The sequence below is a fragment of the Myotis myotis genome, unplaced genomic scaffold (assembly GCF_014108235.1).
Source record: "Myotis myotis isolate mMyoMyo1 unplaced genomic scaffold, mMyoMyo1.p scaffold_m19_p_3, whole genome shotgun sequence".
Classification (NCBI taxonomy): Eukaryota; Metazoa; Chordata; class Mammalia; order Chiroptera; family Vespertilionidae; genus Myotis; species Myotis myotis.
This window is the reverse complement of record NW_023416335.1, coordinates 186,277,744-186,555,049: the sequence shown is the minus strand read 5'-3', so window position 1 is coordinate 186,555,049 and position 277,306 is coordinate 186,277,744. Positions and strand designations below refer to the sequence as shown.

Here is a 277,306-nt window from a genome sequence, read left to right as displayed (position 1 = left end):
ATGTAGAGGCTTTGAAGTATGCTGATCCTGGCTGGGAGAAGAGACGAGGAATGAATACATGAAGAGAAGCCATATATTATAGCATGCATTTATTCTTAGAGCATTCTACAAAAACCTGGGGAAACAGTGGCCTAATATTAACTAGTTTTCCACTCCAACCAAAAAACCTTTGTAAGGATTGGATTACATCGACCTGCCAGGACAAGACAAGATAAAAACATGCAGATTTTGAACTAGGAGAGTTTTCAAAAGAGAGAGGGACAGAGAGGCAGGTTGTATTAAAGCTAAAATACAGAAGCAAGAATCTGGGACCCAGATACAAATTAATTCAAAAGCTGCTAGAGCTGCCCTTGCCGGTTTTGCTCCGTGGGTAGAGCGAGCGTCGGCCTGCGGACTGAAGGGTCCTGAGTTCTATTCCGACCAAGGGCATATGCCCAGGTTGTGGGCTCGATCCCCAATGTGGGGCATGCAGGAGGCAGCCAATCAATGATTCTCTCATCATTGATGTTTCTATCTCTCTCCCTCTCCCTTTCTCTCGGAAATCAATAAAAATATATATATTTTTAAAAAAGTTGCTAGAGATGAGTCCATCTGTGATGCTTGTTCATTTCAGGAATTCCATCCTCTTTTCTACCTCCTCCCAGATGCCCAAGTCCACCATGCTCTCAGCTACAATATATCTTGAGTCTGTGTTTTCTGAGCAGAATGCCTGCATGGCTCATCTCCATTTGTCTTCCTTCCCTCACTTACACCCCCATCAAATATACCTGGCTGATGTCTCAATTTCTTAGTTCCTGGCTCAGCGGCAGAGCAATTTGGTAAATTAATTCCTGCCAGTTGTTAATTGGGACAATGGCATCGTGGATAAGATAAGGAACAGCATAGGTTGGAATCTAGGCTTGGCCACTTAGTAGCTGTGTTTCTGGGCAACAGGTTGTTAAAATCTGTAAAATGATGAAAATAATGCCTGTTTTATAATATTCTTGTAAGGACTGCATTAGGTAAGTCATGAAATGGATTTCTGGATGGCGATCAAAATTTATTTTTGGGGGGGGTAGAAGTGGGAGATAACACTTAAAGTTGCTAATAATTTCCTATTTCTGGAGACATTTGTGGGGCAGGTTCCTTCCTTTCTAGGAAGAACTACTTGAGAGGCCTTTTGAGTTATTGGAAACCTAGGCATTGTCTTAGGGAAATCATATAAAGGGAGGAGTTCAATTATTTGTTTATTTTTTATTGTCAATAGCCTGAGTCCTTAGGGAATATAAAGTTTGTCTCCCTATAGATCTCTTTGCATCCATGAATTTAAAATGGAAGTAAAAGGAGCCTTCAGGGAAGAATGGCATTATGAACCAGACCTCTTTCCTTTTGAAATTCAAAGTTACAGAACCTGACTGATTATTGGGTTGACCTCACAGAGGTCATAAGCTGCAAAGGCAAGTTAGGATCATGAGACTCTTAAGAGGAAACACGAGAAGGAATGAGAAAGTCTGAACTGACTGTCTGACCTCAAAACCAGCACCTCAGTTGTGAACTAGGGGTGCTGCTTCAGGCACACGAGGTGCTAAATTCCAGAAGACTGGGAATGAGGCAAGAGCTGGGAAATCTCAAATAGTGAGATTAGGGGTCCTAACCTTGGGGAGCTGGCTGTAGGCTGGCAAAGCAGTGGAATTGGGCAGGTATGGTTAAAGCTGGCTTTACAGCATCCAAAATTCCACGGGAATATTTTGAATGTAAACTGGAAGCAATTTCTTGTCACCTAGCTCTTATAGTTGGCAGAGAAGTTGGGAATATTTCCCAACCTGGGTTCCTCTAGAAAGAGAATAGAGTAGGAGTCTTCGTTCAACTTGGGGAATTATCCATCTCTTTGATCATTTGTGTCAGGTATATGGTGCATATAATGGAATCTGAGTACCACTCACAAGTTTATAAAGGTAAAGGAAAAGATGGGGGACCACGAGATCAGGGTGTTATCAAAAGAACTCTAGTTACCAACTTAGGACAAGGCCTCACAGGGTAGCATTACCTTTAGACTTTATAATAAACCAGGTCTGGGTCTCAGGTTTCAGTTTGCAGAATCGATTGAGCTCAGCTGACTCACATTACTCAAACTCACACGATATTGAAGTTCATACATCAGGCTGACAAGTTTTAATGATGTACATCAATTTCTTATGACCAGAAGTTTGGGTTCCCCATTAGATCACTCTATTTCTTGTGTATCTAGAGAGCAAAATAACATTCTTTAGTATTCTAAAGAATATGAAATTGGCAAAAGGGAACGTTTCACCTGGAGTAGATGATGGCAAATTGTACTTAGTTTATTTTCATTCTTAGTTATGTTTTTACATTATCTTCTTAATAAATTGAGAAATATGTACCAGCTGTGCATATGCAATGGGAGGGATTTCTCTGTATATTTAAAATGCACCGATACTCAGAAAAGAGAACCAGCTTCTCTTCTTCTCTTCTTTACTCTCTTCTGTTCTCTTTCCCTGGAGAAGATACAATAAATTTGATATTACGTTGCAATCAGATTCTATACCCAGTTTGGCGTTAAAATACTTTTCAAAATCCTATCTTGATCCAGGTATAGACAATCTCTTGGTTACTTATCACATCCATTATTTACTACTGCAGATTTCACTAGCTTAACTTGCAGAAGGTGAATATATTTCCCTTATTCCCAAGCTTCCCATGGGACATTTCAGTGCTGCTTCCCTATGTAGGAGCCTTGTTATTGTCACTCCGCGATATAAAGGTTGGGGTACCAACTTTAGCATGGTTACCTTTCTGTGGCATATTTAACTAGGCATGCCTTTTATTATGCAGGGACACTGCTAACACAGGATGGACTCATTTAAGAAAATACCCGCACATTTAAATAATCGTTAAATCTATAAAGTAATATGAGAGTTGTGCATGCTGCCAATACAGTGTTTAGAGTGCCCATCCCTCCCCCCTGTATTGGAGTCAGGGAGGCCCTGTCCAGAACCTTGGCCTACCTTGCTGCCTACAGCTCTCACACAGTTATAATCCTGGATCTCCAGTGTTAAAAAAGAAATGACAGGCCAAACATGGAGTCAGATATACTAAGTCCCACATCACCAAACCAAGGCTTAATACCTAACTTGATTACAGTTTCAGCCTCCCCCAGGAATACAATCTTAAACCAGTCGATCTGAAATTAACTGGTCAGCACCAATGAGGTCATCTGCCCGATAGACCCCTGCCATCCCCAAAGGAAAGGGGACTTTGGCACAATCGATCTGTTTTTCGCTAATATAACTTCCTCGTCCTGTTGCCTTCTGCCTATAAAAGTCTTCTGTTTTGTACAGCTCCATGGAGCTCCTTTCTGTTTGTTAGATGGGATGCTGTCCTGCTCATGAACCACTGAATAAAGTAAGATCTCTAAAATTTACTCTGTTGAATTTTGTTTTTTAACACCCACTTTCAAGAAGTACTTTTGAAATTTGGCTTTCATTATTATTGAAACATTCTGTAGGGAATGACCTTTAGTCTTAGGAGACTAGGGCACTTTATTTCCATGAAGCTTTCACAGTTATGAGGAGGGAGATTTTCCACGGTTCCTTTCATTGCATGGTGAGGGAGGCTATTCAGGGATGGAAAATTCTCTAGCAATTTTGCTGGAATGAGAAGAGTTTGGGATTTGGGTGCCTCCTGGAAGACACTGGCCATTACTAATCTAAATCTTCACTTTATGGTGAAGTGACCTTCACTGTAGAGCTACTTCTTAAGTTATAGAAGTGTCCTCAAGTTTATATGGTTAAAAACCATTACAAGATTTTCCTATTAATATGCTGTGACAACATGCTTAGGTTACTTCAGGATCTATCTTACTCGTGAAGGTAATAACAAGGATTAATTAACAGCAAGAACAGAATACGGAACAATTTAATTTTGAGTTTTCATTTCTGCATTAGATAAACTTCATAAAGTTTTTAACAGTTGTTTCTACATTTTGATATAAAACAGCAGACTTAAAATCTAAAACACAGATAACAATTAGATGAAAATAATTGCCTGTTTCTTTTAACCATGGACACTTTCTTGCTCCACAGAGAAGAGAAATCTTAGGATAGATGAACTTATACACATACTTGAATTAATTTATGTGTCCTAACTGGGAGGCAGATATGCATTGTCCTCATTTTAAAGGTAAGGAATAAAAATAAGTGATTTGTCTCTTGTGCCAAGCATATCAGGATGAGCAAGCCAGGAGATGAGTTTATATAAAGTTGTCACTGAGATATATTACTTTTATTATAATGCTATAAACTTCCAGGTGATTGATAACCTCAGACTGTAACAACCAGATTATCAACCTCACATTGCCAATATGAGTAAAAACAATCATCTCTAACATTTGGATAGCACTTTCATGAGAGTGTTATTTCTTTTACTCTACATTAGCTTCATTTTAGAGATAAAGAAGGTGAGGCCCAAAGAGTTTCTTATCTAAATACACCAAGTGAATAATGTTAAAAAAAAGAAAACAAAGGCCAAATTGAGTCACTTTTGCTAAGTCATATCACCAAACTAAAACTTAATAACTGCTCCAATCCAGGCAGGCAATACCCTTTAAAACAGATGCCAATAGGGAGGCTGGGTGCAAATGGCCAGCTGGCAGGAATGGCATGGATATAAACTCTCTTTTCTACCCCAGACCTCCTGAACTGGAGAAGTACTGAGCCGCCATATAAAGAGGACCCTTTGAGGATGGAAAGTCTCTTTGCCTCTATCTTCACCTCCCATAACTCAGCTTGGTTAGACCTCCAGCAAATGCCGAATACTCTCCTTACTGCCAAAGAGTGGTGGATGGGTTTAGAAAGAGCTAGAGGAGAGGCTAGTGACCTACACAATGAAAATCCTCAAGACTTGATTAGAGCTGAAGCTTCTGTGGCCAGGAATGTTAATGACTGCGATTTACCAAAACTTGAACATTAAAAAGAATGTATCCTTGCCAGGTTAAGGAAGAAAGTACCTAAACAAAAGAATTTCAGTAAAGTTTAAATGTTCCAACCACCAGCAGAGGAAAATCCATCAGAATTCTTGGAGCAGATTTGCAAGGGCTACTACTGTCAGTGCACTGACCCGGATCCTGATGCTTCCGAAAACTTAAAGGTCATTAACATGACCTTTATAACAGACTGCTTCAGATATTCAGAGGAAATTCCAAATAGTTGAGGAAGCTTATGCGATGCCTACATCACAACTAGTAGAACTTGCTTTCACAATCTTCAATAACCAGGCTTCCAAAAAAGGAAAGAGACAAATAAAACTACACGCCCAAATGCTGGCTACCACAAGAAAGCCAAGATAACAAGATACTAGGAAACAAGATAACAAGAAACTAGGTAAATAACAACCCCATTCCCTGCACCTAAATGGTCCAACTTCAGAGGATGCCCAAAGTTAAGCCCCAAACAATGTGCCTATTGCAAACAAGGACATTCTAAAAAAAATTGCCTGATCCTAAGTCAGAATCTAGCCAGAAACTCCTTCCACATCATCCACATGGTGCTCAGGGTTACCCTAGCAGTGGAAAACAGATTAATTATCTTCTTCATCAAAACAACAGTCACTTACTCTGTGTTAAAGACCTGATTGCCAAAACTATCTCATGAAAGTATGTTAATGTGGGTTTCAGGAAAACCCCAACAACTGCCATTCCTCCAAAGTTTGGACTGTGAAATGGGGAAAATGTACCTGAGACACAGCTTTCTTTATGTGCCCACGTTCCCCATCTGCTCCTGGGATGAGATTTACTGGCCAAATTGAACACAAAAGTAATCTTTGCCCCTGGCCAAACAGACATTAAAGTTCTTCCAGAAGACGCTTGTGCTCTACAGGTAGCCCTATGCAACTCTAGGAATAAAATAAGCTCTACTGAAATCCCAGGTATAATCTTGAGGGCAGTATCTCCTGAGGTATGGGCCCAAGGCAGGCCAGGACAGGCCAAGATCACTGCCCCAGTGCAAATCTGGGTACCGGGGAAAAAAACATTATTCCTTATTTGAAACAATATCCTCTAAAAGATCAAGCAAAAAAAAAGGATTTCGGCCCTTGATAACTGCATTTCTAAACTACAGCGTATTTGTCCCTGCCCCTCTCTGTACAACACTCCCACTCTCCTGGTATAGAAGCCAGGTACTAACCCTGGTGAGTCACAGATATAGTGTATCTTTCCACCTGTCCCTTGTGCTCTATAATGTGCCAATAGACCCAGATACATTGGACATGAGGACAGTGGTAACTTCTGAAAAAATCAACTCATCAACTACACAAGACAGCTGGTGATGTTTAGGGGACAGGGATTGAAATCAAGTATTCCAGAAGTTCAGGGAAATGGGCAGGCTGAATCCCAATGGAGAGGCCAAGAGGTGAGCCTGAGAAAGAACACAAATCAGAGTTGCCTGAGGCAGGAAAGGAAGGAGGAGTATGTTGTTGGGACCAAATTCTGTGTATTTAGGGACAGAGTCCATAGACTATATTCAATAGAAGAGGGTAAGGAGTAGGTAAGAGGGGTCATTAGCAAAGGCTACAGTGAATCACAAAAGAGCAGTTGTGGCACAGAAGGTGTGCTGACTGACAGATGCTGCCTTAATGGGGTAACTCAATGCTTCCCTTGAGAGCCTTCTCTGGGGCTGTCTATTCTAGTCTGAAAGAGGAGAGTATTTTCAGTCTCCTGAATGGAACTAGTGAAATGAGAAACCTCTTTATAATTCCAATGAAATTGGAAGGGGAAGAAATGGATCTTATTTTTCTTAGTAGAAAAATTCTCATCTAGGCAAAGACTCATTTTTGTTGATTGAATATCTTAATAATATGATTAGATAAGAGCTGAGACTCGCTTAAAAGTAACAATGGGTTGCTGATCAGTTGCTCTTTAAGGAGAGTGGGTCCAGTTACCCTGAGTAGTTCTTGAAGTGAGGTGGAATCTGAATTTTGGGGGACACTTGTGAATAATTTATAGATTTATAGGAAAAAATATCAAGAAAGTAATACTATCGGTGGGAACACCTATTGGCTAAAGAATCATTCTTAGAGAAAAAAGTCTAATGAAGATTATTATTAAGTTGTTTGCTTTGAGGTAGGTATGCAATATAAATTCACTCCTTTATTTTATCATTTGAAATCTGCATTGCTCCTTAAGGCTTCTGTGAAATGCCTTTGAATTTGGAGCATATGACCAAGTATTGAGTCATAATTAAAGTTGGTACAGGAAAAACTATAGATTATTCATATGGAAAGCCATATATGGGTTACAATATTAATAATAGGTGCTATTTAGTAATACTATAACTAATGCTTTATTTATCTTATCTTACTGAATTTAATCTTTATACCAATGATATGTTTAGTGTATAGATATAGCTTTAATTGCCTTGGCCTTGAATTGACACATATTACTTCTTCTCATCTTCCATTGGCAATAATTTGTTTCATGGTAAAACTAGATATTTGGGGAGCTGGGGAATGCAGTATCTGGATGGACAGTCTCTTCCAGAAATACTTTGTACTTTGAAAGACAGAACATACATTTGATAGACAGTCAGCCATACTAGTCATTTAAGCCAGGTAGATAGTATTCCTGTTATACAGGTGAGAAAACTGCAATTTAGAGAAATTGAATGACTTCCTTAATGCCACACAAATAGAAGCAGAAGAACCTGTTCCATGCTAGGTATTTCTCTAGAGGCTTAATGCGTATGATTTAATTTAAATACAAGGCAAAGATTCTTTAAGTGAAATGACTTAGATGAAATAAAGTTAAGCTGCAACTCAACTAACAAAATTAAAAGAGAGCAGAAGTCATTAAAAGGAATAAATAACCTCTTTATATAGTGATAAGGAATGAATTCCAAGATAAGTTATTGAATAGAAAAGAAAGAACATATTGATATAATAAAAATTGTATATTATAATGTCTTTAGATACACACATACTCATGCATGCATAGACTACCTCTGGAAGGAGAATGTATAAGCTGCTGGTACCACTGTTTCTTTTGGGGAAGGGAAGTGAAGGCTTGGAGAGGTATTTACCTTTCATTATCTACCCATTTATACCATTAGACTGTTTTATTTTACACCTATTGCAAATTTTAAATTTAAGTAAAACTACAAAAAGTGATCAGAAGTAACCCATTGAGAATTGGTTATCTTTCTCCAGGTTGGAGAGTACTCTTTAGTGCTGATCTCCTACCCACACCCTTGGCTTTGGTGTAGCCTGGAAGTATACCATTCCTGACTCACTTTGACTTGAAACTGTAGTGTCTCCTGGTAACCTTAGGGGACACTGACCCTGGTTCCATTGCCAATAAACAACTCTTTGGCATGGTTCTGCTTCCCTGTTTCCTGGCAATTGAACCGTCCAGGTGGGCTAAGCACCAACCAAATTCCCTTCAAATGTGCTGCTTGTGCTTAGATCTACTCTCTTGAGACTGAAAGTCTAGCCAGGCTTTCTGGATGACTGGCTCCAGTGTGGCACACGTGTAGACATAAACTGAGATGAACAACTAGCAAATGAGTAACTTAAGAACAAAGGATAATGATGATTCAAATGTGAATTCCATGATTATGAATTTTAAAGAAAACAGGAATCACTTTTTCCTTTTCGTGTTTATCATGGCAAATCATTTGTGACTTTTATGCCAGTTATGTAGATGGGTCAAGCTTTACTGTGACCAGAACTGATTCTCACAAACATGGAAGCAGGTGCAAACAACTTAAAAAAATAGACTTGAATGGAAATAATTACTTTATATGGTCATATAAGAAGGCATATCTTTATGCCCAAAAGCACCTTTTCTACTTGGCAAAATTCTAATTACCATTGCTCAGAGAGAGAGAGAGCTGACCATTGCTCAGAGAGAGAGAGAGTTGATCAGTTAGTTGAAATGCCTAGATTCCAGTGTTTGAAGTTGTTTGTACTAGAGTTTAGAAAATGCTAAAAATTATATTTTAGTCCAAAATTGCCTCACAGACAATAATTGTTGTTCAAGTGATGCATGAAATATTGTTCAAGTCCTCTGGTCTTACTTTCGAGTCCTTTTTCAGGGAGAAACTGCAATGAAATAAATCTAAAAATTAACTCTAATGCTACCCGCTAAATCTCCCTTTAAAATTATGTACACAATTGTTGTTTCCACCAGAAGTTAAAATAATTTGAACTACAAAGTCAAAACAAAAATTATAATTAAAAGCTCTTTAGAGCACAGAATGTATTAGGATAAGTTCTGTTACCATAGTTAGCTAAATATTAATAAAAGAAAAGAAGTGAAAGAAGTCGGACATTCTTGAATCTAATGGGTGGGGGAGCATGAACCTGTCTGCTTGCTCCATCAAGGATTAACACCCCTCCCTTCCCTGCTCTGGTACTGTATGTGGGGAGGAGCAGGGGGAGGTTAGCACATGCAATAGATGTCAAGATGCTGCACCATAAAAGCCTGTCAGTCTAACCTGGGAAAAAGATCATGGGCTAGGAGGTGAACCCAATGCAAGCCCTCCAAAGCTTGGGAAGTTGATTGGTTATTTTGAAAAAACTCCTGGTTAAAAACCCAGGGAAGCAAAGAAGTTCCCCCTACCCAGCCCCTCACCCCATGACCCACACTCACCTTGTTCCCTCCCAGCCCAGGAATACCTGGCAATGCCAGACCATGTGGGCTACAAAAGGACTAAGCTTTAATATGAAGCAGAAACTCTAGACACTAGCCTTTGTCTTGGCCTTTCTGAAAACATGGTTAGACTTTTTCTATGGAGGGATGGAGGAAGATGGGAAATTGAAAACCCAGGAGGGAAACTTTGATTTGTATCACAAATAAATCACCTTGCCTCACCATAATCCCTCTTGCATGAGTCTATGAAATGTTTTCTTTGCCACCCTGTGGAAGAACCTAATTTCCACTGACAACAGTTATAGCCCATTTCTTAACCAGAACATGATGCTCTGCTTGGAATGCAGAAGAAGAAATATTAATTTGACTTTTCATACATTTTTGAATTCTTCACGTTGTTTGGGATATGGTACTGTGGACAAAAAAAGGAGGTGCTGTAATAAATCTAGTTGAAAGTAACCTCACAAGATGAGCTGATCATAAATTTCTAACTGGACAGGTCATGGTGGGTAATCATGCCCCAGGCATATAATTCTTTAGTAGAAGATTTATCTTTGCCTTAAACAAGCTCTGTTCATTGTGTCTGTGCATCTAGGTTAACACACTCTGAAATTCCTCTTTTTCAGACCCCTTGGAAGCAGTAACCACCCTCAAGAGAGCACATAATCTTATTATCTCCACTATAATCCAATCCCCACCTTGCTTTCTCCCACCTTCATGTAATCTTCCTTATGTTGCCTCCTTAACATCCAATCCATAAAAAAAACTGCAAACTGTAATTCTGGGAAGCATTTTTCTCAGTCTGTTGAGACCTTGCTTCCAGGCCTGTCTTCTCTTTGGTTCAGATAGACTCTTGTAAAAACATTCTACAGTTTGGATATTCTTATATCAACAATACATGTTATGTACACTCTTTAATTTATTTATATGTGCAATCATGCCAGACAAACATTTTAAAGACCATTTCTTTTAAATATATTTGAACAGTAAGAAATGTCAGTATACAATATGCTTATTCTACTTCTGCATAGGAATGGATGTCTCAGCTTAGATGTCAAGTTTTCCAAAACCAAATAAAAGAGCCATTCACTATGGTTTAGTGTTTAGATATAAGAGTTGATTCAGGTTGTTTTCCTGAGCAGGATACAAGGGTGATGTCTTTCCCAGGTCCTTGTCTGGATGAGTTCAAAAAATGAAGCCAAAGACAAAAGGTGGTAGATGAAAAGGGTGGAAATTTATTGGAAACAAATACATACTCCCACGTAGCAAGGGAGTCCCAAGGGGGTAACCCACTGAGCTCCTTTTTGCTAAGGTGTATAAAGGCTGTAGTTCTTTGTTTCTTCATACTGCCTTCTAATTGATCACTCTTGCAGAGTATCAGCTTCAAAGCCCAAACCCCATGTGGTGCCCCTCTCATTCTCTTCCCCTTCAGTGGTAGAATTCTCTGTCTCCTGTGAAAATCTGTTTTCCTCTTTCTCCCATCTGTTGGCATTTCTCTATCCTCTGTGAAAATTTGTTTCCTTTTTCTCCCCATACTCTGTGGCTTTTCCCTATCTTCTGCGGATGGATGTCTTCCTCTCCCCTTATCTTGTGGCACCTTTCTATTCTCTGAATGTATGCCCTCTGGCAGCACCAAGCCCTCACCTATGCAGTCCTCCCTCATGGACCCTCTTTATTCCTAAAACTCCCTAAAACTGCCAATATTACCCCTAAAACTCCTTTCAGAGTGAAAATGAATTTTAGCTGCTTTACTAATTTTTTTTTTGGTTGATCTATTATTTGGTTGTTTTTATTTTAATTTCATTTTTGTCTTTTTGTTTAAATTCTTCTTGTCCTACAAAACTTTGAAACTGAAATGTGCTCCCAGAAGCCTTCTGTTGGTTAGACTTTTTTTATTGATCAAATGAAATAAAAGCAATCCTCTATAATAAAAGCCTAGGTGGCATTGTGCAACGCCCTTGCACGACATTGTCACAAGATGGCCTCCACGGCCTCATCACAAGATGGCTACCACAAGATGATTGCCCTCATGTCATCACAAGATGGCCGCCACAATATGGCTGCCCTCACATCGTCACAAAGATGACTGCCACAAGATGGCTGCCACAAGATGGTTGCCACAAGATGGCTGACAGGGGAGGCCAGTTGTGGGCGGTCAGGCCAGCAGGGAAGGGCAGTTGGGGACAATCAGGCAGAAGCATTTAGGGGCAATCAGGCAGGCAGGCAAGCGGTTAGGAGCCAGCAGTCCCAGATTGTGAGAGGGATATCCAACTGCCGCTTTAGGCCCAATCCCACACCAGCAGTCGGACATCCCCCAAGGGGTCCCAGTTTGGAGAGGGTGCAGGCTGGGCTGAGGGACACCCTCTCCTGTACACGAATTTTGTGCACCAGGCCTCTAGTTTACATATACTAAAAGATCATTTCATTATATTTGGGTTCACCCTATATACCAACATTAACTAATGTAGTTACGTTTATCAAGGAATAATATAAAAGTTTGCAAAAGCAAACTTCAAGGTAGAGAAGGATCTAGATGGCAACTCCCCCTTTTACTCTTTAGAGTGATGTGATGCTATTTTTTTCATCTCTGTCTTCATTAGCTATTCTAGGAACTTAAATGGGCCCCTCTTTTTTTGTGTGTCTCCCTTCCTAAATTTTCTCCAAAACTTAAACACTATGTCTGTACAGATGATGCCTACATCTACATAACACTACAAGAACTCTGAAGTTGCCAGGCCCCAGAGGCTGAGAACAACACAATACATTGCAAGGAGCTCCACACCCTAGCTAGAAGGTTAAGCCACCTGGGGCAGTCAAGCTGGGGGGCTGTGAAATCAGCACTACCAGCATTTGGCCATCACCTGCCTTCCATAAAGGAAGGCAGCGGATCTATGGAAGCTTGCAGCAGCCAATAGTATGGGTTACAGGTTTCTTTGGAGGAAATTGTCAGTGTGTGATAGATTATTCCCTTGTTCTCCACTCAGCTATTAGGGTCGGGGACACTCCCCTGTCATTTTAAACCATTTGAGCCAGGGTCTGTAAGAACCATTTAGTGTTTAGCTAAACAACTTCAGAAAAACACAAGGGCTAGTATTATACCCTCTTGAAGGACACATAAAGAGCTCTAGAGATGCCGAAACCGGTTTGGCTCAGTGGATAGAGCGTCGGCCTGCGGACTGAGAGGTCCCAGGTTCGATTCCGGTCAAGGGCATGTACATGGGTTGCGGGCATATCCCCAGTAGGAGATGTGCAGGAGGCAGCTGATCGATGATTCTCTCTCATCGATGTTTCTAACTCTCTATCTCTCTCCTTTCCTCTCTGTAAAAAATCAATAAAATATATTTAAAAAAAAAAAAAAAGAGCTCTAGAGACTGCGAGAAGAAAAGGTTGTGGTAGGGTAGTTGTTTTGCAGGGATCAGAAGACCAACTGCATTTAGAGACCACATGGGGAAAAGACTGCAGGCTCCTCTGCACAACAGGAGAAGGCTCCTTAAATGTCATGGCAAGATGACCGTGAGAGCAGATAGCTCGTGAAGTCCACATCTGACACCTAGAAAACATACATCAGAGTAAAGAGGTATGCTTTCCAGGTGTCAAAGGTAGGCTTCATGAGTTGTCTTAAAACAGGTCCTTCTCAGGAGGACTTCCTGCTGTGACTGAGGTGACCTCTTTAAGAAATGGCTCAGAGTACACCGCTGTTCACTTTCGCCTACCCAGAGAGCACCGATGATACGTTTCAATCATACCAATTATATTTCCTTTGTTCCCAAGCCCTTTAGAATCCTTCAGAGACACAGAACAGTCATAAGTTACTGGGAGAGTTGAGGGCAGGCCCCACTCAACAGAGGCTCAGAGTCCAAATATGGGACAGATGGGGGAGAGCAGAGATATCAAATTGGATGACTATCTAGAACCTTAATAGTTTGAAAACTATAGATAATTTTTATGTTGCCTGATACTGATCTGAAAAAAACACACCCTATGAGACTTCCCCATTCAGGAGGAGGAAAAGACCAATTCAACAGAAAGCAGTTAAACGACACAGGCTGAGGCAAGTATAAAGCTGTTTTCTACTGTTATCCAAGTGAATGCAGATCTTTCCAAATAATGGTTACTGTTTTATGATGTACTGGAGATAAAGATGCCTGAACTCTAGAATTCAGTATCTAGCTGGACACATGACATCTACATTCGATGCCTTGTAGGCATCTCCATCTGAGCAGGTCTAAGCCTTGACTACAGCACCTCAGCACTGATCAGATTCTTCCTCCAGCCTTTCTCACCTCTTTACAAGGTATCATCACCCAACCCCTCTCCCAAGCCAGACAACCAAGAGGGATCCCTCCCTTCCACCATGCCTATCTAATACTTCAGCAAGTCCTGTTGATTCTATCTGCAAAATACACAACAGATCCATTCTCATATCCCCATAACTATGTTTATAACTCTTGTTCAGGACACAATCATCTTTCACCCAGACTATATGGAAATAATGCCCTAACTGGCCCCTCCACATCCATGGTAGCCCTTTCTCAGCCATTCATCATAGCAGCCACAGCAATTAATTATGTAACCATTTTATGACGGTGTCTCAACTCCTATTGTCTAAATATAGAGCAGGTCTTCCTTTAGTTGCTGAGCCACTCTTTCCTTTTAGGTAGCATCTTCCTGGGCAATATCTCAGCCTGATTCCCCGTTTTCAGTCCCTTTATATCACTTTATGTGATTTCAGCTTCTAAGACTGAATCATGTTCATTTAAATACTCTCATCCCATCCCCAGTGCAGCTCTTCTCCCCACCCCATCAGCCCACATGGCAGGTGTGGTTCACGTGGCGCTGAGTGGAGAGCCTCTTGATTTCCTCCACTCTTTCCTCTGGATCTGAGGTAAAGCGAAGAGACAAGGGGGACAGAGTGCTTACTTCTCTGACTACCTCTGCAGCCACAGACCTCTCCTTGTTTGCATGGTAACCGATGTCCTATTGTCTGTGAGCTGCAGGGGCCAGGTGGCAGCTCTCTCCTGGGCACTGGCAGTCCCTTGTCACATTCAGCCATGTCTGCCAGCTGTCACCTGCTGCAGCAGCCCCACACAGTATTCGTCTGGCACACATGCCTCTTGTGCCACACCCAAGCCCTGACAAGCCTACAATCCCATCCTTTCTCCAAACCTCTAGTGCCTCTACAGGGAGCTATGAGATCCAAGTTCCTCCCATCTCAGAAACTGAAACCTATGGGGGTGTGTGGAGGCTCTCATGTGCTCTTCCCTATTCAGGGGTCCTCAAACATTTTAAACAGGGGGCCAGCTCACTGTCCCTCAGACCGTTGGAGGGCCGGACTATAGTTTAAAAAAAAAACAAACTATGAACAAATTCCTATGCACACTGCACATATCTTATTTTGAAGTAAAAAAACAAAATGGGAACAAATACAATATTTGTATTTGCATGTGGCCTGCGGGCCGTAGTTTGAGGACCCCTGCTCTAATTCATCATACCCTTATTTCCCAGCACAGGGCAAACACTGGCGAAGCTCCCATTTAACCATGTCCACATTGCCAGGCTCTCCTTGCACCTGCTTCCCGGCCCCTAATACATTCTGATGCTTGTACAGGAAGGATGAAGACAAGAATATGGAGGTTATACAATACCCACCTTGCCAGGTGCCAAGGGTCTTTGAAATCAGTTCTGACCCCAGTCTTCCTAGGAGTTACTATACTAGTATGCAAACTAATGCCTTTTCGACAGAAGCTAGTTTATTTAAGTTTCTATCACTTAGAAACCAGAAAATAGTGTCCCTACTACATTTAATGTGCAGGGATCTAAACAAATGCAAACGGAGAGCCCAGGGCCAAGTATAAGAGCAAACTCAGCAGGGGCGCTTTCTGTTCTCATAGGTGGCTTTGTGGGTGCCCCACTTATTATATTTGGCTTGCTTTGTTCTGCTTGCTTTAGTGAGTGTTTGAATAGTACAGTGCTACTAAGAGCATGGTCAACGAGAGAATAAGTACAGACACTGATAGTAAACATTTAGAATTAAGAGCAATTTGACATGTAATCAGTGAATTCTTCTTGCTTAAAAAGGAAGAGGCTTGCTTTGTGTTTTCTTTATATTTATTCATTTTTATTGTTTTCTCAAAAGTAGCAGGCTGTGGTGTGGGAAAGAGAGAGGGGAGAATAGGAGGGGAGGGAACAGATGGGGAGGGGGAAGGTGAAAGCAGGGAGAGGGGGAAGAGCAGAGGAAGAGTGTAAGAATTGTATATATTATATATATATTATATATTCTCTTTAAACTGCCTGAAATTTATTATATGAACTGGTGGAGGATAAAATAAGCACATAAACCCTCAGCTCCACCACTTTGATTCTCTTAGCTGGTGATTTGCTCTCCCGCCCACTGATGTTCTCTTTCCCGTGCCATCCAGCTCCATGCACCTACTCCTTCCCCACCTACCTGGCCAATTTCCTCATCACCGTTCTGCCAACCATTACTGCTTTCAATTGTGTTGCTTCAAATACTATTTGAACTAAAATGAACATATATATGGTTCCTAAATGACAACGCTCTCATGTCCCAGAATGAATCATGATCTTCCATACCATTTTCATGCACTATTGACCTGTGCCTACATTTCTTTATAGTTTATAATAAAATTTCATTCCCATTTTTTCATGTCAAACACTTCACAGGTTATATAAGATCCCTTTCCTTTAAAAATTGTTCAAAAAGATTAGTGAATTAGCTTGCATTACAAAAAAGCAATCACTAAGAGAAACAAAGGAAAAAATGTTTTGGTGTTACACATTTTTCTGAGCGCAATCTGTTAGGAATTCTCTTTCTCATTCAAAAATAAAGATAAGTAAATTGAAATCAGTTGGGTTTATCTCAGTGTGAATGGAGTGGTCTAATACATACTGACAAGGAAATGCTTTGTTAAGGATGAACTCAAGGTTTGCCTTTCAACCACATTTGACTGTTGGTCAGTGTTAGTTTGGAGTTTGTTTTCCCTTCCCCATGGAGGAAGTATATTAATTTATCTGTCAACAAGATAATAAAACAAGACTCAGGAACATTTGGGTCCTTATATTTGTATTTCTTGTCCACTTTGTTAAAGATTTGATTGAAATAAAAGTATAGAAAATAGAGAATGTATTTGGAATTTTACAAATTAAGAATTAATTTTTATTCTCTTACTAGAGGCCCAGTGCACAAAATTCATGTGTGTGGGGGGGGGGGAGGGGTCCCTCAGCCCAGCCTGCACTCTCTCACAATCCAGGACTGCTGTCTCCCAACTGCTCGTCTGCCTGCTTGCCTTATTGCCCCTAACTGCTTCTGCCTGCCAGCCTGATCGACACCTAACTGCTCCCCTACCAGCCCAATTGCCCCTAACTGCCCTCCTCTGCTGGCCCGATTGTTCCTAACTGCCCTCCCCTGCAGGCCTGATAGCCCCCAACTGCTCTCCCCTGCAGGCCATCTTGTGTCCACATGGGGGCGGCCATCTTGTGTGTTGGAGTGATGGCCAATTTGCATATTACCTCTTTATTAGATAGTATTCAGTTTAGTATACAGAGATATAGCACAGTAAAACTATGAATACTTAATATAGTTGAAAGATTCTAGAAATCAGGAATGATAGAGACAGCAGTGCAAAAGGAGCATATGAGCAAAGAGAGATTGTGTGTGTGTGTGTGTGTGTGTGTGTGTGTGTAGTAGAAGACAAAGGAGGAGAGAGAGAAGTGATAGGAGGAAGAGGAACTCTACAGAGAGAGACAGCTCACAATTTTCCCCAAAAGATTTAGAGATGTTGAAACATTCTTTATTTCCTCATCCTCTAATTTTACAACATTTTTCATTTTCTCCTCTTCCTCCTTGCCCGCCACTGGACACAAAAACTCCCTGTGACTTTTCATTCCCTCCCTTGTGCTCACATTCTATCTCCTGGGAATCCTTCCTTTTCTTCTCCAATGCCTCACAACCTCGAGAAAAAAAAAGAATAAGAATAGGAAGAAGAAAAAAAAATAAGAAGGAGGAGGAGGAGGACGAGGAGAAGAGGAGGAGAAAAAAACTTAAAAAAAAACCCTATAGTAAAGGTTACTGTGAGGGGATTAACAAAATCACAACAGGCTTTGAGTCAAATATTATTTCTTAGAGAGCCCAGAACTGGCCTATAGGGTATTCCTTTTACCTCAAAATCTCACCAAACATTTCTAGAACGTCTAATATATTGGACTCATGCCATGTTCTTCCTCTCTCTACCTTGTGCCATTTGATCTTGCCCTGCTTACAAGCTAGTAGTTTATAACTGAACCAGTGGAAACTGTATAAGGCCAGTCAATTTTGTGCTTTATAAAAGCCTAGGCTCGCCCTTACCGGTTTGGCTCAGTGGATAGAGCATAGGCCTGCAGACTGAAGGGTCCCAGGTTCGATTCCAGTCAAGGGCATGTACCTTGGTTGCAGGCACATGCCCAGTAGGGGGTGTGCAGGAGGCAAATGATCGGTGTTTCTCTCTCATCGATGTTTCTAACTCTCTATCCCTCTCCCTTTCTCTCTGTAAAAAATCAATAAAATATATTTTAAGAAATAAACTAAAATAAATAAAATAAAACCTAGGCTCATTAAAGATATTAATATGTGCTTTCAGAATGTGGAGCGAAGGAGAAGTTTCTTTGCTAGAATAAAGCAAGCGGGGGGTGAGATGAAACCCAGAGTCTCCCCAAGGTGGAAAGAGGATAGAGCACAGAAAGCAAGAGGAACTGGGGACCCACTGCTTTTGGTGTGTCTTAGGCCCTGGAGCTTTGCACCTAACAAGACCCCATGCTGCACCCTGTAAAGGAGCACCAGGGCTCTGGACTTCAAACAATGGGCTTCTGAACAGGAACCAGTGCAGATCTCATACTGGAAGTGCCTTTTTAAATATTTGCTGTGTATGAAGCCGGGGACCTTTGCACACCCGGGAGGACTGTTCGGGGTTTAATGAGAGCGATTGGTGTCATGGGAGCTTAGAGCAGATTTAAATTAATTTCAGGAAAAGAGGAAGAGTGACACTGCCTGTGCATGGAACTCACACACACTCTGGCAGTACTGTGACTATAAAGAGCTACATATAACAGGGAAGTACATAATTACACAATGTATGTATATACTTATGTATGGAATATAGAATCAACATAAACGTTCCATCTGTGGGTTGCACGTGGACATTAGGAACCCTTTCAAGCACACGCGTCTCCCTTTAAGTGTCATGAATATCACTCCTGGGACAGGAATTCTTCCTGAACTTGCATGCCGGACTTCTGATACCCACTCTCCTAGCTCTCCAACTACTTAGAAGCTGAGGAGAGCTTTTTGATGTCAGCTCTCTGATCCCATTCAGAGTGCAATTCCCTTGAAATGTTTCTGCCTTGGTGCTCTGGGTAGACTACAAGTCTGTGTGACATTGTGAGCTCTACCTCACATCTCAGCACCTGGGAACCTCTAGGTTCATAGCCGGCCCTCAGCATGTATGGCTCTCCAATTCTTTACTCTCCTTATTTAGGGGTGTGTGTGTGTGTGTGTGTGTGTGTGTGTGTGTCTATTAGGAAATAATTCCATTCATTTTTCTATAGCATTATTGTTTATCATTTTTAAACATTTTCCTTGTGTTACTGAACCCCATTGTTCCAGGAGACTATTGCTTCCTCTCCATGTGCTGGAGGACAGCAACACATAAACTTAGCCAGCAATTCCACTTGGCGGCTTGATAAACTCTCATAAATGCCTTGTTTGCAGCACAAGAACATAAATGCATATTTACATGCAATATGCATCTCTGGCAAATATCCCTTCCATATCTGAGGGCCATTAATTTGGACTTAACTAGTTTCCTGTAAAAATAAATTGCATGGGGCCAAGGAAGAATATTATGTGTTTGAATAAATTCCTCTGCCGGCTATGAACATTAAATTAAATTTATATGCTAGTTATGACAATAATGGGCCTTTGGATGATCCTACACCACAAACATCAACTGAAATGAGGTCCCCAGTTGTCACTGAGAAAATCAAAAGGATCTTGTTTGAGGAGTAAATATGTGATTATGGTGATTATGTGTGAATGGTGATTATATTCTTCAATAAAGAAAACATGCTGGGATTTACAGCTCTCCTCTGAGAATCAATCAGTGAATTAACACATATTGAACACCCACAGGGTTCCTGGAGCTGAACACACAAACTACTTCAACAACCTGAAAAACATCAGCTAGTGGACTGAGATGTACGGTGAATCCAGCTGAGCGTGGCCCCAAGCAGAACCATTAAGCAGGCGTAATGTATTCTCACCATGGATAGCACCTGCACTGTGCCTTCTAAGAGAGTTTGGACCAGAAGTCGGATTCTGTTTTCAGCTCTGTCACCTTCTAGCTGCATAATAATATCCAAGACACTTCACCTTCCTGAGGTTTAATGCTATAATTATGAAGTGGAAAATACAGAGTTTCAAAGGAAAAAAAGAAGTGAGAAATTGCTTTGAAGATTATTAAACACTCTACACATAGAATATTCTCTGCTTCATTTTTTCTCAAGATTTCCCCAAGGCATTGTTTTCTTCCAAGTCCTCTCTCAATGACGTCCATGCTGCTAGATCAAAACCATGGCCAGCCCTCAGGATGCAAAACAACCAGCAGCACTACTCCATCTTCCTTGAAACACTCTCTTCATTTGGCTTCCAGAACACACATTGTTATTTCTCTCCCTAAATCTCTGGCCATATTTTCTCTGGTGGGTCTTCTCCGTCTCCCTAATTTTTATCCTTAGAGCAACCATGGCTTGAGTTCTTAGACCTTTTCTCTTCTCTACACTTGTTTTCTTCTTCCTACACTCATCTAGTGTCCTGAATTTTAGGGTTATCTCCATTCTGATTATTCCCACAGCAGTCTAGACCTCCTTTGCAGACGCTAGACTTTTATATTCTACTTAGAGCTCCACTGGGATATCTTATAAAGCTAAAAAAATAATATGTTCAACACCTAATTGCTCATCTTTTTCCTTACACTTTCTCCACCCACAACCTTCCCTATCTCAGTTGATTGCAACTCCATCTTTCCATTTGCACTAGATGAAATTCTAGTCATGCTTGACTTCTCTCCTTAGGCCCTATCGCCAATTCGTCTGTCCCATATCCCACAGCAAGTCCTGTTGGCACTGCCTTCAAAACCTATCTACTGACAACCACATCAATCATCATCACTCTGGTATAAACCATCATCCTCTCTCTCCTTAAATTATTTTCCTAGCCTTCTAGCCATTCCCTCTGACCCTGCACAGCTTATTCTCAATAAAGCACTCAGAACAATCCCTTAAAAGGTACTGCAGATCATGTCACTTGTTTGTCAAAACTCTCCAATGTCTTTCCATCTAAATAGGGTAAAATCCAAAGCCCTTACAGTAAACTTCAAGATTTTGCAGGACCTATTACACACACACACACACACACACACACACACACACACACACACACCCTTGGGGTACAGCAATACCAAAACATACAAGCATGTATTTCTTCAAAGCACAAACACTCTATGCCGAAACCGGTTTGGCTCAGTGGATAGAGCGTCGGCCTGTGGACTGAAGGGTCCCGGGTTCGATTCCGGTCAAGGGCATGTACCTGGGTTGCGGGCATATCCCCAGTAGGAGATGTGCAGGAGGCAGCTGATTGATGTTTCTCTCTCATCGATGTTTCTAACTCTCTATCTCTCTCCCTTCCTCTCTGTAAAATATCAATAAAATATATTTAAAAAAAAAATAAAGCACAAACACTCTAATGCGTTGATAACTGATTTTTAAAAAAGTAATTACCAAACATATTAAGTGACAGGTCATATTAAAAAAAAAACAAAACAAAAAACACAGAAGAAGGAATCAGGAGTAAGGCAGTTTGCAATTTACAAAGAGTTAGGGAATGTCTCACTGAGAAAGTGAAATTTGAGCAAGTACTTGAAATAGCTGAAGAAGTGAGTCATGTCTATATTGGGAAATAGTACCCAGAGCAATGAGAACAATGCCTGGCAGAAAATAGACAGACGATGAATTTTTAAATAGATTTTAAATGAATGAATGAATAAATGAGTTTTGTTATTACTGAACCTGTCTATAAAATTAGCCCTAATCATTTTCAATTTTAGGGAAGAAAAAGCATGTTAAGAGAAATGATTCCTACTGTAGATGACTCTACACCAGTGACGGCGAACCTTTTGAGCTCGGCGTGTCAGCATTTTGAAAAACCCTAACTTAACTCTGGTGCCGTGTCACATATAGAAATGTTTTGATATTTGCAACCATAGTAAGACAAAGACTTATATTTTTGATATTTATTTTATATATTTAAATGCCATTTAACAAAGAAAAATCAACCAAAAAAATGAGTTCGCCTGTCACCTCTGACACGCATGTCATAGGTTCGCCATCACTGCTCTACACTGATTACTGGTGCCTAGACTTACGTATTAAACTGAATTCAGCTAGCATGTCAGTTTGGAGGACTCGGACAAAGGGAAAATTCATACATATTTGTGAGCTCTTTTCCATGGCCCTCACTGGGAGCTCATGAGGAAGATTTGAGGGCAGACAGAAAACTGGAGCAAACTCCCCCGCGTAGGGGTGCAGTCATTGAGCAGGTGCCTGGTTGGTTGCTGCTGGAATCAAGCACAAAGCATCACCCACGTCTCTGGGGTCCTCTGTCTCATGAAGCAAATCTAAGCCTCTGGGGTGGGAGAAAACCCTTTCATTCCTGGCATGGGAAGAGATCCTTGCATTCTTAAGCCCTTGTTTTAATATTGCAAGGTTTACATAATGCAAAGGCTATATTTCTAGGAATCTTAAATGCCAATTTTTTTCATGCATATTACTTTGCTCTTTGGAGCTCTAAGGATAATTTTTTAAATTTTGGTGTTAAATTTTCCTCTTAAAGTAGCAAGAAATCAGACAAAAATTTGCCAGGGAACCACCAGAGGAGGAGAGAGTCACAGCCGTCAGATGAGACAATCAATTTCTCTTCAAGCCACCCAGTTTGCGAAACTTTGTTACAACAGCTCTGCCAAACAAATATCCCTTCCATATCTGAGGGCCATTATTGTGGTCAATAAACCTAGGAAACTGTGATCAAACCAGTAGTTAGAAAAATTAAAATAATAATGATCTATTTCTACACACCAATTACATCTGCAATAGTACAATACCACCAGTTATGATGAGAATGCAGAGCAATAGAAGTTATCATCAATACTGCTGACAAACACTTTCAAATGGTTTGGAACAAGTTGATATCATCCCATTAAGGTTCACTCCTTAATCCAGCGATTCCACTCTTAGATATATAACATAGGAGTTAATCAGTGCATGTAATGATGTCTAGGCAACAGGATACATATGGAAGAATGTGTAATAAGAAGCAAAATGAAAAACAAAGTAGATGTACATAAAGTAAATAGAACAATCAGGGTATATTCATACAATGAAATACCCTGCAGCGATGAAAAGAAATAAACGAAAGCCACATATTCCAAACATCATTCAAAAAATCTCATAGGCATGGTCCTCCAGGTGCTTGACTCTTAATTACTTATTAAACTGAGTGTAAAAATTATGTGTTTTATTCTACTTAGTTACATTTCACAATAAAACATCATTTTTTTTTCATTTGGGGGAAGTTTCATTCCATGGCTTCATTCTTTAGTCAGAAATGAGTCACTTGCCCACCCCAAACTGAGTCTGAGAGGGTAAAAATACGATGACAATGAGATTCAGTTTAAGGAGAAAGAAGAAGGCAGGTAAGGAGTTAGCAGTGTCTGGTGCACATGTGCTGGCCGTCATTTAAAATTCTGGAGCGCAATTATAGTTTGAAAGGTATGTGCACAAATGAAAGCCAAGTATTTCATCTGGTGGTCAACGAAAAATAAAGGTCTGTCTCAAAACCTGAAGTAGACATTTACTATGTTGAGCTTCCTGAGAATTATTATGTCAATGATTAACTCGGTTCTGAAAGATTTTCAGAAGAAAGTGTGCCTACTTTAAAACTAATCCCTGGGAGACAGATGTAGACTATCCTGCTTTGTGGGCTTAGTTTATTCCCCAATTTGGCCTAGTGCCCTGGGGGACAGCAGCCCTGAAGCATTTTCAGACTGCTGAAATCCTGATACAATGGGCGTGTCTGCTGCAGGATTTGTCATTGAATTTTCATCCCTTGCCCACCCTTTCTCTAAGTCCCAGAGGTTTTTGGTGATTCAACTTCAGTGGGTTGTCAAGGCCAACAATACCCTGCTCCCTAATATCATCTAAGGGTGGCTTTGGGGAAGTGGAGAGAGACAAAGGGGAAGTTGGCTACCTGGGGCTCCTTGGAGAACTGTGCCTTTTTGGATATTTTCTTTGGAGTGTGGTAGAGAAGTAGAGATGCTAGAAGCTGTATCTTTTCATTGTGAAGCAGCAAGCATAAGGACCAAAGCAAGCAAACCAAAGATTGTGGAGCAGAAACTTAAACCAAACCCTGATCCCTATCAACACTGCAGCATTAGCTTGGGACTGCCTACCTCTGGGCTCCTGGCATCACAAACCACCAATTGTATTAGATCTCCAAAATCATTTTTCACTTTGTCTACAGGGAGATAAACAGAAACCATTGTTGTAGGGCACTAGAACCTATGTCTTATAAATCACTGACCAACAATCATTTGAAATTTGACTTAAAATCAGTAACATACCTGGATGAAAGATGATAACTTCAAAAGTAACTGAAATAAACTCTTAGTGGACAACGAGGGCATTGACTGATTCTAATCTCTGACAGTGTCTGATACTTTGGGTTCAGAAAAAATTCTCTGGTACTTTTGGTCATGTGGGCAAATAGACAACATGAAGATAAACGCAGAAGTGAAGTGAAAGAGAAATTTGTGTGACTGTCACCATATTCCATAACCAACTGCTAAGACTAGATGTCTGGCACAATTTTGATCAAAGGCTCAAACCTGCATATCTTGACTCTAGTGTCAAATGTCAAGAACTTGATTTGAAACAAAGGTACTTTCCTTACTGTAGGATAAGAGGAAGTTCCAGCCTTACCTGGTTTGCCTCAGTGGATAGTGTTGGCCTGCAGACTGAAGAGTCCCGGGTTCGATTCTGGTCAAGGGCACGTACTGGTTACAGGCCCCTCCCCAGCCTGGGCCTTGGTGGGGGTGCATGCAGTAGGCAACCAGTCAATGTGTTTCTCTCACATTGATGTTTCTCTCTGTCTTTTCCTCTCTCTTCCACTCTTTCTAAAAATCAATGGAAAAAATATCCTTGGGTGAGGTTTCTAAAAAAAAAAAAAAAAAAAAAAGGAGAAAGTTCCAGGTTGGTGTCAATGAAATTATTATAAAGTAGGGGTGAGTGAGAGGCATAAATTCTGAAAGAGAAAAGAGATGTAACACCAGCCCAAGGAAGAAGTTCTGAATTCCATCAGCACACCTTGGGCCTCATATGTGGTAGGAGGATATCACATAATAATTACAGAAAAGGATTGTAAGCCCAAGGACTTGGAAATACCCTTTGAATGTAAGGGATCCATTACTTTGGGGGGGAAGGCTCTGGGTTGCAATCATATAAATTTAAATAACTAGTTAATTTCAGAGAAGAAGACAAAATTTTAGAAAGTTTGTGCTCACTGACAGTCAAAAATGTGATCATGCAAAAGAGCCCACAGCAACATCGCTGGCTCAGCCGAAGTAACAGGGAGTCACAATGCTGTGTGTGTGTGGTCTGGGTCTCAAGCTATTTGAAATGCTTAGAAGAATTTGTGCTACTACATTAGTAAGTCTGTTTTATTTTATTTATAAGTTCAGTGCTTAGTAAGATGTTGTTAGATCTATATTTGGGTATTTCTAATAAATTCTGTATGCTTAGGCAATTAAACATTTGTGATAATTTAGATGTATTAAAATCGTCATTGTAGCATGTCCAAAGCATTTTGATTAAATATTTAATAATGTTAGATGTTTGAAAAAGAATTTGATCTGAAAGCACTTTTCCCCCAAATTCCTACATATTAAAAGTAAACTAAGATCTATAAGATAAACAAAGTCTTAAGAAAATTTAATTTTCAAATGCTAAGTTTAATAAAAGAAATACTGACTAAAACCCAAGTATTAGACTTTCTGTTCTTGCACAAAGTCCCCACCTCCATTACGCCAGTATTTTTCTTCCTCTAGCTCAGGCTAACTTGGGCCAAGTCCCACAAACAAAGGAATTCTATTCTAAGTAGATAGGCACAAATCTTTGAAACAATATCTATGCCAATGCCTGCATTTGTAGTGCCACCTAGTGTTAAAGAAGGATAAGAACATTTTCATAAGTCAAACAAGGGTGGGGACACGAAACCCATTTTAATGACACTATTATCAATCTTTAAGTGCTTTAGGCATGAAACTTATGGAAATAATGATGATGAAAGCCTTTTTCTCCCCTGAAGTTTTATGGAATTTTGTTTCCCTTTTTTTTTTTTTTTTCAATATTCCCAGAGCACATTCATTCATATTACTGAATATATATATCTTGTCTTTGGGGAGTTAGGAAAATTTCTGTCTTCAAAAAGCTTGTGTTCTAGTGGCATGCTTATTTCTGTCATTGTATTTATCATGGTTGGTTCATGTTGGAATCATTTATATATGTCCACTTCTCCTACTGCCTATAGAGAAGAATTTCTCCAAAGTGTTTCATTACTAAAAGGCTTTGCAGAGTCAGTGTTCAAAGTGCATAGGAAATGAGATGCGAAAAAAAAGGTTAAGTATAATTTATGAATCAATTAATGTTATAGTTTTAATGAGCTGCTTTTCTCTTTTTTTGTTTTTTTTCTCAACAATTACTGTTTGTCTATTCTACGGTGGAAATCACCCTGTTATATACTTTCTGACTAGATTAAGATAAAGACATTTTTCTACTTTGGTATGAGAATGAGCATCATTTTTCTACTTTGGTATGAGCATCATTCTGTGCTCATAAAAGAGAATTTTTAAGTCTTTAATTTTAAAAATAATTTGTTGTTAATTCAACTTTTCTACTACATTGTCTTCCTTAATTGATCAAATGTAAGGTATCAGGTGAGAGAAAGCATTCAGGTGCTATGTGTATCAAGCTTCATCTTCCACAAGCATTACATCCTACTTTTCAGAAATGTGACTGAAGGATCTCAGATGTGTGTAAAACTTATCAAAAGAAGGTATAGTCTTGGGGTTTTTTTAAGGATAATTAACACATGTGGCCTGGGGTAGAAATAAAGAGACAGATTTTTTTACTCATTTTTTTTTTAGCTCAAGAGTCCTGATATCATATTTTTCATTTTAAAGAATCTCACTTGCCAGTCTTGAAAGTATGAAAAATCTCAACTAGATTCACAGTAAAGAAGCTGGTCTGTGTAATTTTTACGTATTTGCAGCTCATGCAAGTATAATGCAAAAAACACTTTATGCTGTTTTGACTCCCCAAATAATGCCTGCATCCTAACCCCTGGAATCGGTGAATATGTTATATTATATGCAAAGAAGAAATAAGATTGTTTATCAATTGATCTTATTTATCTGGGTGGGCCCAATGCAATCACAAGTGTCCTTAACAGAGGAAGAGAGAATTGGAAGAGAGAACCAGAGAAGCGGCAGCATGAGAAAGACTCAGCGTGCATTTGCTGGCTTTGGAAATGGAGGAAGAGGGCTGGGAGAGAGGGTAGCCTCTAAACGCTAGAAAACACAGGAAAACAGATTTCTCCAAGAGCCTTCAGAAAAGAATGCAGCCCTGCTAACACCTTGTTGTTAGCCAGTGAGACTCTGCCAGACTTGTAATGAAAACTGCAAGATAATAAATCTGTATTGCCACTAGGTCTGTGGTAATTTGTTATAGCAGCAGTACAAAACTAACACATACCTGGACCCTCCCACCATAGAATGATGTACACTTTGTTATAAGTACATTCTTTTGGATGGTAATATTTCTATGCTGGTATTAGAATTAGACTGGAATGGTCAAATAGGAATCCGGGTACTGCTACTTAATCCAGACATTTGATAGCAATATCTGGAGGAGCCCTTAATGTGGGATTTGGTAGCATAAAAGTAGTGATGTATTGAGAATGAGAAAGATCAAACATATACACATACTAGTATAACTTACGTCTCAGTGCTGTAAGCTTCATTTCCTTTAAAGTGCTTCATTAATAAAAGGCTTTGCATAGAGTCAGTATTTTTTAAAAAATGCATGTACAATTAAATAGGTGTGTAAAAAAATGTTGAGCATAATCTAGTGAGGTTTTGAAATAAATTGTTCACTCCTGACATCAGAAATGAGTAAGAATATAATGTACCAGAGAGAAGATCTCAGTCAGTTGTTTACCAATCTGCGTTTGTTTTTTGTTTGGTTTTGTTTTTTGCCTTTGAATTCTAAGCGGTACTGAATTTTCTCCAGGTTTCCTGTGGTTCTCATCTGGTCTGTGTTGCAATACCATTTTCTTGTGCCAGAACCTTTATCACAATTTGTAAAAGATTCTCAGTATGTAAAATTTTAATTGCTTCAGACTTTATCATCAACAGTTTTATAGACTTTGCTCTGGAAAATGCGAACCTCTTGCTTTGCCTGTTACTTCAGAAAGGCTTTACCTTCATCTCTCTCGGTGCTTTAGCTCTGTTCTGACTTCTCATCTTTGTGCTTGAGTTCTGTGTCCATGTGCGCTCATGATGAAGTTGGGAGAACCAAGTTAAATCCTTCAATGTAATGTCAGGTCATGAGCATAATCTTGACTTCTGTTTTCTCATGCCTGGGAACTTTCTGATGTCCCCCAAGTGTGCAGGGTCTTAAACTATCCCTTTATATGCAAAGCCTCTTTCTGTAATTCACCATTTGAAATATTTCCCTAGGTTATAGTTAATAAATAAGATTATATTATATTCATTAGTATTAATATGGGTACTGTGGATGGAGAAGGAAAGGTTTTCAGACTTGCCAATGGTCCTATGCATTGAAAGAAGTTGGATACTAAGTTCTTCCATGCTGCTCACCAGCTCTTGAGTAGGAAAAGGTATGGAGATTTCGCTCTCTAGTAGGAGCTGTGACTTCTCTGGCAGGAGGAAGAGTGATGATAATGATAAAATAGTCCCATGTGTTTGCCTTCACTGAGCTTAACATAGATAACTGTCTCTCCTCTGCTGCTATCATATTTTATGTAATCAGTTTCTTTACTCCAGAAAAGTAACTCTAAATTAATAATTTTGAGTGGGGCTTTGGATTCAAGATGGCAGTGGATGCTGTCTCCTAAAGCAGTGCTTTCCAAACTTTTATGCACATACAGATGACAAAATGCATAGTCTGCTTCAGTAGGCTACGGGTGGGTCTTAAGAGTCTGCCTTCATCTGGAGACAGGTGGTCAGCAAACTTCAGCCTGCAGGCCAATGGCAGCCCAGGTTTCCTTGGTTGTCATTTGGCCTGTGTTGCAATACCATTTTGACCTATGGCTGCTTTCAAGCTACAACGGCACAGTGGAGTAGCCTGGCCAAACCCATATGGCCTGCAAAGCCCTAAATATTTACTGTCTGGCCTTTAATAGTAAAAGATGTCCAATCCCTATCCTGAAGCATGGGCTGTCAACCTTATCTGCATGTTACAATCACCCAAGGAGTTTTTAAAAATCCAAATGCCTGAGTCACACTCCAGGTCAGCTCAGAATTTCAGGGGTAGGACCAGGCATCATTTTAGAAAAATTATATTTGAAAAAAATCTCAAGAAAGTTAAGAGATACTGTTCTAGCACAAGGGTTCTCAAATATCGGTGAACACAAGAATCACCTGACCTGACTTACAAATGCAGAGTCCAGGGCCACATTCCCAGAGAGTAGGGTCCAACAGGTCTGGCCTGGGGCCTGGGAACCACATAGACACGCCAGTGCTCTTGACACAGGGACCCCAGGACCTCACTTCAGAAGTGACAGAGTACATCCAATGTCATAGACTCTCTTTCTTGAAAGTTCTGCACCAACTCAGGTGTTTACGGAATTATGAGTCATTCGAGTGAGTCACTATAATGAAGTACAACCAGTCCCAACTGGACTTCCTACCAAGAGCACAAGATAGGTTTCCCTGGCAACCTGATTGTGCCTAACCTCTGAGTGTCATTACTGCTATAAACTGCCAAAGAAAATGTCCACAAGTTTCCCCAGAACAACTCCTAATCTCCGTGATTGCGTTTAAGAGTTGGCTTTTATAAGTGTGGGAAAGAGACGTGAATAGCTGGTACTGAATAATTCGAATCCCCTTTTGATCCCTCTAACCCGGTTTTGGGTTGTTTGAAAGATTAGCAGGATAAACAGCTCATTTTCACTTAAGCATAATACTTAAAAGGTAATAACAACCCAATTTCTAGAATATCAGCAAAGCGAACCAAATCTCTAATCAAATGATAGCAAATGGACACGAGAGCCGCTGGATTTCCAGGGAACCTGGTAACCATGCACTGCTCACTAGCAGGGATCAAATCAATGGTTCCTGCGCCCCCTCCATGTTCTACATTTGCAGGGGGTGGCAGTGGCTTTTCAAAGCCGCAGGGAGGTTCCCGTAAACCCGGCTCTCACATCTACTGAGACCCAAGAGATCCAAGAGCGTTGTTTTATCGAGTTTTCTGCAGTCTTGCTGAAGAATCACCATCTAAGCACTCCTTTATCTTTCGTTTACCTCATGTCTGCTGTAGGTCTGTTAGGATCCTGGGTGGTGTTTGTGTTTAGAAATGTTTCAGTTGAAAGTGCAACCAGACAAAAGGAAGGAAAGCACATTCGAGAAATTGATTGTTTCCTTTTGTGTCCTAAGATTCAAAGAAAATAAAATACATCACATGCTTCTGGGTGGGGGAAAGCTACTGTACACCTTCAGGCAAGTACATGGAGTAAAGATCTAGTCTTCCACAGGTCAAATATATTTTTGGAAAAAGTAAAGTACTTTTTATTTTTTTCAGAGTAGTTGCTGATCCTCAAAGGAAGAAAACAAGCTATTATGCTCTGTGTAATGGTAAAGAATGATTAGAAAGCAGGCAGTTTACTAGTATGTCAACTTGCTGTTCCCTGCTCCCAGCTTTAGAATTCAGGGAATTAACAGATGCCATGTCTCGGTTGGCCACAAGATGGCAGGATTTCAGCACATTTCCGCAGGAGGATGGCATCCTCTCCCTATCAGAGTTAATGGATGGTAGTGATTTCTGCCTGATTCTCTCAAGAGCTTTCACACTCTCATTCATGAACTACAAATATGGTTCATGAACTTATATATTACTAGAGGCCCAGTGCACAAAAATTTGTGCACTGGAGGGGGGCGGGTCCCTCAGCCCAGCTTGCCCCCTATCACATACTGGGAGCCCTAGGGGATGTCCTACTACCTGCTCCCTGCTCCCCTTGGGGAGTGGGCTTAAGCTACAGTCTCGCCTCCCTTTGTGGGAGTCAACTGGGCTGATCAGGGGAAGGCACCAGCCCCATCACCGCACTGTTGCAGCCACTGCCAGTCACGGCAGCCACCAAGGTGTTTTCATCAACACGGACTCCAGTCCCTTTACCATGAAAAAATGACAACTTTCTTTAGGCATTTTCAAGAAGTGTCTTTCATAGGATATGACCTTTCTCTCCTTTCTTTCTCTTTTCTTTCTCTTTTTTCTTTTCTCTTTTCTTTTTTCTTTTCTTTTCTTTTCTTTTCTCTTTTCTTTTTTCTTTTCTTTTCTTTTCTTTTCTTTTTTCTTCTCCTCTCTTCTCTTTTCTTTCTTTCTTTCTTTCTTTCTTTCTTGCTTTCTTTCTTTCTTTCTTTCTTTCTTTCTTTCTTTCTTTTTCTTCTTTCTTTTCTTTCTTTCTTTTTCTTTCTCTCCTTCCTTCCTTCCTTCCTTCCTCCCTCCCTCCCTCCCTCCCTCCCTCCCTCCCTTCCTTCCTTCCTTCCTTCCTTTCTTCTTCTTTCTCCTCACCTGAGGATATGTTTCCATTGATTTTTAGAGAATGTGGAAGAGAAAGGGAAAGACAGAGAGAAACATCAAAGTCAGAGGAACACTTTGATTGGTTGCCTCCTGCATGAGCCCTGACCTGGGCCCGGGCCAGGGAGGAACCTGCAACCTAGGTACATGCCCTTGGTCAGAATTGAACCCAGAATCTGCGCTGGGCAGGCCGAGGCATTATCCACTGAGCCAAACCAGCTGGGCAGGATATGATATTTCTTAACCCTCCAGCAGCAAACCTTCTTTTTTTTCTCCAGGAGTGTGGTGAAAAAACCCTAGATCACCTATTTGGACTCTCATTACCCAAGTTACTAAGAATATTACCAGTGGCATACAGGGAGCTTAACCAATCAGCAGTCAGAAAAGGTGTTTCCTCTGTAGTTCACACCAATTGCTGGCTTGGCCCCTGCCCGGGCCTAACGCCTCTGGCGAGTCACTAGCCCTGGGCTGGGGCACCCCCAGCTCCCCGCCGCTGCCGCCATCAACAATCGCTGGCTGGCTCCTCCCTGGCCCAAGCCTAAAGCCTCTGGCTGAGGTGTTAGGCCTGGGCCGCCCCCCTCCTCCCCATGCTCCCCGCCGTCACTGCCATCAACGATCACTGGCTGGCTCCACCCAGGTTCCCCGCCGCAGTCGCCATCAAGGATCGCTTGCTGGCTCCGCCCTGGCCCAGGCCTAAAGTCTCAGCCTGTGCTTGGGGCTGACATATGCAAATTAGATGCCATCTTTGCTGGCGATTAATTTGCATATCTCGCTGATTAGCCAATGGGAAGGGTAGTGAGGTTATGGTTAATTACCATGTTTCTCTATTATTAGATAAGATAGTTTTAAAATATCAAGAGTCAGCCATGCACATAAAATAGTTGGCATCCACAAATAGAAAGGGCTCTAGTTTTATTGTCTCTCTCAACTCTCTCATTGGATGAAGTCTGGGGAACCACCTGGATGCTGTGTCCCTTGCTAAGGCTTCCTCAGAAGGGGCAAGCAATGCTGCCGCTGTGGACACAACTTTTGCAGCTTCACAGGACAAGTGGGGAGAAGAGAAGGGAGGCAAACTTTGACAGTAACAATGAAGAAAAAAATGGGAGAGGGGAGAGTGTTTGCACTTGGGGTGCATGAAGGGTGGACAAAGAAGTGGGTTTGGCTCTCCCACCTTTATTCACTCACTTATCCATCTACTATTTATTCCCAACTTTGATTTTCCAGACAGTGTGATATTCCCTACAACAAGGCCTGGCTCTACCCTGAAAGAGCTAGTCCATTAGACTATATCTAGTAATACAGAGAAAAAGAAAATCTCCACTTGACAACTGGATTAAAACAAGACAAAAACTACAGAACAAATGGGAAAGACACTGGCCACATGGCAAGCAGGAATAGAGAGGGCAGCAGGCAGGGATTAACAAGGAAGAAAATGGAACTAAAATGAAGGATTGGTAAATGGAGTCACCCTGGGGAGCTGGGAGTTTAGCATTTGTAATCCAATTGGGAGCCAGTGTGAGGAGAACACTGACACTGGACTAAACAAAAACAAAATAAAAAACAATCACCACCACAACTAAGCACTTGGGTTTTGACGGTTACTCCAGGATTGACTAACTGTGTGACCTTGAACAATCAGTCAAATCTTTAAAACCCCAATGTTCTCATCTGTACAATGGAACCTGCAATGACTAACTCAGGAAGTAAGACTATTAAAAGTGTGCCCGGCCGGTGTGTCTCAGGGGCTGAGTGTCGACCTATGAACCAGGAGGTCACGGTTCAATTCCTGGTTAGGGCACATGCCTGGGTGGCAGGCTTGATCCCCAGTAGGGGCCATGCAGGAGGGAGCTGATTAATGATTCTCTCTCATCGTTGATACTTATCTCTCTCTCTCCCTCTCCCTTCCTCTCTGAAATCAATAAAAAAATATATATTAAAAAAGAATATGAAAGGTGAGGCATCAACGAGTGTGCCTGGCATACAGCTGTTTATTGCAGAGTATCAGGCACTTTACTGCTCTGTCAAGTGCTTTATAAATATCAGCAGGAAATAAGGAGGGCAAGGGACCCCAATGCCGGGCACACACACAAGACTTTTTTCCTCAGGCCCCAGCTCTTCCTCAGGACTATAGTGAGAGTAACAGGGACATCCTGGGCTCAGCGATTCTAAGAAAGACAGAAACATTCCATGGAAATACGCTGTTTGTTTGCTTGTTTTACCAACATAACATAAATGCATGCTGCCTGTGATATGCAGAGAGTTTAATCCAAAATCTCATGCCCCTTTTCCAATAGTAATCATACGATAGTCTTAGTTGTATTCTTCCCACTTTTAGGCTGTGTGTGTGTGTGTGTGTGTGTGTGTGTATGTCATATATATATATATAAAATCCCCATATATCTGTGAATATAACTCAGATACTGACTGTCTCCAAGTTAATACCCCTTCTCTTCACCTTTCTAACCTGGGAGCTAAATGCAGCCTTTTTCAATAGTCTACACAATAATTCAAGGTTATTAATAATAAAACTTGCTGATACTTGATCAGCATTCTTCTATATACTCAGAACTATTTCTAGTCATTTGTATGCATAGTAGCAACAATCTACTATGAAGTAGGTTATTCCCATTTTATAGATCATCATTTGGAGGCATAGGAAAGGAAGTAAATTGCTCAAGGTGACAGCCAATGTGTCGTTGCCAAAATACAATGAGTCTGGCTCCAGAGTCAATGCTGTTAGTCACTTAACTGTATAACGTGTGTCCGACAGGAAGTAGTGTGTGCAGGCTTGGTTGTCAGGGACCCAACTCAGCTGTCACTGACCTCAGGAGCCACATGTTCTCACTCCCAGTAGAGCTTCGGCTGATCCCGGCGAGCACGGAGCTCCTGTTCTGCTCTAAATTAGGCAGCTGGGCCAAAAGGAGATACGGAGCATCCATTAAGAGCAAAGCGAGGCTAAGTGAAATATGTCAGGCAGAGAAAGACAAACACCACGTGATTTCACTTACATGTGGAATCTAAAAAACAAAATAAGTGAATAAACAAAACAAAACAAAAACAACAAATAGATACATAGAACAAACTGATGGTCACCAGATGCAAGGGGGGTTGGTGGGATGGATGAAAAGGTAAAGGGATTAAGAAGTACAAATTGCCAGTTATAAATATAGTCATGGTGATGAAAAGCACAGCATAGGTACTATAGTCAATAATATTGTAGTAACTATGTATGGTGCCAAGTGGGTACTAGTCCTATGGGCGGGGGTGGGGGTGGGGTGGGGTGGGGGGAAACCACTTTATAAGTTATATGAATGTCTAACCACTATGTTGTACATCTGAAACTAATATAATGTTGTATGACAACTGTAATTTAAAAAAATGGTTAAGTAAAAATAAAGAACAAAGCGAAGCAGTCTACTGAGCAAGGCATGGCATGGAGGGAAAACTGGAAGGAAAAAGAAGCTAAAAGGAGAAGAATGAATGAGTGCAGAGGATTATTGCCAGGAACCTGGCCCAGCTGAGAGCCTCTGAGGTGAGCATGCCAAACCTTGCAGCTCCAAGCTTAATGCCCAGAATAGCTGCAAGGAGGCACGCTGCCAGCGAGTCACTTATTACAGCCAGAGCTTGGAGCACTTCATCAGATGCATCCGGTTTGTGTTCAGGAGCTATGAGGTGGAAATAGGCGGTCAATTGCAATGAATTGGCATGCCCTGAAGTGAGCCAGCCATTGCCGGAAGCCAGGTCTCTTGAAAGTTGAAACCTAATCTTTCTTTCCTCGAAGTGGCTGTCACACATCTAATTGGTTCTGAACATTTTATCCCTATATAACAGACTCACAAACGAAGAGGATATATTTCTTTCTTAGGATGACTCAACAGAAGTTCAGAGTATAAGCTAGCAGGACCACATCTAGAGAGCACTCAGGCTGGGTGCTCATCGGACAAGCCAGTCCCCTACTTATGGCATGTTACAATATGCCTGGTCATCCGATGCCAGCACACCAGGGAGGCTGGCACAGGAACCATGGCGCCAGTACGGGGAGGGTCAAGATGACCCTGAGAATTCAGGAGCTTCCTTTTGTAATGATGTGTTGTTATGTTACCAGTTGGCTTCAAGATCTATCTGGACTGCAATTTATCAATCGGTTATGTCAATGAACTCTGGGCGTTTACTGTTGCCTTGAGTATTTTTTTCTCCTGAGTAAGATTGACTGGCAGAGGCTCCCAGTGTCCCCTGCAGATTCCTCTTACCAGGCCTGGGAGCCTAAGGCCCAATTTCTGTGACTGTTGACTTCTTCTCCAGAAGACAGCCACCTCACCAGGAGAGGCCTGGGATGTTACCATGTTCCCCAAGTGACCTATGACAGACTGGGGTGGGGTTGCAACAGCTCAGTCTCCTTGCCTCTGGGCAGGACAACTCTTATGTTGTATCTACACACCAATATTCCCTGTGGGATCAGCCTGAAGTTAGGATTCTCCAAAACCATGGTTTTGCCTAGCTTCTCTTCCCACCCTGTCCTGTTCCCCATTCTCTCCTATAGGTTTTTTCCTGAAAGCATCCATCAGTAAGTCACCTGTACAAAAACCCCTGCCTCAGGATCTGTGTCTTGGAACTCAGCCTAAAACATCATGTAAGATCTTTGTCAACAAAGACTACAAGTTATACACATGACACTGTAATATTTCTCAAAGCTTAGCTATTCACATACCACCTGTATTATTTTGCCATATTTGCATATTACTCATGCAACTCTTTACCTAACAGTTGTTTTTAAGTAGTTTTCAAACTAACTCTTTAAAAAAACAACACACTGACCTTGGCCTCTAAAAATATTTCTGAAGCTATGATTAAAGTGCTAATGAAGCTCTAACCAGTTTGGCTCACTGGATAGAGCGTTGGCCTGTGGACTGAAGGGTCCCAGGTTCGATTCCGGTCAAAGGCATGTACCTTAGTTGTGGGCACATCCCCAATGGGGGTGTGCAGGAGGCAGCTGATCAATGTTTCTCTCTCATCGATGTTTCTAACTCTCTGTCCCCCTCCCTTCCTCTCTGTAAAAAATCAATAATATGTATTTTTAAAAAATGCTAATGAAAACATTAATACACAGGAAAGTACATGTAGTCATCTAAATATCATCCCATCAACCACCATGTATGACATGCACATAGACCACATCTTTAACAACATGATAACATGAGATGTGTGCTCCTCTCTGATTTGAAAACCCTGTGTTTATTGCTTTATAGTGTTACTGCAGAGCTGTGTCCACATTGGATGTGGAATAAATACCTGTTGATTTTTAAAATTCAATAAACATCTTTTATTTCCTCCTAACCTCTGATCTTGCCAATAGTCCTATGGGAGATTTTCATGACATGAAGTAAAAAGAGGAAAGGAATATCAATTTTTTTGAAAGCAGAAAGAATTTTAAAATCCTTTGATACTTCCATTCTACCTTTCATGTTTGGGTTTTCCTGGATCCCTCTGACATCATGCTCTTGTCGCATAGGAACATCTCGCATCATAGGATTAAATTAAAGTTCAGTGCAGGGAAAGGAGAGCTTCCAGAAACTCCTACTGCTAGGATGATTGTCTGACATCATGAAGTGCAGGTGCTTTTCTCCGAGGAGGAGGACGCATCGGTGACCATCTGCTCAAGTGACTGAGCAGCGCAATGCAGACTCTTGAGATAGTCAGCCTTTCCCTCTGAGCTGTGGCCATGCAGTCAGAGTGTGTGCTTGAGTCCCGATCCTCACAGGTGGAGGCTGATGTTAAGACAGTCATGCACCATGGGCCACTTTATCACAGGTGTGGGGGCCAAAGTCATACAGACAACACAGGGCCTGCCAGGGTGGCTCTTCCTCCTGACTTCTCCCATCATGACAGCATTGACTTTGTTTTGTTTTTTGAGATAAACAAAGTATTTCCATGTGGAAGGTGATAAGCCAATTCTCAGCAAAATACTTTTGGGGTCGAAATCTTCCATCTTATCTCTAGCTATTGGTCTTTCTGTACCATTCATCCTTCACACATTCCAGCAGAAACAATCTAGTACTGAGGAGATGGAAGCCCAAGGTCCATTATATCTTGAAAAGCAAGCTTTGTACAATAGCAAATGTTGCCAAAATCATACATGTTAATCCTAATGGCATAAGTTTAAAATTAGAGACTGAGAAAAAGTAGCACCTACTGGCTAAGAGAAAGAGTGCAGGCTGGGTAAACAAGTTGTCACTTAATTGGACCTTCAAATTCTTCCCAAAATTAAAAAACAACTATTTTAATATATGACTTGATGTTTTTCTCCATCAGTGTGTGTATCACTGAATGATAAAGTCTGCTCACAGCCAAACATGAGCTCCATCAATATATCAGTTAATCTTTGGTTGTGGGTTTTCCTGGTGCAAGAAAGTATATCATCTTGGTTGTATCCTGACTTTTCATCTGGAAGTGGCAAGGAGTGTTCTTTTATAAGGGATTTGTTTGTATTTCCCAGTAGTTTCATAAGTTTAAATAGTTCAGTATGATCCCAGTATCTGTTCATTTCCAGAAATGTCCTCAGTATTAAAGGTTCAGTCCTAGGTAGATTTCTTTTTTTTCTTGCAGGCTCTTAATTGTATTAGTGACTTGAATGGTTCCTCTTTGCTTCCATCACTCAATAGCTATGGCCTTGGGAATCCAATTTTCTCCTTTCTTGTAGCCAGGTAAGCACCACAGCCTAAAGCCAAACCAATCTCTGGGTTGTGGGATGGATGTGGGTTAAAATACAAGAAAGTTTAATTGTATATTTAAAATTTTATGCTTCTATGCTAGATTAGGTCATTGTTATTGAATTTATTGGGGTGACATTGGTCAATAAAATTATTATTATTAGGTTTCAGGGGTACAATTCTATAATACCTCATCTGTATATTGTATTGTGTTCACCACTCCAAATCAATTCTTCTTCCATCACCATTTATCCCTCCTTTACATTTTTCTTTCCCTCATGCCTCCTTCCCTCTGGCAATCACCATTGTCTAGAGAACCATGAGATTTTCTTTGCTTAATCCCTTTACCCTTCTCACCAGCACCCAACCCCTTTACTAACAAGTCCTATATGGGTAGATACAGGTGTCCTAATGAGCTCTGTACCTAAGACAGGCCTGTATCACACGTGGTCACTGAGGCATTCTGGGGGAAGAGTGTGAGTTCTAAGTGCAGAGGAGATGACAGTGGTGGTGTCATGGCAGAGACTGCATGCCATCCTATAAAAAAAAACTTGGCCTAAACATAACACCAAAAATTCATAGGCAAACATCAAAAACTGGCAGACACTTCTGTTCCTAATTAGAGCTCTTTATTAAACCCATCCAGGGGCAGAAACAATGAGGATGTAATCAGATATGACACAAGGGAAGTTAAAATCATTCAAAATTACCCAGGCTATTTGAATCTCATATTAGGTGTGTTTTCTGCCTTGAAATGTTAGCTAATGAGAATGTGGAACCATCACAATGAGTAAGACATTTGGAGTTTAAGCATCCAGAAAAAATGCAGGCAAACCTTTACAATTTTTTCCACTGATGTTTTGAGCCGCAGGAAACCCAGTTCACTGTTCTTTTCAGTGATAACAAGTGACTCTCGATAATATGCTATCCATAAGACATGTTTCCCAAAATACACAGACTTAGTCAGTTCCTTCAAGGTAAAGGTGAGATTTTAACAAAGAGTGAGCACCTACCTGCTTTTAGAAAGAACTTGTCATGCAGAGCACATTTTGGGAACTGCTATTGGCTAATGTTTGTACCATTATGCAATTTTGCTGCTGAAAATGATGTGTGTCATCTATAAAAACTCTCATACCTGCACACTTAAAAATTTGACCACAGACTTATTTAAGCCCTTCTAAACATTTCTAAATAAATAGTTTTGATGGGTTTTGAATCACTTTTTAAAATATAAAAATGCAAAATATTTCCACTTATTGTCAGGAACAATGGTTGGCATCTGGGAAGACAGATGTACAGTAGTTACATTTCAAAAAAAAGACTATTGTGTAGTTGGTGGATGGAGTAGAAAAATCAATATCATAATATAATAAACATGGACAACTATGTACTTCACTTATTTAGATCTATATATATTTGAAGGTTTCTTTTTCAAGATGTGACAGCCATTCAAATCTGTTTGCAAAGTCAAATGAATTTAGGGTCTTTTACTTCTGCCAAAGATTAAGTAATAGTAACCACATTTACCCTCCAGCCTGAAATTATCTGTTAAAAAATAGGTACAATAAATCAAACAATGGTTTTCAAAGCACTGGAATTCAGGCTTAAAGAGCAGTGATTCATGACAAATGGGAAATGAGAAAAGCCCATAACTGTTCCAGCAGGCTGCCTTCAGTTTCCTGTCAGCAGTTCAAGGAGAAAGGCCAGGTGGAGCCCCGAGGACTCCTGAGTTGAGGGCAGAAGCTGAGCTGAGAGCTTGGGAAGATGGAAGTTGCTAGCATTTGCAGGACCAAGCACCAGAAGAAAGGAGCCCTGCAAAACAAGAGAACCCCAGGTATCTGCAGAGGACAGGTCCTCAAGTGGTCAGCAGAACATTACAGTGCATTCACGTGAGGAAAATACCCGACCCCTGGAAAAAACACCTGAAAAGACTAGAAAGAACAATAGTTAATGCTCACACGAGTGGGGGTTGGCCCGCAAGGCTCCCCAAAGCCCTTGTAAATTCCTAAGTGATAAGAGCACTAGGACCATTTTTTGTTCTCTTCTGGGAGTGGAGGTTTGGGGAGGGGGGGTTGTTACCATTGAACTTGCCTGTCTGGCTGGTGCAGAAGACAGATTCTGGGATAATGACTGTGAATTACTGCAAACTTAATCAGGAGGTGATGCTAATCACAACTGTGTTTAGAACATTGTATCTTTATTAGAGAAATTGAGCACGGCTTTTGGCTCCTAGTATGCAGCTATTCTGAATATGGAAATATCTTTTCTGTCTGTAGGGCTTTTACCCAATAACCATTTGTAAACTTAAAAAAAAAATGTTATTCAATGCTCTGATATCCTATCCAACATCACAGGATACCTTTATGGCCTGGAAAACGCAGCAATAGACTCTTCCTACAGTTCAGGGGTGTTGCATGTATCCCATCACCCAGAAAAACCAAGCAGTAGAATTGTCCGATGAGTACACATATGGCACCAGCTGACATACTGCTCCTTAGATGTTGGCAGGCTGTCTAGTGGAATATGGTATGTCTTCAACCAAGCAATAAATAATATATGGAACTATTTACACAAATCTATCAAAAATTGAGGTTATGCAGAGTCCCAACAAGTTAGCTGGCCCTTCACCAGGATTGGCTGCTGGCTCCTGCCCCACTGCGGAGAGCCCGAATTGCCAACCACGTGACGTCAAAGCTGAATCCCTTAATGGCACCATCATTCATGTTCTGGCCATGCTACCTGGTGGCAGGTTGATTACACTGGAACCCTCCCAACCTGGTGGTCAGGGTCAGTACTTTGTCTTCTGGGAGTGGCTGCCTTTTCTCTAATCCAAATGTTCTCCATCATTATTTTCTTTTTATATCATTTCCAGCCTATTCTCTATTCTGTGCAGGACGTGCGTTTTCTTTCATGCTGAGGTGAAGCAGGAAGGAATGTGCTTGACTCCCATTGGTGGAAAGGGTTGCCTCCTCATTGGAGATCAAGCCGAAAATCGATCCACTTCAGTTGTATCCTGTGTATTCTGTGTGTCATGTCGTGTGTATTCTCATTATCTGGCTTCCTAGCAATGGTATTCAAACAAATAGGCATCAATATTACAGGTAAAAATTACAGTAAAGATATGACAGATTAAAGTGTAGGTTATTTTTTCTGGAATTTTATATTTTATGGCAGTTAACTTAAAATTTTGTAATTTGCCGTGATTTCTTTTTCTCATTCTAAATATATATGTACTTTCACACATAATTTTGTATTTTCTATTTTAAATTCTTTTTCTTTAAAAAAGTCCCCCAAATCTTATAAGCTTTGGGGCCTTGGACCTACCTCTGGGCTCTGAGCTTGCTTAGTGTCAGGAGACAGGGTCATTTCTTCGTCACCAACACACACTGCCAGGCCATCACCATATAAAGGGCCCAGGATGGTCACTCAGTTCTATTGTTAAGATGACTTGGGAATTTGATTTAGTTGCTTCTAGAGCAGTGGTTCCCAACCTTTTTTGGGCCATGCCCCATCTAAGCATCTCTAAAATCCTGATGCACCCTCCCCCCATGACATATATTCTTATTATTCAAAAGATGAACTCCTATTCACATGGAGGAAGCCTAACAGGGCATTAACTTGGTCTAAACAAACTTCCAAAGAACGTGTCATCCATGAAAGAGAAAAATAAAAGAACATAAGGACAGCTGAAGTACTGAGGAAGAAAACACTAAGAAATTGTTAAAAAAATAATAATATGAAGTGATATGAAAAAATAGCAAATAAAATTTCAAAACATATAATAGAGAACTGAAATGCATAAATGTATCACAATATATATTTATATACTGTATATGAGGCCCCTAGAACCATAAGCAATGCAAAAAATGCACTCTTAATAACTCATTCTTGAATTGCCCCCCCTTAAAAATCAAATTGCCCCCCTGTGGGGCGTGTGCCCCATGCTGGGAACTACTGTTCTAAGGGATCAGAAATAAAATTGCTCACATCTGAGCTTCCAGGACCCACAACGTCCCCAAGCGCTGAGGTATGATACATCACCCACAAATAAAATTGAGTCTATTTCAATATCCTGACTAGAACAACACAGAAGGATTTTTAAATACTTAATTTATTTTTGAAGAAAACTTGGCTGCCTTACACCTGTTTCTCAACTGCAAACATGCTTTTAGTCCTCAGCACCAATTTTCTGAAATCTTTTGTTAATTATTTGGTAACATTTCACATAAAATAAGGAGATACCAAAGCACTTTCAATTCTCTCCAATATGGTTTGAGGGTAGACATAAATGAATAACTTTCTCTTTGTGAGGGAATAAATTATCGTGCTCTGAGATTTAAAATATCAGAAAGGATGAGTACCAAAAAAATGCCCTAGAGTAAAAATGTGTGCTTGTTTGAATCAGAAATAATATAAAAGGTGCTTTATTCTGTATGTTTCAGAGTCAAATCATGTATAGATTGTGTGTGTGTGTGTGTGTGTGTGTGTGTGTGTAAAAGAAAATGACCAAGAAACGTTTCTTGTTTTCCTACCATCATCATCTCTGTATTAACCGTGAGAGGTTTAATGGAGACATCTTCTTGGCTCCATTATTCTGATACAGATGTCATTAACTTCTCTCAGACATATTTTTAATTGCTGTTAGTTTCTACTGAAATTCATAATCCTGAGGGAAAGTTGAACTCACTCAAGGATCTTTTTGGCTTTATTGCAGAATACTAAGCAGCATAAATGGCTGATACTGACATAATTAATAATACTGCAGGCAAAGAAATATATTCCAAGGGACTGGCAAAGAATTAAATTATTACATATTATGCAGAACAACATATATTTTCTAAGTTATTGCCACTCCAGTGTCATATTCTGCAGCAAGAGTTGTTTTTTTTTCCAAAACATGGACAGAGAATTACAACTCAAAAATTCAGTCACCGTTATACTTGTATTTTGTCATAACTGCTGCAGTACAATTAACCAACTAAAGGTCATGGCATTTTCTTAGTACTGTGGAACTAGTCTGAGGAATTTTTTTCTTTTTTTTAAAAAAAAAAAGTTTTCATTGATTTCAGAAAGGAAGGGAGAGAGACAGAGACATCAACGATCACAGAGAATCATTGATTGGCTGCCTCTTGCATGCCCCCTACTGGGGATCAAGCTCACAACCTGAGCATGTGTCCTTAACCAGAATCGAACCTGGGACCCTTCAATATGCAGGCTGATGCTCCCACTGAGTCAAACCGGCTAGGCCTGAGGAACATTTTTCTACAAATGTTTATTCTGATAAAATATATATGCCTAAGCTTTTAAAATCTCTTTCAAATGCATTAATTCTGTTTCCATTTATATCCCCAATATTTCCATATGATTAGTAATTCATCCATTCATTTGAAAATTAATCTGTAATCTTACCAATATTTTATAATTGGTGGCCTTTCTGCATATTACTATTTAGTGTGAAATTTTTATATACTATAAAGCAAATGGGTTCATTAAACATATTCTCAATGTAAATTCTTTTCCAGCATTGTAAAAGTATGAAAGAATAAATGTGAAAACTTCCTTCTTTATCCATTCTGTGAGTTATACTGCTTTCCATATGGGTTGCTTTTGTGGGGGTCAAAAAATAATTTTCCTCCTGTCTTTCTAAATTATTTTGCCTAAGCTGAAAATCAAATTAAACTGAGGCAGGTTAACAGAACAAAGTGTCCAAAATTAATGATGGATGTACATGCAGGGGTCCCATCTATATATATAAAAAGCCAGCTACTGAAATGGCCAGAACAACCAGAGACCAGAACACCAGGCCCCTCGCCCAAGCTGGCCCACCCTCCAGGGAGCGGTTAGGGATTCCCCTAGGGCCCAGTGGTCGGCAAACCGCGGCTCGAAAACCACATGCGGCTCTTTGGCCCCTTGAGTGTGGCTCTTCCACAAAATAGCACGTGCGGGCACGCACATACAGTGCGATTGAAACTTGGTGGCCTATGCGCAGAAGTCAGTATTTTGTGGCTTGCGAGCTGCAGTTTGCCGACCACTGCCTAGGCAATGCGATAGGGTGCAAGTTTGATGGGGAAAGTGGAAGAAATACAGGAGAAGGACTTAAGGGTCCGCGGGGTTGGGGTGGTCGGCTGGAGGAGGTGTGGAGTGTGCTGAGGAAGGAGGAGGAAGATCCGATTGGAAACCGGCTCAGCACAGTACCTTTCTCATTGCGAACCAGGACGGCGCCAGCCGTGGCCTGAATGGGCGGTTGTCTCATGAGTGCGCCTGGGGCCGACATGTCCGTGGCAGCAGCAGTTCTCCTGAAACTTCACTGATTCCAAATAGGAAACAGCTACCAACCTCAGAGAACAGAAAAATCCTCTCCAACTAGAGGCCCTGGACTCCCAACCCGACTGAAGGAAACACCACTGAAGGAGGAGCTAGAAAAACCGGAAGCATGCGATCAGAGGATTGTGGGATTGATGAGGACGCCTGGGCGCCTAGAGGATTGTGGGATTGAGGGGGACGCCTGGGTGACCAGAGGATTGTGGGATTGTGGGATTGTGGAGGAGCCTGGGCGCCTAGAGGATTGTGGGATTGTGGAGGATGCCTGGGCGACCAGAGGATTGTGGGATTGTGGAGGACGCCTGGGCGACCAGAGGATTGTGGGATTGTGGAGGACGCCTGGGCGCCTAGCGCTAGAACGTGAGCCTGTAATTGGGCATGTGCATAGTCAGCCCTATAGTCCTCAGTTTCGCAGTATTTGGACGTGACTTCTGGCGGGAAGTTATTTCTATTGAGGTTTGCTGTTCCCTTGCAGCCAGGAAGATCGGAATTAAAGGTTTTGTCTGTTACCTTGGTTTGAAGTGAAGGACAAGAGCCCCCAGTAGGACCAGCTCTACGAGGAGTACACACGCACCTCCCAGGAACTGCAGGTGAAGCGCACCACAATCCAAGCCTTCAATGAAACCATCAAGATCTTCGAAGAGCAGGGCCAGACTCAAGAGAAGGCCAGCCAGGAGTATCTGGAGCACTTGGTGTGAGGGCAATGACAAAGAGATGCAGAGGATCCCCGAGAGCCGCACAAAACTGGAACAGGAGCTGCGGACACAGGCCTTGGACAACCGTGAGATCGATCAGCACATGAACAGCCTGAAGCCAGACCTCATGCATCTGCACAAGATCCGAGACCAGTACCTGGTATGGCTCACCCAGAAAGGCGCCCGGCAGAAGAAAATCAACCAGTGGTTGGGAATCAAAAATGAGACTGAAGGCCAGTACGCACTGATGGAGGATGAGGATGACCTCCCCCATCTTGAGGAAGGAACCTGGTATGTGGGCAAGATCAACCGCGCACGCAGGCTGAGGAAATGCTGACCGGCAAGTGGGATGTACCTTCCTCATCCGTGAGAGCAGCCAGCGGGGCTGCTATGCCTGCTCTGAGGTGGTGGACGGCGATACCCAGCACTGTGTCATCTACCGCCCAGCCACTGGCTTGGGTTTTGCGGAGCCCTACAACCTGAATGGGTCTCCGAAGGAGCTGGTGCTGCATTACCAGCACACCTCCCTCCTGCAGCACAACGATGCACTTATTGTCACACTGGCACATCCCGTGAGAGCCCCGGGCCCCAGGCCCCCCTCCTACAACCCGCTGACTCATACAGAGCAGGACTCCATCTTTCTGTCTATCTGTCTGTCTCCCTTCTTTGTGAATCTTTCTCTGTCTCAATCGCTCTCTTGCTTTCTCTGAGTCTCTCTCTTCCTGTCACTCTTTCTATCCCCATCTCTGTCCTCTCTGTCACTCTTAGTCTCTGTACCTCTAAGTCTCTGTTAGAGGAGCTTACCTCCTCCACCCCATGTCCCCTGTCCCCACTGGGCACTGCCCTCCCTGGCTCTGGCTGCCCCCACCAGTTCTTACAGTTCCTCTAAGCTCCCCCTGCCTGGACCTTCCATGTTTACAAAGGCCCCTGGGGTGCTCAGCCCCAGCCTGGTGCCCTGATTTTTAAGCAATAGACCTGGGTCAGGGCAGGAAGAAACTTTGCTGGGCCACTTCCAAGAACCTCAGCTGTGACATTTGGGGTCAGACCGTGCGGGTCTGCCCCACAGACCCAACTTCCCCTCCAAACCCTTAAGTGAAACCCACACTGGTTACCCCCATATGGAGCTGCTGCCCAGAGCCCTCCTCCCCCAAAAGCAAAATTGTTAAAAATAACCCCAAGAGCTGGGCCCTCTCTGACCCAGCCTTCTCAGGAACCGAGGCTGCTGCAGGTACTGCTGGGCCAGCCCAGAGGCACCGCTGCCCACAGCACCTCCGCTCGATGCAGTTTCTAGGCTTCCCCTTGATCATGTTCTGATTTTGTTTCCTTGACTGTAAACCCATCTTCTCCTCTTTTGGGACAAGAATCCAGGTTTTCTATGCTGCCATGGACCCCCACCCCCCCCACACACACACACCTGTCCAGCTAGGCTGGAGGGTGGATTTTATATGGTACATAATACTGATGTGGATATAAAACATTGAACTCAAAAAAAAAAAGAAAGAAAGAAAAATGGGATCATGACGAATAAGAAACTTTGGAGACGGTGAAGGGCAGTTTGTCCAGACTGTTGAAAGCTAAGAATTAGAGTTTAATTGGGATAGAAATCCTGCTAATAGCATCTGATGCCTGAATTCTGAGCACTCTACTTTTAGGTTTTCAAGTTCAAGTTTTTGGAGGCTGCCTATTAAAACATTCCTGGTTGGAAAGTGTTTGTATAGAAGCCCATAAGTATTAAGTATTTGCTATGTTTACCATGCTTAGCTCTCTGTAAGGAATATGGAATAATGTTAAACGCTTCATGGTCTCAAGAAGCTTGCCTTTTAAAATAAAAAATAAAGGAGAAATATAAATATTAAAAATAAAAAAAGAAGAAGCTTGAGTTTTAGGGGTGAAATCAGGCAGCTAGGCGAGTGGTTAGGGGCGATCAGGCAGGCAGGTGAGCAGTTAGCAGCCAGCAGTCCTGGATTGTGAGCGGGATGTCCAGCTGCCGGTTTAGGCCTGATCTGCGGGATTGGGCCTAAACCGGCAGTCAGACATCCCCCAAAAGGTCCCGGATTGTGAGAGGGTGCAGGCTGAGCTGAAGGACCCCCCCCCCCCGCCTTGCATGAATTTTGTGTACCAGGCCTCTAGTAAGAATATAAGACCCAAGGGTGCACATTGGGAGGTTCAGCTTTATATGTCATTCTGAACCAAAAAAGGGGTTGTGGGTTTGGGATTTCAAAAGGCAGGAAGGCGATTCATATGCAAATGAAAAAGCAAATATTTGGTAAATAAAAGTTTGTTGAGTTATTTTTAACAATGGGACACAGTGAGAACTTTGAACATATAGACCTTGCTAGGTTCCACTCTGTCAAATGCTAGTTTATAATAAACTATAGTTGTCTGATGAATCTTTCTTCCTGGCACAGGTCCTCCATTTAAATTCCTTTTAGTTGAGTAAAGGGGGCAAGTCAGCGGTTCTTTCTGAGTTTTTAAAAATAACCAGGTTAGCCTGACCAGCAGGCTCAGTGGTTGAGCATAGACCTATGAACCAGGAGGTCACAGTTCGATTCCAGTCAGGGCACATGCCTGGGTTGTGAGCTCAATCCCCAGTAGGGGGTGTGCAGAAGGCAGCTGATCAATGATTATCTCTCATCATTGATGTTTCTATCTCTCTCTCTCTCTCCCTTCATCTCTGAAATCAATGAAAATATATTTAAAAAACAAAACAAAACAGGTTAATATAGTCAATATCCCAAAGAGGCATATTTTCCATGTCAAACTCTGCTCTCCTTCTCCCTCTGTAATCCTATATAATAAAAGCCTAATATGCAAATTGACCAAATGGCTGGTCGCTGTGACACGCACTGACCACCAGGGGGCAGATGCTTAATGCAGGAGCTGCCCCCAGACTGCAGGCTCTAGGCCAGCCAAGGCGGGTGCCAGCAGAAGCCCCCTGATTGACCCACTGGCCGCCCCAGAGATTGGCCCTGATCGCCGGCCATGTCTAAAGACCCTACCCATGCACGAATTTTGTGCACCGGGCCGCTAGTCTATTATAAGCAACACTGCTGAGACCATTTCTTTCTATCTACCTTGTGGAGGGTCTTTAGGATAGATACATAGATGTAAATTAGCTGAGGCAAAGAGCATGAATAGTTCATATTTTGATTAATTCCTTGAAATGACCCCTACATTTATTCTACACCCAGTATTTTATGGAGGTTTTTTTACACCCTTAGAAACACTAGATGATATAATTTAAATTAATGAAATATATAATATATACCCAATACATGCATTATAATTGGCATTTTCCTGATTACCAAAGAGGTTGACCATATTATCATTTTTTGTTTATTTTGTTTTTGTGGGTTATAGCTTAGTATTTACCAAATTAGAAATTTAAACAGCTTGAATTATAAAATACTCATTTGTTAATTCATTTAAAAACAGTAAATCTAATACATATTAATGTAAATAACATGTCTAAAAAAAATAATGGTTTTAAAACAAAAAATAGTGAAAATGTGGCATTGTTTCATATTTTTGCATATCATTTTTATGTTCGATTTAATATAAATTGCCTGAATTAGTATTACTATTTCTTCATTTTATCTATTGAAACATGTTGTTTTGGTTAAAATGTATGAAGAAAATTCAGCCCCATACAGATATGTTCTTAGATAAGGGAGGAATCATTAATACCCTTTTTACTTACTTTTATTTTTTCCATTATCGTTTATCCCCTCTATGCCTGCTTCACCTCCCCCCTCCCCATTCTAATCACCACACTGTTGTCTATGCCCATGAGTTCTCTCTCTCTTGTTTTTTCTTTTTTGCTCAATCTCTCCACCCCTCCAGTACCTTCTCCCCTCACCCCCAACCTCCCTGAGCTGTCTGCCTGCTCTCTATCTATAGTGTGAGTCAGTCTCTATTTTCCTTGGTTCAGTTTGTTCATTAAAATCCACATATGAGTAAAATCATATGTTAATTCTTTCTCTGACTGGCTTATTTCACTTAATATAATGTTCTCTAGGTCCATGCATGCTTTCGCAAAGGGTAAATTCTTCCTTTACCCTTTTTTATCCACTCATTTGCTGATGGACACTTGGGTTGCTTCCAAATAATCGTAAATTTTTCTTTGCTAATATACCAAAACTTGACAACCTATAGTATTTTAAAGGTTAGTGATAATGTGGAAGCTGAAACTGTATAAATGTACTTTCATACTCTATGGCATTAACTATATGGACCCATCCTGTATTTTTTATTAATTCTTATCCTTGCATGCTTTTGTAATATTTTTCATTGGTTATTTAGAACATATTGGTTCTTGTGGATCTTCCAAATATGAAATATATCTTTATATAGCAGAAAAAGTTAATATCTTTTAATATCACTAATATCACCAGAGATCTTTAAATATTAAAAAGCTGTCCAGCTCATAGTGGCAAAATTCCATTATTTTGGGTGGTGGTGGAACTTGAAAAGCTTATTCCAGTTTTCCCTTATTTATACTTTTAATGGCAATAGGATCTATAGTGATATTCCTATTTTATTACTAATATTGGTTAATTTTCTTCTCTTCCAGGTATCTATGTTTATGCAAACCTGATTCTTGGCTCTCTGCTCTGTTCCACTAGTCCAGTGGTTCTCAACCTTCTGGCCCTTTAAATACAGTTCCTCTTGTTGTGACCCAGCCATAAAATTATTTTCGTTGCTACTTCATAACTGTAATGTTGCTACTGTTATGAATCGTAATGTAAATATCTGATATGCAGGATGGCCTTAGATGACCCCTGTGAAAGGGTCATTCGACCGCCAAAGGGGTTGCGACCCACAGGTTGAGAAACGCTGCACTAGTCTATTTGTTTATATCTGTTCCAATCACATACTTTCTTAACTCTTGTAGCCTTGCAAGTATTTTATAATATCTGCTAAGAAGTGTCCTCTACTTTTTCTTCCTTCCACTTTCTCTTCTTTTTCTCTTTCTTTTTTCTTTTTATTATTTCCCCTTCCTCCTCTTTTCTTCTTCTTACAGTAGTTTGCCAATGGTTGGTTATATGATTCTTTTATTTTATTTTATTGATTTTTTACAGAGAGGAAGGGAGAGGGATAGAGAGTTAGAAACATCAATGAGCGAGAAACATCAATCAGCTGCTTTCTGCATAACCCCCACTGGGGATGTGCCTGCAACCAAGGTACATTCCCTTGACTGGAATCGAACCTAGGACCCTTCAGTCCGCAGGCTGACGCTCTATCCACTGAGCCAAACCGTCAGGGCTGGTTATATGATTCTCCATAAAAATTTAGATATAATGTTTCAAGTTATACACACACTCTCCAAAAGAAGACAATAGCAGAAGAGATGACCAAGAGAAATGAATACATATGTCCACAGGGATTTGTACAATAATATTCAAAGCATCTTTCTTCATAGACAGCCAAACACTGAAAATAACCCAAATGTCCATCAACTACAGAATAAATAAATATGTCAAGGCAGAGTCATAAAATGAAATTTACTAGTACTACTAAGTACTACAAAAGAACAAACTACTGTTATACACAGCAATATAGGTGAAACTTAAAAACATTATTTGGAAAAAGTAGCCACTTATAGGACGAGAGAAATCAAAACAGTGGTTGCCACTAAGGAGGCAGGTGAGGCATTTAAATGCAAAAGCGCAAAGGGGAAATGATTAGGGTGTTGGAGATTTTTTCATATATTGACTACAATGGTGGTTACCTATGTGTTAAAACCCACAAAATTGTATCCTCAAGATCTGAGCAATTTGTTCATTGTAAATTGCTCATTAATCAAAAGTGCAATCCACTTCTATATAAATTCATGGGTTCAGAAATCATAATGAAAACTACAAATTATTTTGAACTTGGTAATATCACAACTTGTGTGACAGCTGAATTAGAGGAAAACTTATAACGTAGAAAAATACTAGAAAATTAAATATTGCATTTGTTTTCAAACAAGTTAGTTCTTTATTTTTTCCAACAAAATGTAGGATTCATGAACTATAGTTTATTTTTAATTTTCAATGTCTTTGTCTTTATTCATTTTATCTTACTCTATTTTACAAAGGTATGCTCTTTTATTATTCATTTCAAAAAACCACCTGGCTTCCTAAGTTATGCTATTATTATATGACTTTTATATGTAACTAGAGGGCCAGTGCACGAAATTCGTGCACTCGTGGGGGTAGTCCCTCAGTCCGGCCTGCGCCTTCTCACAGTCCGGGAGCCCCCTGATTGATTGCCCTGACAGTCGGTGGCCTGGACCTCCCTCTGCGGGGCAATCATGGGGTGATGGCGGGGCCCCCAATCAATTGCATCGCACCTGCCTTGGCTGGCCTGGGCCAGTGGGTGTCATAGCATGGTTGTCTGGATGGTCGTTCCATTGTTCGGCTGTTCAGTTGATTTGCATATTATGCTTTTATTATATAGATTTTAGGAGCTTTTTGTTTTATGTTTGCTTCTCTGTTGCTGTCTTCTTTCAACTTTCCTTGGTTTTGTTTTATTTTATGTTTGATAACCTTTGAAGTTACTCATTTATTTTTAAGTGTGTGCAACACCCAAATACAGACCAGCAAATTTCAGGTCATTTGTTATCTTCCACACTTGAGAGGGTAGATGTAACTTTCATGAACAATTCATGGAAAGTTTTATGTGTAGTTATTGATCTCTCAGCATTCCTAAGTATGTCTTTCTCACCAAGTGCAAGTAATGACATTTAAAAATGCTTGTTTCTGGGCGTCAAGCATGGATCTGCAGTCTCTGAGGCAGAAATTTTCTATATTAATAATTTCTAAACTCCATTGCCAGAAGCATGAGGCTTCTAACTACTTCTTAGCAGCTTTGGGGCTTTCTCAGCGCCTGGCATATGCTTGAGATTTTCTGTGAGTAGGCAAATGTTCCTCATGTTGATTTGGATCTTTACTTTTACTCTCTGCTCCAGTTCCATTTTGTGACTCAGTAAACAGGAGGTAATTTCACGCTTTATGAAAACTTGGAGTGATTGTGAATATTTTGCTTTTAAGAAATGGAAATGTAGATTGTTTAGTGGCTGCTGTTATTGATATTATGCCACACTGTAATTTAATGTCAACCTTGGCATTTTAAAGTGCCATGGTTAAAGGGAAGATTAAGAAGGGCCACGCATTACCAAAGCAAATGAGTCACTTTCACTGAGTCTTTGTCAACAGAGCCACCTAATTTGTGAGGCCCAGGGAGTCTAGGAATTGTCTGGAAATAAATTTTCTGAAGCTCCTTCTAAACATTTTTATTATTTTGAGAGAGAGAGAGAGAGAGAGAGAGAGAGAGAGAGAGAGAGACCGATCATTTTACTGTTCCTCTTGTGTACCCATTCATTGGTTGATTCTTGTTGATTCTTGTTTTTTGTTTGTTTGTTTGTTTGTTTGTTTGTTTGTTTTTTAAATACAATGGGATATTTTCCCATTGGATTTAGAGAGAGTGGAAGAGAGAGGGAAAGACAGGGAGAAACATTAATGTGAGAGAAACAAATAGATTGGTTGCCTCCTGCACAAGCTCCGACCAGGGCCTGGGCCCAGGCGGTGGGTAGCCTGCAACCGAGGTGCATGCCCTTGAGCAGAATCAAATTTGGGGCCTTTTGGTCCACAGGCTGATGCTCTATCCACTGAACCAAACTGGCTGGGGCTGTTGATTCTTGTATGTGCCCTGATCGGGGACTGAACCCACAACCTTGGCATATCAGGACAAGGCTCCAACCAACTGAGCTACCTAGCCAGGGCTGAAGCTCTTTTTTAAATGTTTACCTCACCTTGCAGTAATCATCTGAAAAATGACAATAAGTAACACTGAGGGTTTATATTTAAGCAAATGAAAATTACAAGGACTCTTAATATCCAGGATAAGTCAGTGTATCTAGTTTAGGATTGAAAGCCCAATAGTAGTTGATATGAATCATGGAGATCTACAAGAATTATTAGCTCCAAGAGTAAAGCAGTGAGATTCCCAGGACATCTTTCAGATTGTCAAGGTCATTGCCAAAGGACCCCATGACTCAAATCTTTAATTGACTTCTTTTTTAAAAAAAATCTTTATTGTTGGAAGTATTACATATGTCCCCCCTCCCATTTCCCTCTCCCACTCCCCTCCCCTCTAAGCCTTCACCACCCTATTGTCTGTGTCTATGGATTATGCATATATGCGTATGAGTTCATTGGTTGATCTCTTCCCCCTTCCACCAGCCCCTGCCTTCCCTCTGAGGTTTGACAGTTTGTTCAATGTTTCTATTTATCTGGGTCTATTTTTGTTCATCAATTTATGTTGTTCATTAGATTCCACATATGAGTGAGATCATGTGGTGCTTATCTTTCTCTGACTTAATTGACTTCTTAAACTCAAAGTAGCTTATTTGTCTTTATAAAATCTTCACATATACTAATAGTGAAAAAGTTTAAAATCACTTTTTCTAACCAAGTTTCTGAACATTAAATTTTGCTAACATTGAATTGGTTAAAAAACAGAGTAGAGGCATATATATTTGATTTTTGCATATCTATTTCCAACTCTCTAAAAATAATTTTAACACTTGCTTTCTGCTAAAAAGTCCAAATGAGAGTTTTTTTAAAAAAAACAGAATATAAAAATAATAAAACTAACAATAGCCAGAGGACCCAGCCAGAAATACTTGATATGTAGTAGACACTTAATACTTTCTGAATAAAATAACAAATGAATGAGTGAGAGATTTTTGTCTAATTAAGGATTAGGTAAATATAAAATAAATACTAAGTCAAATGAGACTGAAAACACTATTGATAAAATGTTGAATAAAGCATACATACAAATAGGGAGTTTCATTTTGATACTTATCTATATGTACATATTCAGATTGCTCCATTAAGTCAGATTATGACATTTACTTTGTAAACTGATTATACTATCATAGAGCTATTAAAAAGAAGCTCTCCACAGATTTATGTCCAAGCAGACAATTTGTCTTCATCCTAATAGAGAGGCAGAAGGAGGATTTTCTCTTTATCTGTTTCTAGAGAGCCTATTGCTGTTTTCTGTGAAGCCAGAAGATGAAAATCAGAGTAATTCTCAGTTCTTAGATATTTTTATCTTTTGTATCTACACTCTCCATTGGTGAGCTCAGACAGTTTCCATTTTAAATACCATTTTATGCACTGAAGATACCTAAATGTATTACTCCAATCCTTAGTGGAATAACCTTATTTCCAGAATGATTTGTTTAATTCCTATTCAATAGCTCTACTTAAGTGTATAGTAAAAATTCAAAATTAACATGTCTAAAATTGAGCACTGATTCACCCCTCAAAACCTGCACCACCTTTAGTCTTTCTTTTATTCCAAATAATGGCAAGATCATTCTTCCTGTCTAGGCCAAAAATCTGCGTGTCGTCTTGATTCCTCTGTTACTCATTTGTCAAATTCATATCTAGTTCATGAGCAAATCTTGTTTTCCTTCCTAAAAAAAACCTACCTAGACTCTCAGATTTCTCAGCACCTCCGTTGCACATTTTTTCTTGCCTGTTTTATCCAGTATTCTTCCAATGGTCTTTTATACAATGGTCTTCTAACCTTACATCCAAGAGTATACTCCAACATAGAAACATTGCCTCCTCTGCTCAAGACTCTACACTGGTTCCCTGTCTCTCAAATTAAAAGCCAAAGTCTTTACAATGATCTCCATTATCCTACATAATCTTCTTCGAATACCCCCATCTCGTACTGCCCATACTACCAATGTCCCTTACATGTTCCATTCCAAACACATTGTTCTTCTTGCTGTTACTTAAATATCAGGGACATCACTGCTTCCTAGGTTTTGTTCCCTTTGCTTAAATGCATGTCTGGATTCTAAGCACTAGAACATAATCTTACACAAAAGAAGTGTACAATATGTATCTGTCAAATAATTTAATGAGTTATAATTCAAGATTAATGTTAATTGAATATGTTTTATCAAAAGGACAGATTTTTAAATTGTTCAGATAGTACCAGAAAATGTAAGAACATGCTCAACGATTAATGAGGTCCTTTAAAAAATGACTCAGAAGCAACATTGAAGAGGCTTATATACTAGTACTCTAAATGGCAGCAATTAAACACTAATAACACCAAATGCTGGCAAAGATGTGGAGTAACAAGAACACTTATTCATTGCAGGAGGAATGCAGAGTGGTATAACCACTTGGAAGACAGTTTCTTATAAAGGTAAAATACTTTTACCCCATGATTCAGCAATTGGGTTGATACTTATGTTCACACAAGGACCCTCACATGACTGTTTAGAGCAGCTTTATTTCACGCTTTGTGACTATTAGACAAGTGCTAGGCTGGGCTTGGGAGCCGAGGGATGAGGGTGATCTACCACTGAACATCGTGGAGTTCAGGGAGACCATGTATGTAGAAGTGAAGCAAACCAAGCAGATAAACAAAATGAGTGACAGTGTTGGTGCCAGCATGTGGTTGGAGTACTGTCTAGGGTGGCTCTTGGGTGATAGCAAGTAGTTAAGGACTCAAACTCTGAGCATGTTCAGATCTTCACAGATCTTGATGTTCTCCTGCATTCATTTGCTTTCTTTCTCAATCCAGCTATCATTTCAATTCTGCTTTTATTAGAACCTTTAATCCCTTGATCTTTTCGTTTTTATATTCCACTTTACTAAAGAATGTACTCAGACCAGTTTTTCTGAAGGATTCAGTTCTGATCATATCACTCCTCTGTTTCAAACAGTTTAGTAGCCCCTGTTCCCTTTCCTTGGCCTTTGATGTCAATCTCCTGGTCTAAATATACTTTTCAATTTTAAGATCATGGTCTAAAGAGGATTGCAAATGAAGGCTCCTTCCATCTTATGGTTCTTCACTTCTCTAGGTCCTTAGAGTTCTCTCTATTCAGGATGAGAAAAAGAGAGTGAGGATTATATATCAAGGCTTTTATGAACCAGGCCTGGAAGTACCCATCACTTTTGTCACAATTCCTGGGCCATGACTCAGACTTATCTCAACACTTAACTGCAAGAGAAATGGAAATGGAGTATACCTGTGTGCTGCCCGGAAGAAGAAACAGATGTGGCTATTAGTGAGCAAAGGACTTTGTGCATGTCAATCTTATTACTTCAACTTCTCTAACTGTACTCTTATTTTAGAGCATGCCCTGAGCTTTCCAGCTTCCAGAATTTTTACATATGTAAGTTCTCTGTCCTTCCCTGATTGCTTTTAGCATTTGTTTCTATCTTTGCTTCTACTTACTATATTTTATCTTGTTTGTAGTTCTTTTAGCATACCATCTTTTCAACTAGGTTGCAAGCTCCCGGAGGTCAACATCTGTATCTTATCTGAGCTGTGCCCAGCATGGCAAGAATGGAAAAATATATGGCTGGTGAGTGACTCAATGAACCATCCATGTAGATATCTCAGCTAACAGGAGACAAAAGGGGAGTTAAGCAATTTCATGAGCTTAATTCTGAGATTTTGTCACAAGATAATATGGGAGAGGCAATCACATAATCAGAAAGCTGAAATTTGTCTTAAAATACTGTTATTGTTAAGCACCTTTAAACACTCTTAAAATGCTGAAACTCATGTATATAAACATAAAGCAATATTGTCTTTTTAAAAAACAAGTTTTTAAAAGATTGGGTGTTTTTTGTCCATACTTAATTCTTACCTGGAATTAATATTTTAATTTTTTAAATTGAAAAACAGTAAAATTTGTCCTTTTTATGGTAAAATTTGATGAGTTTGGGCAAATGTATATGTCACATAATGAACAATCAGGTCAAGATTTAGTACATTTCCATCACTCTGAAAGTCCCTTTATGGTCAATCCTTCCATCTTTCCAGCCCTTGACAACCGTTAATCTACTTTTCTCCCCTATAGTTGTCATTTCTGAAATGACACATAAATAACATCTTACAGTGGGTTGCTTTTTGAATCTGACTTCTCTTCACTTAGCATAATGTATTTGAGATTCATTCATGTTGTTCCATGTATCAGATCACTTATTTTCTTTCCTGAATAATATTCTATTGATTTTATATGCCATGGTTTGTTCATCCATTCAAAAGTTGAAGGGTTGCTTAATTTTGAGTAAAATTATCATCCTAATAAAAATAATTTTCTCTTTCGTGTTTCTCTTCTGATCATTCACCAATCTTAGAGGCTGCACAAGGTTCCCCAGGATAATTCTTGTGCAGATATGGGTAACTTTTTGCCCACTAAAGAAAGTAGGAGTATACTTGAAATAGAGTTTGATTTCCCATCTTGAAAAAATAAAACCAAAACATTAATATAAATATTTCATATTTTGATATTTGATAGTATAATTATCATTGAAAATTATACTACACTACTTATTTAACCAATGCTTTCTGAGGACCTACTTTATTCCTGGAAATGACTTCAGTGCTCTGGAGAAAATGGCAATCAAGTACTCGACATAATTCCTATGCTCGTAGAATTAACAATCTAATGAATGAGATACTCATTAAGCAAACAGTGATAAAAATAACATATCAATAATAAAAATACTGGATGGGCTTTGAAACCTTAAACTATGGGGATAGAGTGCGAAAGTAAAATTTGAGCAGAGATCAGATGAAAAAGAGGAGAGGAGCTTTTCAGGCAGAGAGGACAACATGTATCTCAGTGTTAGGAGGAAACATGTTATGCATGAGTTTTAGAAATTCAGAGAGCAAAGGAGATGAAGGTGTGGCAAGAGACCTGAGAAGCAGATAAGGGATAGCTGACCTTGTGGCCCATGCAGAGGATTTTGTCACCATCCTAGAAATGTTTGGAAACCATTGGTTGGATTTATGTAAAAGAGTCAGAGTGATCAGATTTGAGTTTCAATAACTGGTTCCAACTGGCTGCAAATGGAAATACTTCCCTATCATGCTTCAGGGAGAAGTAGAAGGGACCATAGGGGCTGCAGGTAGACTCTTGCAATTAAGAAGGTTACAAACAGTTCAACAAAAAGTCATGGTAATTTTGAACAACATGAATGAAGGTGGTTGGGATGCAGGGGTGGGCAAACTTTTTGTCTCGAGAGCCACAATGGGTTCTTAAACTGGACCCGGAGGGCCGGAACAAAAGCATGGATGGAGTGTTTGTGTGAACTAATACATGTTAACACTGCTGCTGGTGAAGGAGCGGAGGGGAGAGCAAGAGAACCCTCCGCTCTTTCAGCTCCGCGGGCCGGATAGAACAGCCGAACGGGCCAGATCCGGCCCGCGGGCCGTAGTTTGCCCATGGCTGGATAGAGAGAAGTGAATTGATATAAGAAATATTTTTGAGGTAAAATGACAGGAATTAGAACCACTTTGAAATGGTGCCATTGGGGGTGGGGAGAAGGAGACTGCAAGTATGCCTCAGTTTGGTGTTGGCACATTTACGGAGATAGGGAATTATGGGGGAATTTTTATGAGTTCAGTTGTAGACCTTTAAAGTTCAACCTGTTTTAAACGTTGAAAGGGAGAGTCAACTGTGCTGTTAGTTTTATGGGTCTGCATGGGTCAAAGAGTAATAGCTACACTATAAGTGTATCTAGAAACGTACAGCTTCCCAATTATGCGTGTTCTTCATGTCCCTTCACAAAGCGGATATTCTTCTCTAGGACACTGAAATCTCTCCCAAGAACCTTCGTGTTTTCTTAAACAATTTTACTCTAGATTGTTCTGCTAAGACAGTTAATAACACCAATCTATCATTGGTATCCTCTTGCCCTCCTCAGACTGTAGACTTCTTCACCGCCTCTCTCATAGAGTAGAGAATATTATTAACTTTGTAATTCTTAGCATGAAAATTGATTTAGTGTGATTGATTTGAAGTGAAATTGTCACTGCAAAGTTATTATGCCTACTCATAGAATCCTTCGCTTTTAAGGCCATGCAGTATGGTTTCTCCAGTACCTGAAATCACCATGAAAATTTTTCCATAATTATACATTTGCAACCGGTTTTTGTTTTGTTAATCCTCACCTGAGGATATTTTTTTCCATTGATTTTTAGAGAGAGTAGAAGGGAGGGAAGGGAAGAAAGAGATAAAGAGAAACATCAATAGGAGAGAGACACATTGATTGTTTGCATCCCACATGTACCCTGATGGGGGCTGGGGATCTACTGGGGAAGGGAATCCATTGGGGCCAGGGATCAAACCTGCAGCCCATGTGTGTGTCCTTGATCAAGGGAACTGACCCCGCAACTCATTGGTGCACAGGCCTATTCCCTAATCACTGAGAAACACCGGACAGGTCTGCAGCCACTTTTTAAGTGACACATATGTAGACTCTGTTTGTCACACATGATAGATAGTAAATGTTGCATTACATCTTTAATTTGAAGGGAAGTAAAGAAGAAAAGGGAGGATCAGCAGGCACCATTTTCACTGAGCAAACAATCTGTCTTGCTTTATTGACATATCATGTACAAGTTCTAGTCATGCTTTTTTTTTTCAGGCTAAAGTGAACCCTCTCATGCAGGATGAGGATGCTTTAAATTATAATTAGTCAAGAAACCTAGTTATGAAGAACAGCTAGGTGAGTAGATGATAACAATGTCTGTAATCGTTCAGAAAAAAATATTATAAAAGTCCATTAGCCAATGCATCACACATAAACAAGCTTTGAAATAAAACTGCATGATGTAGGGGTGTTTAATGTATTTTTTTAAAATTAGGAAAAGCAAAGGACATGTGAACAATACACAGTAATCCTAGTATATAACTGACTGCTAGAGGGAATAGTATCTAAAAATGCCAAGCTGCCTCCTTATTTTAGGATCGTTCATTCATTCCATAGCCTGCAGTTTGTGTCCACTGATAAGTATCTGCTCAGGCTTGCCTATTCTTTTAAGCAGATGACTTTCGTCATAAAACTATGCCCTGTGTTACAGTATTTTTATTTGATTTTCCTTAAGACTATGTAAGAGTCAAGTTAAAAAAAAGTTAGATCCCTCAATAGGCATTATTTAGGAGGGAAAAAAAAGAGGCAATGGGAAATGAGTATGTATCCATGTAAAAGCAAATATGACCTTCTGTAGGAAATGTCACTGTTTCTCAAGTGTGACAAGAATAATATATCTTGGCAGTTGAAACATGCTATTCACCTGAGGCCTGTCAATCATCCTGATTTTGAAAGACAGGATTTATGAATTGTCAACACGTCTTTTAGGCGAGAACCCAGTGTTCATCAAGAGCAAAACTAAAGCAAATGTTCAAATAAATGGAAAGTCGAAACACTGCCTGGTCATTCTACACATAATCTAGAGTTCATGTGTGATCATAATTGTAGCATGTGAGATATGGGTGACAAACTACATGGCTATTACTGTGCTTCTCAAGTGGATCAATGGCTTGTGTTTTTCCTGCGATCCATATAAAGCAAAGCATTTGTCATTGGGCAACCCCTATAAATGCAACTCTCTAATACTGCAAGCGCTGACAGCCTTGTAGGCGATTTCAGCAGGGAAGCCAGGACTAAACATACTGAACTACATTAGAGTTGGTCCCTGGAGGACAGAATTCAGCCTCATTGGCAAGGGCACTGGAAGAGTTCCATTTGACTCCTCATTAAACCTCTCCTAGGGACTGAAGCTCTGGCTCCGTGGCTGCTACTGCTCCTCTTTCTACAGGAGAGCTAGTGTGAACGACACAGGCATATTCGTTTTCAGATATTTAGGCAGTTGTTGCTTTGCCTAACAAAAATAAAGCCTCCTACAGATTTTTAAAACGATCTTCCAGCCTCTTGATCATTAAAAACCTTATTATTATTTCCAGAGGAAATAGCTTTATTTCAGCTTGTGAGGATTCATGTTAAACGCCTGTCTTAGGACATATACAATAAAAGGTTCTGCTTTTCTGCATTTATCTGTTCTCTGAGAAACAGCATTCTGAGGAAAATACATTGAGTGGCCAGATTATTATGACCACCCCATCAGTACTTCATTGACACTTCCAAAATACTGAATATTGAAAACTTCCTAAGCAAATACTCTCAAGGTTTTATTATTATTATTATTATTTGCATTATTTGCATATTTGCATATTTGCATTATTTTATTATTATTATTATTTGCATAACTAATTCACTTCATTGTACTGATACATAATAATCTGGCCACTCAGTATAGTTGGTGATAACAACCTCAGCCTTCTTTACCTACCAGAATTGCTGGGATAATGAAATCAGAACAAACATTTTGAAGCAGTTGGTGAAGCACACATTATTACGTGCACTGCCAATGCCTGTTCTTATTGATTTGGAATCTTGAAAATAGCATAGCACGGTTTAGCATACTTTGGAAGTACTGCATTGGAAATGCTGATGATACAGCATTTGCATTCCTCTGGGAGTCTCTCCTAGGAAGATTCACAAGACTGTTTCTGTTTTAAGTGCAATAAAAACAAACAAAACTATTTTGTCTAGCAAGAGCTGTGTAAAATACCTTACGATGGAGAGAAAATTTTCTGTGGTTATGAAATAATACCTACAGTCTTTGGCCATCTAATCACAGTGGTACTTAATGGAGTATTAATAATGCAAATTAATGAAGAATGCTTTACTGCTTACTGTTTACTGTTCATGTTTCCCCAAAGTGCTCCATATGTACATGTGTATAAAGGCATAAGAAGCTAAGCAAATTCTGAAAGAAGTGATGAAGAAAAAATAGAAAGACAACATAGCAAAATATAATCATATAAAAATATGCATCACGGTGAAAGTTCTTTTTGCATTTACAAGATAAATGGTATCCAAGGGTGGCCCTTGAAATTTACAAGAACTCCTGATTCCAAATGGAAAATGTGTATAATTGTGCTATATACTTCTTGGTGAGTGTGGGATGGAGAGTAGGAGAGTGTTGAAATGGGATAGGGAGAATGGAAGAGAAAAGGGTTGTATTTTCTCTCTCTCTCTCTCTCTCTCTCTCTCTCTCTCTCTCTCTCTCTCTCACACACACACACACACACACACACACACACACACACACACACCATGCACTCACTCCATAGCTAGTCACAACCACCACTCCCTTTCAGGAGTTATTACTGGTCCTTTATAACCACGACTGAGAGCAGATGTGGGGAGGTTGAGAGGGGCCTGGGATCTGGTCAGGAGTTGGTCCAGAGAAGTCAGAAACCGCACACAACTCCCACATCTGAGACTGTGGAAGGGGTTGGGGCGGAGCCTGGCGAGGGGCTGTCCAGCGATTAGAGGCAGCGGGCGGACCCTGCTGGGAGGGCTGGGAGGCTGCTGTCACTTTACGAATCCGCAGCCCAGAGAATATTGCCGCTGCCGGAGAGCCTGGCGAGCCGGGACAGGGTCCCCGCCTCTCGCTCGCCACGCGGACCCGCGCCTCCTCTGGCAGCGGCGGCGGTGGCGGCAGAGCCTCACCCACTCCCATCCCCACCCTCTCCATCCTTCGCTGCTAAAGAACAGCCGCGCCTGGCACGTTCCTGGAGGACCGCGGGTGCGATACCGGGAAGAGAGCCGCCGCGGAGAGACCGGAAAGGCAGCATGCGCCCTCCGGGAGCTGCCTCGGCGCCCAAGGTCTGAAGCTGCAGCCCCAGTTCGCCATTGTGAGCCGCCACCGGGGCTCCCGCCGGCACGACCGCCCCTCTGGGTCCCCGTCCGCGCCGCGATGGGGCACCTGCCCGCGAGCACCCGCGGCGGCCGCCGCCTCCTGCCTCTGCTCGGGCTCTTTGTGCTGCTCAAGGTAGGGAGCCCCGCACCCCGCCCTCGGTCCAGCCGGCGCCCGAGCTCGGCTCCCGGCTCTGCGGCCACGGACCTGGGCGCCCCGGGACACGAGGGCCGCGCGGCTGGGAGCGCAGGCTGTGCAGCGGGGCGCATGCTTTGTTGTCCTGGCGGGTGCGCGTGCCCCGCGCTCTTAGGGGACGTGGTGGGAGAAGGGGGAAGTTTGCTCTCTCCAGCTTTCAACCTTTGTGCTCTTTTACCCACCTCACAGGTGGGCTTGTTGGATAATGCTTCCTCTGGCAAAGTGAGGCCACTTTCCCTTCTTCTGGCCGCTACGTGCTGCGCCCCGATGCTGCCTAACCTTCCCGCCTCCCCCAGCGGAGTGCGAGCCTGCTTTGTCTTAATTTACCTTTTGCCGGGATTACACCGGGGGCGGGCGCTGAGCTCCTCGGCTGCCCGAAGGCTGCTGGGGGTGGGTCAGGAGAATGGTTTTCTTTGGAAAAAGAGTGTCAGCTTGACACTGGAGAGGACTCCTCGCTCCCTGAGAAAACCCTTTACAAAGTCTCCAGACTTTCCCCACTGTATGTATAGAGAATGACACCTCTACATTCCAATGGCAGAAAAATCGGTGTAATTTACTTTCTCGTGTTGTCTTTGGAATATCCTACTCCAGGGTTATACTTTGAGGAAAAGAAGAGGGCTGCTTAAAAAAAAAAAAAAAAAATCGAGTTTGACAACTATACTGTACATAAAAATTTAGACATTTTAGCTAGATGTTTTCTTGGAAAGTGGTGTGAAGTTATGAGGTAATTGTCTACCACTTGTGTCTTCGGTAGGGCTACTTCAGTGTTGTCCTGAGTCATTCCTGTCCATTCTCCCCAAAGCAAACTATGTCTGCTGGTCACGGGGAGCTATTCTTTCAGCACCACAAGCTATCTTCCTCAGAAATGGATGAGACATTGATGGATGCAAATATTTTCTTATCAAAGCGTCACTTCTTGCTGACATGCGCCATTGACTATGAATGCTTGACAAGGAGACTGCGGAGCAGGACCAATGGGTTGAAAACAGTGTCACTTCTAAATATTCCATATTTTCATTTATCTTAATGGAAAAATAGTTTCAGGGAGAAACAGCAACAGAGTGCATAGGGAAGATTCTAAATTACATTTACTATGTTTTCACATTGTTCTTAAGTTTAAATAATAATTTTACTTAGAATCTGGTTAATAATAATCTCACTAATACGGTTTCACTCCAGGGGTAACTCTATGCGCACACACCACAATGTATTAGAGTTAAGTTTCCTATTAATTTTTCTATCTGTCAAATTCTGTCATGACTCTTCGTATATGCAACACTTGTCATGCATCCGAAGTGAGAGATGGAGTCAACACACATTTTACTAAGTAACAGCTAAGACTTACACACATGACACCTGGTCCACATCCAACCTTTGGCACAGCTGCAGGTTTTTATTTGAATTCTCTGTAATGGGGGCAGAACCCCAGAAATGGGAGAGGGCATAGGGTGCTGCAATTAAAATCTAAAATATGTGGCAAAAGTTCAAATAAAAACTTGATATATTGGAGTGAGGAAATGGTCAATGATAACATAATGGCACCCTCAGTGACTGGGATAGAGGCTCGCCTTGTGCCATACAGTAGCTGCACTTCTGCACATATGCAGATTGATGGCAGTTATGGTAAACGTCATCACATAGTAAATACACTGATGGAGCTTGTCGTTTAAGTAAATGTTGTGATGGGACAAACAATTTTGTAAAGCTCTGCCCTTCATTTTATGTAAATGCAGTGTTTTATGTCACCTGAATACAAAGTACACCAGAGGAAGGATAACTCTGTGCCAGTCTGACATATACTGAATACACCCTATGTGCCAGTCAGCCTGATATATACTGAATACACACTATGTGCCAGACAGTCTTCCAGGCATTTCACATTTGCTATTTTATTTAATCCTATCCTATCTAATAATAGACAAAAATGGTAATTGACCATAGTTCACTACGCCTCCAATTGGCTAATCAGCACAATATGCAAATTAGCCACCAACAAAGATGGCGACTAATTTGCATACTGCAGGCAGGGCGGGACAGCGGGAGCCTCCATCTGGGCCCTGTGTGCAGCCCTGGGTGGTGGGGCTTAGGCGGTGCTAAGCCCCACCCCCTAGCCAGGACCCCCGTGTGCCGCCTAAGCCCTGCCCCCATCCAGGATCCCCATGTGCTGCCTAAGCCCTGTGCTGCCTAAACCCTGCCTCCAGCCAGGACACCATGGCGACTAGAGAGCTGGAAAGTGCTGCCCACAGGGAACACCCAGCAAGGCCTGACCCCGGGTACCCTGGTGATCCAGCAATCGGTGAGCAGGAAAGTGTGGTCTGTAGGCAACACCCAGCAAGGCCTGCTCTTGGGTCATCATGGCGATCCCAGAGCAGGAAAGGGCAGCCTGCAGGCAATCCCCATGTGTGCCTGCTCCTGGGTGGCCGTGGAGATCCATGAGCAGGGAAGCATGGCCTGCAGGCAGCACCTCACCCTGGCCACAGCTCAAGGAAGAGTACAACACACAGTGGAGGCCAGGAGCCTGAGAGATCAACAGAGAGGGGCGGCTGAGCCAAGCCTCCACAGTGTGGCTGGGGCAGGCCCCCATCAGACACACACACACACACACACACACACACACACACACACAGCCTACTCTGAGCCTCCAATGTGGCTGGGGGCAGACCCCCAGCAGGGACACACACACACACACACACACACACACACACACACACAGGACGCCTGCTCCGAGCCTCTGCTGCCAGACTGTGGCTGTCAATAGGACATCCACTCAGGGCTCCTGGACTGAGGGGCAGTCTGGGCTGAGGGAACCCCACCCCCCAGTGCATGAATTTTGTGCACCGGGCCTCTAGTTTTATTATATTTGACAAGAGATGTTCAAAGTGGCAAGTTGGGCATCTAGGGTTATGCTTCTACATTTAAGGAATAGTATATTACATGGTAAATTGGGTACATAGTATAATTTCTTTACAATTTGGAGAAACTTTTGCATTTAAGGTCCTAAATATATGTCATTAAAATAAGTTTAATATGCCGGTGGTGACAGGAACATGAAGAAAAATGCGATTATTAAATGCCATGTTGTCAATTGAATCTCAATGATAAGATCTAAAAAGGTCTATGTGTGGTAAGAAACAAACCATCCCCCCACCCCACTCCCAAATCTCTGTAGATCTCTAATGTCAATAAGTCTTTCACTTCCCAATTTGAAGTATCCTCATATAAAAATGAAAATCTCTAAAAACCACAGAGAAACTCAAGTATGAGGCTTGTGATAGGTTTATCTGTTTCACAAATTAAGTGGTAGTAAAATCTGAATATTTGAATCAGCTATAACCAATTTCATTGAGGTAGTCCAAGCATGCCTGGCCATGATGTCTTTGTCCATCATTCCTTATCCATGGCTTAGTGATGTACACATTTAATCAGGCACCTCATATCATCTAAACCAGTGGTTCTCAGCCTTCCTAATGCCATGACCCTTTAATACATACAGTTCCTCATGTTGCGGTGACCCCCAATTTCATTGTTACAAATTGAACATAATTAAAGCATAGTGATTAATCACAAAAACAATATGTAATTTACATGTGTTTTCCGATGGTTTTAGGTGACCCCTGTGAAGGGGTTGTGACCCACAGGTTGAGAACTGCTGAACCAACCACTGTATATTATAAGGTGAATATCTGCATTATCGGTGTTGCATAAGCACAATGCTGTTTATAAAAATATTAAATTTATGTCAATATTGATAGTATATATAAAAATAAAAAGCAAAAGACTTTGCTTATCAAATATACTGGGAGCCTACCAATCTTAAAATCTTCTACCCACATACAAATGCAAATGGAGTATTTATCTGCTGAGTCTCCCTCTTATGCATCTTCCCATAATTCCCCTTGAAGACAATGTAACTTCTGTCATCTATTATATCTTTACTAAACCTTTCTCTGATAATTGTTTCCTATATCAGTTCACTCTGTATTGGGATTTTGTCAAGTAAGATGAAAATGGTAGACTATGACATCAGAGGAATGTAAATTCTGCCTTCCCTGAAATGATGCTCATTAGTAGTCAACTGGAATGTTTCCCTAAACTCATGGGCTTGGCATGAATCCTTCTTTCTTTCTTAACCTCCTTTCTATATTTCTTTCCATTTCTGCTCTCACCTGACTTATAGCCAAAGAACATCAAATTTGAAAAGAAGGCCTTAATTATATTCTCTGAAAGAGGTTTATGTTTAGCATTATAATGTTTGCCATAGCACTCCTATTCAGGAGTAATATCCGCCTCCCAAGGTCTGTCTGCCTTTCTTCACTTCCATATGACCTCCTCTCTCCTTTTCTTTTTCTCCCTTACACAACTCTCTCTCTCTCACACACACACACACTTTTACATTCCTCATTGAAGGTTCATCTGCAATACTAGAGGCCTGGTGCATGAAATTGGTGCACTGGAGGAAGGGTCCCTCAGCCTGGCCTGTGCCATCTCGCAGTCCAAGATCCCTTGGGGGATGTCTGGGACCCCTCACTCCTCACCACCCTCTTGCTCACTGCTTTTTACCCCTGGGCTCGCTGTTCCTTAGCGCTGCCATGGAGGCAGGAGAGGCACCCACCACCGCTGCTGCGTTTGCCAGCTGTGACCCCAGCTTCTGGTTGAGCAGCACTCCTCCTGTGGGAGCACACTGACCACCAGGGGGCAGCTCCTGTGTTGAGTGTCTGCCCCCTGGTGGTCAGTATGTGTCATAGTGACTGGTCGTTCTGCTGAAATGGTCACTTAGGCTTTTATTATATAGACTAGAGGCCCAGTGCACAAAATTTGTACACTGGGGGGTGTCCCTCAGCCCAGCCTGCACCGCTCCAATATGGGACCCCTCGGGGGATGTCCGACTGCTGGTGTGGGATCGGGCCTAAACCGGCAGTCGGACATCGTTCTCACAATCCAGGACTGCTGGCTCCCAACCGCTCACCTGCCTGCCTGATCAGCCCCTAACTGCTTCTGCCTTCCAGCCTGATCACCCCCTAACTACTCCCCTGCCAGCCTGATCGATGCCTAACTCCTCCCCTGCTGGTCCAATTGCCCCCAACTGCCCTCCCCTGCCAGCCCAATTGCCCCTAACTACCCTCCCCTGCAGGCCTGGTTTCCCCCAACTGCCCTCCCTTGTCAGCCTGGTTGCCCCTAACTGCCCTCCCCTGCAGGCCTGGTCCCCCCTCAACTGCCCTCTCTTGCCAGCCATCTTGTGGCAGCCATCTTGTGACCACATGGGGGCAGCCATCTTGTGCGAGGGTGTGATGGTCAATTTGCATATTATCTCTTTATTATATAGGATTGGTACATGAACCATAATCTTTTCATCTTTCCAGAGCAGCCTAGACCATCCTCATAGGAACAAAGTTTGCTCCTCTGACACTGATTCCTTTGATAAATGTTGCTTCCAACCTTTTAGAGAAACCCTGTACATGTGACATCCCCAATAAGTTGGAGAAGATTCATTGGGCTGGGCTTCCATAAGGGATTGGTGGTAATAGTTTTCACTGTGCACATCCACTTGCTTTTGCTCTTTGTTGTGTGAAAGATTATTATTTTATGGAAGAATAGAACATTCACTCTATACCTCAGCCTCATTTTGGTCAATAAAAATATAAATCTATATACATGAATTACACCTATTTTAAATGTAGCACTATATCTAGCATCTAAATATACAACTAAAGTTATTTAAACTTATAAGCACATTGACTCTTGAGGGTGTGCAAAGAATATTTGGTGTTAAATACAGTTGTTGTGTCTAAACCATTGTGATTGACAGCTGTTTGCCAAAATAGAAGGCCTAGCAGCAACTTAACAGCAATGACCATGTACCAGTATATACTGGTTTTCATTTTCTTTCTAAGTTAATGCCTTTAGGTACATACTTCCAGTGGTGTTGCATTTTCAGAAGCATAGCCCCAATGCAATGATGAACTTTACTGGAAAGCACTTAATGTATTCACTTAATTACTCCAAATATGTTGTGAATATTTTTGAAATAAAGAAATTTCCTTTGTAAGTTTTTATCTTCTACTGTACTTAATATGTGATATTAGGCAATAACAGAGGCTTAATAAAGAGGATTTGAATTTTGACAGTCAGTTTCTGACCTGCAACTTCAGGCAATACTCATATACGCAGGTAATATTCTTGCTTCCTCTTCTATTTTATCCCTCTTTTATGACTACTACCAACCACAACTGGCAAAGATTTCTGCATTACTTTAGTAGAGATCCCTTTAATTTTTTTGCCTGAACTTGACCCTTAAGAGATCAGACCTTTTTTACACCCTGGTCTTAGTTATCTGTATGAGTGGTGTTTAATCCAAGGGCATAGCCTTAAATAATTCATCTATGGTGGCCTTAGAGAGCCACTGTACCACCTCTTTCAGCTTAAATAAATGTGAGAGACTTCTTTGCACACTTGGGTCATTGATTTGAGGTTACTGTAGCAAAAATAGAAATTAGTAAGAGGGTGAATGTGGGGGGATGAGGTGGGAGGCAGAACACAAAGTTCTTGTCCTCTTCTCTCCTGGTGCTTTTGGCTCTAGCAGGTTCCATATTATTCCAGCAGAGGGAAAAAGGGAAAAGAGCAGTGAGCCAAGATGGGGGCTTGAGGAGCACCAACATTTAACAAGAAGTCTATAAAGATGAAGAAGAAACAGCCTGAGAGGTACACAGGGAAAGCAGAATCAAGGAAACCCAGAATTCAAGTGGGAGGGATTGGCCAGCAACCTCAGACACAACAGAAGGGTCTTGTAAACTAAGGTCTGGAAAGTATTGTTGGGTTGGGAACTAGGTAGACTGTTGGACTCTGTGGAGCTTGGGAGCAGTAGCATGCTCCTGGGAGTGGAAGAGTAAGCTGGTTGCTTATTTGTTAAGAGCATAAGCAGCAGGTTGGAGAGACCCGATTTCATCTCAGCTCCCGGCTGTGCCACTTACCAGCAGCAGGATGTGGGGAAGAGTTATTTCAACTCTCAGGGGCCCCTTTGACAATCTGTTACATATTTATCTCAGAGGATTATTGTCAGGAATACGTGGTATAATAACCATAAAGTACTTTAAACAGTGTCTAGAATACAGTAAGCACTCAGTAAGTGTTACATACAAAAATAAAAAGAGGAAAAAGAAATAGGACAGTAAAAATTGCCAACGCAAAATCAGTAAGTAGAACAATAAAAATGTGTATAGAGCATCATCTTCCAAAATGTGCAATGTCAGCGGGTGTTATTGAAAACAAACACTTCTGTAATGGCATGAATCAGGGCAATAATCTGTTTAACTCTGTTTAAACTAGTATTATTTTATTATTATTTTTGTACCAGGATTTCTCAGAATGTTTAGTATGTTAATATGCATTTTGTCTTCCAAAAGAGAACTATGATAGCAATTCCCAAGTTTGACTGTTGCATCATTTTTCTAAAAGTGATTCATGGAAATAGTGAATATACTCTAAGAAGCAATGCCTATACTTGTACACCAAGTATATTTTTATTTATCTCTCTCTTTTTAAAAATGAGAAGTATAACCTTAATGGTAAGGAAAAAATAGCAGCAAGATGAATTATAATTTAAATTTCAGAATCAGAAGAAGTTGCATGGAGGAGAGCAACTATTCCCAACTTTCTTATCAAGGACTAATATTCAGGAAACTCCTTTGTAAGAAAAAATGCACATATTCTCCTTATTTTATGGATTGTGCTACTTGTTTTGATCATTGTACATACTAGTACAAAATATTTCTTTGGATTTTGACTATTAAAGAGATGGAAAATTCATTTTAACACTATTTTCCAATATTGTCCTATCTAATAAAGAGGGAATATGCAAATTGACCCTCACGTCATCACAAAGATGGCAGCGCCCATCACCACGAGATGGCGCCCAGTCCCCTCAGCCCCGCCGGAGTCACCCAGTCTTTTTAACCCCACTGGGGGCGGGGGAGAGCAGCAGGCACATGGTGCGGCCAGACCCGCCCTCAGTCCCCCAGCCAACCAGGGCTGCCGGAGGCTCAGGTAACCAGGGCCGGCCAAGGCTTGCACTTCTGGCAGTGGCAGCAGCAGAGGTGTGATGGGGGCGTCGCCTTCCCCTGATTGCCGGGTTGCCTCCTGCCCCTGAGGGCTCCTGGACTGTGAGAGGGGGCAGGCCAGGCTGAGGGACCCCTCTCCAGTGCATGAATTTTCATGCACCGGGCCTCTAGTCTTAATATATAACAAGAGAACAATATATTTTGTTCAGTATAATTATTTCATTGAATCATAAAACTATACTTTTAAAAAAATCATCTAGTTCAAAACTTAAGCTGGTAGTTAGACCTTGTCTGTAATATTAACTGCCAATTGGTCTAACATGGTGAAATTACTAACAGTTGAGAGTTGGCTGCTCCATTCATGGACAACTGTTTTGCTATTTGATTTGGTCTTGACACAAACCATCTGGTTGTAGCTTTCACACATTATTTGTATCTCCATTTCATGTTAGGAGATACTATGCTGTAATAGTTCCTGCTTTCTTCAATGTTAAGAATAACTGCTTTGCCAACAGGCCTGACAGGTTATAAAGATCAAATGTGAAAAGGTTGTCATCTCACTGTCCTGTCTTCAAATTTCCATCACACCACTTTCAGCTGTTTGCACCAGCCCACGTTTTCTGCCTATCACCCTTTCTTCTCTTTCTTGGCTATAATAGCTACTTGAGGATAGGACTGTCTCATTCTACCCAAGGTATTACATTATTTTATGCTAATCTATAGCCACAGTCTGCTACTGTACTGGTAAAATGAGGGAGTTTGGGTTAGTTGTCATTTTTTTCTGTGCCTTTAATTTTGTGTTTATTGATAAATCCATATTTGCTTTACAACCAAAAATAGGGGGGAAATTGTGATCAGATTATTTATAAACTCATATATATGGCTAAAATGAAGTCCCTTCCTCCACGAATTTATGATAAGGAGAAGTGTATCTGGATAATATAAAGATAACATTAATAATCTATGATTAATAAATTATTTTTCTTAAGTGTAATAATTTTTTAAAATATCAATCAAAATTTTCAGAAATCTTTAAGAACACATCTTATAAATTTCTCTTTCTGTCTCAGAGTTAAGCTCATTGTCATACATCATCCTTTCTCTCAGATAAACTAGGAATTTCCTTTTTAAGTCAAGTTGGTGATCCATAAACTAGATATACTAGTAATATTACCTTGATAGTGTGCTGAAAACTAAAGTATAATCATAAAAATAGGAGTGTTCTTGCCAAATGCCACAAAGTGTAAGCATATATTGTATATGTGCAGTGCCAACACTATTACCATAAGAAATACCTCATTATTGGATGTACTTAAAATTCTTAGATTTTATCTAGAAAGAAAAATTGGTTTCTAAAATTTTTGAATGTTAAGTTGATTAAGGTGAATAATAAAATGCCAAGGGAATTATATATTGTCTGTAATGTATTATTCAACAGTAAGCCATTTGGTCCTCCCTTAATGGGTTATAGACAAAGCCTGGTTAGTATGAAGTGCAGCAATGCAATATAGTTATTCATATATATATATATATATATATACACTAGAGGCCCGGTACACAAAAATTTGTGCACTCGGGGGGGAGGGGGGGTCCCTCAGCCCGGCCTGTGCCCTCTCGCAGTCTGGGACCCCTCGGGAGATAACGACCTGCTGGCTTAGGCCTGCTCCCGGGTGGCAGAGGGCAGGCCCAATCCCTAGGTGCAGCCCTTGGTCGGGCTCAGAGCCGGGCCGATTGGGGAGTTGGGGCGCCACCCCCTCTCACACACATAGCAGGGTGGATCAGGGGGTTGGGGCGCCACACCCTGTCACACTCAGGACAGGGCCGATGGGGAGGTTATGGCTCTACCCCGTCACACACAGAGCAGGGCCCATGGGGGGCGGTTGGGGCGTCACCCTCTATCACCCACAGAGCAGGGCCGATCAGGGGGTTGGGGCGCCGCCACTGTCACACTCAGGGCAGGGCCGATGGGGAAGTTATGGCTCTACTCCATCACACACAGAGCAGGGTCCGCGGGGGGGGGGGGGGGGGGGGAGGGGGGTTGGGGCGCCGCACCCTGTCACACACAGAGCAGGGCTGATCAGGGGGTTGGAGCGCCGCAGCCTGCCACACACACAGAGCCACAGGGCAATCAGGGCATTTGGGCACTGCCCCCTGTCACGCTGATCCGGGTGCCGGGAGGCCTCACGGCTCCGCTGATCCTGGTGCTGGGAGGCATATTACCCTTTTACTATATAGGATAGAGGCCTGGTGCATGGGTGGGGGCCGGCTGGTTTGCCCTGAAGGGTGTCCTGAATCAGGGTGGGGGGTCTCCACCGGGGTGCCTGGCCAGTCTGGGTGAGGGGATGATGGCTGTTTGCAGCTGGTCACACACCCTTCAGGGTGGGGGTCCCCACTGGGGTGCCTGGCCAGTCTGGGTGAGGGGCTGAGGGCTGTTTTCAGGCTGGCGGGTGACTGAAGCTCCCAACCACTCCTTTTTTTCTTTTTTTTGTTTATTCTGGGCCAGCTTTAACTCTGGGGCTCCAGCTCTTAGGCCTCTGCTGCTGAAAGCAGGTTTCTGGCCTTTGTTTACCTTCTGTATTTGAAACAATGTTGCGATCCTGCTGGCTGAAGCCCGGAAACTAAAATAGGTTTCTGGGGTTTTGTTTAGCTTCTATATTTGTAACATAGTTGCTTAGAGTTGCAGCTCAGAGGCCGGCAGCGGCAGGCAGGGAACGTTGGAGTCCTCCGTCACTGAAGCAAGCAAGCCTCATGTTCACTTCCAGCTGCCTGGCTGCCGGCCGCCATCTTGGCTGGCAGTTAATTTGCATATTGCCCTGATTAGCCAATGGGAAGGGTAGTGGTCGTACGCTAATTACCATGCTTCTCTTTTATTAGATAGGATATATATATATATATATATGATTTAGCTGAGTTTATTTTGCACCATCCTAGAGAATTTCTTTTACAATTTTCCCTAAGTTATACTTTTTAATTAGTCTCTCAGAAATGACTATAGGCCCCCCTGAAACTAGTTAGATATTTGGGATTTGTAATATGGAAATTCTGGTACTGTCAAAACTGCTAAAATGATTGCAAAGACTTAGATTTAAATACCATGCACTTTATTCTAAAAGTTTAGGTAATAAGTTGTTTCTTTTTAATTAGCTAAAACTGTTGAATCTGCTAAAAATCATCCACTCTTTATAAGTGTTCTAGGCTGCTTTCTTTAATTCACTTTTTTGTATTCAGTTGATCTTAGAACAACATGGGGGTTGAGGCACTGACCCCCTGTCAAAAATCCATGTATAACTTTGACTACCCAATAATTTTATTAATTTCCATCCATCTGTTGATTGGAAGACTTGATACATAAATATTTAATTAACACATATTTTTATGTTATATGTTTTATATACTGGATTCTTATAATAAAGAAGATAAGCAAAAGAAAATGTTAAGAATTGTAAGGAAGAGAAACTGCAATTTATTTTTAAAATTTGCTTGTAAGTGGACCCACTCAGTTCAAACCCATGTTCACAGGCCAACTGTATTTGCAACTGTAAAGAAAAGATAGCTGTCTTTAAAGTCCATTTTCATCTAATTGCTGCAACATCTTTTTATTTTATTTTTTGAAGATTAATTGAGAACCTAATGAGATCTTTTTATTGAAATTCTTGTTGCTATGCAGAGGCCTTCAATTAGTGTTTTTACTATGTGGTTTCTTGTGGTAGTGAAGTAGGGAGTTCTTAAACTGACATTTTGCCTCAATCAGACATGCATCATCATACAGAGGTGTTTAATGAAAATTTATTGAGAATTAGAAAACCAATACATATTCACTGTGGAAAATGTATAAAATACAGCAGGCAGCAGCAGAAGAAAGTATAAATGCCTATACATTTCATTCCGAAATAGCTACCATTTGGGGATTTATCATTCCAAATTTTTCCTATGACTGTGTATCTGAGTGTATATGTAAAAAGGGGAAAAGACAGTAGCGAACTGCCTTACTATTTTAACTTGCTCTTTTCACTTAAATATATTATGATAATTTTTTCAAGACATGGACATTTTTAGTCTTCTGCAATTTAGGACATTAAGCCATAGGTCTGTGGGTAAAATTAATCCAACTCCTAATTGTATTTGCATCAGTTAAGACATGGATGATCATATATATTGATAATAATTATGAAGTATTGAGGATTATAACCTATATATGTGCCTTTCATTAGTGTGACGGTTAATTACAGAGAAAATCTTCAGATGCTTTATTGACAGGCATTTGTTTCCTATTTATTCACAGCTAAATTCTATGTAAAAAGAAACTTAAGAATAAAGGATTTCAAGGCAGAAAGATAGAGGATTGAATTCTGGCTATGCTCCTTGCTAGCTGCGTGGCATTAGGCAATGTACTGATCTTTTCAAAGAAGGCACAAATGACAGTGGCTGCCCAGGTCACCATTTCTCCAATGGTAAAGTCTACCATCTTCTCCACTGCCCGCTATCCTTTGAGAAAATATCCTCCTTTTTGATTCACATAGTTTATAAAAGGGATACCATCCTCCTACTTGACCTCAATGCCCTGGACAGAGTGGTTAGTCAAAGGATGAACTGTGACCCAAGCTAAGCTCATTTGGGGCCTGCATCTCACTGATCACTGTCTTTGAGATTGGCATGTGATCTAAGCCAATTTATCTTTAAGGAATTTAGGATCTTTAGGAATTTATCCTTGCAATTGTTTTCAAATTGGCAATGGTGGGGCAGTCCTCTCTTCCAGTCGCACTAAGACATGAGTTTGGAAGTTGTCCCCAGTCATAAATCTGACTCACAAGAAAAAAAACTTTTTTTCTAGCAGAAAAAGAGGAGGTAGGAACAATAGAGACTTACATTGCAAGAAGACTGTCACATTTCTCAGACCCTAGGGTAACTTCACAGGTACTTGGACTACAAAACAGCCATCTACCAAAATTCAATTCAATTTATCATAGCTGAGAAAGCATATTAGCAATCCTTGGAATCTTTAAGTAATCTGAATCAGAGTGATTATATAATTTATCAAACCAGCCAGAGCACTTCCAAGAGTGAGAGATCATTATGCCAGCCAACAGACACCAATCGATCTATTCTGAAAAAACAGGGCAGATGGTTACTCTTTCTTGAATATACTAACACACGTTTAATGCAGTATGCAGTCACTAGCTCTTCATCCATCTCACCTATCTCTGAGAACCTCTGCCTCAAACAAGAGGAATTAGCTATATAGAATGAATTGTAATTATCTTCATCAAAACTAAAACCTGTGCAGGAATGTTCATACCAGCTTTGTTTGTACCAGCCAAACACCGAAAATAACCAAAATGCCCTTCAATAAGTGAATGGGTAAACAAACTGACACTTCCATACCATGCAGTATTACTCAGCAATGAAAATGAATGAACTATTGATATACACCGCAGCTTGACTGAACTTCAGGAAAATTAGGCTGAGTGAAAAAAGCCAATATCAAGAGGTTGATTACTGTACGGTTTCATTTAAGAAACATCCTTGAAACAACAAATTTATGGAGATGGAGAACAAATTCATGGTTGCCAAGGATTAGAAATTGGGTGGGGGAGATGAGGAGGTATGCATGGTGATAGAGGGATAGCATGAAGTAGCTTTGTGACAATGGAACAGTTGTGTATCTTGATCATGGGGGTAGTTACATGAAGTTATATATGTGATAGAGGTATATAGAACTACACACAAAGGAGCACATAGATAACTAGTGAAATCTGAGTAAGTTCTATGGATTGTACCCATGTCAACTTTGTAGCTGGGATATTTCCTGGTTTGGGGTATTTTCTTCTTTTGATATGCAATATGTCACCATTGGGAAGGCAGGGTGAAGGGTGCATGGAACTTCCTATAAATGTATAATTACCTCAAAAATGTTTAAAAACTTCTTTTGAGTGCCTGACCCTCTGCTAAGTATTCTGACTGATTGACAGATATAGCTTCTTTCTTGAGGACTGTCTCTAAAAGGCAATAATTACTCCTGCAGGGAAAGTAAAGCTATGTAAGCAAATGTGGAAAATACACAAGAACCTCAATAAAACACCATTAGCTGCAAACTCAAATGCATTATGAGGAAGGTTACATATTGAACTATAGTCTTAATGAGATTTATCTACTGAGTTCTGGAAATGACTAAATATTAAGGCATTGCCATTTATATTTCCCATAACACCAGTGTTAAAGACAACATTTTAATGACTTTTCAGAGAATCAGTTAAAAATGAAGTCATGGAAATTACCATTGTGGGAGGTAAGGACAAAATACTATATTGATTGATGAAATAATGTCATTTTTCCATTCTTTTAGCAATTATTAAGTAACATCTGGGAATAATATAAATAAATTAGAATGAAATATAAAGTTTAAGACAAGCTCAAAGACTTGAGTAAAAGGAGAGATATAAGTGGAAGATATATGAAGGTGAATAGATATTTAAATCTTCCAACCAGTCAATCATCAAACATGTATCAAACTGGACATGGAAGGAAGGCACTGCTTCCATCATTTTTAAGAGAATAAGACAAAGTATGCCATCAGGAAGTCTGTAATATAGGGGAAAATATAAGCATGCAGCAAGTTAAAGGACAATATATGATCCTACATAATAAAGAGGGAATATGCTAATTTGTCCATTACAGTGTCTGAGTAACAACCAATTTGCACACTGACAGACAAGCAAGTGCGTGAGCAGCAGGGGGACTTGCGTGAGGCTCACTGGAGTCCTCTTTTTGTCCTGGGTGCACGCGCCCCATGGGAGAGCACTCTGCCTGGGGACGCCACCAACCCCCCCCCACTGAAGGGGTGACACCCGCACAGCAGAAGGCCGGTTCTCTGGGTGTGGTTGGCAGAAGGGGCCGGGCATGACAACAGAGAGTGCACAGGCAACCCTCGCACCACAGGGAAGCCACCAGGGCTTTCTCCAGCCACCCATTCATTCATCTTCCCAGTCCGACCCAGATGGGAGCTCACATCCTGGGCAGAGTGCCCCGAGGACAAGCCAGGCCCAACTGTGCCTGTGAATTCTGGAAGGGAGCTGAGGGAGAGCCACTGGAGGAGTGGGAGCGGGCATGCCAGCACTCAACACTCAATGGGAGAAAAGCCTCGCACGCGCATGAATGTACATGCGCGCCCGCTCATGACGCAGCCGTCCCCGTCCCGAGATGGACGCAGGCCCCGGCGGGCTGGACCCTCCCCCAACTCAGAGTGGGGAGGCACAGGCCACAGTAGGCAAGACACAGCTATGTCGTTGCTCGGCCCCTCAAAGCCGGTGGGAGAGGGGCCCGAGTGCCCAAACAGAGGCAGCTACAGGTCCCAGAGAGGAAAGCAGTCAGTAGTAAGGATGAAAAGCATAGAATTTTTAATTAGCCTGTAAAAAGAGCAAAAGAGTGAGGGAGGAGGGGGGAAGATGAGGAAGAAGGTGCCGGGGTCCAACCCCAGCAGGTCCAGGGGTCCCCAAAGGTGTGGACAGAGTCGGTGAAGAAGGAGGGACACGGAGACAGCGTTCCGTTGATCAGCAGCCTAGCCAGGATCTCTAGCCAGGATCTCCAGCCAAGTTCTGGTCTGGATCTCCAGAGAGGTTCTGCTCTGGATCTCCAGCGAAGTTCTGGTTCGGATCTCCAGCCAGGTTCTGTATCCATGTTGTCTTGCTAGGTTCTCCAGCCAGGTTCTCCAGGTTCTCCAGCCAGGTTCAGTCACCAGGTTATAGTCAGGTTCTCTTGCCAATTTCTGTAGTCAGGTTCAGTCCAGGATCCTTTGCCATGTTCTCTCGCTAGGTTCTGTCTCTAGGTTCTGAGGCCAGTTTCTGTCCAGGATCTTTTGCCATGTTCTCTCCAGTGAAGTTCTTCTGTCTCTAGAGAACGTTCTGTGTAGGTTCTGTGCCTAGGTTCTGTCTCTCCTGGTTCTGTATTCTAAGTTCTGTGTGCCAATTTCTGTAGTCAGGTTCAGTCCAGGATCTTTTGCCATGTTCTCTCAATCTAAGTTCTGTGTTCTAAGTTCTGTGTTCTAAGTTCTGTGTTCTAAGTTCTGTCTCTTGCTGTCTTATTACATCTGTATTTATACCAGTTGATTCAATCCTATCAATCTCTATTACAAAGGTTAGGGCGTTTCTTATCTTCATTCCAGGGAGTAAAGATTATGTAGTTTAAGCATGATTGTTCATAGTTAAAGTGATTAATTACCTGCCTGGCACTTAGTTAAGAGGTTTTATTCCCTCCCTAACTTCAGGGGAAAATCCCTACCTGGGGAAACAAACTTTCTCAGAGAGGAGACCTTGGTTAAAACACATAGTGCCAAGAAGGTGAGCAAACATATTAAGAACAATATGCCATATATGCCAGGTCCCTTGAAACAGCAAGGATGGACTGGCTCCCGGCAAGAAGGGAAGGAGGGAGGGAAGAACTTTATAAAGGAGTCAGCAGAGAGCGGAGTTAAAGAGGGAAAGAGGATGTGTGAGTGAACTGTAGGAGCTACAATGAAAATCAAGTATAGTTGTGTACTGGGGACAGATTTTAAAAGTAGGAGTCAGAAAAGAAAAAAGATAAATGATAGTGAATAATTAAGCACATAGATAGATATTAAAACAGTGGAAGAAGTAGAGAAGAGTGTATGGGAAAGGTAGGATGAGAGAGAAAGAGGGAGGGAAGAAAAGTTTTAAAGGGGAGCTGGTAGAGTTTAAAAGGAGAATGGGAAGAAGGAAGAATGGGGCAGGGAGCAAAGCAGGTCCGAGGGAGGAAGTGAAGAAAAAAATTAAGGTGGGAAGGAAGGGAAAGGGGAGGGATGGGAGGGGTAAAAGTAAAGGAAAGAAGGAATGTGGGGAGGGAGGGTAGGAGAAAGATGGAAAGAAGGGTGATGAACAGAAGTAGGAAATAAGGAGGAAAGAAAAGTTTATAAATGATGAGTCAGTAGGAAAAAGTGTTACATAAAGGAGAGAGAAAAATTGTGTGAGAGGGAGAAGTCAATAAGGAAGTCAAATACAATTGTGTGTGAAGGAGATAAGACTTTAAAAAAGTTAATAGGGGTGACCAGGCCAGCAGGGGAGGGCAGTTAGGGGGATCAGGCTGGCAGGCAGAGTAGTTAGGGCAGGCAGGCAGAGTAGTTAGGGCAGGCAGGCAGGTGAGCAGTTAGAAGCCAGAGGTCCCAGATTGCAAGAGGGATGTCCAACTGTCAGTTTAGGCCCTATCCCGCAGGGGCTCCTGCATTGGAGAGGATACAGGTTGGGCTGAGGCACCCTTCCCCCTGCACAAATTTCATGCATGGGGCCTCTAGTTTAATAATATCGGAGAAGACTGAAGTAGTAATATTTTAATTTGCGAATGAATGAGACAGGCAACTATAGTCAGTGAACTGCTCTTACATCATAAGGGAGAGCACTTACGCTTGAAGAAGCACTGTTTTTATGAAGGAAGACACATTTCTATCTGAATCTTGTCTGGTGGAGTTCAGATGGATGGACTAAGTTAAGAAAAGCATTTCAGACTAGAGGAATAGAAGATTAAAAGTAAGAATGTGAGAAACTGTAAGTCATGTTTAAGAGGCGTGAGTAAAACTGAGAGGATGGGCTTGGTTCCTGAGGAGGATGCCTGGTCGGAAGTGAGATGGAAAAGGTTGCTTTGCCCAGACGTGAGCTTCTATTCATAACCTCCTCTTTAACAGTGCTGCAAAGGCAAGCATTCAAATGAGCTTTAGCTCAGCAGTGGTGTGCAGGAAAAAAATTATCACACCTCACTTTAGCTTTAATTGCTTTTATAATTCTGAATTTGCTGCTAAATGCAAATGCTTAATTCTAAGTATGTGTGCTCTGTCTTAATTAGATAAAATAATCCTTTGTTGCTTGGGTAGTTTAGTAAATTAGTCCCTAGATTTCAACTCCCCTGGATCATGTTGTTTATGCATGGATCTCTATGCACTCTTAGAGAGAAATGAAAAAATAAATGGATATTTTTCAGAGACAAGTTGTAACTGTCAGTGTACTTTCAAATTTATATCTGCCACATGTAACTAAAAAGTTGCCATGTCTATTACAGTAATTACAATTCACACATATATGCCTCATCCTTGTAGAATTTCTTCTACAGTTTTACACTTTATTTAAAAATACAAGTAAAAATGACTGTTTTGCTAGCCAAAACTTAAGAGAAGATCTAAACTGGTCTGTTATATACATAAATATCCTACCAAATCAGCAATCAAGGTTCTACCAATAGTGCCATCTACACTAATAAAAGAGAAAAATGGTAATTGGCATACGGCGATACCGTTTTCATTGGCTAATCAGGGCTATATGCAAATTAACTGCCAACTAAGATTGGCAGTTAACTGCCAACAAGATGGTGGCTAATTTGCATATGTAGGCACAATGCAGGGAGGCGAAAGGGAAAGCAGGAAGAAGCCCCCTGCCACTGACAGTGATCGGAAACCCAGGGGGGATCTAAGAGCTGGGGGGCCTGCCCCCCAGCCATGATCGGAGAATCAGGCGCCTTTGCCGCCCTGGCCAGTGATAGCAGGAAGTAGGGGTGGAGCCAGCGAAGGGAGCTGGGCACGGTCGAAGCTGGCAGTCCCAGGAGCTAGGGGTCCCTTGCCTGGGCCTAAAGCGAAGCCCATGATCGCGGCGCCCCCCACTGCCACTGCAGGTCCCTGCTGCCCGGGCCGGACGCCTAGGCCAGAGGCATTAGGCCTGGGCAGGGGCAGAGCCTGCAACCGCGGGGAGCTGGGGGTCCCCTGCCCAGGCCTGACACCTCTGCTGGAGGCCTCAGGCCTGGTCAAGGGGCCGATCCGGTGATTGGTGATCGGAGGGTGATGAGGGTCAACTCCTCTGGCCGAGGCATCAGGCCTGGGTGGGGGGCAAAGCCGGGGATTGGGGGGATATGATGGTCCCCTTGCCCAGGCCTGAAGCCTGGGTCAGAGGCGTCAGGCTTGGGCAGGGGGTGGAGCAAGCGATCAGAGGGAGATGGGGGTCCCCTGTCCAGGCATGATTCCTGGGCCAGAGGCCTCAGGCCTGGGCGGGGGCCAGAGCCAGTGATCGGGGGGAGATGGGGGTCCCCTGTCCAAGCCTGACACCTCTGGCGGAGGCGTCAGGCCTGGGCAAGGGGCCGATCAGGTGATCGGAGGGTGATGGGGGTCAACGCCTGAGGGCTCCCAGTATGTGAGAGGGGTCAGGCTGGGCTGAGGGACACTCCCCCCCCCCACTCAGTGCACGAATTTCGTGCACCGGGCCCCTAGTATTTTTATATAAGACTAGAGGCCAAGTGCACGAAATTCGTGCATGGGTAGGGTCCCTAGGCCTGGCCAATCTGTGGGGCGATCAGGGGGGACCCCGCTGACACCCACTTGGCTGACCTGGCGCCTGTGGGTTGGGGGCAGCTCCTGCATTGAGCATCTTCTTCCTGGTGGTCAGTGCACGTCATAGCGACCAATTGTTCTGTCAGTCATTCTGCCGGTCTTTCTACCGTCTGGTCAATTTGCATATTAGGCTTTTATTATATAGGATATGTCCCAAAGGGAACAAACTGTACAGTTATCTTAGGCAGAAATGAGAAGAGAATTCTTCCAAACTTTGCTGCCTTACTGGAGATGATGGTGAGGACACTACCATTTACTGTGTGCCTGCTGTTTATTGGGGACTGTCTCAGAGACTTTACACACATGAACTTACTTTGTTCTTATATACTCCTGTGTATCATTATCATCATTTCAAAATGGGGGAAGCTGAGTTTCAGAGAGGCCCTGAAGGAGTTAGGAATGAAACTCTGGTCGTTTGACACAGCTTCTATTTCCCCATTCCCTACCTCACAATGTCTACCTCTTCCTCTTCCTCTGGAAACATCCTGCCACACAGCAGACTGAATCAGTTTCTAACTCCTTGGTGGGGACTGTCATTTGGACAGAAACAAAGTACAGGTTACTCCTGGGGACAGTTAGCTCTTGCTTGTCCAAAATCTTTCTTGCAGTTTCTCTTTTCTGTCAATCTGTCAGTCATACAGTCCCAGATCCAAGCCTGCTGACTGTCACAAGATTCCTATAAATTCACAAGTGTCAGGCTTAGACCTTTGGTCCTCACCTTCTTCAGTTTAATGGACCGGGGGCTGTAGCATTTTGTTAGATAAGTGCACAGAGCTGAGTGTAATGTCATGTCCTAACATGGATAAACTGTATGTCAATTTTTGTGCATCCAGAGCTTTTATAGTCAATGACGTAAGTACCCAGGAAGATTTTGCCCTGGCTTCAGAAGCCTGAATGAGATTCCGTGGCTTGCTGGCTTTACGGGACTTTTGCATTTCAGACATGCCTTTCCCTCCATGAAAGATACCACCTGGACAGAAAACAATTTTAACACTAATGTCTTCCTTTTGATTGCATTAGATTTGCAAATTTAAACAGATTAATGGTAGTGTTCTGTGTTCCTCTCAGCTCTTCTGTTTAATACTCTTATCTGACAAAGTGTAAATAGAAGACATAATGAATTACTCACGACTTGCATGTCAAGTTGCATAAAAAATTATATCCTCAAGAGGCCCATTATTACATATCTGACTGTTCTGTGAAATTAGTTTTGCAAAGAAAAAGCATATCTGAAGATAACAGTTGTATTTGTTTTCCTTTTTTAATTTAATTTATTGGAGTATTTGCAAAAAGATGCGAAAGAACAACATTAACTGTTAACACAATTTTAAGGAGCTTATATCATTTGCTTGAGGGAATATTATTTTTCTTTTTTTTTCTGTTTGATCATGAGATACTACACTCTGTAGAGATGCTTCTGCAGAAGGAAGGCCTCAGAATGTGACTATTATCTCTTTAAGACATGTCTTGCTGAGAAAGTTATTAACAAAGCACACTATGCCATACCATCTCCCCCATAAACTGTCTCAACCTTGAGCTGGGAAGTGTACTACTATGACTGAAAAAAACAAGGAATGATTGTTCAGCCATTTCTTCTGTCTGATCTGTCTAGAGTTGATCTGAATGAAATGAGGTCTCTGCTTGCACTGGAGAGCTCAGCATTTCATATTTAGCTCTCAATCTGTTTCATGGTAATTTTTGAAGAAACAGACAGCTCATGACTAAATGTGCTGTACTATTATTAAAGGTGTGTTGTCTTTGTAGGTTTCTATCACTTTGAAGCAAACTGACAGCTGGGAAGAATTTTTGAATGAGCATATTTTCTAAGTTTTAAATAGATATTTTATAAAATGTAGTATATGCCTCAGGTTAGAGAAAACCAAGTACCTGATGAAAAAAAAAAATGATGTTAGAGTTATCAATGAAATGAGACAGCCTAGAGGAAAGACTACCTGCCCACAGTGGCTTAGGCACTTCACCTTCCTAGAAAAATGAGAATCATAATCACTTCTGCTTCATGGGAATACTGTGCAGTCCAAATGAGATAATCTGTGAAAGCTCTCTGTAAACTGTAAAGCACAATTTAAATACATGACACTACCTTATTCAAAATGATTGCATTCCTTTGTTTCATTTGCTTTGGTATAGAGGTGGTTTCTTTCTCCACATTTACCTGTATCTGTCCCTGTGTGTAATGTCACAGAGGGATTTAATTAATACTGCAGTACATACTCTAAATTTAAAAACAGTAAAGTCTGACCTATCACAGCTTGCTTATGGGACTAGGATGATTTAATATATAATATTTAATGTCAATATCTAATGACAAAATATTTTCAGCTCAGCTCCACCTCTGGCCTACCAATCAGATCATTCCCATAAAAAATAATGTTCACCCAATTTCATGAATATAATTCTGTCAGGCATTATATTCATACAGTATTTATGCCTATGATCACTTAAGTTATTTCATAAGTTATTTTCAACCATAATTCATTTATTTTTTCAATGAACATTTATGGAACAAATATATATCACTGTGCTGATCATTCACTGTTTTCTGAGTTTCACTCATCTGTGGGTACAAATGTGTACATATTTACAGTAATAACTCTAATTATAGAGCAATTGACCCCATCTGTACATTAGGCACCAACCTTATTCCCATAGACCTCCTTCCACAGAAGTGTTATAAAACTTAGAGATATGCAAATAAATCAATGAAAATAACAGCAATTTCTTTCTCCCAACTCAATAACTTAAGATTAATAAAACACCTATTAAAAGAGGTGAAAACATGCTCAGTGAAACAAACCAGAGAAAGACAAGTTTCACATCATCTCACTTATATGTAGAATTTAATGAAGAAAATAAACTGTTGAACAAAACAGATCCAGAGACATTCACATACGAATCAGAGGGAAAGGGGGTGGGATTAACCAAATAAATTCTATGCATATATGCATAGCCCATGGACAGACAATAGTGCAGGGAAGGCCTGGGAAGGGGACATCTGTAATACTGTACTTTCAACAATGAAGATTTTTTTTAAAAAGAGGTAAAAGCAAATGTGGTATATAATATTGAAATGATTCCATATTATAATTAAAACTTTTATTTGTGGTCTTTCAGATCATTAAAATGTATATAATATTTCCTTAACAATGTTTCCAAAATGCTATATAAAAAATGGGGTTTAAGTTTGTGATTTCATAGCTCTTTTCATATGCTGATCTCAGTTCAATATCAAGTCTCTCTCTTTCACAAACCATCTGGGAGATTGACAAGTTGCATCTCACCAGATGGCCTCCCATACCAATCTCTCACTTCCATGGCACCATACCTCCATGATAAATCCTGGAATGCTTTGCTACAATGTTTCTACTTAGGAAGAATGCCACAGTTCATGGCATGAAAATTAATAGTTGCCCACTTCATCCCCCAAGATTGAAATCGGATATGGTTGCCATTGGGTGCTAAACTCTTTTGGAGCACAGAGAAATTAAGCAATTTCCAGCTGTGCACACCCACCAGCCTCCTACCATCCCATCTTTCTATAATTTCTCTTCTTACTCCATCCTTCCTCTCCACTCTTGGTCTATAGTTTTATTATTTACACTTTATATAGAGAAAGTCCTTTCTTCCTCTCTTTTTACTAGTACTCACATATAATCATTGAGGAATATACATTAACACACCAGAAAAGAACTACACAGGTTTGAATTCTGTGTGGGAGATAATATCTTCCTGCCTCTAATATGCAGCTTGATTATATCTTGTAACAAGAAATGTAATTGCCTGTGTCAATTATTTTCTAGAGTAACCACATATTTAAAAGTGATTGCCTGTGAAGAGGCTCTTAAGTCCCTTCTGCCTTCCGTCTTTATAAATATTTGGGAGGCACTAGAGAAGTCACAAAGGACAGGGGCATGGAAAGGACTCTTAATTTTTTTTTCAGTTTAGAGAGCAAATCTGACCTGAATATCTTCTCCTATTCCTTTTCCCTTCTTATCCACTCTGAACCCCTCTCATACATTTTAGCAATTATCCCAGCCATTTTGTGTTTAAAAACAAAGTATGCATTCACAAATATGACAGGTCTCATTTCTCCGGGGCCTACAGCATCTTTCTTTGAACATACTGGATTGTAGCTTCTAGATTTTTGCTTTCTTTTATCTCTCTTGACTTTCAGGCTTCAGTGCCTCAGTATTCTCTGATAAACATATAAAGCCCCCATATCCTCAAACCCCTATTTTGACTATCAAACCTAAGTACCTGCTATGTTGTTCTTCTCATTCAACAGTAATTTACTGTCATAAATGTGCCACCACCATAAGAACAAGCCGTAGCACATGGAGCTTTGCCTCCAGAAATTCTATTTCTAATTTCCTTTTTACTTAAGTTTTCAAAATGCTATTTGTGTGCTCTTTTATTTCTCCATTACCTCCCCAACTTGGATAGGATAACAGTGTGCCTGCCTCATTGTTATATGTGGAGGCTTACTTCTCATTCTCTCAGATGCGAAGCCACAGGAAGTTGTCCACCGTTTGGCGGAAGCAGAAGGAGTTTGAGAGCACAACCTCTGCTCAACCCAATCTGGTGTTGATCACAGACAAGCCTAATGCTTCTACTGACTTTGTAGACTAGAAGGACATTAGCCAATCTTTCCCAACAATCCTGCATGTTCTAATTTTTTTGTATAAAAAAGAGAAACGTGATGATCAATGAAAGAGTAATCTCTTGATATAGAAAGAACAGATTTGTTCAGGCATAGGGATGGGGAATGGCCAACTAATTAATTTAGTCAAAGGATAAAGGAATGGAGCGAGATAAAACCTGTCATCTCATTTTCCTGTTTAAAACACGTCACTGGCTTTCCTTGGTCCTTTGGATAAAATTCTTCATTGGCTGAAAAGTCTTTCCTGATTTGGTTTTTGACTACTTCTTTAGTATCATTTCTTCCCCATTCTTCACGTTTTGTACTGTGGTCATTCTGAACTTTCCTTAGTGCCTCAAACCTGACACTCATTCTCACCACCCTCCAGTCCTTTGTATATGCCATTCTCTATGCCTCAAAAATTCCTTTCTCCTACACTCTTCCCCTAACATACAAGTGTGTAATCATCCTCCAGGTCTCAGCTAAGATGACTTTGTATCTACAAATGCATTCCTGACTCTCTCTCCTTCCAAACAGGCAGAAATGCATACATTTTCCCCTTCTCCCTAGAGCTTCTTCCCATTCCATGCCTATATATCCATCTGGAAAAGTCATATTTATTCTTTCAGGTACCTAAAATATGCCAGGCACTTTTGATAGGCAGAATAATGGTCCCGCAAAGATGCCTGCACTCTAACCTAGGAATAAGTTACCTTATATGACAATTGAGACTGTGCAAATGTTATTAAGGTTGAAGAATTTACGAGAGCAGCAATATCCTGGAATTTCCAGTGGGGTTCAACCTAATCACATGAGTCCTTAAAACTAGGAGAAGAAGGTAGAAGAACAATCAATCAGGACACAGTAAGAGAGACTCTGCCATTGCTGGTTTTGAAGGTGAAGGAATGGGCACAAGTCAAGATACTCAAGCAGACTCTAGAATCCAAGAATAGTCCTCAGCTGACAGCCAGCAAAGACATGCAATCCTCAATCCTGTAACTGCAGAGAACTGAACTCTGCCAACAACTTGAATGAGCAAAGAGATTCTCTCCTAAAGTCTCCAGAAAGAAAACCCTGCCAACACCTGGTTTTAGCCCAGTGAGATACACACCAGATTTCTGACCTATAGAATTGCAAGGCAATACATGCGTATTCTTTTAAATTTGTTATGGCAGCAATGGAAAACTAATGCAGCATTAGAATACACTCTTGGGAGATAACAATAATTAAAACATACTTTAATTATAGTATTCCTTCAAAGCATATTTGAAGGCCACAGAATAGTCTGGTCAGGAGAACAACTTTATGGGCAAATACTGTAATGTCAGTGCAGTGCAACTAAATCTATAATATAAATATATATGTTTCATACTTAAAAAAACCACGAAGGAGTTAAGGAAGGAGTCAAATAACTCTATTTGGAGTGAGATCAGAGAAAGTTTCAGAGAAGAGGCAATTTTAAGATGACAAATGCTAGCTTTCCAATTGGGTGGCTGGATAAATGGGCAGTGCACCAGTTGGTAAAATGTTGGGCTAAGAAGTGGTGCTGTTGGAGATGAAGCAAATAGATGGGTAAGTGACACAAGGACTTATTTATTGTACAAAATATTTTTGGGTGAATAATGTGAAAGGGTTTGCAGTTTAGAAAGTTTACTCTAGCCACCATATGCAGCCTAAAGAATAAAGAAGAGGCAGGACTTTATTTGAGGAGACCGCTACAATATTCTTAGTAAGAAAGGAAGAAGTCTCTGCTTCAGAATAGATATCATTGCTTAGAAATGTGTTATGTGTCAGCAAGAATACCAATGCTTTATACATCTAATCTAATTTAATTCCTATTAATCAGCTCTGTAAAGTAGATGTCCTCTCCATTTCAGAGATTTAAAAAACAAAGCTTAGACACATGTGCCCTCCAAAAACATGTGCCCACTCCCCAAGGAGGTAACAAAAATGTGACTGAAACCAGGAGTTAGTGGGATTAAAACCTGCGCTGGAATCCATCTGCATGGGAGGAGGGTAGAATGGAGAAATTCAATAGGTGAAATCAACGGGGCTCAGACTGATTAGATGTGGTAACAGGGAAAAGAGAGAAGCGAAGGCATACTATCAGTGTTCTGACTTGGATTATTAGATTAAAGCTGTTAGATAATGAGGCCACAGTAGACATTTTCTGGATCAGGGACAGGGTAAGATAAAAGTTACATTTTGGGTAAATTCAAAGTATGAATGGGCTATCCAAGTAGAGATGTCCAGAAGCCAGTGTGTCTGAAGTTCAGAACGAGGACATGGATGGAAGATGAAAGCTACTTATATGTAACTTTCCTCAACTAGGACATTGTTTATAAAAATCTAGGAGAAATCTCTTATTTCTAGGGCATAGTGTATGAGCTTATTCTTAACTCTGATCTGAAAAATATTCTCATCTGAGGCTAGAAGATGTCCCAGCTTAACATCAATATGCTGAATTCCAGACTGGGGCTGCTGGTGGAAAGGCAGATGACCTCAGGGTCTCAGACTGGACCCATGTGTCCTGCCTGCTGGGGCCAGAGCCCTGTTCCCATGGAAGACTCTCTGTGCCATGCAGCTCTGATGCATTGGCAGCCAGCGTGAATTTAAGCACTTTGCTTCAGATAACTTTGCCACCCCTTAGTGAACATACCAACTTCCCATCCCAACCCCCAGTTAACTGCCTATCAGTCAACTGGCAGATTGACAGCTCAGCCAAGGGAACAGTGAAGCCTGGTTTTACAAAGAACTGTCAAACCTGGCTTGAGTTTGCTAGTAGAAAACGAGAGACATTTAAGGTAAATACTGCTTCATATCCCTGATCAAAATCTTTTAAATGAAATAGTTGCCATCAAATACTCTGGTGTCAAATTTCTTGAAACTGCCCAGTTACTTTATTAGAGGGAGAAGCAGCCACGAACTGCAAAAGACTACCTCTGTTGTACCAGACACACAAGAAGAGATTTTCACCATTGCAGAGCTATTTATACACAGCCAGCTTCTGTCCTCAGTTAACATACACACACAACTCCCATTGATTTCAATGGAGACTCCAGGCATGTGGCTGAGAACAAAACTTGGCCCGCTCCGCCACGAGGCTTGGCACTCTTTTGCTCACTCTGACAACTTCAAACGTGGGCCCATTAGCATATGAGCTTTTAGGGAAGAATTCTTGATTCCTTCCCTCCCCTCCCCACACACATTTTTATTATCGTGGCCGTGCCATACAAAATGGAAACCTGAGGATCGGTTCCTTGCATAGAATAAACTTTGGGAGGGACTTGAAGAAACTGAGACTTTCCAAGTTTCGGGGTTCAGAAACTTGACAAAATAGTTTCATGAAAGTGCTGTAGTCCCCAGGTTACAGGCTGAGAGTCTGACTTCACAGCCACCCTGGAAATATAAATAAATAAATAAATAAATAAATAAATAAATAAATAAATAAATAACTTTGCACCCATAAAATTCTCAAGTCCAACATTTAGATTGCAGAAGACACATTTCGGTAAATATTTGAAGCCTGCCATGAATATGTACCTTCAATACTTTCATATAGGAATTGTTCCTTCTCTAGTCCAGGTGACCTGGGGCTGCTCTCACCAAGACTCCTGCCTCTGTGATAAGGTTACATCATGTCCAGGCCAGGCAATTGAGGTATCCAATCCCTTAGACACAAAAAACTGATCCAGAGGTGGGCATAGGAACCAAGGAAAGATAATCAGTGCATGCCATTTCAAAGGTTACAGGGGAAACAGAGGCGCCTGAGATCAGACAATGAAAAAATACAGTGCTGGGGTCCGACCCCAGCAGGTCCAGGGGTTCCCAAAGGTGTGGACGGAGTCGGCGAAGAAGGAATAATACGGAGACAGTGTTCAGTTGATCAGCAGCCTAGCCAGGATCTCCAGCCAAGTTCTGGTCTGGATCTCCAGAGAGGTTCTGCTTAGGATCTCCAGAGAAGTTCTGGTTAGGATCTCTAGCCAGGTTCTGTATCCATGTTGTCTTGCTAGGTTCTCCAGGTTCTCCAGCCAGGTTCTGTAGCCATGTTCCCTCGCTAGGTTCTCCAGCCAGGTTCAGTCCAGGTTCTCCAGCCAGGTTCAGTCACCAGGTTCTAGTCAGGTTCTCTTGCCAATTTCTGTAGTCAGGTTCAGTCCAGGATCTTTTGCCATGTTCTCTCCAGCGAAGTTCTTCTGTCTGTAGGTTCTGTCTTCTTAGTTCTGTGTTCTAAGCTCTGTATTCTAAGTTCTGACTTGCTGTCTTGTTACATCTGTATTTATACCAGTTGATTCAATCCTATCAATCTCTATTACAAAGGTTAGGGCGTTTCTTATCTCCATTCCAGGGAGTAAAGATTATGTAGCTTAAGCATGATTGTTTGTAGTTAAAGTGATTAATTACCCGCCTGGCACTTAGTTGAGGGGTTTTATTCCCTCCCTAACTTCAGGGGAAAATCCCTACCTGAGGAAACAACCTTTCTCAGAGAGGAGACCTTGGTTAAAACACATAGTGCCAAGAAGGTGAGCAAACATATTAAGAACAGTATACCATATATGCCAGGTCCTTTGAAACAGCAAGGATGGACCGGCTCCCGGCAATACAGAACATTTCCCTCTTTGGGAACAGTTTTCTACCACTTAGAGAAAACTTGACAACAAATACTGAAGCCAACAGAGAGGAAAGTCAGGATATTAAAGTGAAGACATTGTTTAATGATATCCTGTAAGTCCCTGGATCCTGTCATGCCTTATGGGATTTTCCCAATATGAAAGAAAATCCATCCCTTGTATTCGTAAGCTGGTTTGAATTGAGTCTCTATAACTTAAAACCTATAGAGATTTTACAAAATCTCTTTTTCCATCCCGTGCAAACATTTGTATTCTACCAGTTCTATACATTCTGAAACTTTTCTAAAAAATACTGGTAACCTCAGGGGGAACATGTCACCTACACATTACTGTTCATGAGCTGCACATTGAAGAGAAGGAAAGCATGCAGCTGTCTCCACCTCTTTGTTCCATAGGGAAAAGGAAGCCAGAGGAGGTCGCTCTCCATGGATGTGCTTTGAGGAACCATCTCATTGTCTTGGCTCTTGGATCCTGCCCAGTGAGCACCCTGATGGGGTGTAAGCGCAGCAGGTAGCCCTGGTAATGGATCTGGCACTATGGAGAGTTATTACAGGGCTCACTCTGCTAGATCAGCTACCAGCATCACATCAGTTTGCCCCAAATTATTTGAGTGCCATTGTTAGAGAGAGTTAGGAACTGCTCATTGATAGCTACTATTTTCAGAGAAGGAAGGTGGGGGTGGGATTTTCAGAAATGTCAAAACCCAGAGGGACGCTGTGCTGCTCAGACCAACCTAAAGATAGAGGAAATGTGATTCAGCCTTCATACACATGAACGGGAAGAAGCGCTTTCAAAAACAGGTTTAGTTACCTTCATTCAGCAAACAATAGATACACGTTAATAGTTTCTCTGGGAGGTAGATTCCATCAGTCACCCAGAAAATATAGTTAGGAATAAATTTCTATTATCTACTTCCTGAGAAATGTGATGGTTAAAGATATTGTTTGCTTTCAGCGTGGCTTGACTTCCGTCATGATTATCAACATGCTTTTTCTAACATGTAATAACTAATTTTCCAGATATTCACCTTAATGTGTTACACGCCATTGACTGACTCCCAGTGACTGTATGAGTGAATGATGTCCACATGTCCTTCCTCAGCAGCCCCGCTCAGCTCCTGTAGACTCATGCCTGTGGCTTATTCTACACAGTCTCCCTCTTTTTCTGCTGCCTTCTATTTTTTCCAGCATTATTGTCTTTTCCAAAGAAACCTGCCTTTTCATGATGTGCCTAAAATAGGACAGCTTCAGTTTAGCACTTCTATTTATATGCAGATTACAGTATCCATTAGACCTAGAACACTCACTACACACACACACACACACACACACACACACACACACACACACACACGCACCATAAAGCTAAAAACGGTTAAAGTTTAACTAGTTTTACTCATCTAAGAGAATTGCAAGCATTGAGTTACTGTAGTGGTAAAAATAAAGCTCATTTTCTTCCATTTTAAAGTGTGATTTATTTATTACTACTACTAATAATAAGGGGGCCGCTTAAAGAGGACTTGCTATAAGCACCTTACATACCCAATCTTACTGAATACTCACAATAGCCCTATGAGACAAGTAAATTGACCTCCATTTTGCAAACGAGAAAAACAAGCTTCAGAGATATGAAGTACCCAAGCAAAGAGGATAAACTCCAACCAAAGCCCGTTCTCATAACCACTGAGTAAATTTCAGTACATTCTTGTATATATTTTTAAAATATACTTTTATTGATTCTAGAGAGGAAGGGAGAGGGAGAGAGATGGAAACATCAATGATGATAGAGAATCATTGATCAGCTGCCTCCTGCATGTCCCACACTGGGGATTGAGCCTGCAACCTGGGCATGTGCCCTGACCCCGAATGGAACCATGACCTCCTGGTTCATAGGTTAACACTCAACCACCAAGCCACATCAGCCAGGCAATTGTATATTTTAATGGAAATTTATTAAAGGATATCTAAAGACCAAAATTCTCTAAGCATGGCCATTTCTCTGCTCTATACATTTCCCCCCAATGCACTTTCCTTTAGTCTAAGTTGATCTTCTCAATTTTATTATTTTTTTAAAATTCTCAGTAGTGAAGAAATTTAGGAGAGGGAGGATGAAGGGAGAGAGATACGAAGAGAGAAGCACACAGATGAATATGGATTTAGAAATGAAGCAACTCTGAATCATGTTGGAGGCATTTCTCTGCTTCCTTCCAGCGCTGTCATCAGAGAGGGGCCTTCCTTAGGTTGGGTTGAGTATCTGTCCCGCAGTTCTCACTGCTTTTCTCCCAACTCCCTTTTCCTACTATGAACTGAAGACAGTGACCAAAAAGAATCTTTCTCATTATTAGTCACAGCTCCTTTTGGGTTTGAAGTAATAAATTATAACTATCCTCTCTGTCTTCCCCTGATTTCCATGTTTATCTCACGGTCTTAGGCGAATAACTCAGCTGCCAATCTCCCTTCTCTGCCCAGGAAGAGCCCAGTTCTTCCCGAGCAATTTTAGTTCCCACAATTAAGAAAACACTTTCAGGGGAGAGGGCTGGAGGGCTGAGTAAAAAAAGTGCAGAAATTAAGAAGTAGAAACTCACCTCAGCTGGTATGGCTCCTTTGGTTGGGCGTTGTCCAGTGCAACAAAAGTTAGCTGGTTTGATCCCCAGTCACAGCACATGCCCGGGTTGCAGGCTCGATCCCCAGTAGGTGGCATGCAGGAGGCAGCCGATGGAGGTTCTGCTCTCACATGGACGTTCCTCTCTGTCTCCTTCTCCCTTCCTCTTTCTCTCTCTCTCTAAAAAAAGTACATGTTAGGAGTTACAGAATAGTCATGGGGATGTAAAGGACAGCATAGGGAATATAGTCAAATCCTATATAATAAAGAGCTAATATGCTAATTAGACCAAACAGCAGAACGGCCATCCAGACGACCTTCCGGACAACCGTCCAGATGACCTTCCAGAGGAAGCCGAGGCTGCAAGGACCAGCCAAGGCTGTGAGGGGCTGCGAGGGGTTGCAAGGGCTGGCTGAGGCTGCAAGGGGCTGTGAGGGCTGGCCCGGGCTGTGAGAGGCTGCAAGGGCTGAGCCCCTTGCACAGATTTCATGCATCAGGCCTCTAGCACTGTAATAACTATGCATGGTGTCAGATAGGTACAAGATTCATTGGGGTGATCACTTCCTAAGTATATAAATGTCTAATATGGGTTGTGCACCTGAAACAAATATAATATTGTGCCTCAACTGTTAATTTAAAAAAATAAATTAAAAATTAATTTTAAAAGGAAGATCAAAAGAAAGAAAACAAAACTCTTCCCATGTGGACATATATAGCCTGGTGGGCGGGGCTCTTCCTGAGAAGCAGACTGCACTCATACACAGGACCAGGACATAGGAACATATGTTATCTCCAATTTATTGCAAAGATAAAACTAAACCATAGTCTCATCTTTCTCCTCATCTGAAGTTTAAAAAAAAAAAATGCTTGAAGCCTGGCCAGCATGGCTCAGTGATTGAGCGTCGACCTACGAACCAGGAGGCCATGGTTCGATTTCCGGTCGGGGCACATGCCCGGGTTGAGGGCTTGATCCCCTGGTTGGGGTGTGCAGGAGGCAGATGATCAATGATTCTCTCTCATCATTGATGTTTCTATCTCTCCCACTCTCTTCCTCTCTGAAATCAATAAAAATCATATATTTTTAAAAAATGCTTGAAATCTTGACCCACTGGTGAAATTTTTGGTCAGATCCTTTTCATCTGATAATCATATACCTTCATTAAAATTACCAGATGAGCCCTAGCCAGTTAGGCTTAGTGGATAGAGCATTGGCCTTCGAACTGGAGTGTGCCGGGTTCGATTCCCGTCAAGGGCACATGCCTGGGTTTCAGGCTCGATCCCCAGTAGGGGGTGTGCAGGAGGCAGCCCATCAATGATTCTCTCTCATCATTAATGTTTTCATCTCTCTCTCTCTCCCCCTCACCCTTCCTCTCTGAAATCAATAAAAATATATTTTAAAAATAAAAATAAATAATAAATAAGTAAAATAAAATTACCAGATGATTTAATATTTTTTTAGGCTGAAGTGTTAGGATTAAAATTCTTTATAAGTATAAACTGAAATTTTTCATGGCTATTTTTATTATACAAAACAAAAATAACCAAAAAAGGACTTTGATTCATTTGAGGAGGTAGCTGGTATTTGCTAGCAGAGGAGAACTGCCATATAATTAACTGTGTCAAAATGTTTTCTTTGTTCACAGTTAATCTAACTGCAGCTGCTAGGAGGCAGGAGGCATAAATATGACTGTGTACTTTTAATTACAGAAAATGACAGGCGTAAGTTGTGACTGGAGCCTTGCCTGATATTGTTACAGGCGAAGATGTGGCTCAGAGGCTCTTTGAATTAATAAGTAGCCTTTTGTTTTCTTGGTGTCAACATTTTATTGACGTTAATAGCTAAAATAAAAGTAAAATTCATAATTTTCAACAGCCAAATAAAATGTAAATACACTCAGTGTAACACTTATAGAGAAATTGGGGCGCACAGTAACCCTCTAGTATTGAACTTTACATGAAATTAATATTTCATTCATGTGTCTTTGTCTTGGAGAAAGAAATGCTGCACATATGTAAGTTTTCTAGACACACCTTTAAGAATTAAATTCTTTCCCCCATTTTCCTCTCCATTCTATGCAAAGAGGTTGCTCCCAATTTAAATTTTTATCCTAAGTGCTCTATGAATACTGAAGAAAAAATATTGTGTATCTGCTGACTTTTCTGTTTTTAGTGCTGTGTAGAAATGCTCCTAAGTAGAAAGGGGGTGCCCCTGGCCTTGGACTTTGTTCCCCTCTAAGTGCCATGAAGGTAGGACTCACTAGAAATGAAGCAGCACCTCCTTCATGGGACATGGTTCTCTTCTTCCCCTTGCTCTCCTGCCTTTAACAGCTGAATGTTGTCGCAGAATGTTCCCTAGGCTTTACATCAAACAAAATGTTTAATCTTCTTTGTAACCTGAGCAAGGTACTTAAAACCTCTCTGAAAATCAGTTCTGTCTTCTGTAAGGATGGACTAGGACAATCTATGTTTAAATCCTGAATGTACTGGTTGCTCCAAAATGATATATTTTGTATGTCTTTCCTCTATGATTGTTTTTTAATCATCTCTTTTCTTTTATTCATATAGATCTCTTCTGTGCAGTGTTAGACAGGTAGGGGGTAGGGTTTTGGTTACATAGGTTCCAGGAGCCATGGTCAAGGCTGGGGCTAAGAGCTGTTTCCAGCTTCCTTGTTGCCTTCATTCCACTGTTGGTGCCTCTACGCAGTCAGTGTGGGGGCGCCGTCACCTTGGTGACAGCAGCTCTGCACAGCGCATGTGGTGTGAACACTGGCCTACTGCAGAGTATAAACAGGTCCTGCTGGCTCAGTAATTCACTGTAAGCAGACAGGCTACTGTCTTTGTTCTCTTGGCAGCTCTGCTGCTGAAATACATCAAGGATAGAACACGTTAGTGGAAATTGTGCCTTTCCATATCTAATTACTGTGTGCCAATGTATTCTGTTAGTCAACAGCTGATGGCTCTGGGTGATTGTTTCAGATTGTGCTCAAGGGAGTCCTACTCATCCTGCCTTCCCCCCTTGGAATGGTGTGCGCAGTAACTTCACTGATTCACTTCAATATGCTGAATGGTTTAAACAGAATGGAAATGAGCATTAAGAAAATATTATCAACTCAGCAGATGTTCATTGTGGATTGACTCTGTATAAGGGGAAATGGACCTAAACAAGACCCACACATTAAATTGGCTAGTAGATACTGGGCATTTTATATGTTCCAAGGACTGTGCTCATGTATTATGTATTTTCTCATTTAGAACTCATAACACTAAACATTGGGTCTCATTTACAGTTGAAAAACTGAGATTCAGATTCCTTAAGGGTCATAGGCCAAATCATAGAGCTAGCAAATGCCTGAGCTAGTCTTTGAATCCAGATGTCTGATTCTAAAGTTCATGCCATAGGCACTCTACCTGTTGTTCATTGTTTTTACTGTTGTTCTTTTTAAATCTACTGCAGCATTCTAAACTATGCTTTTAAGGATAATAAAATTTTAGAAATAAACCATGTTTTTAAAGGTTATAAGAAAGGGGGAAAAGGAACTGACATCAAAATTTTAGTTAAGACGATCTATCCATTCTTGAGTCTAACTTACTTGATCTTGGTGAAGACAATTATTCAATCACCCCTACTCTTACCTACTCCCCCAAGTCTCCAAACATTTCAGACAGGACTTCAACCATGACCTGGCTTCCTTCCTGCTAGACACAGTCAACTCTGCTCAGTTAGGTTGGAGTCTTAGAGAATCTTTAATCCAGTTTGCAAGTTGCATAAATGAAAGAAACTCAACATTAAACAAAGTATTTAGGTTCCCACGGTGATTAAAGCAAAGACAGAACAAATAAGCAGGTTTCCCATCTGTTGACCTAACATGCTTTCTACCTCACTTTATGGCCTGTATCTTTAACCTGTTAGTTCAAAATGTGGATAGATGTGACTAGTAGCAGGTAGAAATCCTAGGCCAACATGGAAAGTTTGTCCTTGCCAGAACTTCTGCTCAGTTTTAATTACATCTGCTAAAGATTGTATGCCTCTCCCAAAAGGCCCCTGGCATTTTTACATCACTTTCATTCATTTACTCCTTCCTGATATATTTTGTGTAGTGAGACCAAAATGATCATGTACAGTTTACATATTTGTGCACTCGAAGTTGAATGTTAGGTGACCCAGAATTTGTTCTAATTCTGCAATATAAAACCTCAGTTGAAACTGGGCTATACTCTGAAGTAAGTTTGATACAAGTAAGATGCAAAAACATCATGTATTTCCAAGAATATCCAACCTGCTAGTTCTAAAAGAAAGAGATCACTGGAGATCATTATCTTAGAGACCACTAGAAGTAAATTGTATTTTAATGGATAGATTCGGGTGTGGAATGAAGGAAGGCCCTGGCTGGCAGCCAGAAGGCCTCAATCGGCTCTGATCGCTGGCCAGGCCTAGGGACCATACCCGTGAACTAATTTTGTGCACCGGGCCTCTAGTTTATAAATATATGGATTCTCATTCACATATAAACATAGATCTTTTCACTTATATCCAGGCATTCTTTCTGGCCCTTCATTATTGTTTGATCAATTTTCAATGCCTTTGTTGGATTTATTCTCAGATATCAAAGTTTTCTTGCTGTTGTGAATCATTTCCTAAGTTGTTTTTGTTGACTTACTGAAACAGAGGTGATTTTTTAAAATGTCGATCCTGTGTCCAGCATCACTGCAGAACTCTCCTCTTAGCTTAAAGAGTTTGACTTTCTACCTCCTAACCTCATCTTGTTTAGCCAATCCCCCAGCTTTGCTTCAACACACTGACCTTAAATAGTTCTTAGAATTCTCCAAGCATTTCCCTTACTCAGAGTCTTGGTTCTTCCTGCTTCATGTGCTTCAAATGTTCTCCAGCTCAGCTCTGTGATTTTTAAGATTCCATTTAAAAATCAACATATTCAACCCTACTAGGTTTGGCTCCATGGATAGAGTGCCAGACTGCGAACTGAAGGGTCCCGGGTTACATTCCGGTTCAGGGCACATGCCCAGGCTGTGGGCTCAATCCCCAGTAAGGGGCTTGCAGGAGGCAGCCAATCAATGATTCTCTTTCATCATTGATGCTTCTATCTCTCTCGCCCTCTCCCTTCCTCTCTGAAATCAATAGGAATATATTTTTTTAAAAATCAACATTTCAAAGCGGTTGTTCCTGACCAGACAGTCAAAAGTGGGCCTTCCATTTCATTTGCTTTTCTAAAATCACCAGCATCACGTTTATATCCTTCATAGAATGTATCACAAGCTGGAATTATTTTATTTACTTATGCATTTTCACGAAAACATGAGTTTCATCTGGGAAGGAACTTCTCAGTGTGGCTCACTATTGTCTCCTCTGCACCTGAGCTAGTGTCTGACAAATCGTAGGTATTCAGAAAATGATGACAGGAAGAGTGGTCTGAGGCTAAAGATCTCTGGTTATAGCATAGAAGATACACTTTCAAAGCATATATTGATTCATTTTGTATCCACTGTCCAAGAACGCAGATATTATGTAATCAAAATGAATCTCCATAACAAAGAAAAATTGCAAGATTTTCTGTTCCTAGTACTGTCTCAAGGTACTATGCAGAAACAACCCAAAATCAACATGTTATTAACCTCCAAAATATAAAGTTTATCAGTTAATTATTCATATACATATTTAACCTACAACATATAGTTACATGTTAAAAAAAATATGCCAGCACAAGAGAATATGTTATAAATATTCAGTAAATAGATCAGGAATCACTTGCTTCAGAAACTCAAAACAGGAAAAGAACCGGGTCTGTTTGGTCAAGTCAAGGTGCATTTACAAATTGTTCTGTCAGTGAACCTTACATCTGCAGTAGAAAAAGAAGTTATTCTGATTCGTCAAATAGATGAATCAAAAATATCCAGCAGGGTACCTGGTTTTGTTAAAAAGCACAAGTGACTGAATGAATGAGTTTTAAATTTGTTTTGTGGATGTTTAAAAGAATCCTTTGAATTTTGTCACCATGTAGATGTTAGGCTGTGTTATAATATACTTTAGAGCCACTAGTTTTCAACATGAAATCAAACTCCTATCTAGAGAATAACTCCCCCTTCATTATCCCTATATTCATGCCACGGTCTTCTGGACCAGAATAACCCATAAGCACAAACTATTCCATGGACCCCATTCATGGTCATTTCTATGTTTGTCATGTTTGTTACTATTACTGGAACAAACTGCTATTGCATCCCATTCTCCACGCCTCTGAAGCATCCTTGATTATCACTGAGGACTCCAGATTCACCAGAAACTGTGAAAGCCACCGGCAACTACTGAGGAAACAATGCAAAGTGAAATAACCCTGACTGGACAGTAAATAAGGACTTGAGTATTGAGCCATATGCATTATTCTTGTCCATATGCATCAGAGCTAGATGCCAGGGTTTGTACAATAGTGCCATACTTATTTTATTTTACAAATGCAATATAATTTCGATATTAAAAGTTCATCTACTCTTAAATGCTTCTAAATATGTTCTTACATTTATCCTGAACAGGTTAGGCCTTTAGAGAGCAAAGAGCATATAGGAAATACTTGTTTCTTACAGAGCATTTTCTCAAGTTCATGTATCATATTATCACATGCCCATTCTTCTATGATATAGTTTATAAAGTCTTGGAGTTCACTAGGAAATAAATTGGAGACTAGGAACTATGAGCAAAATAGGAACCAATACACCAAAAGGAATGATCCCTTACTGTAAAAGTGACTTAAACTATAATATAAATTCTAGTTCCAAAAAGTGAATTATGACATACATGTTCAACAGGTATTAATAAATTACATGAAACTTTAAAAAATTTCAATCTGAGGTAAGTATTCCGATTATTATAGACTAAAAACACAGAGCTTTCTAATTCCAAATTGCAAAAATGAAACCTATATACCAAAATGTTTTCAGTTGAAACATTTTAAAACATTATATATTTTTATTATTACTTGAACTTTTTTAAAAGTTAATTATTCAACCTAAGCTTGAAATACCTTGCAAAATGTCATGGGAATGAAACATACAAGAAGGAATAGGCTACAAATTCAAGATGGCAGAAATTTAATTTCTGTGCCGACTTCGAGTCTGTCTAGGGAGGAAATTTGGCAATCTCTTAGCAAAATAAACTAGGACTTAGTTTCTGTATGGAATGAAGTTTGAAATTAATATGGAATGAAAGTAAATATTTAGAAGATTAATTCCTTGAGCTCCTTCAATATCTTACTTTTGCAAGACTTTGCAAGTATCTTCTCCAGGGACAAAAGAAAGTAATTACCTCTCCCACACATGGTGTTTAATCATGCTCTATTTTTCGAAGAACAGCTGTGCAAAACGGGCTGGGCAACAAATTAAACACACCTCCTTCAACTTTCCTAGATTTAAAGAGATAATGACTATGTTGGGTGATAGGATCTGAATTCAAAAAGATTTTAATAGGTCAGAGCTATAGGCTGAAAAGGAGATGAAAGTGATCATGGATAAATGTAAAAGCTTAGACTTGGGTCCAAGAAACCAAATGAGAAAACTCAGGGTGGAAAAGATTTGACTTAACAGCAACAGAATAGGAAAGTGAATTGAAGCCCACAAAATTTAGAAGCTTTATTTGACAAGCAGTTAAATATGAGTCAGTGATCTGATCTGACTAACAAAAAACACCAATGTGACTCATACTACACAAGCAAAAGCAATCATGTCCAAGACCTAACTTAGGTCGACACACAAAAAATAATTGCAAAGGACTTAAGGCTCTTTGCAAATAAATGCCATCCCTGCTAAAGCTCATTTAAAAAGCGATCAGAGAATCTGACTTATGTAATGTTCACTTTGCTAAAATTCCAAGAATTCCTCTTATGACTGAAATTGTAAACTAGTAGACACTTGGTGCATCAGAAGATTATGCATATTAAAATATTAGCATATACATCATACATAAATCAGTAAAACAAGGTTGGGATAAAATGAGCTTACATTGGAGAACTATCGGCTTAGCTTATGCCACACTTGTTAAATCCACATTACATTCATAATTCTGGCAAACACTGACAAACAGATCATCATACAATACAGAGGGAAAATTTAATCTACATAAGAATCACAAGAGGATCCAGGAAAATGACCTATAGGACATTTTTGAGGTTTTACTCCAGAACATAAGATTGCAATAGGACACATGGGCCAGGAGATAGACGACACCTCAAAGCATATGTGCCTTTATGAATATTCGTTATTATAGAATTGGTACATTTCCCAGGTGGAAAAAGTGTCTTCTTGGCTTCCCTTTCTACAAATAAATCACTGTAGTAAAAACTCTCAAAGGAGTGACAGGTGGGTTTTCTGGAAATATTTACCATAATTGATTCCTGTGGGTTCCTAAATGCTTTCGTCCAAAACCTCATTCATCATCTTACTGTCTATTTCATTGTAATTACAGGGTTTTCTATTACTATATCATGACAGGTCAAAGCAGTGCTGTCTCAAAGGAGCCCTTGTGTTAGAAGGAGAAAAACACATCCACACACGACCCAGCAATGCAGGTTCATGACTGTAATTAAATTTACAGGGGAGTCCTCCTTGTTTGACAAGGAAGGAAGTGGGATGGTTTTCAGGACTTATTAAGTTTTAGCAACAATGCGGGATAACTGCCCCAAAACTTTCTCTGAATTTTTGTAGTGTTTATAGACATTTGGCTGAATAACGAAAAGACTGAATGATTTTGTTCTACAAAGGATTTGGTACATATTGGTATTGCTGAGCCATACACTTGAACCCTTGGATCACTGGTCCCATTCATTGAAAAATATGAACATGCTCTTTGAAGAAACAGATATACCAAAATTTGCTATTCTAATATGAAGTCATTGCAGTTAGAGACTTCCAGCCTGAGGTCCAAAAATAATGCCATTTTTAACGGGTTGATTGCTAAATCTCTTGACTTTTGCATTTCGACTTATTCTTTTTCCTTTCTCCTTCTGAATTGGACTCATTTCCTTTTCACAGTTAAGCTTTGTCCCTGCTCTGCATCAATTCTCCAACTTTGACCATTTGTTTCTATCTTTGACAAGAATTCTGAATCTTTGTCTTCTCCTTCGTCCATCGCCATACCCTCCAGTTAAATCTGGCCAACCCACATGATCATACAACTTATGTGGGTTTCAAACAAAAGTATAGAAAAAATTGTCTTCAAAAGTAAGAACAAGTCTGACTTTCAAATCTTATCATTTGAAATATGTTTAGGTCTTTGGAATTCAAAAATGTTCTTATTGCCACATGGTTTTTCTTTTGCTTAAGGGAGATATGGTTTTAAAATAAGTGGAAAAGCAATACTTTACCTTAGATGAATGGAAATGCATAGAAGTTGTGTTTTATCTAAGTAATAGATTTTCATTAAAGGAAAAGGCAGTTTAAGGTAAATTTATTAAACTAAACTAGACAAGACCAAAATAGCTTCAAGTAGCTGAGCAAATGCCTAAATGGTGAGATTCACTTCACCCTCACTCTCATCTGATGAGCCGAGTTCCAGTAGCAGCCAGCTCCCCTTGCTGCCTAGGACTCCCCATTCTCTCAAGTTTCCGTGGCTCCCACAGAAAGTGGGAAGCCCTCCTATGGAAAATGGCAAGCTCTGAGCTTGCTACCAAATCCTGCTTTTGGCTATTGGCTATGTCATGCTGGGACCGCTGATGTTTGTCCTTTTGGCAAAGGAAAGATGCCATAGACCAATTCCAGCATGCCATAATTTCAAGAGTTTCATCAAAAGGTTGATGAAACTTGGGGACTCAACAGGGTTGAGTCACACATGTAGTCACCTGTTGGGAATGGCTAAAGGCATTTCCCCAAACCTGAATAGTAAACTAATTGTGGCTGCCAGACAGTTAAAGGGCATCTTAATCTGCATGTTATTGCCTCCTACTGGGCAAACACCTGAACAGCCGCAGGCTATTCCCCAAACTGACAATGCTTCTGTACCCTTTGAAACCTTGCCCTTTGAAGTGTATTATCTCCACTTTGCCTTAGGACAAATTGTGTTAATAAAGGCAAGGGTCCTAGATAAGGAGGGAGTCTTCAGTTCCTTTAGCTGAAGGTCCTCTGACCCCCAATGCCTTTCAAAATTATATCTTGTCTCTGGACTCTTTATTAGTCTTTGGATTCCTATGTCATCTACGAGCAGCCCCTTTTCCAGATTCCTGAACCCTTCTTGATGCTGGGACATGAGCACCGGCATAGAAAGGGAGAGATTTCAGTACAGAGTCTGAGTTTGAGACAAAGTTCAGAGAAGGGCAAGGAAGGAAGCAGGGTTCCCAGAGTAAGATTTAAGAGGAATTAGACTTTTGCTTTTAAATTTGTTGCTAATAAATGTCTTTTAAGGGAGTTGGACTTTGCAAAATGTCTCATAAAAGACATTTTGTTCACCAAATTCTCCTCATAAAATCCTTCTGTGTGTCAAGTATGTGTGGTAGGCTATATATATATACACACACACATATATAGATACAGATATAGATATAGATATAGATATAGATATAGATATAGATATAGATATAGATATAGATATAGATATAGATATAGATTCCTAATGAATCACCCATTCAGATGTGCTGAGGATGTTTTCTGCCTTTTTAGCATTTCGGGATGCAATTGAGAACTTGAGATGCTTGATTAATATAAATCTTGGAGCCTAAGGAGAATAAGCTAGGAAGCTCTTCACCCTTTGCTGTCTATAGCAGAGGCCATTGGTACAGAAGTATAACTTTCTAGTTCCAAAATGCCATTAATCAGAATCAATGTCAATTATGGAACTAATGAGGAGATTCTTACCGATTATGAAACCCAGCCCCTCGGGTTTGACCACAGTGGCTATCTGGCCATACAATTTGATAGTTTCTTGATGATCTTAAGAGAGGAAGTAAAGAGTAACTTCTCTAGAGAGAGAAAGCTAAAGTCCATTTAGGTTAGCTACCTTGCCCAAGATGACAGAGGTATAAAGTGGCAGGATATGATTAGCAAGAAAGAAGCAGGCAATGGGGAAAAAAAATAACAACAAAAAAACTTCTCTGATTAAAACACAATGAATAGGAGGGGTTTTATTTTTCTTTAAGAGGAAGAACAGTGCAATTACACAGATTAGAATGTAGCCAAAAGAGTAAAGCCAAGTACTTGAAAGTGAACTACTATGCAAGAACTTGGCTTGTGTTCATTAGTAAACTACTGGCGTGCGGGATGGGCATGAGAAGGATCCATAGGACTCTCCCTACTGGCTTGTGAATTGAACCTGCCATGAAAGTAAGCCAGATATTAATGTTAAAATATGATGAAAATACTCAGTTTTCCTTTATCATTTAGGCTGAGAAATAAACTGATTGCCTTACCAGTACCAAGAGTTTTCACAGGAAGCATTGCAGAGGATGTTGTGTTGGATTCAGACTAAAACTGGTGCAAACGGACCATCTATATTTGTCAGTTGATTAATTAGAGTTGGTGCTGAGTCAGTTAATGACATGACAATAACAAGGGCAGATTACAGTGTGAGTTCATAGGGTAGGTAGTAATTAGTGTCTCCAGATGTTTTCACATGGAATCTTATTAAAATACATGGAAAATTTAAAGTAGAATTAATTACGGTGCCTATGAGAAGCTGTTACCATATTCGGATCCATAGCTAAAATGCTAAGTGAAGTGGGCAAAGGGGTTTGGTAGAAACAAACGTAATTATGGAGTCACACAGTTGAACACAGGCTTTGCTGCCTTGGACTGTTAATGCTACCATAGTGATGGCAAACTGTTCTGTGAGAGATACACAATAGAACGGGAGGAGAAAGTAATTTGGGTGCTAAGATTGGCATCACAACTGAGGCCCCTGAGAATGAATCTTCATCATTGGTTTTATATTGTTTTATATGAAGGATATTTTGGAGAAAAATATCTTAAGAATGATGGAAATTGAGAGGTTTCTAAAGCTTCCCAATGTGATTTTAAATCTATTCTCAATTTCAGCTTTACTTTTCATCTTTTTCCCCCCCACCACTCTGCTGCTTCTTGAGTATAATGTATTATCAAACTCTTCTAGCTTTTTATTCGGGACAATGTTGATCTGTCAAAAGTTGAGGAAACAGGAATGCTGAAATGATCTAGGTAAAGTAATATTTATTTAAATATAATTATCATTTGTGCTCACTTCAGCAGCACACATACTAAAATATAATTATTAAACACCTATTATGCAAAATCATTTTCTATAACATAGTGACTGACATTTAATCAGCACTCAAATAAATGTTGATTTTATTCTTCTTGTTTACTACCAAGGATAAATTTGCTCAGAGGAAAAGATGTTAGAAAACAGAAGAACAATGATTACAAATTTAATATAAAGTTCTAAAAGAGAATTCTTAATCTGCCTTCCAGAGTAATCTTAGAGACTAAGTATGTAATTTTGTACTGAAATGTATATATTGGGGGTGATAGCCCATACTATACATCATATTTTTTCAAAGATTCTACCAATTCCAAAATGCAAAGAACAATTGATTGAAGAAAAGGCATGAGTATTCCGAATATGTCTGATAATTGGTACAAACATTTGTTATCACCTCCAAAATTAATTTGATCTTTAGCCTTCTCCAGTAAAAAAAATGTTACTACCTCTAGGAAAAAGTCCAAACTCCCTAAGATTTTGTTGAAAACAGTGGGAGAGGAGACTAACCTTACCCCACAAAATTCCTAATTTCCCACACATGCACAGTTGTTCCAGACCCCCACGCCTTTTCTCATGCCCTTCCTGTGTCTACAGGCTGTTCTCACCCACCTGGTGACACCTCCTCCTCATCTTCAAATGCCTCGGCATCCTCAGCATAGTTCGATGCTTGTTCCAAAAGCTCCCCTAATACTTCATTCATTGCCAGCTTCTCCCATGTGACCATAAATTCACTTTGGGCAGGGGTCATGGAACTGAGTATGCCAGGATCTAGAACATAACTGGGTACTATACATCTCTGCTGAATGAATGAATGAATGAATGAATGAATGAATGAATGAACTAAAAAACAAATGAATAAAAGGCCAATAATGCGCAAATTATTTAAATAAGGGAAATATGGCTGGAATACTAATGTTTTACTGAGTAACAAAACAGAAAAATCTTAAGCAGTGATTTCAAAATTCAAAAGCATATCTCCCTGATGATGCCTATCTCAGAACAGTTTCTGTATTACTGATGTTATGCCAGAATTCAAGGTTTTTTTCTGATTCTTCCAGAGCCTACAGCTGTTCATCTACAGGGCTGATAATTCCCCCGACCTCACAATTTTACTTATGTGAATTATGACACTATAAGGAAAGCAAAAGAGATCCACTTAGCTGCAAACAGTGCTCATTACAGAACAACCTATAGCCAGGCCAGTGCAGAGGGCCTTTGGGAGTGCTAGACGAGAGAGGGAATTTTTTCCTTGCAAGCACAAATTATTTTTCAACTGTGAAAAGCTATGTGCAGGTTTGTCCTCTTAGCAGAAGTATGATCAGTTTCCATCATGTGAGAAACAATATGTGGATTACCCAGAAAAGTTTCAATGTTTAAATCAAATTCAAGGAAAAATTACGTGAATTCAAGAATAAACATTACACTTACATTTTGTACAGTTCTTTTGGGTAATAGAGAAGATATATCCATCCAACAATCCTCAGTTATATTGTAAAATTCTGTATTTTAATTAAGATATTGAGACTTCTTTCTTCCCATACTTTAAACTGCTAAGAAATTATGAGATTTGGAAAACCTTTGGTGACAACCAGAGTCCTGTCATTAGCAAATGCCAAAATAATAATAATAATACACCTAAAATGATAAAGTACTAGTGTCTGGGCTGAATAACTCTTTAATTGGAAATAATTCATGTTTAGTATTCAACATTAAGTGGTGACTAATAACTATATCATGTGCTTTCTTAAATAGGATAGATAACAACATGTCTAATTTTAATGTAATTCAGTGAAAATTTTACCGTTACTCTAAAATGCTATCTGATTACTTTCAGAGGAGTTAAAAAGTTTTTTAGTAGTGAGCATATCCATCAAGTGTTACCAGTAAAGGTCCTTAAATAATTTTATTCTCTGAAATTGTTGCTATAAATGACTAGAAGGTCTTAATATTTAATAAGTACATATTGTATCCTTTTGGAAACAATTCAAAAGAGGAATTTGTTCTTTGCTTCTTCCTAGAAAACATCTACTCTTGTTTGACCTCCTTCCTGGCTCTCACTGACTGATCATAGAAAAAGGCCTATTTTTTTCTTTCTTACAGAAAGATCTATTTTGACAGTTATTTTTTCCCTCCAGGGAATCTTTAAATAGCAAGGTAACAAGAATCTCAGAGTGAATGGTACAGTGAATGTGAAAAAGAAGAATGACATTCAGAACAACTTTTCCTCAGTTTCACATTCAGGGAGCTCAGTTTACTAATGAAGAGATTTAGTCTAACCATGTTCCCCGAATATTGCTGTCACATTTAGTAAATTGCTTTTAGAGTGTCGATTTAATATTATAGCCTCATCCTCTCACACAGCTTTGACTATCATCCAAGTCCATCCTTTCACCTTAAATCCAGGCTTGCAATGCCCAATGCTTTGTAAATGAATTCCATATTCAATTTCACAATTTGAGATTAAGCTGTTAATTTCTCCAGTCCAACAAGAAGCTCTCCTCACAACATCGCCTGTTTTCCATTGACACAGCCAGTTGGTTATCCAGGCTCAAGATATTGATAGCTAGGACTCAGCTTCCCCTTCACTTCATGTTTCTAGAGAGTCTCCAAATAAAGGTTTCCTCCTAAAACTTTTTCAAGTTGTATTTTAATCTTGTTCTCTGGTGCCCATTCTTCATGCTGTATCATAAAACTGAGATAACTTAGTGTGAAAAACCATGGAAATACGTATCAGATAATGTGTAAGTCCTAAGCCTAGGATGATGACAATGTTAGTAGTGGCTCTAGAGGCAGAGAAAGCAAATCCATATGCAGAGAAGGTGTCCATTCATAAAAGATGAATTTCTGCGCCTTCTACAGAGATTGAGTCTGATAAAATCAACCTACCACCAAGTGGCTGACTGGCCTTCTCGAAGGATGGTGTCGTAATGTGAACTCAGTGTTCTCTGTTCCTGACTAGATGGCAGTAGCTAGATAAACTTTAGAGAAAGGGAGCCCTGTGATTGAGCCCATATAACTATACCCCTGCCACTGTGGTCATTGCTCATGGAGGTTGCTAAAGAAAGAGGCTAGCTGATATCCATAGGACAAGTCTTCCTATCTACTTGGTTATTGAGTTGCTTCTTCTCAGGGAAATGTTCCCTGATGGGTATTAACATGAGACACAAACAAATACACACACATTGCGTCCACTTCCATAGATCCAATCGCATGCATCTTCCTAAGATTTTATTGTCGCTTATCTTCTAATTGTCTTTCTTCTGAGTCCTGAACAAGTAGCTAAACCATTCGTTCTGTCCAGAAACCCAAGACTCAGACCACTTATCCTCCTATGGAAAGTGAACTTCCAAATGTTATCTTTGAAGATTTACTGCCATCATCATGTCTTTTAGAGCCATCCCTAAGTGAGCCTAGAGTGTACCAATTATTCAGTAAAGTTAACATGAACAAATGACACCAACTTATCTATGACTCAGGCCTCAGTGTTGTCTCCTTTGTCATTTAGTTATAGGGAACCCTATGATGCTATAGCCATGAGTTGTGGGAGAAGGATTGGTACGACACAGCTGATTTAGGCCATTACATAACTATGTAATTTACTTGTGTCATCTGAAACTTCTCAGGCCCAGTCCTATGATACATTTACAATAAATCACTTCTCTTTTGGCCCACACTTGTGACTCAGTGGATTAGATAATATACAGCTTTATTCCAATAGTAAATTGGTGTTCCAAGATTAACCCTCTACTATGTTCCATTATCACACAGGAATTATGTTTTCCAAATGTTGCTACAGAAGGCATGGCTTTGTTCTCTCTAGTACCATAGGGGTTTTGCTATGAGTCTCCTATTGAGGTCTTACCTTTATTAGGCTGCCTAGAATGCTGGCCACTTCCTGCTAATCATGTCAAATTACCATTTATTTCACCAGTATTAGGAACCAACATGATGTGTTGCGGAACATAAAAAACAATCGAAGTCTCTGCAGACTATATAGTGACAGAGAGCAGATTTAACGCAGCTCTGAGGCAAGACAATGAATGTATATTGCTGTCTTTCCCATGTAAAACTGATCTTGTTTTGATTTCTCTTACCCAGGAGGACTGAGGAGAACACTTTCACCAAAGCAGTAGTATCCACTTATCAAGCACAAGAGGCCGAGTTAATCTGCTCCCCAAAATATACCAGCTCCAACATGTGGTAATTAGGCTTAGCATTTGGTTAAATTTTGATAGTTCACTGTCATATTGCCATGATCCATCTGGCTTATGCAAGGCCCAGAAAAATCAATTAATTGGCATTATGAGGGGAATCTCATTGTTTTTTTAATATTTAATATTTTTTATTGGTTTCAGAGAAGAAGGGAGAGGGAGAGAGAGATAGAAACATCAATGATGAGAGAGAATCATTGACTGGCCACTTCCTGCACACCCCACACTGGGGATCGAGCCCGCAACCCATGCAAGTACCCTGACTGGGAATTGAACTGTGACCTCCTGGTCATAGGTTGATGCTTAACCACTGAGCCATGCTAGGCAGGCTGCAACTCTATAGTTTTAATGATGGTGTTAATGTCTGAAATTCATTTTGACACGAAGTTCGATGTCTGATTGCTATCTTTGCTGGAGGCGATGCAGGGTATGCAGTTTCAAGGGCTTTTACATGGCCTTTCCTACCACACTTGCTGGTGCTCCCTAATGAGGTAGCCAGTGTGAGAGTTCTAACCACAGAGTGTCACCACCCTAATTATACATTCAGGAGCCTGTGGAAATAATTACAGCATTTGACCAGGTCCACTTGAGATGGACTTGAACCCCAAGTCTACTTATCACCTGCAGAAGATACCACAGGAGTAGAAGAAATCACACATAATAGAACAGATAAGGACTATGATAACACTTAACATTTAAGAGGGACGCAGAGGGAAAACATGCAGTAAAAGAGACATGGAAACAGAGATGAAAATGGAGAATAAAGCGAGAGTAAGAGCCAACAAACTAGGGAAGAAAATATTTTAAAGAGTATAACAGTGAAATTAAGAATGAAATAAGGCCAATAGATATAAAAAATAGGAAGACTATTTTCCTTTGCTTGAGCTATCGAAGCAGAAGAGCAGGGGCAGATGCCAAATTTCATGGGGTTGAGAAGTACAGGGAAGCATAGGCAATGGGTTGACACTATTTTAGTTAGTTGGCTCGTGAAAAGACTAAGAGTGAACGGATGATGGCTCGAAGGGGAGGAGGAAGCAGACAAGGAGGTGGCTGTTATTTAGGATTGGGACAGGTCTGCAAGAACTTTAGTCAGATGACAGAGAAAAATCAAAGATATAAACGGGTGATAAAAGATTCTTCTTTCCCTAAAAACCTTTGTTCTTCCAATTCTAATGTGAATAATAAAAAATCTTTCCATAGTCCCTTTGGAATTGAATCTTTAATCTTTTATATTGGCTAGTTTTATGACCAACATCTTAATTTTATTTTCTTATTGCTTGTAGCTTAGTGCAATAAGATTTGCAAGACTAGTAAGTGTTAGACTGCAGCATGAGAGAAGGAAGGCATATTTCCACAATTATCTTGCCTAAATTGAAGCTGTCCAAATTTGAATTACTAGTGCTTTTTAAGAGATAACAACCCATTTCCTTTTATTGTCTTTTAATATATGACAGCATTACAGAATTAAAGATCACACACTGATGATGAAAGCCATTGTATTGGAAAATGGGATATTCTGGTGTGCCTGAAAAGATTGATTAAGCAACGAACCAAGACAAGTGTATGGTTCTGTCAAAGTAATCAGGCCTTTGGGACTACTTAAGGTTATAAACAAAAGCAGGTGTCTAATTCCTCATGAGTCCTTTTACCATTGAGAACACAGACACCAATATGTGTATGTGTGCGTGTAGTATACCATTTCTAGAAGGTCCTGTATTCTATAGAAGTTATTTTCTTTTATTTCTCTTTATGAGGAGGGTGCCTCTTTGGATGTGTTCTTATAGAAATGTATTTAAATATGTGATGTGATGTATACAAATGTGTGTGCCAATATACACAAAAATATACAGGTTCATATATTTTAAAAGTATACATTTTGGTGTATACATTTGTATGTTTGCAAGTGCAAATTAAGGTTTAAACATAGGTGCTGGACTTATTGAAATCACACTTGGCTCTTCAATTGTGATTTTAAAAATCCCTTAAAAATATGAGAAAATAATTCAATTAGGCATTATAATTAATTTTGAGAAAAACACAGATCTCCTTAGTAATAGTATAGACTTAAATGTTACTAAGTAACTATATTTTTAATTGGAGTTATTGCAAAAAAATTGCTTTGAGTCAGCACTCTTTATATAGCTAAAAACTAACTGTAAAAAATTGGATTTAAAATATGATTCTTAACATGATGTGATGATAACGTGTGATTAAGGAAAAATCAAAAGGAAACTCTTTATTGAACAAAGAACCTGAAAATAGAAATCCATAGTGCCAGAGCTGATATCTACGGGCTCATTCCCTGTTACGTTTTTCATCTGAGATAGGCTCCCTCTTTGACGTTGTATGGACTTTTATGATCCTGTAGAGGAAGAAAATAAAATGGAAGTCAAGGAAGCCTTTTTATTAGGTCATTTACTCCTCTGGCCATAGCCCTTTCCTTTGAGCATTTACCATAAAACAGACCTAATCTTTTGCCTACCCAGAAGAAGCCTAACGAAAGAAAATGGAATTGCAGGAGGACCACACACAACGTAGATAGAGTGTTTTTAGGAACTACTCTGCCCCGAAGTGGCTGAGCTCTAGGAATGATGTAATTAAGGTGATCTTGGAGAATTTCACTATTTTGGGATACCCAGGAGTTTGGCAAAACATGAGTTATTGGATGTATTGTTTTATTTATTTATTTATTTTTATTTTTATTTTATTTTTTTTAAATATATTTTATTGATTTTTTACAGAGAGGAAGGGAGAGGGATAGAGAGTTAGAAACATCAATCAGCTGCCTCCTGCACACCTCCTACTGGGGATGTGCCCGCAACCCAGGTACATGCCTTTGACCGGAATTGAACCTGGGACCTTTCAGTCCACAGGCTGACGCTCTATCCACTGAGCCAAACCGGTGCTGGCAGTTTTATTTATAAAGTATCACTAAGACCATACCACATTTGTCCTCAATAAGAAGGTACTGAAATAATATAATACTTTAGTCATTGGTCTATCATCAAAATTTCTAACTCAAAAAATACATTTCTTCTTAATTAGATTTGCTATCCTTAGCCACCAAGATTGAAGCAACTGATAATATTTATATCTCTAACAACTGTGTTTCATTTGTACAAAAGAAGAACAGAAATAGGCTTTCATTAAGCAACAACGATGTGCCAATCTCTGTGAAATATGCTTTCACGTGTGTTGTTTACTCCTTGAAATAACACTAAGAGATTAGTACCATTATCCCCATAGTATAGACAGTACAATGAAAAAGTTAGGTTCTAAGCCTGATCTTTATGATTTAAAAGCCCACCTTGGGCTCGCAGAGAGAATGAAGACTTACTTCAGTGAGATTGTTTTGAATTGGTCTCAGTTATCCAGCCAGTGTTCTTTGAAACAGCCACACATCATTGAACTTGGATTTTGCAAACTCACTTCACCTGTGAGAACATGAATATGCATAGCCTTCAGTGCAGTCCATTGAGAAGACCAAATGGGCCACAGGGGATAGGGTTTGTGGCTTTGGTCTCAGTTTATTCATCCATTAACCAACCTTTACCGAGCAAATATGTGCAATCTACTATTTTAGGAACTAGGAACAAAAAAGAAAAAGTTCTAGCTCTCAAGAATATTATATTCTATTGATTTCTGTGCGGGGGAGGAGGGGAAGTGGGGGAATATACAGATAATATACAAAAAATATCTGAATACTAATTGACCAATATAAGCAAACACATATCTACTTGAAAACTAAAATCCTTTTGAAGGAAGTTGGAAATATGCATTGTTATGGCAATGTACTACCTCCCCTGACCCTAAACCCTGCTTTTAGTTACCCTGAAGAATTAAGTAAAAGGAATAAACCCCAAATCAAAACCAATAGCCACAAAACAGGCAGCATGGGAGCAAGGCAAGAATTAACTGATGCTCCCAATGCAGTTCTGCTCCCATCTTTAATGTGAAGATAAATATAAGAGAGTAAGGAGAAATTTTAAGTGATCACAGTGGGACCGGTGTAAGTGGGATGGTGAGCCCTTTAGATACTAACAATATCATTAGCAGCACATTAAATACAGTGCTTATTGTACTGGCGAAATTGGTTGGTCATAGAAGCATAGCATTGTTCATGTGCTCAGAAATAGTCTCTTAATAACCCCCTTTTTTGCACACTATTTTTAGATAATGGTTCTTGGGCACCCTGAAACCAAGGTTTCTTTCCATGTGCAGTTTTACTTTTTTTTTGTTCTTTGATCCTCTGGGAACAGTGGAAAAAACTGACAGAGATATGCTCCAATTCCAGGTCTTCTATTTATATGCTAGCTATAGCTATATTTCTTCAGAAAAATGACTCTCTGAATCTTGGTTTCTTAGAAACTTCATCTTTATTCTAAGAACAATAGAGGGTGGTGAGAATTACATTTAATTTAAATTGCCTGTCATATAGGTAGGCATTTAGTAAATTTAGTTAAAACCTTGGAATATCTGTTGTTTCAACACTATATGACTAATCTACACTAATAAAAGAGAAAGATGCAAATTGGCCATTCCTTTGTGACACCCACCAGCTAATCAGGAGTGAGTATGCAAATTAACCCAACAAAGATGGCGGGTCAATTTGCATATGGAGGTGCCGAGTGGCTGGGACACTTGCGTCATCATCATGGTGACGACGCAGGCGTTCTGCACTGCCCCAGCCACTGTAGGCCTCCTGGCAGCGTGGGAAGGTGGAAAAGCGGCTCCAGGCCTGAATGAAGGCAGAAAGGCATCTCTGGGCTGGAGCAAAGGTAGTGCCGGCAACCAGGGGAAGGAAGGCCCATTCTTGCACAAATCTTCGTGCATCAGGCCTCTAGTCCTTTATAAACACTTTATTTTACTAGCAACTATGTTTCTGATTGAAAGTGAGTCCTCAATAAATACCTGTGGATTGGATGTTCATATTTTATATTTCAAATATTTTCAATATAGTGCACTTAAGGAAAGAACTATGTACAACTTAGTTACCATCTTTAGGCATATCAAATGATCCCACCACTAGTGTGTTAATTCAGGAAGGAAACCCAGTCTTCTCAGGGTTTTCTTTTTTTCTTTAGCCTTTGGCTCAAACCCAGAAAAGCTTTCTAACCATTAGAGATGCCCCACAATGGAATAGACTGGCAAGCTCAGAGGTAAGCTCCAAATTCCTACAAATGCTAACAAAGAGGCATCCATCAGGAATGTGGTAGAGATTTCTAAATTAGTTGAAAATTGCTCAAGATGATTCCCCAGGTCTCTTCTCACTCAATGATCTCATAATTCTAAACAGCACATAGTGCTTTATTTAGAAGCAAGTAAGAAAAAGGAGCCTTTGATTTCCCATTGCAAGTTTCACAGGGACACTTTGAGCATTATATAAAGTATATAAATTTTCTTTATAGGTAATAATATCTAAATATATATATATATATATATATATATATATATATATATATATTTAAAAGGCAAACTGACCAAGCATACATCTGTCCAACCATCCGACTGACCTACTCAATTTAAAAATAGAGGTTGACTCGTGCATGTGCAATATATGTAAAGCTCCCGCTGGCACCAATCGCACGCATGTTTTGATCTGTCATTGTCTATCATGAATGTGGTTGTTTCTGTTGACATTCTGAAGCTGAAAGAAAGTGGCATCATTGACAGAATATGTCTGAAGACCAACTATTAGCACAACATACCTCTAAAGCTGAAACAAGCTGGCGCGACGAATAGCGATATTAAAATATTTCTTCTAATTAATTTCCTTTCAATGTGTATGAATCTGTGCACCAGGCCACTAGTAATATAATATAATTAATATAATATAATATAATATAATATAATATAATATAATATAATATAATATAATATAATATAATATAATAATATAATATAATATAATATAATATAACATAACATAATATAATATAATATATAATTAATATAATACAGCCCTACCAGGCACTATTCTGAGTTATTTACAAGAATTAACTCATTTAATACTTACAGCAATTCTATGAGTTAAGTACTGTTTGTATTCCTATTTTACAGATGAGGAAACTAAGGCACAGAAAGGTTAAGTGACTTGCCAAGGTCAAATAAGTGACGGAGCTGGGACTCAAACCCAGGCAGTCTGGCTCAACATCCGACTAGTATGCAGTGCAAGGGCCTCACACAGTACAAGCCTGTTTCTCATAGATTCAGGGTTTGTCCCACTAAGCTAGAAGTTCCATGAGGGCACTGACCATATCTGCTTACACTCACCATTGAACCTATGGTACCTGACACATATTAGCTAACCAATGAATCATTTGAATATTAATCTGGTCCCTATTTTTTATGACTTTTAAAAGTTTTTTTTATAGAAAAGTGTGTTGCTTAGTGTTTATACCAAGATTATTATTTGTCTTATTAGAGGTAAGAAGTGGTTCAGAAATGTTTGTTTATACTATACTCAATACCAAAAGACCTTGAAGATTACATAACATGAATACATAAAACGTGGTAGGAAGATCTAATTTAGAAGTAGATAAGAACAGCCCTAGCCAGTTTGGCTCAGTGGATAGAGCATCGGCCTGTGGACCAAAGGGTCCCTCCCGGGTTTGATTCCGGTCAAGGGCACGTACCTTGGTAACAGGCTCCTCCCTGGCCCCGGGCCCTGGTCTGGGCTCGTGTATGAGGCAATCAATCTATGTGTTTCTCTCACATTGATGTTTCTCTATATCTTTCCCTCTCTCTTCCACTCTCCCTGAAATACCAATGGAAAAATATCCTTTAGTGAAGATTAACAACAACAACAACAAAAGTAAATAAAAACAAATTAATTATTTAAAAAGGAGATAAGAACAAAAAGCAAAACCAAGGGTAGAAACACACCACCAAGATAGGTTCATATACATACAAGTGCTGGTCTCTGCAAGCACTTCTAGTGGGTCACACATTTGTCCTAAGCTTTTTCATTGTCACAGGAAAAGGGAAATCGATTTGTTTCAATTTTGTCCTGTCCTTAAAATTCAAAAAGAATATTGTTAAAGAGAAGCAAACTTATTCTTAGTATCCAACTAGGAAGACATCTCTTCCGAAGGTCTTCAAAAGAGACCCTAGTAAGGACATGACCAACGTCTTCCATCTTCTGTGTGCCCTCTCTCTGCACTGCCTCTTAACATGAGACTAAGGCACCAAACCCAGTCTCCTTAGTGGGCAGGGAGCTGGGCAGACTACAGGTTCTCCCTCTGGAACCAACCAGTGCTGGCTTTTTAGTCAGCAAATTGGGGTAAATTGCTAAGCTCCAAATCATTGTGTTTCATTCTGAATTAGAATTAACAGTACATTGAAACAATACCCTGCATAAACTCCTTTTTAAAAAAATCTTCGTAGTCTGTTTTCTTCACAGCAGCCTGTATAACGTTGAATCCCTCAAATCCCCTGTTTTCCTAGACTGAAACCTACGCTCCTTAATAAGTCCCACAAGGCCCTGCGTGATCCTCCCCGCAGTGGTCTCACCCACCACACCTTGTACCCCTGTGCCTGTTGTTCCCACTCTTAGGCTAAGTCACAGTCATTTCTCCTCCTTGGCAGAGACATTCCCATGTCAGTGGCTCTGCACATGCCAGCACGTTTGCATGGGACATGCTCCCTTTTCCCACTCTACCACCCCTTATCTAGTTAATTCCTGCTTCTCAAAGCCACTATCTGTACTCTCCTTAGGTGAACCGGGCACCTTGTATCACTACAGTCTGCGATCACACTCTCTACATTTCCAATATGGAAAGTATCAATACTTTAATTAGCTCATTCAATTTCTTCTTCAGTTGTTCAACAGGTATTTATAGATCAGCATCTACTCTGCACTGGATAGTTTTTGCTCTAAGATACAGCCATGAAGAAAATGTACAATGATATCTACCTTCCTGTAATTTCCGTTTTAGCGGTGGAGGGCTAAGAGCCTTCAAGAAAATATAAGCACTATGTGTTCAGTGACTATATCTGTCTTGTTCACAGAGGCATCCCCTGAACATAGCACAATGTGCCCGATATACTAGTAGTTTCTATCAGTGTGAATAGCCTGGGTAATGATGGAAACAAATGACCCTAAAATTTTAGTGGCTCAAAGCAATACAGGTTTATTTTTGGATCATTCGATATGACTGAATCTCTTCCCATCTTCCAATCACAATCATTCAGGGACATAGTTCAGTAGAATAGCCATCCTCTCAAATATTGCCAGTTATTATGCCAGAGAGAAAGGGAGAGAAAACTCTCCAGAGTATTGACCAGGATTTAAATATTCCAACCCAGAAGTACGTGAAACACTTCCACTTACAACTTACTGGCCAGTTAATCACCTGGCTATATATACCATAAGGAGCCAAAAGGAGCCATAATTATTTGGCAGATGTCACTACTGGCAATGACAATGAGAATTTAATATTTAAAGAAATAATGACTGAATCACAATGAAGAGCAACTGTGACATGAATAAAAGCCATGTCTCTTAGTCTATGTGAATTGTCTGTGGAATATACAGGGTGGGGCAAAAAGTAGGTTTAGAGTTGTGAGTACATAAAGCACAGAGTTTATTCTTGTATTATTACTTACTCTATTATTTCCTATAGAACAATTATAAACCTACTTTGCTCCCCCCTGTATGTGTTCGTATGATATGAAAAGTATATATAGATTAGGCTAATGATAAAATGAGTTTGCATTGCTTCAGCGTACATCATCTTCTCATAGTTTAATTAATCAACCAGGGATGACAAAATTGGTATGCACAAAATATAAAGTAGATATCTATAGGCAAATAACTGAGAATTCACTAAACATTCAAAATTATTTCTTTAAATGAACTATAAAATGTTTCATAGGTCAGATTTCACTAGACTGGTTCAATGGCTGTTCTTTTTGCATTGCTTTGCAAATCAGACTTAGACATATTCTGCAGGGTTGACTGAAAAGCAAAATCTATTGCATGTTTGCTCTCCTTGCCAACAATAATTATGTATTTATTTCTGAATATTCAATTTCCTATATTTAATTAAAAATGAATTAAAATTCATTAGGGTATAAATTATATCTTATTATTTCATTGAAACCTAATTATGGGTCATGCTTCTTAAACACAGAAATGGCCTCACATTTTCTTTCAATGTGAAGTGAAAGAATTGTCAAGATTACGTTGATGCCCAGATGGGGGTTTTGTATTTGTTTGACTGAATTCTGTCTTTAATTTTGGGCATGAAAGGAGCTTTGGGAACTTAAATTAAAAGGTTTAGCCACAACAATGAGAAAACACAATAGGAATTCCTCCTTGGGGTATAAGATTCTTGTGAAATTTACCTCTACTTACTGAGATTTTCAGCTACAGAATTCTGAGCCCCTCTCTGAAGAAACTGCCCACAAGACTATGCCTTAGAGCAGTGCTTCCCATCTGAAGCCTTTGGGCATACTCTTGGAGGAATGAGAGTTTTCTATGTAAATTGCTGAATTTACATAGACACTTAAATATCATGTTCCCATTTGATAACAATTCAAATGCATATAAATACATATATAAAAATATTCTAGACAATCAAGATGCTAATTACTGATATTTTTCTCTATGTCTGAATTTTTAAAAAATGTTATTGTAGTAAGAACACAAGATGAGATCTATCTTCTTACAATACCTTATTGTTGACTATAGGTACAAGGTTCCATAGCAGACCTCTAGAGCTTATTCATTTCATGTAACTGAAACTTTATGCCTGTTGGTTAAAATGCCCCATTTTACCCTCCTTATAGGAATGGTAACTACCATTTCAATGTTTCATTTTTTGAATCTATTTTAGATGTATCATATAAGTGGAATCATGTAGTACTTGCCTTTCCATGTCTGATTTATTTCACTTAGCATATGGTGCTCAAAATGTTTTTGCACATTTCAGAATTTCCTTTTTAATGGCTAAATAGTATTCCATAGCATATATATGACACATTTTCTTGTTTTATTCATTTGTTGATGGTCATGTCCTATCTTGGTTATTGTGAATAGTGCTGCAGTGAATATGGGAGTGCTAACCTCTCTTAGAGATCCTGATGTCTGTTATTTCATTATCACCAACCAAATAGTTATTCTAATTATTGATATATAGGATGAAAGAAAGTAGTTATAATAGTGGATTCAAACCAGGGGAAACATAAATGGTAAGCTAAGTGAAGAATAGTTTCAAAAATCACTAAAATAATAAGATTGGTGTTAATATATGTAACTAAAAAGAGCCTACACTGGCATACTCAGTACTAAGTACATGCATCAAATGCAATGTAGTGTCTGCAAAGATTATCTACCTCATAAAATTAATATTGACAATTTATATTTTATCAGTTTTATAGTTTTAAATATATTTTGATTGCTAAATTTTATATTACATTCTATAGGTAGATAAAATGTCTAATAATTTAGAATCCACGAGAAGAGAAGAAAATCAACAGTACTCTTTTTGGTGAAAAAAAATTGGTAAACCATTATCCAAGATGATCTTTATTCTCATTTAACTAAACTGCACTTAAAAAAAAAAAAAAGGATTTCCCTGGCTGGTGTGGTTCAGTTGGTTGGAATGTTGTCCTATCATCCCTTATGCCGAAGGGTAGCTGGTTTGATTCCCGGTTGGGGCACATAAGCAGGTTCTGTCCCTGGTTGGGGTGCATACAAGAGGCAAAAGACCATAGATGCTTCTCTCTCTCTCTCTCTCTCTCTCTCTCTCTCTCTCTCTCTCTCTCTCATCAGTAGATATATCCTCAGGTGATGATAAAGAAAAAAACATAAAGGATTCTAAAGTGACTGTTTCTCATTTTTAATTTATTAAAAGTCAATTAATTGTCACTATTTTAAATCATATAGCCTGAACCAACCACAAGCTTTTTCTTTCATACTAGAAGATAAGTTAATAATGAACTGCTCCATTTCATCAAGATTGATGAAACTGTATATATAGTCTTACCAGTAGAGCAGAACCGAAGGAGCAAGACATGAGGTACAGTGAAAAAGTGTGAGAGATATGAATATGATACTGACAATTGTAGGATCAAGTGCAAATTCCACATATTTGATCAGCAGACCCTGAGCAATGGATGAATGGATTGGATGAATGAATTACTCTGATACATGTTTCTATGAAAGAGGGGCTAAGGGGCTGCTTGGCAGGAGGCACCAAAACAGCCCTGTTCACCTGCCTCCTTAGGCTTTTATTGTAACAACAGCTTGACCTAAAATTAATTTCTAGATACAATCAGCAGGGTAAGTATCCTTGAGAAAGCACATGCTTCTACAAGGTCAGGTTTAAAGACTACACATAGAGATTCCAGCAAAACACCCAGGGGCTCGGACTTGTTTGGAAAAGTCAAGGCAGGGGCTGCCACCTTCGCCAAGGAACCCCTAAGAGAATCCTCCTTACAGACTTTCCAACCAAGCCCCATGCTTCCCCACAATTTCTGTATAGTTGCTAAAGGAAACATCATTTGATATATTAATATATTTAATTTTTATTGTATAATTTAATTATTTTATTTTAATCTCTAGTACAGTTGGGATGTCTTTTGCTTACCATACCATAAGAAATTTGTGACAGTGTTGGGACCAGAATTCAGGGGTCCCCTGATCCTTTGTAGTACTCTTTAACCATAAAACTCACTGTTTATAACTCAGAGGATGGTTTGATTTGTAATTATCAGAATTACGTACACAATCAATCTTCTGGCCGCTGGGTATGCAGTCATTGAACACGGACGTTGTGAAAATAAATTGCACAACACATGTTAAGGATACTTCAGGGAAATGGCTTCTGTAAGCCCAGAAGAGCCATGAAACTTCAAATAAAATTTTGTGTTTCTGGAACAACCAAGTCAATCTCGAACCCAGAAACTTTAGTACAAGAGCATGCTTTGATCATCATCAATTTTTCTTGTAGTTTTACATCCAATATTCACCTTGAAATACTGTCATTTTAAAAAGTGATTAAGATGCTGATTTTTAATCTTCTTTTGGCATTATAGCCTCTTTGCTCACTTTCTGATTAGGCTATTTTATATGCTTTTTTCTTAGTGAACCTCCTTGGTTAAACAAAGATAATAATGACATAGCCTTAGGTTAAGTTTACTTATGACTTTCTCCTCAAGGCTTTGAAATCAGGTCACAGAAAAAAATAAATGTTATCAATTCAAAGTGTCCTGATGTAATTGTGCTCATAGAGAGTGCACAGAAGGCCACATAAATGATGAGTCTGAGAAAGGATCATTATAATATTCTGTTCACTTTCTGACTCTCTGCTTACAGGATAAGGACTTTAAAAATCACAGTATGAGATCAACTAAAGGACTTGTATGCATGCTAGAAGCATAACCAGTGGACATAAGACATTGGGGGATAGGGGAGGCTAGGGGACTGTCTAGGGCGGGGGGATAAAATGGACACATATGTAATACCCTTTGTAATACTTTAAGCAATAAAAAAAAAAATCACAGTATGAGAACAATTTTGCATCAACATAAAGTGATATAGTACAATATTTCACTTTCCTTATTTGTTTTCCTAGTCACCAAAGTGGTATAGATTTAGAGATTACATGATATTATCCTGATGAAAATAGAAGCTAAAACAAAGATGTGGAAAAACTCAGCAACTTGGATACGTAACGTAGTTTACAGCCACTGTTATTTATGCTTTTAATTCAGTCACAGTCTGAGTGATTTTCAGGAGCTTTGGGATCATAGGAATTAGAATGCCACTGTTTCTCTACATTTACCTTAAGATAAGCTTCATCTCTCAGTTAATGTAAAGTTATATTCTAACCTCCAATCTAGTGCTATTTTTGGACTCAGCATTATTTAGAAAAATCTAAGGACAAATGTTAGTCTAGACCCGAGGATGCCCTCTATTCATAATCCAATGTATTTCCAGTCTCATGGAAACTCACTTTGTACATAAATGCAAAGTTACCAGTTTCTTTTCCCAATTCAGTTGATCACCCAATTTGATTGACTGAATTCCTAAAAGTTAGTATAGTATCTAATCCAAAAGCACTCCAAAATATTAGTCTTTGGGCAATACTGGGCCCCGTGAGAGACACCGAAAAAGCAGAGGGTGCATTCTTTTCCCTTCAGATAGCAGAATTTCAAGAAGAATGAAGGGAAAACACAAACTAAAAGGGAAAACATGTAGGTGACCCTGCCTTCAAATTTTTCTTTGATCTTTGTGTTTGAGGCTTGAAACAATCTATTTATTTATCAGCCTCATCCACTGTGCCCTCCTAGCAATTTCAAAGTTGAGTGCTTCTACAAGATAAGAACATTAAATGATGAGAGAGAGTAGGCACTGATGGGATGGGATGAGGCATTTGATAAAAAGGATGAATTTAATCTTTTTAAAATCTAGGACTCTAGCTCAAGATTATTTTCTTAAGTATTCTCTTTTATCATTCTTTAATTTTAGTCTCTAAGATTGAGACATGATTATCTCCAAGAAAGAATACATATTTTATATGAACCATATCTATTTCCCTCCTTTGGATATGCCTGGATGCTTCTCTCTGGCGGGGGCGGGGGGGGGGGAGATTTTTACTGATGTTAGTGATTACAGGTCTCTGCTAGAATCATTGCTATTCTCCTTTCATTATCCCAGATTAGAAAAGGAGAGATAAATGTGGTCATTTTTACTTTTATACTCTATGAAAGTCTGCATTGTCAAGTAACCCCCCTCAGATAAGATCAATGATGTGATGTGTTTGATAAAATGGCCAAGTATTGGAGAGTGGATAAGTCATGGGAGGTTCCATTCTTTCTTTTTTAAAAAAATATATTTTTTATTGATTAAGATATTACATATGTGTCCTTATCCCCACATTACCCCCTTACCCACCCCCCACTCATGCCCTCACCCCCCCGTTGTCCGTGTCCATTGATTAGGCCTATATGCTTGCATATAAGTCTTTTGGTTGATCTTTCCCCCTTACCCCCACCCTCCCCTACTTTCCCTCCAAGGCCCAACAGTCCAATCAATGCCTCTCCGTCTCTGGATCAGTCCTTGTTTATCAGTTTATGTTGTTCATTATATTCCACAAATGAGTGAGATCATGTGGTATTTATCCGCTCTCCAGTTCCATCCATGCTGTGGCAAATGGTAAGAGTTCCTTTTTCTTCTTCCTCTTCTTAAAGAATACCTTTCAGCATTTCATATAATGCTGGTTTGGAGGTGATGAACTCCTTTAGCTTTTTCTTATCTGTGAAGCTCTTTATCTGACCTTCTATTCTGAATGATAGCTTTGCTGGATAAAGTAATTTTGGTTGTAGGTTCTTGCTGTTCATCACTTTGAATATTTCTTGCCACTCTCTTCTGGCCTGCATGGTTTCTGTTGAGAAATCAGCTGACAGTCGTATGGGTACTCCCTTGTAGGTAACTGAGTTTCTTTCTCTTGCTGCTTTTAAGATTCTCTCTTTGTCTTTTGCTCTTGGCATTTTAATTATGATGTGTCTTGGTGTGGTCCTCTTTGGGTTCCTTTTGTTTGGGGTTCTCTGTGCTTCCAGCACTTGGAAGTCTATTTCTTTGACCAGGTAGGGGAAGTTTTCTGTCATTATTTCTTCAAATAGGTTTTCAATATCTTGCCCTCTCTCTTCTTCTGGTACCCCTATAATTCTGATGTTGGTATGCTTGAAGTTGTCCCAGAGGCTCCTTACACTATCTTCATATTTTTGGAATCTTTTTTCTTTTTTCTTTTTCGGTTGGGTATTTTTTGTTTCTTTGTATTTCAAATCTTTGACTTGATTCTTGGGATCTTCTTGTCTGCTGTTGGATCTCTGTATATTATTCTTTATTTCAGTCAGTGTATGCTTAATTTCTAGTTGGTCTTTTTTCATATCCTCCAGGGTCTAACTAAATTTATCGGCTGTTTCCATAAGATTTTTGAAAAACCTTATAAACGTGGTTTTGAACTCTATATCCAGTCGTTTGCTTTCCTCCATTTCTGTCATTTGTGACCTGTTTCTTTGTCTCCGCATTTTTTATGCTTCCATGTTGGTAGAGTGGTTTTATGTGCTAGGTGTCCTGTAGGGCCCAGTGGCTCAGCCTCCCCAGTTACCTGAGGTGGACACTCTTGGTGCACCCCCTTGTGGGCTTTGTACACAGTCTTGTTGTAGTTATGCCTTGATTGTTGTAGGATCACTGGGAGGAATTGACCTCCAGGCCAGTTGGCAGTGAGAATCAGCTGTGTCTGCAGTGGGAGAACTTCTGTGCTGAAGACACCCTTCTGGGGCAAGACTTGCTTCAGTGGGGCTTTGTGGTCACTGAGTCTGCCCCCTGAGTGTGTCCCTTATGGATCTGAGGAGTTGTAATCCAGATGGTCCCCCTCTGACAACTGGGTACACTGGCTCTTGAATCTAAGGAGGTGCTAATTTAGCCTCTGCCTGAGGTTACCCGGCAGGAGCTACGAAGAGAACTGCAGATTCCCCTTCCTTTTTTGAAGTTTGGAGGTGCCCTGATCAGGCCCAGCTGTGAAGCAATGCAAGCTGCTGTGGGGCCTTGGGCCTTCTCTTGGAAGTTCTAGGTCTGTCTGGCCCAGCTGCACTTTGTTAGGTAATTTTCAGGTTGCAAAGGGCCGGGGCATTCATATGCAAAAGCCTCTGCCGCAGCCTGGGTGGGGCGGGGTCTCAGGGAATCAAAGGGCGGAGCAAGCAGCTATGAGGGATCCTCAGCCCTGCCCTAAGGGGCCGCTCGTCTCAGTGTCCCGATAATTGCTGCAAGCACCTCTGAGGGAAAGCCGCCCTCAAGTTCAGAGTTCTGCCTGCTGACAGACAGTCCAGTTTCTCCCCATATAAGTCCTGGGTCCCCAGAGACTTCCCAGAACTGAAGTTCAGAGCAGTCAGGAGCTTGTGACTCCCTCCCAATTCCAAAAGACAGCCTCGTCCTCAGGTGCCAGCCCCTTTTCTCGCATGCGCGAGCCTCCGTACCTCTGCACTTTACTTCCGCAGCTCCTCTGGCTCTCAGTGTGCTTTTCTTTCCTTCTAGTTGTAGAATTTCCACTCATCCAGCCTTCCTGTAGTTCTGGATGATGTCCGTTTTGTCTTTTCGTTGTATTTTTGAAGTTGTTGTGGGAGGCAGCAATTTCCTGGTGTTTATCTATGCCGCCATCTTAGTTTCTCCTCCATTCTTTCTTTATGTTATCTTGAGAAAGTGCTTTAACCTTGATGGAAGTCAAATTTGCTATGTAGATTGTTTCTTCACAAACATGATCTCTGAGGTGTGAAAATAAAAGAAAATGCACCTTATTTTCCATTTTATAAGTGATAAAGCACACTGTAATTTCTCTTAGCCCCAGGTTTGTGTTGTTGTTGTTATTACCTGCAAAATGGCAACATTAATATCAATCTCCTTGGGTGGTTAAGAGCATTAGATACTTATAAAGAACTAAGTTTCCAATAAATGGTACTTGCTATTATTATGAATATCTTGCCTCCTTTTGCTTCAAGGTTAAATGTAAGTCCTGGTTCCCCTTAGAAAATCTTTTCTGAAAACTCAACCCTTTGTGATGCTTACCCATTCTAAATGAATGCTTACCACTTCTCGTTATTTGTCATACGTCTTTTGACCTGTGTTACTTTGTACTTATGTTTTTCTTTTTATATGTTTGTCTAATCTCCCCAGCCAGATTCTAAAACTCAATAGATAAATAACACCTCCTTGTCTTTCTAGGACTTACCTACCTAACAGAGTGCCCTGTGACTAGAAGACTCTCAATAAAGTTGAGGATAATACAATTATATTTCCACTTCCTGACTTTTTTTTGAATAAATGGAGTTTCTATATTAAGCTCCTGAAATTATTATTATTTTAAAAATAATACTTTAATAATAATAAGTTAGATGTATCTAAGTCAAACTCTCATTAGAATCCATCGAAGAAAAAAAAGAACCTGGTGGAAGTCAGCCAGTCAGTATCACAACTGTGTCAAAACACTTAGCTGATTGCAAAGCCTGGCCTTGTCTCTCTCTGCCAATTTACTTTCCCTAAGATGTTCCAGTTTTGAGAGGCCTGACAACAAAGGGCTCAGAGGTATTGCCAGTTGACATAGATTCATGCTGTGCTACGGGGTTTATGCCGGAGGTTTCCCTGGCACTTTGAATTAAGAAACGGCACAAGCCAAGAGAGTATTTGCTTTCATTTGTCAATGCAACATCAATACTTCTTATAAATAGTAGACAAGAGTGTAAAAGTAATGATTATTATAGTGACAACCCCGGGAATCAACTAGCTTATAAAAGGTTGTTCCTCTCCCTCTTACTCTCAGATTAGGGACCACCAGATTCAGCAAGTTTAGGAAAATATAGTAGAAGAGAGAGCCTCATGGTAATGCCTGTGTGGTTAAGGTACACCAGAGTGACCAGTTAAAGGATAATGAAAAAAGAGAGATGACATATTGAAAGAAGGGGAAAAGAAGATGTACCCCATAAGAAAATAATATGTTTGCATAAAAATGGCACAATTTGACACAAGAAGTATCAAATCAATAAACACATCTAATGAGCATACATAAGAAAAACAGTTCCCTAAATATGAGATCATTGGCCTTTATTTGATATAGAGGCCCAGTGCACAAAATTTGTGCACAGGTAGGGTCCCTAGTGGCTGCCGGCTGTCAGCTGGGGCCTTCCTTCGTTTTGTGCCACCCTCTGGTGGTTAGCGCATGTCATAGCAAGCAATCAAACTCCTGGTCGGTCAAACTCCCAAGGGGACACTTTGCATATTATGCTTTTATGTATATAGATGAGAGCAAGTGTTAATCAAAATTGTCACAGAATTGTTAAACTCCCTAACCATTTTTTTCACAGATGCATAATTATATCAATAGACTTTTTATTGAAAACATTACCATTGTAAATCAGTGTGTCTGGAGGAAAGAAAAAAGTGTGCAAAGATAGATAGTCCTGAATTTGAATCAAGTTTTTCTCACTCATTTTCTTAATGTGTAGCCATGGCAAATTATACTGAGTCTCAGTACCCTAATGTAGTAATCAAGATTTTTTTCTTACTGATGGCTAAGAGCAATTTTAAATAAATGTGCAGTGTTTGACATTCCATATGGTGGCTCCTGTTGCATTGTATTTGTATAGAAGTTTTGGACTTAAAGAGTTATAATCAAATTTAGCATTTTGATAATTATGTGAGGGGCAGCAAATACTATCTGCTGGGATTGTGAGCTGGGCTAGTGCTTCGAGGGTAAACTAGAGAGCTGGGAGAACTATAAAGGGGATCTGCTCTGGGGAGTTGTGGGAAGGGTGGATCCAGAAAGGAGAAGGAAGGAAGAAGGCCCAGGTATTGGATACAATGATTGCAAAGGCCTTGCTGATGGGATATGGCTGGGTGACAAGAGGTTGTTGGTTTCAGAAGTGGGCTGGGGCCTGGGTGAGTGGTACCTGGGAGAAGGTTGGGGAGGGGCCTTGGGGCCAAGGGGGCAGGACTGTGGGACGTTGTGATTAAGCCAAGTTTCTCAGCCTCGAGGAGCATCCTCTTTAGGAGGACATTTTGCACCAAGCAAAGACAGGACTGTGAACTTGCCTTTTTATCACAGCCTCTGAAGTGTAAGGACCACCTTCCTTGAGGATGAAGCCTGGAGGGGTGGAGTATCCCTGAGCCCAGGTCACCCCACCCCCCATATACCCTCCAGTTTGAGGTATGTTTAATGCCCCCTAAGAACAAGGGTGCATGGATTCTGAGTGGCATCGGTTGGGGGGAAGATTTTAATTATACATCTAAAATTTGGAAAAATAGCAATGGTCTGCATTGGAAACAATATATATAGTACCTGAAGACTGTCTTTGAAGAAGCAACTAAGCAGCTAGGTTACATCTTGGGAGGAGGGGTAAGGGTAATGCTAATGGTTTTGAAATTGTTAACAAGGTTCATAAATAACATTGCATTATGAGACATTCGCTAAGGTAATTATTCTTGCTTAGTTTGATTTTAATGTAAACACAGGTATCAGTATCTATTCATTAATTAAACTGAGATAATAATAATATCAACATAATAATATGCATTATTTATTATGTATCATTTGCTTTCCATAAATATTCAAGGTATTTTCATGACCCAAACATACAAAAGTGATTCTGTGTAAATCACTCCTTTGTAACTTGTAAAGACACGTGTTTTTTTAATTCTTTCTATAAAGAGAAAAAAAACTGAGAATGGAAGAAGCAAAACCATGCTAAAAAAAACAAGTAGAAGTTCAGTATGATCTTATATATTCTATGTAATTTAAGTTGATATACTTCTGGTAAAAATGGATTTCTCTAATATTTTCCAGGTATAAATGCAAGGATAAATTATCCTATGTAAATAGTGGTAGTCTGTAAATGAGGTTCAACCTGCCTATCATCATCATTAATGGAAAGTCCTGCAAATTATAAAAGTATTATTGCATCTGGACAGAAATGTAAGCATGTGACAGAGAATATTGTAGTCGGGGGTTGGAATATAGGATCGCTCAAGGTGAGGAAGCCACAGGTTCCTTACTGAAGGAGTGGTTTATTATTGACTTCCACATCTCATTAGCTCTTCATATTTGATGAGAGAATTGGAAAGATAGCAGTTTAAAGCCAAGCACACAGAAGTTATGTGTCCCTGACAGCTGAGTTTCTAAGCTGAGATCAGGATGCTCTGCAATTGACTTCCTAAAGGAATTGCATGGCCACTTATGTAATATTTTTGGTAATGAGAAAATGTTAGCTCACTAAATTAAAGTCTGAGGAAGTAAACTGCTATGAGAAATGTGAAGTTGATTATTATTAAAAATGATATTTGATCTGTATCTTAAAGATAATTAATGCCCTTTAGGTCATTCAGTTATTAAGAAATTAGTTTAAAAAGGAAAGACAATGTTGGTCATTCAGAATAAATCTTTACTTCCAGAGTCAAAGCAATTATTCAGGTTTTTAATCCCACCGCCTCTTAATTGGCATATTCAGGTAAGTATACATTATCCAAGTTAACTATTTGCCTACTTTTTTTGGATATTTTCTTCCATTGTCTATGCATAAAGCATAATGCTATGTTTCATGTAAAAATGAAATAGAGTTACTTGCAGTTTTTTTTCCCTAGTGACCGAATCAAGTTTGCTTCAGAGAAAGCAGTCCTATTTTTTCATCTTTCCTTGCTCCTCCTGGTCATATATATGTCTTACCCTTGGAAAGGTAACAGAAAAAGTGTGAATGTCTTTGGGGAAGCCAAAAGCAAAGTATCGAGGCTCTAGGATCTCAATGTAATCAACAGTGACTATATCGATACTCAATGTTTTAATACAACCCATATCATTCCCAAGTCTGAACACGACACTTCAGCATAGTCAACCCTGACCTAAGAGCTTGGTGGGTACATTTAGAATTTAAGAGTTTGCCGGGGTCCAACCCCAGCGGGTCCAGGGGTCCCCAAAGGTGTGGACGGAGTCGGCGAAGAAGAGATGACATGGAGACAGCGTTCAGTTGATCAGCAGCCTAGCCAGGATCTCCAGCCAGGATCTCCAGCCAAGTTCTGGTCTGGATCTCCAGAGAGGTTCTGCTTAGGATCTCCATCCAGGTTCTGTGTTCATGTTCTCTTGCTAGGTTCACCAGGTTCTCCAGCCAGGTTCTGTAGCCATGTTCCCTCGCTAGGTTCTCCAGCCAGGCTCTGTCCAGGTTCTCCAGCCAGGTTCAGTCACCAGGTTCTAGTCAGGTTCTCTTGCCAATTTCTGTAGTCAGGTTCAGTCCAGGATCTTTTGCCATGTTCTCTCCAGCGAAGTTCTTCTGTCTCTAGAGAACGTTCTGTGTAGGTTCTGTGCCTCCTGGTTCTGTCTTCTCAGTTCTCTGTTCTAAGTTCTGTATTCTAAGCTCTGTGTCTTGCTGTCTTATTACATCTGTATTTATACCAGTTGATTCAATCCTATCAATCTCTATTACAAAGGTTAGGGCGTTTCTTATCTACATTCCAGGGAGTAAAGATTATGTAGCTTAAGCATGATTGTTCATAGTTAAAGTGATTAATTACCCGCCTGGCACTTAGTTAAGAGGTTTTATTCCCTCCCTAACTTCAGGGGAAAATCCCTACCTGGGGAAACACCCTTTCTCAGAGACCTTGGTTAAAACACATAGTGCCAAGAAGGTGAGCAAACATATTAAGAACAGTATGCCATATATGCCAGGTCCCTTGAAACAGCAAGGATGGACCGGCTCCCGGCAAGAGTTTAAGATGGAGAGTCTGAAGGACAATACCAATTACTATTATGATGTTTAAATTAGCCAATCAGAATACAACCTACTTGGAAAGTGATTTCATATTATGACATTTTAAAAAAACATCTTAATCCTCACATAGTCTATGATTTACCACAAAGACTCAGAACGTTATTTTGGGTCATTTTATTTAATTTAACCCAGCCCTACCACAATTTGTGGGGAAATAAGTTAGATTGGCCAAGCAGTTTGCTTCAATAAATCTAAAAACAATTTAAATAGTTATCACGGAATGAGAAAAGAGAGGGCCATCGAGCCTCTGAGGGGCATGTTGGATGCTTTGCCAAGGCCATTGACTACCATCTTTACTGTTTTCCCTCCCAGAACCCTAGTCAGATCCGCCTGTCAGCAAAATTGCCATGTTTTTAGGGTCAGTCACATATGGTGAAAACCATGAATCTTTAATCTGGAAATACCAGATTTTCTAATGAAAATAGCATTTGAAAAATGCTTTACAATATTTTAAAGCACTGAGTGTTATTATTTCTTGCCCTAAGGGATACTGTTCCTTTTGAAAGCCAATCTTTAGAAATCGGACTTTTTTTTCTCCAGTGTTTTAGAGGTCCTTAAACCAATGTACAATGTCAGCTACAACATTTTACACATATTTCAAGACAAATAAGACTTTTTTATTAACAGTTCTATAACCTGGCTGTTTAAGTGCTATAAAATGAAATGTTTCGCTGTCAGAAAGGGTAACATGGGGTCATTGGATAAGTCACCAAGAATGTTTTTTTCTGTTTGTTAAAGCATTAGTTTAGCTGCTGATCATTGCGGGATAAAGAAAACCTTTAATTATCATGCCTATCACTTTTTTTTCATCCTATTTATAACTGGTTGAGTCATTATAAGAAAATGACAATAAGCAACCCAAAGTAATTGTTTTGGATAATGTTTTATTCTATATCTTCTTGTAAATGAACATTTGATGGTCTTTACATTCTCCTGAAAGATTTAAGCTTTCAAGTGCTAGCCATTAATTACTGGAAATAGTATTACATTTTATAAAACACCTCTAGTACTTAAAGAAATAACAGGCCTATAGACAAATGTCCTTGATGCAATTAATCAACTAATGATTGTGTGTGATTTTTACAGTGGATGACTATCTGCTTTGAATAAGAATATACTAATAGATTCTTAAATCCCAGTCTTTTTAAGACTTAAAAATTTTTTTATTTTAAATGATTATTTTAGGTAGCAAAAATATTTCATTTGAGTAAAGTGTTCAACAGCTAAATTAATAAAATTAAAATAACTGACAGGGTCAAGTAACATGTTAAAAAATAAAGTTTAAGCATCAACATGCTAAATATTTTCATTTATCTAATAAGTATGAAATGTAAATTGCAAAATAATTAGAAGGGAAACAATTGACCTTTACCCCATCTGCCTTTCTACAGATATTTATTTAGTTCACTATTTATGATCAGACTTGTCTGATCATGAGGATCTCCTTGGTCCCTTGATAAAATACTGGTACCCAGAAGTAACTGAACACTTTGTGACATACATTTGGGAAATGTTGATGTTCTGTTTGCATTATAGGTGTACCCCTCAAACTTAAATTCCATATGAATGAGATTTAGAAATCTTGTTAAAATGCAGATGTAGATTCATTTATCACAATGACACCAAGGCTGCTGTTCTGCAGGCCTCGGAGTAGCAAAGCATTCAGAGTCTGTGCAGGGTCCCATCCGGCAGGCCTTCAGTCAGTGCTCACTCTCAATCAGAATAGCTAGGTCCCGGTGCAGAAGACAGCTCCTTTCTTTCCCCCTTTATTCTCCTTCGCCCTAACTCAGTCCTACACAGAAATTTTATTTTACCCTGATAAACTGAGCACGTATGTTTGTTCTGTTGGAGGTGTGCCATTTCGGTTGAGTATCCTGAGTCCTAATGGTCTGATTCATCCTTTTGGCAGTATTTATTTTAGATTTTAATTTATTTAAGCTGCTCAGTCACATTTGTAAATTACCTTTCAGGATGGCTTCTCTTCCTCACAATCGCTTTGGCCAGAGACTCACATTTTATTTTAAAAAGCACAAAAGAAAGGAGGAAATGGATGTGATTTTTCCCCCCTTGGAAAGGAAATTTAGTCCTCTAATACTGTCATTTGGAAAATGACTGAATGTGTACTTGTTTTTGTATGCTAAATTAGCCTAAATCTACCTAATTATTTTTTAAGCCTATAATGTTACCATGGAGAGTGTGAGGCCAATACTGCCCATTAATTTCTTCAAGAATAAGCTCAAAAGCTAATTCCACCAAGATGATGTGAAAACTAGCAAGCATTTTGGGCGAGACGTCTTAATGAGAAAAATGGCGAAGAGCTGGTGGAGCTAAGATGGAAAGGCAAAGACAGAGACAGCTGCTCTGTACACTTCCCAAAAAAAAACACTCCGATTTTCTCCGATTTTTGGAAAATCCCTAAATTGTTTTCTTTGCCAACACATCTAACTGCCCCACGACAAAATGCCCTCTATGTCCTCTTTGCATTCTCCCAGGTAACCAAGAGCTTTCTCAAGAAAAAGTAAGCAACATTTGCTTTCACATTGTCCCCAGCTTTTCCTTCTCTCTCTACTTGCTCTTATATAAATCAGCATTTTAATTGGGTGAAATGAATTTATTATACACTCTATTGATTATATAAGCCATGTAATATGTTATGATTAACTATATATGTATATTATTTTTTGAAAAAAAGGAATAGGTGTTTAGTTCGAAGGCTATCTAAATATAATTATGGTAGCCAGCCTCCAATATTAAAAGGCTATTGTGAAGGTAAGGCAAATGTCTCCTTTTTCACTACAGAAAATCACAATTATATCAACAGGTAACAATCACAAGGAAAAAAATCTCTACCATGCTAAAGAGTTTTTTGTATAATCAGAATTTCAACAAAAGTCTCCTATTTCAATTCAGGGCTTGTATAAGTCAGATATGGGGCAAGTAATACTTCTCATATATTTTAATTTTTTTTTTTAATCCTCACTCGAGGATCATTTTCCTTTGATTTTTAGAGAGAGTGGAAGAGAGAAGGAAAAACTGAGAGAAATATCGATGTGAGAGAAACACATCGATTGGTTGCCTCCTGCATGTGCCCTGACCAGGGTCCAGGCCAGGAAGGAGCCTGCAACCTACTTACGTGTCCTTAACCAGAATGGAACCCAGGACCCTTTGCTCCGCAGGCTAATGCTCTATCGACCGAGCCAACCCGGCTAGGGCACTTCTCATATAATTTCATCTCCTACTTTATTTGTCTGTCAGTCCCATAGCAGTGGACCACTTGAGCCCGGGGACTGTTTCTTATTTATATTTGTATCTCCTGCACACACACAGTGCTAGCTCATATTCAGTGAACAAATTTGATTGAGTGGAACTAGAAGGCACAGACTTATGACTCTGAAACCTTTCCCAGTGCCATGTCCTTGTCACGATGTTGAACGAATGAATGAATCATGAGTCTCAAGCTTACTTAACATTTCTCACATGCCATGATTTATGATCAAGCTAAGTCATGGCTCCTCTCTGTTAATCCAATTTCCCAGGATTTTTATTGATAGCCCTCTGCTAGGAGATGAGTAGTTTATATACTGGAAATGCTTTACCACTTCCTTTTTTTTTTTTTTTTTGCAGCTAATGTGTTCTTATCCATGACTCATTTGAGTTTTGCAGATTTTTCTCTAAGTTTATAAACAATAACACTTGAGCTCCCTGACTTTCTCTTCATTACCTTTGTGAATTTGCCCTTGTGTCACTGGTTGGTCTGAGCCAAATAGTAATATGAAATCAATATTGTGTGTGAGGAGATGTGGAGAAGTGGCTAGAAGTATAAATTTTACATTAAGTTCCTGTCTATACACACTTATACTGATTGGGCATAATTGTAAGATTCTCTGATTCTTATTCACCTCAGCCCTATGTGTGCCTTCCTGAGAGTCACAGGACTCCCCTGCTTTGAGGAACTATCTGGACAACTTTCTGGGAAAGGCCAGGGCTTCAGTCCTACACAGTCAACCAAATGCAAACCTATCCAGCACCAGTAAAAGGAATGCATAATGCCTGTGTGAGGTATAAGATATCAAGAAAGAAGGTAGTGGCCTGGCCGGCGTGGCTCAGTGGTTGAGCGTCGGCCTATGAACCAGGAGGTCATGGTTCGATTCCTAGTCAGGGCACATGCCCAGGTCGTTGGCTCGATCCCCAGTGTGGGACGTGCAGGAGGCAGTCGATCAATGATTCTTTCTCATCATTGATGTTTCTTTCTCCTCTCCCTCTCCCTTCCTCTCTGAAATCAATTATAAATGTGTGAATCATCTGCATTTATTTACACATTTTTAGTAATCCTGAATATAATCATCTTGAATACAACCGTTAGATAAAGAATCTTTAATTCATATCTTCATGAAGACAGCCAAGGAACATACTGAGAATGACTGAACCCAATCAGCTGTAATGATGTATGCAATGAACTGTAAACAACACAAACACCAAGCCTCACTACTCAGTGTGGCTCCTGTCCAGCAGCATTGGAATTGCCTGGAAGCTTGTTAAAAATGTACAAACTAGGGCTTGCCCCAGACTTACTAAATCAGGGTCGCATTCTTAACAAGGTCCCCAGGAGATGTGTAGGCGTATTATACTTGAGAAACTACTCTAACAAGTATGTAGTACGTATTGATCACACTCGAGTTCCTTTTCACAAAGAAACAGATAGAGTCTTAACCAGTGTGATTAAAGGGATGTAATTGGAAGACAGGAACACTGGTCTGCCCCATATTCTCTTTTGTGTCTGTGCTGCTCCCAAAGTCTACTCTAAACGGTGATTCTTCGGCCTTTCACACTAAGGGTTAGAGACTTTCCTTAAGTATGCACTCAAATTACAGCCTTTGTGAATTGAGTCTACAGCTGGTAGCTCTCAACCAGGTAGGACTATAGTGCAGAGCAATGCAAAAAGGAAAAAGACCAGTCAGAAATTAAGCATACACTGACTGAAATAAAGAATAATATACAGGGATTCAATAGTAGATTAGAGGATCCTGAGTATCAAATCAATGATTTTAAATATGAGGAAGCAAAAAACATCCAACCAGAAGAGCAAAAAGAAAAAAGAATAAAAAAATATGAAGATAGTGTAAAAGCCTCTGGGACAACTTCAAGTGTACCAACATCCAAAATTATGGGGGTGCCAGAAGAAGAGAGAGAGCAAGATATTGAAAACCTATTTGAAGAAATAACCTTATAACTGTGCCTTTGAACTCTATATCTAGTAGTTTGATTTCTTCCATTTCTTTCATTTGTGACATGTTTCTTTCTCTCTGCATTTTGGCTGATTCCCTGTGTTTGTTTCTATGTATTGGGTAGCTGCTAAGTCTCCTTGAGTTGATAGAGTGGCCTTGTGTAGTAGGTGCCCTATAGGGCCCAGTGGCTCAACCTCCCCAATCACCTGAGGTGAACACTCTAGGTGCACCCTTTTGTGGGCCGTGTACACAGTCTTGTGGTTTCTGCTTCTGCATTGAGCATCTGCCCCCTGGTGGACAGTGTGTGTAATAGCTACTGGGCAGTTGGATGGTTGGTTGTTGCTTAGGCTTTTATATATATAGGTATTTCTTATTGATTTCAGAGAGGAGGGAGAGAGAGGGAGAGAGAGAGAGAGAGAGAGAGAGAGAGAGAGAGAGAGAGAGAGAGAAAGAGAGAAACCTCAATGATGAGAGAGAGTCATTGGTCAGCTGCCTCCTGCACACCCCACACTGGGGGGTCGAGACCACAACCCAAGCATGTGCCCTGTCCAGAAATTGAACTGTGACTTCTTGGTTCAAAGGCTGATGCTCAACCACTGAGCCATGCTGGCCAGTCAGACTATTGGTTATCTTTTAATGTATGCTTTGCAAAGTGTTAATATGAAAGAAGTAAAATGAAAAAACACGAATTAGCTTGTAACCTGAAATCTTTTTCGTTTTTAATTATCTTTTTTTTCCTTTAGAAATGTAAACTGAGGTCGGTGATATTTAAACCAATATTAGACAAGCCTGTGGGGAAAAATAGCTAGAAGTTACTGAGCACTTTTAAATACTTTTGGAAAAATAGATATTATTCAGCATTATGTCTATAAACCTGATTTTAGTACTTGCTTAAGATGAATGCAAACGCTTTGATTCATTCAGACCTATCATATAACTTGGGGGACTTAAAGGGTGTTTTTGGTTTGTTTTCCAGGTGTGCATGACATCTCTGGTTTATTTAGTTTTAGAGTTGCCTCTTTGCTTTTAGCGTCACCCTGGAAAAGGCGAGTACAAGACAGTCCTTGGGTTATGTCGGACTCGACGTATGTCATTTCGTGGTTACATTGCCATCTCCCATTTATTTATTTAAAAAAAAGTTCCATCTTTTCGATGTATATACATATGTGCTTTTATGTTTTTTATTATTTATTTACCACAAGTAAAGGTCAGGAATTGTTATCTTTCTCTTAAATTTTTTTATTGTTTCACTTCATTACTGCTGTGTATGTGCTCCATGTGAGTGACATAGCTGCTTATGTAGGTGGGTTCCGACTTACAGCGAAAATTGCATTACATCGTGCTGTAGGAACGGATCTCTGACGTAACCGGAGGACCTACTGTAAAAGGATAATCATAAGTTCGCTCACATTTATTGCTTCTGCCTATCAATATTCTAATTACTTCTCGAACATTCTTAGATGACTCAGAGTCAATGCCATGAATACTGATGATAGGAGATGAGGCCAGGGAGAGAACTTATTGTAGTTCCATCTGTCTTTCCGCTTTTACTTTTCTTCCAGCTAAGAATTTAAGGGCACAAGTTAAGAGAAAAGTCTGGTCATCATGGGGAATTCATTAACCTTTTAAGATATGACAGGCTAATGAGCCATGCAGTCTACAAGGGCACGCACCTGTGACCTGCGGGATAGCGTTTCCAATTATCAGCATTTTCCTGACACTTTAAGTTGTAACTAAATATTCTCAAATAAGTATTGCAAGAATATGAAATGTAGCATACGTATTATCTTTTCAGGGAAATATCTTATTTATATAGAGACATTCTACTTTATATCTTGTATTTATAGAACATCAAAATTCACACATTTGACAAGGTAGTTTCTTTCTTGAGGCTTTCCCACTAGAGTATGAAGACGGAAATTTTTAAAAAATGACATTGATTGATGGTGAAAATGTCCCATTTTAAAAAAATATTTAACATTCCATGTTATAGGACTATGTCTTAAGTAGGAATATATCTGTTAAGAACAGTGGAATCAATTTGTAAGTATTCATGAAAATAATAAGGATGCACTTTAAATGAATATTTATTCACCGTTTACAAAGATTTAGTAACTACTGTGTGTTGTTCCAAAAAGAAATAAACTCGGGGAAATAAAATGCCTTTGATCCTTAAGGAGCATGCAGTTTCTGGGGAGACATGTATACCCAATAAAACAAGTCTGAAGATGCTGATCAGCCCACCTATAATAATAAAAGTGTAATATGCTAATTAGACCGGACAGCCAAATGACCATCCGGACAACTTTCCAGACAAAGCCAGAGCCCAGGCAGCTGCCATGGCTGCGAGGGCTGAGCCCCTTGTACGAATTTCGTGCATCAGGCCTCTAGTAGTTGTTATATAAAGAAAAAATAATGGGTGCATGAGAGGGAACTTGATTTCTTCTGAGAAGCTAAGGAAAATATCCCAGAAGAGAAAACATCTGAGCTGAGGATTGAAAGATACCAGTACAGAGAATATTCCCAGATGAAGAAACAGGAGAGGATTGTGGCCAGAAGAAACATCGACAGATGTTAAGAAGGTGTGTATTTAGGAAATAGCTGTGTAGTATTTAGGGAGTGGTTGCCAGACCAAGACTGCTCAAGTGTAACGGTGAAGTGAGCTGGGCCCCCCTGATTCTGGCCATTTGATGCAGATGTGTGCCACCTCACAGACCACCCATCTCACCTGGAAGACTACATCGGTCTCTTCTTTAGGCATCAGGTAGTTGTTTCCTTTTCACTGCTGTGTGTTTCCCAATGACCAGAGGCTACAGTAAGATTGTATTAGCCACTATTTCTTTCACTGAGTTGAATTAATAACTTTATTTCAAAACTAGAGGCCCGGTGCACAAAAATTTGTGCACTTGGGGGGGAGGGGGGGTCCCTCAGCGCGGCCTGTGCCCTCTCGCAGTCTGGGACCCCTCGGGAGATAACGACCTGCTGGCTTAGGCCTGCTCCCGGGTGGCAGAGGGCAGGCCCAATCCCTAGGTGCAGCCCCTGGTCGGGCTCAGAGCAGGGCCGAATGGGGAGTTGGGGCGCCGCCCCCTGTCATGCACAGAGCAGGGCGGATCGGGAGGTTGCGATGCCACCCTCAGTCATGCTCAGGGTAGGGCCAATTGGGGGGTTGGGGCATCGCCCCCTGTCACACTCAAGGCAGGGTCGATGGGGAGGTTGCGGCACCACACTGTCACGCACAGAGCAGGGCCCATCAGGGGGGTTGGGGCTCCGCACTGTGTCACACACAGAGCAGGGCCAATTAGGGGTTTGGGGCGCTGCCCCCTGTCACACACAGAGCAGGACCGATCAGCGGGTTGGGGCGCTGCACCCTGTCACACACAGAGCCGCAGGGCGATCAGGGGGTTGGGGAGCTCCCCCTATCAGGCACAGAGCAGGGCTGATCAGGGGGTTGGGGCGCCTTCCCCTGTCAGGAACAGAGCAGGGCGGATAGGGAGGTTGTGGCCCCGCCCCCTGTCACACACAGAGCCGCAGGGCGATCAGGGGGTTTGGGCGCTGCCCCCTGTCACACTGATCCCGGTGCCAGGAAGCCTCTTGGCTCCGCTGATCCCGGTGCTGGGAGGCATATTACCCTTTACTATATAGGATAGAGGCCTGGTGCACAGGTGGGGCCGGCTGGTTTTCCCTGAAGGGTGTCCTGGATCAGGGTGGGGATCCCCACTGGGGTGCCTGGCCAGTCTGGGTGAGGGGATGATGGCTGTTTGCAGCTGGTCACACACCCTTCAGGGTGGGGGTTTTCAGGCTGGTGGGTGACTGAAGCTCCCAACCACTCGTTTTTTTTCTTCTTCTTTTTTTTTTTTATTCTGGGCCAGCTTTAGCTTTGAGGCTTGGCTCCAGCTCTTAGGCCTCTGCTGCTGAAAGCAGGTTTCTGGCCTTTGTTTACCTTCTGTATTTGAAACAATGTTGCGATCCTGCTGGCTGAAGCACGGCGACTAAAGCAGGTTTCTGGGGTTTTGTTTAGCTTCTATATTTATAACATAGTTGCTTAGAGTTGCAGCTCAGAGGCCGGAAGTGGCAGGCAGGGAACATTGGAGTCCTCCGTCACTGAAGCAAGCAAACCTCATGTTCGCTTTAAGCTGCCTGGCTGCCGGCCACCATCTTGGCTGGCAGTTAATTTGCATATTGCCCTGATTAGCCAATGGGAAGGGTAGCGGTTGTATGCTAATTACCATGTTTCTCTTTTATTAGATAGGATAGATTTTCATATATACATGGGTGTCTTTATAAATCCTTGGTTCCATTTCAGTGTTTAACTTGTTCCTTCTTTCACAAATACCACATTGTTCTAATGACTGTACCTTTATAGCATTGATGCTGATAAATGACAGTGTCATCTTTTTTCAAAATATTTGTCACTTTTATGCATTTACTCCTCCCAAGAAATATATAGAATCAGCTTCTCAAGTTCTATAAAGTCTATTTTTTTAGTATTTTTTTTCTATTGACCTTTTTACAGAGAGGAAGGGAGAGGGATAGAGAGTTACAAACATTGATGAGAAAGAAACATTGAACAGCTGCCTCCCGCACACCCCGCACCTGGGATGTGCCCGCAACCAAGGTATATGCCCTTGACCAGAATCGAACCTGGGACCCTTCAGTCCATGGGCTAACACTCTATCCACTGAGCCAAACCAGTTAGGGCTAGAAGTTTCTTTTGAGGAAGCTGCATTTTGACTGTCCATGCAATGAACTTATAAATTAATTTGATGAAAACTGATGACATGAAAATGATTATTTCTTCCATACTAGAATATAGTGTGTTTTTCCTTTACCAAAGTCTTTATAATATTTCACTCCATTTTTAATTTTCTTTTTAAAAGACAAGCACAATATATGCTTAGTCCTAAATTTTTTCATTGCTTTTTAACCTTTAATGAGATCTCAAATTCCATTAAATTTTCTAATTGGATCCTGCTGATACACAGAAAAACTATTAGTGTTTGCATGTCTTATTTATAATTGCTGTATTAAAATCTCGTATTAGTTTTGTAGCTTTAAAATTAGTTATCTTGGAATTTTTTCTTAGACAATCATACCAAGAAAATTGTTAGCTTTATCTCTTTCTTTGCAATATTTATACTTTTTAATTACAGTGTCTCATTTTGTATGCATGTATGTATAATGCAAACTAATGGTGATAATAGTCTTAATTTTCTAATTCCTGGTTTTAATTGAAATGCTTCCAATGTTCCATCATTTAGAATGGTCTTAAACAGAAGTTTGATTTTTATTGTAGAGTAATTTATTTCACCCACAAATTTTTATGACACTTGGGCTAGTACTGAACTTTAGGTCTCCAATCCTTTGTCTGAACTCTCTAGCATCTTTCCAAACACAGCCTCCCATGTTTCAGAAGAGAAGCCTAATGCCAATCTGAGTCATTCCATTGTGGTAGGTTGTTAGGGTTCTCCACTCTTTTCCTTGTTAATTTCTAGAGTTGTCTTTATCCTTGGAGTTCAAATATTTCATCTAAATGTATATGGATTTGGAGTTAAGGTGGTTAGACAATACATCAAACTCCCAGTTAAATTTAAATTCAGGTAAACAATGAATATAAAACTGTCTTAAATCTATGTATTTATATTTGCAAATCGGATAGTCTTTATTGGGTATTTATAGTTGTTGTTGTTGTTGTTGTTGTTGTTAGTACTATTACTACTGTTTAGCACTTTGTGGGCTGCTTTGAACTAAAGTCCTTTTTCAGCTTAGTGAAATTTTTTTAGTATTTCTTTGATACTTTGTACTGGGTCAGAAAACTGATCTTAAAATTTTTGTGTCTCTTGAACATAGTGCTAACTTTATCCCACAGAAAAGCTATTCTTAATTTGGTTTTGTGCCTTCGGTTTTAAAATGCTTATGTGGTAGAATAGTACAAAAACTGTGGGTTTCATTCTCCTTTATTCTCTAACCTTGCTTTCTGGAAAAACAGATATTGGAAATTCTGAATCTGGTCTGATTCAGAAATTCTCATAAATTTTCTATTAAATTTATATGATTTCTGGGCCTGCTGCCCTTTCTTTGTTATGAAAGTGGGAGGAGGCAGAAAAAATGAACCCCTTGATAACTATCAAATTACTGCAAATGATTATTACTACAGGTGGTTCTATTGCAGGAGTGCTTGAGAATTACAATACAATGGTCCTTAGCACTTTCACTCTGTTCAGCATTGTCTGAAAAAGTCAGGGGAAGGCAACTGGATCATGCATGGTTTTACTTTCCATCTTTGGGAATAGAATGTCTTCTTATTTTGTATTCAACTTAGAAAAGAATTAGTGATCAAGTTGAAAATATAGAACCTTACTTATATAATTCAGTTTCTTACAAAAGGATTATATATGAAAACTAGAGGCCCAGTGCATGAAATTCATACACAGGGCAGGGGGTATGGCGGGGGGGCGGGGGGGCGGCTCCCACTCAGCCCAGCCTGCATCCTCTCCAATCCAGGACCCCTTGGGGGATGTCCAACTGCCGGTTTAGGCCCAATCCTGGGTATTGGGCCTTAACCAGCAGTCAGACATCCCTCTCACAATCTGGGACTGCTGGCTCCTACCTGCTCACCTGCCTGCCTGCCTGATTGCCCCTAACTGCCCCCTCTGCCAGCCTGGTCATCTCCAACTGCCCCCACCACCAGCCTGGTTGCCCCTAACTGTCCCCCCTGCTGGCCTGGTCACCCCAACTGTCCCCCCTGCTGGCCTGGTCGCCCCATGCAGCCTGCCGTTCAGTCATTTGGTCGTCCCTCACTAACCCCCCTGCTGGCCTAGTCACCCCACGCAGCCTGCTGTTCAGTTGTCAGTCCAGTTGTTTTGGTCGTGACAGCCCCTGGCTTTTTATATATTAGGATAGATCCAAGGTACTAATGAGAGTGTAAATGAACTTTCAAATAGCCTTCCATCAAGATATTGGATTATCCCAACCTTTTAAACTAGATGGTACAATTTACCTGCTCTGAAGATATATATATATTTATGTCTTAACTTAAATTTTATTTATTTAATGCAATTCCTTACCTTTTTCATTTTTGTCTCTTTTTTCAAAGCACAATTTTCAAATCTGAAATACATTCTGAGTATTTCTTTCAAGCTAAAATGCTTTGTGGTATCAAAAACAAGAAAACCTTCATCTTCCTACTTGCTTTCATTAGGGTATGATCCATTTGTTGATGGTTCAAGATGAAACTTCAGCCATCACTCTATATTCTAAACAGCTAAGTAGAGGAAGGGGATAGGGAAATACAATGGCTGCACGCTGCTTATCTTTTAAGGAAACTTCTCAATGTCTAAAAACAGTATACCCCCTGGGGGGCTGGTGTAACTCAGTCAGTTGGGCATCGTCCCATGCACCAGTAGGTTATCAGGGCACATGCCTGGGGTGTGAGCTAGATCCCCAGTAGGAGGCATGCAGGAAACAGCTGATCAATGTTTCACTCTCACATCGATTTTTAAAAAAATATAAATAAATAGGCCCTGGCTAGGTAGTCAGATGGTTAGAGCATCATCCCTATATGCCAAGGTTGCAGGTTCCATCCTCAGTCAGGACACTTACAAGAATCAATCAATGAATGCATAAATAAGTGGAACAACAAATCAATGTTTCTCTCTCATGCTCGCTCTAGAAGATCAATAACATATCTCCTTACATAGCATGGAATGGAATTTAGTCACATGCCACGCCTTGCTGCAAAGAATGCTGGGAAATGTAGTCCTTATTCCAAGTTATGAATAGGGATAAACTATCCCAAAGAAGGACTGGAGTGGAAAGATCACTTAGAGAAAAAAGTGGTCCTTGACTAAAAAAGACATGGATATTTCCCGCAGGGACACTGCCTGGACTATAAGACACAGCCATCCCAATGTTAAACTCTAAAAACTGAAACTGGGGCAATACCACTTTGCCTTTTGTCTCCAAAAGAATGGAGCTGGATTTGAAAGAGGAGTGACTGTCACCCTCATCATCTCAGAAAGGATTAGTTATTTCACTCACATTGAAAGATTTTGCCTTCCAAAATTTTACCTTTTGGAAAGCCATACCACTTAATTATTTCTCTCCATTCAAAATATCATGAAGTACTTTGTTTTATTCTCACTTCAATTTTTCAAAGATTTTAAGAAGCTACGTCAAATCACCTGCTTTTATAATTAAAATAGTTAAGTGGATGGATAACCTAATTGCCAAGCTAAGAGATACCTATAGTTATTTTAAGAGGCAATTATAATGTTAATGGTTCTAATAATTGTTATAGTTCATTGAAATAGGTTTTCTATGGATGTGACTATAAAAGCAAATGAAAACAGTTAAGAGACTCATGGTTTTTCAAAGGGTGATTTCTTGTATAGTTGGCTTCTTATTTTAGAAAAATATTAAGATTAAAAAAACTTTGTGCAGCGTTTTGAAATCTTAACCAAAAAGACAAGATAGTATTTCAATAACTGTTTGCTACTCTTGCTTAATCATTTCTTTGAAACCTGCTTTCTCAGCTTAGAAGAGCATTCTAGTCTCTCTCCATATTCCCGCTGCAGATTACCACACAGCAACCTCAGCTAATATTCTGTGGTCACTCGAGCATCATTAGTTCATTTATATTAATATTCATTGTGGTCTTGAGCTCAGCAACTTCTTTTCTCTTTTCAAGACCAAATGTTTTCCTGTATCTTACATTTCAAAATCCTGCAAAGCTCCTCCCTTCGCTAAATATGTACTTGGTCTCTGAATCCCAGGGCAGCCACTGAATTCTGTGTGTGCCTATATCCCAGGTCCTTCTTTTTACCCAGCATGCAAAATGATTGCTAATTTGAAAGTGAGTAGTCCAGCAAAATGTCCTTCACAGAATTATCTCTTTCACTTCCTTCACAAATCATACCAAATATTAGAACAACTGCTAGACTACTTTCAACAACTTAAAAAATTATTGCTTTACAATGTAAAATTCAGTGGAGACCCAGATGAGAAACCTTATGTTCAAATGCATTAAATTCTCATTTCACGTCACATTTCAAAATAAATGTAGGTCTTTATTCAGCATTTTGGTTTTGATTCACAAACAAAAAGGTAACACTAAAAATAAATTAATTTTGGTGGCATGCAACATATAAATAAAGATAAAGAAACAGGGCAAGTAAGTGCTTTATTTTCTCTCAGGGTGAATAGTAAAGTAGCAAAGATCAATATTCCCTGGAGAAAAGGAGAAAACTTAATGCTTTTGTCTGGGGTCTGAAAATACATTTGAGCATCAAGCATTTTCTACAGACATATAGAAAGTATTACACATCTGTACATGGGAATATTTTCCAGTTTTGTAGGTGCTATTATGGTGAGTGAAACATTTAATTTATAGTAGTCTTTTGACAAGCTGACAAAACTGAGTTGATTTCTCTTAACTTTTAAAATTTCAACCAAGTGAATGTCAAAAAATATTTTGAAATTTAAAAGAGCTATTGAATGTGTGCAAATATAAAGCTAAAGGGATGTCCAGTGTTATCACTAATTATCATGGTGAAAATGTGAAGCAGCCTAAGTAAATAAAAATAAGAATTTGATTAAATGAATTACCATGTATCTATAATTATGTCCTTTTACATGTTAAGAACCACAGACAGTCAATTTCAAAAGAACAGGAATTTTGCAAAGAAGCATTAGCAGCTGTGTTGTAGGACACAGCCCTAGCTCTCATCCTCTCTTCATAAGGGTCTCTTTCTATAAAGCTCCCAAAGATGCCAGAGTCGCTAGTTTCTCTCTAACTTTACTTCCAAAAGCCGAGACACTCTGTTCAGCTTTTCAGTCACTGTAATAAATGGAGCATCTCCCATAACCATAACAGTAGACAGGGAGCTCATATGGGGTACTAGGCCTTCCCAACTATCAAAGAATAAGAGTAATTGTAATGATCAAACATATTACAGATTTTTCAAAAGTATGTGAAAAATGCCATTCAAATAATGACTCATAATAGAAAGTCAGATGAATCATGGCTTTATATAATTTGGGATAGTTTTACAAAATGCAATTTTCATCTATACTGAAAATTAAAGCGAGGAAAACCTATAAGAATCTTTGCATAACTGAACTGACATGACAGATGGGTCATGCAGCCTCACTTAGTTAGTATTCTGTCATCCTTTCAAAAAGAACGTATTTATTAAGTCAATCTCAATGCAACTTTGCACCGCATGGAATATAAATCTGTTGATCTTTTGGAATTTTGTCTAAGGTTAACTGTAGTTCCTTAGTAAGTGAATTAGCAAGCATCTATTTTTCTTCTTGGCAACCTCTCTGTAAAGTGCCTCTGTAACTCTACCAAATTTTCTTTTCCCAATAGTTCCCACTGCTCTATCACCACTTTGTCTTCTCTCTCCTGACACAGAATTTTTGAGAAAGATTGGTCTGTAGTAACCAGGTATCCAAGGTTAGAAGAAATAGCCATGACCTCCATGGAGAGCACAGCATGTGTCCCCAAATACACCCCCAACTTTTAGTTGCCATATCATTGAAAGCATTCCTGTCAGCTAGCCGTTGGCTCAGGCTGTGATTTCTGGGCCCAGATGTTCTAGTCATATTATATAGATTTCTTTTTCTTTTTAAACTATCTGTGCTAAAGGAACAACTCCCAATCTATGTGCACCAATACTTTCATCAAAGACAAATGTATAACGGTATACATTTATTTTTGCATATGTTTATTTTTTATGACAATATTGGTCCACAGGCAGGAACTGGGTAGAGGAAGGTAATGGGAGGAAAAAGGGAGAACATCTGTAATACTCTCAACAATAAAGATTTTAAAAAAGAAACAAAAAGCCATTAAAAAAAACCTTTTGAAATGAAAAAAGAATAAATGTATGAAAATTTAAATTAAGTTAGAGCAGGCATATAAAATACAGGTTCCAATTTGTTTATGATTATCACATGACAGCAGACACAGCCTACTATGACAAATTGTTATAAACAATTTCAATGCTTACCCTTAATTGGTGTGTTTACTTTGTCACAGATGATTAATAAACAGTTTTCAGACTGGTATTGTTCCACGGACCACTCTCTGAGTGATAATGACTGAGGAGCATGGGACTGCTTATCTCATTGTGGGCTCTGTAAGAAGCAAACACTTTGAAGTTTCAAGTACACAAAAGTGGAATACTGTCATTTTAAATGAATATTAGCAGAGAATATTTAAGCATGTGCGGAGATCTTTCTTTCCCATAGACTAATTCAGAAAAACAGAGACATGTCAAAGTTAGAAAGAAATATGACCCCATTTTTATTAACGAACAATAACATAGTGAGTCGGGAAGTGTAAAAACAGTTACTTCCAGATGACAAATTTATGATGGATATTTTTTCCTTTGTTGTTAATATTTTCTTATCTATATATCCTTATTTTTGTACCATGATCATGTATTTCTTTTATTAAAATATTAGCGCTCATAGAATGGGTTATTATTTTTAAATTGATCATTTATCAATATTTTCATATTTTAATTCAAGGTGTATCACTGTACCTCTATATGCTTTGGTAAGTGGCTACATTAGAACCTCCATAAATGAAGTACACAGCCTTAGAGCATGACAAAATGTAGGTACCTAACAAGCATTTATTGTCTAGAAATGGAAGGGTTGATGTTATTTGGTTTTTATTTTCAAAGTATTTAGTTTAAAGATGAATTTTCTTAAATATCAGCAATTTCATCTGGCTTATCCTAACATTGAATGGAATTATATCTAAGTAATGTGTCCATTTTTCCCTTTTATAACTAATAATCCTATGCCCATAAGTTCTTTATTAATTAATCCTTGTCTCCCTAGGGCAGGCCTTTGGCATGTCTAGGAAAAAACTCAGCCAAATGTCAAAATAGGGAGGACAGAAACAGCTCAACTGAAATGTATCAACCAAATCCAATTTAGATGAATTTATTTCTTCTAGGACAGAGAGCACTTATGAAATTGATATTTGTAAAGTAGGAAGTGTAGGATATTAATAAAAAGTACTAAATGCATCAGTTTTTTAAATGGCAAAATTTGAAAAGGGATTAATAATCCCAAATCTTTCCTTAAAAGTTTTGGATTTGTATTTAAAATCATGTTTTATGTTGAGGTTAAAATTTCACTAATATACCCTCACCTCTTAATTAAAATCTCCAGGTCAGGGTGAAGGAAATTATTAGTTGAAGCAGAATCAGAAAAATACACCTTTCAAAACCAATTAGTCTTTTGTCCCACCCACCAAAGAGATGGGGGTGGGAGGAGAGGTACTCAAAGCAGGAGCTGCCAGCAGTCCTTCCTTCCTCTCCTTTTTCCTGGGGTCCAAAGCCAAAGTAGGCAAAGACCCATCTCACTGCACCAGTGGCGAGTGTTTAAGGAAAGCACTCTCCTACGTAAGCAAGCGCGGAGCGAGCAGTGCAAGTTGCTCTTCCCCTTTTCTTTTTCTTATCATCAGAGACAAAACCCAGAAAGTAACACCTACATTACTCAAGGACACTACTCATGCTTGGGATAAATACCACGCCTCATTTGCAACCCCCTTCCCTGCATGTTGGCACACAATGAGGGGCCCAACCTTCAGTGACTCCTTTCATATTTGCTTCTTGCAACCTACATGCAGCAAGGGAGATATCAGGCCCCCAGCAGAGGACTGCCTGGAAAGAATAAGGTTTTAGGGATCCAGCCCAATGGATCGAAAGTTACACCACACACAAAAATAAACTCAAAATGGATCAAAGATGAGATAAAAGACGGGAAACCATAAAAATCTTAGAAGAATCCACAGGCAGCAAAATATCAGACATATGCCCTAGCAATATCTTACCATGCCTCATTTGCAACCTCTAATGTAAGCTAAAGAGAAAATAAAAAATAGGACTACATAAAAATAAAAAGCTCCTACACAGCAAAAGAAACCATAAACAAAACAAGAAAACCCAATGCCTGGGAGAAAATATTTGCCAATGTTATATCCAATAAGGGTCTAATCTCCAAAATTTACAGGGGACTCATACATCTTAACAAAAGGGAGATAAACAATCCAATCAAAAAATGGTCAAAGGATCTAAATAGACACTTTTTGAAAGTGGACATAAAAAAGGCCAAGACACATATGAAAACATGCTGAAAGTCACTAATCATCTGAGAGATGCAAATAAAAATGACAATGAGGTACCATCTCACACCTGTCAAAATGGCTATCATCAACAAATCAACAAACGACAAGTGCTGGCGAGGATGTGGAGAAAAAGGAACCCTCATGCACTGCTGGTGGGAATGCAGACTGGTGCAGCCACTGTGGAGTTTCCTCAAAAAATTAAAAGTGGAACTCCCATTTGACCCAGTGATCCCACTTCTAGGAATATATCTCAAGAAATCAGAAACACCAATCAGAAAGGATATATGCACCCCTATGTTCATAGCAGCACAATTTATAATGGTCAAGATTTGTAAACAGTCTAAGTGCCCTTCAGCAGATGAGTGGATTAAAAAATCAGGGTACATCTACACAACGGAATACTATACTACTGTAAAAAAGAAGGAACTCTTACCATTTGCAACAGCATGGATGGAACTGGAGAGCATTATGCTAAGAGAAATAAGCCAGTCAGAGAAAGATAAATATCACATGATTTCACTCACTTGTCGAATATAATGAACAACATAAAGTGATGAACAAAAATAAATCCAGAGACATAGAAGCATCAGACAGACCATCAAACTTCAGAGGGAAGGCGGGTGGGGGGCGGGGGAGTGACAAGAAATCAACCAAAGGACTCGTACGCATGCATATAAGCATAACCCCTGGACACAGACAATAGGCAGGTGAGAGCATGTGCTGTGGGTTGGGAACTTCTGGGGAGAGGTCAATGGGGGAAAAAGGAGACTCCTGTAGTACTCTAAACAATAAAGAATTTTTTAAAAAGTTGGTTCTTACCACACAAATGAAATAGGATAACAACAATGTCCATGCTCTACTCTTTGTGAATGTGTTGCTAGAAAGAAAGGCTGTAAAAAGTATAAATGTCATAAAATAATGAGTATTAATTTCCAAAATTGTGGTTAAATTAAACAAACAAAATCACAGCAGGAATTTATTGCTCAATCCCAGTCCATTTGCAGAGAATAAAAAGGCAATGCAATGTGAATGAAGCTCAGGGAGGATTTGTCACCTTAGCTTTGAATGCTCCTGCATTTATGATGAACTATTTTACCACCAGCCTTCACTGATCTGAATTGATCTCCACCAAGAAAGATGGAGGTTTGGGTAAGCAAGGCAGCACTGACACAAAATTAGCTCTAGGAGTAAGTAGACCCAATGATGGAATTATTAAACTTAAAGACAACTAACCAGTTCTTAGTGAAATTCCTGATGGATGCATTTAAAAGTTGATTCTGGACTTTGTCACAAAACTATGCCTTGTAATTATTATTTTACACACACACACACACACACACACACACACACACACACATACACACACACACAAGCTCTTGAAAGCAAAGTTTTTGAGAGCTAAATTTGCCACCTATGTAAGTGGTTTGCATCTTATTGTCTTCAAACAAAAAGGACAGTTTTAGATACATTGGACTGATGGTTCTTTTGAAACTAATGGTTCAATATCTTACATCAGGTTCATTTCAAAAGGATTTCCATTTATGAGGGAGAAATTGTGGATTTCATGTCAGGCATCTCAGGGAATATTTATTTTATTTCAAAGTACAATTCCGATTGAGCTGCCTCCCATAATCAAGTGAAAATTGTTTCCATTGTCATTGAGATAAAGAATGATTCCGTTTTCAAAAATTCCGAATTGTGTTTAGTTGTGGTGACCATAACAGAGTCACAAACCTGCACCAGTATTATAGCAACGTAGAACTACTCTGAAACATATGATCTGTATCTCATTTATTTAGCCTGTGAGATATTGAAATGCCAAACTTTATGTACATATGCCCTTCCAGCTCAGCACATCCTAACGTAACTTGGTTACAGCATATGCTAAAAAGGATGGTTGTTGTTTTTTAATACTAGGAGTTTTCTTTATGATATCTTATTTAAAAGAATCCATCTGGGGCTATGGTTTTGCCTATTCTATCCTACCCTGCCTAGCAGAAAGCACTGATGTTGAAGGAAGGCTAGTTAGGATGGGGAATTGGCCTTGTTTGCCTGCCCTTATATACAGACTCGCACAGTAGGTTCTCACCCGACACCTGTTGAATGGTTTCCTATTAGCAATTTTCAAATTCTTAGCCTGGTATTCAAGACTCTTCTTCATTTCCTCTAATCTAGCCTTTTGCCTTGTCTCTCATTGCTTCTTCTCACGTGCCATGTGATATCACTGAATAAAACCTGAACTTACCCGAATGGGCCTTATACTTAATACTGTCTGCCTCTAGTGAGCTTGTCTCACTATTTTCACCAGCCCGGAGGATCAAACTAAATTACTGCCAGGATCCTTTCTAATTTTAAAGTTAATGCCTACGATTCAAGAAAATACCACTTCCTGTATGAAACATTCTTTGATTCCTCCAGCTGAATATAATGTCTCTTGTTTAGTTCCCTTCTCTTATTGTTCATGTCATGTTACATACTTGTGTCCATGTCTTATGTTCCCTGCTGCAATTGTTCTCTGAGCAATGTTGCATCTTTTTTTTACCTTGTGTCTCCTACAACCCCATGACAGTACCCTGCATTCAGAACACTCCCTCTGATTATTGGATTGCAGTGAAATACTAAGCAACACCCTAGACCAGGGGTGGGGAACCTTTTTTCTTCCAAGGGCCATTTGGGTATTTATATCATCATTCATGGGCCATACAAAATTATCAACTTAAAAATTAGCCTGCTAGATTTGGTCAGACATTCAATGAACTCATCCCTAATGCCCCTACCAAATGATTTCGTAGGCCGGTGGGCAGGACAATCCCCACCCCTGCCCTAGACAATGCAGGACTTTTATGCAGTAGCTTATTTACCATATTTTCCTCTCCATGGTGTTGGAAACCCTCAGACAGAAGCAGCTCAGAGAAACGACTCTTTCCTGGTCCTAATTCAGATCCCACCCTGCTTTGCCACCTCAGCACTTTTCCTGTGTTGATGGTAAGGATGTGACTGCTGCTCAGAAACCTCGCTGTTACACTAAGTGCACAAATTTTAAGTCTTCCTGTCAATAATTGTTCAATGAAATTTTAGTTCTTAAAGTGCAAGCTTTCTGCCTCTGCTACATGGAGTTTATTAACTACTGCTGCTCTTTCTAGATCTAAATATGATTCGCACACCACACAACCCCAGAAATGGACAGGCGCAACCCTCTTTTCTGACTCTTTAATACACCGTTTCCATGTGAAAACAGCCACATTGAACTGCTCGATATGGAAGTGGCTTCATGAATTACCCAAGCCTGGGGTGAGAAAAATAATATTTAGATCCAAGGCTTGAAAGAGTCACACACATAACTTTCAAACACACATTCCTCTAATTCTTTTGAACACCTACTATGTAGCAATTTCCATGCATATTATTTTATCACCATCTCTGAATAATTCTAAAGATAAATTTTAAAAAATTGAAGCATAAAATTAAGTAAAACTAAGGCTAAACGTGGTGAATGGTTAACCAGGTTATAAAGGCAGGCACCGAACTCAGAGTCTAGTGGCTGTAGGGTGACACCAGGGTGTCAAGATTTGTCAATTGCAGTGGCGCAAGACTAATGCTTCTATGAGTCTCATCGATGTGCTTCTCCCGTGGGGAAGCCATCCTCTGCTAACGCTGGCTTCCCAGTGGCTTATCAGAATGTTATCTTGTTCTCTCAGCCACCAGTTTTCACTCTGCAACTCCTCCCAGTTAAAGGAACTGACTTGCTCAGGCCCAGCTTAGCTTTCGTGTCTCAGGACCTTGCTGTCTTCATTCCTGCACCTGTGAGTGAAAACTGCAAAGGAAGGCCTTGCTCCTCAGAGTGAGTTCTGTGGACCAGGGCGTTAGCTTCCACCAGGGGCTATTAGAAATGCAGAACCTCAGGCCACAGCCCAGACCTCCTGAATTCATATGCCTTTTAAGTTTAAAAAGCCCAAATCTAAAGCACTTTAAGAATTTAAGGTAGTTCTCTTACAATATAATAAATTGTATTATATATGTTTGTGGCTAAATGCAGTAAAATTAAAACACACACACACACCTCTTCGTCTCTTGCTTTTAATTTCTTCATTTTTTATAAAAAAAAAAGTCAGTCTGAAGGCAGTCTTCATTGCCTCTTGAAAAGTAACTGACCCTTCATCTAAGTGCCTCTACAGCGTGCACAGAAAGCCCACCTAAGTGAGCTCTATTTCTTACGGCGAAAGGGAAATCATTGATTTGGCAAGTTTGGGAAGGCAAACCATCGTAACGAAAATATCACTGGAGTGGGCTCAAGAAGGCCTGCATTTAACAAGTCTTTCTCTGACCAGCCAGACACCCCTAGGCAGGCCTCTTTCCACCTCTGGGACTTGGGTTTCCTTATCTGTGTTAAGAAGTTTGGATAGCAATTTCCAAGGCTCCTTCCCACTGTGATCACTGTTGGGATTCTATTAATACTTACTTAATGCTCTCTCGTTGTCCTCATCTCTTTCACCCCTGGGAAATCCGGAAGTCTTGCCTCCATTATTGCTACGGCCTCCTGATTGATTATCTGCTTCGTTTTTGCCCTCCCCAAATCAGGGCTCCATCCTACCACTAGTTCTTTTGTTCTCAAAAGAAAATATAAACATGGCCATCATGCTTAGAACACTGTAGCTGCACCAAGGTAGCGCCCAAACACCTGAACGTGACCTTCAAAGTCCTCTCTGGTCCTCAAAGGAGCTGTGCTGTCCTCTGTCCGTGAACCCACTGCTGCTCCCCATGCCTCTTGCCTGAAACGTCCCCCACACGCAGCCTCTTCCCCAGCTGAGTCCGGCTAATCTTTTAAGCATCAACTTCACCATCACCAGGTAAAGGTGTTCTTACCACTGGAGTGCTCCGTGCTTCTTGTCATAATATTTGATGCTTCTCCATGTTAGTGCTCATTTAGAATTAACCTCCCTGAGAGCTGAAACAGGCTCCCTGCTCACAATCATGCTCTGGTACCTGACACCAAGTAAGCATTACAAATTTTAGTGGGATACTTTGTAAGTTTTGATTGTCTAACCACTATGCTACCTGAAATTAATACACAATAATATTGAGTGTAAAGAGTAGTTGAAAAACATTTTAAAATAAAGACCAAATTGTTGTTTGAATGACTCCTATTTAAATTCCTACTCTACAGGCTCCTAGTTATTGCTAAAATAATAATAATAAACTCTAAATATGTTTTCAGGTTTAGGCGTAAGTAATCTAAAATACCTAGAACAAACCCTGGGATATATTAAGCATGTAATATATGCTAGCTATCACTATTGATATCATTCTTTTCTCTAATTATAGCAGTTTGTATGGGCTTAATTATAATTACCTGAGAACTGAAAATCACTTTCCCACTATGAATGCTAAAGGGAATTCACAAAGAAGCAGACACATTAATCAGCTAAACAAATGTATCAGGTTAATGGTGTTTCTTATTCCAATGAAACAGAGAATCATATTGTTATGTACTAAATGTATATAATTAATCATATTTGCTATAAATTATGTAGCAATAGATTTGGAAAATATTGTATTGAATTATCATAAAGTATTATTGAATTCTTCCAGTAAATGTCCCACCATCTGCTTCCTCGAAGCTTAAGCTAATGGAAAAGGCTTGGGAGAAATTGTCCTTTTGAAGAAAACAGATCCAGGATACTTATGACCTAAAAGGAAATCTGGCACGCACCTCTTAATATTCTTAGAAATTACTCATAGGTGCAGCATTTATTAAGTCACAGTTCTTTCAAGTTATGAATTGAAAGGGGTCCAGAAGTTCAGTCTTGAATCTCCACAGCACCCTCTTAGCCAAGTGGGTGAAAGGCCTCTACATGAGCAGTTAGATGATCAAACCTCTATTAGTTCCCATAGTAACATATGATTTATTAATGGTTTATCTATGAGTCTTTAAGAATGTATCCTCAGCAAGTCAGAAACAAATTACAACATTGTCATAAGAGAAAAAAAGGAAGATGGACTGTGGATAAGGAAACAATTGAGATATTATTAAAAATTTAACCTGACATTTTCCTCCATCCGGTATTAAATAATAGGTAGAGTGATGAACAACAAAGATACAAAATGTCAGTCTTATTCTGTTATGTTTTATCATTCATTATAACTCTTATTCCCAATTTATGACTTTTTTCCCACTCATTCTTTCTTTACATTCCTTTAGTCTTTCCTCTTCATTGAATTCCTTCTCTCTACCTAGTTACCTCCTTGCCTTTCCCTAATATCTCTCTTTGTTTGGCCAAGTATTCTTTTATTTTTATAATACAGTGATATGACTTTGCACTAATAATCCAGGAACTGAGTTATCATAATATATACTCTGACACATAAGAATAGGCTGGACGCTGCCTAGCCAGTGGGACTAAGTGATTGAGCATCAACCCATGAACCAGGAGGTCACGGTTCAATTCCTGGTCAGGGCACATGCTCAGGTTGTGGGCTCAATCCCCAGTAGGGGGCGCGCAGGAGGCAGCTAATAAATGATACCCTCTCATCGCTGAAGTTTCTATCTCTCCCTCCCCTTCCTTTCTGAAATATATATATATGTTAAAGAATAGGCTTGATGCACACAGTCAGAATATGTAGTGAAAGGCTAAATAAATGTAAAGTAGGTGGATGGATTTATGTTTACAAATATTTATTAAATTCCCAATAGAAAGTATTGTGTTAGAACTTATGATAGACAATAAATGAGATCTGGTTCTTTGTGCTTAGGGGGTTAAGATCTACCAGGAAATCTATAAACAAAACTAACTAAACATAGCACAAAGGAGACTATGAGAAGCAATACAAAGGGGGGGGGGGGGAAGAGGTATAGAAGAAGGGAGAAGGGGAGTCCTATTCAGGGAGGAGGAAATGGAAATAGAGTAGTTAGCAAGTTGACAATTAATGTTGATTATAAGTATTGTATTTCAGGGTAGTCAAGATAGGAAAGGCATGATTCAGAACTTAAAGCACATTGACATTGATTTTAAAGTCATAAGAATTCCACACTCCGTTACTGGCAAAGCACTGCATGCTAATTAATTAAGTCTTTATTAGGACTTGAATAAAAGCTTTATAAATAAAGATCATTCAATGTCAACAGTGTTGATTATTGCAAATCCTCATAAAGTACCTGTTTCAGGCCACCAAGAACAGCTGCTGCCTTTAAGAAAAGAAACCTTAAAATAACAGGCAAAGGTGTGAAAAGAGATTTAAACATTTATGTAAAGAATCCTATGGAAAATTTTCACCACTACAGTTAGAGTCTATACCATCAAGATTTTCTAATGGTAAGAACCACTTAAATTCATTTCAATGATGCAAACATTTTTATTGTTTCACCTTTTAAAATATATCTTGCACAGGGCAATAGGCAAATGTTTAATGATGAAATGCCAATGAACAGTAAGTGCAGTATGTCAAGTAAAAGTAGTGATACTTCCTTACCGAATGCCACAGCCTGATTTCTATAAATGCCACCCTTTCCCAAAGAATGGCATCCTTTCACTCGGTGCAGTAAATTGCATTCTGTCCCTTTACAGCTGTTCCCAAAGACAGAGATATTTTTGAGCTTCATTTATAAAACATAAATATCAGATTGTTGTTCCAGCCTTCTTGTAATTCAAAATGGCATCAGTGCTGGCTGAACACATTACTCAAGCTGTGGAAATTAAGCAATGATGACAACTTAAAGTTAACACTGTGAAATGGAGGTGCATATGCAAAATGTTAACTTCCAATGGTTTAAGTCGATGTTATAAATACTTAATGTGAGGCAAGCAGGAGCTTGGTAAGAGTGAAGAGCTATTTAAAATTATTTCCACCTCTTAGTGTAAGAGCAATCTGCCTATTGCTAGATTTGTATGATCCCACGTGCAGTGATGTGTCCTGGGAGAGATTTAGACAGAGGGCTGTGGGGCTATAGGAAACTGGTTCTTTCTGTGGTCATACAGGCTTCTCAAAGGAGGTGGCATTTGATAGAGATGCAGTGACAGGCAGAATTGGATATCTGAAATGGGGGAGGAGATATTTCAGGCAGAAGGAATACTTAAATAGAAGCACAGAGCAGGGAAGAGCTGGGGCATATGGAGTGGGCAGTTTGACTAGTTTGTGGGGCTCATGGAGTTCCTGACAGAGAAGTAGTGGCAGATAAGTGGGGATGGTCACTGGCGACAGATTGAGGAGGGGTTTGAGTGTCAAGCTAAAGAATCTGTTTTTTATTTGGCATAAATAAAATAACCTCAGTGACTTCCCCTCCCCCACCCAGTACATTCACATGATCGGAACTGTGTTTTCATCGGGCACTTAGAATGCACCCAGCTGTGCTAGGTAGTTTACAAAAAATATCCAATATCGTTGGAAATGTATTGACCTCGTTTTACAGATGAGAAAACTATCTCAGAGATGCTAATAACTTGCCTATGTGTGTTCTATAATCTAATAAGCAAATAAAATTTACCCTAAATTTTATGCTCCTTATTATTTATAATCCCATTTTCATAATTTTATTGCTTTACCAAGATCCCATACCCTCATAATTATGTTACTCTTCATAATTCATTATTTCAAAGCAGGGAGAAATAGAAGACTTAGACTAGTTTAGAAATTATTTTAATAAGACAATGAAAAATAATATTTCTAATTTAGTTACATTTCTAATAGTTCAGGTAACAATAAATCAGACCTACCACTATTCCTGAAGGCTGCACATTAAAATATTGCATGATTATTGTTTTAGAGATTTGTTATGATGTTGAGAGGTCATACACAAATGAAATCAAATTTATTTTCTTGTCTATTAGGTTTCCTATGATATTCAGAAAGTTTTGCAATGCAGCTAAACAAGAGCTTCCTTAGCCAAATTATTAAATGCAATTTCCACTTTTTTAAAACCATCAAAATTAAGCTTAATATGTGCAAGGCATAACATAAGTCATGTATCTTAATTTCATTTTTTTTCATTTTAGTCTCATAACACCCTTGTGAGGTAGACATTCTTTTTGATTTTGTAGATGAGGAAACTGAGGTCCAGAGAGGGCTCTAAGTGGAAGTCTGTATGGGATGGAACTCTATTTGTTTTAAGTCACTGTTCTTTCCATTATACCAGAATGTCCTGTAACTCCTCATGTGATAAAGACGAATGATCTTAAAGTGACATTCATGCCTCATGGTTGCAAAAGAATAATAGCCCAGTTCATGGTGGTTTTAGAGCAGAGTAGCATCAATGTGAATGCAAACTTTGGAATCTGAGAATTATGGCTTTAACTCACTGGAGTTAAAATTAAAAGCTACTTAAAAGCTATGTGACCTTGGGTGTGTTACTTAATCTTTCTGAGGCTCAATTACTAAAATGAAAATGCAAGTAATAATAATAATATCTATTTTAGAGGGTTTTTAAGAAGATTTATTGAAGTAATGACAAAAAGTTTTTAACACAAAATAGATTTTTAATACAAGTAAATTCTATTGATAATAGCAATTATATTACCACACTGGTATCTCCTCACTTCCCAGGGCTCCAGCTAACCATCTCTGAGTCAATCTCTTTCAAATATTAGGTCCAGACCACCCTTCTGAATTCTGGATGCATATAACTCATCACCTTACTTAGCATCTACACTTGGATATCTCACAAGCATCTCATACTCATTATATATCAAACTGAACAAACTAATGATACACATCATCCCTATTCCTATCCTGTTAATATCTGCTCACCTGCCACCTTTTCTGTATATGATCATGAGGATGATGAGGAGGTGGAGGAGGAGAATGGTAAGTGTGTATGTACAAAATCAACACCACAACCAATCAAATCTCAATTCACTGAGTTCTGAGGATTATACCCTGTAAATTTCTTCTGATACCTGGTCCTAGCCACCATCATTTCTCTCTTAGCATACTCCAATCACACCTACTTCTGCCTCTCATCACCAACTAGCTTCTTGATTTTCCTGCTCCCTTGAGACCTAAATAAAATGGGTTTTAAATCCCTTTCCATCTCTAATGGAAGTTCAAATACCCTTGGGGTTTTTGTCAACTTGGGGAGGTTTTCACTCTCACAATTTCCTCTTCCCTCAGGCTCCAAATCTCACAAATATAGCTTCTGTGCCCTAACACATGGGTATGAATCTCAGCAGCTTCAGCAAAGTTCACACGGGATCCACTCACACAGAGCATTTGTGAGTGTAGCAGACACTAGTGCAGACTGGGATTTAAGGAGGTGGAGAAGCGTTTGCTATTCAAAATGCACTTCCAATGGAACATTAGGCATTTCCAGTTTTAAATGCTCTTTGACCTCCTCACCATCTGGATATTTCCATTAGCTGACTGTTCCTTCTCTATCCTGACATCACACCATCTTGCTGGCTCTTCTCTCCAGGTTCTTTTCTAGCCCCTTTCCTCTTCTCTCTCCCCCCTACTTTCTGGAATAAAGACATTTTTCTCTGTAACTTGAATACTAATTTGTAACTAATTTGGTTGTGTGTGTTTTTGTTGGCCTTGATCCCTCTGCTCACACCGTCAGTACTCACTTCTATTCTAAGTGGTTCGTTATCATGCATTTTTTCATCAAAAGTTCTCCCCAGTAGGAATTTGGGAGCCAACAGTTAACATAATAATTGTTTCTTCCATTAAAGAATGCAAATCTGATCATTTTACTCCCCTGCTTAATAGCCCGTAAGTGGCTTCCCATAGCCATTAACAATAAGCCTCAACTTTTTTAGAAGGCTCTACAAAGCATCCCATGATCTCATCTCCACTATTGGCCATTCTGAGGTTATTCTGGTTTCTCAAATGCATTATGCTTTCTTCCCCCCCCCCCCCCCCCCAGGTCTTCATATACACTGTTCCTCAGAGATCCTATTCTTTCTCCAACCTATCACCAGGCCAGCTCTTACTGTCACCTATAGGCTACCTGTGTAGTCTCTTTCTTCCTCTAGGTTAGATCCTCCTGCTAGACCTGCTTTTATCATCATGCACTTCTTAACAATGCCTTTTTTTCACTCATTATTATTTAATCATTTATCATGGTGCATTTCCTCTCTGTTCTTGTGGGCTACCCACATTACTGGGACAGGGACCAAATTTCTTTTCTTAACCATTATATCCTTAGCATCAGGCACACAGTAGGCACTCAATTTTTGAGAACTTCTTGAGCAAAGCCTGTACGTAAAATATTGCACTTCATCTCCCTTAACATCTGGGCTTTCATTTATCTGGCATGGAGGGATCAGCCTCCTAGGAGAAATCATCAAATTCCAGTGATGGTGGAGGATACAAGAAGCTATTTGCTTTAAAGGTCTGACAGTGTTGTTGTTGATGACGTTAACAACTCAACAAGAAGGGGAGTGAAAGCTCAGTGCTTACAAAAGGTCACAGGGGACACGCCTCAATATGCTGAGAACTGCATGGTTGGTAAGAGACCGCACTCTCTGTCAGCTCTCATCAGGATTTTTAATTAACTGGTGTCACAGTCGGAGAGACACTTTGTGCCTGTGGGGAAATTTGACTGAACTCATCCATTCTCAAATAAATGATTAGCACCATCATCTTCCACAGTATCTTTCAAGAAGTGGGACAGCTACATTTTTACAAGCATCTTTCCGAAGTAAAACTATAAATACTGCAAAGCTATAAATACTGCAAAACTATAAATACTACGAAGGATAGAAAAGAGGGATGGAGAATTTTTTTTAAAAAATCAGGCAAAATTATGTTCGTCAGTGCTTCATTTTATGAAAATAGCACTTGTTCCACAGGCAGAATTAACCTGTCAGGAACCCCTATTTTTCATAACACATTAAGCCAGAAAAATGTTGCATGTTTTTGGAATTTGCCAGACCATTGAACTGTGGAGAACAAATGTATTTTGTGCTTTCCTGGAGGGTGGGCCCTCCTCCTCCCAAGTCAATCATCAGCCAGGCACAGCTTCACAGGTCCCTGAACTTCTCAGCACAGTCGGTCCCAGAAATTGTTCCCATGGTAACCTTTAATCAAACAGGTTAGCTCAGGCATATGGCACAGGCATGATACACACAGGCATAACAGCAAAAGAAATGCCTGCTGCTCTTGTTCAGAATGCCACAAACAGGGCGGGTAATACTGATTACTGAATAAATGAATGGTTATTGAATGATATATGAATAATGGCATTCGTGACCTAAAAAGATACAATTTCTAGTATTTATATGTCCCAAAGAAAATAAATGGAAAACCATAGGTCATAAATTTGGTAACAACAGTTAGCTATTCTTTTTGGCGGATCTACTAGGTACCACACATTGGGCTAGGAAATATACACAGATAATCTTGTTTGTTCCCCCACAAAAACCTCACCATAATAGGCTTTAGTATTTCCATAATTTATCTAAAGTAAGTGAGGCTAAGGAAATTAAAATTAGAGACTACCTGGGGAATTTGAACCCAGGTTTGACTATCTCCAAAATTTCTTTCTAGTTCCAAATTTATATTTTTCCTGATATCTCATTTTCTGAGCATCTATCAACCATATCCTAGAGAAATAAGTCATGCTTTGTGCTGAGGGAGCTCACCAACAATTAAGTACAGATATGAAAGGTATCATTTGGGAAATCAGTTTGGCTCCAGGATCTTATAGTCTGGGGACTGCAGAGTAATAGAGTCATAACATGAATAGCTGAAAAATTGCCTTGAGTGCCAGCTCCCCCATGTTATAATAGAGAAGCCTTGAGAAACCCATTTAATTTCTTTGTACCTTGGTGTTTTCATCTGTGAAGTGAGATAATAACTTAATAGAATGTTTTAAGGATCAAATGAGAAAAATGTATTTGAAAGTGCTTTATGAAATATAAAATGTTACATACAGTTAATATTATCATCCTATATGTCACAATCTCTTGGCGCATTTTTTCCTCACAACAGTTTCTTTTCAATTAAAAATGCCAGGTTAAAGTCTTTCCTCAAGCATATTTTGTTTAATCTTCAGAATTAAGAGTTCTGCAGAGCTTCCATCCCAAATCCATATTGGAAATCTAACATAATTACTGCATTAATACATATGCTTATATTTATATTTATATTTATATTTATATAATAACCAAAAGCCCAATAAATGAAATGCATGCAAGAGTAGGCCTTCTTTTACCCGGCTGCCAGTACCAGCTTCCCTCTGGCACCCGGGACCTGGGCTTCCCTCGCAGCCCTGGCTTTATCCGGAAGGTCGTCTGGTCTAATTAGCATATTATGCTTTTATTATTATAAACTAGAGGCCCAGTGCATGAAAATTCGTGCACTCAGAAGGTGTCTCTCAGCCCAGCCTGCACGCTCTCACAATCTGGGACCCCTCAGGTAGGATCCAGTTCCATCGTAGTATGGCTCTGGTTCCCCAGAGCCTGCAGGCGGGGGAGGGACCAAGATTCCCAGATCACAGCATAGCTCTGGTTCCCCAGAGCCTGTGGGCTGGGGAAGAAACCAAAAGGCCAGTCCTATGGCAGCATGGCCCTGTTCCCACAGCTCCCTCCCACCACCGCACCGCAGGAGGCCAGGGCTCACAGCTCCCTCCCACAACTGCACCATGACCCAGGACAGACTCCCGCCGCGGGCCATCAGGAACCAGGATTGACTTCCACCTTGGGCAGCCAGGATCTGGGACTGACTCCCATTATATATATATATATATATATATATATATATATATATATATATATACATTTTACACACACATATAGCAACTTGATAAGGAAACATCCTTTGTATTTACTCTAAATTAATGCTGCATGAGTAACAGATATTAGTTATCATTCTGCACTCTGGCTGGGCAGAACAAAAGAGTAGGAAGCTGAAAGTCTTAAGATGAGCTATTTGATCAAGGAAATGACAATGCAAAAAATTCAAAGGTTGTAATGTAACAGCCTATGGGCTGAGGCTTGCCCGTAAATGTGTTTTTTCTTTGGCCAATATAGCTTTATTTTGTTGTAACTGAGCTTTTTAACGAGGCTTTTAGACAATGCAGCTACCTCCCATTTGCTAACTATTCCATTATTCAATCCTCTCAAACTTGACTGCTTCTCACATTTACATCACCTGCCAGACATGTGAGTTCGGACCCTTTTACCAAACGAGAGGCATAAGAGATGAGGGCTCTGCATTACGAAACTGTTAAGACAGAAATGAATGTATCTGAGCACATCAAACATGAAAGGCAGAGCTGGCATGAATGTGGACTCAGGCAAAGGGAGAGAACTGACATGCTCTCCCTGAAAAGATACACTTAGGACACGTATACAGGAGTCTGGCATTACACTGCAGACTGTGAACATATTTATTTAGCAAGCATTTATCAATGGCGTGGTGTATGAGGTACCCAGCAGTTCCTGGCAGCACATAATAACACCACATAAGTTAATGATCTTTATTATATCATCACACTTATCATCATCCTTATTATTATTGATCAGATACAATTCTAGAAAGGACAAAGTTGCATTAGACCTGTCTTTCTCTTTACTTCCAAACAGAATTGCATCCCCAGTGTCCTGCAAAGTTCCCTGATGCACAGCTGTTGCTCAAAACATATCTGAAGAACAATTGCATATAAAACGGAAGATTCAGGGAGCCATTTTTAGCCTTCGAGATCCGCATCCAAATTCTGCTCTGACAATCTTTGAAAGGGGCTGTGAATAATTCTAAGAAAGTGCCAGGAGGAACCCTGCCCTGACAGGGCAGCTCTGGGACTTGGCTCTTCCTGAAGGAACTGAAAAGAACGAATATCTTGCTGCAAAAGGTTTCCTGGGAGAGAGACAGGAGGTTAAGTGGGTGAATTACATAACGTCTGCAGAGGATCATGGCTATCTGTAGTGCTATGTAAGCACCGGACATCGTTAATATTACCATTTAAAAAAATTGAGCATCCCATTACATCTTATGTGGTAACCTTAGCACAACAGAATTTTCTAAGTGTTCCTTCTGAAATGCCCTCTAATAAGTCTAATCATTGATTGGGTTGCCAGCTGGAGCACTGGTAAGGTTCTAGAGCAGTGGTTCTCAACCTTCCTAATGCCATGACCCTTTAATACAGTTCCTCATGCTGTGGTGACCACCAACCATAAAATTATTTTCGTTGCTACTTCATAACTGTAATTTTGCTACTGTTATAAATCATAATGTAAATATCTGATATGCAGGATGTATTTAGGCGACCCCTGTGAAAGGGTCTTTCGACCCCCAAAGGGGTCGCAACCCACAGGTTGAGAACCGCTGTTCTAGAAGCACGTCACGCAGGCAGGTTGGGTGCACCCAGCACTTGCTCAGGCTCTCATGATGTCTCACCTGAACTGTTCCAAGGCCTCCTTACTGTCTCCTGGCCTTGGATGGGCCCAGCCCACCAATTCCTAGCTCTACTGGTCCATACTCCTAACTATATTGTTCTTTCTAAACTGTGATCTAGCTAATTATGTCACTTTCCTGCTTTGAAACAATTCATGATTTCTTTTGGCCTAAACAATATCCAAATTCCTTAACTAGGCACATCATGGAGGGGGCTATCAACCCTTTCCTCTGAGCATCCTACCACTATCCAGCCACTCCGGCGGACTGTGGGATCTCTTCCCCCTTCTCCAGATTACTGTCCTCATCTTTGTTCCTCTGGGAAACTCCTGAGTATTTTTCAAGCATTACTTCCACTCAGAAGCCTTCCCTCAGACCCAACTGCAGAAGCAGAATTAATTGCTTCCTTCCCTTTATGTCTACAGCACTGAAAAATTCTCTTGTACTGACCAGCATCTTTGGCTGTGAGTATGAAAGTCCAGCTTCAAAAACTTAAACCATAAACCAAGATTTATTCACTCATGTCCCCACACTGCACAGTGGCTGGGCCTTAGGATGATGGAGATCAGGACCTCTCCCTCCAGCAGCTGATCTTCACGAGACAGAAATAATAGATACTGGTGTCTCCAGCTTGGCATCCATACATACTTGAAACTAGAGGAGAAAGCTCCTTCCCACTAATTAGCACTTAGCTAATGTTGGTTCCTAGTTGAATTAACGAATGGATAGCTCTCCAATGTTGTGTGAATAAAATATCCAGTGGACATAATTAAGAATTTTGTAGTGTTTTGAAGTTAGTACAATAAAAGTGTATACAACCTCTATAATTAAAGTGAGTGATTTGAGACTTAACTAAAACAATCACCTTTGAAATACAACTAATATGTATTGAGTTCATACTGTTATCATTTTTATAAAAGCCATTTAATCTTTATAAAAATCCCATGAGTTATAGGAATGACCACTCTTTCATAAATTAAGAAGATGAAGTTAGGAGGTCCTTGGGCTTCCCCAAGCACTCACAGGTAATATGTAATTGCAGAAAAGAAATAGACACTCAGGCTCTCTAATGCCAAGTTTACTGCTGTGCTCTTAAGCCCATTGTTTAACCTCTCTGAATAAAATGGGGAGAGTAACACTTATGTCTGAGGACTATTATAAGGAATAAAAGAAAAAAACACACATAAAATTTCCAGTGCAAAGCCTGGTCCAGATTAGGTTACCTATATATATTAAAAAAGCCTAATATGCAAAGTGTCCCCTCGGGAGTTCAACCAACCGGAAGTTCAGTCACTCCCTATGATGCTCTCTGACCACCAGGGGTGGCACGGAATGAAGGAAGGCCCCAGCCAGCAGCCAGCAGCCGGCAGCTGGAGAAGGCCCTGGCTGGCAGCCGGCAGCTGCTAGGGACCCTACCTATGCACGAATTCCGTGCACTAGGCCTCTAGTCAATAGATAATAGTCATTACATTTGTCAGGGATGTTGGAGGACTTCCTGGGATTTCTGACTGGTATGTGTCTGTGGCCTGTCCTCTTCCTTGTCCCAAACCCTAAAGACTCATCCTGCATTTTTCTCCTCTTAAGTGCTTCCCACTCTGTCTCAGTAGGTTCTGTAGCCTCCAGGCTATGGAACAGGTAGCAAGCTCCTGGCTCCTCCTCCTTCACTGCAGCCAAGCACCCAGGCCCTTCTCACTGCCTCAAACAGTTCAGGAAAGAGTCGTACGAATGACATGTGGATCCCAGACCTTGTCCTGACATTGATTTGCACTACTGTCCTCTCAAGTGTGAAATGAGGGGTGTTGGACCGGAGAAATTTCTATATTAAAGTTTGTTATTCAAAGGAAATTTTAGTGGAACTATTTTCACTGTAGAGTCCAAGCAATAACACTATTACCCAGTCTCAGGGGGAAAAAAAGTTTTAAATATTTTTTTAATTCAACAAATAAATCAGTGTTGGCCTTGCCTAATTTTGTCAGATCCATTTCTGTTACTTTTAACTCTTCCTTCTTGCTCTACATCTCATCAGGGATCACATGCCTGCAGCATATATTCAGAATTTTCTCCTAAATATAGATTCTAGAAAAAGCTGAAGCAAAGAGGCCAGAGAAGAATAGCATGATGACATTTCTTTTAGGCCCACTGCCTAGATCACACTTGGCCTGCTGTCTTCTTCTCATTAGTGCCACTGGCTGAATCTGATTAGCCCACCTGATTTATTTTTAGCAACCTGGGAGCCAGGGGCCAATGCTGATTTTCACGGCTGATAACAATCATCTCCAAGCTGTCCTTTGATTTGGGAAGATTGGCTCCTTTCCCTGGAAGATTCACTATCTACAAAGCATCAGGACACGTTAGGCATATATTTCTTAAACACTTTACAAAATTGAATCTATTCTTTCTATCACCATAAATATTCTTTCAGATATTGGCTGTTAAAATATGGAGTGAAAAGTTCTTTTTTTTTTTTTTTCTTTTTTTTTTTTTAATTAAATCTTTATTGTTCAGATTATTACATTTGTTCCTCTTTTTTTTCCCCCCCATAACTCCCCTCCTCCCAGTTCCCGCCCCACCCTCCACCCTCACTCCCCACCCACTGTCCTCTTCCATAGGTGCACGATTTTTGTCCAGTCTCTTCCCGCATCTCCCACACCCCTTTCCCCCCCAGGAACAGTCAGTCCATTCCCTTTCTATGTCCCTGATTCTATTATGATCACCAGATTATTTATTCACTTGATTCTTAGATTCACTTGTTGATAGATGCATATTTGTTGTTCATAATTTGTATCTTTACCTTTTTTTTTTCTTCTTCCTCTTCTTAAAGGATACCTTTCAGCATTTCATATAATACTGGTTTGGTGGTGATGAACTCCTTTAGCTTTTCCTTATCTGTGAAGCTCTTTATCTGACCTTCCGTTCTGAATGATAGCTTTGCTGGATAAAGTAATCTTGGTTGTAGGTTCTTGGTATTCATCACTTTGAATATTTCTTGCCATTCCCTTCTGGCCTGCAAAGTTTCTGTTGAGAAATCAGCTGACAGTCGTATGGGTATTCCCTTGTAGGTAACTGGGTTTCTTTCTCTTGCTGCTTTTAAGATTCTCTCTTTGTCTTTTGCTCTTGGCATTTTAATTATGATGTGTCTTGGTGTGGTCCTCTTTGGATTCCTTTTGTTTGGGGTTCTCTGCGCTTCCTGGACCTGTAGGTCTATTTCTTTCACCAGGTGGGGGAAGTTTTCTGTCATTATTTCTTTAAATAGGTTTTCAATATCTTGCTCTCTCTCATCCTCTGGCACCCCTATAATTCTGATGTTGGTGCGCTTGAAGCTGTCCCAGAGGCTCCTTACACTATCTTCATATTTTCGGATTCTTTTTTCATTTTGCTTTTCCAGTTGGGTGTTTTTTGCTTCTTCGCATTTCGAATCTTTGACTTGATTCTTGTGCTCCTCTGGCCTGCTGTTGGGTGTCTGTATAATATTCTTTATTTCAGTCAGTGTATGCTTAATTTCTAGTTGGTTCTTTATCACAACATCGAGGGTCTCATTAGATTTCTTGAGGATCTCACTACATTTATCAGCGGTCTGACCAGTCTTTTCGAGGGCCTTACTAAGTTTATCGGCAGCTTCTAGACAGTTCTTAAGAGACCTTAAAAGTGTGGTTCTGAACTCAATATCCTCCATTGACAGTTTTGTCCTGTTTCTTTGTCTCCGCATTTTTTATGCTTTCTTGGTGCACCCCCTAGTGGTCTTTGTCCGCAGTCTTGTTGCCTTTAAGCCTTGATTGATGTCGGCAATACCGGGGTGATTTGACCTCCAGGCTAACTGGCTATGATAGTCTGCTGTGTCTGTAGTGGGAGGGCTTCTGTGCTGGATCTCTAGGGCGGTGCTAATCTAGCGTTTGCCTGAGGCTATCCGGCAAATGGTGCTGTGCAGGGCTTGGGCGGGGCGGGTCCCCGGGGATCTACAGGGCGGGCGGAACAAGCAGTTATGGCGACTCTCAGTTCCTTCCCCAGGGGCTCTGCCTCTCAGAGCCCCAGCAATGGCTGCAAACCTCGGAGAGAAAGCTGCCTTCGAGTTCCGACCGAAGCCAGACAGTCCCGTTTCTCCCGTTTGAGTCTCGGTCCCCAGAGACTTGCCAGGATCTGGAGCTCAGAGTCTGAAACTCCCTCCCGATTGAAAACAACAACCGTGCCCTCCGCCGCCAGCCCGCTCCGCGCGCACACTCCGCACCTGAGTATTTCACTTCAGCACTGCGCCTCCTCTGAGTCTGGGTATGATATTCTCTTTGGAGTGAAAAGTTCTTAATAAATATGAATATGATGCTTGTAAACTTATTGTTTTCTGAGCTAATCAACTCCTATAATAAATGATGAATAAAGGCCAGACTTCAGTGTTCTTGTATATTCAGTGCTTGGTTTAGCCTCTCAGTCCACCCAGACCACTGGCCAGCGAGCCACCCATCACTTAACGACCAGAAGAAATAATTGTCATTAGGCAATTTTGTTGCTAGCCAAACATCAGAGTGCCCTCCTACAGTTTTCAATGGTCTAGCGCCTATTGCACACCTAGCCTATGTGGTACAACCTATGCTCCTGGGCTACACGCCTGTACAGCATGTTACTGTACAAAACAATACCAGAGTAAATCAAGCACAGTGCGTGAGGCTGCTGCTGGTGTTACACAGCATACTGTTCTATAGCAAACGTTTTTATAAGTAGGAAGAGTACACCCTATTCCAGCCGGCATGGCTCAGTGATTGAGCATCAACCTATGAACCAGGAGGTCACGGTTTGATTCCCAGTCAGGGCACATGCCCAGGTTTCGAGCCTGATCCCCAGTGTGGCATGTGCAGGAGGCAGCCAATCAATGATTCTCTCTCATCATTGATGTTTCCACCTCTCTCCTCCTCTCCCTTCCTTTCTAAAATATATAAAAAAAATATTTAAAAAAGGAAGCGTACACCCTAAAATAATGATAAAATGTAGACTATAGTATATACATAAATCAGCAACATTGTTGTTAATTATCATGATCAAGTTTTATGTACTGTACATAATTGTGTGTGCTGTACTTTTATGCAGTAGTAGGTGTGTTTACACCACTACTGCATAAAAGTAGTATGTTGAGGCCTTACAATGTTACAAAGGCTACCACGACACAACTACAGCCTACACTAGACAGTAGTTTTTCAACTCCATTATAATCTTACTAGAGGCCCGATGCACAAAATTCGTGCAAGAGTAGGTCTTCCTTCCCCCAGCTGCTGGCACCAGCTTCCCTCTGGCACCCGGGACCCAGGCTTCCCTCAGAGCCCGGCTTTGTCTAGAAGGTCATCCAGAAGGACGTCTGGAAGGATGTCCTGTCTAATTAGCATATTACTCTTTTATTATTATAGATGGGACCACCATCAGATACTTGGTCTGTTGTTGACCAAAACATCATCGTGCAGTGCATGTCTGTATAGACGGGGCTGCATTTTATATTTGGCCCCAAAATACTCTTGGTTTGCAAACTGGTCAGGAACCTCCCAGGTGTGATCGGAAACCAGCCCTATTCAGGGAGGGCAGGAAGAAATGGAAGAAAGGCAGACTACCCAGATTGGTGAGTGACAGGTTTCAAAAGCAACCAGTCTTAGACCACACAAGATGAGTAGATCTTCACACAGCCCACCAAATCCTAAAGATTTACATGGAGTCCTTAAAGGGGTTCAGTCATACTGAACACAAGAGGCCTTCAGTGGGGTCAGTCATATATACCATTAAGATGGTCTCAACACCACATTTCTGTCTCAGTGCTGTAAGCATGGGGCAGCTTCTGGGAACCGAAAGATAAGCTGAATGCACATTCCAAGGAAAGGGGAGGGGATGGAGAGGGGTCCCGCTCTCGGGTCAACCAGAGGTCACATCCTCTCCATGACCTCCCCCAACAAGTACAGAACTCAATATTAAAAACCTACCCATATGTCTGAAGATGAGACCATGTGTAGATAAAGGGACATTAAAAAATGTTAAGGATTACCCAGGTCACAAAGCACCTCGCACATGCCAGGGGATGACTGCAAGTCTGGCTCGCTGGTTGGCTGCACATGCGTGTGGGATGCACGTTGTCAGCAGTGGGGGCAATCCCAGTGGGTCCTGGAGCTGGATATACAGCTAGAACTAAGATTACAGTCCCTGCCCTTAGAGGACTTAGGGTCTAGGGTGCTTAGACTATCATGAACACAATTAAGTCTATTAAATGTTGACATAGAATCAAACTGTTCATAGCAAGATACTCATTAAAGTACTAGGACGTGTAAGAACTAGATTTCTAGGTAGGGGAGGGTTGGGGTAAGGAGGAGAGATCAACCAAAGACTTGTATGCATGCATATAAGCCTAACCAATGGACACAGACAACAGGGGGGTGAGGGCATAAGTGGGGGGGTTGGGGGGGCAATGGGGCGATAAGGACACATATGTAATACCTTAATCAATAAAGAAAAAAAAGAACTAGATTTCTAAAAAAGTGAACAAGGAGAAAAATAGTCATACATTGTTTAGGTCTATATAGTCTCTTTTATGGTACTGATAGGTACTGTACACTTGATGTGTCTTCTGACTATATGTGTGGTACCAAAATTAATAAGTAGATGAATTCTAAGAGGCAAATGCCCACCTATAGTTAATGCAATTAGCAATTTTCCCCATTCATTTAACTAACATTTATCAGTGTAAACTGTGTGTCAAACTCAATGTGTCAAAAGGGGAAGGCAAACATGTATGTGGAACAATAATGGAACTCAATTTTGATTCGTGTAAATCAGTGGTTAAGAGCTCAAACAAGAAGTGTGACCTTGGTCGAGTGACTTAATCTTTCTGAGCCTCAGTTTCCTCCACTATGAGCTAATAATAATAATAATAATAATAATAATAATAATGGCATCTTTTTTAAAAAAATATGTTTTATTGATTTTTTACAGAGAGGAAAGGAGAGAGATAGAGAGTTAGAAACATCGATGAGAGAGAAACATCAATCAGCTGCCTCCTGCACACTCCCCACTGGGGATGTGCCCGCAACCAAGGTACATGCCCTTGACTGGAATTGAACCTGGGACCCTTGAGTCCGCAGGCCAACGCTCTATCCACTGAGCCAAACCAGTCAGGGCAATAATGGCATCTTATGAGGCTATTTGAATACTTAATGGGATGACCATGTTTATGGACTGCCTGGCTTAGTTAGCATCTGGTCCGTGTAAGTCCTTAACAAGTTTCAGCAATTTTTCTGTCCCACATTCATAGAAGTCTAAGAGGTTCAGAGCTCAGGCTACTGCATACCCAGAAGATAAATTCAAAACAAAGCAGCCAAGCGGTACAAAATATATGAGTCTTGCTCGAGACCATAGAGCAGAAGGACTGGTCCTGCCTGTGGAGTGTAGGGGAAAAATCCGGAAGAAATAGTTAAACCAACTACACAAATGCTTTTCCAAATGCTGTCCATAAATATTTACTTGGAGACTTGAAGCGAAGCTTTCACTCCTCTACCTGCTGACATTCCCATATATGCTGTGGATCCTCAGTCTGGTCTCTTCTTCAAAGAGCATCTTAGCTTCTATTTTAAGGCCTGGCTAACCTTTAATGAGGAGGATTACCACAGGTGTCTTAGTGCTGGCTTTTATTATTTAGAGCTGACAGGCGAGAAGGGAGGGAGGAGTTTGCTGCCTTGAGACATTCTTCTAGAATGCTCCTAGGACTGCCACAGCATTTCCCCCTCCAAAGGAAACTAGATCTCCTCCAGCAGAGCCGAGAACAAGGGCCTCTCTGGAATTTGAATGCCACGATGATTTTATTCATTTATTATTTACTCATTTCCATGATGTGTATCTTGTGTTTATTACATAACACAACCCATGAACTGGAAGCAGCTTTTCAATGAAAAAGAATCCTCAAAGTAAAACCCTGAGAAATCATGAGACAGAAGAGAGCTAACCTCTCTTTCTGCCTTTCCCTGTATACGGTGTAACTCTATTTTACAAAGTAATTCTGACCACATTCGTTTTGGAAAAATTATCTCAGTATAATTTTATTGCTGATCTGAATTTGACCTCCATTTCCGTGTTTTCTCTTTCCTTAAACAGAACGCTACAACACTTCATGTAACTGTTCAAGATGATAATAGCATCATTGTCTCTTTAGAAGCTTCAGATGTCACGAGTCCATCATCTGTCTATGTTGTGAAGATAACTGGTGAATCAAAAAATTACTTCTTCGAATTTGAGCAATTCAACAGCACTTTGCCTCCTCCTGTTATCTTTAAGGCCAATTATCATGGCCTTTATTATATAATCACTCTGGTAGTGGTAAATGGACATGCGGTTACCAAGCCATCCAGATCAATCACTGTGTTAACAAGTAAGCATCATGTGTAATATTGTCCTTTGAGTTTCTTCTTTGTCTGTATTCTCACAGGGTTCTAGTTAAAAGAGAAATCAGCGCAGAATGGCAAGCTCAAGGGAAGGCAAATCACAAAAATTCAAAGTTCTGCTTTATATTAAGAATACAGTTTCTTGCTACAGTTTGATAAAGTTTCACTATTATATTTTGATTAAAAACTGTTTAAAACTAAAAGAAAGTAAGCCTTAATGAGGTATTTTAAGACTGAATGACAATTTTAGATTCATAATTGGACCATGTAATTTTCTACTATGTAACTTAAAAGAGTATGATCATAATTAAGCTATTTGTCTTCCATAACATTTATTCTCATATTAAGCAATTTGGTTTTTGAGACATTAATTTATACTCATAGTTAGCCTGCTCAAATTCTATTTTACATTTCTAGCTGAGAGAGAGAAAAAGATACCATTATTTATCAGTCACTATTCCCCACCTCATCTTCATAATAGCCTTGGCATCCAGTGCCCAAGAAAAATGCCAGGGGAAAAAATCACTGGCATTTTAACCTTCAGTGGCCCATGCCTTAAAAAGTTAGTGCTAATATTAGGAAATTTTTAGGATTGGCTTTAACTATATGTGATGTTCATTTTACTCTGACTTTAATACCTAATCTCAAGTTAAGATGCAATTCTACTGTATATGTCAAGGTGTGGAAAAAAGCTGTTACATGGTACAGTTTATCACTAGAGTAATTTAATGGCTCAACAAAATTCTTTTTGCTCATTGTTCTTCACCACAAATATTTTGGTGGCTGCAATTTTTAAAGTACCAAATACATGTGTTAATTCTGTCAATAGTTAAGGAAAAAGACATAGTGGTATTTTCGTTTGGGATAAAGTAGAGAAACACCAAGAAGCAAGAACTCAGAATCAAGCTAGAGGACATACTTTTAACATGTCTATAAAAAACTGTTTTAAAGTTTTACTTGGCAGAGTCCCAAGATCCATATTGAGTCCTAAAAATTAGGAATGGCGCAGACCCAAGACCTTCAAGGTTTACAGATATAATGAACTAATCTAGGACCTAGTTGAGTCAAAGGTAGCATTTGCCTGGTAAAATGCTGTCTTAAACAAGTTCCAGAAAAGGTGAATTGGTAGTTAATAGGTCCAGGCATCAGATCTAGATATATAATACCTATAATACAACGCCTTGAAATCAGCAGCTTTGTCTTACTCATGTTCATCCTATATAATAAAAGGCTAATATGCAAATTGTTTCCTTGGGAGTTCGACCGACCAGGAGTTCGACCGCCCGCTATGATGTGTGCTGACCACCAGGGGGAGGTGCGGAACAAAGGAAGGCCCCAGCCGGTGGCTGGCAGCCAGGGGGGGAGGAGGGGGGAGAAAGGCCCTGATTGACCTTGATCCCTGGCCAGGCCTAGGAACCCTACCTGTGCACAAATTTCATGCACCAGGCCTCTAGTAATTTCATAAGCATCTAGCATGAACCTTCTGCTTAATAGGTCATCAGTAAATACTGAATTCAATTTAGTTAAGCAAACAGTAAGAGGAAGAACCAGGAAAAAAAAAGATTAAAACACAAAGCAAAATAAAATGATAGGGACTTGCTGACTCAACATTCATTAGCATGCCCTTAGCCACTTCTGATTAGACAAAGCTGGAGGACTCACCCTTCAGCTAATGGCTCATAAAGAAACTTGTTAAGTAAGTATTTGATTAGGATATTTATAGAATATCTCATTGAAATTTTAGCACCTGCAGTGAGCTCTGTTTAAAATATTTTCTATTTTCCTTTGTGATTTCATCTTTGGCATGTTGGCTTAGAAGTGTGCTGTTGAATGACCAAAAATTTAGCAATTTTGCAGAGATCTTTTTAGTGATTCTTAAGTAAATGCTGTGTGATCAATTACTTATGTGATTTCAATTACTTGACATTTATTGAGATTTGTTTTATGGTCCCAAATATGGTCGATATTGGTGTATATGCTGTGAGCACTTCGGTCAATTTAACTATTTAAATCTTCTATATCCTTCTTAATTTTCTGTCTACTTGGACTAACAATGTTTGATAGAGGAGTGGGAAAGTCTCCTCCTACCTCTGTGGGTTTGTCTGTTTCTCCTCCCACTTCTCTTAGTTTATGCATTACATATTTTGATGCTCTGTTGTTATGTTGTAGGTGCAAACACTTTTAGGATTACTATGTCTCCTTGTTGAGCTGAGCATTTCATGGTTTGCAATGTCCCTCTTTATCCCAAGTAATGTGCTGTGTGTTGAAGTCTATTTTGTCTGATACTAATATTGTCTTTTCAGTTTTCTTTTACTAAGTATTGTCATGGTATACCTGTTTCATTTTTATTGTCAATCTACTTATGTCTTTATATGTTAGCAGGTTTCTTGTGGACTGCATAGAGTTGGATCTTGCTTTATTCCAATCTGGAAAGTCTCTGCCTTTTAATTAAAGTGTTTAGACCACCACTGTCCAATAAAAATAGGATGTTAATCACACAGCCATAAATTTTCAGGTACAAAAATGTAAACACTTTTTGAAAAGGTGAACTTAATTTTAATAACATAATGTAATCCATTGTATTAATAATATTATTTTAACATAATCAATATAAAAACAAAATAACACTTTTTCCATTTTAAACAAAAATTAATTAAAATGAAATAAAATTAAAAATGTGTTTTCTCAGTTACACTAGCTTCATTTTGAGTGCTCCATAGCCTTATGTAGGTAACAGCTACCAATTTTGATAATACAAGTTTAGAGCATTTACACTTAATGTAATTATTTACAATGTTAAGTTTAACCCTACCGAAATGCCAAGCTGTTAGTATGGGGGTGAGTCAATTCAGTTGAACTGGGTTTAAGGCATTAGTCACCGTTAGTTCACGGATTTCAAAGTCCTCCAGAGGGAGTGCCAGTAGTGGTCCTGGGGATTTCTCAGTCTCCAGTTATAGACTTGGGGTTCAGCAAGCCCCACCCACCTGCACCACAGAAGGGCTCCATGATTTTGCCCCTCCCCTAACAATGGATTGCTGTGGCTTCTCACTAGTGCTAAGATTTTGGTGGGAGCAGTGGAGGATTTGGTTCTCTTGGTCCAGCCTCAGCCTTAAGCAGACCCTGTGACTCTAAGTAAGGCATTCTTAGCATCCCTAATCCTTGCCTCCAAAGTCTACCTTAAAACTGGGAAAGGTCTTGAGTTAGAGACCTTCCTTCCTCTCCCTGGTAGCAGAACTCCACTCTGTATCAGTGCATGAACAGTGCGTCCAAGAGAGTTTCTGCCCCTCTCCTGGGAAATGATATCTTTTAAAATGGGGTATCTTTGCCTGAAAACTGGGAGGGAAAGATCTTTCTGCCCCTCCCTAATGCCTTAAGGCTTCTGTTTTGTATTCAAGAAAGGTCCTGGGAATTAAGAAAGGGTTTCTCCCAGATCTTTAAGGAGCCCAATCATCATCTACATGCCTGTGCCCCAGAGGGTGGCTCTCTTGCCCTCAGTATTTCTCATGAGCACCTGATAAGGGCCCATGAGAAGAGATGGAGAGAGACCATGGACTCAACTTGTGTCTGGGACTCCCGGTCATTCTAAACCAGCGCTGTCCTAGAACTTTGGGGAGATGGGAATGTTTTATATCTGCATTATCCAGTACAGTAGCCACTAATTTTAAATTTTATTTCATTTTGAATGATTCTTTCATAAGTGTAATTTAAATAGCCGTAAGTGGTTAGTAACTAACTTCCTGGACAGAGCAGTTCTAAACTGTCATTGAGAACATATGCATCCTTATTAATTCATTGAAATCTTAGTTGCTTTCTTCTTTTCTGCTTGAACTCTTCCTGCCATGCTCCACTAGGTAAAACCTTGTGTCCTTTCTGTCCTCAGAGGGCTTGTCACTCTGCAGTTTACTTGGTTTGGTTGCCTTGCAATCTCACCTCTCTGAGAGATGCCAGGAAAGTTATGATCTCATGAATTATTTTGCTTTTTCTTCTTCTTGTTGGGTGTCAGGAAATGAGATTGACTTGCAGCTTTCTACATCATAAAGCGGAAAAGGAAACTGGCATTGATTGCTAAAAAGTAAAACTAAATATGGTTGCAGTCTCTCCTCTTCTGTCCCATTTTTAAAGGCTCAATTACATCATCTCAGATTTCGAAAGGGATTATAGGTTGGGAATATAAAAACTGTGTATTGATGCACAAATATTTCTATGACATTAGGCATGAGGTAACATTTGGGGTTCAGCTTTCTCCTCACACACAAAAAAAGAGGGAATTCAAATACATGTTGACTAAGATTACTTTTGAGCTCTAAAATGATCGTTATTTGTTAGTTGGTGGTGTAATTTTGCCATCTTTATTTTTTTCTAATGAGAAGCTTTCCTTAAAAGTTGAGGAAACATTTGTAGTGTCTACTCACAGAATTGACGCATTGCTCTTGAGAATAAAACGGGACCTTTGTTGCAGTCATTTACTGTCTTGACGAAATAAGCAATGACAAAGCACTGGCCCTTGGGCAGTCCTTTGATATTTCTCTGTAGTTGTTCTGAGTCTGGCCGCTCTCTGAGAAAGCTGAGAAACATGGCAAAGAATAAATTTAGCACAAACACATTGTTAGGCCAGTTCAAAAGAGTTTCACAACCCTGAGGCTCTGACATCTGATTAATATTTAACTGATTGAGAACTTTCAGTATGTGGCGCCCACTTTAGAGAGAAGAATTCGTTTCTCAATAGATCAAGTGGTACATACGAACAACTGTTCAGAGATTGGGGAAATGTCTCCTCAGCCAGTAGTCCTGAAGATAGTGGCTTCAAATACTGCAGAACACACACACAAACACTCTGCAAATATGAAATTCTACCCAAATCCTCTACTATATATAAAAATAATTCATGAGCTTCTGCCTTATTTATTGCTTACATTCTCGATGCCATGTCCTAGGTGCCAGAGAAATAAAAATCAATAAAAATACCCACACTCAAAGGTGGTATACTGAAGTGGAAAACAAGCCATTACAAGATATGATAAATGCTATGCATGAATGGTGTAAGAGAGAGTGCCTCGCCTTCTTAAAGAACATTGGAGAGATACCACAGAAACATACAATCATTGAAAAATTAATGAAAATTTGTCAAATGAATAGAGAATGTAAAGTGTTACAGAGGGAAAGGGAATTACGTGCAGAGTGGAAGCATGCATAGCATGGCACACCTGTGAACTGCAAGGAGTTAAGACCACAAGCTGAGTAACAGGAAGGGTGGCTAGGAAAATTGGAAACAACCTAGAATACTTTGCCGAAGAGGTTAGACCTCAATCTACGAACAAATAAATGTTAAAAATAATTTACATTGGCTAATAACTCAATTTCTCTGTCTAGTACAGCCTGGATTCTAAGACAAGAAATGAGAGTGTGTCTACAGAGAAAGGAGTAAAGAATTAAATCAAGATTTAACCTTGTCATCACTGAAAAACACACAGTAATAGCAGCTCTGGTTTATGGCTCTTTATAATAATAATAACAACCATTACTTTATAATAATAATAATAAGATAGTAAAATATTTTTAAAGAATGCACTTGAGTTCCATTGAAAGCAGTAATTCTTGGATTGAATATGGATCAGTAATGCCTGGGCTTGGACTTCAGAATAGACAACTGACCTGAGTCACTTGTGCTGAAGCTGAGAGAAATATAAGAAGCAAACACGTATGTGGGCATTTACAAAATTCTCTTAGTTTAAGGTTCAAGTGGCTTGCAGCCCAACAAATCACAAAATAAAATATCTGTGTTCTAATCCTCATGTGCACCTTGAATTTCAAAGTTTGCATGTACTTTGATGTGCAGACTTCATACCTCAGGTCAGGAAAGACTGCGTGGACCCCATCTCTCTGCTCAGTGGACAGAGCCCCGGTGAGGATGTGAAACGGGGCTGCAGCAATGGAAGAGTTACTGCTCTGTGGCGGCTTTCTGCTGAGAGCTTTCATTTTGTTTCTCTCAGATCCAGAGCCAATAGCTGGGCTTGGTAGATTCCCCGGGTTAGTAATTAGACTGGGCTGAAAGAAACACCTTCAGATGGCTCCAGACTTCTTTGGGATTAATCATCGGGAAACAGTCTTCAGGAGGGAGGGTGTTTTTGTTTGTTTACATGACACTGAAGTGAGTTCATTCTGTAACTGCTACCGTAAGTGGGGAGACCAGGCTGGGGGCAAAGATAAAATAGAAACATTTTAACAGAGAATATAGTTCATAGTCTACATTGAAATGAGCACAATGCATGCTGCAATCTAAAGGCCTCTTTACAGGTTTATAGATGTTGGCTTGTTTTTTTAAGAAAATGCCAGGGAAAATCATAGCTTTAGCATGTGACTTGAGTCCTTCCTGGGTCTCTTCAATCAAAAGCAAAGCAAAAGCAGGTTAAGATCACGAGGAACAAAAAAGAAGTTATTTAGCTACATACTGAGACAAAGTAGGAACTCCATAAATTACTTGTCAAATGAACTAAGTCTTCTTTGGTTTCCTATGTTAATTAAACTGAAATTTTAAAAAATGTAAAATTTAAATTAAGTATATTGCTTTCCTTTAGTTTGTAGGTTATGTCTAAAATTCCTCTGTATTTTTAAAACTTTGAACCAAAGTGGGGTTTTTTTCTCTATAATGCAATAATTGACTACAAACCAAGTTATTTTTAAATTTTTCTTGAATAAATTTTATTCAAGTAAAAATTACGCAATAGTTCCTTTAGCTGTATGGAGGAGCTCTCATTTTACAAAGCTTTTGCTGAAGAGTGGGATGCAGAGGAAATACAGACATACACCAACCACAGTTTTTTTAAAAAAAATAAGCATTTAAAACGTTTTGTGATGAATTAACAGCTTGAACAAAATAGGAATAAACATACTTAAAACTTCCATAGAAAGAGTAGTTTGATAAACACCATAAACTCTAATTATCACAACTTAGTATGGTTTGCAATCTTATACTCAACATAGAAAGATAAGTGCTAAGTTTACACAAAGAAATAAATGCTCATGTAAGCATTTACCCTTGGTCAGAGTCAAATGTATTTTCTGTTATTAATATCAAATTTTATTGGCTTGGGGGTAAAGAAAAATGAACTAGGAATCCGGAGATGTAGATTCTGCCACACACTTGTTAAATTTTATTTTACAAGTAAATTGAAGGTTCTGAGTTATTATTTTTATGTTTTGTTTGTTCTTAGATTCAGGCTAATGGAAAAAATAAATATCAAAGTTATTTGAAAGGCAGGAAACACTATAAAATGTACTTTATTAATTACTGCTAAGGAGAACACTCAGCTCATGTGTACTGAGGAATTTCGTGCTCGCAGGTGATAAAAATGTGTGTAAAGTTTTGATAGGCACACTCCTTGGTACTCCCAAGTATGGATAATGGCCTATCTCCCTTTTGCCCCATTTCCCTTTCTTCATTTACTCTTTTTCTGCAGAACCTCTACCTGTAACTAGTGTTTCAATATATGACTATAAACCTTCACCTGAAACAGGAGTCCTCTTTGAAATTCATTATCCAGAAAAATATAATGTCTTCACAAGAGTGAACATAAGTTATTGGGAAGGTAAAGACTTCCGGACAATGTTATATAAAGGTAAGAGGCAAAAGGAAGAATGAATAAATGATGATTGATTATTACTCTTTACATGATTTTTGCCAAATGGTCTTCACTCTTGCTCTAAATATATTTTATAGTTCACTATTTGACCATCAATAAATCATTAAAATAGTTATTGATTGATTCATGACAATCTTGTGATGAGGAGTCTTAGAATATCTGGTTCATTAAAGTCATGTTTCACGAGTAAGCATAAGAAATACTCAAATTATTGTCACTTACATGTTATTCTTGCCAAAGGTAACATCTTATTCTTGCCAAAGGTAACATGAATTTATTTCCTGTGGGGAGAAGAGAGAAAGAAGAGAGCCCAGGGGAATTAATAATTTTAAAAGAATCAAGCCAAATTCTCAGTAGATTTTGGTGGGCTAGAAGGTGAGGGAAAAGGAGAGGCGGGGGGGAGAGAGAGAGAGAGAGAGAGAGAGAGAGAGAGAGAGAGAGCGTTCAGCTTCACTGAAGGTGAATCAAAGTGAAGAAACTTAAATACTCAGGACATACCCTAGCCGGTGTGGCTCAGTGGATAGTCAGCCTTCACAACAAAGGGTCCTGAGTTTGATTCCGATCAAGGGCATGTACCTTGGTTGCAGGCTCCTCCCTGATTCAGGTCCTGGTCTGGGCATGAGCAGGAGGCAACCAATCAATGTGTTTCTCTAATATCAATATTTCTCTCTGTCTTTCCCTCTCCCACTCTCTCTAAAAAAAAAAAATCAATGGAAAAGTATCCTCAGGTAAGGATTCTATATATGTATATATATTCAGGACACAAGACTATAACAATTCTCTGCCAGGGCTTAAATGATGGTGTCAAAGTTGACTGGCTATAATTGGGAACATGTATTGGTGAGGGGGTAATGCATATTGAAGCACATAGGTCATGGTGTCCAAAAAGATATCATTTTAACTTGCTGCTTTTAAAAATTCCTTTCTTCCATAGACTTCTTTTCTAAGTGAGGCACTCTTTAGAACATACATAGTGCATTTTTCAGTTTTTTTAAACTTTAAAATATTTAAATAAGCATAAACATAGATCCCGCAAGTTATTGCATTCTTTATTTTCAATGAAAACAGATTATCTGCAAATTAATAAGTGGGGCCTTATTTGTTTATTATTACATGCAAGTGCAAGCTGTCACTGGAACTTTTGCTGAGTTAAAAGCCATGAGTTTAAAAATAAGTGAATATGGTCTCTTTTTTTAATTAACATTAAAATTATTTTTGGCTTTTAATTTCATTAGTGGTGTTTTTAATTTCTTTTTCTCATTTCTTTCTAACTTAGACTGGATTTCTAAATTTGTTATTTTCTTTAATGTTTTCCAAATTAAATCTAAATTCTTACTTTTTTTTAGCAGGTTCTGTCTGCAACTGTCAGATAAAAACGTTCTGCTTTTAAAATAGACTAGTTTTTACAAGTGAGCCTAGAGAAAACATTTCTTGCAAAATTACTTTTTTCAAAGTCATAAAGTGGCAAAATACCTTGCATTTTCATCTTAAAGTAAATAGCTAATATAAACCTAATCTCCACAACTTCTATACATGTTCTCTACTTAATACACCAAGTGTTCCTTGGATCAAAATTCAACCTCAGTTATATACAATTCTTGCACAAAAATTTTTTCAGGACTGACTCTAAAAATTCAAATTTTCATCTCTAACCTTATGCCAAATTTTTATTACTTTCCATGCTAGAAGTTGAAGGAAATGCTATTTATTGATATTTAATAATTTTGATTACAACTTCCTAAAAGTGTGTGTCACTTAGAAGCTCAATATTTTAATATAATTGATTTTTTTCTCTTCCCAGATTTCTTTAAGGGAAAAACAGTATTTAATCATTGGCTGCCAGGAATATGTTATAGTAATATCACCTTTCAGCTGGTATCTGAGGCAACTTTTAATAAAAGTACTCTTGTGGAGTACAGTGGTGTCAGTCATGAACCCAAACAGCATAGAACTGGTAAGTTCTGAAAATTTATATTTACTGAAAAGAAAAGTAATACATTATATGTTGTATGTGTACTTTTTATCATTCTAAGAAAAATGCTGTTCCAGAGCTAAGAAAGAAAATAAATAAATAAATAAATAAATAAATAAATAAATATATACTTTAAATATATTTTATTGATTTTTTACAGAGAGGAAGGGAGAGGGATAGAGAGTCAGAAACATCAATGAGAGAGAAACATCGATCAGCTGCCTCCTGCACACTTTGTTGGGGATATGCCCGCAACAAAGGTACATGCCCTTGACCAGAATTGAACCCGGGACCCTTGAGTCTGCAGGCTGAGCTCTATCCACTGAGCCAAACCGGTTAGGCTAAATATATATATTTTAATAATCTAAAACAGCCGTAGCCGATTTGGCTCAGTGGATAGAGCATCAGCCTCCAGACAAAAGAGTCCTAGGTTTGATTCCAGTCAAGGGCACATACCAGGGTTGTGGCCTCAGTCCCCAGTAGGGGGCGTGCAGGAGGCAGCCAATCAATAATTCTCTCTCATCATTGATGTTTCTATCTCCCTCTCCCTCTCTGAAATCAATAAAAGTGTATTTCAAAAATAAATAATTTTTTAAAGTATTTAAATAATCTAAAACAAATTTTCTATCAGTGTAAAAGGAAACTAGCAAAATATTCAATAAGGAAACTCTAAAATATGTCAATGTAATCAGAGATGTATAAACTTTAAATTAAAATGTACACGATCCAACCAAAAGTTAGAATTAAATAACTTAACTGGATCAAGTAGACATCACTTATTCTATATGCCCATAAGCAGAAAAACAGATGGAAGATGTTTGAGTACAGATATTTAGATTATTAAAGGAGAATATTGGGATTCAGATGTATCGAAAACTTGTAGTGTTTAACTTTAGTAGTGTAACTAATATACAACACTATTATGGGATGGATGCATTGATGATGGATGGATGTGTGGATGGATGGATGGAGAAATGAATGGATGGGTGGACGAATAGATGGTTAAAACAAATGTGCACCTACTAAATATCCATTACCAATACCAACATAAGTGTATAATATAATTAGACAACATAGTTGTCTGTGCCTGACATGCCTAAGTACTCAGTAGGAATGCTAGAGAGTCCATTCATATGAACATTGGGAATGGCTTATATGAGATCACCCCTGAGGCCTTTCCAATCCAAAATTGTAAGTTGTCATGATTCTCATTAATTAGGCCAAGACAAGGAAACTATGCAATTTAACTCATGTCAACATCTAAGATTCTATTTGTATTTTTAATTATTCAATTCAAGTAAAGAAACATGCATTGAGATCCTTTTACCTGGGAGCTGTTCTAAGTACTAAGAGGAAGACAGAGACTGGTGAGAAAGGTTTCCTGTCCTCAAAAATGGTAGATGTTCTGTAGATGTCCCATAAGGCAACGTGCAATGAATGTTATAAACGAGGTATAACGTTATATAACAGCCCAAAGGAGGGAGAGCTTAACTTTCATTAGACATTCATGGAAGAGGTGATATTTCAGCTGCTATTTGAACAATAGATGGAAATTATTGCAGGTAAAGACCATGCAATGTGCCTTCATAATTTTCTACTTCTAGAAAAGTATCCTTCCATAATTCATAAACACATTTTGTGCTCATATTTTTCATTTTAGAGAGGTGAGGAGTAAAGCCATAAATTACCACTTGGACAAGCATAGTTTATCACAAGTTAAAGTAACTGGTGGTATACTAGTTTGTGACTAGTGGTATACAAATGTCAAACCATCACTCACAAAATCTTAGATGTATGTGTACTGGAAACCACAATTGTTCTTGATATAAATGAGAACATAGAAATATAGAAGTTAAACTAAACTTTATTTTGTAAATCCGTCTCGTTAATAGATTATGAAATTCACTATAATAGAGTTTAAAAATTACCTGAAAAATTTTTTAAAAAATGTGTCTTTCTCTTACAGCCCCTTATCCACCTCGAAACATCTCGGTTCATATTATAAACTTGAACAAAAACAATTGGGAAGAACAGAGTGGCAGTTTCCCAGAGGAATCCTTCATGAGGCCACACGATACCATGGGAAGAGACAAACTCTTCCATTTTACAGACGAAACTCCTGAAATTCCCTCTGGCAACATTTCTTCTGGTTGGCCTGATGTTAACAGCAGTGACTATGAAACTACACCCCAGCCATATTGGTGGGACAGCGCATCTGCAACTCCGGAAAGCGGAGATGGCTTTGCCAGGGTGCTTCCCCTGGGATATGAAAATAACGACACACTCAGCGAGACCGAGAAGCCAACGTCAGGCTCCTTCTCCTCTTTCCCTGTGCAAATGATACTCAGTTGGTTGCCACCAAAGCCACCCACTGCCTTTGATGGGTTCCATATCCACATAGAAAGAGAAGGTAAAGCACTAGGAAATCAGAGGGAGTAAGAAGTGATACAATCCAAGGGAAAGAAATGGAAACATTCTCAAATTTAAGTTTAGGAAGAAAGGCTGATGGGAGACAGTTAATAGCGAAAGAGAAATGATAGAGAGAGGCAGGAATGTAATTAAGCATCCAGTGTGAACTGAGACTAGGAAACAAAACGAACACATCGGATGAGAATCCGCAGGTTTGGTCAGTTCCTAAGTTGCAAGTACTGGCCACTGTACACGTTTCACTGCCCACCATTTCCCAGGCCCAGGTTACTGAAGGAAACCTTATATTGGGAAGACTTTGAACTAAAGGTCTAACCATCATCACAAAGTATAAAACAGTCTGGAGACATTTTCTGTTTTCATTAATTTTTGAAGCATGCAGCAAAAGAATCTTTCTGACAAAATGGCTACTTTCCCAAGAGTTTCAAGCCTGTGTCGGCTCCTCTAGCTATTATTGCCCTTGCGTGTGCTGCCCTGGTCGCAACACCACTCATATCTTTCCAAAGAGAAGCTGGTAGTAAAACAGAAAATGCACAGCAATTGGTATTTTCACTATAGCTAACATATGATCGATTGTATTCACTTATCCAGCATCCTAGAGTCATTCTTTATATTTTAGCCCACTAATTTATAAAAAGCAACACCATGGCATTCAGTACATTTGAGTCACGAATAATATTTAAACTGTAGTTTGGTAGCTTATCATAGTTATTCATTGTTTGTCTTGTTTGTACAGTAACATACTTCATTGTATGCCTTCCAGTCTCATAGTAGGGGTTGTAAAGGTTGCCAAGTTGTCAAAATTTGAAGTAACAATGACAACTTTATTTGCAGATTAGAGCATTAAGATCATGTCATTTTATATATGACATATTGTTCACCCTATTTCATTTAGTAGAATGAGATACAAAATCTGTGGATTCCTCTAGACTAGATGATAGAGCAGTAAAACATACCCAGGTACGGTATAACACTGAAATCCTTAGTCATTTCCAATTATCTGAGTCAAAAGTTGTAACAGTCACCTGGAATCACTTGTGGGTTTTTTTTTTTTAAGCTTCCTTATTCTAGCTTTTATTTGTCTGTTCCTCAATATATCCTATGGAAAATAGGGTCTTGTGACTCAGAATTCTTTTTTAATACCTATTTCTGTAAAGGTTCAAATGTGCTGTTATCTCACTGCACTGTGTTCTGTGGAAGGCTATTAAAATCACCGACTGATGATAACTTCAAAGGAAGTCATAAACAGCAGGGACGGACTTTGAAGCAATATAAAAATTATTTTTTATTTTTAAAAGTTCTAGAAGCAAACAGATAAAAGAAAAATATTACAAGTGTCAGAAAATATATCCACAGGAGTTATTTCTAACTAGAAATATTTTTTAAATCATTATTTCTAGTTAGAAATGATTAAATATTATAAGGCATTTCTGGATATTTAATGCTACCGCAAGGAACATACAGGATATTTGTTGCTGGTTACTTTTTAGCCCTTATATCTGGGTGACAAAGTTAATTATTGCTATTTTCTAACATTCTATTTCTATTTTGTGAATGTAGTTTTGTTGGGAAACCATACTTAAAAATACACTGTATATACTCACCCCCATTTTATTGATTTGGACACCATATTGTAGTTTGGTTATTTAAAACTATTGTGAAAATCAATTCGAACCCTTTGTCGTCTTTTAATTATTGTACCTTTAGCTTAGAAGTACAATTGAATTTGACAAAAGGAAGGAGACAATATAAAAAAATACATTTTTAATGAATTAACTTGTCTGTAGTCAAGGCCTTTCCAGTTTTCCATTTATATATCTTCTCTTTTTATGTATGATTTAGAAAACTTTACTGAACATTTGACAGTCGCTGAAGAAGCACACGAATTTGTTACAGAACTGAAGGAGCCTGGGAAATATAAGTTATCTGTGACAACCTTTAGTTCCTCAGGATCTTGTGAAACTCGAAAAAGTCAGTCAGCAAAATCACTCAGTTTTTATATCAGTAAGTACCAAAGAAACAGTTTTACACTTACAGGGGAGCTAGAACAATGGAACTGGTGAGATTAATGATGCTCAGGCATCAATTATTCATCAAACCTTCGAGACCCTGAGAATTCTTCAAGGTCAAGAGAGTCTCAAATCCAGGAAATGTTGAAAGCCGAGGAAATATATGTATGTTTAGTAGTCACAAACCTACAGATTTAACTTAAGGACTTTTTTTTATTATTGCAGTCATTGCACATTTATTTTTTTAATATATTTTTATTTATTTCAGAGAGAGGAAGGGAGAGGGAGGGAGAGACAGAAACATCAATGATGAGAGAGAATCATTGATTGGCTGTCTCCTGAACACCCCCTACTGGGGATTGAGCTGGCAACTGGGGCATGTGCCCTTGACTGGAATAGAACCTAGGACCCTTCAGTCTACAGGCTGATGCTCTATCCACTGAGCCAGGCCAGCTAGGGCTAATTGTACATTTATTAAGCTGACCTTTCACACTAGGCACAGCAAACTCTCAAAGGACATGAACAACAGTTTGGGAAATATGACTTTTGTTTAAGGTTGTAATGACAATTGATATTGTTGGACTGCATGAAAAGTCTCATTAGAATGTTGAGCTTATAGAGCACAAAAGACAGACAAAAGGTTGACGTTTAGTAAGTCACCATAAAGTTGGCACAAGAAGACAAAGCTAGAGCATCCTAAAAGTTCCAGTGTCAAGTCTCAGGATGGCTTCTACTGATTCCATAAAAAGTAATAGCAAAGCGCGGGCCCATTTTTTCTCAGTGGTTAGAGCACTGGCCCATGAATCAAAAGGTCTTGGGTTCAACTCCTGGTCAAGGGCACATACCTGGGTTGCAGGCTCAATTCCCGGCTCAGGGAGGTAACCAATCAAAGTGTCTCTCTCACCTCTTTCTCTCTCTCTTTTTGTTTCTCTCTCTCTTTCCTTCCTTCCCCATTTCCCTTCCACTCTCTAAAAATCAATGGGGAAAAATATCCTCAGGTGAGGATTACCAAAGAAAGTAATAGCAGAGCAATAAGTAGCCTCTAGAACAGCGGTTCTCAACCTGTGGGTCGTGACCCTTTTGGGGGTTGAATGACCCTTTCACAGGGGTCGCCTAAGACCATCGGAAAACACATATATAATTACATATTGTTTTGTGATTAATCACTATGCTTTAATTATGTTCAATTTGTAACAATGAAATTGGGGTCACCAAAACATGAGGAACTGTATTAAAGGGTCGCGGCATTAGGAAGGTTGAGAACCACTGCTCTAGAAGTTGCACAAAGCCCTAGCTGGTTTGGCTCAGTGGGTAGAGTGTCGGCCTGCAGCCTGAAGGGTCCTGGGTTCTATTCTGATCAAGGGCACATGCCCTGTTTGCGAGCTTGGTTCCCAGTAGGGGGTGTGCAGGAGGCAGCCAATCAATGATTCTCTCTCACTATTGATGTTTCTATCTCTCTCCCTCTCCCTTCCTCTCTGAAATCAATAAAAATCTATTTTAAAAAATAAATAAATGAAATAAAAGTTGAACAAATGGTGCATGCTTGTAACATTTTTTATGTAATCTGACTGTTTACCAGAAATTTAGAGGCTAAAAATCAATTTGTAGCTCATTGGAATGTTAATGTGCCTCTTATCAGCAGAAAGAAGAAACAGGAGGAAATGGGTAAACATTGCTCTCCAAAGAGAATGACCACCATATACTTTATCAACATCTGCAAAGGCAAAATACCACCTTCGTCAAATAATCCTCAAAAGGGAGGGGGGAGGGGACAAGGGAAACAGGAGGAGGGCAGAGGGGAGAAATCAGTTTATTTAGTAGCTTAAACATGTTGACAATGTCCCATATAAACTTTTACTTGAGAAACTAAAAATGTTGCCCCTGGTAGAGGCCTGAAAGATCCATAAGGCCTGCAGAAAGAAGAGTCACAGTTGCCTTCCGCGGCTTCCCACGATGGGAGATCTTTGGCGTGAGATGCCTTGAGAATGCGAACAAGGCTTACTATTCAGTTCTTTCCATGAGGCTAACAATGTTCCATTAACCCAAACATTTCCTTATCTGCTCATAGGGTCCCCTGCAAGTATAAACGGCTTCCAGAAAACTCCCTCAACTATTCTGGCCATGCTGGCTCTTCCCTTCCCTGAGTTTCTACTGTTTCATAGCACACAACACGAGTGTGGTATTTTTCTAGATTTATTTTATTTGTGTATACATCTTGCTTCTGGTACCAAACTATTAAATCCTAGCCTGGGATTATGCTATTTGCCTATTTATTAATTCTGTTTTACATTCAACAAATATTTATTGCGCCACTGTGTGGATTTTAGAACCAGACTTTCTGTGTGTGAATGCCAGCTCATTTACCCTCCCTTTGCCTTAGCTACCTTGTCTGAAACTGAGATTAATACTCTACTTGTCTCACAGGTTTGTTATGGAAATTAAGGGATTAAATTTATAAACACATATACTAGTAGACTCAAAATAGAGCCTAGTAGGTAATGCATGCTATATTTCTTTGCCATGATCATGATTGTTTTTTCCCCTGCCCCAGTTATGGTGAACCTGAGACTAGCATCCCTCTCCTAACCTGGGTTCCAGCCTAGGAAGACAGCTTTCTATTAAGGAATGGGGAAATAATTCCTAAGCAAATAAAAGGAAGTTCCACATTGGAATTGCAATAGGGAATCTCTGTAGGTAATAATCACCTAAATAATTCTGGAGTCCTTCCTATGAGTCAGGCACAGTGCTAATCACCCCTTTAGAAACCCAAGAGAATGAAGCTAATGGGGGCAATTCTATGGAGATAGTTTATCATGAGGAACCCACCGTGTCCACAAATTATCCCCAGGTTTTAGCCAGCTTCTATAATTGAGCCAGCCTGTTGCCTATTTCTTCTCTAATATAGTCACACCCTGCCTCTTCCATCCTACTGTTACCAAATTTGGATTTTTTTTTTACACAACTATAGGAGAAGGTAGTTTGAATCTCAAAGTAATTATTTCTAGAGACCAAAGATCCTAGCAACAAAGAAATTATAAACACTGATGACATGTCACATTGCTACATCCACTCTTTGTTAAAAGAGAAGTGAATTCGCTCCAGGGAAGTATTTTCCAGAATTAACTCAGATGCACATAATGGAAATGAAGCTTCTATCGCTCACTAGGGTATTTTTGCTGCTGTGGCTGCTGTTTAGGTCAACGATGAGGGATACAGTGCCGGGCTGTAGCTGGGCAGACAATATCAAGACCAGTTAGGCTGCCAATCTTTTTTTTAAATATGTGTTTTAAAAATATATTTTTATTGATTATATAGACTAGAGAAAGGTAGAGGGTGAGAGAGATAGAAACATCAATGATGAGAGAGAATCATTGATTGGCTGCTTCCTGCACGCCCCACACTGGGATCAAGCCCACAACCCTGACCAGGAATGGAACTATAACCTGATTCATAGGTCAACGCCCAACCAATGAGCCACGCCGCAGGGCCAGGCGCCAATCTTACTTGGAATATCTTTTTTAGGGCGAAGGGGAAATAACATGATTTTTAAAACCAGCCTTTTGTCTCAACCATCTCAGGGTGACCTGTGCCTTGTGCTCTCCTTTGAAACCTTCAGGTCCTTCGGGAGAGTGGATGGAGGAGCTCACCGAGAAGCCCCAACATGTGAGTGTCCATGTTTTAAGCTCAACCACCGCCTTGATGTCCTGGACGTCCTCCCAAGAGAACTACAATGGCACCATTGTGTCTGTGGTGTCCCTCACCTGCCAGAAACAAAAGGAGAGCCAGAGGCTAGAAAAACAGTACTGCACGCAGGTAAAGGGAGGGATTGGCTGTGGGCTCACTCACCTGCTGCAGCGCAGCCTCGCAGGCAGAGCGGGGAGCCACGGGGGAAGCTGGGCTCAGGTCTCTGGGGCTCCGTGAGCCGGGACAGGAGCGGGGAATGAGTGTCCATGGCTCTTGGGTCGCAGTCATCTTCCTTTTCCCTCTGAGGGTGGCTGTCTCCTTTCTCTATCGTTCCTCGTGCAGGAGAATTTACTGAGCACCTATGATGTACCAGGTACTAGGATAGATGCTGGGGACCTAGATATTTTGACGCGTCCTGCTCTTGCAGAGCTTCTACTCTAGCGAGAACAATGATAACTGAACATAGAATTACTGCAGAGTATAAAACAAGGCCTCGGCTGAAAGTGACCAGGAAGCGTTCGCGGAAAGCGATGAGTTCACAGAGAGGAGCAGGGTCTGAGTAAATATGCGTTGAAGCGAGAGGCTTTGGAAACTGGTGAGAAAATTTTCCACCAGGGGAGTGGACAACCAGAGGGGGAGTTTGGGGCAGTTTTTGTTTCTTTTACTTTTTCTCTCTCTCTCTTTTTTCCTTGTTATTTTAAGTATAAAAGTAATGCATGCTCACTGAAAAAAAAAATAATTCAAAAATTAAAAGGATATAAAGTAAAAAACTCAATAATCACAACTGAGAAGAGTTTTGTAGGATGTTAGGAGTTAGCTGAGCACAAGAGAGGGCAGGTGGAGACAGTGAGCAGCACAGCAGTTCTGGGAGCAGCTCCCAGCTGTGTGCACACACCTGTCCGCAGTCCTGAATGAAGCCAAGCAGAGCGGCTGAGAGCAGGCCTCGCTCTCCCACGTCCTGAATACCCACCAGGAGCTGGAGCCCAATAGCATTTTCCTAAAACTGGTTTTAGTACTACATTTTATTACTTATTCCATTTTATTATTTCATTAGATCAAATTTCCTGTTTCTTGCTATCTTACAAAACACAATATTTACCTCCCTAAAGGCAAAAAAACAAAAGTATCAGTTCATGTGGAGTACACTGGAAATATAATACTCAAAAAAGATGCCTGCCGTATGAAAGCTATTTGGGATACTTCCATTTATGCCACAAAAGTCAGGCATTAGTGAAACTCAAAGGGAGAATTTTTTAATTGATAAGATGAATTCAGGAGCTGTAGTCTTTGGAGCACTAGAAAGCCTTCGTGTGCTGAGATAAGCCCACACTTAAAGCTGAGGCCACCTCTTGACTGGAATTAAATTAAGGAGTAAATATGCTGAACCAATTAACTAGTCATCATTGCTCCCTGAGCAGCTTATAGGCTTCCCTCCCTGAGCACACCGAAGATGAGTGACTCTGGGCATTGATAGAAAATGTTTTTCTCTTACAGAACGTGACCTAGAACTTGACTGCTCCAAGGTACATTCTTCCTTGCCCCAAATAATATGCAAATTATGTATTTTTCACATGGAAACAGAAGGTTAGAAGTATAGGTAGATAGTATACATTATAAATGTTCCAGAAAGGGCTTGTCTAAGTGCACTTTGATAGCACCTTTGTGAAGTGCAAACATGAAACTATTAAAGATTATAGGCAAGGAGACCAATATTTAAAATAGAGAGTGGGAACTAAACCATTGTGCTAGGTGTTATTTCAATTACTACAAGAATGTTTTGAGGATTTTGTTATTGTTACACCCCCAACATCCATGATCCCACCACACACACACACACACACACACACACACACACACACACACACACACATTTTCAGATAAGTAAACATCAGTTCAAAAAGTCTCAAAAACCAACCTACAATCACGTGACCATTGACCAAAGGAATCCAGAAGGTGTTCTAATCAGAATCCGTCTGGCTTGGGCTTGGTTCTAAAGCAATCAGTATCCATAAAGAAAATAATAACAATATTTCTTTAGTTTTATATTCAGTAGTTCTGTGACTACATTAAATAGAAAAATCAAAATACAGCTCGAAAATAAGTGTGATTCTAAAGACAAACACATATTCACAATTAATGTAACATTTCACTATTTTACAGTTTCATTCTCCCTATTTTGCCTCTACCATCAACTGTACCATAGGATCATTGCTTTATATCTCATCTAGATCATCCATGAGATTCTCTGCTCATGTCCCTATTCCTCCTACAACTCCACTGATTTTTGTGGTAGGTGGATCCTGGGTGAGATGTTAGGAATAAAACAAATTTGACTTGAACCTTAAGTTCGCAAAGCTCAACATCTGGTGTTCCATGTAGGTACATTGTTTTAATTTAATTAAATTTGTCCTCATTTCATGTATGTTCTTCATATCGGATTTTTTTTGTTCCATGTATGTGTTTCTATGTGACTGTACATGGGAAAAGGAGTTTTGTGATATATCTCTCCTAACATCCATTTAGGCTATCCTATCTAATAAAAGAGAAACATGGTAATTAGCATATGACCGTTACCCTTCCCATTGGCTAATCAGGGCAATATGCAAATTAACTGCCAGCTAAGATGGCGGCCAAAGTGAACTGCCAGCCAGGCAGCTTAAAGTGAACATGAGGCTTGCTTGCTTCAGTGACGGAGGACTCCAACGTTCCCCGCCTGCCGCTGCAGGCCTCTGAGCTGCAACTCTAAGCAACTATGTTACAAATATAGAAGCTAAACAAAACCCCAGAAACCTGCTTTAGTCCGTCAGGCTTCAGCCAGCAGGATCCCAACATTGTTTCAAATACAGAAGGTAAACAAAGGCCAGAAACCTGCTTTCAGCAGTGGAGGCCTAAGAGCTAGAGCCAAGCCTCAAGGCTAAAGCTGGCCCAGAATAAAAAAAAAAGAAAAAAAGGAGCGGTTGGGAGCTTTGGTCACCCGCCAGCCTGAAAACAGCCCTCAGCCCCGCACCCAGACTGGCCAGGCACCCCAGTGGGGACCCCCACCCTGAAGGGTGTGTGACCAGCTGCAAACAGCCATCATCACCTCACCCAGGCTGGCCAGGCACCCCAGTGGGGACCCCACCCTGATCCAGGACACCCTTCAGGGCAAACCAGCTGGCCCCCACGCATGCACCAGGCCTCTATCCTATATAGTAAAAGGGTAATATGCCTCCCAGCACCAGGATCAGCAGAGCCACGAGGCCTCCCAGCACCGGGATGAGCGTGACAAGGGGCAGCGCCCAAATTTTTGTGCACCGGGCCCTAGTTCATTAATAAATGAATATATGGCCAAAACCGGTTTGGCTCAGTGGATAGAGCGTCGGCCTCCGGACTGAAAGGTCCCAGGTTCGATTCCGGCCAAGGGCATGTACCTGGGTTGCGGGCACATCCCCAGTAGGAGATGTGCTGGAGGCAGCTGATCGATGTTTCTCTCTCATCGATGTTTCTAACTCTCTATCTCTCTCCCTTCCTCTCTGTAAAAAATCAATAAAATATATTTTTTTTAAAAAATAAAAAATAAAAAAATAAATGAATATATGTTTAACATAAAGTCAGTGCTCAATTGGTATTACAGAAAGGGCCCAGTCAATTCTCTGAAGTCAAATGTGATTTTTGCATTTTCTCCAAAGGCTCACACACAATCATAAATTTCAGACTTAAGAAGCATCATACAATATATGTATGTATATATATTTTATATGTGATGTGCCTTGGTCCATAAGTGTTTTTCGACAATTTATAGGAATGTATAACTGGATGTCAAAGTCAGAAGACAGAAAAATCAGTCTATTGGCTTTATCAATGAAGAAATGGTAGAGCTACGAGGCCAACTATTTAAGGGACTTGCCTAAAGTTACACACTGATTAGTGTTAGAGTTGAGACCAGGACTTAAGTGATCTGACCTCCAGGCCAATGCTGTTTCAGTTGGATTGCATGTGCTACACTAGGTGGGGGGTCACCCTCACTGCTCATCTTGACAAGGTCAAAAGTAGTGACTGAAAGCTTCGAATCCAGTATCTGATCTGATTTTAAGTTACCAGCTATGAGTCCCTAGGCAACTTTCTTCATCTCTATGTCTTTGTGTCTTAATCCATAATATAAGGAGAAGTATATCCTACCTCATAAAGTTGTACTAAAGATCAAAGCTTGTATGCTTAACGCAGTTCTTGGAATAGAAGTGTGCAAGGAATTGTTAGCTTTTATTATTACACAAACCTAACTGGATTTTTTTAATCAAGGGAGGGAGATAGAGCAATTCTATGGTTTCTCCACAGAAAAACCTGAGTAATTGTAACAAATATATAGAAAAGAACTAGTGGAATAGGATTACATAATGTAGAAATAAGATCATTTCAGACTCAAAGGACCCCTCACCACCATCTACTTCAACCTATTATTTGAGTTTATTGAGTATTTCTTATACTGTCTAGTCCATCTTTCCTCCCATTTCTTTAGCTGAGAAGGTGACTAGTTAGAGAAACATTAGGCTGAATATAATTCTCTGCAGTGAGGACTAAGCTAGTCAGGCGTGGGAGAGAGGAAATATTGGAATGCAAAGATGGGGTGGAAATTGGGGGAGGGGGTATGAAATGATCCTCTAGAGAATAAAAAACATTATTTAATAAGGAGCATTTCCTCTTCCTACCTCTAAGCCACCCCCAAGAAGATAAGAAGGTCTAGGATAAATAAGAAGGCATGGAGGGACAGAAGTGTAGATATAGGGTGGTAGCAAATATTCAAAAATTGGGGATGGGATTGGTGTTTATGATTTGTTAAGGTCATTTGCAATATCATTACTCTAGTTATTTTTTAGTATTATTATATATATAGTATATATTATATATAATATATACTATATATATAATATATATACTATATATTATATATATATGCTTTTTATTTTAAATAAATATATATGCCTTTTATTTTAAAAGTATAATTTCAAGTTGTCCCTGAAACTACTACATTCACATGGTTATTCTCACATTGGTTCTGAGGGCATCAGTGGGCTGGGAGAATCCTTCCAAAGGGCTATTGTCCAATCCAAAAGCATAAGCCTTTTTATGGGTATTTCAAAGTGCCCAGCTATAGCCATTCATTTTAATTAAAAATTGATAAATTACAAGTAATCTTCAAAAGTATAATTTTCTTAGGAAAAATTCATTTTTATGACATTTAAGTGACTGTGATTCTAGGTACTCATTTGAATAGTCAGAATCAACTACTGCCTAAAATATTATCAAACCAAAGGAACTTTAACAGCACCCTGAAACAATGTACACTTTTTTTTAAGTATATATTTTATTGATTTTTTACAGAGAGGAAGGGAGAGGGATAGAGAGTTATAAACATCGATGAGAGAGAAACATCGATCAGCTGCCTCCTGCACACTCCCCACTGGGTATGTGCCCGTAACCAAGGTACATGCCCTTGACTGGAATCGAACCTGGGACCCTTGAGTCTGCAGGCTATCCACTAAGCCAAACCAGTCAGGGCACAATGTATACTTTTTATGTCCTGTGTTATTCTGATGTGCTTAACAAGTGAGGCATGAACTAGGTCAGCATTCACAGGTACGGTTGTATGTCTAGAATGTGTTGTGAAATTTAAAAGAAAAGTTTGGAGCCATGTTGATAATATGACACCTATACGGTTCAATAGCATATTCTTTATGGATGTACGTACCAAGGAAGGTCTGGAAGATTGCCCACTGAGATGTTGGAAATGGTGAAAGGAAGACAGTAAGACTTCCAATTTATTTACTTTCCTACAATGTGAATAATTTTTACAGTGAGCAAATAGTGTTAGTTTTACTGTTTAAGATGTATTTTACAGAAATAAAAAAGTATAGCTTAGTTGTGTGTAATATACATGTTCTTATCCATACCTTATCTCTTCAAGAAATGCTCTATCAAATGATGATATCTAGTTGACTGGCCTTGTCTAGATGGCTTCCAGCAGAAGTGAATTCTAAAACCTGGGCAAGAAACCCTGATATACTAGTAAATAATGTGTAAATAGAAAAAGAAATGCTAACATTAATTCAGTTTAACCTTATTTTGATCAAATTAATTGAAAATAAATTTGGGCATGCTGTGGGGGCACCTATGTGGAGAGCAAGTTATGCCAATACAAATTGTACAATTTCTGCTGGGTAGAACCAGTTCCTGGTATTGGGAAGGTTTTACTTTGTATTATATCACTAAACGTATATTTATTCTTAAAATTGTGATGAGACTTTGGCAAACTATGGCATAGGTAAGGCGTCAACAATATTGTTTTCCATTTATTTAAGCACCTTTGCGGAAATTTTACCATTTTATGTACCCTAGAGGCCAAAAATTTGATGAGTAATAAGAGTCAACTTTTTTTAATATTCTGTCTTAAACATCCTTAGAACTCTATGAGATATATAATAGTAATGTTTATACTTTGTCAATGAGGAAAACAAGGTAAAAATTATTTTAAAATTATCAATTATCAATTAATTCCCATGTTTATGAGGGATCAAGTCAGGATTTGATCTCAGGCAGTCTGAACAGAATACCTGTGTTCTCTCCATTAAGCAAGACTGTCAACATCAGAAGCACTAAAGCACACTTCATAATCATCAATCATTATGCACACCAACATTGAATTTAAATAGGCACATATTATCTGTTTTCACTATTTTTCTCTATATGTTTTTTGTTACGTAATCAAGAGCTTTTTTTCTTTTTTTTAAGAGGAACTCATCTAATAAGAAATGTTCTTGACAACATTATTTCATGGAGCCACAATAGCCTTGTAAAGAACTTCACTCATTTGTGGAATATAATGAACAACATCTATAATAATAAAAGCATCATATGCAAATTGACCAAACAGCAGAATGACTGTAGGATGACATTTTGGATGATCACGCTATGACACGCACTGGCGTCAGGCCAGACAAGGCGGATGCGATGCGATTGGTCAGGGGCCCCGCCATTGCCCCACGATCGCCAGGCAGAAGGAGGCCCAGGCCACCCTCTGTAGGGCGATCAATGGTGGGGACTCCATGATCGATCGCCCCAAAGAGGGAGGCACAGGCCACCCTCTGCACAGCAATCAATTGTGGAGCCCCTGCTGGGTGGGCAGGGCCTCTCTCTGCTGGGCAATAGATCACAGAGCCCAGAGCCCCGCAATTGATTGCCCCACAGAGGGAACCCAGGCCACTGGCCAGCGATGCTGCGACAGGTGTGTGGGGCCGGCCAGTGATCACCCTGCAGAAGGAGGCCCAGGCCAGCTAAGCTATTGCACCCCACACCTGTCCCCCGCAGAGGGAGGTGACCAGTAGGGGGGAGGAGGAACAGTGCCACACAGATGACAAGCAGTGGCAGCAGCTGGGGCAGGACTAGCTTCTGGCAGCCGGGGGAAGGAAAGCCCGGATAGGCCCTGATCACCAACCAGGCCTAGGGACCCTACCCGAGGGGTCCTGGATTGTGAGAGGGCACAGGCTGGGCTGAGGGATACCACCCCCCACCCCGTGCATGCATTTCATGCACCGGGCCTCTAGTAAACTAATGAACAAAATAGATACAGAGACATAGACGCATTGAACAGACCAACAAACCTCAAAGGGAAGGCAGGGGAGTGTATGTGGGGAGGGTGGCGGGTTGGGGTGAGAGATCAACCAAAGGACTTGTATGCATGTACTAGTATAAAGCATAACCAATGGACACAGAGAGTAGGGGGGTGAGGTCATCTGCTGGGGAGTAGGAGCAGGCGGGGAGAGGTCACTGTAAGACAATGTAAGACATATTACAAAGGAGACATATGTAACACTTTCAACAATAAAGAATTTAAATAAAATTAAAAAAGAACTTCCGCTATATCTCTATGCTCAGCCATGACTCGCCTGTAGTGTGGATTAGAGGTCACACACTAGGCTTCTAGTCCCAGCACTGAATCTAAATATGTGACCTTGGGCATTCTCTCACTTTACTTTCTTAATCTATTAAGAGATTTGGACTAGCTAATTTCTGAAGTCATTTCCATCTCTATAATTAGATATTATATGCTTCTCAGTGACAAGGGACTAAAGGCATTCCTGTACTGATCTTCGTATGCCATCGAGTGACACTACAATTTAGAATGTCAGACTCTCCTTACGGTATTGCTGATTTGATTATGGTTAGAGGTTTATGTGTCTCTTGTGTACATAGTTACAATTAACACTGATGGGTATAAAGCATTTCACGGGGCTTATTAAATCCAGGCATAGAATCTGAATGTTCTGGGCCTCCTTTGGTGTTCACATAAACTATAAATCATCCTAATTTTGAAATCTGACCTTCCTGGGCATGAATAAAGGATTCTGGATTTCAAAGGCATCTGTGGTTCCACAAAGAGTCTCTGAATACAATTTTAGCCTCTGTGTCACATTCTAAAAGCTCAGCTCTAAAGAAATCTTATTGGCTGTTTGGTTTAAAGGTGAACTCAAGCAAACCTATTATTGAAAATCTGGTTCCTGGTGCCCAATACCAGGTTGTGATGTACCTTAGAAAAGGCCCTTTGATTGGACCACCTTCAGATCCTGTGACATTTGCCATTGGTAAGTCACCAGGTACAAGAATAATAACATTATCAAAGTATTGTTTGGAGGAGTGCAATGTCCAAGCTCAACTCATTATCATCATATATGGGAGGCCCATTCTTGTTCACCCAATATCCTACCTTCAGAATCATAAACTATTGAAATTGTATAGCTGGAGGGCATCCTTAGCATTTATTATTTGAGGGGGTGGGGTGGGAGTCAGAGGCAAATATGTTTAGTTTTCAATGATGGTATCAGAAAAGCAAAAACCTTAGTTATAAAGTAGACATTTGAAGCCATTGCTATGATATTAAACATTCCTTCTTGGCTTTTTTTCACTCCCCTCTCCTCCTTCCTCTTAGTTCCAACTGGAATAAAGGATTTAATGCTCTACCCCTTGGGCCCCACAGCAGTGGTTTTGAGCTGGACCAGACCATACTTAGGAGTGTTCAGAAAATATGTGGTTGAAATGTTTTATTTCAACCCCGCAACAATGACATCGGAGTGGACAACCTACTATGAAATAGCAGCAACCACCTCCTTAACTGCATCTGTGGTAATCTTTCCTGAGCCATCTGTCACCTCCCTGTGTAAATAGATGTGCCGATATGTACCTAATGTCGGGAAAAGGTATCTGTAAATTAGACCATTTTGTAAATATACACAGTTTGCTATTCTTAAGGGGTTTTTTTTGTTGTTGTTTTTAAGATTGTTTTTAGTTGTTTTGAGAGAGAGAGAGAGAGAGAGAGAGAGAGAGAGAGAGAGAGAAAGAATTGTGTGCAACTGGCTTTCATCCCTAATTTGTTTGTTAATCCATATTTTAGTAGAGCTACCAAGTGCTTATTGTTTCTTCCTGCTCCTGGGGAGAAAAACACAGGAGATTACCTTTCATCGTTTAATAATTAGTTGACACTGCTTAACTGTGATGATGATGATTCTTGACATCTACAAAACAGTTAATTACTTATAGTGTCAGGCCATTAGAGAGCGGGTAAAGACTGCTCTCTCTAAACCTTAAATAATTTTAGAAGTGCAGTTTCCCTGCAGTTCACACATGAAGTACACAATTGCCCTCTACCCAGTTGATGATTCATAATTGTCACCCATCAAGGGCACATGCCTATGGTCCAACCTGAGAAAATACAGAGTTATGAAAGGTCATTTGGCTTGAAATAGGGAGGCGTGTATCTACAGTCACTTGCAAATAAGTACTATTTCACTTGTGTAATATGACTTAGGAAACTGCAAAATGAGACCAATATTGGAAGCATCTGACTCTATACCTTTGAATCACTTTTTAAATTACATTATATTTTTGTATAGCTTTTTATTTACACCTCACCTCATTACAAAAAGAGGTTGTTGTGTGTGCTTTTAGCGGAAAATTTTGTGAATACAACAAGGCACAGAATATAAAATAAAAATTATTTATTAGTTCTTTTCATGGTCAAATAGAAATAATTCTACTCAAAAAAATATGATTTTTCCCCTTTGTCTTTGGTCCCCTTGCTTTTTTTAGCGAATAGCTAATCTGTTGCCAGCGTGGTACTACAACTTCCGAGTGACCATGGTGACCTGGGGAGACCCAGAATTGAGCTGTTGTGACAGTTCCACCATCAGCTTCATAACAGGTGAGTGGTGTGCAGGGAGCGGTTTCCTGAGGAGAGAACACTGTCTGCAGAAGGTTCTGAAGAGACACATCTCCAGAAAGTGCCGGTCACTCGCTCAGGAGTGACAGCCCCAGTGTCATGGAAGATCATATGCCTGAGTCTGGAAAATTATTATTTGTTTAAATAATGGCCTTTAAAAATTAAAATATTATTTTTATCCTGAGTTCCTGCCCTTGATTCATTTTTACTCTGAGTCACTGCCCTTGAATAGTGTGCCCCTGTTTGAAATTGATCAGAAAAGAGATGTGCTTCACACTGCAGCCAATTGCCTTTGCCCATTTGATGGCTGTATTTGCTAGAGGGCCTCCATGTCATTATTAATTATGACATTTTTAAAGCCCACGCTGACTGCAGTGTTGTCCACTGCAGGAGTTAAAAGCCTGTGGAGACAGGTAGACCTGGGTTTGAATCACACCTCTGTTGGATGTTATATACGACCTTGAGCAATTAACTTTTCTAAGTCTTGGTGTTTTTTTAATGTGAAAAATGGGGATGATACTAGTATCTATTCTCTGTTATTATCTACTAGATGCCCGATGCATAAATTTGTGCACAGGTGGGGTCCCATGGCCTGGCCAGCGATCAGGACTGATGGAGGGGGGAGAGGACTGGCCAGCCAGGGGGAGGGACCGCGAGAAGTTGGCCGGCCAAGGGAGGTTGGCTGTGGGAGTGCACTGACCACCAGGGGGCAGCTCCTGCATTGAGCATCTGCCCCCTGGTGGTCAGTGAGCATCATAGCTACCAGTCGACTGATCATTTGGTTGCTTAGGCTTTTATATATAGAGAGACTAGCGGCCCAGTGCATGAAATTCATGCAACGGAGGGAGGGGGGGGGACATCCCTCAGCTCAGCCTGCACCCTCTCCAATCTGGGACCCCTCAGGGGATGTCTGGCTGCCAGTTTAGGCCCAATCCCTAAACCGACAGTCGGACATCCCTATCGCAATCCAGGACCAATGGCTTCTATCCACTCACCTGCCTGCCTGCCTGATCGCCCCCTAACCACCTCTGCCTCGGCCCCTGCCACCGTGGCTTTGTTCAAAAGAATGTCTGGAAGACATCTTGTCTAATTAGAATATTATCCTTTTATTAGTATAAATTATTGTTTCTCAATTAAATAAGCTGCTTAGCAAAATACATGGCACAAAGTTTAAGTAACTTTAAAAAATTGTTCATGTTAGATCTCAGAGCCTTAAATTGTGTAGTTTAACATAATACTAGAGGCCTGGTGCACAAAAATTTGTGCACTCGGGGGAGGGGGTTCCTCAGCCCGGCCTGTGCCCTCTTGGAGTCTGGGACCCCTCGGGGGATGACCACCTGCTGGCTTAGGCTCGCTCCCTGAGGGATTGGGCCTAAGCTGGCAATCAGACATCCCTCTGGCAGCCCAGGAGCCCTCAGGGGATGTCCACTTGCCAGCGGGGAGCAGGCCTAAGCTGCAGTCAGACATCCTTAGCGCTGCTGAGGAGGTGGGAGAGGCTCCCACCACCACCTCTGTGCTGGCAGCTGGCAGCCTGGCTGTGGCTGAGCAGAGCTCCCGCTGTGGGAGCGCACTGAACACCAGGGGGCAGCTCCTGCATTGAGTGTCTGCCCTCTGGTGGTCAGTGTGTGTCATAGTGACCAGTCATTCCCAGTCATTCTGCTGTTAGGGTCAATTTGCATATTACCCTTTTATTATATAGAATAGAGGCCTGGTGCTTGGGTGGGGGCCGGCTGGTTTGCCATGAAGGGTGTCCTGGATCAGGATGGGGGTCCTGCTGGGATGCCTGGCCAGCCTGGATGAGGGGCTGAGGGCCGTTTTCAGACTTTCCACACCCCCTATAGGATAGGGGTCCCCCCTGGGGTGCCTGGCCAGCCTGGGTGAGGGGCTGATGGCTGTTTGCAGGCTGGCCACAGCCCCTTCAGGGTGGGGGTCCCCCCTGGGGTGCCTGGCCTGCCTGGGTGAGGGGCTGAGGGCCGTTTTCAGGCTTGTCACACCCCCTTCAGGATGGGGGTTCTTGCTGGGGTGCCTGGCTAGTCTGGGTGAGGGGCTGATGGCTGTTTGCAGGCTGGCCATGGCCCCCAGCCAACCAAGCTCCCAGTGGAGGCTGGCTGGAAGCAGGTATCTGGGATTTATTTATCTTCTATAATTGAAACTTTGTTGCCTTGAGAGGAGGCCACAGCCACCCAGGGCAGGCAGGAAGCTTGACTTCCTCCATCGCCGGGGCAACCAAACCTCCTCCTTGCTCCAGCTCCGTGGCTGCCATCTTGGCTGGGTTAATTAGCATTTAGTCGCTCTGATTGGCTGGTGGGCGTGGCCTGGGACATAGCAGAGGTGCAGTCAATTTGCATGTTTCTCTTTTATTAGATTAGCTAGCAGAGATGGTAAAAGTGATCAGAGGTGACAATGAAAAGGGGAAATTAATAAAAGAGACATTAACCCTGGTTGTTTGAATTAAGATTTTTTTAGGAACTTTTGGGTGGACTCTAATACTGTAATTAGAGTTGTACTGAGAAAAGAGCAGAGAAAAAATATTTTTAGATGAAGAATAATTTTGGCAAAATGTTTTCCTCACTGGACATCTAGCTTTGTTCCATTGAAATTTATAAATTCCAAAACAACAGAAATTTATCCTATGTGAATTCTTACACAATTTACTTATATAGTTCATCACTTTTCCTTACTAGCCAATGTCTAGCACTCCCCATTGGCTCAAAAAAGGAGAAAATACCAATTATTTAAGAAGCTTTGTGTTATGCTGTTGACTTTATCAATAATTACATGTTTAATTATAATTAAACTTCATTTTATTAATAACTTATACAGTTTAACTTTATTGGGATTAACACCCTGAGAGTATTCTTCTCTTCTCAGCCAGCCATATCTGGACTGGAAAAAGCCCAGACTTCCCATCTGAACATTTGATTCAACAGACCTGGCTCTGCTAATTTCTGGCTTTAGAATTATCTCAGTGATCCTAGACTTCTATTTTCTCATTGGTAACACTCGGAATATTACCTCACACCTGACTAAGAGAGCCAAGCTCAGGGCATTAGACCTCACACAGGGAGGCGGAACCCACCTTGCAGTCATTGCAGCATCTCATAGGGCACATGGGACATGAAATATTCATAGGATTCATAGTTCTGGACCCAAGTGGTTGGTGTGCCTTTCAAAACCGGAAACCGACTGGGATTGGGCAAAGGTCATGATGTAACAATTAGGTTGACAAAGCAAGTCTGGATAGGTAAACTGTGATTAATCAGCAAGCTACTTGCCTAAGTGTGCAGTCTATTATCTTCAATAAATTGATCTTTGGTAACTTCCTATCTTTTCCTGGGACAAACTATTAAGTTGTGCTCACATTGGCGGTCCATAGTCTTATCTGATACAGGTCTCAATTCTCAACATCTATAATGTGGACATAACAACACCCCGCAGGATAGTGTGAGTATTAAATTACCTAATGTAAATCACTATTCAAATATAATGGTAGCTAACTTATTTTTATTCTCATTTTTTCTTCTCTCATTTCATTTTAAAGCAAATAAGGATCACAAACTTCACTTTCCTATGCTTTTCCATTGTGACCCAAACTGCCAAATTGTGCAGTATAAAAGGAACCAGGAAAAAATATTTTAATAAGGTGTGATTTATCAGGACCTCAAGTCTACTCTCTGTTAGGCAGCTTATTTCCTCTGCAAGTCAAGTTCATAATTATGCTGGTGTACCAAACAATGCTTACTAAACAGATAGTGACATCTTGTGGTCCTTCAGCACGATGCTGGATTTTAAAGTAACAACACGGAGCACAAAAATCTGAAGACTTATACCTTTGAGAGGGATATGTGCTTCTGGGTTTGAAATTTTAAATGTGTTTTTGTCCTCATGATAATTAGAACATGAGAAAATATTCTTTGAAGAAACATAAGTATAGGTCATTGCATATAATGAAGTATTGGGAATATATTAAGAGGCCACAAGGAAGCCAGGGTCCATATCCTTTATTAGGATATTCTGAAATATGATGTGGGTTTGTGTTATTTGCTAAGATACATTGTTGATATTTCAAGATTTTATTGTCAAATATATAGAAATGCTATTTCACATGACACATAAATGTGCTTTTTACTCTTTATACTATAAATCTTGACAGTGGATTATTTCAAAGCATCACTAGTGCTGAATGTTTGTGTTGAGTATCAGTGGCAAATTAAAGAAGATAATTCTTTATGGTTTGTAGAAATTCTCCTCCAAATATTTTAGTTGGTTTTTGCTGCATCATGGAACAGAAAACTTGCCTGTCTTTAAACCACCATTCACGTGGAATTTAAATTCAGCTGTTTATTTGTTTTTTCAAATCTTCAGAATTATCAGTTACTTTAAAAATAATGGAAATATGCTTTCACAGGTCATCCTATATAATAAAAGGGTAATATGCAAAATGACCTTAACAGCAGAACGACTGGGAATGATTGGTCACTATGACACACACTAACCACCAGGGGGCAGACGTTCAATGCAGGAGCTACCCCCTGGTGGTCAGTGCGCTCTGACAGGGGGAGCTCTGCTCAGCCACAAGCCAGGCTGATGGCTGCCAGTACAGCGGTGGTGGTGGGAGCCTCTCCCGCCTCCTGAGCAGCGCTAAGGATGTCCGACTACAGCTTAGGCCTGTTCCCCGCTGGCAAGTGGACATCTCCCGAGGGCTGCCAGGCTGCCAGAGGGATGTCTGACCGCCAGCTTGGGCCCAATCCCCCAGGGAGCGGGCCTAAGCCAGCAGGTGGACCTCCTCCTAGGGGTCCCAGACTGTGAGAGGGCATAGGCCAGGCTGAGGGGATCCCCCCCCCCAGTGCACAAATTTGTGTGCACCGGGCCTCTAGTATATTATAAAGCTTATGATGAGCTCATCTTCCCAATTGGAAATTTTCTTAAAGTTTAAATGTATCAAAATATAAAATACGTTAATAAACTTAGTGTTAGACTTTAACTTTGCATTATGATAAAAAATCCTTCCACAGGCATTTATTAAAAGGTTACTTTCTGCAAAGCACTGGACTAAAACACTGTCAATGATGTTGCCTTGTGTTTTATGGAAACAGCATTTCTTTTCTGTCCCACTACTCCCACTGTCCCCTTCTCCCATAAGCACCTTGGATGTGCCACAACCAAAAAAAGATGTATCTTTATAGAACCCCAGAGCTTCCAGTACTTCTTTGAAAATAAGTTCACCAATGCCTAATGACTAATTAATTGATGCAACAAGCATACCCAAACAAGTGAACATTTTAGGAATTTTGTAACTGACATTTACATAAAAGACCTTGATACCCTCAGGTTCAGATGGAGCTGTCTTGTGTCTGAGCTGTAAGGTGAGGTCCCAGGAAACAAATGCCCACCTTGTAGTATATACCTGTGGTACTGGGAGTCCCAGGTCTATTCAGGATCATCATATGGTGTGAATTTTAGTTCTTTAACTTTACATGGGATTTCATGCTGTATGAATAAGCATTTTAATTGTTAGTAATCTCTTACACTAAAGTGTTCTTCTTTTCTACCTTATAGCCCCAGTTGCTCCAGAAATCACTTCTGTGGAATATTTCAACAGTCTGTTATATATCAGTTGGACATATGGGGATGACACCACTGACCTCTCCCATTCTAGAATGCTGCATTGGATGGTTGTTGCAGAAGGAAAGAAGAAAATTAAAAAGAGCGTATGTTTCTTTGAATCCCAGTATGGGCATCTGAATATTCATTTGCATAAACTATGGACAACCATTAAGCAAAATGTATTGAGACATTAAACCAATGTTTGTATGCCCGTTGGCATTGTTTTATGCTCTGGAGATAGGATCGTGAACAAAAATTAAATTCCTTTTTTTATAGAGCTTACTTTTTAATCTTTAATAATTAGCTGAAATAGTTGTAACTATTAATTTCACTTATGAGTGTTATGATTTGAGTGTTTTCTTCAGGATGTTAAACATTTTCAAGAAAATCATAGTTAACAAATTTCAATATTTTGTCCTTATATCCCCCAACACCTAAATATTTGGGTATGTTAGTAATGCTGATTTCTTTTCTCCTGGTATAATAAGCTTTTTGACATTGTATTAGTTAGGGTAAAGAGTAAATGACTTCAATTAAAAAAATATATAGTGGCTCAAAGAAAATCAACGTTTATGTGTCTCTCATGCTAGCCCAGGACTAACAGGGTACCTCTTCTGTACCATAAAGGAACATCCAGGGTCCAGATTCTCTCTCTCTGTTGCGCCAGCTGTGACTCTATGTCATCCTCATCTGTACAAGTGACCCTTCATTATCATTAGAATCACCTGTGCAGGGAAGATAGGCCATGAAAGCCCAGTACCTACACAGTGTGAATGAAACTATAAGTTGCCCATATGACTTTTATTTACAATCCATTGGTCAGAATTGGGTCACATGCTTTCCTCTAGCTACAGGGAGGTTCTGGGAAATACAGTCTTCAGTTAAGAAGCCAAGTATCCATCATGGGCTGCGTTTCTTCTGAGTGTTCCAGGGCTGAGAAATATTCCTATCAGGAACAGCCCAGCAGTTACCTTTTATAAAATTTGCTGTGAATACGAGGGGAAATATCAGAGTGATACCTGTTCCAAACAAGGAAATCAATTGCAAAAATGCTCTGATATGTATTATGCGTATTTAGAACTACTTTGCATTTGGCTCAGATCAGGAATTTATATCATTTTTAGAGGAAATAACTTATTCATAAGGTTGTAATCACTTGTAGATTGCAGCACAGAACAGAGAGGCCATGTCTGTGATAGTCCTGTAATTGTTTAGAATGGTATTATAGTTCAAGTTGATCAGAAGGTTAAACCCTTGATTTTGATGATCTTGCAGGTAACACGCAATGTCATGACTGCAATTCTCAGCCTGCCTCCAGGAGATATCTACAATCTCTCTGTAACTGCTTGCACTGAAAGAGGAAGTAATACCTCCCTGCTCCACCTTGTCAAGCTAGGTGAGATGAGTCCACAGGTGTGAGTGTGAAAGTGATTATGCTGGGGAAACTAGTATTTGCATTTCTTAGTTTAGCATGGTCTTTTCAACTCAGGGAAATCACACAAAAAAACAGTTCACTCTCTTCTAGAAGTGAAAAATAGCCATTTATACTACCAGAAGAGTATGTTCATCTTAGTATAAGTTTCTGTAAGTGCAGTGCTTACTGAATTGGGAGATAGGAGTGTCCATCAGTCATAGTAAGCTTAGAGAATCTAAGGAGTCTCAGGATTTAAAGATGGAAGGATCTTTGCGATTATCTAGCGCAGTGTACTCAACCCATCAGAAGCCATTTCCTTTTCATATCACTATTATGTAATGCTCTCTTTGATATCTACAATTAAATGCATAAGAAAAATAACCCATGTATTGATATTTTAAAATTTGATATAACGTCTTAACTTTAATATAAAATCAAGATAAAATAAAATAATCCTATATAATAAAAGCCTAATATGCTGTGTCCAGTCATCTGGTTGGCCGTTCAACCAATCAAAGCATAATATGCTAATGATATGCTAAGGACACTCAACTGCTCACTATGATGTGCACTGACCACCAGGGGGCAGACACTCTGACCAGTAGGTTAGCTTGCTGCTGGGATTCAGCCGATTGGGACTGAGTGAGATGGGCTGGACACGCCTGGAGCCTTCCCACGGCTCCTTCCCAGCTGGCCAACTTCCTATGTCCCTCCCCGGCCCTGATCATGCACCTGTGGGATCCCTAGGCCTGGCCTGTGCCCTCTCACAATCTGGGACCCCTTGGGGGATGTCAGAGAGCTGGTTTCGGCCCAATCCTGTAAGCCAGGCCAAGGGACCCCACTGGTATATGAATTCGTGCACACACCGGGCCTCTAGTTTATAATAAATGGATATGGATTCCCTATGTATATGTTCAGATACAGCTCTTCAAAAAAATCATAATGAAATTACTTGATAACTATACATTGTTAATATGAATAAGTTGGAGTTTACAAGAAGTAAAAGGATCAGTAGTTCTTCCATATAAGAACTATACAAATAAATGCAGAAGTGAACAAGTTTATATTGATTAGTTATAAATAACTGAGCAAGCATAAGTGCAGATAGAATAAAACCTAAAATTAAGAGAAGTAATAAGAGACTAGATACATTTTCATCTGATAAAAGAAAGAGGGAAATAACCTTAATTAAAGTAGAAATAACTTGCCAAGAAAAATAATAGGCTGTGGATGAGAGGAAATGAGGAAAGTATGATATTCTTGGAAATGAGCTAAAACCTATTGTGTAGTGTAGTATCAAAATAATTTTCTGTATTATGAAAAACAACTAAGATATGACCCTGTGCAACATAAACACATCTTCTACATTCAACAATATACCATGCATTGATATATTCATTTAGTTTCTAATAGTTTAAGGGACCTCAGAGATGATCATCCTATAACCAGCAGCAGGCAAAAGAGGATTGATTGGCAAAAAATTGTATGGTAAACCTCAAGGGACAGTATCAGTTTAAGAGTACTGACCCCCAAAATAAATGCATTCCAATTCAATATGTAATTTTCACAGCAGAGATATTTTTTTTAAAAAAAAATTAAAATATATAAAATGGCAAAACATTTTAAAACACTTAACATAACTCACTGATATCACTGTTTCAGATGTCTGCTAATTTTAAGCTGTGTCTGAGTGTATTCATGAGTCTCAAATAGCCACTGTTATTACATATATTCATACATGCAGCTAAAGTTAATATGGATCCAGGGTATTTTTGTTAGCAGCTTAAATACCATGAGTAGCATGGCTGACATTTAGAAGACTCCTAGAATATTCCCAAGAAAACAAAGTGTAATATTTCCTTAGTTTACCCAATAGTTGCATTCTCTGTAATTCATTGCACTAAGTCTTAAATTTTTTGTCTTATATTTGCCAACTCAAAACTAAATTCTTGCACTGAAACCTTTTAAACTTAAATAGGTAGTTGGAAATACATAACATATTGAATAAACACTATGGGCAGAAAAAGCCAATTGTTACATAATTTTGAGATCACTTCTTAATTCCACTTGAATATCCTTCTTGCTGATAGCCTTCTTCTAAGTTATTTTAACTCCTTGAAAAAAAATCCAATATTACATGGTAAAGTACTTGCAATTATATTTATAATGAATTTATTCTGGTGTGACATTAGAAAGTCACATGGTACGTTGGATATGGACAATTATTCTGTTCGGAGCTTTCTTCATCATTGCAGGACATCTAGCATTTCTGTGTCCTGCTCACAAAAGTCCAGTTAACTTCTGTTGTAACTATTAAAAACATTTCTGTAAATTTCAAAAGTACCCTCAGGGGGGCAGTACTTTGCCTATTGAGACTCTGGTAGAGTTCAATTTTGGGCACTACAGGCAATCTGCTCTTCTTCCCTAGCAGTCTACACTTGAATTCTAAAAATGTGGCTATCACCAGCTACCAGCATTTCATGATCTTCCTATTAAGAAAAAAATAGCCTCTCTGTCAATTCCAACCATTACCTGAAAATTTGCCCAAGTATAAATGTCAGTTTAAAATTCATTTCTGGAAAAGTATAACTATTTAAAGATTATGCTCACGTTCCCCATGCCTTTCTTTCCCCAAGCTGTATCATTACCAGTATCTGTGATTCTCAGGGCCTAGCTGCTGTACCCAACTCATTTGATTTATTAGTCTCTCTTAAAGTGCAAGTTCAGAGGTGCTCTTACCAAAATAGCATTCAGTGGACCTGTTGCATGCTTCACTGTCACTTTTATATGACATTATGGGCTAGAGATCCAGTGCACTTCACTGGGGGAGGGGGTGTCCCTCAGCCCGGATTGCGAGAGGGCGCAGGCCAGACCTAAGGACCCCATCAATGCATGATCAGGGACAGGGAGGGACATAGGAGGTTGGCCAGATGGGGAGAGACCACAGGAGGACTCCAGGGTGTGTCTGGCCTGTCTCGCTCAGTTCCCATCAGCTGGACCCCAGCAGCAAGCTAACCTACTGGTCAGTGTGTCTGCCCCCTGGTGGTCAGTGCATGTCATAGCAACTGATCGACCAGTCAACTGTCTACCCCCTGTTGGTCAGTGCACGTCATAGTGAGCAGTTGAGAGGCCTTAGCATATCATTAGCATATTATGCTTTGATTGGTTGAACGGCCTACCAGATGACTGGACACTTAGCATATTAGGCTTTTATTATTTAGGATGATCTATGAAGCACGTATGGGTTAAAGTCATAAACTGGGACAATTATACTCACACTACATTGGAGTCTGAGTAAAAACCATGATAGTATCCCAAACTTATCATGAGGTTTTGGGCCTCCATAGATCCCTGTTAACAGACAGGGCTATTTAAACTAGCTTAGAAAGTTCTTTAAATTTTTCAAGAATGAAAGGCAAGTTCCCACAGAAATTATTTCTAGTGAGTCAGAACCCTTAGAACCAATAAGCTTTTCCTTGTTGATATTTTAATATTGCCTTTATAGTATACTGCCTCTATTTTTTCTTTCTGAAAGCCAGATTGTCTGTATATAATGTATCTATTCTCAGCCTTCCCTTCCTCCACCCTAAAAACTAAATAACCTTACTTTCTATTCATTTGTCTATTTTTTATTCTACTCATCACATTACTGTATTTTATAAGCTCTTTCAATTTCCTGTAACACAATGCCTTTCCTACTGTAGATTCTCAATAGATACTGAATGAATTGAATTGAAATTGCCAACCTCAAAATTGAAAATAGTATTCGAATTAATATTTAACCAAAATAAGTTTCACCTTTCAGAGAAATGAAAACATCTTGCTTTTGTAATAATTAAATTGAAATTATGTTTCCTTTTACAAAACTTTGATGCTTGTCACTTTATGTTTCTTTAAAGCATTTACTTGGTATACATGAAAGTGAAATTAATTTTATTTTACAGAAAAATACAATTTCAGCACCCAGATTTTCAGGGCTTGTGTGAATCAGAATGCTGTTGCTGAACCTAGACCAAAATTGGTTGGGTTAACAATCCTAATTCAATTTCTCTGTGGCAGAGGCCTGTTTGGAGTCATTCTACTTGCTATTAAGGAGGACAAGATTAGATATATAAAGAAATCAAACTATTAATGAACCCAGTACAATATAAATTAATTCAAGGTGGCATGTGTAAGGATAAAGAACCTTCAAAACAATTGCCAAGAATTTTCAATTATTATGTCACCAACTAGAGGCCCAGTGCATGAAATTCATGCACTGCGAGGGAGGGATCCCTCAGCCCAGCCTGCGCCCTCTCGCTGCCCAGGAGTCCTTGAGGGTTGTCCAACTGACAGTTTAGGCCTGCTAGCCAACAGTCAAATATCCTTAGCACTGCGGCAGAGGCAGGAAAGGCTCCCACCACCGCCACTGCACTCGCCAGTGTAAGCCCGCCTTCTGGCTGAATGGCGCTCCCCCTGTGGGAGCACACTGACCACCAGAGAGCAGCTCCTGCATTGAGTGTCTGCCCACTGGTGGTCAGTGCGTGTCATAGCAACCGGTCGTTCTGCCGTTTGGTCTATTTGCATATTAGCCTTTTATTATATAGGACTAGTGGCCTGGTGCATGAAATTCATGCACAGGGGCGGGTGTCCCTCAGCCCGGCCTGCACCCTCTCCACTCAGGGACTCCTCAGAGGATGTCCGACTGCCTAAACCGGCAGTCGGACATCCCTCTCACAATTGGGGCCTAAACCGGCAGTCGGACATCCCTCTTATAATCCAGGACTGCTGGTTCCTAACCACTCACCTGTCTGCCTGCCTGATTGCCCCTAACCACTCTGCCTGCTGGCCTGATAGCCCCCAACTGCACCCCTTCCTGCCTGATCACCCCTAACTGCCCCTTGCCTGCCAGCGTGATCACCCCCAACTACCCCTCCTGCCAGCCTGCTCACCCCCAACCGCCACCCACTGTCGGCCTGCTCACCCCCAACTGCCCCACCGCCAGCCATATTGCCCCCAACTGCCCCCCATGCCAGCCTTCTTGGCCCCTCTGCCCCCCCATGCTGGCCTGATTGCCCCCAACTGCCTCCCCACCGACCTGATTGCCCCTAACTGCCTCTGCCTCAGCCCCACAACCATGGCTTTGTCCAGAAGGACGTCTGGAAGGTCTCCTGGAAGGTCTCCTGGTCTAATTAGCATATTACCCTTTTATTAGTATAGCTAAGCATCAGAAGGCATGTTCCAATAGTAGTGCTGTTCGCAGGGCTTTGAGCCAATCATCCCATTAAGAATTTTAGGTTGCCAGAAGCTTTATGGTTCCTCTAATGGTACGTGATGATAGCTCCCTTTGGCAGTCAATAAATGTGTCAATCAAATCTTCACTAGGACTTGTTAATTCACAAGAACTCACTGGTCTGCATTGCAACTGTGGCTTCAACCAGCAACCAGTCACAACTTCTAGTCTTTATAAATCTATCTGAAACTCCATATAAACAAGACAAGAGGAGAAACAGGAATGAGAAGTGTTGGACATACCACAAAATAGGTCTCTGGTAATAGAATAGCCATTCATTCACTTAACAAATATGTACTGACAACCTTCTCAGCAATGTTCAGATGCCAACGTACTTGTAGTAATGAACCTGAAGGACTTTTTCACTTGCTATTCACAACATGCTTATGATCCAATAAAGGGAGAGATAATAAGTACTTTATAGAGCATTACAATGGGATAGTGTGGTACAGAGCAATTATGTAATTAAAGAAAACACAACTTTCTTTGAGGAAGCAATGAGCACATATCTGAACAACAAGAAAGTATCTGCAATGAGAAGGTTGGGACAGAGCAAGCTAGGTAGAGGGAATAGGCAGAGGCCAGATTATACAGGACTTGTAAGGCATACAGCTGAGATTTTATTTTGAGTGCAATATGAAGCTATTTAGAGAATTTAAAAATAATAATCTGACATATTTAAAATAATCCCTCTGGTTGTTCAAGGGAGAAAGGATGGTTGGGTCAATAATGAAGGTGGGGAGACAAATCAAGGGACTACTTGTCCTTATCTTTAAAGACAGCATTCTAGCCTGGATGGTGTTGCTCAGTGGTTGAGCATCGACTTATGAACCAAGGGGTCACAGATTTGATTCCTGGTCAGGGCACATACCTACTTTGCGGGCTCAATCCCTAGCCCGCAAAGCAGGAGGCAACAGTTTGGTGTTTTCTCTCATTGATGTCTCTATCCCTTTCTCTTCCTCTATCTCTAATATCAATAAAAAAAATATTTAAAAACAAAACAAAAGAAACAGCATTCTAAATCAAACAAGTGCCATGGGAAATGATGGTGTCTTTGACCAAAGTGGTAGTAATAGAGATGAGAAAAGTGGACAACATTCAGGTGCTATTTTTGGAGGTTTTGTTCACAGGACTTTCTGAAGGAGTGAAAACAAGAAATGAGAGACAGGGAAATTAAGAATGAATACTGGGCTTTGCTCTTGAGCATCTAGGGTGGATGGTGTTGCAATTTGCTGAGATTGAAAAGACTGGAAAATCTAGAGAAGTAAACTTGGGGTAAGATGAGAATCAAGGTTTCTTCCTTGGAAATAAAGATATTGAGAAAACATCCAAGTGCCATTGTCAGGTAAGGAGATTATTGATACAAGGATATCAGGAGAGACTTCTAGGCTGGAAATAGAAATTTGGGGGTGTCTGGATAAGATCACCAAGTAGTAGGCAGAAATAGAGGAGAAGAGAAGCCCTGGGTCTAGCGTAGAAGATGCACCTCAGCACTTAGAAACTGAGCAGAGGAGGAGAAGCCAGCAAGAGAGACAGAAGAAATAGCCCATGGGGCCAGAGGAAGCCAAAAGACAAGACTGTCTACGCCACCATTGCCAAACTTCTGCCTTACCCTGATCATAGCTGTGCTCAGGCAGGTTCAAGATAAGGAAGTAAGTAACTTTAGTGCTGGGAGAGATTTGTAATTTAGTGCAATGTCCTCATTTGAGCAAGCTTGAACCTTGAGAAATTTGACCCACCACATACTGTTGAGCCTGTGTCTAGAAACAGTGATCCAGTACTGTTTCTTGTGATCCATCTGTTGCTTGTGATTTCCTGCATTTGGGTGGGTTTTATTTTTAAATAAAAACTTCCATTTTCTATTAACACATTTAACAGAACAGGGAGGAGACACACACCCATCTGTGTGGGTTCCTGTTTTAGAACTTGGATATTAATGACATTGGCTTGATTTTTTTTAACCTCAGTCATGAAAGATTTTATATAAATTAAGAATCTGTAAAACATAATTGGACTATAGGCCAAAAAATTCAAAGCCTTTCAGATGTTAGGAATTTGGGGAATATTAGAATCTGTTACTTTCTCTCATAATATTTCAGATTATAAATAATTACACACATCTGGATGAAATGTCATTTCTAACTGTATAAAAGCCCAGTCATCACATGCACTAACCTTTATGGTCTCACTCCCAGTTGAGAAAATCTGTTTATTATTATGTTGAAGCCATTGAGTTTACAATTTTGGGTAAGTTGCTTGGAAATACACAGTTCTCATATTTGGTAAGAAGTGAGTAAAGTGCTGTGAGTCACCGTGTACTGAAGTTAAAGTTCCTCTCCTCTCCTATCCACCCATGCTTTTCTTAATTCTCTCCTACTAGTGACTAACTTGTTATCCTCGTTAACCCCACAAAAAAAAGAAAGAAAATGTATTTAATAAAATAAGAATGAGAATAAATTGTGTCAATGGAACACAGAGAAGGAAGGGACGAAGGAAGAATATATACTATATGCTGCCAGTCAGTTAAAAGAAGCTAATAAAATATTTAAGGTACTATACTGTTTAAAATATGAATTCATTCTGTCAGTCAACAAATACTTATTAAGAATTTAGCCCTAACCGGTTTGGTCAGGGGATAGAGCGTCGGCCTTCGGACTGAAAGGTCCCAGGTTCGATTCCGGTCAAGGGCATGTACCTTGGTTGCGGGCACATCCCCAGTAGGAGGTGTGCAGGAGGTGGCTGATCAATGTTTCTCTCTCATTGATGTTTCTACCTCTCTGTTCTTCTCCCTTCCTCTCTGTAAAAAATCAATGAAATATATTTTTTAAAAAAGAATTTACTATGTGCTATGCACTATTCTATGTGCAGAGGACACAGAAATAAATGGGGGAAAAAAACTTCTACCCTTATCTAGTGAAAAAAAAAGGGATGATAAATATAAGATATCCAAAGGTGATAAGTTGCTTACAATTGAAGCCAATAAGGGGGAAGTGTTATGGGGACTAGGGGGTACAGTTTTTGTAGGAGGGGAGGAATAGGGTAAGCTGCACTGTAAAAGTGATATTTCAGTGAAAACCTGGAGGAAGGAGTGAGCCTTGTGGATAACGGGAGGAGATTCTGTCGGGGCAGAGGGAACCACAGTGCAAAGCTGCAGAAGGACCGGTGTGCTTGGCAAGTTCAAAGACACGTCAGGGAGGCAGTGTGGCTGAAGTGAAGTAAACAGAAGAGTCGTAAATCAAAGAGCCAAGAGGTAACAAAGGAGCAGATAATGAAGGGTCGTGGAAAAGACATTCTACTCCGAGTAAGATGGCACTCCTTTGGATGGTTTCAGCAGAGAAGTCACATGACCTGGTAAGTTTCACAGGATCTCTTTGGAGAGGGTAGGCTGTTCAGGGCTAAGGGTAAAGGCAGCTAGACAAGATGACCGTCCATCCCCATTGACCTCTTTAGCAATCCTTTTTCTTCCCCAAACTATTTTTAAAATATTTCTATTGATTTTAGAGAGGAAGGGAGAGGAAGAGAGAGATAGAAACATCAATGATGAGAAAGAATTGTTGCTTGGTTGCCTCCCACACACCCCCTACTGGGGATCGAGCCCGCAACCCAGGCATGTGCCCTGACTGAATCAAACCTGGGACCCTTCAGTCCGCAGGCTGACATTTTATCCACTGAGCCAAAGAGGCCAGGGCTACTTTGGACACTTTTGATCAATTACATGATCACCTTAAAGTTAGGAGGCTATTTCATGTATCCAGATATGATATTATACTTGCTTGGATCAGGATGGTAGTCATGCAGGTGATAGAAATTTTATTTTGGAAGGACAGAGGTACTACTTATGGAGCTGGTAAACCTTATGGCAGAGGCAGTTTTGGGGGAAAAATCAGAAGTTCAGGTTTTGGGTGTGTCATCATTTGAAGGTGTCAATTAAACATTAAAAAGCAGACACTGAGTAGGCACTGGAGCTTGGAGTCTTTAGGATTGGAAATACAAATTTCAAGAAACCAAATGGCTGAGGTTATTGAGGAATGAATAAAGAAAAAAGAATGCTGTCCAAGGACTAAGTCCAGGGGCACACTATCCTGAAGAAGTGGAAGTAGTGAACAGGAACCAGCAAAACAATCTGAGGAGTGGCCAGTGAAATAAGGGCCAGAAAAATGTGATGTGCTAAGCGCCAAGCAAAGAAAGTGCTTCAGTGAGTACAGTGGTCAACTTTCAAGCCTGCTGATAAGTCAAGATAAGAAGTGACCGTTGATCTTCACAACCCAGAAGTCACTGGTGATTGGAGGAGGAGGCATTTGGATGGAGTGGTGAGAAAAAAAATAATTAAAAGGATTTCAAGAGAGTGTGAAAGGGGAAAAACTAAAGATAGCTGGAATAACAAAACTTGTGAGGAGTATTATTGTAAAAGGAGAGAAAATGAGCAAGAGCTGAAAGTACCCAAGAGTATTAATTTGTTTGGTTGGGTTTTGCTTTGTTTGTGTTTCTTATTTCCTTAAATAGCTGGAAACAGCTTGTCCATGCACTAATTAGAGTGATTCAACAGAACAGGAAGAATTGATGATACAGAATAGTTGGGGTGAAACTTGTTAGAGCAGTGGTTCTCAACCTTCTGGCCCTTTAAATATAGTTCCTCATGTTGTGACCCAACCATAAAATTATTTTCGTTGCTACTTCATAACTGTAATGTTGCTACTGTTATGAATCGTAATGTAAATATCTGATATGCAGGATGGTCTTAGACGACCCCTGTGAAAGGGTCGTTTGGCCACCAAAGGGGTCGCGACCCACAGGTTGAGAACCACTGTGTTTGAGTGATGTCCTTGCCTGGGCCAGAAGACATGGTCCAAGGTACCAGTGGAGGAGGTGGCCATAACCTGGATGAATCTGTAGTAAGATGATGAATGATAGCGTATATGGGCATTAATGGGGCAGATGAGTAGGATGATGGTGATGATGGGAGTTTGTGGAAGGTTTTCCTATTGACTTCTTTGCAGAGGATCACTGCTGTGCTACTCCTCTTGTACAGACCCGCAGGGCCAGCAGCCCCATGCAAGCATTGTTTTCTGCGTTAGGCTGTCAGGCATGTCACTGTTCCATGGCTCCATTCCTGCACCTGAGGCTGACCGATGCCTCTTCTTCATTTATCTCTCCCATTTTCCACTGCAGTCTTTGGGGTTTCACTGCAATTTGCCAGCTGCCCACAGCTAAGCCACACAACTTATGTACTTCCTTAAAAGTGTTTCTCCTGTCCAACAAAAAATGACTTGCATGTTTCACAAGTTTCTTCTGAATTGGTTAGAGGTATCTGGATGGTGGACTCATAGGGCAGTGACTGATATTTTGCACTGATTTATGTACATAATAAGCAAGTGCCCAGTCTGGATAAGTAGGTCTTCTGGGCAAGGGAACTTTTCAGGAGGCTTCATTATCCCCAGTTACATGGAAATGAATGGAAAACACCCATGTTGGGGGGAGGAAGTTAGAAGTATGAAGGGCCCTTCACTAGGGGTACAGAGGTTTGGATTCCAGTTGCGGCTCTCAGGGATAAACTGTGTTACCTTAGAAAAGTGACCCAGGCCCTCTGGAGTTCAGCTGCCTCATCTACAAAATGAGGGTCTGGACTAACTGGTCTTTAATGTTCCTTCAGGTTTTAGAACTTAATTCATGCATGAGTTCAGAGTTAAGGCAACAAGGTTAATGATACATAAGAGCAATGATTTTGATACATAAGAATTCTGCAATATGTAACTCCTAACTAAATAAAAAGGCTGAGTATAAACACATATCTCTGGAACCAAAAAAGAGGAAGTCAGAAATTTTATTTCGAAACTAAGTAAAGTTAAATGAGAGCTTTTTCTGAGCAAATCTATAAATCTTAATTTACATAAGCTGGTAAAACCATAAATACACTCAGTGATTCACAGAAGGGAATATTACATTTGCTATTATTAAGCCATAAAGAATTTATTTAAAATGTAATGGAAATGACAGGTATTTCTAATTCCTGAGCAAATGAAAAATTTGTTTTGTTTATGAATAGGGCCTAATTATAGTTTAATGCTAAGTATTTGCCTGAATTTTTTTTTTAAAAATTTCCAATGTTGTTTTTAAATGGTCTAATTACTTATTAAATGTACCTAGGAAGAGAATTACCCAAAGCCAACAAGAGAATTGGCCTAATAAACTTCAGTTTAACAAAGGTTTTCTTGCTCTTTAGTATGATTTTTCTTCTTCTTGATTTTATTGCATGTCGATCTTAATTCACTCTCAATAATTTACCTATCTCTTTTTTCTTCTTTCAAATTAGTGCTTTCTTTTTTAGATGTTTTGACTAAGTTGAACATAATTTATGCAGTTTACACCTTAAGTCACAGATGCTTTTTTTGGCCAACTTTATAAGCTTATTCTGCTTAAGGTAGAACTTCCTGAGTTGAAGAAAATAAAAATAGATTTTAAAGACATATGGTAAAGATGTTAAAGACTATTGTTTGTATTCTAGGATACTAGCAAATTGCTATCAGTGAGGCTGAGGGTTAAAAATAGATTTTGTCACCACTGATCATTTTTTAGAATGTTTTTCTATTAAATTTCTCTTATCACCAATGTTCTGCATTTGTAAAATGACTCAAGTTTAGAGGTATGAAATGTAAGCAGAATGAATCTAGTTGGCCCTTATGGATATAATCTTGACCTCATTAACATCACCCTATCAGCAGCTAAACTAATGGGTCACATTAAAATAAGAAACAATGTAATAACTGTCCGGGAAAGCTGGATTTTAGACAATAAACGCATTCTACTCTGCTCCAAGGCTAAATATTACACCTGGCTCCCTTTGGAATTCTCTAGGAAATAAGAGATTTGCTGCCAGAGCCGAGAATAAGAATTAGACACTAGCTTGTACTTCACTCAAGGTCACCTTCACTCTCCAGAGAGCCTGCGCAACAGCTTGAGCCCCTCCTAATCCAATCTAAATTAAATGGTAGAGGTAGCTTTTCAGCTTTCCATTCTGCCTGTGGTCTGTGCACTGTACTTGATCCCTTTATAAAATTAGTTTGGATTCCCAACTCATATAGGAGAGGCATTGACGAAGAGGGAAGAGGAGGAAAGGGAGAGGGCCAAATAGTTCACTGCAACAGCAGCAATGGTAGAAAGCTTTTAGAGAGTACTGAAAAGCAAACCCTGCATCTAAACCATATTTTGTAAAAAATAGTCTATATTACCCACATCCATAGATTCTCACATCAAATATCATAGACTCTGGTGGAAGGGGCTTGCCGGGGTGGGAATGACTGGGCGGGGTTGGGGGGATCAATTGGGGGAAAAGGAGACATATGTAAAACTTTAGACAATAAAGTAAAAAAATATATCATAGACTCTGAAATTATTTTAACCAAAAGGGAAGCTGGTGTTCTGGACCAGGGCAATTTTGAATAAGTTAATATTTAAAATGAGATTTAAAGAGATAGAAAATGGTAATCAGATGTTCTATAACTAATATCTACATGACTCTTTATATTATATAAAGTGTTGTTGTATATATTATCTTAAAGCTCATTTATTCTTGATAACATGAACAATGTGTGCCTATTCCTCTCCTTTATGAGCAAGGCTATATTTGATATTTTGAACAATAAGAGACTGTACTGGTTTGTTTGCTAAGGCTGCCGTAACACTTGGCCTATTTGGATTTGACACAATAGACATTGATCACAATTGATCATGGCACAGGTAGGATTTAGCAAGAGCAAAGTGGTGTTTTGAAATGATTTAAGCCATCATTGACAAATGAAGAAAAAGCCAACTAGAGGCGGGGAAAAGGAGTAAAGGATACTGTAATGACCGATATGTGTGATGACAAAGCCTGCAACATAATGAAAAGAATAGATAAAGGGAATAAATGACAACAATTATTAAAAGATATGCTGTCTGGCACAGAGCAGCAAGAGAGCCTCAATATAGTTATCTTAGATGATTGAATGAATGGTGGTACTCCTGAGAGAATCAGGAGTAGTTTGAAATTAGAATTGATTTGTGAGAAGGCGAGGACTTCAGGTTCCATTTTGATCATATGGAGTTTGAGGTAATAATGAGATATTTATTAAGTGTAGATTGGAAATACATGTGTAAAAAAGGCAGATCTGGAGATTAGTAAGGATTCGGGCAATGTTCATATCGGATAACTAAACTAATGTTATCTACCTATGAGAAAAATGTATAAAGAGGTGCCCTAGGGATTCTAATCATTGTCTAATAGACACACTCTGAGGAGCAGTTCAGTGGTGTATAATTTTTCTAGAGAAATAACCCAGGCTCAGCCTAACAAGTAATTCATACCTACCCCCAGACAAACTCACACTTGCTTCCAAAGGTCCAAGTTCTACCCAAGTCAGAATCACTGGAGGATTTATTCTCTGACTCATAACCCTATTAGCAGTGTGGGAACTGGAAGTTGGTCTCTGTTTATCAACAATCTTCATCAGAAAGAAAGTGAGACAATACAGTGTCTGGAAGAGTAGGCAATCCATTGCAATTGAGAAAGGGCTCCTGACATCTATTGTAAATTATTCTTTTCCAAGACTAACTCATCTCTTTCCTCCTTCCACTCTTCTTCCTACCCTTGTCAAGATGACTCTGAAGAGGACAAAGACTTCTTTTTAGTTGGACACAAATTTAGGTGACCTGCAATAGATTATGTCAAGAATGATTCTGAAATACTTCTTGGGTTCCGGATAGGACCATGATGATGATATTCGACAAAGAAAGCCTAAACCTTCCAACACAAAGGCATTCACTTGTCAAAGGAGTGAAAGGCTTCCAGGGATTTTTCAAGCTCTTCTAAAACCTAAGAACTGTAGACCAACTTAGGAGAGTGGGGCTGATCATAAAAAGAAATCCAAGCAAACAGTGGGAGCAGTTGTCTGTCAGTGACACCCAGGTGGGCAGAGTATGCTGTTACGTAAACCCAACAGCAAGATATGATATGTCCAAGCAAGCAAGGCCAAGGCAGTCTGACAGAAGGTCACAGGGACCCTGGTTTAAGAACTTGGGTTCAGACATAGCCCTTTGTATGCAGAATGTCATCAAAGGAAAGGCAATGCCCCAAGGACAGCGGCGCAGGGAGGGGGGTCAGCAGAGATTCAGGAATTGGGGAACAAGACAGCAGACCACTTCCTAGAACTGGGAACAGGCAGGGGTTGGTCTCAAGCCAACAAGTTCAGTGATTCCATTACTGAAAATGAGAATGAAGGGGCCTGTACAGCACAGCTTACATGACTAATGAATTAATTTATTGATCATGATTAAAAGAATACTATAAAGAAATCAGTTCACTAACAGCTTATTAACTACCTAGTCCCTTTCCATTGGTATTTTTTTTTAAATTTTTTTCAATTACAGTTTAATTTAATATTATTTTGTATTAGTTTCAGGTGTATAGCATAGTGGTTAAACAATCATATACTTGAAAATGTGTTCCCACTGTTATTTCCAGTTCCCATCTTGCACCATACATAGTTATTACAATATTATTGATTATATTTCCTATACTGTACTTTGCATTCCCATGACACTTTGTGACTACCAATCTGTATTTCTCAATCCCTTCACCTTTTTCACCCAGTCCCCTAGCCTCCCCTCCCCTCTGGCGATCATCAGTCTGTTCTCTGTAGCTGTGGGTCTGTTTCTGTTTCATCAATCTTTTTCTTTAGCCAAGAAATCTTATCATCTAGTTAGCTTTACCCTTTTTAATGTTGACTATCACTTCAAGAAATCATTCCTAACTAAATTATTTTAAATAGTCTCAAGAGAAAGGAAGGCAAGTTGTTGACTAACCACCAGACTGAATCTTTTCCTTAGTAGGGAACACACACATCACTTTCATTTTCTCAGCCTTATGAGTATAGGTGCTTGTTTCTTACCCATAAAGTTCTGGATTATCAGGGCCATGCTAACGCCAGTGTAGATGACATAAAAACTATTAATAGATGATGTCTGTAATAAACCTGAAGTAGGAAACAGAACTGTTCCAAAAAAGAGAAGTATAAAATAGAAGAGGAAAAAAGGCAGTTAAGATGACTGTCTTGGTGAAAGGAGATATTTCAAAAGAAATATAAAATCTTCATGGCGCTCTTAACTACCTATATTTGGATTTTTGTGTGTGGCTATTTTATCTTGCTGATCAGTGAAAGAAGAAAGAATACATTACATTTAATTAAACATTTTTAAACTTTTTCTTTGCTCAGAACCAGCTCCTCCAAAATCACTCTTTGCAGTGAATAAAACCCAGACTTCGGTGACTCTGCTGTGGGTGGAAGAGGGGGTAGCTGATTTCTTTGAAGTCTTCTGTCAACAAGTTGGCTCTGGTCAGGAAACAAAACTGCAGGTACCGTACACGCTCGTCTTCCTTCTCTGAGTTACCTTTGATTAAGGCTAATTAGCTGAGCAAAATGAAAACCTTTGCTTTCTTAGACCGATAGAAAATGAAAACACTGCATTTATGCTTTTGTGTTTCAGTGAGAGAAATTAACAATATGCTCAGAACAAGCCCAAAGTAGGTTGTAGAACCAAGTTGCCAAATTGCCAAGTTTCTTTTCAACTTTGAACTTCTCTTTTGTCCCTAAACCTTAGCCCCTCTGGTTCAGACTGAAGGATTAAGGGGGTTCACTTTTCCTTTTGGATATTAAATCCATTGAGAGGATGAAGACACTGCCATGGAAAACATAATTTAATAAACATGAACTGATTCCAATTTTGTGAAGATCACTGTATGGAACACAAATGGCAGAATTAATACCTGCCTTCAAAAAATTTTTTCATACAGTTGTGGATAGTTCATTATTCTAGAAATAATGAAATTAAAACAAGTGCCACAAGAGAGATGCATATTACTAAGAAAAATGAAAAGAAGGGTCCATCTCTAGTTAGTAAGGAAGGAAGATAATTTTGTTTGGGAAAATGTAGGATGGGTGAGGTGATTGTTAAAGCTTTAGAATCACAGACAGCAAATATGATGAGCACTGAGTTGTCTGACAGCTCAAAAATATTTCACAGTCAGACATGGAAGGAAAATGGAAAGTGTGAGGCATATCATGAAATACAGTGAATAATTGATGCTTTTAAAATAATGAAATTCTTGAGATTGAAAAAAAAGATTTCTGGGAGTATAAATCTTTTTAATACTCAACCGAGTGTTAAGATAATTTGCTTTATTCCTTTTCCCTTTTGATATTGACTTCTACTAACTATCTCTTTTTTATCTCTACTGGACAGCAGAATCTTTTTTTTTTTTCCATTCTAAGAATCCTTTTTGAAAACCATTGCTCTGCCAGGAGTGGGTTTTTTTTCTCTCTAGAACTGCAGTGATATTTTCTTTACGAAAACAAGGGGTAGTCTGCTACTTCCTATAACTGAGTCTTGTTAGCAAGTCTTTTCTTAGAAGCATTCTTTTATAGGATAGTGAGAGATGGGAGTGGGAAATAGTGCTGATGCCTTTCATCTCTTTAGGCAGTAGTTTTCAGGTCCTTATTTTACTGGCTCATCTTTTTATTTTGTGCAGTAATACTTGTCACTAGTCTGACTATTGGCTCACCAAATTAACAACTTATTCTGCATAGAATAGGTTAATATTAAATATTTTTGAGAATGCAAAGTCACTATGCCTTTGGTGGATGCTACTTAAAAGCTGAGAATGCAGACAAAGGGAAGGGGGAGGGTGTCCTTAATATACAAAGAACTACCACAAGTAAAAAAGATAAAGACCAACAACTCAAAACAAAGATTTCACAGAAAATAAACACAAAAATCTCTCAAACATATGAAAAGATGGTCAACCTTCTCTCATGGAGAAAGAAATGCAAAATAAAATTACAGTGAGGTATAGTTTCCACTAATAAGATTGGAAAAGCTCAAAGTTTGCCAGTATGCTATGTTAGAAGTAGTTAGGGAAACAGGCATTGTCAGACATTGATAGTAGGTAGATAACTTGGAAATGTCTATGGAGGACACTTTCAAAATTAAAAATACACAACTTTTGACCCAGCAATCTAATTGCTATGAATATGAAAATATATATACATACATACATGTGTATTTGCGAACATATACTTATGTTCCCATAATTGTGAAGTTATGTTCCCTGTAGCATTGTTTATAACTTATTTTTCACTGCTATCCTTTCTCGTCTTTTAAATTTTTTACTCTGTCCCTCCATTACCAACTCAACTATGAAAAATTTAAAAATCAAAATAAATGAAGGTTACATAACATTTATTTAATTTTCTGCATCTCCAGGAACCGATTTCTGTTTCTTCTCATGTTGTGACCATCTCCAGCCTTCTTCCTGCCACTGCCTACAACTGTAGTGTCACCAGCTTTAGCCACGACAGCCCCAGTGTCCCCACATTTATAGCCGTCTCAACAATGGGTAACTACATGCAATAGGGGGATCTGGTGTCTTTAAAAGTTATATCTTTCCAAAATTTTTGTATGTTTTATATATATATATATATATATATATATATATATATATATATTACTTTTCATGGAACCCATGCTTGTTCTATTGAAAAATTCCAAGCTTTGAGATCAGGGAGTGCTTAATTTCGATCCCTATGTGATTTAGGGGAAGATATTTCCTATATCTGAACCTTTGTTTATTCATCCGTCAAGCTAGAATAATAATATGTACCTTGTTGAGCTGTTTTGAGGCTTAGAAATAAAGGACATGAAATCCTGGCACATGCTGTCTAAATGCTAGTTGGCATCAATGTCACCATCCTCTTCAGTGGTAGCCACAGTGCCCTAACCAACTCCGGTTCATCTAGTTCAGCTTTGGCCATTAGCTGTCAAATCATGGCAAGACTCAATTTCTGGGCCAGAGCAGAAAAGTTTCCAATCAAGCAGAAACTATGAGTGGGGAAATTTAAAAATAATGAAAGGTCTAAAATAATGCTGTTTCCTTATTCTTTTTCTGAGTTATACGTTTTATTCCCCTCTTTGTTGGAGTCTGATTCTACAATCTGAGATCTCCCATGAAACTGCCTGTAATAAAACCACTCTTCTTATCACATTACCCTTTACTGGATCCATTTTCATTTCTGTGACATTTATCATATATTTAGCCACTGTATCCAATGATGAATAATGTAGGCTTTTTTGGTTTGTTTGCTTTGGATTTTTAAATTTTTCTTTTTTCAGAAGAGAGAAAAAAAATAGACCTAATAAGTATATCATATCAATAGTATCTCACTTTAATATCCTTTTACACTCTTCTAAATGTAATTTATTGTTCATTACTCCTTGTCATCTCTACAACAAGCCAGAAGCAGTTGATATTATTAAACTTATTTGTTAGTGAGGATAATGAGGTCCAGAGAGACAGATAAAACAGCCTCCCCAAATGGCAATTGGTAGTCAAGTGAACTTGAACCAGCTCTTCTGACCATGAGTCTACTGTTCTTTCTGCTCAAGTACTCTGCCCATGAACTGGAGCCACATTGTCCCAAATGGGAAGTGGCAACACCCAGAGACTTAGAGATTGTATATGCCAGCCAGTTTTGTGATGTTATGATCAGTACAGAGGATGGTATCATTCTTGTCTTCTCCTCTGGCCCACTGTTAGTAGTTTTATAAAACATTTGGTATAAATTCCTACCTTTAATACCTTGCTCTTCCATGAAGTGTGATGAGCTAGGCAATGTGTAGTGCCATTATAGACCGATCATCATATAAAGTATATGAAAGGGACACAACCTCTGTTCTCAGGGGCCCTACAACTTATGAAAAGGTTTAATCTCTTGAGTTGTACAGATGGAAAACCTCTCAACATATGGTTACAGATCATCAGAATGCCTGCTTCTAGCGATGTGTTAAGTGCTGTAGCAGATGGCAGCTCGCTAATGCCTTTTTCATATACATTATTAGTTGTGAGTGAAATAGACAGTGGTGCTTTCTGACTTTAAAGTCGTGGGTGTAAAATAGGAGTTTGCAAGCTTCTGAAAAAGTTAAAGAATGAAAATACATGATAATGACTTCCAATGAATTTAAACTATATCACAGGAATTACAGTTTATCATTTCCCTTTATAGAACATCCAGAATGTAGGCCTTAAATACTTTTGATCAATCCACTAACTTGTAGTTGACCAGGAAGAGGTTATTGTCAGGTTGGAGAAATATCATTGTTGCTGTTGTTGTTGTCACAAGTCCATAGCTCTCAAAATCAGATGGAAAACCATGAGTGGGTTCGGTTGGTGTCCATGTAATGGAAGCTGTAACTAAAATGTATGGTGTATCTGTTTAGTTACAGTGATGAATCCCAATGTGGTGGTCATCTCAGTGCTGGCCATTCTTAGCACCCTGCTAATTGGATTGCTGCTGGTCACCCTGATCATTCTCAGGAGAAAGCATCTGCAGATGGCTAGGTAAGTTAAGCTTGGTTAATCTTTTACCCATAGCCTTTACATCATTTTATTTATTATACAGGTATGCTTTTATAGCAGTAAGTTGTCTACTTCTATTCCATGTTTTCTTCTTTAAATTTATCTTTATTATTGAAATTATTACCAATGTCCTCCTTTTCCCCCCTATTGACTCCCGTCACTGCTGTCCCCTCCCCAGCCTTTATCATACTATTGTCATGATTTCTAAGAAGACTTTTAATATTATTTTAGAAAACATTACCATTGGAAAGGTAAAGCCAAACATTGTTGGTTTACACAAAATCAGACCTCGTATCTATGGATCTTGTCATTTTAAGTGGCCCATACATTACATTTGGATAATTTCAAAGTTGTTTTGGAGTAAAAGAAAAATCTATAACTACTCAGAATGATTGATAAAATAAGTTAATATATGTGGAGACCACAAGAAAGAAAAAATCCCCTTCCTCATTAGTTCTGTTGAAGCTGTCTTATGATAAATTATTTGTAGAGTTTGTGATTAGGTTCATTAAAAGTCCCCCATCATTTTTGTTCATATCATTCAGAGTTGCAGGCAGTTTCATTTCTCTTGCAGTTAGAAAAGCCTTTTGATTTATGATTTTGATGATTCCCTATTCCTTTGACCACTGATGCATTTCTTATCAGAGAACATTGTCAAGAACAATGTGGTCTGTACATTATCAAAACAATTATAAGTTCTCTTAAAATACACACACACACACACACACACACACACACACACAACCAGTTACCTAGTTAAGTACTAGCAGGTTTGGGGGTTTGGGAAATTTTATTCAAATTTATATTTGCCCAATGTTAATTGGCTGACTTGTCATCAATCAACATTCTTCTTTCTCAGAGTTCTATCATTCACCTATTCTTAAATAAATGTATGGCATAGTCAAAGAAAAATCAGATATCCAAGCATCCAAGCTGTCCACGAGGAACTTAAAGCCTAGCTGGAGACTTGTAGATAAATAAATACATTGAAAGGTATGAACTGACTTGTATTAGGAAGGATATAAAAATGGAATAACATGAAAGTAAAGAAAAGAGATTAGTCAAGAATATAAAAATCAAGCTTCTTAATGTTGGCATTAGAACAAATCTTAGAAGGTTAGTGAGGGTAGTGGCACAGCACTGTGGCTAGAACATGAAGTTCTGAAATCATACTCCTTAGGGTCAAATCTTGATTTACAACCTATGTGTCCCTGGGGAGCCCACGGAAACTTTATCCATTCATTTAACAAGTGTCATTTGACACCTGTTTTGTGTCCGACTCCTCTGAGTGCTTGGAATATGACAGTATACAAAACAGGCAGCTTAGCTTCTAGTGAAAAAGATAGACAATAAATACTAAAGGTAAAAGTTAAAATATTAGGTTGTATATTAGCGGACAGTAACAGAAAAATAATAAAGCAGAGTAAGAGAGATTGGCAGTACCTGTTTGGGGAATATGAGGACAGGAGCTCTGGGAGGGAGGTAGATCTCACTGAAAGGGTGACATGTAAGAAAAGACTTGAACATGAGAGAGTTAATCATGTGGTATCTGGGGGAAGTGTGCACCCAAGAGAGGAGGCAGGAACACGACTAGCAGGTTCAAAGACTAGCTGGATGTCAAGAGTAGCTAAAGCAGCGGAAATGCATGGAGGAGCAGCAGGAGGTGATGTCAGATCATACAGGGTTTCATAAGCAGTTGTAAAGACTTCGGCCTTTACCCTGAGTAAATGGGCAGCCATTCCAGAGTTTAAGCGGAGATTAAAAATACCTGACTTACATTTTAACATTTTCATTGTGACTTTTATGTAGAACAGGCTGTAATAAGGCAAGGACAAAAGCAGGCCTGAGAACTGAGGCAGCCATGACCATAATCCAGGCAAGAGCGAGACGGTAGTAGTTCAACCCATAGGAGTAGCAATGGTGGGTAGGGGAAAATGATCAGATTCCAGGTATATTTTGAAAAGAGAGGCAATAGGATTTTCTAACAAATTACATGTTGGATGAATATGAAAGGAGTCAAGCATAACTCCCAGGTTTTGGGCCCTACCAACCAAAAAGATGGAATTGTCATAAACTGAGATAAGATTTCACATGAAAGGGTTTTGGAGGGGGGACATCAAGACTTTAGCTTGGGAAACGTTACACTGGAGATGACTGCAAGTGCAGGTGTGGAGTAGGAGCATAAAAGTCTGGTGCTCAAAAGAGAAGTCTGGATTGAAGATATAAATTTGGGAGTTGTTAGTATATACATGGTGTTAAAGCTGTAGAGGGGATGAAATCCAGGAAGTGGAAATTAGAAAAGAAATCTCTGGATTAAGCACCAGAATAATCTAGTATTAAGATTTTCATGGAGAAAGAAAAGGGTAGCAGCAAGAGCGACTGACACAAGACATCCAGTGGAATGAAAGGAAAACTACAAGTGAGGAGGTCAAGGCATATCAAGAAGAGGATATCTGCCTGGCTGGTGTGGTTCAGTGGTTGAGCATTGACCTATGAACCAGGAGGTCACAGGCTTGATCCCCAGTAGGGGGTGTGCAGGCGGCCTCTGATCAATGATTCTCTCTTGTCATTGATGTTTCTATCTCTCTCTCTCCCTTCCCTTCCTCTCTGAAATAAATAAAATTGTATTTTTAAATAAAGAAGGGGACAAGAACCCCTACATTAGTGGATAGTGAGGAGCAATAATGCAGTAATAGCACAGCATAATACTCAACTCATAGGGAGTGTGCAACAAATGCTAGCTCGTAATAGCAATAGCGGAGGGGGTGGTAATGTGGTAATGGGGGTAGTGGTATTAATGAGGGTGTTATTGCAGGAGCATCCTCAATGCTGCAAACAGCAAAAAAAAAATTTAGGACAAGTGGTTCTAATTCCGCCAGCTGGTTATTAGGACAGAGGTTCTTAACATTTTTTGTGCCATGATCTGCTGGAAGTTTGAGTATGCTGTGGCTCTCTTCCAAGAATAATGCTTTCTTTTTAAGTGCATAAAATAAAATACATAGGATTGAAAAAGAAACTAATTATGTTAAAATATGGTCATCAAAGTATGTAAAAGAACAAATGTGTTGTGTGCTTCTTTATTAATGCATTAGGTAACAATATTTAGTAAGTGTACAGTAATTCTCATATTTCACCACAGTGATAAAGACAGTATTTCAATACCTGCAGAAAAGCCATTGTAGAAAAATATTGGCAATTTCTGTTATTAGCAAATCTCACAAGTACTGATGATATTATTGTGACTTGTTACTTACTCTAATAATTGAAGAAACTACTAAATATATCTTCATAGAGCCCTAAATTCCATCCTTGGAACCCAGTTTAAGAACCCCTGAATTTGAGGGCAAAAAAAATTTCTTCTAAGTTAAATGTAAATAAATTTCTATATATTATAGGAAATGGACAAAGGAAAGTCAATTGATGTATAATTTAAAATACAATCCTATCTAATAATAAAGAAACATGGTAATTAACCGTAACTTCGCTACCCTTCCCATTGGCTAATCAGGGCGATATGCAAATTAACTGCCAACCAAGATGGCGGCCAGCAGCCAGGCAGCTGAAGCGAACAGGAGGCTTGCCTGCTCCAGTGATGGAGGAAGCCAAGTTTCCCCGCCTGCTGCTGCCAGCCTCTGAGCTTGCACTCGAAGAAACAATGTTACAATTATAGAAGCTAAACAAACCCCAGAAACCTGCTTTCAGCCATCAGAGCTGGAGCGAGCAGGACCGCAACAGTGTTACAATTATAGAACCCAAACAAACCCAGATACCTTCTTTCAGCAGCTGAGGTCTCAGAGCTGGAGCCGAGCCTCAGAGCTAAAGCCAGCTCTCAGCTCCAGTGACAGCCATCGAAGGTAAATAAATCCCAGAATAAAAAGAAAAAAAGGAGAGGTTGGGAGCTTCAGTCACCCGCCAGCCTGAAAACGGCCCTCAGCCCCTCACCCAGACTGGCCAGGCACCCCAGTGGTGACCCCCACCCTGAATGGGGTGTGACCAGCTGCAAACAGCCATCATCCCCTCATTCAGGCTGGCCAGGCACCCCAGTAGGGGCCCCCACCCTGGAGGGGGTGTGACCAGCTGACAACAGCCATCATCCCCTCATCCAGGCTGGCCAGGCACCCAAGTGGGACCCCCACCCTGATCCAGGACACCCTTCATGGCAAACCAGCCGGCCCCCACCCGTGCACCAGGCCTCTATCCTATATAGTAAAAGGGTAAAATGCAAAGTGACCCTAACAGCAGAAAGACTGGGAATGACTGGTCACTATGACACACACTGACCACCAGGGGGCAGACTCTCAATGCAGGACCTACTCTCTGGTGGTCAGGCCGCTCTCACATGGGAGGAGCTCTGCTCAGCCACAAGCCAGGCTGATGGCTGCCAGTACAGCAGTGGTGGTGGGAGCCTCTCCTGCCTCCTCAGCAGCGCTAAGGATGTCCGACTGCAGCTTAGGCCTGCTCCCCCCTGGCTAGTGGACATCCCCCAAGGGCTGCCGGGCTGCCAGAGGGATGTCTGATTGCCATCTTAGGCCCAATCCCCCGGGGAGTGGGCCTAAGCCAGCAGGTGGTCATCCCCTGAGGGGTCCCAGACTGCGAGAGGACACAGGCCAAGCTGAGGGACACCCCTCCCCCCGAGTGCACAAATTTTTGTGCACTGGGCCTCTAGTATGATATAATATAGTTGTGTATTTTTCAAAAGAAGAAAACTATTCTTAGAACATCTGATAAGAACAGTAAAATAGCTGAATTAGCATATTGTGCCAGTAATGTCAAAATTTCTGCTTCAATTCTGAATAAGTCCACCAATTTCATGGAGAGGGAAAATGAGATGCATGAGCCCCAGTGAGCTACATTATTGATGCATGATATTAAGCAAAAGATGGAGAAGGCATGAGAATATGTTTACCCTTTTACTCCAATTCTAGAAAAAAGTTAACAGTATTTTCTACTGACAGACTAATGAGCAACATTCTGGATAAGAGGCTCTGCACAGGAAATCTGTTTTAATATGTATCCTTCTTTTACTCTCATCTCAAGTGATGAATACAATGGGGATCACAGCATGAGGGGAAATTTTGGTGGAAGGAAACAATACACCTTGATCTACCATCATTATAGAGAGGGAATCAGTATGCTATAAAAAACAAAATCCTGTGAAGAATATTTGCTAAAAACAAAAACAAACAAACAAACAGAAAGAAACCTTCATTTTATCTAGAAGAGTTGCTATAACTTACTTTGTAAAAAATATTAAATCACAAATAGTTCAAAGATTTATTTAGGATCCTGAGTGCCCTTTGGAAAGGATTGTGAACTGAAACCTTTTGGCCTCAGCTTGCTGTGGGGATGTGTGACCTTGTGAAAAATTGTTTTGTTTTGCTTTATCTTTCTATTTCACATTTCATGCAAAGAGAAACCCATAGAACTCATTATAGCTTTATAAAATGTAACATTATGATGATGAGCCGTAAAGACTCATATGTCGCGGTAAAAGAGTGCTCCGTCAAGCAGTCACTTTGATCTTGTGATTCCTTTCATACAGGGAGTGTGGAGCGGGAACTTTTGTCAATTTTGCGTCCTTGGAGAGGGATGGAAAGCTTCCATACAACTGGTGCGTATTCTTTCAGAACAAGCCTCCAGACCGCTTAGCTACGCTGTTTGTGCTCCAAACTGTGTTTTACTATCTTCAGGGGATAAATGTTTTTTGTCTGTTTATCCTTTTTCATAATTTCTCTGACAGTGGACTTTCAAAGGTTAGATCTGCACAGAGTATATTGGTATAAATTAGTTTAATACAATTACGAAGTAGCAAACGTGTCATAGTCTGCTCTGTATTTACTATATTAAACAAAGGACTAAATCATCAGATAAGCAAGTAGCCCATTACTGTGCCCAAGAAGGGCTTACACTGAACAAGTGGGGGCTGGCGGCATGACAAGAAACCCCACTGAAGCATGTGGCACAGACAGCATCTCTACTTACACTCACCTCTCAGTGCCTGGGGACATGAGCCACCACCTCTGTTCAAACATCAAGGAGAAGTATACAGCCCAGGGCCCTCGACTCCCACTTAAGGGTAAATAAATATCAAAGCCAAGAAGGCTCCATGAGAAAACATGGCATCATTTTTCTTTATTCTTCAGTATTTAGGACCTGGAGGGAGGAGGTATTTTGAGAATAAAGGAAGCACTTTCAGGGGATTCAATTGGTTGACATTGTACTTAACAATGATACGTGAGAATTAACGATACATGGCAATCAATACCCAACGAAACGGCTAATTAAGTAACCATTTACTATAGCCAGCGCTGCTTACATGAGCTAGTTTGGCTTTTGTGCAAGCAACCATACAGACATTTCATATTAATTCTTGGTAAGTGATCTTTGTTCTGCTTTTACTAATCCCCCCAAATGATTAATCTGAAAGAAATCAATATGTGATACTGGAAATTTTACTCTACAGAATCAATGAGGGAGGGAGGGTTCTATTTAAAATATAAACTCTACCTCCCTGAGTGGGCACCTATCTACTTGAGGCCCACTCTAGTTGAAAGTCTAGTTGGAATAGGATGCTTTTGTGTTATTTTTAAATTTCAGCCCGAATGGAATTTTGCTATTCGAATATGACTAATCCAATGGTGAAGAGAGAGAAATTCATAAACCCTTGATGGTGAAAAGTTAGGAGACATTTTGTTCAAATATATTACCACATTTTGCAAGATGAAGAGACTAATGCCCTGATACTTGTTTGCCGCCTGGCCCATCCTTAAAAATGGTCCGGTCACAGAGCGGTGGTGAGCGGCTCAAGTAGGAAATGATTCATTTGTACACGTGACCCAGGAGAGCTGTGTATTGACTGCACAACCAGTCACAGCTTCTAAAATATGGGAGACCCGTTACGGGAGAACTGAGGCAAAAGAGACTTCACTTCAGGACTTTTCTATAAAATCAAGAAAATTCTCAACTCTTGGCAAAGACAGGTTTTCCAGGCCCAGCGTTTTCAGGCTGAGCATAGCTACCTCAGTGCAGATTTGTGAAAACTAAAGTGACAAGGCGACAGCATTGCCCCCTAATTCTCAGAATAGCTATCGATGCAACCATATGATATTTTTAAATCTGCATTAATGAATGTTCTATGTTACAACTGGTTGGAATATTTGAAATTGGTTTCAAACCATGCATTTTAGACCAACAGTCTGAAAAAGAATTAAAGTGAAACTCAGTAGTTTTGCTCCCACTCCGCTGAGCACTGGTTAAGCTCACAGACTGGGCTACTGTTCCTGAATGAATGGCACCTGATGTCATGCCCCACCTCCGTGCTAAGGGTTACTTTTTAGAAACGGTGTATACGTTAAAATAAAATTAACGTAGAAAGTCACAGTAATGCACTAAAAATGCTGCTTGACAGGAAAGTGTCCCGAAAGCGTTGAGTCTTCACCAGGACCGGTACATGTAAACTCACCATTTATATTCCCTCCCACAGCTGCCAAATGATGTTTTACAGGTTCCTAAAAATAGACTTAGTTATGCACTGCAAGGGTAATACCCAAGAGGAAGACTTGAGATAACTAATGAGGCATTTAAGCGCTTCATTTCACTGAATGCGAAATGTAATCACCTAATAGCAGACTAATTAACACAAAATACATTAGAAAAGAAATCTGATTACAATAAGAGGCTGTGTGTGAATGAAACTGATTTTGACAATATTATAGCACTTCAGCCCTCAGGTTTAAATTTCACAGAACGGAATGATATTTCATTATAATTAAGGTGCTCATTTTACTTGATTCCAGTGAATAATGTACTGATGTCTGTTCACGATTTATCTTACTAACTCTTGCCACTTCTTCACCTTTACATCTGTTATCTATTAATGCTCACAGGCGTAGGAGTATATTTGCTTTCCTAACCCTGCTACCTTCATGTCTTTGGACTGATTATCTTTTGGCATTTTATATTAATCCTTGGTAAGTGATTTTTATCTTATTTTTACTATTTACCTAACACAGCCTTTAAAAGTTAGCTTTTGGGGAGTAAACAAAACAGAAAAATTCTTTTATGTGTTGGCAGCATCTAAAATTATTCATCAGTGAAATGAATTAAAACAGTGGATGGTACCGAGATGCTAACAAAAACGTTTCCCGATTAAATTTTCTTCTTGCGATGTTCTGGCACGCTTTCCTCCCACGCACTACCCGTCATTTGTTTCTTCCCGAGTCAATCCAATGGCCTCTCATCTTGATAAATGATGCTTTCCATTTTCCCTCCCATCTCCATCCATTGCAGAGCTCCATATTCCCAAGAAGGAAGAAATGCATTGAGGTAGAGAAACCCAGAGCACTACCCCCTCATTTGGCGCCTCCACGTGGTTTTTTTGTATAAGAATGCTAACCTAATGAACATGGGGCATGTTCAAGCCTCTTTGTATAACTGTCTTATTTATTTATTTTTTTTTATTATTTTAATATTTCTTTTATTGATTTCAGAGAGGAAGGGACAGGGAGAGAGAGAGTGAAACATCAATGATGAGAGAGAATCATTGATTGGCTGCCTCCTGCATGCCCCCCACTGGGGATCGAACCCGCAACCCTTGGCTGGAATTGAACCCAGGACCCTTCAGTCCGCAGGCTGATGCTCTATCCACTGAACCAAACCATCTAGGGCTTTCTTATTTCATTGTCATTACTCTGCAGAGGGTATTGTCACCCCATTTTAGAGATATGGAAATATAGGTAGAAGAAGATTAACTAAGCACTTGATAAGCTACTGTTCTTGAATGACTGGTACCTGAGTGTCATGCCATACCTCCATGTAAACTGTTACTTTTTTAGAAATGGCATATAAGTTAAGATAAAAGGCCGCAGAAAGTCACAGTAGTGCACTAGAATGCGGCTTTATACGAATGTGTCCCTTGCTTAATTCTTTGATTTTTCTCATTTTCCACCATTCATTTTAAGCTTATATCAGGCGGGCCTATGCTTATTTGCATGTCTTTTTTAATATATATATATATATATATATATATGTGACTTTTTATTGATTTTAGAGAGAAAGAGACATTGATTTGCTGTTCCACGGATTGATGCATTCGTTGGTTGATTCTTGTGTGTGCCCTGACCAGTGATTGAACTCCCAATCTTGGTGTATCTGGACGATGCTCTAACCATCTGAGCTACCCAGCCAGGGCTTGCATGTCTTTTTTAATAGGTCCCTCTGGTGAACACAAGATCAAATTTCAGCAACCCTTCAAGGTCCACTATTTACAGTACTAATCAAATAACATGAGACCCAAGTTAGGGGTAAATACCCTTCAGTAGTTTGTAGAAAAACAATCCTGAAATATGAAATGGTTCTCTCCAGGCAAGAACCGAAGGCAAAACATAGAGCCCCATGCTTTCTGTCACTTTCAGTAAACTGCACACACACAGATCAATCAATAAAAATATACTGATCATAATCTATGCTTTCAGCCTGAGGCTTGTGCCATGCCAAATATCGAAGTAAAATCCATGGTCCCTTCTCCTAGCTTAGCTCAGTACTCAGAAAGCTGCCCGAATTCCCTGCTGTTTGCTACTTTTCATCTAATGACTCACCCCCCTCCTAACACACTGCCCAGCTTCTTCTCTAAACTATCCACTTCACGAGAAGATATAATCCTATTGGTTTTCTAAAATCCTCCTGATGTCTCTAGTGGTTCGTGTGTAAATCAATTCTCTTTCTCATAGTGTCGCTGGAATCTTTTCCCAGGATGCTCACAGATTCGGGGCTGAACCCCTGTGATCAGTTGGCTTAGTTAAGGATTGTATTCTGCCACGATTTCTGACTTTCATGATCTCAGATCGTCTGTCTGGATTCAGTGTTATTACCCTCTTTTTTCTTACTTCCATATTCACCCTCATACTGTTCCTGACTATGCATCTGCCTGTTCTAAGTCCTCCACAGTTGTTGACATTCTAAGCATGAAGTAACATTTACTTTAAAATGCTAAGCTTTGCTCATGGTTATTGCATGCTCTACTCGGAGGATGATGTAATTCTAAAGACCTTTTCTTAAGATTTGGGGGTGATTTCCATTTAGCTCATGAGAAAGTAAGTAGTGCTTATGAAATTGGGAATGTCTAGACTTTGGGGAGGGGTTTGTTTTTAATTATCATGAAGCCCATGCTCTGTCATTGCTTTATATTCTTCTTTGCAATGAGTTCCAATTTGACTAGCTTTCTAAGACTGTCATACCATGAAGGACTTACCAAGAATGCAGCTTAGCTTCTTGAAATCATTGGGGTATTGAGCCTTACCTAACATAAATGATAGGGAAAAATTAAAAGAAGTGTGTCATTCTATATGGACATATACCATATTTCTGGTGGTTATTGTCAGTTATTCATAAAATCTTTTGCAATGGGATGATACCCTAAGCATCACCCAACATGTTCATTGTAACATGCACACACACTAGCTTTTTCCATAATGTGCTGAAGTTAACATTGTTAGCAAAGCCTTAACTTACATGTTTAAAAATGAATTTCCCGTGAGGTTAGTCTTAGAATGAACATAGCAATTACAAATGTTGGATAATTATATCAGTATTGCTGTGGAGTCTCATAATTCAGTCCTTTGGTCATGTCCCACAGCCTTAGGGTAGCTATAGAATTTCAGCAAAACCTAGGTGTAACAATGAGAGTTGTACACAATTATGAAGACCTACAATTATGATGATCAGAGTATGACAGTGAGTCATCTTAAAGCATGTGGTAGAATTTCACATGGGTTTAAAGTTCATTCAATCAATGAATGAGATTGAAAGAAACACCAGTGCCTCTCCCCCATGAGTCAGATTTCTGCACAGCTGTGAATAGTAGCAGCTTAATATTTCAGCACTGAATTTATTCAGTGTCACCCTCCCACATACACTTGTTTCTTCCCCAGTTCCCTTACAGTCTGTTTGGTAAGGAAAGGTTTCTTTCTTTTAAAAAAATTCACTCCCAATCATAAAATATGTTGGCAGCCTCCTAACTTTGCCAGAACCATTAGTTATCTATGCTAACATTCTGCTACATGAAGTAAATGTGGTATTCCTAAAGTTAGCTGAATTACCATCGCAAGCGCTGAGTAATTATTCAAGGGACATTTCTTTAGGTTTCCAAATGCTTGTATGGTACAGCTCTGCCCAGCATTACAGTGGGGTTTTGAGGGGATAAGGGAGAGGCAAAGTAAAAACTGGAATGTTTATTCCCTTTAAATCCCAAGTATAGAAGACAAAGAGAGGATGAGGACAGGAATTATTGAATGGATTGTCTTCACTCAGAATTGGGAAAGAATAAAACCTACCCGAAACCATAAATACCACTTGCCTTACAGACATTTCCCTACATTTTCTGTCCTGCCTTACTTTCTCTCCATCCGAAAGTCCCATTTCTCCAATGGGACCTCAGGAGTCCAAGTATCAAATTCTTAATTGAATCATTAAGTAAAATGGTCAGGGTGACATAGCAAAGTTGTTTGTTTTAACTGAATTAAATCAGCATTTATTTAACACCCACTATGTGTTCCAATAACTGTGCTCAGCTCTGCGGGAAGGAATAGTCAAGCAGCCAGACTAGCAGTCTGATGGACAGACAGTCAGACAATGTGAGAAATGCCCCGCAAATAAAGCACTGTGCAAGCAGAGAAAGTAGTGCTTTATTCTGCTGAAGGCCTTCTGGAAATGGAGGTATCCAAGCATGCATAATTCTCATGTAAATAAATATTTTGGCACCAAGTTATTTAGTATAAATTGTTTATTTTCTGAAAGTTTGGTTGCTGCCATCAATTTTCAAAGATCCTTGAAAATACTTATAAAACGTATTTGCTCACAATCATACCTGGTATTACTTATGTAAGAAATTAAACTATAATAATGAAGTGCTTCAGCCGACTATCTTAGCATTAGCTACTAGGTCAGTTATCTTACTTGTTGATTGAAAACTATTCCCCTAAAGTACCCCCTTGTAATTAACTGAAGCATACCTTGTGTTGAGCTTACAAACTAGTAATGAATTAAGAACAACCAGGTAATTGGTTCAATTCCTCAAACAGCTTAAAAGCTAGTTTATAATTGAATATAAACAATGCCATAGTAGAATTATATAAGACACAAGCCAACACTGGTAGCACAAATTCACATGCCCAGCAAAAATGTTCAGAAAAGCTATTTTAGTTTTAATTAATAGACCAACATGTCCTCCCTCCCACCATTATTCCTCACTGTTATCCCCTGGTTTTTTGCTTCTTACCTATAGAACTGGGAGAATTCAGGCGGTTGGTATTTTTATGTATTTACAAAATGACTTTAGCAACTTAATCACTAGTAGCAAGAAATTATATATTTCCAGATTTCTGTTTCTGGCAAGTATTAAATATAAAGTATAGGTATGTTCCTGTAATCTAATAGAGTTTTTTTAAATGACTCTGAAATTATTATCATTATGTTCTCATTTAAGGAAAAGTAATTAAACAAATCTGAGATATGTTTAGTGAAAATTAAATAAAATTGAGGCGCTTGATGTAATTATTTAAAATTCTTCAAGTTTAATCATTATGTTAATCAATTCTTTCGCCCAGATAAATTTGTCTCTTTTTTTTAATTCTCAGGAGTAAAAATGGTTTAAAGAAGAGAAAACTGACTAAGTAAGTGTTTTCGTTATTGATATATAATTGATATTTAACATTGTGCATGTTTAAGGTGTATAATGTATTGACTTGACAGATTTACATATTGCAATATGATTACCACTCTAGCATTAGATAGCATCTCCATCTGTAACATAATTATCATTTTCTTTTTGTGGTGAGCACACTTAAAGTCTAGTCTCTTAGCAATTTTTAAGTATGTAATACAGTAAGTTTTTCTTACTATTTCATTTTAAAATATTTTCTTTAAAAATGTTCTTCATAATGATGTTACCATTACAAGTTAGAAAGATTGTTTATTTTCAAATAGAAGGGATGCTTAAGAAAGAAGCAAGGAGTATTTGGGATCTTGTTCCCAGGCATATATATTCTCATTTTGGCTCAAATAAACTCTTACAATGATTTTTTTAAAAAAAGAGGCAATTGTGTATTAAAATAGCTAAGATAGTATGTGTTGGTGTGATTACACATATGGGTGGAGTGACTACTAAGTAGGTGGGTGTATCACAGAAACCATATCAGGAATAAAAAATATTATCACCAAATGAAATCTGAGAAAGAATGGGTTGTTAGGAATTATCAAAGTCTTGCTGAAGGAAATGTTTCTCTAAATCTAGAAAAAAAATTAACTTTTAGCCACATCAAAATTGTACAAAAGCCTTTGTCATTTTGTACTTGGAAGCTCTGTGCTTATTGCAGAGAGGCTTGTACTAGATTTGATGTTATAATAAATGCTTTGAGAAGTGCTGCCTCAGGAAAGCTTTGTAATAAATAGAAAAAGACAATTGCTCTTGCTAGCCTGTGGTTTTCCTTAGCTACTGAACTGTTAAGTCATAAAAATTAAGATTCTGATGGGTGAAAATTAACCATCAGTTGATTTCAAAAGCCTAATTAGATGTTCACCTCCAGGCCTTCACTTAAACTGTGCATATAAAGAGTGGAACATCTATAAATAGAGCTCATCCTTGATACTTGCCCAGGATAGAATATTGGTGAATTAATCTGAGGCAATTAGGGGTTCCAGCCAGATCTATGGCATCTATGCCAATGAGGACAAAGTCACAGAGCACATAATACAAAAGAAAAGTTGATGCAAAAATATTTCTATATGAATTAGAGCAACTAAGATGGCGGCATAGGTAAACACCGGGAAATTATCGCCTCACACAACAATTGAAAATTACCGCAAAGGACTGAGCAAACATCATCCAGAACAACAGGAAGGCTGGCTGAGTGTAAATTCCACAACTAGAAGGAAAGAAAAGCACGCTGAGAGCCAGAGGCGCTGCGGAGGTGAAGTGCAGAGGTACGGCGGCGCTCGCGCGAGGAAAGGGGGTAGCACCTGAGGACGCGGCTGACTTTTTGAGTCACAAGCTCCTGACTGCTCTGAACTCCGGTTCCGGGAAGTCTCTGGGGACCCAGGACTCATACGGGGAGAGGCTGGTCTGTCCGGCAGCGAGCGAACTTGAGGGCGGCTTTCCCTCAGAGGTGCTTGCAGCCGTTACCGGAACACTGAGACGCGCGACTCCGGGCGGAGAATCGGCCATGGCCGCTTTCTCCGCCCTCTGACTCCCTGAGACCCCGCCCCACCCAGGCTGCGGCAGAGACTTTTGCATGTGAATGTACCTAACTGCAGCCGAACCAGGCAGACCTGGAACTTCCAAGAGAAGGCCCAAGGCCCCGCAGCGGCTTGCATTGCTTCACAGCTGAGCCTCTTCGTGGCTCCTGCTGTGTGGCCTCAGGCAGAGGCTGAATTAGCACCTCCTTAGATCCAGGAGCCACTGTACCCAGTGATCAGAGGGGGTCCATCCAGACTGCAACTCCTCAGATCCATAAGGGACGCACTCAGGGAGCAGACTCAGTGAGCACCAAAGCCCCACTGAAGCAAGTCTTGCCCCAGAAGGGTGTCTTCAGCACAGAAGTTCTCCCACTTTAGACACAGCTGATTCTCACAGCCAATTGGCCTGGAGGTCAATTCCTCCCAGTGATTCTACAACAACCAAGGCACCAAGAGTGCACCAAGAGTGTCCACCCCAGGTAACTGGGGAGGCTGAGCTACTGGGCCCTACAGGACACCTGGTGCACAGGGCCACTCTATCAACACAGGGAAGCTGCCAAAATGCGGAGACAAAGAAACAGGTCACAAATGGCAGAAATGGAGGAAAGCAAATGATTGGATATAGAGTTTAAGGCCACGGTTATAAGGTTTTTCAAGAATTTTATGGAAACCGCCGATAAATTTAATGAATCCCTCAATAAGTATAGGGAGACCATGGAGGACATGAAAAAGGACCAACTAGAAATTAAGCATACACTGACTGAAATAAAGAATAATTTACAGAGATCCAGCAGCAGACAAGAGGATCCCAAGAATCAAGTCAAAGATTTGAAATACAAAGAAACAAAAAATACCCAACCGAAAAAGAAAAAAGAAAAGAGATTCCAAAAATATGAAGATAGTGTAAGGAACCTCTGGGACAACTTCAAGCGTACCAACATCAGAATTATAGGGGTACCAGAAGGAGAGAGAGGGCAAGATATTGAAAACCTTTTTGAAGAAATAATGACAGAAAACTTCCCCTACCTGGTGAAAGAAATGGACTTACAAGTCCAGGAAGCGCAGAGAACCCCAAACAAAAGGAATCCAAGGAGGACCACACCAAGACACATCATAATTAAAATGCCAAGAGCAAAAGATAAAGAGAGAATCTTAAAAGCAGCAAGAGAAAGACAGTCAGTTACCTACAAGGGAGTACCCATACGACTGTCAGCTGATTTCTCAACAGAAACCATGCAGGCCAGAAGAGACTGGCAAGAAATATTCAAAGTGATGAATAGCAAGAACCTGCAACCAAGATTACTTTATCCAGCAAAGCTATCATTCAGAATAGAAGGTCAGATAAAGAGCTTCACGGATAAGAAAAAGCTAAAGGAGTTCATCACCACCAAACCAGCATTATATGAAATGCTGAAAGGTATTCTTTAAGAAGAGGAAGAAGAAAAAGGAACTCTTACCATTTGCCACAGCATGGATGGAACTTGAGAGCGGATAAACACCACAGGATCTCACTCATTTGTGGAATATAATGAACAACATAAGCTGATGAACAAGGACTGATCCAGAGACGGAGAGGCATTGATTGGACTGTCGGGACTTGGAGGGAAGGTAGGGGAGGGTGGGGGTAAGGGGGAAAGATCAACCAAAGGACTTATATGCAAGCATATAGGCCTAATCAATGGACATGGACAACGGGGGGGTGAGGGCATGAGCGGGGGTGGGGGGGTGGGGGGTAGAGGGTAACGTGGGGACAAGGACACATATGTAATATCTTAATCAATAAAAAAATATATTAAAAAAATATATATATTTCTATATAGCCTTGAGTGACATCATATTTTAGCACATGTAAATAACAGAATAATTTTTTCCTAAATCTATTTCAAATCAGTATGCATCCATTGGCATATACCAAGTGATGTAGGAGACACAAGACTGGCCTGAAGAGAGGAGAGGTACTGTCACCTGGAAGGAATGACTTGACAGAAAGAGAAAGACTTTGTTGCCCAAATTATCTACTGGGTTATTACATGAGATAGAGAGGCATAGACTAGAGCAGTTAAAAGACAGGGTCTCGGAACCAAAAAAGGAGACTCCATCAGGGTTTGCTCCTCCCAAGACCCAGGGAGAGAGGAGAAGGAGAAGCAGGATGTGGACAGAAGTTTGGGTAGAGTTTAGGGGTGGTGGAAACTGCCCACAAGCCAGAACATTGCATCAAACCAGCTTCCTCATTCCCTCTTCTCGTTTTCTCTCTAATCTGATCTCCTTCTCCAAAAGCCATGTATTGGCGTGCTTTCTACCTTCCCCCCCAACTTTCTATTTACTTTCTTTTTACTTTTCCTCTTTCACCCCAAATGCCCCAACCACCATATCCCTTTGGCTCTCCTTTTCCATCTGCACTCACGCCCCATCACTCCTTTCCTGCACCTTCTCCTTCCCCTCTTTCCCTCTAAATCTTTGTCCTGCTCATCTCTGCTCCCTCCCAGCTTCCTTTTTCTCATCCTTCTCCTCATCATCCTCTTCCTGATGTTTCTGGTTCTTTCTCTGTCTCTCTCTTTTCCCTCTTTTTCCTGCTTCTGCTTTTTCTAACGCCTATTTTCTCTGAATTGGTGTTTCTATTGATGCTCACACGTTTAGCCATTTTGGGGGAAGGATGGCAAGTTTGAAGTACAAAAGCTTTTAACCAGGAATCATTCTCTCTGGGTTCCAGTCAGAGTTGTATGGCTCAGTGGTCATGTGGTCTTGGACTACTCCCTTGATTCTCTTAGCCTTGACTCTCTCATCTGGAGCATGGGGTAATGTTGGCCATGTCTATCTTACCATCAATCAAGCAAGATAACATACGTAAATATTTTAGGTGTATATAACTCATTAGTGTTATTATTATTATTAAGAAAAACCATTAAAGTTTAAATGTATCATCTGGGAGGTATAATGGCCTTTAAAATCTAGTAAAATAAGTTAACTATCAGATTAGCTAATCAACAACTTTAAACAAATGGCTATTAAGAACTGTGTATTTGCTATGAAGATACAAGGCCACAGGTAGATGACATAAGCTGAGTAACTTGCAACAAGACTCAGAGAAAGGACAACTATGTGGACCCTGACAGAGTAGAAGGCTTGGGGTAGGTGGCAGAGGACAGCATGCTGCAGAAGCTTGGGGAGCAGGTCAGTCTAGGTAGAGCATAGGTGCAGTAAGCAGCTATAGAAAACTATTGGAGACGGCATGGATGGACCTGGAAAATATTATGCCAAGTGAAATAAGCCAATCTGAGAAAGACAAATATCACGTGATCTCACTTATTTGTAGACTCTAATGAGCATGAATTGACCAACAATATAAGACCCGGAGCAGGGAGGCATGGAACAGCCTGACATACCTCAATATGGAGTTCAGGGAGATGAGAAGAGATAAACCAAAGAACTTATATACTTATATGCATAACCCATGGACATGGGCAATAGGGTAGTGAAGCCATGGGGTGCTGGATAGGGGCTGAGAAGAGGGGGGGAAAGGGGGGAATGGGAGATGTCTATAATACTATCAACAATAAAAATATATTTTTAAAAAAAAACTGCTGGGAGCCGGTCCATCCTTGCTGTTTCAAAGGACCTGGCATATATGGCATACTGTTCTTAAAATGTTTGCTCACCTTCTTGGCACTATTTGTTTTAACCAAGGTCTCCTCTCTGAGAAAGGTTGTTTCCCCAGGTAGGGATTTTCCCCTGAAGTTAGGGAGGGAATAAAACCCCTCAACTAAGTGCCAGGCAGGTAATTAATCACTTTAACTACAAACAATCATGCTTAAGCTACATAATCTTTACTCCCTGGAATGGAGATAAGAAATGCCCTACCCTTTGTAATAGAGATTGATAGGATTGAATCAACTGGTATAAATATAGATGTAACAAGACAGCAAGACACAGAACCAAGAAGACAGAACCAAGAAGACAGAACCTACACAGAACCTAGAGACAGAAGAACTTCGCTGGAGAGAACATGGCAAAAGATCCTGGACTGAACCTGACTACAGAAATTGGCAAGAGAACCTGACTAGAACCTGGTGACTGAACCTGGCTGGAGAACCTAGCGAGGGAACATGGCTACAGAACCTGGCTGGAGAACCTGGAGAACCTAGCAAGAGAACATGGACACAGAACCTGGCTGGAGAACCTAGCGAGGGAACATGGCTACAGAACCTGGCTGGAGAACCTGGAGAACCTAGCAAGAGAACATGGACACAGAACCTGGCTGTAGATCCTAACCAGAACTTCGCTGGAGATCCAGACCAGAACTTGGCTGGAGATCCTGGCTAGAGATCCTGGCTAGGCTGCTGATCAACTGAACGCTGTCTCCGTGTCATTCCTTCTTTGCCAACTCCGTCCACACCTTTGGGGACCCCTGGACCCGCTGGGGTTGGACCCCGGCAAAAAACTACAGAATATAAGCCATAATGCTTATTTTAAAAAAAAAAAAAAAAAAGAAAGAAAGAAACAAGAGAAGAGGAGACAACTTTTGCTACAAATGCTCGGATGTCTTATTAGATGGTACCTCTGAACCTGCATATCATTTGATAGATATGCAAACCTCTAAGCATGGCTCTCAAAGTGAGACCCTGGCAGCTCTCTGGATCTATTGTTCCACCAACAATCCTGCCTCTGTCCTGAGGAGACAGCATAATCAGCAGCCCCGTTTCTTATACTTGTAAAGCTTCTTTAAACTGTCAAGGTTCTTTAACATATGGTGTGCAACCTTGTGAGGTGGTATGATAATAGTATTCTATAGCTGAGAATGCTGAATCTCAGAAGAGTTAGGTAAACTCTCCAAGATCACACAGAAAGTAAAGTAAAACCATAACTCCTACAAGTCTGCAGGGTCTAATCTGTATTTTTTTTCCCATAAACCAGAATTTTCTAGAAACCACACATATGAGTATGTGTGTGAGTTTTCAGGTATATACTATTTTACTGCTGGAGTAAATTGAAAATCTAAAGATATCTCCTATCTCAAGGATGCTTCATATAGATGGCTCTCTTTTTAATTACAATACAGTAGGGACTGGTAACTTTAATCAAAAAACAAACAACAACAAAAACCAGCGTGCTAACCTTTGAGAAGCAAAACTATTTTCTCCAAGAAAAGTGTTCATGTTTAACAAGTAAGGTGTTAAACAATACCTATCAATAGGGTTTTTTAAAACATACTTCTCTTTGTGTTTGACAAAGCCCGGTTCAACTGGACGACTTTGACGCCTACATCAGGGATATGGCCAAAGACTCTGACTATAAATTTTCTCTTCAATTCGAGGTGAGTGAATAAAGCAGACCCTGCCTTCTGGTAGATGGGGCAAGGGGACTGGTAGGTTTGGGTTGGTGTCCTGTCCCTGCTCACTGGGCAGCCCCTGGAATGAGGTTACATCATAAACAGGATGGGCTCAGGAGTGTCTGATCTGCAGGTCCAGAGATAGGATGTCAGCTCTTATACTAGGTCAGGACTGGGGGGCAGATGAAGGAAAGGGGATGCAGGCACTGAGGTGAACAAACGTGGTTAAGGGAGAAGCTTCCATTGAAAATCAAGGTGCTTGAGACTTCAGGGGAAAGCAAGCTGATGACTGAGATTGGAAACAGAATTTCACTTTCAGGGGATTTTAAGTGTGTCTCTCATGCCGCTTGGGCCACCGTATGGTGGGTGAAATGGACCTGTTTGTCTTATGGGCATTTAGGAGTCTATGGTGGGGCTCTTCTGCCTATAGGACTCTTGGCATTCTACTTAATATTTCCTTGTGAAGTTTTCTTTCCTTTTCTTGGAGAAATTGGGGAGAATTAGACATGGTTTGTGTGAAAAAAAAAAGAGTTGTCAGCCCCTCCTATTTCTGAGGCACACATATTTGTTTGAGTCCAAGACCATGTGTCAGAGCGCGTGGGAATGAGTAAGCCTGGGTCCCAGCAGTGTGAGGACTATCACGGTCCTCACGTTCTCTTCCCATGCATTTCACAGCACATAGCACAGTCTGGACGGGCACATCTTCAGCTTTCTACGGGGGGTCCATGATTCAGGGGAGTCAGAGAAAATGGAAAAACAAAGTGACTTTTCTAAATACTGTGGATTTTTTTAAAGCCTTAAAGGTGCTCTTTTCTGTGAAATAGCAGGTTGTAGAATGTAGTTCCTTCCTCCTCGTTATTCATATTAATTTCTTCTTTCCACCCATCAGCCAAGGACAGCTTTGGTCTGCAAGAAATGGGGAATCCTGGTGTGGAAATTCTAACAGGGACAATAAGGATGAGAACTTCAGATGTTATCAGATACAAAGCCCCTAACTACCACCTGTGTCATGAGAAATTCCACATAGAGCCTGGTTCAGTTAGCCATTGCGTGCAGGTGCATAAGAAATTATAGCTGTTGCACCAAATGCTGTATCTCAAAGAGCAGAAATTCCGTTTGAATTGGAGATCTATGGTGAGGATGTCATTTAAGAAAGCATATCGATGAAAGGAGGAGAGTTTTATAAGAAAACATAAGCCCAAACTTAGAAAATATAAATAGCTAGATAGTTCTAATGATGAAGATTATGATGTAGGTACACTTTCAACCTCATTGAAGCCACAACCTCTTAATTTCTACAAGATTATATGACCTTAGTGACACAGCCACATCCCTGCCTTTGCTGGGAGGATGAGGAGTACCTCCTGTCAAACTTTGGTATAACTATTACTGTGCTTCTAAAATGCATTATTATTTTAAAAATTCAATTAGTCTTTTATTTTTTGTAAAAAGAAAAGATTCTTTTAGTTGTCCATGACAGGAACACAATCCAAACTAGTTTAGACCAAAGGAAAATGGAATTCATTCCAAGGATGCTAAGTTATGTCATGTGATCAAAGGGAAGAATGAGTAGCTGAACCAGGAGGGCAGGGAAGCAGCCCTGTCAAAAGTATGATTGGAACTAGAGGCCACGCCCCTGCAGAGACCTCTTTTCATTTCTCACTTCTGCTTCTCTCTCTGTCTTGGCTTCACTTTCTTTCACTGTAAGCCAACCTCTGTCTCTATGGCAAACATGACCACCAAAAACCTCTATGTCTTATTGTATAGTTTCCATGGTTTCCAATGGGAACACTTGACTCTCTTGTTCATATTTTGCAAATTAACAGGGGATGATTCTGATTGGTTGGCCTAGGTCATGATGTCCATTCAAACCAACCACAGCCAAGGAGGGCAGAATCACCTAATAATAGAGCAGCTCTTACTGGAAGCACTAAGCTAAATCAAAGGAGACCGTTATTTTCAAAGCAAGGACACTGGGATAACTAAACAGTGAGGGATTAGATCCCAGCTGCAGATGCTTCAAAAGTGTGAGAAGCAGAATTGTAAATTTTATGTGCTAAATGCTCACTTTTTAATATGTTGAGGGCTTTTGATGTTAAACACATCTAGGCTTATCTCATAGAATTTATAAAGGATATAGGAATGTACTAAACTGAGAATTCAAAAACCTGGATCCTCCCTACCATTTTGCCACTAATTAATATTGAAAAAATCAAATTTGTCATCACCTGAGTTTCTTTATCTATAAAATGGTAGGCTTCACTGAATCAGTGATTCTCAATGGGGCCAGTACCAGGCAGTTCCCCAGGCAGGGTTTGCGGATGTGTAGGAGTGTTCTTTTTGTTGTTGGTGGTGGTGGTGTTTTTGTTTTTGTTTTTTGGTTGTCATATGGCTTTGGAGTAACCTACTAGTGGTATTTAGTGGGGAGAGAAACAGGGATGCTAAATGTTCTTTAATAAGTGGGACAGTCCCACACAGCAAAGAATTGTCCCAAGATAATAGTAGTCCCCTGAGAACACTGGACTAAATGTGAGGTATGGATACATCCAAGCTTTAATACTCACGTGTGATGGTCAGGATTCTGCAGAGAAATGGAATAGATAGATGATAGATAGATAGATAGATAGATAGATAGATAGATAGATAGATAAGTAGGTAGATAGATGATATAATAGGATTTAGAGAAAGCGAGATGGAGAGATTTATTTTAAGAAATTGGCTCACATGACTGCCAGAGCTAGCAAGTGTGAAATCTGCAGGGCAGGCTGGGGACCTGGGGAAGAGGTGATGTTGCCGCTCAAGTCCGAAGTCTGGAAGCAGAATTCCTTCCTCCTCCGGGCACTTCCATCTTTCCTCTTAAGGCCTTCGATTTACTAGATAAGATCCACCCACGTTTTGGAGGCTAATCTGCTTTCTCAAAGTCTACTCCTGATTGACATGTTAATCACATCTAAAAAAATACTTACACAGGACATCTGGACTTGATGTCTGACCAAGAAACTTGGTGCTATAACCTTGCCAAGCTGACACATCAAATTAACCATCACACCATGATTGGAAGGAGTGTTTAGTATTTATACTTATTATGAAGGTTTTTTCCCCATATATCTTTGTTCTTAGAGTATTATTGGTCATATATGTAATTCATTGGGTGTCAAGTCCTGATATATATATAATTTATTTGGTGTCTTGGCATGGTGAGAAAATACAAATTACTCTCCAGAAGTCTGATTTATTTAAATCACAAACTCAGATTGTTTGTTTTGGGCTAACATTTGCTCAAGCAGTGACCCACTAGTCTGGCTCACTTCCTTTTTCATTTGAGAGCCTCCCAGATATTGCCAGTTCCCAACTCTACCCACCCTACATCCTCATCGTCTCTTCCTCTACTTTCATAGACACATTGTGCTCCCATACCTGACTTCAGGTTGCATGTTGGACCTTCCACATGGCAGCTATCAAATTTTCCTGAAGTTGATAGTTAATTGAGGTTTAAGGGACAAAAATGTTTCCTCTGTAATGGAAACCCGAGCGGGTGTTAAGATGGCTCAGTCAGCTGGTCTAGCTAAATCCATTGGCTGGACAGGTATTTGTTCTGTTTATATTAATGCTGAATAGTTGTATAATTCATTTTGATTCTGACATTGAAAGAGCACACCCATATAGAGAAATTTCATCACTTGTAAGCATTATGCAAATTGAAACTAATGTCTAGATTTATATATACAACCAATACATCCATAAGTCATACATGAAACTATACAAGTTGCTAATTTGCATTCACTGAATAAATTACTCTTCACTATGCATCTGATTTTTGCATCTACTAGAAAGACTGATTATCCTTCTAACAAAAAATATACATCTTTTCTTAGGGAGGTTTGGGAACCAGGGATTAGATTTAACTCCTCATTTCTTATGCCTCAGTTGGAGAAGGTTTTGAAGAGCCAGACTTTAGAGCTTGAAATTTGAGAGCCCACGAAATATACCTCCTACTGCTCATTCTGTCATTATTTTTCTGTGTTTTGTGTTTGATTGGGATGCTAGTGGAATAGTGTGTCTACAAAGATAAAAGCAAAACTACTTTACTTCTCATATAGTCCACAAGGGATGGCCTCTGATTTCTGGGAGTAGCTTTCATTTGCACTGTTCTTACCCGTGTTTCAGTCCAGTTCACTAGAGACCTACCTGCAGTTCTTGTTGAAAAATGTTGCCTTGAACCCTCTCCAACACCAGGGATCATACATTGCTCCAGACCTGAGTTAGTTTTCTTTCCTCTCATTTCTAATTTCCTCTGTTCCCAAGTGCCTGTAACAGTAATGTGTCCAGTGATTGGAGTATTGTCCCTAAATCCCATACCTGAGCCCAAAGCCCTGGTGGCGATTGCTAGGCACGCCTGAGGTTGACTTTCTTTTTAGCCATCTTCCATCACCTGCCCAAGACTCCCATCACTGCTGCACCCCATTCTTCCTTATTTGGAATAGGGTCGTTTGCGGATATAATTAGTTAAGATGAGGTCTTACTACAGTAGGGTGGAAGTCCTTATGAAAAGACAGCTATGCGACAATTCAGAAACAAGGAGACTGCCGTGTGATGACAACGCAGAGATTGGAGAGATACAGCTAGAACCGTGCACATACACTGCTTTGCTTTTCAAGACTAGCGGGCTTCTAACACAGCCACAGAGGATGGACTTCCATTGGGCCTTGGTGGCTGTATTGGTTTCCTAGGGTTGCCATAACAAATTACCATAATCTTGGTGGCTGTAAGCAATAGAAATTTATTCTCTCACAATTCTAGAGGCCAGAAGTTCAAAATCAAAGTGTTAGCAGGGCCATGCTCCTCTGAAGGCTGCAAAGGAGAATCATCTATTTCTGGTGGCTCCAGGCATTCCTTGGCTTGCAGCTGCCTAACTCACATCTGTGCCTCCGCCTTTATATGGCCTCCTCTCCTCCCTTTCATAAGAACACTTGTCATTAGATTTAGGGCCCACCTGGTTAATGCAAAAAGGACTTGTCTCATGATCCTTAACGTAATTACATCTGCAAACACCCTCCTTCCAAATAAGGCCACATTCACAGGTCCTGGGGGTTACGATGTGGACATATCTTTTGGGGGGACCACCATTCATATGGTGACTCTGTGGCCAAAAAAAAACAAACAAACTCACGCTGATAAATTATATTAGAGTCAAAACTAGCAAGAGAAAATTCAAAAATGATTTATGCTGGTTTCAGGCCATCCCCTCATACTTTGACTTTCTGGAGCTTTAAGCCTCTGGAGATTCCATATGGTTAGAAAGAGAATAACTGCAAAGCTACTGAGCTGGAAACTGTGTGTTCCATTTTCCACTTAGCGACAGGCTGAATTTCAAAAGATTGCGAGCATGTTGTGTGTACATGCGGTTCCTGCTTTGCTGCAATTCAGCTCTGGCAATTTACATTCACAGTGTTCAGCCAATTAAACCTCTCTTATCAACTTAGGGCATTTACTGCAGGAAGGCAACTCACAATTAAAGTTCTATCAGCTACTCAGCGTCCATATGTGCCCCAGCTCTCTGCCGCAATCTGTTTCCACCATTTCTTTCGTATCTGATGCCCTTTCCTGTGGCTTATCAGTCTGTCCTCAAAGCAGGGGACTTGGGGGAAGAGTTGCTGGTCTGTTAGTACAAATGGCAAAGAATGGAGAATTGTGGGGCCAGGCAAACAGACACATTTCACAACCATTATCCATAGTTCTGCATTAATATGTTGGGTTTAATCATTCCATTTGGTGGTCACTGTACACCAGTGAGGTGTGGAGAAATTATTAGCCTTATCTTACAAATAATTACACTGACTTGAACGAGAATTGAACTACTTTTCCAAGGCCCTACAGTTTAAGTGGTACCCCAAAATGAGCCAGATGTTTTGACAAGCTATCTATAAAGGCATTATTTTAAAAGAAGATGTTTTTATTGATTTTTAGAGAGAAAGGAAGGGAGATAGTGAGAGAGATAGAAATGTTGATGAAATAGAAACATCAATCAGCTACCTCCTGCACTATCCCTGCAACCAAGGCATGTGCCCTGACCGAGAATGGAACCGGTGACCTCCTGGTGCATGGGTCAACCGCTGAGACACACCGGCCAGGCTATAAAGGCACTCTTTAAAGGAGGTAGATTTCCAAAATAAACAACGGAAGCATCATTTAAATGAGCATATAGCTGCCAAAAGGACCTAACCTAACACTGATTTAGTTGAAGTTGCTAAAACCAGGTTTCATTTTTTACAAGAATGATTTGAAAGCCCTTGAAAATGGAAAAACTAGTAATAACAGTGGCATTTGAAGGCATTTGGCAAGCAAGGGTTTTGATTAAGATAGAAAAACTTCTAATTTTGTGAATTGAGGATCCAAGTTAGTATACCAATAGTTTGTCTTTACAATGCTTCAATTTAGGTCAAAAAGCTTGAGATTTAGAAAAGTTATAGTACGATGGGAGCAGAGGAACCGAGAAATCTGGACAATTTTGGTTGGTTCATCCTTGTGGGCCACAGGCTTGCCTCCCAACGCCATTAAGCACACACACTGAACTTCTTATGTGGAAGCCCCGGGAGCTTCAAGAACTGGATTCAGAAGCATATGCTTTGCAAAGAGCACTGGAATCAAGACAAAAAAATCATGAAGGAGAGATCATTGTTCAGTCTCTCAAAATGTTATCAAATGTGTCCAACTCCCTTTGAAAGTCTTTCAAAGACTCTCAAAACTCTTTTCTCTGAGAAGTATTCCTCCAGGTTATGATTGAAGGAATAATTGGGAATAATTATGACAAGTAAAACTTGTTTGCAATATTAGCATCCTATATGAGTAAATAAAATGTACAAGTGGTTTCTCTGTTGCTCAGTTAATAGTCTTATAGAAAAGTGCATTACTATATAGATAATCCCACTTATAGATGGCTACACATCCTGTTTACTAATATTTCCCACAAATTTGTTGAGTGGTATAAGTAGGTATGCTGCATTGGGCTTGCCTATACAATTCCAGGGAGCATCGTTCACACAGACCACAGCATGAACGATGCCCCTAGGGAAATCTAAGTGGTTTGACAACAACCCTTGTTTCCTACCAAACGTAGGACAAAACAGCTTAGAAATCATCTGTCCAGTAGCATAACTTTTTGAGGTGTGATGGTTGTCAGTTTATAGAAAAATCGCTCTATCAATTCACCTTCTGATATAGAATTTATGGGAATACTGATACACACAGGCAGATATTTGGATGTTCTTATTTTCACTGCAGGTTCCACTTACCCACTACTAATTCATCCTTATTTTTGAGGTTTCTTTACCATCTATATATATAAAAGGCTAAGTGACTAGCCAATCGGTCGGCCGGCTGACTGGCCCATAGGTATGATGTGCAATGACCACCAGGGGGCAGACCCTCAACACAGGAGCTACCAAGTGACAGCAACTTTGCAGAGTACCCTCTCACACTCCAGGACCCCTCAGGGGATGTTGGACTGCCGGTTTTAGGTTTCAGCCCAATCACCGCAGGCCAGCCTGAGGGACCCCACCTGCCTGAGGGACCCCGCTCACTCCACAGACACCCTATGAACCCTGGAGCCTCCCCAGGTGTGGCCAGCTGGAGTGGGACCATGGGAGGTTGGCTCCAGGACCTGTTAAGCCCATCTTGCCCAGTCCCGCCCTGCCAGCCACCTTCTAATTAATTTCCTTTCAATGTGCACAAATCCATGCACTGGGCCTCTAGTCTATATATATATAAAAGCCTAAGTGACTGAATGACCAAACAACCAGTCGACCGCTCGCTATGACGTGCACTGACCACCAGGGGGCAGACACTCAATGCAGGAGCCATCCCCTGATGGTCAGTGTGCTCCCACAGCCAACCTCCCACGTTCCCTTCCTCCGGCTGGCCAGCCCCAATCAGCCCCTATTGCCAGCCAGGCCAAGGGACACCTCACCCCCACCCCCTGTGCACAAATTTGTGCACCAGGCTTCTAGTATATTTATAAGTATCTGTCAATCCAACATCTTGTTACATGGAAAATACTCCTTCGTTGTTCCTTATTCTTTCTTTTACCACTTTCTCTAAGGCTCATTGCCTAAAAGAGAAATACTGACATTTCCTCAGAGAATAGGAAATATTTGTGCAAATTGCATACATTTTAGTTACTATATACCTCCTAAAATCTGAAATGGATTTCTTTTCAAACTTGTTTTCAGATTTTCCACACCCAGAGAATTATGCATATAATCCTTACCTTCTCCAAATGATCACCAGGTTATCCAAGATATGTATGTATTGTATTAGTCAGCTGTTTCTGCAATAATGCTATTATATACAAAACAACATGAAAATCTCAGTGACCTACAGCAACAATTAATTTTCTCACTGCAGGTCTGTGGAATAGCAGGGACAGTTCTGCTTCCAGCCATGGGTCAGTGTCAGGACTGTTTCACAGGTCTCCTCACTTAGGGACTTGCAGCTTCCCTACTCATGTTCTTTTCACAGCAGATGGCAGAAATACAAGAGGGTAAACCAAATCAAACAAGCACATTTAAAGCTTCTTATTGAACATGATTCTACCCAAGTTCATTGGCCAAAGCAGGTAGACAAGAGTGGGGTGGAGAAGTATGTTCTATCCCAAAAGGGAGCTCTGAAGCTTCATATGGCAAAGGGGGTGTGATGATTCTGTTATAGGCTGGAGTGAAGAATGGTCTAAAGTGAACATCCAATCCACACCATGTATGTATGGAAATCTCAAATCTATTCTCTGTCACTTACAGGAGTTGAAATTGATTGGACTGGATATTCCACACTTTGCTGCAGACCTTCCACTGAACCGATGTAAAAATCGTTATACAAACATCCTACCATGTAAGATTGTCAATAGTGCCGGTCTGACTCATATCTTTCAAAGGTCGAAGGATGATTAAATGCAAATTAATCAGTTTCACCAATCTCTGGCCAGACCCAGTTGTGGTCTGGATCTTCAAGGCCATCTCTGATCAAATCCGTGCTCTGATGTCATTTGATCCTATCGTGTGTAGGAAGATGTGATCATTAAGCTTTTAAATGAACTGCATCTGAACAGGAAAGACTGACCATTTTGCCCTTTAGTGATCAAATGTCTTAGCCAAATTAGGAATAAAATAACCTGTGCTCTTATAAAATGAATTCTGTCAATTCATTGGTAATGGAAGGCAGCAAATGGAAAGGGAGCTCAGTGTGTTAAAATTCCTCCTCTTTCTAACTTCTGGCAAGTTCTGTTGTTGCTTAGCATTTTTTAATAAAAGCAACATTCAAAGAAAAAGTAATATGAAGAACTAACAGGACAATTAAAATATATTCCAATATAGATTTAACTTTCCTCTCTGCTATACTCCAGAGGGAGCCAAGACAGGATAGAAAAGTAGAAAAAAGAGGGTGGAAAAGCTCTAGAAAAATAATTTTTTCCTTAATAAGGTTTCTTGATAATCTTATGCAGCATTATCATTATAACACCTTACATCTGTACACATTTCAGAATTTACTTTTCTCATTTGAATTCCATTCACAAAAAAGCCCATGCAACCCCCTTTTCTCTTCTAGGTGTCCCAAAGGTAATGCATTCTTGGATGTCACTATGTGAAATGGCAATCACATAGTTAGGATACATGCTGTATGTAGCCTTCCATACAATCTACCAAATTTTTTAGTTTCTGTAAATATTCTGCACAATCTCCCCCAAGAGATGGATCTAATTCTTCGAAGGACAGGAGAGCTGGTGGGAGAAAATAGTGATGGAGAGAAATTTATATATTTGTTTAAACGAGAAACTGAAATTGAGATATGGCTAACATATCAAGCTAAGACCAGCTTTATCTCCCTACTCTGTCACTGATAATTTTGACTTGGTATTGGGAAGACAGGATCTAGACAATTCTTCCTTCCACTCTAATTTTTAATATTTCCTTTCTTCTGATTCTGTACAGATGACTTTAGCCGAGTGCGATTAATCTCCATGAATGAAGAGGAAGGAGCAGACTACATCAATGCCAACTACATTCCTGTAAGTAAAAGAAATAAAAAGTAAACCAGGCATCCAAATTCCAGCGCAGGCTGAGGAAAACCCATCAGGGATACAGGGATGCGTCGAACGGTTTAAAAGAAAGCTATTCTACAGAGAACAGTTTCCATTATTCCATCTCAGAATAGACCATAGGAAACAAAGAATCCCAGAGATTAATTATGTTCATATTTCCTTATAAAGGATGAGTGAAAACAGTAGGTCATTACATTAAAGATCATCTTTCTCATGTTTAAATATTTTTGGCAGCCAAACACAAAGGGCTCCCCCTGAGCACCTGTGCTTTAAAATATCTATAAAGATTGTAGTTATCATTTTAGAAAGTGAGGGTGTGATTTTATAGGCTTCCCAAGGATCATGCTTAAAATCACACTGACCTATACAGTCAGTCACTCTGACGGCCTCTTCCATGGGAACAGGGGAATACGGTACAGAGGTCTGAGATCCGTTGCCAGGTTTATCACCAGTACATTTTCAGTTGTTTCCCAATTTATGCAGAACGGCCTTGGTTCCTTAGGTGACAACTCTGTCACTTACCTTTCAGGGATACAACTCATCCCAGGAGTATATCGCCACACAGGGGCCACTGCCTGAAACCAGAAATGACTTCTGGAAGATGGTCCTCCAGCAGAAGTCTCAGATTATTGTCATGCTCACTCAGTGCAATGAGAAAAGGAGGGTAAGTGCCTACGGGACGGTCCCACTCAGCAGGAAGCCCCGCACCAGCCACGCCGTGAATGGAGTGCTTACCCGCACGGAGCCTGCTCTTGCTTCCTATCACCTCACAGTGTCACGCACACTTCTTCAGACACAAGTGCTTTCGTTTTCCCTAAAAGAGCACAGACTTCATGCCTCCCCCGGCTTGTTTGTTTGACCATGTTGTGTGGTTTCCACCTCAGGTGAAATGTGACCATTACTGGCCGTTCACGGAAGAGCCCATCACTTACGGAGACATCACCGTGGAGATGATCTCGGAGGAAGAGCAGGATGACTGGGCCTGCAGACACTTTCGGATCATCTATGTAAGTCACGAAGCACAAGTTCAGATGCTGTCCCCAGGCTGAGGGAACCTCCCCCTCCCCCCGCCCCCAGGTGTCAGGAGACCAACCCACCATCAAACAAGATCATGAGCACTTCAGGCTTTGCAACACTGCTTCCTTCAAGAGGAAAAGCCCACATTCAATATCCTTGTTCCCCATGTCCTGGAGCCTGGTGGGATGAAATGCTGGCCTGCAGGGCCTGAGGGGATGGGGAGAGACTGCCCTGCCCATGGCAGGTTATCCAGGGCAATAGAGGACATGTGGGCCTTGCTCCCAGGCCTGACTGAGGAGGGGCATGCTCTCATGACTTATACTAACCTTATGAGAGTATAATTAGCATACGCAAGGCACGTTTACATTTTAAATTAAACACTTAAACCATGATTTAGTAGTTTAGTTTTTGCTTTGTTTTGTTTTCCCCTTATTTTGTTCTGGTTTGGTTTTTATTATTTCAAAGGTACTTCAGGGCATTTTTATTTTATTGATTTCAGAGAGGAAGGGAGAGGGAGAGCGAGATAGAAATATCAATGAGGAGAGAGAATCATTGATTGGCTGCCTCCTGCACACCCCCAACTTGGGATCGAGCCCGCAACCCAGGCATGTGCCCTTGAGCAGAATTCAACCTGGAGCCCTTCAGTCTGCAGGCCAACACTCTATCCGCTGAGCCAAACCGGCTAGGGCACTTCAGGACATTATTAATCATGGTTCCACATCTCTTTTGAAATGCCATTGATTTCTGATTGCTAGGATGTCAGCACAGTCTGTTCCTCCTGCCACCTCTCTAAGGACAGGCTTGGAGCGTGTGCAGTAGGTTCATGTGCAGGCGAGGTGCAGACATCATCCGCAGAATACATCCCTGCTGTATTCAAACTTGGCATGAACTGAGTAAGAATTGGAGAAAAAAGCAACAGCACTAACCCCTTCACTCCCTTGATGTGTGCCTTGCTGTTCAGCTGACAGGGGTCACCCTGATACCAAGTCCCCTCCCTGCCTGGCTCCTAGTGACTGATTTAAGGGCTTCCTATTTTTGAAGGATCTTGACTATTTTACTAGGGTAGCTGCATACATTTTCAGATCAACTGTAATATGTAAGACTGTTCAAATCTTTGTGCTAAGCCTGCCATCCGCATTTGAAAAGAATGAGCATTTTCATGAACTTTTCTGGGCAACTAAAAGTATCTAGTGATTGAGTATCTTTAAACCCTCATGGTGTTGAATAATTATGCACATTTTGTTATGCTTGGGTTACGTTCTTTCCATACTTATTGTAGACAGCAGCGATGGCAGCCAGCATTTTGCAGGCTTCCGGCTCCGTGTGTCTAGGACAGAGCCTGCAGTGAGGGAGGCTCTGCATACCGCTGAGGGTGTATGGCCTTAGGTGCCAAGGGGACAGAGGGTCTAGTAAGTGCTGACTTCGTTATATTTACACACATCTTATTACGCATTTGTTTATCTACTTCATTTATGCATTTATTTCTATTTATACAAATTTTACTCCGCCCAAGACCACTGACTCTTTAGAATTCATTTCTCTTTAATACTTAAACTTTAGCTCCAAACTCATAGTCAGGCCAAACTCGTCCAAATGATGATAGAGTATTTCATCCACTCAGTGGGTGCTGGGCTCTGACTAAATTTGAGGGAAAGGGGATGAATTAGTTCCTTGTGAGGCCTGGGTTTGGAATATTGATAACAAGAGCAAAATAAATCTTTATGCTGATAAGTTAGTGGGGACTAAAAAGAGTGACATTTGAAGGCTCCACATCCTAATTGACATTAGCTCAGTTCAGAGGGAACAATACAGGGGTGGGCAAAAGTAGGTTTACAGTTGTTCATATGGAAAAAGGCATGCAGGTTATGATTATTGCAGTAGCTCTATTAACTCAAAAGAATGTCACAATGGCACAGTAAACATACTTTTGTCCACACCTGTAGAGTTGACCTATCAGTTAATCTGAACAGGACAAATATACAATACATTCCCGCATACAAGGATTCCCAGAACCAACCGTCTGACTGCCCTGGGCTGCTGCAGTGATGGCAGGAATGATGTAGAAGTGGTGACGATAATGGTAGCTCACAGGTACCGTCCTTCACAAACATGAGCACACTGCATCCCCACAACAGCCCTGTTACAGGTCAGGTTATCCTGCAACATCTGAAAAGACCTTTTTTAGATATGAGAACAGTGGTGTCAGTGAGTTTGCCTTGGGTCAAGCCTGCTAGTATCAAAGACCAAGACCGGGATTGTTAAATAGGTGATTTAGGGAACAAGGAACGCAGGATAGGACAGAACAAGGAAGAAGTCTCACACAGCTAGGAGTTCAGCTGAAGTCTAGCATCAGCCAGGTCCCAGGGAGGGTGTTGGGGAATGAATGGCACCATAGACTTAGTTGTCCCACCTGCCATAATGGGGCTGGCTTTTTGTACCCTGTTATCAGCCACTGTTTAGCTGCAGAATGCCTGGAGCAGTAGAACACAAGGTCTTGGGCATTTTCCAGAAAGGCAGCTCCCCCGGATGGGGGACAACTCTGAGAAGGGTGCAGCTCTATGCTGCTGGCAGCGGCTGGGAAGGGGGACCCAAGGGGTACCAAGAGCACCTTCCACAGTGTTTAACTCATTGGCCAAAGCCGATGCAATTGCTAAATTGCTAGGATGCAAACTCTAATCTGCTTAAACTCTTATCTCTACACAGGCCTGGATTAGCCCATTTATCCTACTATTTGAAGCTTTGTACATGAGTATGTTTTTTCCAGATCCTGCTTTGTGCCAGACACAATGCTCAGATCTGGAAAGGGAAGTATTCAGACCAGGAGGGGAATGCGGCTTTACCTTCCTGTGCCATTAACGTGTGAGCTGCAGTGGCCGCCTGGGCCCTCCTGCCAGGGGGCTGCGAGATTAATGCTTGCTTTGCCTTTTCTCCTAAAGGCTGACGAGATGCAGGACGTGAAGCATTTTAACTACACTGCGTGGCCTGATCACGGTGTGCCCACAGCCAACGCAGCAGAAAGCATCCTGCAGTTTGTGCACGTGGTCCGACAGCAAGCTACCAAGAGCAGAGGCCCCATGATCGTGCACTGCAGGTAACGTCATCAAATGCAGTTTCTGTTAAGCACCATGAACTTGGTTTTGTTTAAGGGAAATAAGCCAGTCAGAGAAAGACAAGCATCACATGATCTTGCTCATCTGTGGAATCTAATGAACAAAATAAACTAATGAACAAAATAGGTCCAGAAATATAAAAGCATGAAACAGACTGATGAATCTCAGAGGGAAAGGGCTGGGGGGGGGGGGGGGGGCAAAAGGGAGGAGAAGATTAACCAAATAATTTATATGCGTTTATGCATTACCTACGGACACAGACAATAGGGTGGTGAAGGCTGGGGGTGGGGTCGGGACACTAGAAGGGGTCATGAGAGAAAAAAAGGACATCTGTAATACTTTCAACAATAAAAATTTGTAAAAAGAAAAATAAAGAAATAATAGAATGCTTAACAAAACTAAAACTAAAAAAAGAAAAAAAAAGTCCACCCGTCCATTAACTCCTGATCAGATTGAATTAATAAAATGAATTATGATTTTTTTAAAAAATTTTATGATTAACTTAGGTCTTCCTAGACATGTTATTTACTTGTAATATAGCCATTTATATCCTCTAAGATAGATATTATTATTCTCCTTTTAGAATGAAAAAAGCTGAGGAGTAGAGAGGTTAAGGGGTTCACACAAGTTCATGCAACTCAAACCTGGAGGAGTTAGGGTTCAGGCATTCTCCATGGCCATGACTTTAAGCACTGCATGGTCTTACCTTATCCTGTCAAGGATTCTGATGGTTTATAACATGGCCAAATGCAAGGTCAACTTAAAAATAGCTAACCACAGCCCAGAATAATATAAACAGACATAAAAGCCAGGCGAGGGAAAGGAGAAATGAGAACGTTCAGCTCATTGAAATAAACAGAGTTGCTATGATTGCTTTTCAAGATTTCCTTTAAATTTCCAGATAGTTCAAATGAAAGGGGTCCTTATGACCTACTGTATTAGCAAAAATCGAGGACCCTGCTAATTCCTTATCAGAAGAATTATCTTTGATTTAAGCTTTATTCCTACCAAGTGAGCAAAGCTTCACCAAAATCCATTGGTGTGACATATTTTAGTAAAATTTTTATGCAATCTCTGAAGAGCAGGGGCTATAAATATGCTCATATTGTATATCAGAGATAGAAGTAAGATAAATATGTTAGAGGAAGCACTGGCAGCCATGTCAGCCTAAGCAAATCTACACTAATAAAAGAGAAATATGCAAATTAACCATTTCTCCATCACTCCACTACACCCGCAAGCCACGCCCACCAGCCAATCAGAGTGACTATGCAAATTAACCCAACTAAGATGATGGCAGCCACGGAGCTGGAGTGAGCAGGAGGCTTGGGTTGCCCCCAGGGGTGGAGGAAGCCAAGCTTCCCACCTGCCCTGGCTGGCCCTGGACTCTGCTCAAGGCTAAAAAGTTTCAATTATAGAAGTTAAATAAATCCCAGATACCTGCTTCCAGCCACCCTGGCATCCACTCAAGGAGGGGCTGGGAGCCTGGGTTGCCAGGGGCAACCCACATTTCCAGCCAGACCTGGGTTCTGCTCAAGGCTACAAAGTTTCAATTATAGAAGATAAATAAATCCCAGATACCTGCAAAAAAAAGAGAGGCTGGGAGCTTGGGTTGCCAGGGGGTGTAGCCAGCCTGAAAACAGCCCTCAGCCCCTCACCCAGGCTGGCCACACCCCCATGGGGTGAGGGTCCTTGCTGGGGGACTTGGCCAGCCTGCAAACAGCCATCAGCCCCTCACCCAGACTGGCCAGGCACCCCAGTGGGACCCCCCACCCTAATCCAGGACACCCTTCAGGGCAAACCAGCCAACCCCCACCCCTGCACCAGGCCTCTATGCTATATAATAAAAGGGTAATATGAAAATTGACCCTAATAGCAGAACAACTGGGAATGACTGGTCACTATGACACACACTAACCACCAGGGGGCAGATGCTCAATGCAGGAGCTGCCCCCTGGTGGTCAGTGCACTCCCACAGGGGGAGCTCTGCTCAGCCACAAGCCAGGCTGATTGCTGCCAGCATAGCAGTGGTGGTGGGAGCCTCTCCCGCCTTCTCAGCATCGCTAAGGATGTCTGACTGCAGCTTAGGCCTGCTCCCTGCTGGAAAGTGGACATCCCCTGAGGGTTTCTGGCTGCCAGAGGGATGTCTGACTGCCAGCTTAGGGCTGATCCCCTGGGGAGCGGGCCTAAGCCAGCAGGTGGACATCCCCTGAGGTGTCCCAGACTGCGAGAGGGCACAGGCCAGGCTGAGGGACACCCCCCCCACCCCCCAGTGCACAAATTTTTGTGCACCAGGCCTCTAGTAGATCTATAATCCTGGACCTACCTGGCACCAGGGCCTCTGTGAACTAGAATGAGTAGGTAGAGAGAGAGAGAGGGAGAGAGAGAGAAAGAGAGAGAGAGAGAGAGAGAGAGAAGCATGTGATGTGTCTCCCTGGACAGAAAAATGCTTCGAAGGCTATCAAGTTTCTGACCAGGGAGAGGACCCTTGCTATCGGTCCACCATAGGCATTCACAGGTTAAAAACTTTGCTTCACCAAATGAAAATGATCTCGTCTCACAATGGTTCCTTCCAAGAGCCGAACATGAAGCTGCTCAACCATGTGGTCAAACTCACAGTTTCTTTCACAGCAGGCAGCTGGGACAACTCTGGATGTGACTTTACAGGTGTTCACCCAGTGGCAGAATGTAAGATAAGTCCTGGGTGAGCAGGGTTGTCCAGTACAAAAAGCAAACTAGGGCTCTGAGCTACAGGCTTTTACTGTTGGATTTCTCTCCTAGCCAGTTCTGCATAGAAATCAATTTTGGCTTCCTCTTTTCTCATATACGATAATTCAGACTTTGAAAACACTTGGCCCTACAGTCTGCATGACTGGAAGAAAAGAAGGGCTGACTTAACATGTACAACTGTGCTGGGCAATCGGTCAGCACAAATCACTCCACTTCCCTCTAGGATTTGGGGGCTGTAATGAATAGGGTCCAAATATTAAATTTGATTTGGAGGCAACTACCTAAAAGATTACTGGGGAATGCAAGCAGGCTAGAACTCACTGGAAGGGAGATGTGCTGTAAGGAAAGTCTGGAATGGTGAACTCAACCCAGGGTTTAAGGCACACAAATTGGTCTGGCCCCAGAGCTGGAGGTGAGTAGTGGGCATCTCAGCTAGACTTCTGAGCTGGGTGTGAGGCTTAATTCTGCGGCTGCTCAGAAGACTGAAATTGTTTATGTGTCAAGTTCCCTGAGGGAAGGAACCAGCTCTCTCACCAGGCCCATGGGCACTTCTTACCTTTCTCAGGAAGCAGAGAGCTCCAGGTGGAGGAGAGAGGTGTTGCCCAGACTAGTGCAGACCCCTACCTCTTTTTTTCCTTAATCCTCACTTGAGGACATTCTTAAAGAGAGAGGAAAGGAGAGAGAGAGAGAGACAGAGAGAGAGAGAGAAGAAACATTGAGTGGTTGCTTTCATACATGCCCCAACCAGGGATCGAACCCGAAACCCAGGTATATGCCCTGATGAAGAACTGAACCGGCAACCTTTCGGTGCACAGGATGATGCTCAACCAGCTGAGCCACTCTGGCCGGACCAGACCCATACCTCTTTCAGAGCAGCAGCAGTGATAGTCAAATGTGATATTAGAAGACACACCAACCACAGTTGCACGGTTAAAATGAAGTGGAAAACATTCTCAGGAGTTTAGTCTTCTTTTTTTTTGCTACCTGTTTTGTTTTTTGATCGCCAGTTTGTCCCCCACCCCCACCCCCCGTGTGGAAGCACTGTGTGAGTAACCTGCTGTCTGCACACTCTTGCAGCGCTGGCGTCGGCCGGACGGGAACGTTCATCGCCCTGGACAGGCTCTTGCAGCACATTCGGGAGCACGAGTTTGTGGACATCTTAGGGCTGGTGTCAGAAATGAGGTCATACCGGATGTCCATGGTACAGACAGAGGTAGGGATGTAATCAATAGGAATCTATAAATTTGACCTTGACTGAAAAAAACTTCCTACTATTTCACCTCCTGTTTCAGTCTTGCATCTGCTATTTCCAGTGTCTTATTGTGCACATTCGAACTGCTTCACGGTCCAGGAGAAACAGATATTCGTTTCTAAAATCCGTTCAGTGTGCAGTGCCTGCGCTTCTATTGGTGCCATGTGCCCTTTACAACTCAGAGCACGCAGATCTATCCGTAATAGACGAAGGCCTCTTTGAACAGAGGGAGAGTTCGGGGCAGCCAATCTGGGGACATGCCATCGAGTGGACGCTGTGGGACTGATGTGATTTCACCTGTGTTTGAAAGGCTAGATTTCATTCAAAAGTTTGTCACTAGTTTGTCCACCATGTGAGTCTCTGTCCCAGTTCACTTTCGATAATGATCAGGGGTTGGACTCACGCTTTCTGTCCCCCTTATGATTTTAAGGATCTCCAAACTACCAACACGTCCATTTCCCTTGACCTAAATGAATGGCTTTAGCATTGTAACAACATGGCAGCATGCCTAGAAACATCCATCCCTCTTCCCCCTCCCCCACCACCACCCCCAGGCCCCCTCCTCCCAGAAGTCTGGGAATGCCCAAGGGCTGGAGTGGCAGCCTGGGGCCAGCAGACAGCCTCGCACCACCTCACAGCCACAGTGGGTGTGCACCTGCGTGGGCCTCAAAAAGCAAGCACCATCGCTTGTTCACAGTCCTAGTCACCCAGACATACCCGAAGCTTCTCAGCTTCAGGTGTAGAGTCATCTCTTTTTTTTTGAAGGCGTTTGTGTGGGTGGAACAGAGTAGAACACATCCTGGCCAGACTTCTTAAGTTCCAAGGAATTGAATGCAGCCTTGGTCTTCCTCGTGCTTTTCATGTGAATCACCACTAGATGTCAGTATAACCCAAAAGCCTGCAGTAATGGCTTAGGTCTCAAGGCTTGGGTGGGTTTCTCCTTCACCATCCCTTTGACTTCTCTCCTGCATCCTCACTCCCATCGGAGCAAGGCTTGGCACAATCGTTCCAGTGTGTTTCTTTCTGAGCCAAAGCAGGATCATGCCACTGCGGAAAAGCAACCCATTCACATTCAGCTCTCACATGTGATGAGCAAGTCCTCATGTATGTGTCCTCACTTCCTTACCCACTCCTGCCCCAACCCTGCTGCCTTGGATTCCACTGCTGTGGGGACATGAATGTGGCCTTGTTTAAAGGCCCTGATTTCCCAGAGAAGCCTGCTACCTAATGAGTAAACAGTGCTTCATGAATCGGTCCATAGTTTTGGCTTTCACCTCCATAAATTTATATATCCTAATATGTGATTATAACTCCCCATGTGTGTATTAATCCCCAGCTTCAAGGGCAGCTCCTTATTTTAAGTATTTTGGATTTGATCAATTGTCTGCCACAGTGACCTAATTTATAGCTTTTAGAACTTTATAGACTTTGATTATAGCCTGTTTGCTTTTGACTTTCCCAGTACAGGACCTTAATCCCTTTTTAAATACTACCTTCCCCCGGCAGACCCTCCATCTGATTCCATGCCAGGATCTTTCTCCAGGTGTGGTAATCACGCAACACTAGGTCGGCCATGTGCCTCTCTGCAAGGCTGAGAAAATGTTGCTTCCCCCGTAACTTTCTTGCCCCAAACTTTGGATGTTTGGCTTCTTTGTTTACAGCAGCATTTTAAGTTGCCATCTCTAGGGAAACAGTCTTTTTTAAGGACGATATCCCTTCCCTGAACTCTGGTGGGAAAATGCAAAGTCAGCAAAAGAGGCGAGGTCACCATGGGTTACTGATTTTCCCCAACTGTTCCAGCTTCATTCTGGAGTTCCCTCGGGATTTTGCAGCAGGTCTTCTCTAGTTCAGTTGTTTATTTATGTTGAAACATCTTGTCCACTTCCCTTTGTGTTTCCTCGTGGTGGCCCTCTTTGCAATGCGACCTGTATTTTGAATGTTAGGATTTTCCTAACATCCTCCTTGAGCCCATTCACAGCCAAGTCCTGCTGCCTTCTACTTTGCTGCTGTGAGTAAGTAAAGAGCAGAGTGGAACACGATTTTCTTAGCTTTCTCATCCTAGGGCACCCTGTGACACTAATGATTTTCAAGAGGCCGGAATGATCCCCAGCTGATTTCTGGCTCTGTGTATATCTATCGACCACCTGCATATATTGTGTACTAGAATCCCGTTACTTCCCATCACCTGGATTCTATCACCCAACCCCCTTCTAAAAATAGCTGAAATAAAGTTAAGTACAGTGAGGCCTTGACTTACGAGTGTCCCGACTAACGAGTTTTTCGAGATATGAGCCGTCTCTCGGCCGATTTTTTGCTTTGAGTTGCGAGCTAAAATTCGGGTTACGAGCCAGCTTCAGATACGCCACTGCTAGTTGGCGCAGCGAACATCACAGTGAACGCCACATCAGCCAAGCATCACGTGTCTCACTTGTTCACTTTTGATTTGACATATGAGTAATTTGAGTTACGAGCTCCGTCACGGAACGAATTAAACTCGTAAGTCAAGGCCCCACTGTACTTTCAGCCCCCCATAAAAGCAGAAGGTGCATAGCCCCAGTCAGGCTGGGGTGAGATGCTGTCCTCTCCCCTAAAAACAAATAAATACAAAGAGTAGACGTAACTGATTATGTGGGTCAGGTCCTCAGATGCCCGCAACCTGTGGCGTGGGCTATTGTTAACATGCCCTCTTCCCCTTTCTCACCTGACCAACCTCCCTGCACCCGCCACCCCCTCCCATGGCCTCTCCACAGAGCAGCAAAGGGTAAAGAGAGTAGGGTTGTCAGGCCAGCCCCCTGGAGAAGGCCTGGGTCCCGCATGGCCACTGCACAACTCACTTTGTCTCTCAAGGTCCATTCCTCGTCTGTAAACTGTGAATGACAACGTTTGGGAATTGCCGTTGCCGTGAAGCACACATTCTGTGATGTGGCAAATCTAGGCAATGCTTCCAACTGTGAAGTAGGCCGTGTGGAGAACATGCGCCTCCCTGGGGCTCTCTTCTATTTTTATCAAATGCTTTGTTTGATTTCCCTCTAATGGGCTTCCGCTGGAGGTCAGGTAGGGCTTTGCTTTTGTAGCCTGTCCTGATCGGAGCTTAGATTTCTCAGGGACCTCAGGGACCTGCCCATAAATAGTCTTTATTTACTTTTCCTGTGGTCTGGCTCCTTTTTTTTTTTTTTAGGCAAAGTTTGGCCACTGGTCACTTCTGGGTTGAGAAACCAGGTGACCAGGTCTCTGCCTTATTATGCCCAGTGCTGACACAGCCCTGGAAGCCAGAGTGATGTACAATAAGGAGAGGCGGGTAGCTCAGTTATTGATGAGATACTGCCACTAAATAAGGGCCTATATTTTCTCCCAATCTCATTGAAAAACACAGGTGAGGCTGAAGAATCAACCCAGTGAGGTTCGAAGTCTTAACCTTACCTTTTGTTTAAAGTTGTCATACAAAATGCTCAAGATCCTAGGGACATCTTGACTGGTTCTGATAGAAAGGTTATTTCTAATGCTATTCCTTACGGAGAAAGTCTGGGCAATAAAGAAAAAGGAGAAAGATCACGAGGTTATCTTGATTTTATGTTACAAAGACAGCAACTCTCAATATTTCAGCACATTTCATCCCGCCTTCCTTCAAGTATAACTTTCACACAATTATGCCCACAAGCTATGTGTCCATATGCTAATTTTAAATTCTGCTTTTTCACTTAATATTTTCCTATGTGTATTATACCAAATTGCCCAAAATTAAATAAATTATATAAATTTCATTTTAAAGACTGGATATTTTATTATAGACATACCATTGATTATTTAAACCATTCTTCTTTGTATAGGATATAAAATTGGATTATTTTCCACTTTATACTATTACTAGAGGCCCAGTGCACAACATTCATGCACTGAGGGGGGGGGGGCGTCCCTCAGCCTGGCCTGCACCCTCTCACAGGTCGGGAACCCTCAGCAGTCCTTAGCACTGCTGCGGAGGCGGGAGAGGCTCCCGCCACCACCTCTGCACTCACCAGGCTTCTGGTTGAGTGGCGCTCCCCCTGTGGGAGCACGCTGATCACCAGGGGGCAGCTCCTGCATTGAGTATCTGCCCCCTGATGGTCAGTGTGCATCATAGCAACTGCCATTCGGTCAATTTGCATATTAGCCTTTTATTATATAGGATCTGTGTTCACAATGAAATGACTTTTCACTTTAAAAAAACATACAGTAGGTTGAAAGTTTTATTTCTAATTTATTCCATGGCTTTGAAGTTTAGAAAGCCCTTTCATAAAGTAATCAGAGAGGAATTAACCTATATTTTCCTTTATATTTTTGTAAGTTTAATTTATTAAACTTCTTGGAATTTATTTTGATATATTAAGAGGTAATAGACTTTTTTTTCAAAATAGTCCATCATATAGACATTGAATATTTATTGCCTTTAGCTCTATTATTATTCAAAATATTTTTTCAGTTGATTCCCTTGGATTTTCTAGTTATAAAATTGTCTCCTACTTAATAAAAATTTGTTCCTTTGACATCAGGTCATAATATTTAACACTGTCATAGTATCAACATACTATCTTTGCACATATTTGTACAACAACATCTTGCTCTGACACATGTCCTGGCTTCTGCTGCAGGAGCAGTACATTTTCATCCATCAGTGTGTGCAGCTGATATGGACGAAGAAGAAGCAGCAGTTCTGCATCAGTGACGTCATCTACGAGAATGTCAGCAAGTCCTAGTCAGAATCCGGAGCAGTAAGTAGGGAAGTGCCCTTCGTGGGAGGGACATGATGAGCCACAGCGAAAGGCAGCAGCAGCCACTTGTCTGACTCTGACCCCACAGAGGTGGTCAGGAAAGGTGGGCGCAGGGAGAGGCAGGCACTGTAGCAGATCTTAGCGCTTCAGTGGGCCTTGGTTGGTGGGTGTGACATGAAGGCACTTCGGCAGCTCATGATGATTTGACCTCCATCCCTTCCACCCTGAACCTTAAATTACTGATTTTGGCTCTGTGCCTATAACATCAGGATATAATCATCCACCCTATTTATGTAGACATTTTGTGCAAGTAGTTTATTGATTACAAAAGGGTCATAAAGGGACTACAAAGAAGACATGAGCTGGAGTGAACACCCCAAAGGAGAAAATATTGACAGTAGTTCAGGATAGCAGAGTCTAGAAACACCTTGATCTTACCCATTATAAGCACTTACTTGAGAGCGTCCTGAATACATTAGTAACATATTCAATGTCATGTGCTCCAATTTTGACTAGAAGGTCAGATTTTAGTTGTGTAAGTAATTGGCTCAAGTAACAAGTAATCTGCCCATTCAACTCAGTAAGCAGAGTGTGAACTGTGTCTGAATATACAAAAGGGGGCAGGACCACGGACTGGGTGGGAGAGGACAGGGTGCATTGTGGGAGAAATGTGGAAGAAGTAGTATATGGACCACTGGGTAGCAGGATTGGACTAGCATCGTGCCTTTATATCCACCAAGAAAGAGACAGAAAGCACAAAGAGGCAGGAAGGATAAAGAATAAGGAAAGAGAGCCTGGCCATTGTAGCTCAATGGTTGAGCATCAACCTATGAACCAGGAGGTCACAATTAGATTCCTGGTCAGGGCACATGCCTGGGTTGCAGGCTTGATCCCCAATGGGGGGTATGCAGGAGGCAGCCGATCAATGGTTCTCTCTCATCATTGATGTTCCTATCCCTCTCTCCCACTTTCTTCCTCTGTGAAATCAATAAAAATGTATTTTTTAAAGAAGAATAAGGGGAGAGAGAGAGAGAGAGAGAAACAGAGAGAGAGAGAGAGAGAGAGAGAGAGAGAGAGAGAGAGAGAGAGAAGTTTGCAGGTAGAGGGAAAGAGGTTCAGATTCACAGAAAGTAGGAATTACACAGAGAAAGCTGCACACCCGTCTGCCCAGGCTGTGGGGTGAATGTAATGAAAGCAAGCGGTAGAGTGGGAGGAAGGGGCTGTACTTCCGGCCACAGGGCTGTTGATGGGCAGCTTTGCCCTCCCAGCCTGCTTACTGTTTCTCTCTCTCATTCACAGGACAGGACACAGTGTGCGCCCATCCTCCCTTGCTTCCAGAGTTTTGGGGGCCCCTGCTAGCCATTTGCTAAGAGGAGCCCCTGCTTTGTAATATGTGGCCAAGGAGATCCTGTATCTCGTAGAAGCACCGGGAAGACTTAGCCTTAAAGAGCCTACAGTGTCTTTTGGACTCTTTCACTTCTGGACATTTAATAACAAACCAAATTCGACGGAACACCCGGAGGTCCAGACGCTCTGCCCAGGGCAGGAAGCACAGCCCCTTCCCGAGAGTTTTGCTGGCCCCTCTCTGGTCGGGCTGAGCTTTTTGTTGCTGTTTCCAAGTGCAATGATTTTCATCTGTGTATGATTTTATCAGAACGTTGAATTGTTTCCTGCTCACACAATTGATCAAGCCCATAGCCCACGAAGGAAAGGCATTGTTAGTCTAAAATTATACCTCATTGTGAGAAAGAGGCATGGCCACATATAAAGAAATGGTGATTCTACTTCAAGAAAATTGAACCAGCGATACCTGCACCCCAACGTTGAGCTATGGGATCAGGAGCAGGGAGGGTGGACCTGGGAAGAGAGAGCAGTTCTACCCAGAGATCAGCCACCTATCTTTTCCAAATACGAAAAGCTGGAATTCAGCTTCAAAGTAGAGTAGAAAAAAATATTTAATTCTTAATTGTTCTAGTTCTTGATGGTTTTCTTCCGTATTAACAGTCAAGTGTTTCTTCCTTGGCCCCCTGGGACTAATGTCGCCAGCCAGGTTCTTTTGCCACAAACCAGATCTGATTCGAAGAGTCAAAAGTCTGACTCTTCAGACTCCGTCGCGGTCTGAGCAAGCTTGGTGCCTAGTCTCTGCATTGTTTTTGTTTTTTTGTTCATACGTGGGGAGCGACTTCTGTGAGAACTACATAGGATGTGAAAACCGCACTTTCTTTCCCCCAGACAGCTGGGGATTTCTGAAAACATGGCAATGAACTGCAGCGCGCTAGGACAATTATTTGGCTGCCACTTTTTTTTTTTTTTAATTGTCAAGTGTCACTGTGAATATCAACAGAGATTTCTTTTTGTTTTCTGGGGTTTTTTGTTGTTGTTGTTGTTGTTGTCAGTTTCGTTTTAATCAGTGTAACCAGTAACATTTTATCCCACTCTTTAGATTTTGTAGAATTCCATGATTGTGTATTGTGACATGAACGCTGTCAGAATGGACACAGATGGCACCGTGGGGCCTGTTCCGTTGTGTCCCCGAGGAATCAGGGCTGACGGTGTGCAAAGGAAAACCTTCTGAGGGAGAGGAAGCACACGCCGGCTGCTTCCTCGTGGTGGTGTGGCCGGAGCGAGCCTGCCCGCGTGGCTTGGCCAGGCTTTGCCCCTCTCCGCGTATGGATCAGTGCCCCTCGCCCTGGCCTCCCTCCATTCCTGATCATCTTCATGGAGCCGTGAGCATAGGATCAGCTTAATATTTTATCAGTGACCTTGGTGATGGTGAAGGGTGCCAAGTGAACAGCTCTGCACCCCACCGTCTTGTCACCGAGACGACCTGGCCACAGCAGAGTTTGGCGCGGTTCTCAGCGAGTCCTGGCCAGCCAGGTTCAGGTTAACCGCAGGGGTGCCCACGCCCTGCAGGTTAGCAGCTCGGGCTCCCAGGCTTGTCAGTTACACTCGCCTCCCTTCCTCCCCTCCTTGCCTCGCTGCGCCACCGCCTCTTCTCACCTCGCCCCTCTCTTTCCTTCTTGGACACGTGAATAAGGCATCGCTCCATGCTCAGGTGCACGCACCGCTAAAGAAAGGCGGCACGGGTCGGTAGATTTTTCACACACAGACGGGCCCGGAGGGAAGTGTGCCACCTTGGCTGAGCCGATAAGCCGCGTGGGTGTGCCGGAATCCATTTCCAATTTCCGTAAGCGGGAACATTCCTTCCCCTGAAACTTAAGGCACGTCATCAATATTTCATGTTTTTCTCCAGCACCCCTTCGGGGAGGGATCAAATAGTACCAGATCGGTTTTCCCAAAAGAGAAGATGAGGTATCCAGACTTAGACTGAGGACTCGGAGTTTAGATGATGACAGGAGGGTCACACGCAAGCACGTTCCCGGGTCTTGTTCCTCAGGCTCTCCGTCCGTCACTGTCCCCGCACGGGCACACTGCACCCCCCAGTTTGTGAGTGGGTCGTGAGGAAGCAGAGATCTGCCAGAAGCCTGGGGTTTTTAATCTTGACTTTGGAACTCCTCTCTCCTGAGTCTCAGTCAATAAACTTTTGAAAAAACTAAAAACAGCTCCGTATTCTGAGGGTGTAAAGAGTATCAAATGTAATAACCCCCCAAAGGCGCTTTGTAGCTTGTTCTTTCATGGCTCCTAAGGCCACTCTAAGCAGCTTAATTTCCACCCCAGGACTCAATGATAAGCATTCCGAGGGGCGGCTGTGGGGCCTCTGTATTAGGGATTAGTTTTTTAAAATCATCTCCGTACTGTTTTTACTGAACACAGAGGCACTGGCCCACGCGGCTCCTAACAGTCTACGTGGTGCAGAGCCAATTTCTGAAGTTAACAGAGAAACTACCATGAGAATCGATTTACAAATTGAATAGTTAACACCAACGGAGCCAGCACTGCACATTATACGATTTTACTCAACTTGAAAGGGAAAGAAAGTGGTAGAGGACTGCAATTTTTTTTTTTTTTTTGGACAGAATGCTAATTCAGGCTTTACAATTTTCCACGATGAAGTCGGCGTTGCCCCTACTGCCCTAAATTTAAAATGACAAAAGTTAGTAAGATTTCAAAAAATCTCTTATCAAAATCTGTCTAACCTCTTCTAAAACGTTTAATCAGATTTTATAGGGTCTCTCTTTTTCTAAAAGCTGTCCCTGCCCCTCCAGAGGCTTGCGTTTCTGAAAGAAGGCCGCGGTGACAACGGGGAGAGTGGGGGCGGGAGGCCCTGGATCTGGATTTTTTGCAGACCATATGATAGCTGCTTGCTAGAGGCTTGGGCCTTCGCCAACGAGTTCAGGTTACTGAATCCAATCTCTAAGAGCCAAAATCCTCCCTGCTTTCTAGCAAGGAGGCCTTCCTCTCTGCCTCAGGAAACGTGATGTCATGCGCTTCAAATGAGCTGGCTCGTTTCCTAGCTCACAGATCGCTGGTCTGCTACTTGGCACGAGCTCAGAGTCCAGGGGCCATACCTAGGACGCAACACAACACCCACGTTGGCCAAAGGCGTGATAAAGAAACAAAAACACAACATGTGCAAAAACGGCAAACTTCTGCCCCTGGCTTCCTAACAGCCCCGTGCGGATGCATGTGAAGGAAACGTAAGCCAGGACATCGCTGGTGCCTGGCCTGCCAGAACAGCAGGACTTTGTGTTCCGTTTCAACTGATGCTCATCACGAGGCCTGATCCCGGTGTCACTCCCTTAAATGCTTAGCTCTGGAGGGACCTGAACAAACTAAAGGTTGTCCAGGACAGGGTCACTAGAACTATTAGGGATGTGGAAAACGACAAGTCATAGTGACAGCATGTGGGAAAAGTGAGGGTGTTAATGAGGAAATCATCCATTCAGCCGGTCAGTCACTGTACAAATGTTTGTCTACCTAAGCATGGTGAATGAGTGAATCCATCCACCAATGAAAGAACTCCTCACCACTTACAATATACTAGGCACTAGAAGCATAAGTGGTGCTATGTACTGATTATTTAAAATGTGTGATAGAATCAGAGTTTCATTGCTGTTTTTGGAAGGACAAAAAAAAGTCTTTTCCAAGACTCAGTGCCTCTTCCTTGGTGAGAAATTCCACCTCCTACTCAAAGCACACCCCTGGCAGATGGCTGATTCTTTCCTACTGAGCACGTCCAGGGTGTGGAACTGCCACCTCACAGGGCAGCCCATCCCCTCATTTGTCAGAGAGCATTTCCTCCTGTCTACGCAGCCAGGGAACCTAACATTGAGGCTGTGAGTCCCTGCTTCTCGGGGCTATACTAGCAGTGGTTCTCAACCTTCTGGCCCTTTAAATACAGTTCCTCATGTTGTGACCCAACCATAACATTATTTTCATTGCTACTTCATAACTGTAATGTTGCTACTGTTATGAATCGTAATGTAAATATCTGATATGCAGGATGGTCTTAGGCGACCCCTGTGAAAGGGTCGTTCGACCGCCAAAGGGGTCGCGACCCACAGGTTGAGAACCGCTGGGCTATAGGCTGAAGCCCAAATCTACTTCCCATTTTGGTAAAAGGGCAGGTGCTGTGAGCATGCCACTGCCCAGGGCATGAAATTTGATAAACAAAGTAAAGCTGCCCAGAGCTTTAAACAGAGGCCTGGTTTTCTTTTAAGCATTTACACCTGACTCCCAGGGGAGAAATGGTGGGTGTGCATTTTTCTCCAAATGCGGTAAGCTCTTTATATGCATGTTCTCTTAATTTCTTAAGAGTAGCCATTTAGCAGGAGAAGAAATGGAGAGGCAGTTGGGTTAAGTAAATTATAACAGCCACTGGGGGTACCCACCTAGCTCTGTCTAGCCAAAATATC

General features: G+C 40.4%; 1 protein-coding gene, 1 long non-coding RNA gene and 1 pseudogene across 4 annotated transcripts; 2 read left to right on the top strand and 1 right to left on the bottom strand.

Annotated features, from left to right (window-relative positions):
* The first annotated feature begins 40,086 nt into the window (after window positions 1-40,086).
* LOC118650720 lies at window positions 40,087-47,026 on the top strand (annotated as a pseudogene).
* Window positions 47,027-62,466: 15,440 nt separating this feature from the next.
* Window positions 62,467-276,848, top strand: PTPRO (protein tyrosine phosphatase receptor type O). Of its 3 annotated transcripts, XM_036300652.1 has the most exons (27): window positions 62,467-63,062; window positions 173,991-174,264; window positions 181,735-181,893; window positions 183,719-183,871; window positions 185,856-186,299; window positions 188,159-188,320; window positions 191,942-192,138; window positions 200,504-200,624; window positions 200,969-201,162; window positions 202,126-202,237; window positions 207,815-207,966; window positions 209,138-209,258; window positions 224,796-224,935; window positions 226,843-226,975; window positions 228,853-228,973; window positions 234,534-234,602; window positions 236,878-236,961; window positions 241,624-241,659; window positions 248,450-248,531; window positions 257,339-257,429; window positions 258,527-258,603; window positions 259,166-259,300; window positions 259,521-259,643; window positions 262,590-262,744; window positions 266,571-266,706; window positions 271,371-271,490; window positions 272,790-276,848. In XM_036300652.1, the coding sequence occupies exons 1-26, from the start codon at window positions 62,988-62,990 to the stop codon at window positions 271,473-271,475; spliced, it is 3,651 nt and encodes a 1,216-aa protein (XP_036156545.1). In that variant the 5' UTR covers window positions 62,467-62,987; the 3' UTR covers window positions 271,476-271,490; window positions 272,790-276,848. The 3 variants fall into 3 exon arrangements, with proteins under 3 accessions (XP_036156545.1, XP_036156546.1, XP_036156547.1); XM_036300653.1 differs by lacking the exon at window positions 236,878-236,961 and having other exon boundaries at window positions 62,468-63,062; XM_036300654.1 differs by lacking the exons at window positions 62,467-63,062; window positions 173,991-174,264 and adding an exon at window positions 180,330-180,425.
* LOC118651466 lies at window positions 113,074-180,231 on the bottom strand. Its single transcript, XR_004966249.1, has 4 exons — window positions 180,123-180,231; window positions 178,690-178,841; window positions 114,211-114,307; window positions 113,074-113,235 (listed from the first exon to the last, which is right to left on the bottom strand). It is a non-coding gene; the product is annotated as an uncharacterized LOC118651466 (long non-coding RNA).
* Window positions 276,849-277,306: the final 458 nt, after the last annotated feature.

Bases quoted from the DNA above. Each gene is read 5' to 3' on its own strand.
- PTPRO (XM_036300652.1), top strand. From the start codon at position 62,988: ATGGGGCACCTGCCCGCGAGCACCCGCGGCGGCCGCCGCCTCCTGCCT. The intron at 200,625-200,968 runs GTAAGTCACCAG...CCTTCCTCTTAG, and splicing joins TCCTGTGACATTTGCCATTG to TTCCAACTGGAATAAAGGAT. The intron at 226,976-228,852 runs GTAACTACATGC...GTATCTGTTTAG, and splicing joins TATAGCCGTCTCAACAATGG to TTACAGTGATGAATCCCAAT.